The sequence below is a fragment of the Bombyx mori genome, chromosome 20 (genome assembly GCF_030269925.1).
Source record: "Bombyx mori chromosome 20, ASM3026992v2".
NCBI classification, from domain to species: Eukaryota; Metazoa; Arthropoda; class Insecta; order Lepidoptera; family Bombycidae; genus Bombyx; species Bombyx mori.
This window is the reverse complement of record NC_085126.1, coordinates 12,398,046-12,684,201: the sequence shown is the minus strand read 5'-3', so window position 1 is coordinate 12,684,201 and position 286,156 is coordinate 12,398,046. Positions and strand designations below refer to the sequence as shown.

General features: G+C 53.3%; 8 protein-coding genes and 1 long non-coding RNA gene across 20 annotated transcripts; 4 read left to right on the top strand and 5 right to left on the bottom strand.

Moving 5' to 3' along the window:
* Positions 1-122,925: 122,925 nt before the first annotated feature.
* On the bottom strand, positions 122,926-136,265 carry LOC101739363 (uncharacterized). Its single transcript, XM_004927283.5, has 16 exons — positions 134,224-136,265; positions 131,274-131,402; positions 131,106-131,186; positions 130,380-130,442; positions 129,952-130,170; positions 129,063-129,327; positions 128,670-128,769; positions 128,431-128,554; positions 128,137-128,293; positions 125,188-125,303; positions 124,930-125,038; positions 124,543-124,850; positions 124,345-124,468; positions 124,160-124,265; positions 123,898-124,085; positions 122,926-123,319 (listed from the first exon to the last, which is right to left on the bottom strand). The coding sequence occupies exons 1-16, from the start codon at positions 134,267-134,269 to the stop codon at positions 122,992-122,994; spliced, it is 2,463 nt and encodes an 820-aa protein (XP_004927340.1). The 5' UTR covers positions 134,270-136,265; the 3' UTR covers positions 122,926-122,991.
* A 6,538-nt stretch (positions 136,266-142,803) lies between these two features.
* LOC101738171 (SOSS complex subunit B homolog) lies at positions 142,804-144,981 on the bottom strand. Its single transcript, XM_004927274.3, has 2 exons — positions 144,384-144,981; positions 142,804-144,270 (listed from the first exon to the last, which is right to left on the bottom strand). The coding sequence occupies exons 1-2, from the start codon at positions 144,669-144,671 to the stop codon at positions 144,031-144,033; spliced, it is 528 nt and encodes a 175-aa protein (XP_004927331.1). The 5' UTR covers positions 144,672-144,981; the 3' UTR covers positions 142,804-144,030.
* A 3,451-nt stretch (positions 144,982-148,432) lies between these two features.
* On the top strand, positions 148,433-152,070 carry LOC692969 (mRNA export protein; the record flags this gene model as incomplete). The annotated part of the gene is given in 7 exon segments (NM_001046808.1): positions 148,433-148,731; positions 149,010-149,102; positions 149,425-149,502; positions 150,418-150,513; positions 150,973-151,044; positions 151,120-151,602; positions 151,823-152,070. Coding segments are annotated over 7 exon segments (1,062 nt in total). The 3' UTR covers positions 151,910-152,070.
* Positions 152,071-152,904: 834 nt separating this feature from the next.
* LOC101737774 (NADH dehydrogenase [ubiquinone] 1 beta subcomplex subunit 3) lies at positions 152,905-154,852 on the bottom strand. Of its 4 annotated transcripts, none has more exons than XM_004927271.5 (3): positions 154,693-154,852; positions 154,391-154,522; positions 152,905-153,132 (listed from the first exon to the last, which is right to left on the bottom strand). In XM_004927271.5, exons 2-3 carry the CDS (start codon positions 154,519-154,521, stop codon positions 152,958-152,960), a joined length of 306 nt encoding a protein of 101 aa, XP_004927328.1. In that variant the 5' UTR covers position 154,522; positions 154,693-154,852; the 3' UTR covers positions 152,905-152,957. The 4 variants fall into 4 exon arrangements, with proteins under 4 accessions (XP_004927328.1, XP_004927327.1, XP_062530447.1 ...); XM_004927270.5 differs by having other exon boundaries at positions 154,673-154,833; XM_062674463.1 differs by having other exon boundaries at positions 154,706-154,820.
* Positions 154,853-163,915: 9,063 nt separating this feature from the next.
* LOC101739226 (low-density lipoprotein receptor-related protein 1) lies at positions 163,916-233,796 on the top strand. Of its 4 annotated transcripts, XM_062674460.1 has the most exons (83): positions 163,917-164,325; positions 177,566-177,697; positions 178,364-178,495; positions 179,847-179,993; positions 180,385-180,498; positions 180,930-181,058; positions 181,310-181,514; positions 181,888-182,003; positions 182,110-182,278; positions 182,363-182,588; positions 183,071-183,245; positions 183,671-183,802; positions 184,133-184,311; positions 184,523-184,616; positions 184,858-185,131; positions 185,452-185,573; positions 185,677-185,805; positions 186,013-186,205; positions 188,123-188,211; positions 188,307-188,393; positions 188,476-188,640; positions 188,970-189,171; positions 189,255-189,336; positions 189,699-189,942; positions 190,023-190,265; positions 190,587-190,799; positions 190,998-191,113; positions 191,270-191,357; positions 191,592-191,649; positions 191,827-191,971; positions 192,042-192,195; positions 192,402-192,568; positions 192,683-192,894; positions 193,282-193,406; positions 193,506-193,603; positions 193,996-194,137; positions 194,792-194,959; positions 195,051-195,176; positions 195,254-195,523; positions 196,130-196,266; positions 196,862-197,016; positions 197,899-197,998; positions 198,435-198,576; positions 198,864-198,963; positions 199,084-199,214; positions 199,743-199,914; positions 200,099-200,303; positions 200,524-200,710; positions 200,808-201,077; positions 201,626-201,767; positions 201,992-202,221; positions 202,396-202,584; positions 202,819-203,000; positions 203,429-203,675; positions 203,756-203,911; positions 204,000-204,162; positions 204,244-204,326; positions 204,397-204,572; positions 205,112-205,550; positions 205,620-205,747; positions 205,824-205,947; positions 206,035-206,243; positions 206,339-206,659; positions 206,741-207,246; positions 207,322-207,528; positions 207,608-207,696; positions 207,780-207,848; positions 208,944-209,016; positions 209,241-209,305; positions 209,713-209,815; positions 210,075-210,219; positions 210,797-211,023; positions 211,877-212,145; positions 212,320-212,556; positions 212,776-212,888; positions 212,970-213,245; positions 213,451-213,717; positions 214,134-214,242; positions 229,225-229,413; positions 230,306-230,510; positions 230,644-230,737; positions 231,460-231,528; positions 232,906-233,796. In XM_062674460.1, exons 1-83 carry the CDS (start codon positions 164,205-164,207, stop codon positions 232,969-232,971), a joined length of 13,749 nt encoding a protein of 4,582 aa, XP_062530444.1. In that variant the 5' UTR covers positions 163,917-164,204; the 3' UTR covers positions 232,972-233,796. The 4 variants fall into 4 exon arrangements, with proteins under 4 accessions (XP_062530443.1, XP_062530444.1, XP_062530442.1 ...); XM_062674458.1 differs by having other exon boundaries at positions 191,592-191,971; positions 202,399-202,584; XM_062674457.1 differs by having other exon boundaries at positions 191,592-191,971.
* Positions 213,888-225,501, bottom strand: LOC119630044 (uncharacterized). The gene is made up of 3 exons (XR_009975870.1): positions 220,727-225,501; positions 214,968-215,111; positions 213,888-214,333 (listed from the first exon to the last, which is right to left on the bottom strand). It is a non-coding gene; the product is annotated as an uncharacterized LOC119630044 (long non-coding RNA).
* Positions 233,786-243,709, bottom strand: LOC101739080 (DNA ligase 1). Of its 5 annotated transcripts, none has more exons than XM_038018022.2 (15): positions 243,593-243,709; positions 243,147-243,293; positions 242,353-242,761; positions 240,332-240,586; positions 239,300-239,503; positions 238,291-238,375; positions 237,748-237,886; positions 237,366-237,556; positions 237,160-237,297; positions 236,951-237,071; positions 236,714-236,876; positions 236,468-236,631; positions 235,318-235,559; positions 234,872-235,018; positions 233,786-234,022 (listed from the first exon to the last, which is right to left on the bottom strand). In XM_038018022.2, the coding sequence occupies exons 2-15, from the start codon at positions 243,276-243,278 to the stop codon at positions 233,884-233,886; spliced, it is 2,529 nt and encodes an 842-aa protein (XP_037873950.1). In that variant the 5' UTR covers positions 243,279-243,293; positions 243,593-243,709; the 3' UTR covers positions 233,786-233,883. The 5 variants fall into 5 exon arrangements, with proteins under 5 accessions (XP_037873950.1, XP_037873949.1, XP_037873947.1 ...); XM_038018021.2 differs by having other exon boundaries at positions 243,412-243,649; XM_038018019.2 differs by having other exon boundaries at positions 243,147-243,338; positions 243,428-243,649.
* A 126-nt stretch (positions 243,710-243,835) lies between these two features.
* On the top strand, positions 243,836-281,638 carry LOC101738940 (non-canonical poly(A) RNA polymerase protein Trf4-1). 2 transcript variants are annotated; one of them, XM_038018024.2, is made up of 9 exons: positions 243,836-244,586; positions 259,883-260,076; positions 273,953-274,092; positions 275,262-275,324; positions 276,058-276,345; positions 276,905-277,009; positions 277,705-277,887; positions 277,975-278,158; positions 278,806-281,638. In XM_038018024.2, the coding sequence occupies exons 1-9, from the start codon at positions 244,249-244,251 to the stop codon at positions 278,991-278,993; spliced, it is 1,683 nt and encodes a 560-aa protein (XP_037873952.1). In that variant the 5' UTR covers positions 243,836-244,248; the 3' UTR covers positions 278,994-281,638. The 2 variants fall into 2 exon arrangements, with proteins under 2 accessions (XP_037873952.1, XP_037873951.1); XM_038018023.2 differs by having other exon boundaries at positions 278,728-281,638.
* Positions 253,988-257,370, top strand: LOC134200804 (uncharacterized). Its single transcript, XM_062674462.1, has 2 exons — positions 253,988-254,924; positions 256,093-257,370. Exons 1-2 carry the CDS (start codon positions 254,010-254,012, stop codon positions 256,153-256,155), a joined length of 978 nt encoding a protein of 325 aa, XP_062530446.1. The 5' UTR covers positions 253,988-254,009; the 3' UTR covers positions 256,156-257,370.
* Positions 281,639-286,156: the final 4,518 nt, after the last annotated feature.

Genomic DNA, 286,156 nt, shown 5'->3' with positions numbered 1-286,156 from the left:
ACCATATCCAAGGGGGGTAACGCCGCGGACTGTCTCAACACAATGGCCACGGAGCCGACGACGTCCCCTATCCAGCAGTCCTGGTCGGTGGGGACGAAGTACGGCTCCGCGGCGACAGCGACGTCGATTGACCACTCCGCCATGGTGTGGACGAGGAGATCCTGTGCCCTGGCGGAGTGGTTCAAATTGCACTGGAGGAAGCGGTGGACGCAACCCATTACGGGGCTACGTCCATCGCTCCCTCGTCTGTCCCGCCCTGCGGCTCGTCTGGTGCCGCGGCGGGAACTGACTCACCGGCTGCCCTTGTTGCAGCCGGCTTCTTTTTCTTTCCGCCCCTCCTCGTTTTGGTTGAGGAGGGGGCGGATTTGCACGCCGGGCCCCCGGCCCGGTGGTCGGCCTTCCTTTTGGCCGCGTCGCACAAGACGCAGTGCGGCGCGGCTGTCGTGCAGGATGCAGCCTTGTGCCCCGGCTGGCCGCAGCGGAAACACAAGCCGCTGCGGTCCACGGTCGAGGGGCACTTGGCGAGACCGTGGCCGGTGCCGAAGCACCGAAGACAGCGCCACGGCCTGGCATCCTGCAGCTGCACGTGGGCCACTACCCAGCCCACGCGCAGCCTTCCTGGGCTGTCGGAAGGCCGCCCCTGTGGAGGGGTGGCCAGGAGGTTCGCCGTTGCGATGGGGCAACGCGCCCACGCCGTCCGGGTACCGGAGTAGGTTGCCCGGAGCTCCCCGACTTTGACGTCGGCGAGGGCGCAGTTGCCCTGCGACGCGATGGCCGCGGCGACCTCCTCCTTCGTGGCGCACTCGTCGAGGCCCGTAATCTTCACCTCCGCCATTTTTACGGGCCGCGCGATGCGCACCACCTCGGGGTCCGGCAAGATTTCCCGCAGACGGACCGCCAGTTTTTCTGCCGCGGCGCTGGAATTCGCGCCGGGGCATTCTACCAGGCGGGCCCCGTTGGCCGTCTGCCGGACCCTCAGGCCACCCTCCACGCCGAGGGCGTCCACATTTACGCCGCCGCGCGCCTGGGTCATCACCTCGTGGTAGGTGATGCCCTTTTCTTTGCCGGCCGGCAGCAGCTCCACTACCACTGCAGCCGACCGCGGGGCGCGCGGCCTCCTTCTTCCAGTTCGGCCCCTCGGCTCCGCTCGACCCTCTTGGCGGGGAGCGGCGGCCGCAGGGGCGGGCTTGGGGCGCGGCGCAGGAGGCGCCGCCACCTTTTTGGGCCCGCGCCGCACCACCGTCGTCCAGGCCTCGTTCATGTTTACCGGGGCCGGGGGCAGTGGGCGGGGCTGGGGGGTCGGTGCCGGTTTGGCGGCGTTGACGCCCCCCTTCTTCTTGGTCCGGCTCCTGCCGGGCCCCGCCTTCGCAGGCTGGGACGGGGCAGGAGCGGACACCGGTTTAGATGCGGGGGCCGTGGGTTTAGGTGCAGCCGCAGCGGGAGCTCGCGCGGGTGTAATCTTCTTCCCGCTGTATGTTTTTGCAGCGGGCTGCACACTCCTGCGGGGTGCCGGCACAGGTGCGCTTCCCTTAGCCTCGTGAGCGAGGGGCGGTCTCGCGCGCTCCACCTTGGAGCTGCGCGCCTCCTGTATGAGGAGCTGCCGCCTCAACTGCTCGACCTCACTGAGGCCTTCCGCTTCTAGCGGAGGAGGGACAAGGGCAGAGCTGCGTTGCCGCTCGATGAGGTCGGCAACCATGGTCCTCAACTCGGCCATGTCCACGCGCAGCTGCCCATTCTCCGTTCGAAGTTTGTCATTTTCGTTCGATACCTGGTCGAAGCGGGCGTGCATCAGGTCCAACTCCTGTCGCACGGCCGCCGTCTCCGTCGTCGTAGTGCGGTTCACCACCTCTCTTCGTCGCTCCTCTAGGGTGGCAGATGCAGATTTAAGGGCCCGCAAATAGTCGCCCTTCAGACCAGCGCTGGATTTTGTGGCGATCGCCGTCATAAGCTTTCCGACCACCTCAAAGGCTCTGAGGTGGTCAGAGGGACCTACCTCTAGTAGGGAGCGCTCTAGGCGCTCAACCTCTCCAATTGATTTTTCCTGGGCCTCACGGCGGGCGGCCCTGGTCTGCACCGAGGGGGCAGCAGCCAGTCCGCCGGAAGATATCATGTTACAATCGGTGGCGGGCGACGCTGCAGCAGTCGCCGGCCCCTCCGCCAACGCCATATATTTGGCGCTAGCGGGCTCACCGTCTGACGAATCTGACGGAGCGGAGGACGCCGGCCGTCGAGCCGACTTCCGCTTCCGCCGCGTTCGCTGTCGAGTGCTGTCTACGAACAGCGCTGGCGTCTCCCGCCCACTAGACGCGTCGCCCCTCGCGGAGCTCCGCGCCGAGTGCAACGAGATCAAACTCTCGCAGCGCTCGAGTAGCACGGTTGGGACTCTGTCCCTTACGCGACCCGTGCTGTCGCCCCCTTCCTCGTGGCAGTGTGTGCCCCCCCCAGAAACGGTGGGGCAGCGTGCGGCCGATCGCTCGACCGCACGGAGGGATTCTCCCCCCGCGGAGCGGGAGGTACCCTCCTGGGGTAATAAGTTCTTCACAGGTGCCATTTTTCATTTTTCCTTTTTGATTAACCAGGGGTCGGTCCCCTGGGGTCTGGTTGGTACCCTTGGGACTGGACTCCCTCCAGCCATTCATCCCATCGCCGGGCACCAGAGCTTAGGATTGGGGCATTTTTTAAAGAGGTTTACGTCCTCGCGGCCCCGTGCCTCGCAGCAGCGGCCCCCGTTCCCCACACGGTGAGGATTACGGGTTGGCCGGCGGCCCGCCGAGTGCAACGAGCAACACGACAGACCACCGCCCGACGCTCAAAAGAGCAACAACCACGAAGCCACGCCGGTATACCGGTACCCCCCTCTGGAGGGCGTGCCCCTGTAGCCGAAGCCGGGGACATGGCGACCAGCGGCCGGAAGATGCATAAGCAACGCCGGCTCACTACTCCATCAAAAGGCAGACCAAAAGTGGCCCACCGTCACCCATGGGCTACGTCCGAAACGGGTCGGACGTGACCCGAAAAACAAAAAGGGGGAAGAAAGGGGACAAGAGAGGGAGCCCGAGCGTCTCCAGGAGGAACACCCTTCAGCGAGTGAAGGGCGTGGAGAGCCCGCAACTCCCCCTGCTGGTTTTGGTCCGCGTCATCCGATCTCATTCGTTGCAAAGCCTAACTAGGCTACCCTACTCCTACACCTAGCCTACCTACCTAACACCTAGAAATCCTTGCAACGAAAAAGATCGGACGATACCCCTGGGAGTGGGACTGTTCCCAGAGGATCCCGTTATCCGCCACCTACGGACGCGCCCGGTGGAAGTCCAGCAAAACTCCCCCACAGACGGAGCCCCCGGCCACGCAGAGTGCGCGCCGGGGGGCCCGCCCAGGTCCCTCGGGAACCTAACCTAACCTAACCTAACCTTTTTTTTTTTTTTTTTTTTTTTTTGGTATCGATGGGGAATCCCAGTCTTTACGGATACCCGGCCGACGGGGGTCGGACCGGGTTATGTCGGACTCCGCGCCTCCGGTGGAACAAAGAGGAAGAAGTCGCGAACCGAGGTCCGCGCCCTCGACCAATTAGTCCACGGAGACTACGCCTTGAGAAAGGCGCGCTGGGCTAAGTTCAGCTCGCGCCGAACCCGCCCAGCTTAACGACTACCGACTAAAACCCAACGAGCTCCTTCCTTTCCGGCATAGGGGGAACCCACGATACCGCAGGGAAACGCGCCCCGCAGGCCCCCACACCGGCTCCCAGCCTGACGAACGGCGGGATCAACGTCGGCCATTGCTGACCGCAACTTCTTCGTGAGGTAGGCACCGGAGCCACAGCGCCCTATACCCTCACCACCACAACTGGACTATCGTGTCGAGCATCAGGCGCCCCCGCGCCCGACGCCCGACGGTCCCTACGGGAGCTGAGCGGGGGCCCTTCGCCCGCGCCGCCCACCCCGTCTCTTTCGCCTGAGTGCAACTGAGTTTGGGTCGCACTCTCTGTCTCGCTCCTCCGTTTCGCGGAGCGTCATGACCAGGTCCGCATAGTCGGCCATCGCTCTCCAGCAACGCTCGTCCTCGACCATGCGGGACACTACGACCGGCAAACTTAAGTCTGCCCCGAGCACCGCGACGAGTGACTGCCGCGGATACTCCCACCTCGGGCACGCTTCGAGGGCGTGCTGCGCGTCGTCGTCTGGATGCCCGCATTGGTGGCATCCGGGATGCGGCTCTCTCCCGACCCGCCACAAGTACCTCCCGAAGCAGCCATGCCCCGAGAGGACCTGCGTGAGCCGGAAGTCGAGCACGCCGTGACGCCTGTCAATCCAGGCCTCCAACACGGGCACCAGGGCTGCGAGGGTGCGCCGCCGGGTTCGAGAACCACGGTGGATCTCCTCTGCAGCCAGCCTCTCTTTCCACTTCAACGTTGCCACGCGACGCGCAGCACGCCTCCATCGGGCGACGACAGACAGACGGGGCACACTTCCCCGACCCAAAGATTGCGCCCTGCGCCGGTACACCGCGGCCAGGACCTCGGCCTCGTACTCCCACGGAAGGGAACCGGCGAGGGCGCAAGCGACCTCCGTCGAAATGGTGCGGTAGCCCCGCACGACCCTCACCGCCAGCACCCTCTGAACCCTCTGCAAGAGGGCCGCGTTGCGAGCGGAGAGCGTGGGCGACCAGACGGGAGCGCCGTACAGGGCCATGCTCCGCACCACTCCCAGGTAAAGACGCCGGACCGACTTTCCTCCTCCTCCAATGTTCGGGAGCAAGCGGGCTAAGGCACCCGCCGCCCCGAGCAATTTCGGGACCAGCACATCAAAATGCCGGTCAAAACTCCACCTGCTGTCCAGCACGAGCCCCAGATATTTAAGTTGGGACCGGACAGCGATCGCAGTCCCTCCGATGGTTATGCTCGCGCCGGGAGGAGGCCCCTTCCGAGCCGGGTGAAAACACACGGCCTCGGACTTGTGCAGGGCGACCTCCAGGCCGAGCTTCCTTATTCTGGCTACGACTGTTGCCACCGCAGCCGCAGCCAGGATCGACGCCGAACGGTAGTCGTCTCCGCGGGCCGTCACCAGCGTGTCGTCGGCGTAGCAGATGACCTGCACGCCACGCAGGTTAGCCCCGCGGAGGACCCAGTCGAACCCGACGTCCCACAGGAGCGGACCCAGAACCGACCCCTGCGGGACACCACACGAAACCGCTTTGTGTCCCCACCCCCTCCGTTCGGGGAAGACCACAGCCCGCCCTGCGAGGTAATCCTCGATCAGGTTCCGGAGACCGGTGGGGACGCGGTGAAACCTTAACGACTCCAGGATCGTGCTCCAGGGGATCGTATTGAAGGCGTTGGATATGTCTATAGACACCGCCAACAACACGCCTCCCCGGGAGCACGCCTGGTCGGAGAGGTCGCGGACGCGCTGGACCGCGTCCAAGGTCGAGCGACCCCTCCGGAACCCGTACTGAGAGTCGGCCAGATTTGGCCCGACATTTTCAAGGTGCCGCACGAGGCGACCGGCAACGACGCGCTCGAGAAGCTTGCCGGCCTCGCTCAGCACGACTATTGGGCGATACCCCGATGGCTGGTCTCTGGGGCGCCCCTCCTTGGGGATGAGGACCAACCGACCCGTCTTCCATTCTTCCGGGAACCTGCCCTCTCGGAGGCACCTGCTGAGCAGCCCTCGGAGGACAGGTCCCAGACCACCCTCAGTCTGTAATGCCAGCGCCCAGGCCCGATTCGACAGTCCATCGGGACCTGGCGCCGTCCTCCTCGCCTTCATTTTTTCGATGGCCGCACCGAATTCCGCCGGCGACACCTCCTCCTCTTCTGCACCAATCTGAGCTCCGGTTGTCGGTGTTATCATGACGGGGGGAACGAAGGGAGTTCCAGGTGCGTCTGGAAACAGTCCCCCAATCACGTGCCGAACGATGTCAGGCGGCAGGGTGCTCGTCGCGGGCGGGGCCCAAGAGCGCATTGTGCTCCGCGCGAGGCGATACGGTCGCCCCCACGGGTCGCGGTCCAGCGTCTCCAAAAGCTCCTTCCACGCCGCCTCCTTCGCCTCTCCAATGGCGACGCGCAGGGCCCGCACGTCCTCCCGGTACTCCTCGTACGCCCGGTCCTCTTCTTCCTCGTCCCGGTGCCTCCGACGACGGAGGTGCTGATATTTTCGACGACTACCGGCGCATCGGCGTCGCAGGCCGGCGATCCCCTCGTTCCACCAGTAGACTTGGCGCCTCGGCGCGTACGCTCGGACGCGGGGCATGGCGTAGTCGCAGACTCGCGACATCGCCTCGCGCAGCCGCTCCGCACCCTCGCGCACGTCCGCCGGCTCGCCCAGGGAGTCCAACCGCCAGGCCTGGACGACGGCCGCCTCCTGCAGCCGCTCCGTGTCGAGGCGCTTCAGGGCCCAGCGCGGGCCCTCCACGCCGCCACCAAAGGGCAAAGTCGTTACCGAAGAAGACTCCGGGGCCGCGGCCACACGGAAACCAATGTAGCGGTGGTCGGAGAGCGTCTCCACGTCGACCAACACCTCCCAACCGCAGACGCGGCGCGCGACGTCGGGGGTCCCAAAAGACACATCCACCACGGACCCACCCGAACGACGGACGCATGTGTTCTCGGCGCCGCGGTTGAGGACAACGAGACCGCTCCCGACCAACCACTCCTCCGTCTCCCGTCCCCTGGGACAGGTGACCGGGGAACCCCAAGCGGACGACTTCGCGTTGAGGTCCCCGAGAACGAGCGCGCGCCTTGAGCGCGACCTCCCCACGACCTGACCGAGTTCGTCGAGAAAAGACTCGAATTCGGCGAGCGGCCGGTTGGGGGAGAAGTACACCCCGACGACGAGCAAGCCCGCCCAGAAGACTGCGACGAAGCCCCGACCCCTCTGCACGACGTCGAATTCGGGCGGAGCGCCCACCGCTGACCGACGCTGGATCACGGCCACCAGGCCGTCAATATCTCCCGCCCAGTCGGGAACCGAAGGGACCCGGTAGGGCTCGGCGACGACCGCCAGATGGGTCAACCGCTCCGCCATGCTCTGGATCAGCAGGTCCTGAGCTCTGGCGGAGCGATTGAGGTTGCCCTGTAAGATATGATACGGGCTGCCGGTCATTATTCGTCGTCCATTGGTGTCGCCGTAGCCGTACCGGGCTGACTCCGCCGTTTCTCTTCGGCGGCGCTGCTCCTCTGTTGCCTTTGTTTCGGGGGCTTGGCGCAAGCCTTGCCCCCGGAGACGTGCGCTGCAGGCCTACCGGCGCCGGCGCAGATTGTACAATGCGGGGTGAGCGCGCAGCCCGCGGACTTGTGGCCGGTCTGGCCGCAGCGGTAGCACTCACCACTGCGGTCCACCGACGATGGGCAACGGGCACTCACGTGGCCCAGTGCGTGGCAGCGGTAGCACTGCAGGCGCCTCGCCTCGAGGAGTTGCGCGCGAAGGACGCTCCACCCGATCCGCAGCTTGTTGACGGCCAATATTTTTTTGACACCCGCTATGGGGCATCTGACCAAGACCTGGCCAGTGCCTCCGGGGCCCATTTTTATTTCCCCAACCTTCACAATGTCGGGGGGGCACTCTCCAATCCTGGCGACCTCGGCAACAAGCTCCTCCCGGGATATGGATTCGTCGAGGCCGCTCAGTCTGACAGCGGCCGTTATTGTCGGCCTCGAGACGACAATGCTGTCCGAGGGCAAAACCTCCCGTAATTTCTCCGCCAGCAAATCAGCTTTTTCGTTCTGGTCGGCGCCTTCTACGACCAATACCTTTGCTCCCGTCACCGCCGAGCGTATCCGCTGGATAGGGATCCCCAGCTCTGCCGGATCGATTTTAGCCCTGGCCTCGGCGAGGACTGCCCGATAGGTGACTCCGCGCTCGACGGCCTCCGGCTGCAGCTTGACAATAACTGCCTGCGAGCGGGGTGGCCGGAGTCTCTTCTTCTTTTCCTTCAGGGGCGGTGGAGCGGGCACGGTGCCGGTCGCCGTCGCCGTCCTCGGCTTGGCGCCTCTTCGGGCTACCGTCGTCCAGGCTTCCGTCAGAGCAGCTGGGGCGGGGGGGAATGTCCGTGGTTCTGGTTGAGCCGGCTGCTGCCTGCTTTTCGGCGCCTTCTTTTTCTGCGGGCCACCACCGTTGGGTGCCGCCGTCGCGACTGCAGTTGTTGGTCCGGGCGTCGGCATTGATTCTGCTGCCGTTGGTGGTGTCGGCGTCTTTTCTTGACCGCGGCTTCTCCTGTGGTCTGCGGCCAGGGGTGGTCTCATCCTGGGCTCTGGAGGCAGTCGCGCTTCCAGCCCAGAGAGGCGCGCATCCAGCATGGTGCCGACCGCACGCATGATGCGCTGGAGGCGCCGCTCCTCCTCGTCGTCGCTCCGTTGGATCGGGGCGGGGGCGGGTACGGGGGCGGGGACGGCTGCTGGCGATCCCACGGCCTGGGCCAGGCGCGCCATCTCCGACCTCATGTCGGCGATCGCATTCTTGAGGTGCAGGATCTCGGCCTCCTGCCTCCTGCAGAGCTCCTGCAGTCTCTTCGTCTCACCGTCGGTAGTCCTTGCTGCCATATCTTCCTTGGCCTCCCGAATGGCGGCAGCCATCTCCTTCAGGGCACGTACGTATGTGCCCTTCAGGTTCCCAGACTTGGCCGCGATTGCTACGGCCAGCTTCGCGGACTCGTCTAGTCGACGTTCGGGGTCGAGTGCTGGTTCCCCCGTGCTGCCCGCGACGGCGTCTTCCCTCACTCGCAGCTTTCGGACACTCTCGGTGACCTCTCTCTCGGCGCGCAGCGCCAGCTCCTCTCGTTGGGCCTTCACATACGCCTCCTTGGCGGCGGCGAGGCCAACGTACTGCCCGGTTGTGGGCGGTCTTCCTCTGCCCCTCTTTGACGGGGTCTTGGAGGCGGCTCTTCCGGCTGAGCACGCCGTCTCTTCACCGGAGCTGCTCTCTGAGCACTCCGTGCTGGAGCCCTTCAGCCTCTTTCTTCGGCTTCCAGTCAGTGACGAACGGCCCGAGCTGGCCGTCGCCATGCTATCGTCCGACAAGACGTTTGCTGCTTCGTTGTCCTTCACGGACCCTCCTCGACGTTCTTTGTTTTCTCCGTCCTTCGCGGACACCCTACCACCGTCCTTCACGGACCTCTTCGAACAGTTATTGCCCCCCCCAGAAGACGAGGGGCAGCGTGCGGCCGATCGCTCGGCCGCACGGAGGGATTCTCCCCCCGCGGAGCGGGAGGTACCCTCCTGGGGTAATTCTTCTTTATAACTGGACATTTTTTCATTATGTTAGTTCCTGTTTTTATTAGCCAGGGGTACGGTCCCCTGGGACGCCCTCGCGACTGGTCTCCCACCAGCCATGCATCCCATCGCCGGGCGCCAGAGCTTAAGATTGGGGTATTTTTTATAGAGGTTTACGTCCTCGCAGCCCCGTACCTCGCGGCAGCGGCCCCCGTCCCCCACACGGTGAGGATTACGGGTTGGCCGGCAGTCCATCGAGTGCAACGAGCAGCACGACAGACCACCGCCCTACGCTCGAGTGAGCACCAATCCACGCAGCCACGCCGGTATACCGGTACCCCCCTCTGGAGGGCGTTCCCCTGTAGCTGTGCAGCCGGGGACATGGCGACCAGCGGCCGGAAGAAGCGCAAACAACGCCGGCTCGCTTTCTCAACGACAAAGGCAGACCAAGAGCGGCCCGCCACCTCCGGTGGGTCACGCCGAAAATAGTTCGGACGTGGCCCCAAAACAAAAAGATGAAAAAAGAAAAAGTAAAACCAATAAGACAAATAAAACAAAAGAAGGCAATACAAACAGAAAATAAAACAAAATAACATAAAGGGCAAGATAAAACGAAGGGGGAAAATGGGAACGAGGAGGCCCGGGCATCCCCAGAAGAAACACCCTTCAGCCAGTGAAGGGCGTGGAGAGCCCGGAACCCCCCGTGCTGGTTTTGGTCCGCGTCGCTCAATCTCCCCCGCCGTGACACGACGAGAAAGAAGGAGCGATACCCCTGGGAGTGTGACTGCTCCCAGAAGCCCGTTATCCGCCACCTACGGACGCGCCCGGTGGAAGTCCAGCAAAACTCCCCCACAGACGGAGCCCCCGGCCACGCTGAGTGCGCGCCGGGGGGCCCGCCCAGGTCCCGGGAACCTTTTTTTTTTTTTTTTTTTTTTTTTCGGGTAGAGGGCCGAACCTCCTACGAGGTCCCCGCGCAAAAGGGGCGCGCGGGGTATGTGAGACTCAACGATCTGCATGGTGTTGTGAGCAGACCGCGGGCCCAAGGATTTTAGAGCCCACCCACTAAACGACTCCTCTGCACTCTTACACCCGACGTCCGATCCCCTCCGAGGTCAGAACCCGGATGAGGTAGGGGGGCTACCGCGGTCAACACTACAGGTCCCGGGAACCTTTTTTTTTTTTTTTTTTTTTTTTCGGGTAGAGGGCCGAACCTCCTACGAGGTCCCCGCGCAAAAGGGGCGCGCGGGGTATGTGAGACTCAACGATCTGCATGGTGTTGTGAGCAGACCGCGGGCCCAAGGATTTTAGAGCCCACCCACTAAACGACTCCTCTGCACTCTTACACCCGACGTCCGATCCCCTCCGAGGTCAAAACCCGGATGAGGTAGGGGGGCTACCGCGGTCAACACTACAACCAGACGGCGCGGCTCACCCCAAGAACGCCCAGCCGACGGAGCCTTCGAGGCGAATCGAAGGCTCTGAAACGTCGGCCGTCTCGGTACGGCAGCCCGTCGGGCCGCCCAGACGGTGCCGCTGGTGTCCCGGAATACCCCGCTGGACCAGAACCAGCCTGCCGGGTCGGGACGCGATACACCGTCGACCGGTCGCTCTAATCACTCCACGGCAGCGCGCTAGAGTGCTGGTAGCGCGCCGCGCGGCCTCACCCCCTCAGGTCGCCCCTTGACCTTCACCGGGGGGAGGCCGCCACCTACAGGGGCCGGGACGTACGGGCGTATTCCCGCCTCCGGCCCCCGGCTCGACGGCGACGGATCGGTGCGGAAAGGGAAGAGCTCTCCCTCTCTCGCTCCGCCGCCTCCTTCTGCGAGATGGTGGACTCGCAGAAGTCGAGCATCGCCTTCCAGGACGCGTCGCTGCCGAGCATCGTAGCCACGACGCGCGGCAGCGAGAGGTCCTCTCCTATGACCGCGACGAGGGCGGCGCGTTGCTCGTCAAATCCAGAGCAACGCGCCAATGTGTGTTCCGCTGTGTCTTCCTCGTCGCGGTCCGCGCAGTGGTGGCACTGCGCCGTCGGTTCCCTTCCGGCTATCTTTTGCAAGTACCGGCCGAAACAACCATGGCCGGTAAGCATCTGCGTTAGCCGGAAGGTGAGGCATCCGCGGTCGCGGCCCACCCAGTCCGCGAGAACCGGGCGGACCGCCTCGACGGTTCGGAGGCCGGCCGACGGGTCCGCCAAGCGGCGAGACCACGCCTCCAGCACGGACCGCCGAGAGTGGAGCCTCCGCGCTCGAACTACACCTTCGCTGGGGCGCCCTTCCCCCCTAGAGCGGAGGTCGCTACGCCACCGGTAATCGGCAGCGAGCGCCTCCGCTTCCAGGTCCCAGGGTGGCGCCCCGGCGAGCAAGCACGCCGCCTCGAAGGAGACGGTGCGGTATCCTCGGATCGCCCTGACCGCGATCGCGCGCTGCGGACGTCGCAGCGCGGCGACGTTCTGGCGGGTCAGGGCGCGGCACCATACGGGCGCGCCGTATAGTGCCATCGACCGCACCACCCCCATGTAGAGGCGGCGCGCCACCTGATCGGGACCCCCGACGTTTGGAAGCAGCCGGCTCAAAGAGCCGGCCGTCGCCATCAGTCGAGGGCCCAACTTCGCAAAGTGAGCGCGGAAGTTCCACCGACCATCCAGTTCAAGGCCGAGGTACCGAAGACCGGTCACCCCGACCCCGACGCGGACGCCTCCGATCACGAGGTGGGCACCCAGAGGCGGCGCTCGTCCCGGCCCGTGAAACAACAGGGCCTGGGTTTTGTCGAGCGCCACCTCGAGTCCCAGCCGTCGGATCCTTGTGACGACGTGTGCCACGCCTGCGCACGCCAGACGGGCAGACTCCCGGTAGTCCCTCCCCGGAGCCACGACCAACGTGTCGTCGGCGTAACAAATTACGCTCAGCCCGGGGAGGGGACCCCGAATGACGCCCCGCAGGACCCAGTCGTAGCCGATGTTCCACAGCAGGGGGCCCAGGACGGACCCCTGCGGAACACCGCGCTCGACGGGGAAGCGGTACATCGCCCCACCGTGTCCGATGCACTGGATCGACCTGCCCTCGAGGTAGGAGCCGATCAGTCGGCGGAGGTATGCGGGGACGCCGTGATACTCCAGCGCCCCCGCGATCACCGACCAAGGTCCCGGGAACCTTTTTTTTTTTTTTTTTTTTTTTCGGGTAGAGGGCCGAACCTCCTACGAGGTCCCCGCGCAAAAGGGGCGCGCGGGGTATGTGAGACTCAACGATCTGCATGGTGTTGTGAGCAGACCGCGGGCCCAAGGATTTTAGAGCCCACCCACTAAACGACTCCTCTGCACTCTTACACCCGACGTCCGATCCCCTCCGAGGTCAGAACCCGGATGAGGTAGGGGGGCTACCGCGGTCAACACTACAACCAGACGGCGCGGCTCACCCCAAGGACGCCCAGCCGACGGAGCCTTCGAGGCGAATCGAAGGCTCTGAAACGTCGGCCGTCTCGGTACGGCAGCCCGTCGGGCCGCCCAGACGGTGCCGCTGGTGTCCCGGAATACCCCGCTGGACCAGAACCAGCCTGCCGGGTCGGGACGCGATACACCGTCGACCGGTCGCTCTAATCACTCCACGGCAGCGCGCTAGAGTGCTGGTAGCGCGCCGCGCGGCCTCACCCCCTCAGGTCGCCCCTTGACCTTCACCGGGGAGAGGCCGCCACCTACAGGGGCCGGGACGTACGGGCGTATTCCCGCCTCCGGCCCCCGGCTCGACGGCGACGGATCGGTGCGGAAAGGGAAGAGCTCTCCCTCTCTCGCTCCGCCGCCTCCTTCTGCGATATGGTGGACTCGCAGAAGTCGAGCATCGCCTTCCAGGACGCGTCGCTGCCGAGCATCGTAGCCACGACGCGCGGCAGCGAGAGGTCCTCTCCAATGACCGCGACGAGGGCGGCGCGTTGCTCGTCGAATCCAGAGCAACGCGCCAGCGTGTGTTCCGCTGTGTCTTCCTCGTCGCGGTCCGCGCAGTGGTGGCACTGCGCCGTCGGTTCCCTTCCGGCTATCTTGTGCAAGTACCGGCCGAAACAACCATGGCCGGTAAGCATCTGCGTTAGCCGGAAGGTGAGGCATCCGCGGTCGCGGCCCACCCAGTCCGCGAGAACCGGGCGGACCGCCTCGACGGTTCGGAGGCCGGCCGACGGGTCCGCCAAGCGGCGAGACCACGCCTCCAGCACGGACCGCCGAGATTGGAGCCTCCGCGCTCGAACTACTCCTTCGCCGGGGCGCCCTTCCCCCCTAGAGCGGAGGTCGCTACGCCACCGGTAATCGGCAGCGAGCGCCTCCGCCTCCAGGTCCCAGGGTGGCGCCCCGGCGAGCAAGCACGCCGCCTCGAAGGAGACGGTGCGGTATCCTCGGATCGCCCTGACCGCGATCGCGCGCTGCGGACGTCGCAGCGCGGCGACATTCTGGCGGGTCAGGGCGTGGCACCATACGGGCGCGCCGTATAGTGCCATCGACCGCACCACCCCCATGTAGAGGCGGCGCGCCACCTGATCGGGACCCCCGACGTTTGGAAGCAGCCGGCTCAAAGAGCCGGCCGTCGCCATCAGTCGAGGGCCCAACTTCGCAAAGTGAGCGCGGAAGTTCCACCGACCATCCAGTTCAAGGCCGAGGTACCGAAGACCGGTCACCCCGACCCCGACGCGGACGCCTCCGATCACGAGGTGGGCACCCACAGGCGGCGCTCGTCCCGGCCCGTGAAATAACAGGGCCTGGGTTTTGTCGAGCGCCACCTCGAGCCCCAACCGTCGGATCCTAGTGACGACGTGTGCCACGCCTGCGCACGCCAGACGGGCAGACTCCCGGTAGTCCCTCCCCGGAGCCACGATCAACGTGTCGTCGGCGTAACAGATTACGCTCAGCCCGGGGAGGGGTCCCCGAATGACGCCCCGCAGGACCCAGTCGTAGCCGATGTTCCACAGCAGGGGGCCCAGGACGGACCCCTGCGGAACACCGCGCTCGACGGGGAAGCGGTACATCACCCCACCGTGTCCGATGCACTGGATCGACCTGCCCTCGAGATAGGAGCCGATCAGTCGGCGGAGGTATGCGGGGACGCCGTGATACTCCAGCGCCCCCGCGATCACCGACCAGGGCAGAGTGTTGAAGGCGTTCCTTACATCTAAGGATAACGCCATCGCCACCCCGCCCCGGGATACGGCTTCATCGGAGAGGGCCCGCACGCGCAGAATTGCGTCGATAGTCGAGCGGCCCTCTCTGAAGCCGTATTGCTCCGCCGAAAGATCGGGACCCGTCTCGGTCAGGTGCCGGACGATGCGGGCCGCGACGATCCTCTCGAGCATCTTGCCCGCTTCGTCCAGCAACACGATGGGGCGATAGCCCGCGGGTGAGTCCGCGGGGCGCCCGTCCTTCCGCAGAAGGACCAGTCTGCCCGTCTTCCATTTCGACGGGAACCGTCCCGACTCGAGGCACGCTTCGAAAAGCCCCCCGAGCCGGTCCCCTAGGGCCTCGAAGGCCAAGCTCCAGACCCGGCCGTGAACGCCGTCAGGGCCGGGGGCCGCGTCCTTCGCTCTCATTCTGGACACGGCCGCATGGATCTCCGCCCCCGTGATAGGGGGAGGGGGCTCCTCGGCAGCGGGAACGCTGGGGCGACGCGGAGGCGTGCCCCACGTGGCGTCCATCTGGGGAGGCTCAAAGTCCCCCCCCGCTGCCGGCGGGAAGAGTGCCGCAACAATTTCCCGCAGCTGCCGAGGCTGGAGCCGCTCGGTCACCGGGAGCGCCCACGGTTGCAGTTTCCTGCGAACCATCTTGTATGGGCGCCCCCAGGGATCTTCGTCGAGCGACTCCAGGAGAGTCTTCATGCTCTGCTTCTTGGCCTCGCCGATGGCCAGCTGCAGCGCCGTCTGCTTTTGACGACAGTCAGCGTGCAGCCGGGCCGCCGTCTCCGCGAACGTAGCGTCGCGACGACGGCGGCGGCAGTGGCGTGCGCTCCGGCGGCGCGCCCTCACGCACTCCTCACGGAGTCTCGCGATCTCGGGCGACCACCAGAACGCACCCCCACGTGGTGCTCGGGGGCCGACCCGGGGCATGGCGGCATCACAAATGTTTGCCATGGTGCCCCGGAACCAGTCGACCTCCGCATCCACGTCCGCGAGCCGCGCGGGTTTTGGCGCCCACGCAGCAACAGCGGCCGCCTCCATCAGCAACTCCTTGTTCATTCGTTTCAAGGCCCACCTGGGGAACGAACGGGGCGCACCTTGCGGGAGCTCCTCCTCACCGCGGGCGCCCGCGGCTGACGACGACGACAAGGAGGAGGCGGAGAGCTCGAATCGGACGTATCTGTGGTCCGAGAGCGTCTCCGCCCCCTCGAGTACGCGCCAGCCGCGGGTGCGGCGCACGGCGGACGGGGACGCGAACGTCACGTCCACGTGAGATTGCCCGTTCCACCGCACGCAAGTCGCGACCGTGCCTCTGTTTAGGAGACAGAGGCCGGTCGCGATCGCCCACTCCGAAAGGGCCTCGCCTCTCGCATCCGTGCGGGGGGAACCCCAAGCCGTGCACTTGGCATTGAAGTCCCCCGCGACGATGACAGGGCGGGACCCGAGGCGGTGTAAAAGCGCCTCGAGCCCGCCCAGAAACCGCTCGAACTCGGCGAGGCTCCTGTTCGGAGAGAAGTACGCCCCGATCACGACGGTCCCGTCGATCCTAGCCGCGACGTACCCGGGTCCCCTGGCCACCATTTCCAAGGGGGGTAACGCCGCGGACTGTCTCAACACAATGGCCACGGAGCCGTCGACGTCCCCCATCCAGCAGTCCTGGTCGGTGGGGACGAAGTACGGCTCCGCGGCGACAGCGACGTCGATTGACCACTCCGCCATGGTGTGGACGAGGAGATCCTGTGCCCTGGCGGAGTGGTTCAAATTACTTTGAAGGAAGCGATGGACGCAACCCATTACGGGGCTACGTCCATCGCTCCCTCGTCTGTCCCGCCTTGCGGCTGCTCTGGTGCCGCGGCGGGAGCTGACTCACCGGCTGCCCTTTTTGCAGCCGGCTTCTTTTTCTTTCCGCCCCTCCTCGTTTTTGTAGAGGAGGGGGCGGATTTACACGCCGGGCCCCCGGCCCGGTGGTCGGCCTTCCTTTTGGCCGCGTCGCACAAGACGCAGTGCGGCGCGGCTGTGGTGCAGGAGGCTGCCTTGTGCCCCGGTTGGCCGCAGCGGAAACACAAGCCGCTGCGGTCCACGGTCGAGGGGCACTTGGCGAGGCCGTGGCCGGTGCCGAAGCACCGAAGACAGCGCCACGGCCTGGCATCCTGCAGCTGCACGTGGGCCACTACCCAGCCCACGCGCAGCCTTCCTGGGCTGTCGGAAGGCCGCCCCTGTGGAGGGGTGGCCAGGAGGTTCGCCGTTGCTACCGGGCAACGCGCCCACGCCGTCCGGGTACCGGAATATGTTTCCCGGAGCTCCCCGACTTTGACGTCGGCGAGGGCGCAGTTGCCCTGCGACGCGATGGCCGCGGCGACCTCCTCCTTCGTGGCGCACTCGTCGAGGCCCGTGATTTTGACTTCACCCATCTTCACGGGCCGCACGATGCGCACCACCTCGGGGTCCGGCAGGATCTCCCTCAGCCGGGCCGCCAATTTTTCGGCCGCGGCGTTGGTGTTCGGGCCGGGGCACTCTATTAGACGGGCCCCGTTGGCCGTCTGCCGGACCTTGATGCCCCCCTCCACGCCGAGGGCGTCCACATTCACGCCGCCGCGCGCCTGGGTCATCACCTCGTGGTAGGTGATGCCCTTTTCTTTGCCGGCCGGCAGCAGCTCCACTACCACTGCAGCCGACCGCGGGGCGCGCGGCCTCCTTCGTCCGTTTCGGCCCCTCGGCTCCGCTCGACCCTCTTGACGGGGAGCGACGGCCGCAGGGGCGGGCTTGGGGCGCGGCGCAAGAGGCGCCGCCACCTTTTTGGGCCCGCGCCGCACCACCGTTGTCCAGGCCTCTTCCATATTGGCCGGGGCCGGGGGCAGCGGGCGGGGCTGGGGAGTCGGTGCCGGTTTGGCGGCGTTGACGCCTCCCTTCTTCTTTGTCCGGCTCCTGCCGGGCCCTGCCTTCGCAGGCTGGGGCGGAGCAGGAGCGGATGCCGGTTTCTTTGGGGGGGCAGATCTTGTTGCCCCCGAAGCTGCTGACCGCGAGACAGTCGCGGCGGGAATCCTCGCAGGTGTGGCTGTCTGTTTGGGGCCGCTATAAGTTTTCGCGGCCACTGTTCTACGAGGTGCGGGCACAGGCGCGCTGCCTTTCACCTCATGGGCGAGGGGCGGTCTCGCCCGCTCCACTTTGGAGCTGCGCGCCTCCTGTATAAGGAGCTGCCGCCTCAGCTCCTCGACCTCAGTGAGGCCTTCTGCTTCGGGCGGAGGAGGGACAGGGGCGGAGCCGCGTTGCCGCTCGATGAGATCGGCAACCATTGTTCGCAGCTCGGCCATGTCGACGCGGAGCTGACCGTTCTCCGCCCGAAGCAGGCCATTCTCGGCCGACACTTGCTCGAGGCGAGTGTGCAGCAGAGCCACTTCCTGCCGCAAGCCCGCCGTCTCCGTCGTCGTGGTGCGGTCCACGACGTCCTGCAGCCTTTCCTCAAGTGTGGCGGCCGCAGATTTCATGGCCGACACTTCTGAGCCCTTGAGGCCTGCAGTCGACTTGGCCGCAATGGTCTCAACAATTTTTCCGGCTATTTTACATGATCGGAGGGGGTCAGAGGGACCCACCAGCTTTAGGGATCGCTGTAGCCGCTCGATCTCTTCTATTTTTCTATTATTTTTTGCCTCACGGCAGGCGGCCCTAGACTGCGCCGAAGAGGCAGCGTCCAGTCCGCAAGACGATGGCTTGTTTAAGTCAATTCCTGCGGCGGGCGACGCCGCAGCAGCCGCCGGCCCTTCCGCCAACGCCATGTATTTGGCGCTGGCAGGCTCTCCTTCCGATGAATCGGACGGAGCGGAGGACGCCGGCCGACGAGCCGACTTCCGCTTCCGCCGAGTCCGCTGCCGATCGCATTCGGCAAACAGCGCTGGCGTCTCCCGCCCACTAGACGCGTCGCCCCTTACGGAGCTCCGCGCCGAGTACAGCGAGATTAAGCTCTCGCAGCGCTCTATGACTACGGTTGGGACTCTGTCCCTTACGCGACCCGTGTTGTCGCCCCCTTCTGCGTGACAGTGTGTGCCCCCCCCAGAAACGGTGGGGCAGCGTGCGGCCGATTGCTCGACCGCACGGAGGGATTCTCCCCCCGCGGAGCGGGAGGTACCCTCCTGGGGTAATACTTTTCGCACAGATGTCATGATTTTCATATTTCCTTTTTGATTAACCAGGGGTCGGTCCCCTGGGGTCTGGTTGGTACCCTTGGGACTGGACTCCCTCCAGCCATTCATCCCATCGCCGGGCACCAGAGCTTAGGATTGGGGCATTTTTTAAAGAGGTTTACGTCCTCGCGGCCCCGTGCCTCGCGGCAGCGGCCCCCGTCCCCCACGCGGTGAGGATTACGGGTTGGCCGGCGGCCTGCCGAGTGCAACGAGCAACACGACAGACCACCGCCCGACGCTCAAAAGAGCAACAACGACGAAGCCACGCCGGTATACCGGTACCCCCCTCTGGAGGGCGTGCCCCTGTAGCCGAAGCCGGGGACATGGCGACCAGCGGCCGGAAGATGCGTAAGCAACGCCGGCTCACTTCTCCATCGAAGGGCAGGCCAAAAGTGGCCCACCACCACCCATGGGTTACGTCCGAAACAGGTCGGACGTGACCCGAAGAAAAACAAAAAAGGGGGAAGAAAGGGGACAAGAGAGGGAGCCCGAGCGTCTCCAGGAGGAACACCCTTCAGCGAGTGAAGGGCGTGGAGAGCCCGCAACTCCCCCTGCTGGTTTTGGTCCGCGTCATCCGATCTCTTTCGTTGCAAAGCCTAACTAGGCTAACCTACTCCTACACCTAGCCTACCTACCTAACACCTAGAAATCCTTGCAACGAAAAAGACCGGACGATACCCCTGGGAGTGGGACTGTTCCCAGAGGATCCCGTTATCCGCCACCTACGGACGCGCCCGGTGGAAGTCCAGCAAAACTCCCCCACAGACGGAGCCCCCGGCCACGCAGAGTGCGCGCCGGGGGGCCCGCCCAGGTCCCTCGGGAGGTCCCGGGAACCTTTTTTTTTTTTTTTTTTTCGGGTAGAGGGCCGAACCTCCTACGAGGTCCCCGCGCAAAAGGGGCGCGCGGGGTATGTGAGACTCAACGATCTGCATGGTGTTGTGAGCAGACCGCGGGCCCAAGGATTTTAGAGCCCACCCACTAAACGACTCCTCTGCACTCTTACACCCGACGTCCGATCCCCTCCGAGGTCAGAACCCGGATGAGGTAGGGGGGCTACCGCGGTCAACACTACAACCAGACGGCGCGGCTCACCCCAAGGACGCCCAGCCGACGGAGCCTTCGAGGCGAATCGAAGGCTCTGAAACGTCGGCCGTCTCGGTACGGCAGCCCGTCGGGCCGCCCAGACGGTGCCGCTGGTGTCCCGGAATACCCCGCTGGACCAGAACCAGCCTGCCGGGTCGGGACGCGATACACCGTCGACCGGTCGCTCTATTCACTCCACGGCAGCGCGCTAGAGTGCTGGTAGCGCGCCGCGCGGCCTCACCCCCTCAGGTCGCCCCTTGACCTTCACCGGGGGGAGGCCGCCACCTACAGGGGCCGGGACGTACGGGCGTATTCCCGCCTCCGGCCCCCGGCTCGACGGCGACGGATCGGTGCGGAAAGGGAAGAGCTCTCCCTCTCTCGCTCCGCCGCCTCCTTCTGCGATATGGTGGACTCGCAGAAGTCGAGCATCGCCTTCCAGGACGCGTCGCTGCCGAGCATCGTAGCCACGACGCGCGGCAGCGAGAGGTCCTCTCCAATGACCGCGACGAGGGCGGCGCGTTGCTCGTCGAATCCAGAGCAACGCGCCAGCGTGTGTTCCGCTGTGTCTTCCTCGTCGCGGTCCGCGCAGTGGTGGCACTGCGCCGTCGGTTCCCTTCCGGCTATCTTGTGCAAGTACCGGCCGAAACAACCATGGCCGGTAAGCATCTGCGTTAGCCGGAAGGTGAGGCATCCGCGGTAGGTCCCGGGAACCTAACCTAACCTTTTTTTTTTTTTTTTTTTTTTTTTTTCGGGTAGAGGGCCGAACCTCCTACGAGGTCCCCGCGCAAAAGGGGCGCGCGGGGTATGTGAGACTCAACGATCTGCATGGTGTTGTGAGCAGACCGCGGGCCCAAGGATTTTAGAGCCCACCCACTAAACGACTCCCCTGCACTCTTACACCCGACGTCCGATCCCCTCCGAGGTCAGAACCCGGATGAGGTAGGGGGGCTACCGCGGTCAACACTACAACCAGACGGCGCGGCTCACCCCAAGGACGCCCAGCCGACGGAGCCTTCGAGGCGAATCGAAGGCTCTGAAACGTCGGACGTCTCGGTACGGCAGCCCGTCGGGCCGCCCAGACGGTGCCGCTGGTGTCCCGGAATACCCCGCTGGACCAGAACCAGCCTGCCGGGTCGGGACGCGATACACCGTCGACCGGTCGCTCTATTCACTCCACGGCAGCGCGCTAGAGTGCTGGTAGCGCGCCGCGCGGCCTCACCCCCTCAGGTCGCCCCTTGACCTTCACCGGGGGGAGGCCGCCACCTACAGGGGCCGGGACGTACGGGCGTATTCCCGCCTCCGGCCCCCGGCTCGACGGCGACGGATCGGTGCGGAAAGGGAAGAGCTCTCCCTCTCTCGCTCCGCCGCCTCCTTCTGCGATATGGTGGACTCGCAGAAGTCGAGCATCGCCTTCCAGGACGCGTCGCTGCCGAGCATCGTAGCCACGACGCGCGGCAGCGAGAGGTCCTCTCCAATGACCGCGACGAGGGCGGCGCGTTGCTCGTCGAATCCAGAGCAACGCGCCAGCGTGTGTTCCGCTGTGTCTTCCTCGTCGCGGTCCGCGCAGTGGTGGCACTGCGCCGTCGGTTCCCTTCCGGCTATCTTAAAGAGGTACCGGCCAAAACACCCATGGCCGGTCAACATCTGCGTCAGCCGGAAGGTGAGGCATCCGCGGTCGCGGCCCACCCAGTCCGCGAGGACCGGACGGACCGCCTCGACGGTACGGAGGCCGGCCGACGGGTCCGCCAAGCGGCGAGACCACGCCTCCAGCACGGACCGCCGAGATTGGAGCCTCCGCGCTCGAACTACTCCTTCGCCGGGGCGCCTTTCCCCCCTAGAGCGGAGGTCGCTACGCCACCGGTAATCGGCAGCGAGCGCCTCCGCCTCCAGGTCCCAACCTAACCTAACCTAACCTAACCTTTTTTTTTTTTGGTATCGATGGGGAATCCCAGTCTTTACGGATACCCGGCCGACGGGGGTCGGACCGGGTTATGTCGGACTCCGCGCCTCCGGTGGAACAAAGAGGAAGAAGTCGCGAACCGAGGTCCGCGCCCTCGACCAATTAGTCCACGGAGACTACGCCTTGAGAAAGGCGCGCTGGGCTAAGTTCAGCTCGCGCCGAACCCGCCCAGCTTAACGACTACCGACTAAAACCCAACGAGCTCCTTCCTTTCCGGCATAGGGGGAACCCACGATACCGCAGGGAAACGCGCCCCGCAGGCCCCCACACCGGCTCCCAGCCTGACGAACGGCGGGATCAACGTCGGCCATTGCTGACCGCAACTTCTTCGTGAGGTAGGCACCGGAGCCACAGCGCCCTATACCCTCACCACCACAACTGGACTATCGTGTCGAGCATCAGGCGCCCCCGCGCCCGACGCCCGACGGTCCCTACGGGAGCTGAGCGGGGGCCCTTCGCCCGCGCCGCCCACCCCGTCTCTTTCGCCTGAGTGCAACTGAGTTTGGGTCGCACTCTCTGTCTCGCTCCTCCGTTTCGCGGAGCGTCATGACCAGGTCCGCATAGTCGGCCATCGCTCTCCAGCAACGCTCGTCCTCGACCATGCGGGACACTACGACCGGCAAACTTAAGTCTGCCCCGAGCACCGCGACGAGTGACTGCCGCGGATACTCCCACCTCGGGCACGCTTCGAGGGCGTGCTGCGCGTCGTCGTCTGGATGCCCGCATTGGTGGCATCCGGGATGCGGCTCTCTCCCGACCCGCCACAAGTACCTCCCGAAGCAGCCATGCCCCGAGAGGACCTGCGTGAGCCGGAAGTCGAGCACGCCGTGACGCCTGTCAATCCAGGCCTCCAACACGGGCACCAGGGCTGCGAGGGTGCGCCGCCGGGTTCGAGAACCACGGTGGATCTCCTCTGCAGCCAGCCTCTCTTTCCACTTCAACGTTGCCACGCGACGCGCAGCACGCCTCCATCGGGCGACGACAGACAGACGGGGCACACTTCCCCGACCCAAAGATTGCGCCCTGCGCCGGTACACCGCGGCCAGGACCTCGGCCTCGTACTCCCACGGAAGGGAACCGGCGAGGGCGCAAGCGACCTCCGTCGAAATGGTGCGGTAGCCCCGCACGACCCTCACCGCCAGCACCCTCTGAACCCTCTGCAAGAGGGCCGCGTTGCGAGCGGAGAGCGTGGGCGACCAGACGGGAGCGCCGTACAGGGCCATGCTCCGCACCACTCCCAGGTAAAGACGCCGGACCGACTTTCCTCCTCCTCCAATGTTCGGGAGCAAGCGGGCTAAGGCACCCGCCGCCCCGAGCAATTTCGGGACCAGCACATCAAAATGCCGGTCAAAACTCCACCTGCTGTCCAGCACGAGCCCCAGATATTTAAGTTGGGACCGGACAGCGATCGCAGTCCCTCCGATGGTTATGCTCGCGCCGGGAGGAGGCCCCTTCCGAGCCGGGTGAAAACACACGGCCTCGGACTTGTGCAGGGCGACCTCCAGGCCGAGCTTCCTTATTCTGGCTACGACTGTTGCCACCGCAGCCGCAGCCAGGATCGACGCCGAACGGTAGTCGTCTCCGCGGGCCGTCACCAGCGTGTCGTCGGCGTAGCAGATGACCTGCACGCCACGCAGGTTAGCCCCGCGGAGGACCCAGTCGAACCCGACGTCCCACAGGAGCGGACCCAGAACCGACCCCTGCGGGACACCACACGAAACCGCTTTGTGTCCCCACCCCCTCCGTTCGGGGAAGACCACAGCCCGCCCTGCGAGGTAATCCTCGATCAGGTTCCGGAGACCGGTGGGGACGCGGTGAAACCTTAACGACTCCAGGATCGTGCTCCAGGGGATCGTATTGAAGGCGTTGGATATGTCTATAGACACCGCCAACAACACGCCTCCCCGGGAGCACGCCTGGTCGGAGAGGTCGCGGACGCGCTGGACCGCGTCCAAGGTCGAGCGACCCCTCCGGAACCCGTACTGAGAGTCGGCCAGATTTGGCCCGACATTTTCAAGGTGCCGCACGAGGCGACCGGCAACGACGCGCTCGAGAAGCTTGCCGGCCTCGCTCAGCACGACTATTGGGCGATACCCCGATGGCTGGTCTCTGGGGCGCCCCTCCTTGGGGATGAGGACCAACCGACCCGTCTTCCATTCTTCCGGGAACCTGCCCTCTCGGAGGCACCTGCTGAGCAGCCCTCGGAGGACAGGTCCCAGACCACCCTCAGTCTGTAATGCCAGCGCCCAGGCCCGATTCGACAGTCCATCGGGACCTGGCGCCGTCCTCCTCGCCTTCATTTTTTCGATGGCCGCACCGAATTCCGCCGGCGACACCTCCTCCTCTTCTGCACCAATCTGAGCTCCGGTTGTCGGTGTTATCATGACGGGGGGAACGAAGGGAGTTCCAGGTGCGTCTGGAAACAGTCCCCCAATCACGTGCCGAACGATGTCAGGCGGCAGGGTGCTCGTCGCGGGCGGGGCCCAAGAGCGCATTGTGCTCCGCGCGAGGCGATACGGTCGCCCCCACGGGTCGCGGTCCAGCGTCTCCAAAAGCTCCTTCCACGCCGCCTCCTTCGCCTCTCCAATGGCGACGCGCAGGGCCCGCACGTCCTCCCGGTACTCCTCGTACGCCCGGTCCTCTTCTTCCTCGTCCCGGTGCCTCCGACGACGGAGGTGCTGATATTTTCGACGACTACCGGCGCATCGGCGTCGCAGGCCGGCGATCCCCTCGTTCCACCAGTAGACTTGGCGCCTCGGCGCGTACGCTCGGACGCGGGGCATGGCGTAGTCGCAGACTCGCGACATCGCCTCGCGCAGCCGCTCCGCACCCTCGCGCACGTCCGCCGGCTCGCCCAGGGAGTCCAACCGCCAGGCCTGGACGACGGCCGCCTCCTGCAGCCGCTCCGTGTCGAGGCGCTTCAGGGCCCAGCGCGGGCCCTCCACGCCGCCACCAAAGGGCAAAGTCGTTACCGAAGAAGACTCCGGGGCCGCGGCCACACGGAAACCAATGTAGCGGTGGTCGGAGAGCGTCTCCACGTCGACCAACACCTCCCAACCGCAGACGCGGCGCGCGACGTCGGGGGTCCCAAAAGACACATCCACCACGGACCCACCCGAACGACGGACGCATGTGTTCTCGGCGCCGCGGTTGAGGACAACGAGACCGCTCCCGACCAACCACTCCTCCGTCTCCCGTCCCCTGGGACAGGTGACCGGGGAACCCCAAGCGGACGACTTCGCGTTGAGGTCCCCGAGAACGAGCGCGCGCCTTGAGCGCGACCTCCCCACGACCTGACCGAGTTCGTCGAGAAAAGACTCGAATTCGGCGAGCGGCCGGTTGGGGGAGAAGTACACCCCGACGACGAGCAAGCCCGCCCAGAAGACTGCGACGAAGCCCCGACCCCTCTGCACGACGTCGAATTCGGGCGGAGCGCCCACCGCTGACCGACGCTGGATCACGGCCACCAGGCCGTCAATATCTCCCGCCCAGTCGGGAACCGAAGGGACCCGGTAGGGCTCGGCGACGACCGCCAGATGGGTCAACCGCTCCGCCATGCTCTGGATCAGCAGGTCCTGAGCTCTGGCGGAGCGATTGAGGTTGCCCTGTAAGATATGATACGGGCTGCCGGTCATTATTCGTCGTCCATTGGTGTCGCCGCAGCCGTACCGGGCTGACTCCGCCGTTTCTCTTCGGCGGCGCTGCTCCTCTGTTGCCTTTGTTTCGGGGGCTTGGCGCAAGCCTTGCCCCCGGAGACGTGCGCTGCAGGCCTACCGGCGCCGGCGCAGATTGTACAATGCGGGGTGAGCGCGCAGCCCGCGGACTTGTGGCCGGTCTGGCCGCAGCGGTAGCACTCACCACTGCGGTCCACCGACGATGGGCAACGGGCACTCACGTGGCCCAGTGCGTGGCAGCGGTAGCACTGCAGGCGCCTCGCCTCGAGGAGTTGCGCGCGAAGGACGCTCCACCCGATCCGCAGCTTGTTGACGGCCAATATTTTTTTTGACACCCGCTATGGGGCATCTGACCAAGACCTGGCCAGTGCCTCCGGGGCCCATTTTTATTTCCCCAACCTTCACAATGTCGGGGGGGCACTCTCCAATCCTGGCGACCTCGGCAACAAGCTCCTCCCGGGATATGGATTCGTCGAGGCCGCTCAGTCTGACAGCGGCCGTTATTGTCGGCCTCGAGACGACAATGCTGTCCGAGGGCAAAACCTCCCGTAATTTCTCCGCCAGCAAATCAGCTTTTTCGTTCTGGTCGGCGCCTTCTACGACCAATACCTTTGCTCCCGTCACCGCCGAGCGTATCCGCTGGATAGGGATCCCCAGCTCTGCCGGATCGATTTTAGCCCTGGCCTCGGCGAGGACTGCCCGATAGGTGACTCCGCGCTCGACGGCCTCCGGCTGCAGCTTGACAATAACTGCCTGCGAGCGGGGTGGCCGGAGTCTCTTCTTCTTTTCCTTCAGGGGCGGTGGAGCGGGCACGGTGCCGGTCGCCGTCGCCGTCCTCGGCTTGGCGCCTCTTCGGGCTACCGTCGTCCAGGCTTCCGTCAGAGCAGCTGGGGCGGGGGGGAATGTCCGTGGTTCTGGTTGAGCCGGCTGCTGCCTGCTTTTCGGCGCCTTCTTTTTCTGCGGGCCACCACCGTTGGGTGCCGCCGTCGCGACTGCAGTTGTTGGTCCGGGCGTCGGCATTGATTCTGCTGCCGTTGGTGGTGTCGGCGTCTTTTCTTGACCGCGGCTTCTCCTGTGGTCTGCGGCCAGGGGTGGTCTCATCCTGGGCTCTGGAGGCAGTCGCGCTTCCAGCCCAGAGAGGCGCGCATCCAGCATGGTGCCGACCGCACGCATGATGCGCTGGAGGCGCCGCTCCTCCTCGTCGTCGCTCCGTTGGATCGGGGCGGGGGCGGGTACGGGGGCGGGGACGGCTGCTGGCGATCCCACGGCCTGGGCCAGGCGCGCCATCTCCGACCTCATGTCGGCGATCGCATTCTTGAGGTGCAGGATCTCGGCCTCCTGCCTCCTGCAGAGCTCCTGCAGTCTCTTCGTCTCACCGTCGGTAGTCCTTGCTGCCATATCTTCCTTGGCCTCCCGAATGGCGGCAGCCATCTCCTTCAGGGCACGTACGTATGTGCCCTTCAGGTTCCCAGACTTGGCCGCGATTGCTACGGCCAGCTTCGCGGACTCGTCTAGTCGACGTTCGGGGTCGAGTGCTGGTTCCCCCGTGCTGCCCGCGACGGCGTCTTCCCTCACTCGCAGCTTTCGGACACTCTCGGTGACCTCTCTCTCGGCGCGCAGCGCCAGCTCCTCTCGTTGGGCCTTCACATACGCCTCCTTGGCGGCGGCGAGGCCAACGTACTGCCCGGTTGTGGGCGGTCTTCCTCTGCCCCTCTTTGACGGGGTCTTGGAGGCGGCTCTTCCGGCTGAGCACGCCGTCTCTTCACCGGAGCTGCTCTCTGAGCACTCCGTGCTGGAGCCCTTCAGCCTCTTTCTTCGGCTTCCAGTCAGTGACGAACGGCCCGAGCTGGCCGTCGCCATGCTATCGTCCGACAAGACGTTTGCTGCTTCGTTGTCCTTCACGGACCCTCCTCGACGTTCTTTGTTTTCTCCGTCCTTCGCGGACACCCTACCACCGTCCTTCACGGACCTCTTCGAACAGTTATTGCCCCCCCCAGAAGACGAGGGGCAGCGTGCGGCCGATCGCTCGGCCGCACGGAGGGATTCTCCCCCCGCGGAGCGGGAGGTACCCTCCTGGGGTAATTCTTCTTTATAACTGGACATTTTTTCATTATGTTAGTTCCTGTTTTTATTAGCCAGGGGTACGGTCCCCTGGGACGCCCTCGCGACTGGTCTCCCACCAGCCATGCATCCCATCGCCGGGCGCCAGAGCTTAAGATTGGGGTATTTTTTATAGAGGTTTACGTCCTCGCAGCCCCGTACCTCGCGGCAGCGGCCCCCGTCCCCCACACGGTGAGGATTACGGGTTGGCCGGCAGTCCATCGAGTGCAACGAGCAGCACGACAGACCACCGCCCTACGCTCGAGTGAGCACCAATCCACGCAGCCACGCCGGTATACCGGTACCCCCCTCTGGAGGGCGTTCCCCTGTAGCTGTGCAGCCGGGGACATGGCGACCAGCGGCCGGAAGAAGCGCAAACAACGCCGGCTCGCTTTCTCAACGACAAAGGCAGACCAAGAGCGGCCCGCCACCTCCGGTGGGTCACGCCGAAAATAGTTCGGACGTGGCCCCAAAACAAAAAGATGAAAAAAGAAAAAGTAAAACCAATAAGACAAATAAAACAAAAGAAGGCAATACAAACAGAAAATAAAACAAAATAACATAAAGGGCAAGATAAAACGAAGGGGGAAAATGGGAACGAGGAGGCCCGGGCATCCCCAGAAGAAACACCCTTCAGCCAGTGAAGGGCGTGGAGAGCCCGGAACCCCCCGTGCTGGTTTTGGTCCGCGTCGCTCAATCTCCCCCGCCGTGACACGACGAGAAAGAAGGAGCGATACCCCTGGGAGTGTGACTGCTCCCAGAAGCCCGTTATCCGCCACCTACGGACGCGCCCGGTGGAAGTCCAGCAAAACTCCCCCACAGACGGAGCCCCCGGCCACGCTGAGTGCGCGCCGGGGGGGCCCGCCCAGGTCCCGGGAACCTAACCTAACCTAACCTAACCTAACCTAACCTAACCTAACCTAACCTAACCTAACCTAACCTAACCTAACCTAACCTAACCTAACCTAACCTTTTTTTTTTTTTTTTTTTTTTCGGGTAGAGGGCCGAACCTCCTACGAGGTCCCCGCGCAAAAGGGGCGCGCGGGGTATGTGAGACTCAACGATCTGCATGGTGTTGTGAGCAGACCGCGGGCCCAAGGATTTTAGAGCCCACCCACTAAACGACTCCTCTGCACTCTTACACCCGACGTCCGATCCCCTCCGAGGTCAAAACCCGGATGAGGTAGGGGGGCTACCGCGGTCAACACTACAACCAGACGGCGCGGCTCACCCCAAGGACGCCCAGCCGACGGAGCCTTCGAGGCGAATCGAAGGCTCTGAAACGTCGGCCGTCTCGGTACGGCAGCCCGTCGGGCCGCCCAGACGGTGCCGCTGGTGTCCCGGAATACCCCGCTGGACCAGAACCAGCCTGCCGGGTCGGGACGCGATACACCGTCGACCGGTCGCTCTAATCACTCCACGGCAGCGCGCTAGAGTGCTGGTAGCGCGCCGCGCGGCCTCACCCCCTCAGGTCGCCCCTTGACCTTCACCGGGGGGAGGCCGCCACCTACAGGGGCCGGGACGTACGGGCGTATTCCCGCCTCCGGCCCCCGGCTCGACGGCGACGGATCGGTGCGGAAAGGGAAGAGCTCTCCCTCTCTCGCTCCGCCGCCTCCTTCTGCGAGATGGTGGACTCGCAGAAGTCGAGCATCGCCTTCCAGGACGCGTCGCTGCCGAGCATCGTAGCCACGACGCGCGGCAGCGAGAGGTCCTCTCCAATGACCGCGACGAGGGCGGCGCGTTGCTCGTCGAATCCAGAGCAACGCGCCAGCGTGTGTTCCGCTGTGTCTTCCTCGTCGCGGTCCGCGCAGTGGTGGCACTGCGCCGTCGGTTCCCTTCCGGCTATCTTGTGCAAGTACCGGCCGAAACAACCATGGCCGGTAAGCATCTGCGTTAGCCGGAAGGTGAGGCATCCGCGGTCGCGGCCCACCCAGTCCGCGAGAACCGGGCGGACCGCCTCGACGGTTCGGAGGCCGGCCGACGGGTCCGCCAAGCGGCGAGACCACGCCTCCAGCACGGACCGCCGAGAGTGGAGCCTCCGCGCTCGAACTACACCTTCGCTGGGGCGCCCTTCCCCCCTAGAGCGGAGGTCGCTACGCCACCGGTAATCGGCAGCGAGCGCCTCCGCCTCCAGGTCCCAGGGTGGCGCCCCGGCGAGCAAGCACGCCGCCTCGAAGGAGACGGTGCGGTATCCTCGGATCGCCCTGACCGCGATCGCGCGCTGCGGACGTCGCAGCGCCGCGACGTTCTCGCGGGTCAGGGCGTGGCACCATACGGGAGCCCCGTATAGTGCCATCGACCGCACCACCCCCATGTAGAGGCGGCGCGCCACCTGATCGGGACCCCCGACGTTTGGAAGCAGCCGGCTCAGAGAGCCGGCCGTCGCCATCAGTCGAGGGCCCAACTTCTCAAAGTGAGCGCGGAAGTTCCACCGACCATCCAGTTCGAGGCCGAGGTACCGAAGACCGGTCACCCCGACCCCGACGCGGACGCCTCCGATCACGAGGTGGGCACCCAGAGGCGGCGCTCGTCCCGGCCCGTGAAACATCAGGGCCTGGGTTTTGTCGAGCGCCACCTCGAGCCCCAACCGTCGGATCCTGGTGACGACGTGTGCCACGCCTGCGCACGCCAGACGGGCAGACTCCCGGTAGTCCCTCCCCGGAGCTACGATCAACGTGTCGTCAGCGTAACAAATTACGCTGAGCCCGGGGAGGGGTCCCCGAATGACGCCCCGCAGGACCCAGTCGTAGCCGATGTTCCACAGCAGGGGGCCCAGGACGGACCCCTGCGGAACACCGCGCTCGACGGGGAAGCGGTACATCGCCCCACCGTGTCCGATGCACTGGATCGACCTGCCCTCGAGGTAGGAGCCGATCAGTCGGCGGAGGTATGCGGGGACGCCGTGATACTCCAGCGCCCCCGCGATCACCGACCAGGGCAGGGTGTTGAAGGCGTTCCTTACATCTAAGGATAACGCCATCGCCACCCCGCCCCGGGATACGGCTTCGTCGGAGAGGGCCCGCACGCGCAGAATTGCGTCGATAGTCGAGCGGCCCTCTCTGAAGCCGTATTGCTCCGCCGAAAGATCGGGACCCGTCTCGGTCAGGTGCCGGACGATGCGGGCCGCGACGATTCTCTCGAGCATCTTGCCCGCTTCGTCCAGCAACACGATGGGGCGATAGCCCGCGGGTGAGTCCGCGGGGCGCCCGTCCTTCCGCAGAAGGACCAGTCTGCCCGTCTTCCATTTCGACGGGAACCGTCCCGACTCGAGGCACGCTTCGAAAAGCCCCCCGAGCCGGTCCCCTAGGGCCTCGAAGGCCAAGCTCCAGACCCGGCCGTGAACGCCGTCAGGGCCGGGGGCCGTGTCCTTCGCTCTCATTTTGGACACGGCCGCATGGATCTCCGCCCCCGTAATAGGGGGAGGGGGCTCCTCGGCAGCGGGAACGCTGGGGCGACGTGGAGGTGTGCCCCACGTGGCGTCCATCTGGGGGGGCTCAAAGTCCCCCCCCGCTGCCGGCGGGAAAAGCGCGGAAACTATCTCCCGCAGCTGCCGAGGCTGGAGCCGCTCGGTCACCGGGAGCGCCCACGGCTGCAGTTTTCTGCGAACCATCTTGTATGGGCGCCCCCAGGGATCTTCGTCGAGCGACTCCAGGAGAGTCTTCATGCTCTGCTTCTTGGCCTCGCCGATGGCCAGCTGCAGCGCCGTCTGTTTTTGACGACAGTCAGCGTGCAGCCGGGCCGCCGTCTCCGCGAACGTAGCGTCGCGACGACGGCGGCGGCGGTGGCGTGCGCTCCGGCGGCGCGCCCTCACGCACTCCTCACGGAGTCTCGCGATCTCGGGCGACCACCAGAACGCACCCCCACGTGGTGCTCGGGGGCCGACCCGGGGCATGGCGGCATCACAAATGTTTGCCATGGTGCCCCGGAACCAGTCGACCTCCGCATCCACGTCCGCGAGCCGCGCGGGTTTTGGCGCCCACGCAGCAACAGCGGCCGCCTCCATCAGCAACTCCTTGTTCATCCGTTTCAAGGCCCACCTGGGGAACGAACGGGGCGCACCTTGCGGGAGCTCCTCCTCGCCGCGGGCGCCCGCGGCTGACGACGACAAGGAGGAGGCAGAGAGCTCGAATCGGACGTATCTGTGGTCCGAGAGCGTCTCCGCCCCCTCGAGTACGCGCCAGCCGCGGGTGCGGCGCACGGCGGACGGGGACGCGAACGTAACGTCCACGTGAGATTCCCCGTTCCACCGCACGCAAGTCGCGACCGTACCTCTGTTTAGAAGACAGAGGCCGGTCGCGATCGCCCACTCCGAAAGAGCCTCGCCTCGCGAATCCGTGCGGGGGGAGCCCCAAGCCATACACTTGGCATTGAGGTCCCCCGCGACGATGACAGGGCGGGACCCGAAGCGGTGCAAGAGCACCTCGAGCCCGCCCAGAAACCGCTCGAACTCGGCGAGGCTCCTGTTCGGAGAAAAGTACGCCCCGATCACGACGGTCCCGTCGATCCTAGCCGCGACGTACCCGGGTCCCCTGGCCACCATATCCAAGGGGGGTAACGCCGCGGACTGTCTAAGTACGATGGCCACGGAGCCGTCGACGTCCCCGATCCAGCAGTCCTGGTCGGTGGGGACGAAGTACGGCTCCGCGGCGACAGCGACGTCGATTGACCACTCCGCCATGGTGTGGACGAGGAGATCCTGTGCCCTGGCGGAGTGGTTCAAATTACTTTGGAGGAAGCGATGGACGCAACCCATTACGGGGCTACGTCCATCGCTCCCTCGTCTGTCCCGCCCTGCGGCTCGACAACAGCCGCGGCGGGAACTGACTCGCCGGCTGCCCTTGTTGCAGCCGGCTTCTTTTTCTTTCCGCCCCTCCTCGTTTTTGTAGAGGAGGGGGCAGATTTACACGCCGGGCCCCCGGCCCGGTGGTCGGCCTTCCTTTTGGCCGCGTCGCACAAGACGCAGTGCGGCGCGGCTGTGGTGCAGGAGGCTGCCTTGTGCCCCGGTTGGCCGCAGCGGAAACACAAGCCGCTGCGGTCCACGGTCGAGGGGCACTTGGCGAGGCCGTGGCCGGTGCCGAAGCACCGAAGACAGCGCCACGGCCTGGCATCCTGCAGCTGCACGTGGGCCACTACCCAGCCCACGCGCAGCCTTCCTGGGCTGTCGGAAGGCCGCCCCTGTGGAGGGGTGGCCAGGAGGGTCGCCGTTGCAATCGGGCAACGCGCCCACGCCGTCCGGGTACCAGAATATGTTTCCCGGAGCTCCCCGACTTTGACGTCGGCGAGGGCGCAGTTGCCCTGCGACGCGATGGCCGCGGCAACCTCCTCCTTCGTGGCGCACTCGTCGAGGCCCGTGATTTTGACTTCACCCATCTTCACGGGCCGCGCGATGCGCACCACCTCGGGGTCCGGCAGGATCTCCCTCAGCCGGGCCGCCAATTTTTCGGCCGCGGCGTTGGTGTTCGGGCCGGGGCACTCTATGAGACGGGCCCCGTTGGCCGTCTGCCGGACCTTGATGCCCCCCTCCACGCCGAGGGCGTCCACATTCACGCCGCCGCGCGCCTGGGTCATCACCTCGTGGTAGGTGATGCCCTTTTCTTTGCCGGCGGGCAGCAGCTCCACTACCACTGCAGCCGACCGCGGGGCGCGCGGCCTCCTTCGTCCGTTTCGGCCCCTCGGCTCCGCTCGACCCTCTTGACGGGGAGCGGCGGCCGCAGGGGCGGGCTTGGGGCGCGGCGCAAGAGGCGCCGCCACCTTTTTGGGCCCGCGCCGCACCACCGTTGTCCAGGCCTCTTCCATATTGGCCGGGGCCGGGGGCAGCGGGCGGGGCTGGGGAGTCGGTGCCGGTTTGGCGGCGTTGACGCCTCCCTTCTTCTTTGTCCGGCTCCTGGCGGGCCCTGCCTTCGCAGGCTGGGGCGGAGCAGGAGCGGATGCCGGTTTCTTTGGGGGGGCAGATCTTGTTGCCCCCGAAGCTGCTGACCGCGAGACAGTCGCGGCGGGAATCCTCGCAGGTGTGGCTGTCTGTTTGGGGCCGCTATAAGTTTTAGCGACCACTGTTCTACGAGGTGCGGGCACAGGCGCGCTGCCTTTCACCTCATGGGCGAGGGGCGGTCTCGCCCGCTCCACTTTGGAGCTGCGCGCCTCCTGTATAAGGAGCTGCCGCCTCAGCTCCTCGACCTCAGTGAGGCCTTCTGCTTCGGGCGGAGGAGGGACAGGGGCGGAGCCGCGTTGCCGCTCGATGAGATCGGCAACCATTGTTCGCAGCTCGGCCATGTCGACGCGGAGCTGACCGTTCTCCGCCCGAAGCAGGCCATTCTCGGCCGATACTTGTTCGAGGCGGGTGTGCAGCAGAGCCACTTCCTGCCGCAAGCCCGCCGTCTCCGTCGTCGTGGTGCGGTCCACGACGTCCTGCAGCCTTTCCTCAAGTGTGGCGGCCGCAGATTTCATGGCCGACACTTCTGAGCCCTTGAGGCCTGCAGTCGACTTGGCCGCGATGGTCTCAACTATTTTTCCAACGATTTTACACGATCGGAGGGGGTCAGAGGGACCCACCAGCGTTAGGGATCGCTGTAGGCGCTCGATCTCTTCTAGTTTTCTATTTTTATTTTTTGCCTCACGGCAGGCGGCCCTGGACTGCGCCGAAGAGGCAGCGTCCAGTCCGCGAGACGACGGCTTGTCAAAGTCAATGGCGGGCGGCGCCGAAGCAGCCGCCGGCCCTTCCGCCAACGCCATGTACTTGGCGCTGGCAGGCTCTCCTTCCGACGAGTCGGACGGAGCGGAGGACGCCGGCTGTCGAGCCGACTTCCGCTTCCGCCGTGTCCGCTGTCGGGTGCTGTCCACAAACAGCGCTGGCGTCTCCCGCCCACTAGACGCGTCGCCCCTCGCGGAGCTCCGCGCCGAGTAGAGCGAGATAAGGCTCTCGCAGCGCTCGAGGCGCACGGTGGGGACCCTGTCCCTTACGCGACCCGTGCTGTCGCCCCCTTCGTCGTGGCAATGTTTGCCCCCCCCAGAAACGGTGGGGCAGCGTGCGGCCGATCGCTCGACCGCACGGAGGGATTCTCCCCCCGCGGAGCGGGAGGTACCCTCCTGGGGTAATAACTTTTCTACATGTGCCATTGTGTCATATTTCCTTTTTGATTAACCAGGGGTCGGTCCCCTGGGGTCTGGTTGGTACCCTTGGGACTGGACTCCCTCCAGCCATTCATCCCATCGCCGGGCACCAGAGCTTAGGATTGGGGCATTTTTTAAAGAGGTTTACGTCCTCGCGGCCCCGTGCCTCGCGGCAGCGGCCCCCGTCCCCCACACGGTGAGGATTACGGGTTGGCCGGCGGCCCGCCGAGTGCAACGAGCAACACGACAGACCACCGCCCGACGCTCAAAAGAGCAACAACGACGAAGCCACGCCGGTATACCGGTACCCCCCTCTGGAGGGCGTGCCCCTGTAGCCGAAGCCGGGGACATGGCGACCAGCGGCCGGAAGATGCGTAAGCAACGCCGGCTCACTTCTCCATCGAAAGGCAGGCCAAAAGTGGCCCACCATCTCCCATGGGTTACGTCCGAAACGGGTCGGACGTGACCCGAAGAAAACAAAAAAGGGGGAAGAAAGGGGACAAGAGAGGGAGCCCGAGTGTCTCCAGGAGGAACACCCTTCAGCGAGTGAAGGGCGTGGAGAGCCCGCAACTCCCCCTGCTGGTTTTGGTCCGCGTCATCCGATCTCTTTCGTTGCAAAGCCTAACTAGGCTACCCTACTCCTACACCTAGCCTACCTACCTAACACCTAGAAATCCTTGCAACGAAAAAGATCGGACGATACCCCTGGGAGTGGGACTGTTCCCAGAGGATCCCGTTATCCGCCACCTACGGACGCGCCCGGTGGAAGTCCAGCAAAACTCCCCCACAGACGGAGCCCCCGGCCACGCAGAGTGCGCGCCGGGGGGCCCGCCCAGGTCCCTCGGGAACCTTTTTTTTTTTTTTTTTTTTTTTTTTCGGGTAGAGGGCCGAACCTCCTACGAGGTCCCCGCGCAAAAGGGGCGCGCGGGGTATGTGAGACTCAACGATCTGCATGGTGTTGTGAGCAGACCGCGGGCCCAAGGATTTTAGAGCCCACCCACTAAACGACTCCTCTGCACTCTTACACCCGACGTCCGATCCCCTCCGAGGTCAGAACCCGGATGAGGTAGGGGGGCTACCGCGGTCAACACTACAACCAGACGGCGCGGCTCACCCCAAGGACGCCCAGCCGACGGAGCCTTCGAGGCGAATCGAAGGCTCTGAAACGTCGGCCGTCTCGGTACGGCAGCCCGTCGGGCCGCCCAGACGGTGCCGCTGGTGTCCCGGAATACCCCGCTGGACCAGAACCAGCCTGCCGGGTCGGGACGCGATACACCGTCGACCGGTCGCTCTATTCACTCCACGGCAGCGCGCTAGAGTGCTGGTAGCGCGCCGCGCGGCCTCACCCCCTCAGGTCGCCCCTTGACCTTCACCGGGGGGAGGCCGCCACCTACAGGGGCCGGGACGTACGGGCGTATTCCCGCCTCCGGCCCCCGGCTCGACGGCGACGGATCGGTGCGGAAAGGGAAGAGCTCTCCCTCTCTCGCTCCGCCGCCTCCTTCTGCGAGATGGTGGACTCGCAGAAGTCGAGCATCGCCTTCCAGGACGCGTCGCTGCCGAGCATCGTAGCCACGACGCGCGGCAGCGAGAGGTCCTCTCCTATGACCGCGACGAGGGCGGCGCGTTGCTCGTCGAATCCAGAGCAACGCGCCAATGTATGTTCCGCTGTGTCTTCCTCGTCGCGGTCCGCGCAGTGGTGGCACTGCGCCGTCGGTTCCCTTCCGGCTATCTTAAATAGGTACCGGCCAAAACACCCATGGCCGGTCAACATCTGCGTCAGCCGGAAGGTGAGGCATCCGCGGTCGCGGCCCACCCAGTCCGCGAGAACCGGGCGGACCGCCTCGACGGTTCGGAGGCCGGCCGACGGGTCCGCCAAGCGGCGAGACCACGCCTCCAGCACGGACCGCCGAGAGTGGAGCCTCCGCGCTCGAACTACACCTTCGCTGGGGCGCCCTTCCCCCCTAGAGCGGAGGTCGCTACGCCACCGGTAATCGGCAGCGAGCGCCTCCGCCTCCAGGTCCCAGGGTGGCGCCCCGGCGAGCAAGCACGCCGCCTCGAAGGAGACGGTGCGGTATCCTCGGATCGCCCTGACCGCGATCGCGCGCTGCGGACGTCGCAGCGCGGCGACGTTCTGGCGGGTCAGGGCGTGGCACCATACGGGCGCGCCGTATAGTGCCATCGACCGCACCACCCCCATGTAGAGGCGGCGCGCCACCTGATCGGGACCCCCGACGTTTGGAAGCAGCCGGCTCAAAGAGCCGGCCGTCGCCATCAATCGAGGGCCCAACTTCGCAAAGTGAGCGCGGAAGTTCCACCGACCGTCCAGTTCGAGGCCGAGGTACCGAAGACCAGTCACCCCGACCCCGACGCGGACGCCTCCGATCACGAGGTGGGCACCCAGAGGCGGCGCTCGTCCCGGCCCGTGAAATAACAGGGCCTGGGTTTTGTCGAGCGCCACCTCGAGCCCCAACCGTCGGATCCTAGTGACGACGTGTGCCACGCCTGCGCACGCCAGACGGGCAGACTCCCGGTAGTCCCTCCCCGGAGCCACGACCAGAGTGTCGTCAGCGTAGCAAATGACGCTCAGTCCGGGGAGGGGACCCCGTATGACGCCCCGCAGGACCCAGTCGTAGCCGATGTTCCACAGCAGGGGGCCCAGGACGGACCCCTGCGGAACACCGCGCTCGACGGGGAAGCGGTACATCGCCCCACCGTGTCCGATGCACTGGATCGACCTGCCCTCGAGGTAGGAGCCGATCAGTCGGCGGAGGTATGCGGGGACGCCGTGATACTCCAGCGCCCCCGCGATCACCGACCAGGGCAGGGTGTTGAAGGCGTTCCTTACATCTAAGGATAACGCCATCGCCACCCCGCCCCGGGATACGGCTTCATCGGAGAGGGCCCGCACGCGCAGAATTGCGTCGATAGTCGAGCGGCCCTCTCTGAAGCCGTACTGCTCCGCCGAAAGATCGGGACCCGTCTCGGTCAGGTGCCGGACGATGCGGGCCGCGACGATCCTCTCGAGCATCTTGCCCGCTTCGTCCAGCAACACGATGGGGCGATAGCCCGCGGGTGAGTCCGCGGGGCGCCCGTCCTTCCGCAGAAGGACCAGCCTGCCCGTCTTCCATTTCGACGGGAACCGTCCCGACTCGAGGCACGCTTCGAAAAGCCCCCCGAGCCGGTCCCCTAGGGCCTCGAAGGCCAAGCTCCAGACCCGGCCGTGAACGCCGTCAGGGCCGGGGGCCGCGTCCTTCGCTCTCATTCTGGACACGGCCGCATGGATCTCCGCCCCCGTGATAGGGGGAGGGGGCTCCTCGGCAGCAGGAACGCTGGGGCGACGCGGAGGCGTGCCCCACGTGGCGTCCATCTGGGGGGGCTCAAAGTCCCCCCCCGCTGCCGGCGGGAAAAGCGCGGAAACAATTTCCCGCAGCTGCCGAGGCTGGAGCCGCTCGGTCACCGGGAGCGCCCACGGCTGCAGTTTTCTGCGAACCATCTTGTATGGGCGCCCCCAGGGATCTTCGTCGAGCGACTCCAGGAGAGTCTTCATGCTCTGCTTCTTGGCCTCGCCGATGGCCAGCTGCAGCGCCGTCTGTTTTTGACGACAGTCAGCGTGCAGCCGGGCCGCCGTCTCCGCGAACGTAGCGTCGCGACGACGGCGGCGGCGGTGGCGTGCGCTCCGGCGGCGCGCCCTCACGCACTCCTCACGGAGTCTCGCGATCTCGGGCGACCACCAGAACGCACCCCCACGTGGTGCTCGGGGGCCGACCCGGGGCATGGCGGCATCACAAATGTTTGCCATGGTGCCCCGGAACCAGTCGACCTCCGCATCCACGTCCGCGAGCCGCGCGGGTTTTGGCGCCCACGCAGCAACAGCGGCCGCCTCCATCAGCAACTCCTTGTTCATCCGTTTCAAGGCCCACCTGGGGAACGAACGGGGCGCACCTTGCGGGAGCTCCTCCTCGCCGCGGGCGCCCGCGGCTGACGACGACAAGGAGGAGGCAGAGAGCTCGAATCGGACGTATCTGTGGTCCGAGAGCGTCTCCGCCCCCTCGAGTACGCGCCAGCCGCGGGTGCGGCGCACGGCGGACGGGGACGCGAACGTAACGTCCACGTGAGATTCCCCGTTCCACCGCACGCAAGTCGCGACCGTACCTCTGTTTAGAAGACAGAGGCCGGTCGCGATCGCCCACTCCGAAAGAGCCTCGCCTCGCGAATCCGTGCGGGGGGAGCCCCAAGCCGTACACTTGGCATTGAGGTCCCCCGCGACGATGACAGGGCGGGACCCGAAGCGGTGCAAGAGCACCTCGAGCCCGCCCAGAAACCGCTCGAACTCGGCGAGGCTCCTGTTCGGAGAAAAGTACGCCCCGATCACGACGGTCCCGTCGATCCTAGCCGCGACGTACCCGGGTCCCCTGGCCACCATATCCAAGGGGGGTAACGCCGCGGACTGTCTAAGTACGATGGCCACGGAGCCGTCGACGTCCCCGATCCAGCAGTCCTGGTCGGTGGGGACGAAGTACGGCTCCGCGGCGACAGCGACGTCGATTGACCACTCCGCCATGGTGTGGACGAGGAGATCCTGTGCCCTGGCGGAGTGGTTCAAATTACTTTGGAGGAAGCGATGGACGCAACCCATTACGGGGCTACGTCCATCGCTCCCTCGTCTGTCCCGCCCTGCGGCTCGACAACAGCCGCGGCGGGAACTGACTCGCCGGCTGCCCTTGTTGCAGCCGGCTTCTTTTTCTTTCCGCCCCTCCTCGTTTTTGTAGAGGAGGGGGCAGATTTACACGCCGGGCCCCCGGCCCGGTGGTCGGCCTTCCTTTTGGCCGCGTCGCACAAGACGCAGTGCGGCGCGGCTGTGGTGCAGGAGGCTGCCTTGTGCCCCGGTTGGCCGCAGCGGAAACACAAGCCGCTGCGGTCCACGGTCGAGGGGCACTTGGCGAGGCCGTGGCCGGTGCCGAAGCACCGAAGACAGCGCCACGGCCTGGCATCCTGCAGCTGCACGTGGGCCACTACCCAGCCCACGCGCAGCCTTCCTGGGCTGTCGGAAGGCCGCCCCTGTGGAGGGGTGGCCAGGAGGGTCGCCGTTGCAATCGGGCAACGCGCCCACGCCGTCCGGGTACCAGAATATGTTTCCCGGAGCTCCCCGACTTTGACGTCGGCGAGGGCGCAGTTGCCCTGCGACGCGATGGCCGCGGCAACCTCCTCCTTCGTGGCGCACTCGTCGAGGCCCGTGATTTTGACTTCACCCATCTTCACGGGCCGCGCGATGCGCACCACCTCGGGGTCCGGCAGGATCTCCCTCAGCCGGGCCGCCAATTTTTCGGCCGCGGCGTTGGTGTTCGGGCCGGGGCACTCTATGAGACGGGCCCCGTTGGCCGTCTGCCGGACCTTGATGCCCCCCTCCACGCCGAGGGCGTCCACATTCACGCCGCCGCGCGCCTGGGTCATCACCTCGTGGTAGGTGATGCCCTTTTCTTTGCCGGCGGGCAGCAGCTCCACTACCACTGCAGCCGACCGCGGGGCGCGCGGCCTCCTTCGTCCGTTTCGGCCCCTCGGCTCCGCTCGACCCTCTTGACGGGGAGCGGCGGCCGCAGGGGCGGGCTTGGGGCGCGGCGCAAGAGGCGCCGCCACCTTTTTGGGCCCGCGCCGCACCACCGTTGTCCAGGCCTCTTCCATATTGGCCGGGGCCGGGGGCAGCGGGCGGGGCTGGGGAGTCGGTGCCGGTTTGGCGGCGTTGACGCCTCCCTTCTTCTTTGTCCGGCTCCTGGCGGGCCCTGCCTTCGCAGGCTGGGGCGGAGCAGGAGCGGATGCCGGTTTCTTTGGGGGGGCAGATCTTGTTGCCCCCGAAGCTGCTGACCGCGAGACAGTCGCGGCGGGAATCCTCGCAGGTGTGGCTGTCTGTTTGGGGCCGCTATAAGTTTTAGCGACCACTGTTCTACGAGGTGCGGGCACAGGCGCGCTGCCTTTCACCTCATGGGCGAGGGGCGGTCTCGCCCGCTCCACTTTGGAGCTGCGCGCCTCCTGTATAAGGAGCTGCCGCCTCAGCTCCTCGACCTCAGTGAGGCCTTCTGCTTCGGGCGGAGGAGGGACAGGGGCGGAGCCGCGTTGCCGCTCGATGAGATCGGCAACCATTGTTCGCAGCTCGGCCATGTCGACGCGGAGCTGACCGTTCTCCGCCCGAAGCAGGCCATTCTCGGCCGATACTTGTTCGAGGCGGGTGTGCAGCAGAGCCACTTCCTGCCGCAAGCCCGCCGTCTCCGTCGTCGTGGTGCGGTCCACGACGTCCTGCAGCCTTTCCTCAAGTGTGGCGGCCGCAGATTTCATGGCCGACACTTCTGAGCCCTTGAGGCCTGCAGTCGACTTGGCCGCGATGGTCTCAACTATTTTTCCAACGATTTTACACGATCGGAGGGGGTCAGAGGGACCCACCAGCGTTAGGGATCGCTGTAGGCGCTCGATCTCTTCTAGTTTTCTATTTTTATTTTTTGCCTCACGGCAGGCGGCCCTGGACTGCGCCGAAGAGGCAGCGTCCAGTCCGCGAGACGACGGCTTGTCAAAGTCAATGGCGGGCGGCGCCGAAGCAGCCGCCGGCCCTTCCGCCAACGCCATGTACTTGGCGCTGGCAGGCTCTCCTTCCGACGAGTCGGACGGAGCGGAGGACGCCGGCTGTCGAGCCGACTTCCGCTTCCGCCGTGTCCGCTGTCGGGTGCTGTCCACAAACAGCGCTGGCGTCTCCCGCCCACTAGACGCGTCGCCCCTCGCGGAGCTCCGCGCCGAGTAGAGCGAGATAAGGCTCTCGCAGCGCTCGAGGCGCACGGTGGGGACCCTGTCCCTTACGCGACCCGTGCTGTCGCCCCCTTCGTCGTGGCAATGTTTGCCCCCCCCAGAAACGGTGGGGCAGCGTGCGGCCGATCGCTCGACCGCACGGAGGGATTCTCCCCCCGCGGAGCGGGAGGTACCCTCCTGGGGTAATAACTTTTCTACATGTGCCATTGTGTCATATTTCCTTTTTGATTAACCAGGGGTCGGTCCCCTGGGGTCTGGTTGGTACCCTTGGGACTGGACTCCCTCCAGCCATTCATCCCATCGCCGGGCACCAGAGCTTAGGATTGGGGCATTTTTTAAAGAGGTTTACGTCCTCGCGGCCCCGTGCCTCGCGGCAGCGGCCCCCGTCCCCCACACGGTGAGGATTACGGGTTGGCCGGCGGCCCGCCGAGTGCAACGAGCAACACGACAGACCACCGCCCGACGCTCAAAAGAGCAACAACGACGAAGCCACGCCGGTATACCGGTACCCCCCTCTGGAGGGCGTGCCCCTGTAGCCGAAGCCGGGGACATGGCGACCAGCGGCCGGAAGATGCGTAAGCAACGCCGGCTCACTTCTCCATCGAAAGGCAGGCCAAAAGTGGCCCACCATCTCCCATGGGTTACGTCCGAAACGGGTCGGACGTGACCCGAAGAAAACAAAAAAGGGGGAAGAAAGGGGACAAGAGAGGGAGCCCGAGTGTCTCCAGGAGGAACACCCTTCAGCGAGTGAAGGGCGTGGAGAGCCCGCAACTCCCCCTGCTGGTTTTGGTCCGCGTCATCCGATCTCTTTCGTTGCAAAGCCTAACTAGGCTACCCTACTCCTACACCTAGCCTACCTACCTAACACCTAGAAATCCTTGCAACGAAAAAGATCGGACGATACCCCTGGGAGTGGGACTGTTCCCAGAGGATCCCGTTATCCGCCACCTACGGACGCGCCCGGTGGAAGTCCAGCAAAACTCCCCCACAGACGGAGCCCCCGGCCACGCAGAGTGCGCGCCGGGGGGCCCGCCCAGGTCCCTCGGGAACCTTTTTTTTTTTTTTTTTTTTTTCGGGTAGAGGGCCGAACCTCCTACGAGGTCCCCGCGCAAAAGGGGCGCGCGGGGTATGTGAGACTCAACGATCTGCATGGTGTTGTGAGCAGACCGCGGGCCCAAGGATTTTAGAGCCCACCCACTAAACGACTCCTCTGCACTCTTACACCCGACGTCCGATCCCCTCCGAGGTCAGAACCCGGATGAGGTAGGGGGGCTACCGCGGTCAACACTACAACCAGACGGCGCGGCTCACCCCAAGGACGCCCAGCCGACGGAGCCTTCGAGGCGAATCGAAGGCTCTGAAACGTCGGCCGTCTCGGTACGGCAGCCCGTCGGGCCGCCCAGACGGTGCCGCTGGTGTCCCGGAATACCCCGCTGGACCAGAACCAGCCTGCCGGGTCGGGACGCGATACACCGTCGACCGGTCGCTCTATTCACTCCACGGCAGCGCGCTAGAGTGCTGGTAGCGCGCCGCGCGGCCTCACCCCCTCAGGTCGCCCCTTGACCTTCACCGGGGGGAGGCCGCCACCTACAGGGGCCGGGACGTACGGGCGTATTCCCGCCTCCGGCCCCCGGCTCGACGGCGACGGATCGGTGCGGAAAGGGAAGAGCTCTCCCTCTCTCGCTCCGCCGCCTCCTTCTGCGAGATGGTGGACTCGCAGAAGTCGAGCATAACCTAACCTTTTTTTTTTTTTTTTTTTTTTTTTTTTTTTTTTTTTTTTTTTTTTTTTTTTTTTTTTTTTTTTTTTTTTTTTTGGTATCGATGGGGAATCCCAGTCTTTACGGATACCCGGCCGACGGGGGTCGGACCGGGTTATGTCGGACTCCGCGCCTCCGGTGGAACAAAGAGGAAGAAGTCGCGAACCGAGGTCCGCGCCCTCGACCAATTAGTCCACGGAGACTACGCCTTGAAAAAGGCGCGCTGGGCTAAGTTCAGCTCGCGCCGAACCCGCCCAGCTTAACGACTACCGACTAAAACCCAACGAGCTCCTTCCTTTCCGGCATAGGGGGAACCCACGATACCGCAGGGAAACGCGCCCCGCAGGCCCCCCACACCGGCTCCCAGCCTGACGAACGGCGGGATCAACGTCGGCCATTGCTGACCGCAACTTCTTCGTGAGGTAGGCACCGGAGCCACAGCGCCCTATACCCTCACCACCACCACTGGACTATCGTGTCGAGCATCAGGTGCCCCCGCGCCCGACGCCCGACGGTCCCTACGGGAGCTGAGCGGGGGCCCTTCGCCCGCGCCGCCCACCCCGCCTCTTTCGCCTGAGTGCAACTGAGTTTGGGTCGCACTCTCTTTCTCGCTCCTCCGTTTCGCGGAGCGTCATGACCAGGTCCGCATAGTCGGCCATCGCTCTCCAGCAACGCTCGTCCTCGACCATGCGGGACACTACGACCGGCAAACTTAAGTCTGCCCCGAGCACCGCGACGAGTGACTGCCGCGGATACTCCCACCTCGGGCACGCTTCGAGGGCGTGCTGCGCGTCGTCGTCTGGATGCCCGCATTGGTGGCATCCGGGATGCGGCTCTCTCCCGACCCGCCACAAGTACCTCCCGAAGCAGCCATGCCCCGAGAGGACCTGCGTGAGCCGGAAATCGAGCACGCCGTGACGCCTGTCAATCCAGGCCTCCAACACGGGCACCAGGGCTGCGAGGGTGCGCCGCCGGGTTCGAGAACCACGGTGGATCTCCTCTGCAGCCAGCCTCTCTTTCCACTTCAACGTTGCCACGCGACGCGCAGCACGCCTCCATCGGGCGACGACAGACAGACGGGGCACACTTCCCCGACCCAAAGATTGCGCCCTGCGCCGGTACACCGCGGCCAGGACCTCGGCCTCGTACTCCCACGGGAGGGAACCGGCGAGGGCGCAAGCGACCTCCGTCGAAATGGTGCGGTAGCCCCGCACGACCCTCACCGTCAGCACCCTCTGAACCCTCTGCAAGAGGGCCGCGTTGCGAGCGGAGAGCGTGGGCGACCAGACGGGAGCGCCGTACAGGGCCATGCTCCGCACCACTCCCAGGTAAAGACGCCGGACCGACTTTCCTCCTCCTCCAATGTTCGGGAGCAAGCGGGCTAAGGCACCCGCCGCCCCGAGCAATTTCGGGACCAGTACATCAAAATGCCGGTCAAAACTCCACCTGCTGTCCAGCACGAGCCCCAAGTATTTTATGTGAGGCCGGACAGCGATCGCAGTCCCTCCAATGGTTATACTCGCGCCGGGAGGAGGCCCAACCTTTTTTTTTTTTTTTTTTTTTTTCGGGTAGAGGGCCGAACCTCCTACGAGGTCCCCGCGCAAAAGGGGCGCGCGGGGTATGTGAGACTCAACGATCTGCATGGTGTTGTGAGCAGACCGCGGGCCCAAGGATTTTAGAGCCCACCCACTAAACGACTCCCCTGCACTCTTACACCCGACGTCCGATCCCCTCCGAGGTCAGAACCCGGATGAGGTAGGGGGGCTACCGCGGTCAACACTACAACCAGACGGCGCGGCTCACCCCAAGGACGCCCAGCCGACGGAGCCTTCGAGGCGAATCGAAGGCTCTGAAACGTCGGACGTCTCGGTACGGCAGCCCGTCGGGCCGCCCAGACGGTGCCGCTGGTGTCCCGGAATACCCCGCTGGACCAGAACCAGCCTGCCGGGTCGGGACGCGATACACCGTCGACCGGTCGCTCTATTCACTCCACGGCAGCGCGCTAGAGTGCTGGTAGCGCGCCGCGCGGCCTCACCCCCTCAGGTCGCCCCTTGACCTTCACCGGGGGGAGGCCGCCACCTACAGGGGCCGGGACGTACGGGCGTATTCCCGCCTCCGGCCCCCGGCTCGACGGCGACGGATCGGTGCGGAAAGGGAAGAGCTCTCCCTCTCTCGCTCCGCCGCCTCCTTCTGCGATATGGTGGACTCGCAGAAGTCGAGCATCGCCTTCCAGGACGCGTCGCTGCCGAGCATCGTAGCCACGACGCGCGGCAGCGAGAGGTCCTCTCCAATGACCGCGACGAGGGCGGCGCGTTGCTCGTCGAATCCAGAGCAACGCGCCAGCGTGTGTTCCGCTGTGTCTTCCTCGTCGCGGTCCGCGCAGTGGTGGCACTGCGCCGTCGGTTCCCTTCCGGCTATCTTAAAGAGGTACCGGCCAAAACACCCATGGCCGGTCAACATCTGCGTCAGCCGGAAGGTGAGGCATCCGCGGTCGCGGCCCACCCAGTCCGCGAGGACCGGACGGACCGCCTCGACGGTACGGAGGCCGGCCGACGGGTCCGCCAAGCGGCGAGACCACGCCTCCAGCACGGACCGCCGAGATTGGAGCCTCCGCGCTCGAACTACTCCTTCGCCGGGGCGCCTTTCCCCCCTAGAGCGGAGGTCGCTACGCCACCGGTAATCGGCAGCGAGCGCCTCCGCCTCCAGGTCCCAGGGTGGCGCCCCGGCGAGCAAGCACGCCGCCTCGAAGGAGACGGTGCGGTATCCTCGGATCGCCCTGACCGCGATCGCGCGCTGCGGACGTCGCAGCGCCGCGACGTTCTGGCGGGTCAGGGCGTGGCACCATACGGGCGCGCCGTATAGTGCCATCGACCGCACCACCCCCATGTAGAGGCGGCGCGCCACCTGATCGGGACCCCCGACGTTTGGAAGGAGCCGGCTCAAAGAGCCGGCCGTTGCCATCAGCCGAGGGCCCAACTTCTCAAAGTGAGCGCGGAAGTTCCACCGACCGTCCAGTTCGAGGCCGAGGTACCGAAGACCGGTCACCCCGACCCCGACGCGGACGCCTCCGATCACGAGGTGGGCACCCACAGGCGGCGCTCGTCCCGGCCCGTGAAAGAGCAGGGCCTGGGTTTTGTCGAGCGCCACCTCGAGCCCCAACCGTCGGATCCTGGTGACGACGTGTGCCACGCCTGCGCACGCCAGACGGGCAGACTCCCGGTAGTCCCTCCCCGGAGCTACGACCAACGTGTCGTCAGCGTAACAAATTACGCTGAGCCCGGGGAGGGGTCCCCGAATGACGCCCCGCAGGACCCAGTCGTAGCCGATGTTCCACAGCAGGGGGCCCAGGACGGACCCCTGCGGAACACCGCGCTCGACGGGGAAGCGGTACATCGCCCCACCGTGTCCGATGCACTGGATCGACCTGCCCTCGAGGTAAGAGCCGATCAGTCGGCGGAGGTATGCGGGGACGCCGTGATACTCCAGCGCCCCCGCGATCACCGACCAGGGCAGGGTGTTGAAGGCGTTCCTTACATCTAAGGATAACGCCATCGCCACCCCGCCCCGGGATACGGCTTCATCGGAGAGGGCCCGCACGCGCAGAATTGCGTCGATAGTCGAGCGGCCCTCTCTGAAGCCGTATTGCTCCGCCGAAAGATCGGGACCCGTCTCGGTCAGGTGCCGGACGATGCGGGCCGCGACGATTCTCTCGAGCATCTTGCCCGCTTCGTCCAGCAACACGATGGGGCGATAGCCCGCGGGTGAGTCCGCAGGGCGCCCGTCCTTCCGCAGAAGGACCAGTCTGCCCGTCTTCCATTTCGACGGGAACCGTCCCGACTCGAGGCACGCTTCGAAAAGCCCCCCGAGCCGGTCCCCTAGGGCCTCGAAGGCCAAGCTCCAGACCCGGCCGTGAACGCCGTCAGGGCCGGGGGCCGCGTCCTTCGCTCTCATTCTGGACACGGCCGCATGGATCTCCGCCCCCGTGATAGGGGGAGGGGGCTCCTCGGCAGCGGGAACGCTGGGGCGACGCGGAGGCGTGCCCCACGTGGCGTCCATCTGGGGAGGCTCAAAGTCCCCCCCCGCTGCCGGCGGGAAGAGTGCCGCAACAATTTCCCGCAGCTGCCGAGGCTGGAGCCGCTCGGTCACCGGGAGCGCCCACGGTTGCAGTTTCCTGCGAACCATCTTGTATGGGCGCCCCCAGGGATCTTCGTCGAGCGACTCCAGGAGAGTCTTCATGCTCTGCTTCTTGGCCTCGCCGATGGCCAGCTGCAGCGCCGTCTGCTTTTGACGACAGTCAGCGTGCAGCCGGGCCGCCGTCTCCGCGAACGTAGCGTCGCGACGACGGCGGCGGCAGTGGCGTGCGCTCCGGCGGCGCGCCCTCACGCACTCCTCACGGAGTCTCGCGATCTCGGGCGACCACCAGAACGCACCCCCACGTGGTGCTCGGGGGCCGACCCGGGGCATGGCGGCATCACAAATGTTTGCCATGGTGCCCCGGAACCAGTCGACCTCCGCATCCACGTCCGCGAGCCGCGCGGGTTTTGGCGCCCACGCAGCAACAGCGGCCGCCTCCATCAGCAACTCCTTGTTCATTCGTTTCAAGGCCCACCTGGGGAACGAACGGGGCGCACCTTGCGGGAGCTCCTCCTCACCGCGGGCGCCCGCGGCTGACGACGACGACAAGGAGGAGGCGGAGAGCTCGAATCGGACGTATCTGTGGTCCGAGAGCGTCTCCGCCCCCTCGAGTACGCGCCAGCCGCGGGTGCGGCGCACGGCGGACGGGGACGCGAACGTCACGTCCACGTGAGATTGCCCGTTCAACCTTTTTTTTTTTTTTTTTTTTTTTTCGGGTAGAGGGCCGAACCTCCTACGAGGTCCCCGCGCAAAAGGGGCGCGCGGGGTATGTGAGACTCAACGATCTGCATGGTGTTGTGAGCAGACCGCGGGCCCAAGGATTTTAGAGCCCACCCACTAAACGACTCCCCTGCACTCTTACACCCGACGTCCGATCCCCTCCGAGGTCAGAACCCGGATGAGGTAGGGGGGCTACCGCGGTCAACACTACAACCAGACGGCGCGGCTCACCCCAAGGACGCCCAGCCGACGGAGCCTTCGAGGCGAATCGAAGGCTCTGAAACGCCGGCCGTCTCGGTACGGCAGCCCGTCGGGCCGCCCAGACGGTGCCGCTGGTGTCCCGGAATACCCCGCTGGACCAGAACCAGCCTGCCGGGTCGGGACGCGATACACCGTCGACCGGTCGCTCTATTCACTCCACGGCAGCGCGCTAGAGTGCTGGTAGCGCGCCGCGCGGCCTCACCCCCTCAGGTCGCCCCTTGACCTTCACCGGGGGGAGGCCGCCACCTACAGGGGCCGGGACGTGCGGGCGTATTCCCGCCTCCGGCCCCCGGCTCGACGGCGACGGATCGGTGCGGAAAGGGAAGAGCTCTCCCTCTCTCGCTCCGCCGCCTCCTTCTGCGAGATGGTGGACTCGCAGAAGTCGAGCATCGCCTTCCAGGACGCGTCGCTGCCGAGCATCGTAGCCACGACGCGCGGCAGCGAGAGGTCCTCTCCAATGACCGCGACGAGGGCGGCGCGTTGCTCGTCGAATCCAGAGCAACGCGCCAGCGTGTGTTCCGCTGTGTCATCCTCGTCGCGGTCCGCGCAGTGGTGGCACTGCGCCGTCGGTTCCCTTCCGGCTATCTTGTGCAAGTACCGGCCGAAACAACCATGGCCGGTAAGCATCTGCGTTAGCCGGAAGGTGAGGCATCCGCGGTCGCGGCCCACCCAGTCCGCGAGAACCGGGCGGACCGCCTCGACGGTTCGGAGGCCGGCCGACGGGTCCGCCAAGCGGCGAGACCACGCCTCCAGCACGGACCGCCGAGATTGGAGCCTCCGCGCTCGAACTACTCCTTCGCCGGGGCGCCCTTCCCCCCTAGAGCGGAGGTCGCTACGCCACTTGTAATCGGCAGCGAGCGCCTCCGCCTCCAGGTCCCAGGGTGGCGCCCCGGCGAGCAAGCACGCCGCCTCGAAGGAGACGGTGCGGTATCCTCGGATCGCCCTGACCGCGATCGCGCGCTGCGGACGTCGCAGCGCCGCGACGTTCTCGCGGGTCAGGGCGTGGCACCATACGGGAGCCCCGTATAGTGCCATCGACCGCACCACCCCCATGTAGAGGCGGCGCGCCACCTGATCGGGACCCCCGACGTTTGGAAGCAGCCGGCTCAGAGAGCCGGCCGTCGCCATCAGTCGAGGGCCCAACTTCTCAAAGTGAGCGCGGAAGTTCCACCGACCATCCAGTTCGAGGCCGAGGTACCGAAGACCGGTCACCCCGACCCCGACGCGGACGCCTCCGATCACGAGGTGGGCACCCAGAGGCGGCGCTCGTCCCGGCCCGTGAAACATCAGGGCCTGGGTTTTGTCGAGCGCCACCTCGAGCCCCAACCGTCGGATCCTAGTGACGACGTGTGCCACGCCTGCGCACGCCAGACGGGCAGACTCCCGGTAGTCCCTCCCCGGAGCCACGACCAACGTGTCGTCGGCGTAACATATTACGCTCAGCCCGGGGAGGGGACCCCGAATGACGCCCCGCAGGACCCAGTCGTAGCCGATGTTCCACAGCAGGGGGCCCAGGACAGACCCCTGTGGAACACCGCGCTCGACGGGGAAGCGGAGCATCGCCCCACCGTGTCCGATGCACTGGATCGACCTGCCCTCGAGGTAGGAGCCGATCAGTCGGCGGAGGTATGCGGGGACGCCGTGATACTCCAGCGCCCCCGCGATCACCGACCAGGGCAGGGTGTTGAAGGCGTTCCTTACATCTAAGGATAACGCCATCGCCACCCCGCCCCGGGATACGGCTTCATCGGAGAGGGCCCGCACGCGCAGAATTGCGTCGATAGTCGAGCGGCCCTCTCTGAAGCCGTACTGCTCCGCCGAAAGATCGGGACCCGTCTCGGTCAGGTGCCGGACGATGCGGGCCGCGACGATCCTCTCGAGCATCTTGCCCGCTTCGTCCAGCAACACGATGGGGCGATAGCCCGCGGGTGAGTCCGCGGGGCGCCCGTCCTTCCGCAGAAGGACCAGCCTGCCCGTCTTCCATTTCGACGGGAACCGTCCCGACTCGAGGCACGCTTCGAAAAGCCCCCCGAGCCGGTCCCCTAGGGCCTCGAAGGCCAAGCTCCAGACCCGGCCGTGAACGCCGTCAGGGCCGGGGGCCGCGTCCTTCGCTCTCATTCTGGACACGGCCGCATGGATCTCCGCCCCCGTGATAGGGGGAGGGGGCTCCTCGGCAGCAGGAACGCTGGGGCGACGCGGAGGCGTGCCCCACGTGGCGTCCATCTGGGGGGGCTCAAAGTCCCCCCCCGCTGCCGGCGGGAAAAGCGCGGAAACAATTTCCCGCAGCTGCCGAGGCTGGAGCCGCTCGGTCACCGGGAGCGCCCACGGCTGCAGTTTTCTGCGAACCATCTTGTATGGGCGCCCCCAGGGATCTTCGTCGAGCGACTCCAGGAGAGTCTTCATGCTCTGCTTCTTGGCCTCGCCGATGGCCAGCTGCAGCGCCGTCTGTTTTTGACGACAGTCAGCGTGCAGCCGGGCCGCCGTCTCCGCGAACGTAGCGTCGCGACGACGGCGGCGGCGGTGGCGTGCGCTCCGGCGGCGCGCCCTCACGCACTCCTCACGGAGTCTCGCGATCTCGGACGACCACCAGAACGCACCCCCACGTGGTGCTCGGGGGCCGACCCGGGGCATGGCGGCATCACAAATGTTTGCCATGGTGCCCCGGAACCAGTCGACCTCCGCATCCACGTCCGCGAGCCGCGCGGGTTTTGGCGCCCACGCAGCAACAGCGGCCGCCTCCATCAGCAACTCCTTGTTCATCCGTTTCAAGGCCCACCTGGGGAACGAACGGGGCGCACCTTGCGGGAGCTCCTCCTCGCCGCGGGCGCCCGCGGCTGACGACGACAAGGAGGAGGCAGAGAGCTCGAATCGGACGTATCTGTGGTCCGAGAGCGTCTCCGCCCCCTCGAGTACGCGCCAGCCGCGGGTGCGGCGCACGGCGGACGGGGACGCGAACGTAACGTCCACGTGAGATTCCCCGTTCCACCGCACGCAAGTCGCGACCGTACCTCTGTTTAGAAGACAGAGGCCGGTCGCGATCGCCCACTCCGAAAGAGCCTCGCCTCGCGAATCCGTGCGGGGGGAGCCCCAAGCCGTACACTTGGCATTGAGGTCCCCCGCGACGATGACAGGGCGGGACCCGAAGCGGTGCAAGAGCACCTCGAGCCCGCCCAGAAACCGCTCGAACTCGGCGAGGCTCCTGTTCGGAGAAAAGTACGCCCCGATCACGACGGTCCCGTCGATCCTAGCCGCGACGTACCCGGGTCCCCTGGCCACCATATCCAAGGGGGGTAACGCCGCGGACTGTCTAAGTACGATGGCCACGGAGCCGTCGACGTCCCCGATCCAGCAGTCCTGGTCGGTGGGGACGAAGTACGGCTCCGCGGCGACAGCGACGTCGATTGACCACTCCGCCATGGTGTGGACGAGGAGATCCTGTGCCCTGGCGGAGTGGTTCAAATTACTTTGGAGGAAGCGATGGACGCAACCCATTACGGGGCTACGTCCATCGCTCCCTCGTCTGTCCCGCCCTGCGGCTCGACAACAGCCGCGGCGGGAACTGACTCGCCGGCTGCCCTTGTTGCAGCCGGCTTCTTTTTCTTTCCGCCCCTCCTCGTTTTTGTAGAGGTGGGGGCAGATTTACACGCCGGGCCCCCGGCCCGGTGGTCGGCCTTCCTTTTGGCCGCGTCGCACAAGACGCAGTGCGGCGCGGCTGTGGTGCAGGAGGCTGCCTTGTGCCCCGGTTGGCCGCAGCGGAAACACAAGCCGCTGCGGTCCACGGTCGAGGGGCACTTGGCGAGGCCGTGGCCGGTGCCGAAGCACCGAAGACAGCGCCACGGCCTGGCATCCTGCAGCTGCACGTGGGCCACTACCCAGCCCACGCGCAGCCTTCCTGGGCTGTCGGAAGGCCGCCCCTGTGGAGGGGTGGCCAGGAGGGTCGCCGTTGCAATCGGGCAACGCGCCCACGCCGTCCGGGTTCCGGAATATGTCACCCGGAGCTCTCCGACTTTGACGTCGGCGAGGGCGCAGTTGCCCTGCGACGCGATGGCCGCGGCGACCTCCTCTTTCGTGGCGCACTCGTCGAGGCCCGTGATTTTTACTTCTCCCATCTTCACGGGCCGCGCGATGCGCACCACCTCGGGGTCCGGCAGGATCTCCCTCAGCCGGGCCGCCAATTTTTCGGCCGCGGCGTTTGTGTTGGGGCCGGGGCACTCTATAAGACGAGCCCCGTTGGCCGTCTGCCGGACCTTGATGCCCCCCTCCACGCCGAGGGCGTCCACATTCACGCCGCCGCGCGCCTGGGTCATCACCTCGTGGTAGGTGATGCCCTTTTCTTTGCCGGCCGGCAGCAGCTCCACTACCACTGCAGCCGACCGCGGGGCGCGCGGCCTCCTTCTTCCAGTTCGGCCCCTCGGCTCCGCTCGACCCTCTTGGCGGGGAGCGGCGGCCGCAGGGGCGGGCTTGGGGCGCGGCGCAGGAGGCGCCGCCACCTTTTTGGGCCCTCGCCGCACCACTGTCGTCCAGGCCTCGTTCATGTTTACCGGGGCCGGGGGCAGTGGGCGGGGCTGGGGGGTCGGTGCCGGTTTGGCTGCATTGGTCCGCCCCTTCTTCTTGGTCCGGCTCCTGCCGGGCCCCGCCTTCGGAGGCTGGGACGGGGCAGGAGCAGTCTTCTGCGTCTCACGCTGGCCGGTGACTTGTGCTCCTGCGGGGGCGGGTTTTGGTGCCCCCGTATCTTTTTGGGTCCCCGAAGCGGCCGGACGTGCCGCGGGTGTCGCGCCCTTTTTAGGGCCGCTATACGTTCTAGCGGCCACAGTCCTGCGGGGTGCCGGTGTAGGAGCTCCGTTTTTAACCTCATGAGCGAGGGGCGGTCTTGCGCGCTCAACGGTCGAGCTCCTTGCCTCCTGTATAAGGAGCTGCCGCCTCAGCTCCTCGACTTCATTGAGGCCTTCTGCTTCGGGCGAAGGAGGGACAGGGGCCGAGCTGCGTTGCCGCTCGATGAGATCGGCAACCATTGTTCGTAGCTCGGCCATGTCGACGCGGAGCTGTCCGTTCTCCGCCCGAAGTTGCCCATTCTCTTCCGCCAGTTGTTCAAGGCGGACGTGCTGCAGGGCCACTTCTTGCCGCAAGCCCGCCGTCTCCGCGGTTGTGGTGCGGTCCACAACGTCCTGCAGCCTTTCCTCGAGTGTGGCGGCCGCCGATTTCATGGCCGACACTTCTGAGCCCTTGAGGCCTCCATTGGATTTAGCCGCAATGGTCGCGACTATCTTCCCGACTATTTTACAAGCTCGGAGGGGGTCAGAGGGACCCACCTCCGTCAGGGATCGCTGTAAGCGCTCGACCTCTTCTTGTTTCCTATTTTTATTTTTATTTTTCGCCTCACGGCAGGCGGCCCTGAACTGCGCCGAGGAGGCAGCGTCCAGTCCGCAAGACGATGGTTTCTCAAAATCAGTGACGGGCGGCGCCGCAGCAGCCGCCGGCCCTTCCGCCAACGCCATGTACTTGGCGCTAGCAGGCTCTCCTTCCGAGGAGTCGGACGGAGGGCAGATGCCGGCTGACGAGCCGACTTCCTCTTCCGTCTAGTGCGCTGTCGAGCACTGTCCACGAACAGCGCTGGCGTCTCCCGCCCACTGGACGCGTCGCCCCTTGCGGAGCTCCGCGCCGAGTAGAGCGAGATCAGGCTCTCGCAGCGTTCGAGGCGCACGGTGGGGACTCTGTCCCTTACGCGACCCGTGCTGTCGCCCCCTTCGTCGTGGCAATGTTTGCCCCCCCCAGAAACGGTGGGGCAGCGTGCGGCCGATTGCTCGACCGCACGGAGGGATTCTCCCCCCGCGGAGCGGGAGGTACCCTCCTGGGGTAATGAACTTTTTACATGTGCCATAATTTCCATTAGTTCCTTTTTTATTAACCAGGGGTCGGTCCCCTGGGGTCTGGTTGGTACCCTCGGGACTGGACTCCCTCCAGCCATTCATCCCATCGCCGGGCACCAGAGCTTAGGATTGGGGCATTTTTTAAAGAGGTTTACGTCCTCGCGGCCCCGTGCCTCGCGGCAGCGGCCCCCGTCCCCCACGCAGTGAGGATTACGGGTTGGCCGGCGGCCCGCCGAGTGCAACGAGCAGCACGGCAGACCACCGCCCGACGCTCAAAAGAGCAACAACGACGAAGCCACGCCGGTATACCGGTACCCCCCTCTGGAGGGCGTGCCCCTGTAGCCGAAGCCGGGGACATGGCGACCAGCGGCCGGAAGATGCATAAGCAACGCCGGCTCACTACTCCATCAAAAGGCAGGCCAAAAGTGGCCCACCATCTCCCATGGGTTACGTCCGAAACGGGTCGGACGTGACCCAAAAACAAAAAAGGGGAAGAAGGGGGAAGAGAGAGGGAGCCCGAGCGTCTCCAGGAGGAACACCCTTCAGCGAGTGAAGGGCGTGGAGAGCCCGCAACTCCCCCTGCTGGTTTTGGTCCGCGTCATCCGATCTCTTTCGTTGCAAAGCCTAACTAGGCTACCCTACTCCTACACCTAACCTACCTACCTAACACCTAGAAATCCTTGCAACGAAAAAGACCGGACGATACCCCTGGGAGTGGGACTGTTCCCAGAGGATCCCGTTATCCGCCACCTACGGACGCGCCCGGTGGAAGTCCAGCAAAACTCCCCCACAGACGGAGCCCCCGGCCACGCAGAGTGCGCGCCGGGGGGCCCGCCCAGGTCCCTCGGGAACCTTTTTTTTTTTTTTTTTTTCGGGTAGAGGGCCGAACCTCCTACGAGGTCCCCGCGCAAAAGGGGCGCGCGGGGTATGTGAGACTCAACGATCTGCATGGTGTTGTGAGCAGACCGCGGGCCCAAGGATTTTAGAGCCCACCCACTAAACGACTCCTCTGCACTCTTACACCCGACGTCCGATCCCCTCCGAGGTCAAAACCCGGATGAGGTAGGGGGGCTACCGCGGTCAACACTACAACCAGACGGCGCGGCTCACCCCAAGGACGCCCAGCCGACGGAGCCTTCGAGGCGAATCGAAGGCTCTGAAACGTCGGCCGTCTCGGTACGGCAGCCCGTCGGGCCGCCCAGACGGTGCCGCTGGTGTCCCGGAATACCCCGCTGGACCAGAACCAGCCTGCCGGGTCGGGACGCGATACACCGTCGACCGGTCGCTCTAATCACTCCACGGCAGCGCGCTAGAGTGCTGGTAGCGCGCCGCGCGGCCTCACCCCCTCAGGTCGCCCCTTGACCTTCACCGGGGGGAGGCCGCCACCTACAGGGGCCGGGACGTACGGGCGTATTCCCGCCTCCGGCCCCCGGCTCGACGGCGACGGATCGGTGCGGAAAGGGAAGAGCTCTCCCTCTCTCGCTCCGCCGCCTCCTTCTGCGAGATGGTGGACTCGCAGAAGTCGAGCATCGCCTTCCAGGACGCGTCGCTGCCGAGCATCGTAGCCACGACGCGCGGCAGCGAGAGGTCCTCTCCAATGACCGCGACGAGGGCGGCGCGTTGCTCGTCGAATCCAGAGCAACGCGCCAGCGTGTGTTCCGCTGTGTCTTCCTCGTCGCGGTCCGCGCAGTGGTGGCACTGCGCCGTCGGTTCCCTTCCGGCTATCTTGTGCAAGTACCGGCCGAAACAACCATGGCCGGTAAGCATCTGCGTTAGCCGGAAGGTGAGGCATCCGCGGTCGCGGCCCACCCAGTCCGCGAGAACCGGGCGGACCGCCTCGACGGTTCGGAGGCCGGCCGACGGGTCCGCCAAGCGGCGAGACCACGCCTCCAGCACGGACCGCCGAGAGTGGAGCCTCCGCGCTCGAACTACACCTTCGCTGGGGCGCCCTTCCCCCCTAGAGCGGAGGTCGCTACGCCACCGGTAATCGGCAGCGAGCGCCTCCGCCTCCAGGTCCCAGGGTGGCGCCCCGGCGAGCAAGCACGCCGCCTCGAAGGAGACGGTGCGGTATCCTCGGATCGCCCTGACCGCGATCGCGCGCTGCGGACGTCGCAGCGCCGCGACGTTCTCGCGGGTCAGGGCGTGGCACCATACGGGAGCCCCGTATAGTGCCATCGACCGCACCACCCCCATGTAGAGGCGGCGCGCCACCTGATCGGGACCCCCGACGTTTGGAAGCAGCCGGCTCAGAGAGCCGGCCGTCGCCATCAGTCGAGGGCCCAACTTCTCAAAGTGAGCGCGGAAGTTCCACCGACCATCCAGTTCGAGGCCGAGGTACCGAAGACCGGTCACCCCGACCCCGACGCGGACGCCTCCGATCACGAGGTGGGCACCCAGAGGCGGCGCTCGTCCCGGCCCGTGAAACATCAGGGCCTGGGTTTTGTCGAGCGCCACCTCGAGCCCCAACCGTCGGATCCTGGTGACGACGTGTGCCACGCCTGCGCACGCCAGACGGGCAGACTCCCGGTAGTCCCTCCCCGGAGCTACGATCAACGTGTCGTCAGCGTAACAAATTACGCTGAGCCCGGGGAGGGGTCCCCGAATGACGCCCCGCAGGACCCAGTCGTAGCCGATGTTCCACAGCAGGGGGCCCAGGACGGACCCCTGCGGAACACCGCGCTCGACGGGGAAGCGGTACATCGCCCCACCGTGTCCGATGCACTGGATCGACCTGCCCTCGAGGTAGGAGCCGATCAGTCGGCGGAGGTATGCGGGGACGCCGTGATACTCCAGCGCCCCCGCGATCACCGACCAGGGCAGGGTGTTGAAGGCGTTCCTTACATCTAAGGATAACGCCATCGCCACCCCGCCCCGGGATACGGCTTCGTCGGAGAGGGCCCGCACGCGCAGAATTGCGTCGATAGTCGAGCGGCCCTCTCTGAAGCCGTATTGCTCCGCCGAAAGATCGGGACCCGTCTCGGTCAGGTGCCGGACGATGCGGGCCGCGACGATTCTCTCGAGCATCTTGCCCGCTTCGTCCAGCAACACGATGGGGCGATAGCCCGCGGGTGAGTCCGCGGGGCGCCCGTCCTTCCGCAGAAGGACCAGTCTGCCCGTCTTCCATTTCGACGGGAACCGTCCCGACTCGAGGCACGCTTCGAAAAGCCCCCCGAGCCGGTCCCCTAGGGCCTCGAAGGCCAAGCTCCAGACCCGGCCGTGAACGCCGTCAGGGCCGGGGGCCGTGTCCTTCGCTCTCATTTTGGACACGGCCGCATGGATCTCCGCCCCCGTAATAGGGGGAGGGGGCTCCTCGGCAGCGGGAACGCTGGGGCGACGTGGAGGTGTGCCCCACGTGGCGTCCATCTGGGGGGGCTCAAAGTCCCCCCCCGCTGCCGGCGGGAAAAGCGCGGAAACTATCTCCCGCAGCTGCCGAGGCTGGAGCCGCTCGGTCACCGGGAGCGCCCACGGCTGCAGTTTTCTGCGAACCATCTTGTATGGGCGCCCCCAGGGATCTTCGTCGAGCGACTCCAGGAGAGTCTTCATGCTCTGCTTCTTGGCCTCGCCGATGGCCAGCTGCAGCGCCGTCTGTTTTTGACGACAGTCAGCGTGCAGCCGGGCCGCCGTCTCCGCGAACGTAGCGTCGCGACGACGGCGGCGGCGGTGGCGTGCGCTCCGGCGGCGCGCCCTCACGCACTCCTCACGGAGTCTCGCGATCTCGGGCGACCACCAGAACGCACCCCCACGTGGTGCTCGGGGGCCGACCCGGGGCATGGCGGCATCACAAATGTTTGCCATGGTGCCCCGGAACCAGTCGACCTCCGCATCCACGTCCGCGAGCCGCGCGGGTTTTGGCGCCCACGCAGCAACAGCGGCCGCCTCCATCAGCAACTCCTTGTTCATCCGTTTCAAGGCCCACCTGGGGAACGAACGGGGCGCACCTTGCGGGAGCTCCTCCTCGCCGCGGGCGCCCGCGGCTGACGACGACAAGGAGGAGGCAGAGAGCTCGAATCGGACGTATCTGTGGTCCGAGAGCGTCTCCGCCCCCTCGAGTACGCGCCAGCCGCGGGTGCGGCGCACGGCGGACGGGGACGCGAACGTAACGTCCACGTGAGATTCCCCGTTCCACCGCACGCAAGTCGCGACCGTACCTCTGTTTAGAAGACAGAGGCCGGTCGCGATCGCCCACTCCGAAAGAGCCTCGCCTCGCGAATCCGTGCGGGGGGAGCCCCAAGCCATACACTTGGCATTGAGGTCCCCCGCGACGATGACAGGGCGGGACCCGAAGCGGTGCAAGAGCACCTCGAGCCCGCCCAGAAACCGCTCGAACTCGGCGAGGCTCCTGTTCGGAGAAAAGTACGCCCCGATCACGACGGTCCCGTCGATCCTAGCCGCGACGTACCCGGGTCCCCTGGCCACCATATCCAAGGGGGGTAACGCCGCGGACTGTCTAAGTACGATGGCCACGGAGCCGTCGACGTCCCCGATCCAGCAGTCCTGGTCGGTGGGGACGAAGTACGGCTCCGCGGCGACAGCGACGTCGATTGACCACTCCGCCATGGTGTGGACGAGGAGATCCTGTGCCCTGGCGGAGTGGTTCAAATTACTTTGGAGGAAGCGATGGACGCAACCCATTACGGGGCTACGTCCATCGCTCCCTCGTCTGTCCCGCCCTGCGGCTCGACAACAGCCGCGGCGGGAACTGACTCGCCGGCTGCCCTTGTTGCAGCCGGCTTCTTTTTCTTTCCGCCCCTCCTCGTTTTTGTAGAGGAGGGGGCAGATTTACACGCCGGGCCCCCGGCCCGGTGGTCGGCCTTCCTTTTGGCCGCGTCGCACAAGACGCAGTGCGGCGCGGCTGTGGTGCAGGAGGCTGCCTTGTGCCCCGGTTGGCCGCAGCGGAAACACAAGCCGCTGCGGTCCACGGTCGAGGGGCACTTGGCGAGGCCGTGGCCGGTGCCGAAGCACCGAAGACAGCGCCACGGCCTGGCATCCTGCAGCTGCACGTGGGCCACTACCCAGCCCACGCGCAGCCTTCCTGGGCTGTCGGAAGGCCGCCCCTGTGGAGGGGTGGCCAGGAGGGTCGCCGTTGCAATCGGGCAACGCGCCCACGCCGTCCGGGTACCAGAATATGTTTCCCGGAGCTCCCCGACTTTGACGTCGGCGAGGGCGCAGTTGCCCTGCGACGCGATGGCCGCGGCAACCTCCTCCTTCGTGGCGCACTCGTCGAGGCCCGTGATTTTGACTTCACCCATCTTCACGGGCCGCGCGATGCGCACCACCTCGGGGTTCGGCAGGATCTCCCTCAGCCGGGCCGCCAATTTTTCGGCCGCGGCGTTGGTGTTCGGGCCGGGGCACTCTATGAGACGGGCCCCGTTGGCCGTCTGCCGGACCTTGATGCCCCCCTCCACGCCGAGGGCGTCCACATTCACGCCGCCGCGCGCCTGGGTCATCACCTCGTGGTAGGTGATGCCCTTTTCTTTGCCGGCGGGCAGCAGCTCCACTACCACTGCAGCCGACCGCGGGGCGCGCGGCCTCCTTCGTCCGTTTCGGCCCCTCGGCTCCGCTCGACCCTCTTGACGGGGAGCGGCGGCCGCAGGGGCGGGCTTGGGGCGCGGCGCAAGAGGCGCCGCCACCTTTTTGGGCCCGCGCCGCACCACCGTTGTCCAGGCCTCTTCCATATTGGCCGGGGCCGGGGGCAGCGGGCGGGGCTGGGGAGTCGGTGCCGGTTTGGCGGCGTTGACGCCTCCCTTCTTCTTTGTCCGGCTCCTGGCGGGCCCTGCCTTCGCAGGCTGGGGCGGAGCAGGAGCGGATGCCGGTTTCTTTGGGGGGGCAGATCTTGTTGCCCCCGAAGCTGCTGACCGCGAGACAGTCGCGGCGGGAATCCTCGCAGGTGTGGCTGTCTGTTTGGGGCCGCTATAAGTTTTAGCGACCACTGTTCTACGAGGTGCGGGCACAGGCGCGCTGCCTTTCACCTCATGGGCGAGGGGCGGTCTCGCCCGCTCCACTTTGGAGCTGCGCGCCTCCTGTATAAGGAGCTGCCGCCTCAGCTCCTCGACCTCAGTGAGGCCTTCTGCTTCGGGCGGAGGAGGGACAGGGGCGGAGCCGCGTTGCCGCTCGATGAGATCGGCAACCATTGTTCGCAGCTCGGCCATGTCGACGCGGAGCTGACCGTTCTCCGCCCGAAGCAGGCCATTCTCGGCCGATACTTGTTCGAGGCGGGTGTGCAGCAGAGCCACTTCCTGCCGCAAGCCCGCCGTCTCCGTCGTCGTGGTGCGGTCCACGACGTCCTGCAGCCTTTCCTCAAGTGTGGCGGCCGCAGATTTCATGGCCGACACTTCTGAGCCCTTGAGGCCTGCAGTCGACTTGGCCGCGATGGTCTCAACTATTTTTCCAACGATTTTACACGATCGGAGGGGGTCAGAGGGACCCACCAGCGTTAGGGATCGCTGTAGGCGCTCGATCTCTTCTAGTTTTCTATTTTTATTTTTTGCCTCACGGCAGGCGGCCCTGGACTGCGCCGAAGAGGCAGCGTCCAGTCCGCGAGACGACGGCTTGTCAAAGTCAATGGCGGGCGGCGCCGAAGCAGCCGCCGGCCCTTCCGCCAACGCCATGTACTTGGCGCTGGCAGGCTCTCCTTCCGACGAGTCGGACGGAGCGGAGGACGCCGGCTGTCGAGCCGACTTCCGCTTCCGCCGTGTCCGCTGTCGGGTGCTGTCCACAAACAGCGCTGGCGTCTCCCGCCCACTAGACGCGTCGCCCCTCGCGGAGCTCCGCGCCGAGTAGAGCGAGATAAGGCTCTCGCAGCGCTCGAGGCGCACGGTGGGGACCCTGTCCCTTACGCGACCCGTGCTGTCGCCCCCTTCGTCGTGGCAATGTTTGCCCCCCCCAGAAACGGTGGGGCAGCGTGCGGCCGATCGCTCGACCGCACGGAGGGATTCTCCCCCCGCGGAGCGGGAGGTACCCTCCTGGGGTAATAACTTTTCTACATGTGCCATTGTGTCATATTTCCTTTTTGATTAACCAGGGGTCGGTCCCCTGGGGTCTGGTTGGTACCCTTGGGACTGGACTCCCTCCAGCCATTCATCCCATCGCCGGGCACCAGAGCTTAGGATTTGGGGCATTTTTTAAAGAGGTTTACGTCCTCGCGGCCCCGTGCCTCGCGGCAGCGGCCCCCGTCCCCCACACGGTGAGGATTACGGGTTGGCCGGCGGCCCGCCGAGTGCAACGAGCAACACGACAGACCACCGCCCGACGCTCAAAAGAGCAACAACGACGAAGCCACGCCGGTATACCGGTACCCCCCTCTGGAGGGCGTGCCCCTGTAGCCGAAGCCGGGGACATGGCGACCAGCGGCCGGAAGATGCGTAAGCAACGCCGGCTCACTTCTCCATCGAAAGGCAGGCCAAAAGTGGCCCACCATCTCCCATGGGTTACGTCCGAAACGGGTCGGACGTGACCCGAAGAAAACAAAAAAGGGGGAAGAAAGGGGACAAGAGAGGGAGCCCGAGTGTCTCCAGGAGGAACACCCTTCAGCGAGTGAAGGGCGTGGAGAGCCCGCAACTCCCCCTGCTGGTTTTGGTCCGCGTCATCCGATCTCTTTCGTTGCAAAGCCTAACTAGGCTACCCTACAAAAGGGGCGCGCGGGGTATGTGAGACTCAACGATCTGCATGGTGTTGTGAGCAGACCGCGGGCCCAAGGATTTTAGAGCCCACCCACTAAACGACTCCTCTGCACTCTTACACCCGACGTCCGATCCCCTCCGAGGTCAGAACCCGGTTGAGGTAGGGGGGCTACCGCGGTCAACACTACAACCAGACGGCGCGGCTCACCCCAAGGACGCCCAGCCGACGGAGCCTTCGAGGCGAATCGAAGGCTCTGAAACGTCGGCCGTCTCGGTACGGCAGCCCGTCGGGCCGCCCAGACGGTGCCGCTGGTGTCCCGGAATACCCCGCTGGATCAGAACCAGCCTGCCGGGTCGGGACGCGATACACCGTCGACCGGTCGCTCTAATCACTCCACGGCAGCGCGCTAGAGTGCTGGTAGCGCGCCGCGCGGCCTCACCCCCTCAGGTCGCCCCTTGACCTTCACCGGGGGGAGGCCGCCACCTACAGGGGCCGGGACGTACGGGCGTATTCCCGCCTCCGGCCCCCGGCTCGACGGCGACGGATCGGTGCGGAAAGGGAAGAGCTCTCCCTCTCTCGCTCCGCCGCCTCCTTCTGCGAGATGGTGGACTCGCAGAAGTCGAGCATCGCCTTCCAGGACGCGTCGCTGCCGAGCATCGTAGCCACGACGCGCGGCAGCGAGAGGTCCTCTCCTATGACCGCGACGAGGGCGGCGCGTTGCTCGTCGAATCCAGAGCAACGCGCCAATGTATGTTCCGCTGTGTCTTCCTCGTCGCGGTCCGCGCAGTGGTGGCACTGCGCCGTCGGTTCCCTTCCGGCTATCTTAAATAGGTACCGGCCAAAACACCCATGGCCGGTCAACATCTGCGTCAGCCGGAAGGTGAGGCATCCGCGGTCGCGGCCCACCCAGTCCGCGAGAACCGGGCGGACCGCCTCGACGGTTCGGAGGCCGGCCGACGGGTCCGCCAAGCGGCGAGACCACGCCTCCAGCACGGACCGCCGAGAGTGGAGCCTCCGCGCTCGAACTACACCTTCGCTGGGGCGCCCTTCCCCCCTAGAGCGGAGGTCGCTACGCCACCGGTAATCGGCAGCGAGCGCCTCCGCCTCCAGGTCCCAGGGTGGCGCCCCGGCGAGCAAGCACGCCGCCTCGAAGGAGACGGTGCGGTATCCTCGGATCGCCCTGACCGCGATCGCGCGCTGCGGACGTCGCAGCGCGGCGACGTTCTGGCGGGTCAGGGCGTGGCACCATACGGGCGCGCCGTATAGTGCCATCGACCGCACCACCCCCATGTAGAGGCGGCGCGCCACCTGATCGGGACCCCCGACGTTTGGAAGCAGCCGGCTCAAAGAGCCGGCCGTCGCCATCAATCGAGGGCCCAACTTCGCAAAGTGAGCGCGGAAGTTCCACCGACCGTCCAGTTCGAGGCCGAGGTACCGAAGACCAGTCACCCCGACCCCGACGCGGACGCCTCCGATCACGAGGTGGGCACCCAGAGGCGGCGCTCGTCCCGGCCCGTGAAATAACAGGGCCTGGGTTTTGTCGAGCGCCACCTCGAGCCCCAACCGTCGGATCCTAGTGACGACGTGTGCCACGCCTGCGCACGCCAGACGGGCAGACTCCCGGTAGTCCCTCCCCGGAGCCACGACCAGAGTGTCGTCAGCGTAGCAAATGACGCTCAGTCCGGGGAGGGGACCCCGTATGACGCCCCGCAGGACCCAGTCGTAGCCGATGTTCCACAGCAGGGGGCCCAGGACGGACCCCTGCGGAACACCGCGCTCGACGGGGAAGCGGTACATCGCCCCACCGTGTCCGATGCACTGGATCGACCTGCCCTCGAGGTAGGAGCCGATCAGTCGGCGGAGGTATGCGGGGACGCCGTGATACTCCAGCGCCCCCGCGATCACCGACCAGGGCAGGGTGTTGAAGGCGTTCCTTACATCTAAGGATAACGCCATCGCCACCCCGCCCCGGGATACGGCTTCATCGGAGAGGGCCCGCACGCGCAGAATTGCGTCGATAGTCGAGCGGCCCTCTCTGAAGCCGTACTGCTCCGCCGAAAGATCGGGACCCGTCTCGGTCAGGTGCCGGACGATGCGGGCCGCGACGATCCTCTCGAGCATCTTGCCCGCTTCGTCCAGCAACACGATGGGGCGATAGCCCGCGGGTGAGTCCGCGGGGCGCCCGTCCTTCCGCAGAAGGACCAGCCTGCCCGTCTTCCATTTCGACGGGAACCGTCCCGACTCGAGGCACGCTTCGAAAAGCCCCCCGAGCCGGTCCCCTAGGGCCTCGAAGGCCAAGCTCCAGACCCGGCCGTGAACGCCGTCAGGGCCGGGGGCCGCGTCCTTCGCTCTCATTCTGGACACGGCCGCATGGATCTCCGCCCCCGTGATAGGGGGAGGGGGCTCCTCGGCAGCAGGAACGCTGGGGCGACGCGGAGGCGTGCCCCACGTGGCGTCCATCTGGGGGGGCTCAAAGTCCCCCCCCGCTGCCGGCGGGAAAAGCGCGGAAACAATTTCCCGCAGCTGCCGAGGCTGGAGCCGCTCGGTCACCGGGAGCGCCCACGGCTGCAGTTTTCTGCGAACCATCTTGTATGGGCGCCCCCAGGGATCTTCGTCGAGCGACTCCAGGAGAGTCTTCATGCTCTGCTTCTTGGCCTCGCCGATGGCCAGCTGCAGCGCCGTCTGTTTTTGACGACAGTCAGCGTGCAGCCGGGCCGCCGTCTCCGCGAACGTAGCGTCGCGACGACGGCGGCGGCGGTGGCGTGCGCTCCGGCGGCGCGCCCTCACGCACTCCTCACGGAGTCTCGCGATCTCGGGCGACCACCAGAACGCACCCCCACGTGGTGCTCGGGGGCCGACCCGGGGCATGGCGGCATCACAAATGTTTGCCATGGTGCCCCGGAACCAGTCGACCTCCGCATCCACGTCCGCGAGCCGCGCGGGTTTTGGCGCCCACGCAGCAACAGCGGCCGCCTCCATCAGCAACTCCTTGTTCATCCGTTTCAAGGCCCACCTGGGGAACGAACGGGGCGCACCTTGCGGGAGCTCCTCCTCGCCGCGGGCGCCCGCGGCTGACGACGACAAGGAGGAGGCAGAGAGCTCGAATCGGACGTATCTGTGGTCCGAGAGCGTCTCCGCCCCCTCGAGTACGCGCCAGCCGCGGGTGCGGCGCACGGCGGACGGGGACGCGAACGTAACGTCCACGTGAGATTCCCCGTTCCACCGCACGCAAGTCGCGACCGTACCTCTGTTTAGAAGACAGAGGCCGGTCGCGATCGCCCACTCCGAAAGAGCCTCGCCTCGCGAATCCGTGCGGGGGGAGCCCCAAGCCGTACACTTGGCATTGAGGTCCCCCGCGACGATGACAGGGCGGGACCCGAAGCGGTGCAAGAGCACCTCGAGCCCGCCCAGAAACCGCTCGAACTCGGCGAGGCTCCTGTTCGGAGAAAAGTACGCCCCGATCACGACGGTCCCGTCGATCCTAGCCGCGACGTACCCGGGTCCCCTGGCCACCATATCCAAGGGGGGTAACGCCGCGGACTGTCTAAGTACGATGGCCACGGAGCCGTCGACGTCCCCGATCCAGCAGTCCTGGTCGGTGGGGACGAAGTACGGCTCCGCGGCGACAGCGACGTCGATTGACCACTCCGCCATGGTGTGGACGAGGAGATCCTGTGCCCTGGCGGAGTGGTTCAAATTACTTTGGAGGAAGCGATGGACGCAACCCATTACGGGGCTACGTCCATCGCTCCCTCGTCTGTCCCGCCCTGCGGCTCGACAACAGCCGCGGCGGGAACTGACTCGCCGGCTGCCCTTGTTGCAGCCGGCTTCTTTTTCTTTCCGCCCCTCCTCGTTTTTGTAGAGGTGGGGGCAGATTTACACGCCGGGCCCCCGGCCCGGTGGTCGGCCTTCCTTTTGGCCGCGTCGCACAAGACGCAGTGCGGCGCGGCTGTGGTGCAGGAGGCTGCCTTGTGCCCCGGTTGGCCGCAGCGGAAACACAAGCCGCTGCGGTCCACGGTCGAGGGGCACTTGGCGAGGCCGTGGCCGGTGCCGAAGCACCGAAGACAGCGCCACGGCCTGGCATCCTGCAGCTGCACGTGGGCCACTACCCAGCCCACGCGCAGCCTTCCTGGGCTGTCGGAAGGCCGCCCCTGTGGAGGGGTGGCCAGGAGGGTCGCCGTTGCAATCGGGCAACGCGCCCACGCCGTCCGGGTACCAGAGTAGGTTACCCGGAGCTCCCCGACTTTGACGTCGGCGAGGGCGCAGTTGCCCTGCGACGCGATGGCCGAGGCGACCTCCTCCTTCGTGGCACACTCGTCGAGGCCCGTAATTTTCACCTCCGCCATTTTTACGGGCCGCGCGATGCGCACCACCTCGGGATCCGGCAGGATTTCCCTCAGCCGGGCCGCCAATTTTTCGGCCGCGGCGTTGGTGTTCGGGCCGGGGCACTCTATGAGACGTGCCCCGTTGGCCGTCTGCCGGACCTTGATGCCCCCCTCCACGCCGAGGGCGTCCACATCCACGCCGCCGCGCGCCTGGGTCATCACCTCGTGGTAGGTGATGCCTTTTTCTTTGCCGGCCGGCAGCAGCTCCACTACCACTGCAGCCGACCGCGGGGCGCGCGGCCTCCTTCGTCCATTTCGGCCCCTCGGCTCCGCTCGACCCTCTTGGCGGGGAGCGGCGGCCGCAGGGGCGGGCTTGGGGCGCGGCGCGACAGGCGCCGCCACCTTTTTGGGCCCACGCCGCACTACCGTTGTCCATGCCTCTTCCATAGTGGCAGGAGCCGGGGGCAGCGGGCGGGGCTGGGGAGTCGGGGCCGGTTTCGCAGCGTTGATGCCCCCCTTCTTCTTGGTCCGGCTCCTGCCGGGCCCCGCCTTCGCAGGCTGGGGCGGCGCAGGAGCGGATGCCGATTTCTTCGGGGGGGCTGTTGATGTTGGTGCCCCCACAGCTGCGGGTGTTGGTGCAGTCAACCTAACCTAACCTTTTTTTTTTTTTTTTTTTTCGGGTAGAGGGCCGAACCTCCTACGAGGTCCCCGCGCAAAAGGGGCGCGCGGGGTATGTGAGACTCAACGATCTGCATGGTGTTGTGAGCAGACCGCGGGCCCAAGGATTTTAGAGCCCACCCACTAAACGACTCCTCTGCACTCTTACACCCGACGTCCGATCCCCTCCGAGGTCAGAACCCGGATGAGGTAGGGGGGCTACCGCGGTCAACACTACAACCAGACGGCGCGGCTCACCCCAAGGACGCCCAGCCGACGGAGCCTTCGAGGCGAATCGAAGGCTCTGAAACGTCGGCCGTCTCGGTACGGCAGCCCGTCGGGCCGCCCAGACGGTGCCGCTGGTGTCCCGGAATACCCCGCTGGACCAGAACCAGCCTGCCGGGTCGGGACGCGATACACCGTCGACCGGTCGCTCTATTCACTCCACGGCAGCGCGCTAGAGTGCTGGTAGCGCGCCGCGCGGCCTCACCCCCTCAGGTCGCCCCTTGACCTTCACCGGGGGGAGACCGCCACCTACAGGGAACCTAACCTAACCTAACCTAACCTTTTTTTTTTTTTTTTTTTTTTTTTTGCGTCGGTAGGGGGAAATCCTCATGGATACCAAAAGGCCCGGGCCAGATGGCATGCCCGACTCTACTGAGAAGGTGGCTCAGCATCCTACGGACTAAAACCCCCTTCCGTTTGTTCTCCTGTCCTCTCTAGAACCGCCTGAGCATTCCTTCAGAGAGGCTTTTGTCTTTATATTATCTTTATATTATTATAGGTTTGTATGTCTATATATTGTCTTTATATTATTATTATAGATTATTAGATTATTAGATTATTTTTTAAATTCTTATAGATTATTATATATTATTATAGATAGATTCTTGCCTTAGTCTTTCGTCCTTTTCCCGCACTCTCATTATCTCTTTGAGCATTCCCGCATATTTATCCCATTCTTCTTTACTATGGATCATTCTCACCATCAGGTTTTCCACAGTCACCTTTCCGTCACTTCCCTCCGTTTTCCCTCTTAGTTCTGTGAACTTTATGCATTGAAATAGGGCATGTTCCGGTGTATCAACATGTTCGCAGTATGGGCAACTTGCGCTTTCTGCTTTCCCTATTGAATGCAGGTAAGTGTTGAAAACTCCATGCCCACTTAGGGCCTGTGTCAGCAGTCTGTCGGTTTCGCCATGTTTCCGTTCCATCCAGAGCCTAAGGTTGGGTATGATTGTACGAGTCCACTTACCTTTTCCCTCCTTCTGCCAGTCTCGTTCCCATTCTTTTATTGTATGTGCTCTTTCCTCTTCTCTCGTTCTTGTCCCCTCGTGGTAGTAGCGTTGCCGTTCCTTTGCTAGCCGTTCTATCGGTTACAGGCCCGCTATCACCAAGACGGCGTCTAGCGATATGGTACGGTAAGCTCCACAGATGCGTATTGCCAGCTGTCGTTGCACTTTGCTATACATGTTCCTGTACTTCGCTACATTCATTACCTTTGCCCACACCGGTGCTCCATATAACATCACAGATTGTATTGCGGACGCCAATAGTCTGCGCTTGCTCGACCTCGGCCCTCCTTTCCTGGGCATGATTTGGCCAAGGGCGGTCGTCAGTCTTTCGGCTTTACCAGTTGTTTCTTCAATGTGTTTGCCGAACTTCAGACTTTTGTCAAACCAAAACCCGAGGTATTTCAGTTTGTCGGTTGGAACCACCCTGACGCCCTGGAGGGTAAAGCAAATCTCGCTAAGCTTTCTTCGCCCACTTAGCACAATTGCCTCGGTCTTTTCTGGGGCCAAGTGTAGCCGCTTTTGCTTCATCCAAGCGCTGATCTTTTGTAGGGCTACATTCGTTATTGCCATTAGTTCTGCTTCCTTCTTTGCTGACACCACCAGAGCTAAATCGTCCGCGAAGCCTATTAATTGTGCCCCATCCCCCAGTTCGAGGCGCAGTACCCCATCATACAGTATGTTCCACAGCGTGGGGCCCAGTATCGACCCCTGCGGAACACCACCGGTAACCTTTTTCACTACGACCCCTCCCTCAGCGTCTGTCAGTATGATGCATCTGTCCTGGAGGTAGCTGTTTATGATATTATAGATGTATTGAGGCATACCTATTGCAGCCATTTCCTCCAGGATGAGCTCCCACGATGCAGAATTGAAAGCATTACGGACGTCGAGGGCCACTACTGCGCAGATTCTTCTGGTGCGGTGGGTTCCTCGTCTCGCGTCTTCCGCTATCTCAAGTAGCTTGTTGGCTGCATCCACTGTGGACCTCCCCTTTCTGAACCCGTACTGCGAATCTTGTAAACAGTCCGATTGTACTAGTTGTTTTTCTATTCTGCCTAGGATCAGCGACTCCAGCAGCTTTCCGTAGCAGTCCAGTAGACATAGCGGCCTGTGCCCCGCAGGATCTTCAGCGGGTTTGCCTGGTTTTCTTAGCAGGACTAGTCTGGCTGTTTTCCAGCTGTTGGGGAAGACGCCAGACTCCAGCACCTTCTGCAACACAAGCCTTATCCTGTCTGGAATTACTGCTACTGCTAGAGTCACTATCTCCGGCGGAATCCGGTCGGGCCCTGGGGCTTTCCTGAGCTTTATGCGAGCTTTTAGTTGGATGATCTCCTCCTCGGTCACCTCTGGGAACTCCTGTGACGGTTTCGTTTTCCGTTCGAAATCTATGTGTTCCGGGAAGAGGCCATCAGCTATGCTTTGAATTTGTGCCATGCCCATATTTATCGGTGAGTTTCCGCGTAGCTTTTTTGACACTATTTTGTATCCCAGTCCCCATATATCATTGTCGACTTCCTCGCACACTTCCCTCCATTTATCGTCTTTCGCTTTCCATATTCGTCTTTGTAGCTCCAGTTTCGCTTCCTTATACTGCTTTTTGTGTTCATTTTCTTCGTTATTTTCCCTGTCTTTCCCTTTTCCTAGCTTTTTGTTATTCCTTGTGTACCTCCTTCGGCATTTCAAACACTCCTTCCTTGCTTCCGCAATTTCCTTGTTCCACCAGTAGACTCCTTTTTTCTTGCGGTTGTTTTGCTTTGGCATAGAAGCATCACACGCTGCCGTCGTAGCCTGCACCAGTTCCATGGGAGTCGAGATCTGCGCTCCTTTCAGGCTTTTACTGAACTTATCTACGTCCAGCCTTTGGAGGTTCCACCTTTTCATCTGTGCATGGCACTGGGATAGAGGCAATACATGCTTTATCTCGTAGGCTATATATTTATGTCCGCTCATTGTCTCCTCGTCGCGCACTTGCCAATTACTAATCTTGCCTGCCAGCGTTTCAGAGGCCATGGTGATGTCGGGCCTAGATGTTCTGTCTCCTCTTTCAAAAGTTGGGGTCACGCCTTCATTCATGATGACAATGTCAAGGTCCGCCACCATTTCCAACAGGTAGTGGCCCCTTTTGTTGGTTGCTTTACTGCCCCACGCTCTCGATGCAGAGTTAAAATCTCCTGCCACTAGGATCGGTGTCTTTTGTTTTTTTAGTAGTGTCCAAAGCTCATCGACGTCTGCTTTGAACTCCTCAAAACTGCAGTTGGGAGAGATGTAACAGCTGAACGCGGCAAAGTGCTTCATCTTGAACCCAACGAATCCCTTCCCCCTATAAATTTCAGAAACCGTCAGTGTTTTATTAAGAAGAACTAGGGCTGCATCTCCCCTGGTGTCACACTCCCATCCAGCAGCTTTTGCCAATTTTCTATTGGGTTCAGATAGCATCACTAGATCCGCGCTCATACTGCTCGCAGTTGCCAGAAGTAGGTCGTGCGCGGCTTTCCCTCGGTCTATATTTATCTGTAACACTTTAAAAACCATTTTTTTTATAGGTTAGTCTTCGCTTCGCGGTTTCCAATGCCTCCCGGAAGAGTGAGCATCCACTGGTGCCAGCTGTGTGTCCTTTTTTATTACACAGGGGACAGAATTGCTCATTTACGCAATCTCCGGCCATATGGCCCGCTTCCGAACACCTCCTACATGCCCTACTCCTATCCTCGCCGTCGCAGTTATCCGCTTTGTGGCCATATTTCCAGCACCGGTAACATCTCAGCAGTTCTATTCTTTCATATATGTGGCATATATTGAGCCCTACTCTTACCTTACCACCCGCAAGCAACCTTCCTGCATCCTCTTCATCCAGGATCACCGTTGCCGTCTGGTTTCCACCGCCCATCGGTCTCAGTGATCTTATCTCCAAGCTGTCCACTTTTTTTATCAAGTTTGTCGACTTTAAGTCCTCCCTTACTTCCTCCATTTCCACCGAGCTGTCCATTCCTTTTATGTGTAATACTTTTTTCTTGCTCCCCCCAGTTCTTCTTACCTTTCTATCTCGCATCATTTCTCTTATTTTTCCAGTCATCTCCTCAATATTTCCCATCACTCTTACCAGTACTTGTCCCTTGGCTGTCTTTTTTACACCTTTTATGTTTTCTAGGGATGCGGTCCCTTTTATTCCTTCTTTTAGCCTCTTTACGGTGTCCGCATAAGTAGTTGTCCCTCCTTCTATGACTATTACCTCGTCCCGTTTTCTTGTTTCCGTATTGTTTGTGTTTTCTCCTTTTTTAGGTGTCCTTAATTCTAATTCGATGTCCTTTCCACGGAACAGTACTTCTAACATCTTTCTTATTACACCTGTATCGATTCCTTGGGGCTTTATAATAGTCAGCTCTTTGTTTCCCATCTCTTCCACTATTTTGGTTAATTCGGACAGGAGCTCATACATGTCCTTTTGACTTCGGCCGTCCTGTTTGGTCGCATCATGGAACATGATCACAGCACTCGTTTTGTCTGTCTGTCTCCCCTCTTTTGTTTTGATGGTGGTTTCTCGTTCCACCGTCACGTATGCTCCTCCTGCGCATGCCATCTTCTCGCTCTTAGTCACTTCTGGATATCGGCTTAGCACCCTTCTTGTCAGCCTCGAGTGTGCTTTCTCCCTCTCATCACAGAAGTAGACTGTACAGTCGGTGGTTCTCAGAAAGATGTCTCCATGGCCTATCTTTGTCCTTTTGTAACTATCCTGCGTCCAGTCCATGCTTGAAACTTTCGAGAAGTCGTCATAGCTGTTAATCATCTGATCGTCAAGCTTGAAAAGTTGGTTCTCTCCAGTCTCTCGTTTATGCAGTGTCTTAAGTTCCTTAATTTCCTGTTCTAGTCTCCTGATCTTTTCTTCTTGCTCCTTTTTGTAGGCTTCAAACTTTTGCTCCATTTCGGTTGGTTTATTTGTATCGTCCTTGTATCTTATAGTTACCCGCTCCATCAGTCCTGGGAGGTCAATCAGTAAGTCCTTAATTTGCCGATGCACATTTTTATTTTCTTTCCCGAACTTTACCAACTTATCTATTTTAGTTTTTAGTTTCAGGTACTCCACTGGTGGCTCTGCTTCAACGGGTTGGATCACTATCGGACTGGACAGTTTTTTCCGCTTTTTTGGCCTCATTGGTGTATTTTCCGCTACTTCAGCTATCTTTTCTTTAGGAGTTAAAAAGACATCTTCCTGTACTAGCGTGCCGCTATCCGCCATTTTACTGGGTGTCTTAAGTTCTTTTAATGCCCCTGGGGGCGTCCGTTTGATTGACTCCCTTCTTTTAAACGGGTCTTCCACCTGTTCCCAGTCTTTCTCCAGTATCGTCACACTGGAAACCTCAAAGCTCTCTCCTATACTTCCTTGATCACTGTAGTCGTTATCACCGGAGTACGCGGTGATAACTGGCTGTTCTTCCTCTTCCATTTCTCTTCCCTGAGTAGTCTGCAAAATTTTGCCCCCCCCAGAATACGAAGGGCTGCCCTCACCGCCAATAGACGGCTCGGGGAGGGATTCTCCATTTCTGGTACCCTCCTGGGGTAAATTCTCTTTAAATCTTGCTTCCATACTTTCTTCCATCACGTCTCATAGTTTGCAGTACGCCTGCCGGATTAAGTGAGAGTATCCTCTCAGTCCGCCAGCCGATTTTCTGGTACAGGACCCTTTCGATTCCACGTCAATCTTATCGGCTCCTGTCCAGTACTGAGTGCACTGCGCACTTACCACACTCAGGCCAGTTTTGGTCCGCGCCGGGTATTTGATTTCCCCGGTACCTCTCATATCTGGGAGGCATTCCCCTATCCGCCACCCGGGGACGCGCCCGATGGGAGACTGGCAACTCCTCACGGGAACCTAACCTAACCTTTTTTTTTTTTTTTTTTTTTTTTTCGGGTAGAGGGCCGAACCTCCTACGAGGTCCCCGCGCAAAAGGGGCGCGCGGGGTATGTGAGACTCAACGATCTGCATGGTGTTGTGAGCAGACCGCGGGCCCAAGGATTTTAGAGCCCACCCACTAAACGACTCCTCTGCACTCTTACACCCGACGTCCGATCCCCTCCGAGGTCAGAACCCGGATGAGGTAGGGGGGCTACCGCGGTCAACACTACAACCAGACGGCGCGGCTCACCCCAAGGACGCCCAGCCGACGGAGCCTTCGAGGCGAATCGAAGGCTCTGAAACGTCGGCCGTCTCGGTACAGCAGCCCGTCGGGCCGCCCAGACGGTGCCGCTGGTGTCCCGGAATACCCCGCTGGACCAGAACCAGCCTGCCGGGTCGGGACGCGATACACCGTCGACCGGTCGCTCTATTCACTCCACGGCAGCGCGCTAGAGTGCTGGTAGCGCGCCGCGCGGCCTCACCCCCTCAGGTCGCCCCTTGACCTTCACCGGGGGGAGGCCGCCACCTACAGGGGCCGGGACGTACGGGCGTATTCCCGCCTCCGGCCCCCGGCTCGACGGCGACGGATCGGTGCGGAAAGGGAAGAGCTCTCCCTCTCTCGCTCCGCCGCCTCCTTCTGCGAGATGGTGGACTCGCAGAAGTCGAGCATCGCCTTCCAGGACGCGTCGCTGCCGAGCATCGTAGCCACGACGCGCGGCAGCGAGAGGTCCTCTCCAATGACCGCGACGAGGGCGGCGCGTTGCTCGTCGAATCCAGAGCAACGCGCCAGCGTGTGTTCCGCTGTGTCTTCCTCGTCGCGGTCCGCGCAGTGGTGGCACTGCGCCGTCGGTTCCCTTCCGGCTATCTTGTGCAAGTACCGGCCGAAACAACCATGGCCGGTAAGCATCTGCGTTAGCCGGAAGGTGAGGCATCCGCGGTCGCGGCCCACCCAGTCCGCGAGAACCGGGCGGACCGCCTCGACGGTTCGGAGGCCGGCCGACGGGTCCGCCAAGCGGCGAGACCACGCCTCCAGCACGGACCGCCGAGAGTGGAGCCTCCGCGCTCGAACTACACCTTCGCTGGGGCGCCCTTCCCCCCTAGAGCGGAGGTCGCTACGCCACCGGTAATCGGCAGCGAGCGCCTCCGCCTCCAGGTCCCAGGGTGGCGCCCCGGCGAGCAAGCACGCCGCCTCGAAGGAGACGGTGCGGTATCCTCGGATCGCCCTGACCGCGATCGCGCGCTGCGGACGTCGCAGCGCGGCGACGTTCTGGCGGGTCAGGGCGTGGCACCATACGGGCGCGCCGTATAGTGCCATCGACCGCACCACCCCCATGTAGAGGCGGCGCGCCACCTGATCGGGACCCCCGACGTTTGGAAGAAGCCGGCTCAGAGAGCCGGCTGTCGCCATCAGCCGAGGGCCCAATTTTTCGAAGTGAGCGCGGAAGCTCCACCGACCGTCCAGTTCGAGGCCGAGGTACCGAAGACCGGTCACTCCGACCCCGACGCGGACGCCTCCGATCACGAGGTGGGCACCCACAGGCGGCGCTCGTCCCGGCCCGTGAAACATCAGGGCCTGGGTTTTGTCGAGCGCCACCTCGAGCCCCAACCGTCGGATCCTAGTGACGACGTGTGCCACGCCTGCGCACGCCAGACGGGCAGACTCCCGGTAGTCCCTCCCCGGAGCCACGACCAACGTGTCGTCGGCGTAACATATTACGCTCAGCCCGGGGAGGGGACCCCGAATGACGCCCCGCAGGACCCAGTCGTAGCCGATGTTCCACAGCAGGGGGCCCAGGACAGACCCCTGCGGAACACCGCGCTCGACGGGGAAGCGGAACATCGCCCCACCGTGTCCGATGCACTGGATCGACCTGCCCTCGAGGTAGGAGCCGATCAGTCGGCGGAGGTATGCGGGGACGCCGTGATACTCCAGCGCCCCCGCGATCACCGACCAGGGCAGGGTGTTGAAGGCGTTCCTTACATCTAAGGATAACGCCATCGCCACCCCGCCCCGGGATACGGCTTCGTCGGAGAGGGCCCGCACGCGCAGAATTGCGTCGATAGTCGAGCGGCCCTCTCTGAAGCCGTATTGCTCCGCCGAAAGATCGGGACCCGTCTCGGTCAGGTGCCGGACGATGCGGGCCGCGACGATCCTCTCGAGCATCTTGCCCGCTTCGTCCAGCAACACGATGGGGCGATAGCCCGCGGGTGAGTCCGCGGGGCGCCCGTCCTTCCGCAGAAGGACCAGTCTGCCCGTCTTCCATTTCGACGGGAACCGTCCCGACTCGAGGCACGCTTCGAAAAGCCCCCCGAGCCGGTCCCCTAGGGCCTCGAAGGCCAAGCTCCAGACCCGGCCGTGAACGCCGTCAGGGCCGGGGGCCGCGTCCTTCGCTCTCATTCTGGACACGGCCGCATGGATCTCCGCCCCCGTGATAGGGGGAGGGGGCTCCTCGGCAGCAGGAACGCTGGGGCGACGCGGAGGCGTGCCCCACGTGGCGTCCATCTGGGGGGGCTCAAAGTCCCCCCCCGCTGCCGGCGGGAACAGTGCCGCAACAATTTCCCGCAGCTGCCGAGGCTGGAGCCGCTCGGTCACCGGGAGCGCCCACTGTTGCAGTTTCCTGCGAACCATCTTGTATGGGCGCCCCCAGGGATCTTCGTCGAGCGACTCCAGGAGAGTCTTCATGCTCTGCTTCTTGGCCTCGCCGATGGCCAGCTGCAGCGCCGTCTGCTTTTGACGACAGTCAGCGTGCAGCTGGGCCGCCGTCTCCGCGAACGCAGCGTCGCGACGACGGCGGCGGCGGTGGCGTGCGCTCCGGCGGCGCGCCCTCACGCACTCCTCTCGGAGTCTTGCGATCTCGGGCGACCACCAGAACGCACCCCCACGTGGTGCTCGGGGGCCGACCCGGGGCATGGCGGCATCGCAAATGTTTGCCATGGTGCCCCGGAACCAGTCGACCTCCGCATCCACGTCCGCGAGCCGCGCGGGTTTTGGCGCCCACGCAGCAACAGCGGCCGCCTCCATCAGCAACTCCTTGTTCATCCGTTTCAAGGCCCACCTGGGGAACGAACGGGGCGCACCTTGCGGGAGCTCCTCCTCGCCGCGGGCGCCCGCGGCTGACGACGATGACAAGGAGGAGGCGGAGAGCTCAAATCGGACGTATCTGTGGTCCGAGAGCGTCTCCGCCCCCTCGAGTACGCGCCAGCCGCGGGTGCGGCGCACGGCGGACGGGGACGCGAACGTCATGTCCACGTGAGATTCCCCGTTCCACCGCACGCAAGTCGCGACCGTGCCTCTGTTTAGGAGACAGAGGCCGGTCGCGATCGCCCACTCCGAAAGGGCCTCGCCTCGCGCGTCCGTGCGGGGGGAACCCCAAGCCGTGCACTTGGCATTGAAGTCCCCCGCGACGATGACAGGGCGGGACCCGAAGCGGTGCAAGAGCACCTCGAGCCCGCCCAGAAACCGCTCGAACTCGGCGAGGCTCCTGTTCGGAGAAAAGTACGCCCCGATCACGACGGTCCCGTCGATCCTAGCCGCGACGTACCCGGGTCCCCTGGCCACCATATCCAAGGGGGGTAACGCCGCGGACTGTCTCAGTACGATGGCCACGGAGCCGTCGACGTCCCCGATCCAGCAGTCCTGGTCGGTGGGGACGAAGTACGGCTCCGCGGCGACAGCGACGTCGATTGACCACTCCGCCATGGTGTGAACGAGGAGATCCTGTGCCCTGGCGGAGTGGTTCAAATTACTTTGGAGGAAGCGATGGACGCAACCCATTACGGGGCTACGTCCATCGCTCCCTCGTCTGTCCCGCCTTGCGGCTGCTCTGGTGCCGCGGCGGGAGCTGACTCACCGGCTGCCCTTTTTGCAGCCGGCTTCTTTTTCTTTCCGCCCCTCCTCGTTTTTGTAGAGGAGGGGGCGGACTTACACGCCGGGCCCCCGGCCCGGTGGTCGGCCTTCCTTTTGGCCGCGTCGCACAAGACGCAGTGCGGCGCGGCTGTGGTGCAGGAGGCTGCCTTGTGCCCCGGTTGGCCGCAGCGGAAACACAAGCCGCTGCGGTCCACGGTCGAGGGGCACTTGGCGAGACCGTGGCCGGTGCCGAAGCACCGAAGACAGCGCCACGGCCTGGCATCCTGCAGCTGCACGTGGGCCACTACCCAGCCCACGCGCAGCCTTCCTGGGCTGTCGGAAGGCCGCCCCTGTGGAGGGGTGGCCAGGAGGGTTGCCGTTGCAATGGGGCAACGCGCCCACGCCGTCCGGGTTCCCGAATATGTTTCCCGGAGTTCCCCGACTTTGACGTCGGCGAGGGCGCAGTTGCCCTGCGACGCGATGGCCGCGGCGACCTCCTCCTTCGTGGCGCACTCGTCGAGGCCCGTGATTTTGACTTCACCCATCTTCACGGGCCGCGCGATGCGCACCATCTCGGGGTCCGGCAGAATTTCTCGAAGCCGGGCCGCCAATTTTTCGGCCGCGGCGTTCGTGTTTTCGCCGGGGCACTCCAAAAGACGAGCCCCGTTGGCCGTCTGCCGGACCTTGACGCCACCCTCCACGCCGAGGGCGTCCACATTTACGCCACCGCGCGCCTGGGTCATCACGTCGTGGTACGTGATGCCCTTTTCTTTGGCGGCCGGCAGCAGCTCCAATACAACTGCAGCCGACCGCGGGGCGCGCGGCTTTCTGCGTGCTCCTCCTCTTCCTTTTTGGCCCCTCGGCTCCGCTCGACCCTCTTGGCGGGGAGCGGTGGCCGCAGGGGCGGGCTTGGGACGCGGCGCAGCAGGCGCCGCCACTTTCTTAGGCCCACGCCGCACTACCGTCGTCCAGGCCTCTTCCATATTCGCCGGGGCAGGGGGCAGTGGGCGGGGCTGTGGGGTCGGGGCCGGTTTTGCGGCGTTGATGCCCCTCTTCTTCTTAGTCCGGCTCCTGCCAGGCCCCGCCTTCGCAGGCTGGGACGGGGCAGGAGCAGACGCCGTTGTCTTCGGAGGGGCGGACGTTGTTGCCCTCGCAGCAGCAGTCGCGGCGGGGCGTGCCGCAGGAGTTACGCCCATTTTGGTTTTGGGGCCGCCATATGTTTTGGTGGCCCTTGATACCGCGTTAGAGGTGGTGGTCGTCTTCACGATCTTGCGGGGTGCCGGTGTTGGGGCTTCTCCCTTTCTCTCGTGAGCGAGGGGCGGTCTCGCGCGCTCCACGTTGGAGCTGCGTGCCTCCTGTATTAGGAGCCGCCGCCTCAACTCCTCGGCCTCATTGACCTCTTCTGTTTCGAGCGGAGCAGATGCAGGGGCCGAGTTGCACTGCTTCTCGACTAAGTCGTTCACGAGCGTGCGCATCTCAGCCATGTCGACCTTCATCTGCCCGTTCTCCTGCCGAAGGCGATCGTTTTCGGCACTCATTTGGGCCAGTCGGGCGTGCAGCAGGTCCACTGTTTCCCGTAGACCCACCGTTTCATCGTTGGTGGTGCGGCTTACCGCATTCGCCATTTGCTCCTCCAGGGAAGAGGTAGCCGATTTTAGGGCCCGCACGCAGTCGCCCTTTAGGCCCTTGGCCGATTTCTTAACTACCGCAGACACTAATTTCTGGGCGATGTCACATGTTCGGAGGGGGTCGGAAGGACCCACCTCGGTAAGGGAGCGCTCCAGATGCTCAACCTCTCCGTTTTTTATACGTTCGTTGGCCTCACGGCGGGCGGCCCTGGCTTGCGCCGAGGAGGCAGCAGCCAGTCCGCGAGAAGAACGAGTCCCTAAATCAGTGGCGGGCGACGCCGCAGCAGTCGCCGGCCCTTCCGCCAACGCCATATATTTGGCGCTGGCAGGCTCACCCTCGGACGAGTCAGACGGAGCGGAGGACGCCGGCCGTCGAGCCGACTTCCGCTTCCGCCGCGTCCGCTTTTGCGCGCTGTCTGCGAACAGCACTGGCGTCTCCCTCCCACTGGACGCGTCGCCCCTCGCGGAGCTTCGCGCCGAGTGAAGCGAGAACAGGCTGTCGCATCGTTCGAGGAGCACGGTGGGAACTCGATCCCTTACGCGACCCGTGCTGTCGCCCCCTTCGTCGTGGCATTGTTTGCCCCCCCCAGAAACGGTGGGGCAGCGTGCGGCCGATTCCTCGACCGCACGGAGGGATTCTCCTCCCGCGGAGCGGGAGGTACCCTCCTGGGGTAATAACTTTTTAACAAGTGCCATTATTCATTATTTTCCTTTTTTATTAACCAGGGGTCGGTCCCCTGGGGTCTGGTTGGTACCCTCGGGACTGGACTCCCTCCAGCCATTCATCCCATCGCCGGGCACCAGAGCTTAGGATTGGGGCATTTTTTAAAGAGGTTTACGTCCTCGCGGCCCCGTGCCTCGCGGCAGCGGCCCCCGTCCCCCACGCGGTGAGGATTACGGGTTCGCCGGCGGCCCGCCGAGTGCAACGAGCAACACGACAGACCACCGCCCGACGCTCATTAGAGCAACAACCACGAAGCCACGCCGGTATACCGGTACCCCCCTCTGGAGGGCGTGCCCCTGTAGCCGAAGCCGGGGACATGGCGACCAGCGGCCGGAAGATGCGTAAGCAACGCCGGCTCACTTCTCCATCAAAGGGCAGGCCAAAAGTGGCCCACCACCACCCGTGGGTTACGTCCGAAACGGGTCGGACGTGACCCGAAGAAAAACGAAAAAGGGGGAAGAAAGGGGAAAAGAGAGGGAGCCCGAGCGTCTCCAGGAGGAGCACCCTTCAGCGAGTGAAGGGCGTGGAGAGCCCGCAACTCCCCCTGCTGGTTTTGGTCCGCGTCATCCGATCTCTTTCGTTGCAAAGCCTAACTAGGCTACCCTACTCCTACACCTAGCCTACCTACCTAACACCTAGAAATCCTTGCAACGAAAAAGACCGGACGATACCCCTGGGAGTGGGACTGTTCCCAGAGGATCCCGTTATCCGCCACCTACGGACGCGCCCGGTGGAAGTCCAGCAAAACTCCCCCACAGACGGAGCCCCCAGCCACGCAGAGTGCGCGCCGGGGGGCCCGCCCAGGTCCCTCGGGGAACCTAACCTAACCTAACCTAACCTTTTTTTTTTTTTTTTTTTTTTTTTTCGGGTAGAGGGCCGAACCTCCTACGAGGTCCCCGCGCAAATGGGGCGCGCGGGGTATGTGAGACTCAACGATCTGCATGGTGTTGTGAGCAGACCGCGGGCCCAAGGATTTTAGAGCCCACCCACTAAACGACTCCTCTGCACTCTTACACCCGACGTCCGATCCCCTCCGAGGTCAGAACCCGGATGAGGTAGGGGGGCTACCGCGGTCAACACTACAACCAGACGGCGCGGCTCACCCCAAGGACGCCCAGCCGACGGAGCCTTCGAGGCGAATCGAAGGCTCTGAAACGTCGGCCGTCTCGGTACGGCAGCCCGTCGGGCCGCCCAGACGGTGCCGCTGGTGTCCCGGAATACCCCGCTGGACCAGAACCAGCCTGCCGGGTCGGGACGCGATACACCGTCGACCGGTCGCTCTATTCACTCCACGGCAGCGCGCTAGAGTGCTGGTAGCGCGCCGCGCGGCCTCACCCCCTCAGGTCGCCCCTTGACCTTCACCGGGGGGAGACCGCCACCTACAGGGGCCGGGACGTACGGGCGTATTCCCGCCTCCGGCCCCCGGCTCGACGGCGACGGATCGGTGCGGAAAGGGAAGAGCTCTCCCTCTCTCGCTCCGCCGCCTCCTTCTGCGAGATGGTGGACTCGCAGAAGTCGAGCATCGCCTTCCAGGACGCATCGCTGCCGAGCATCGTAGCCACGACGCGCGACAGCGAGAGGTCCTCTCCAATGACCGCGACGAGGGCAGCGCGTTGCTCGTCGAATCCAGAGCAACGCGCCAGCGTGTGTTCCGCTGTGTCATCCTCGTCGCGGTCCGCGCAGTGATGGCACTGCGCCGTCGGTTCCCTTCCGGCTATCTTGTGCAAGTACCGGCCAAAACAACCATGGCCGGTCAACATTTGCGTCAGCCGGAAGGTGAGGCATCCGCGGTCGCGGCCCACCCAGTCCGCGAGGACCGGACGGACCGCCTCGACGGTACGGAGGCCGGCCGACGGGTCCGCCAAGCGGCGAGACCACGCCTCCAGCACGGACCGCCGAGATTGGAGCCTCCGCGCTCGAACTACTCCTTCGCCGGGGCGCCCTTCCCCCCTAGAGCGGAGGTCGCTACGCCACCGGTAATCGGCAGCGAGCGCCTCCGCCTCCAGGTCCCAGGGTGGCGCCCCGGCGAGCAAGCACGCCGCCTCGAAGGAGACGGTGCGGTATCCTCGGATCGCCCTGACCGCGATCGCGCGCTGCGGACGTCGCAGCGCCGCGACGTTCTCGCGGGTCAGGGCGTGGCACCATACGGGAGCACCGTATAGTGCCATCGACCGCACCACCCCCATGTAGAGGCGGCGCGCCACCTGATCGGGACCCCCGACGTTTGGAAGGAGCCGGCTCAGAGAGCCGGCTGTCGCCATCAGCCGAGGGCCCAATTTTTCGAAGTGAGCGCGGAAGCTCCACCGACCGTCCAGTTCGAGGCCGAGGTACCGAAGACCGGTCACCCCGACCCCGACGCGGACGCCTCCGATCACGAGGTGGGCACCCAGAGGCGGCGCTCGTCCCGGCCCGTGAAACAACAGGGCCTGGGTTTTGTCGAGCGCCACCTCGAGTCCCAGCCGTCGGATCCTTGTGACGACGTGTGCCACGCCTGCGCACGCCAGACGGGCAGACTCCCGGTAGTCCCTCCCCGGAGCCACGACCAACGTGTCGTCGGCGTAACATATTACGCTCAGCCCGGGGAGGGGACCCCGAATGACGCCCCGCAGGACCCAGTCGTAGCCGATGTTCCACAGCAGGGGGCCCAGGACAGACCCCTGCGGAACACCGCGCTCGACGGGGAAGCGGAACATCGCCCCACCGTGTCCGATGCACTGGATCGACCTGCCCTCGAGGTAGGAGCCGATCAGTCGGCGGAGGTATGCGGGGACGCCGTGATACTCCAGCGCCCCCGCGATCACCGACCAGGGCAGGGTGTTGAAGGCGTTCCTTACATCTAAGGATAACGCCATCGCCACCCCGCCCCGGGATACGGCTTCGTCGGAGAGGGCCCGCACGCGCAGAATTGCGTCGATAGTCGAGCGGCCCTCTCTGAAGCCGTATTGCTCCGCCGAAAGATCGGGACCCGTCTCGGTCAGGTGCCGGACGATGCGGGCCGCGACGATCCTCTCGAGCATCTTGCCCGCTTCGTCCAGCAACACGATGGGGCGATAGCCCGCGGGTGAGTCCGCGGGGCGCCCGTCCTTCCGCAGAAGGACCAGTCTGCCCGTCTTCCATTTCGACGGGAACCGTCCCGACTCGAGGCACGCTTCGAAAAGCCCCCCGAGCCGGTCCCCTAGGGCCTCGAAGGCCAAGCTCCAGACCCGGCCGTGAACGCCGTCAGGGCCGGGGGCCGCGTCCTTCGCTCTCATTCTGGACACGGCCGCATGGATCTCCGCCCCCGTGATAGGGGGAGGGGGCTCCTCGGCAGCAGGAACGCTGGGGCGACGCGGAGGCGTGCCCCACGTGGCGTCCATCTGGGGGGGCTCAAAGTCCCCCCCCGCTGCCGGCGGGAACAGTGCCGCAACAATTTCCCGCAGCTGCCGAGGCTGGAGCCGCTCGGTCACCGGGAGCGCCCACTGTTGCAGTTTCCTGCGAACCATCTTGTATGGGCGCCCCCAGGGATCTTCGTCGAGCGACTCCAGGAGAGTCTTCATGCTCTGCTTCTTGGCCTCGCCGATGGCCAGCTGCAGCGCCGTCTGCTTTTGACGACAGTCAGCGTGCAGCTGGGCCGCCGTCTCCGCGAACGCAGCGTCGCGACGACGGCGGCGGCGGTGGCGTGCGCTCCGGCGGCGCGCCCTCACGCACTCCTCTCGGAGTCTTGCGATCTCGGGCGACCACCAGAACGCACCCCCACGTGGTGCTCGGGGGCCGACCCGGGGCATGGCGGCATCGCAAATGTTTGCCATGGTGCCCCGGAACCAGTCGACCTCCGCATCCACGTCCGCGAGCCGCGCGGGTTTTGGCGCCCACGCAGCAACAGCGGCCGCCTCCATCAGCAACTCCTTGTTCATCCGTTTCAAGGCCCACCTGGGGAACGAACGGGGCGCACCTTGCGGGAGCTCCTCCTCGCCGCGGGCGCCCGCGGCTGACGACGATGACAAGGAGGAGGCGGAGAGCTCAAATCGGACGTATCTGTGGTCCGAGAGCGTCTCCGCCCCCTCGAGTACGCGCCAGCCGCGGGTGCGGCGCACGGCGGACGGGGACGCGAACGTCATGTCCACGTGAGATTCCCCGTTCCACCGCACGCAAGTCGCGACCGTGCCTCTGTTTAGGAGACAGAGGCCGGTCGCGATCGCCCACTCCGAAAGGGCCTCGCCTCGCGCGTCCGTGCGGGGGGAACCCCAAGCCGTGCACTTGGCATTGAAGTCCCCCGCGACGATGACAGGGCGGGACCCGAAGCGGTGCAAGAGCACCTCGAGCCCGCCCAGAAACCGCTCGAACTCGGCGAGGCTCCTGTTCGGAGAAAAGTACGCCCCGATCACGACGGTCCCGTCGATCCTAGCCGCGACGTACCCGGGTCCCCTGGCCACCATATCCAAGGGGGGTAACGCCGCGGACTGTCTCAGTACGATGGCCACGGAGCCGTCGACGTCCCCGATCCAGCAGTCCTGGTCGGTGGGGACGAAGTACGGCTCCGCGGCGACAGCGACGTCGATTGACCACTCCGCCATGGTGTGAACGAGGAGATCCTGTGCCCTGGCGGAGTGGTTCAAATTACTTTGGAGGAAGCGATGGACGCAACCCATTACGGGGCTACGTCCATCGCTCCCTCGTCTGTCCCGCCTTGCGGCTGCTCTGGTGCCGCGGCGGGAGCTGACTCACCGGCTGCCCTTTTTGCAGCCGGCTTCTTTTTCTTTCCGCCCCTCCTCGTTTTTGTAGAGGAGGGGGCGGACTTACACGCCGGGCCCCCGGCCCGGTGGTCGGCCTTCCTTTTGGCCGCGTCGCACAAGACGCAGTGCGGCGCGGCTGTGGTGCAGGAGGCTGCCTTGTGCCCCGGTTGGCCGCAGCGGAAACACAAGCCGCTGCGGTCCACGGTCGAGGGGCACTTGGCGAGACCGTGGCCGGTGCCGAAGCACCGAAGACAGCGCCACGGCCTGGCATCCTGCAGCTGCACGTGGGCCACTACCCAGCCCACGCGCAGCCTTCCTGGGCTGTCGGAAGGCCGCCCCTGTGGAGGGGTGGCCAGGAGGGTTGCCGTTGCAATGGGGCAACGCGCCCACGCCGTCCGGGTTCCCGAATATGTTTCCCGGAGTTCCCCGACTTTGACGTCGGCGAGGGCGCAGTTGCCCTGCGACGCGATGGCCGCGGCGACCTCCTCCTTCGTGGCGCACTCGTCGAGGCCCGTGATTTTGACTTCACCCATCTTCACGGGCCGCGCGATGCGCACCATCTCGGGGTCCGGCAGAATTTCTCGAAGCCGGGCCGCCAATTTTTCGGCCGCGGCGTTCGTGTTTTCGCCGGGGCACTCCAAAAGACGAGCCCCGTTGGCCGTCTGCCGGACCTTGACGCCACCCTCCACGCCGAGGGCGTCCACATTTACGCCACCGCGCGCCTGGGTCATCACGTCGTGGTACGTGATGCCCTTTTCTTTGGCGGCCGGCAGCAGCTCCAATACAACTGCAGCCGACCGCGGGGCGCGCGGCTTTCTGCGTGCTCCTCCTCTTCCTTTTTGGCCCCTCGGCTCCGCTCGACCCTCTTGGCGGGGAGCGGTGGCCGCAGGGGCGGGCTTGGGACGCGGCGCAGCAGGCGCCGCCACTTTCTTAGGCCCACGCCGCACTACCGTCGTCCAGGCCTCTTCCATATTCGCCGGGGCAGGGGGCAGTGGGCGGGGCTGTGGGGTCGGGGCCGGTTTTGCGGCGTTGATGCCCCTCTTCTTCTTAGTCCGGCTCCTGCCAGGCCCCGCCTTCGCAGGCTGGGACGGGGCAGGAGCAGACGCCGTTGTCTTCGGAGGGGCGGACGTTGTTGCCCTCGCAGCAGCAGTCGCGGCGGGGCGTGCCGCAGGAGTTACGCCCATTTTGGTTTTGGGGCCGCCATATGTTTTGGTGGCCCTTGATACCGCGTTAGAGGTGGTGGTCGTCTTCACGATCCTGCGGGGTGCCGGTGTTGGGGCTTCTCCCTTTCTCTCGTGAGCGAGGGGCGGTCTCGCGCGCTCCACGTTGGAGCTGCGTGCCTCCTGTATTAGGAGCCGCCGCCTCAACTCCTCGGCCTCATTGACCTCTTCTGTTTCGAGCGGAGCAGATGCAGGGGCCGAGTTGCACTGCTTCTCGACTAAGTCGTTCACGAGCGTGCGCATCTCAGCCATGTCGACCTTCATCTGCCCGTTCTCCTGCCGAAGGCGATCGTTTTCGGCACTCATTTGGGCCAGTCGGGCGTGCAGCAGGTCCACTGTTTCCCGTAGACCCACCGTTTCATCGTTGGTGGTGCGGCTTACCGCATTCGCCATTTGCTCCTCCAGGGAAGAGGTAGCCGATTTTAGGGCCCGCACGCAGTCGCCCTTTAGGCCCTTGGCCGATTTCTTAACTACCGCAGACACTAATTTCTGGGCGATGTCACATGTTCGGAGGGGGTCGGAAGGACCCACCTCGGTAAGGGAGCGCTCCAGATGCTCAACCTCTCCGTTTTTTATACGTTCGTTGGCCTCACGGCGGGCGGCCCTGGCTTGCGCCGAGGAGGCAGCAGCCAGTCCGCGAGAAGAACGAGTCCCTAAATCAGTGGCGGGCGACGCCGCAGCAGTCGCCGGCCCTTCCGCCAACGCCATATATTTGGCGCTGGCAGGCTCACCCTCGGACGAGTCAGACGGAGCGGAGGACGCCGGCCGTCGAGCCGACTTCCGCTTCCGCCGCGTCCGCTTTTGCGCGCTGTCTGCGAACAGCACTGGCGTCTCCCTCCCACTGGACGCGTCGCCCCTCGCGGAGCTTCGCGCCGAGTGAAGCGAGAACAGGCTGTCGCATCGTTCGAGGAGCACGGTGGGAACTCGATCCCTTACGCGACCCGTGCTGTCGCCCCCTTCGTCGTGGCATTGTTTGCCCCCCCCAGAAACGGTGGGGCAGCGTGCGGCCGATTCCTCGACCGCACGGAGGGATTCTCCTCCCGCGGAGCGGGAGGTACCCTCCTGGGGTAATAACTTTTTAACAAGTGCCATTATTCATTATTTTCCTTTTTTATTAACCAGGGGTCGGTCCCCTGGGGTCTGGTTGGTACCCTCGGGACTGGACTCCCTCCAGCCATTCATCCCATCGCCGGGCACCAGAGCTTAGGATTGGGGCATTTTTTAAAGAGGTTTACGTCCTCGCGGCCCCGTGCCTCGCGGCAGCGGCCCCCGTCCCCCACGCGGTGAGGATTACGGGTTCGCCGGCGGCCCGCCGAGTGCAACGAGCAACACGACAGACCACCGCCCGACGCTCATTAGAGCAACAACCACGAAGCCACGCCGGTATACCGGTACCCCCCTCTGGAGGGCGTGCCCCTGTAGCCGAAGCCGGGGACATGGCGACCAGCGGCCGGAAGATGCGTAAGCAACGCCGGCTCACTTCTCCATCAAAGGGCAGGCCAAAAGTGGCCCACCACCACCCGTGGGTTACGTCCGAAACGGGTCGGACGTGACCCGAAGAAAAACGAAAAAGGGGGAAGAAAGGGGAAAAGAGAGGGAGCCCGAGCGTCTCCAGGAGGAGCACCCTTCAGCGAGTGAAGGGCGTGGAGAGCCCGCAACTCCCCCTGCTGGTTTTGGTCCGCGTCATCCGATCTCTTTCGTTGCAAAGCCTAACTAGGCTACCCTACTCCTACACCTAGCCTACCTACCTAACACCTAGAAATCCTTGCAACGAAAAAGACCGGACGATACCCCTGGGAGTGGGACTGTTCCCAGAGGATCCCGTTATCCGCCACCTACGGACGCGCCCGGTGGAAGTCCAGCAAAACTCCCCCACAGACGGAGCCCCCAGCCACGCAGAGTGCGCGCCGGGGGGCCCGCCCAGGTCCCTCGGGAACCTAACCTAACCTAACCTAACCTTTTTTTTTTTTTTTTTTTTTTTTTTCGGGTAGAGGGCCGAACCTCCTACGAGGTCCCCGCGCAAATGGGGCGCGCGGGGTATGTGAGACTCAACGATCTGCATGGTGTTGTGAGCAGACCGCGGGCCCAAGGATTTTAGAGCCCACCCACTAAACGACTCCTCTGCACTCTTACACCCGACGTCCGATCCCCTCCGAGGTCAGAACCCGGATGAGGTAGGGGGGCTACCGCGGTCAACACTACAACCAGACGGCGCGGCTCACCCCAAGGACGCCCAGCCGACGGAGCCTTCGAGGCGAATCGAAGGCTCTGAAACGTCGGCCGTCTCGGTACGGCAGCCCGTCGGGCCGCCCAGACGGTGCCGCTGGTGTCCCGGAATACCCCGCTGGACCAGAACCAGCCTGCCGGGTCGGGACGCGATACACCGTCGACCGGTCGCTCTATTCACTCCACGGCAGCGCGCTAGAGTGCTGGTAGCGCGCCGCGCGGCCTCACCCCCTCAGGTCGCCCCTTGACCTTCACCGGGGGGAGACCGCCACCTACAGGGGCCGGGACGTACGGGCGTATTCCCGCCTCCGGCCCCCGGCTCGACGGCGACGGATCGGTGCGGAAAGGGAAGAGCTCTCCCTCTCTCGCTCCGCCGCCTCCTTCTGCGAGATGGTGGACTCGCAGAAGTCGAGCATCGCCTTCCAGGACGCATCGCTGCCGAGCATCGTAGCCACGACGCGCGACAGCGAGAGGTCCTCTCCAATGACCGCGACGAGGGCAGCGCGTTGCTCGTCGAATCCAGAGCAACGCGCCAGCGTGTGTTCCGCTGTGTCATCCTCGTCGCGGTCCGCGCAGTGATGGCACTGCGCCGTCGGTTCCCTTCCGGCTATCTTGTGCAAGTACCGGCCAAAACAACCATGGCCGGTCAACATTTGCGTCAGCCGGAAGGTGAGGCATCCGCGGTCGCGGCCCACCCAGTCCGCGAGGACCGGACGGACCGCCTCGACGGTACGGAGGCCGGCCGACGGGTCCGCCAAGCGGCGAGACCACGCCTCCAGCACGGACCGCCGAGATTGGAGCCTCCGCGCTCGAACTACTCCTTCGCCGGGGCGCCCTTCCCCCCTAGAGCGGAGGTCGCTACGCCACCGGTAATCGGCAGCGAGCGCCTCCGCCTCCAGGTCCCAGGGTGGCGCCCCGGCGAGCAAGCACGCCGCCTCGAAGGAGACGGTGCGGTATCCTCGGATCGCCCTGACCGCGATCGCGCGCTGCGGACGTCGCAGCGCCGCGACGTTCTCGCGGGTCAGGGCGTGGCACCATACGGGAGCACCGTATAGTGCCATCGACCGCACCACCCCCATGTAGAGGCGGCGCGCCACCTGATCGGGACCCCCGACGTTTGGAAGGAGCCGGCTCAGAGAGCCGGCTGTCGCCATCAGCCGAGGGCCCAATTTTTCGAAGTGAGCGCGGAAGCTCCACCGACCGTCCAGTTCGAGGCCGAGGTACCGAAGACCGGTCACCCCGACCCCGACGCGGACGCCTCCGATCACGAGGTGGGCACCCAGAGGCGGCGCTCGTCCCGGCCCGTGAAACAACAGGGCCTGGGTTTTGTCGAGCGCCACCTCGAGTCCCAGCCGTCGGATCCTTGTGACGACGTGTGCCACGCCTGCGCACGCCAGACGGGCAGACTCCCGGTAGTCCCTCCCCGGAGCCACGACCAACGTGTCGTCGGCGTAACATATTACGCTCAGCCCGGGGAGGGGACCCCGAATGACGCCCCGCAGGACCCAGTCGTAGCCGATGTTCCACAGCAGGGGGCCCAGGACAGACCCCTGCGGAACACCGCGCTCGACGGGGAAGCGGAACATCGCCCCACCGTGTCCGATGCACTGGATCGACCTGCCCTCGAGGTAGGAGCCGATCAGTCGGCGGAGGTATGCGGGGACGCCGTGATACTCCAGCGCCCCCGCGATCACCGACCAGGGCAGGGTGTTGAAGGCGTTCCTTACATCCAAGGATAACGCCATCGCCACCCCGCCCCGGGATACGGCTTCGTCGGAGAGGGCCCGCACGCGCAGTATCGCGTCGATCGTCGAGCGGCCCTCTCTGAAGCCGTATTGTTCCGCCGAGAGATCGGGACCCGTCTCGGTCAGGTGCCGGACGATGCGGGCCGCGACGATCCTCTCGAGCATCTTGCCCGCTTTGTCCAGCAACACGATGGGGCGATAGCCCGCGGGTGAGTCCGCGGGGCGCCCGTCCTTCCGCAGAAGGACCAGTCTGCCCGTCTTCCATTTCGACGGGAACCGTCCCGACTCGAGGCACGCTTCGAAAAGACCCCCGAGCCGGTCCCCTAGGGCCTCGAAGGCCAAGCTCCAGACCCGGCCGTGAACACCGTCAGGGCCGGGGGCCGCGTCCTTCGCTCTCATCCTGGACACGGCCGCATGGATCTCCGCCCCCGTGATAGGGGGAGGGGGCTCCTCGGCAGCGGGAACGCTGGGGCGACGCGGCGGCGTGCCCCACGTGGCGTCCATCTGGGGGGGCTCAAAGTCCCCCCCCGCTGCCGGCGGGAACAGTGCCGCAACAATTTCCCGCAGCTGCCGAGGCTGGAGCCGCTCGGTCACCGGGAGCGCCCACGGTTGCAGTTTCCTGCGAACCATCTTGTATGGGCGCCCCCAGGGATCTTCGTCGAGCGACTCCAGGAGAGTCTTCATGCTCTGCTTCTTGGCCTCGCCGATGGCCAGCTGCAGCGCCGTCTGCTTTTGACGACAGTCAGCGTGCAGCTGGGCCGCCGTCTCCGCGAACGCAGCGTCGCGACGACGGCGGCGGCGGTGGCGTGCGCTCCGGCGGCGCGCCCTCACGCACTCCTCGCGGAGTCTTGCGATCTCGGGCGACCACCAGAACGCACCCCCACGTGGTGCTCGGGGGCCGACCCGGGGCATGGCGGCATCACAAATGTTTGCCATGGTGCCCCGGAACCAGTCGACCTCCGCATCCACGTCCGCGAGCCGCGCGGGTTTTGGCGCCCACGCAGCAACAGCGGCCGCCTCCATCAGCAACTCCTTGTTCATCCGTTTCAAGGCCCACCTGGGGAACGAACGGGGCGCACCTTGCGGGAGCTCCTCCTCGCCGCGGGCGCCCGCGGCTGACGACGACGACAAGGAGGAGGCGGAGAGCTCGAATCGGACGTATCTGTGGTCCGAGAGCGTCTCCGCCCCCTCGAGTACGCGCCAGCCGCGGGTGCGGCGCACGGCGGACGGGGACGCGAACGTCACGTCCACGTGAGATTCCCCGTTCCACCGCACGCAAGTCGCAACCGTGCCTCTGTTTAGGAGACAGAGGCCGGTCGCGATCGCCCACTCCGAAAGGGCCTCGCCTCGCGCATCCGTGCGGGGGGAACCCCAAGCCGTGCACTTGGCATTGAAGTCCCCCGCGACGATGACAGGGCGGGACCCGAGGCGGTGTAAAAGCGCCTCGAGCCCGCCCAGAAACCGCTCGAACTCGGCGAGGCTCCTGTTCGGAGAAAAGTACGCCCCGATCACGACGGTCCCGTCGATCCTAGCCGCGACGTACCCGGGTCCCCTGGCCACCATATCCAAGGGGGGTAACGCCGCGGACTGTCTCAGTACGATGGCCACGGAGCCGTCGACGTCCCCGATCCAGCAGTCCTGGTCAGTGGGGACGAAGTACGGCTCCGCGGCGACAGCGACGTCGATTGACCACTCCGCCATGGTGTGGACGAGGAGATCCTGTGCCCTGGCGGAGTGGTTCAAATTACTTTGAAGGAAGCGATGGACACAACCCATTACGGGGCTACGTCCATCGCTCCCTCGTCTGTCCCGCCCTGCGGCTCGACAACAGCCGCGGCGGGAACTGACTCGCCGGCTGCCCTTGTTGCAGCCGGCTTCTTTTTCTTTCCGCCCCTCCTCGTTTTTGTAGAGGAGGGGGCGGACTTGCACGCCGGGCCCCCGGCCCGGTGGTCGGCCTTCCTTTTAGCCGCGTCGCACAAGACGCAGTGCGGCGCGGCTGCGGTGCAGGAGGCTGCCTTGTGCCCCGGTTGGCCGCAGCGGAAGCACAGGTTGCTGCGGTCCACTGTCGAGGGGCACTTGGCGAGGCCGTGGCCGGTGCCGAAGCACCGAAGACAGCGCCACGGCCTGCTCTCCTGCAGTTGCACGTGGGCCACAACCCAGCCCACGCGCAGCCATCCTGGGCTATCTGAAGGCCGACCCTGTGGAGGGGTGGCCAGGAGGTTCGCCGTTGCGATGGGGAAACGCGCCCACGCCGTCCGGGTACCGGAGTAGGTTGCCCGGAGCTCCCCGACTTTGACGTCGGCGAGGGCGCAGTTGCCCTGCGACGCGATGGCCGCGGCGACCTCCTCCTTCGTGGCGCACTCGTCGAGGCCCGTGATTTTGACTTCTCCCATCTTCACGGGCCGGGCGATGCGCACCACCTCGGGGTCCGGCAGGATCTCCCTCAGCCGGGCCGCCAATTTTTCGGCCGCGGCGTTTGTGTTGGGGCCGGGGCACTCTATAAGACGAGCCCCGTTGGCCGTCTGCCGGACCTTGATGCCCCCCTCCACGCCGAGGGCGTCCACATTCACGCCGCCGCGCGCCTGGGTCATCACCTCGTGGTAGGTCATGCCCTTTTCTTTGCCGGCCTGCAGCAGCTCCACTACCACTGCAGCCGACCGCGGGGCGCGCGGCTTTCTGCGTGCTCCTCTCCTTCCTTTTTGGCCCCTCGGCTCAGCTCGACCCTCTTGGCGGGGAGCGGTGGCCGCAGGGGCGGGCTTGGGACGCGGCGCAGCAGGCGCCGCCACTTTCCTAGGCCCACGCCGCACTACCGTCGTCCAGGCCTCTTCCATATTGGCCGGGGCAGGGGGCAGTGGGCGGGGCTGGGGGGTCGGGGCCGGTTTGGCGGCGTTGACGCCCCCCTTCTTCTTATTTCGGCTCCTGCCGGGCCCCGCCTTCGCAGGCTGGGACGGGGCAGGAGCATTCTTCTTAGTCTTCCGCTGGCCGGTGACTGGTGCTCCTGAGGGGGCGGGTTTTGGTGCCCCCGTATTTTGTTGGTTCCGCGGGTCCGTTGGTCCAGGCTTGGCCGGAACAGCAGCCGAGGCGACCGGGCGTGCCGCAGGTGTCGCGCCCTTTGTAGGGCCGCCATAAGTTCTGACGGCCACTGTTTTCCGGGGCGCTGGCACGGGCGCACTGCCTTTCGCCTCATGGGCGAGGGGCGGCCTCGCACGCTCCACCCTGGAGCTGCGTGCTTCCTGTATGAGGAGCTGCCGCCTCAGCTCCTCGACCTCAGTGAGGCCTTCTGCTTCGGGCGGAGGAAGGACAGGGGCCGAGCTGCGTTGCCGCTCGATGAGATCGGCAACCATTGTTCGCAGCTCGGCCATGTCGACGCGGAACTGTCCGTTCTCCGCCCGAAGTCGGCCATTTTCCTCCGCCAGTTGCTCAAGGCGGGCGTGCTGCAGGGCTATTTCCTGCCGCAGGCCTGCCGTCTCTGTGGTTGTGGTGCGGTCCACAACGTCCTGCAGCCGTTCCTCGAGTGTGGCGGCCGCCGATTTCATGGCCGACACTTCTGAGCCCTTGAGGCCTCCAGTGGATTTAGCCGCAATGGTCGCGACTATCTTCCCGACTATTTTACAAGCTCGGAGGGGGTCAGAGGGACCCACCTCCGTCAGGGATCGCTGTAGGCGCTCAACCTCTTCTATTTTCCTATTTTTATTTTTCGCCTCACGGCAGGCGGCCCTGAACTGCGCCGAGGAGGCAGCGTCCAGTCCGCAAGACGACGGCTTCTCAAAATCAGTGGCGGGCGGCGCCGCAGCAGCCGCCGGCCCTTCCGCCAACGCCATGTATTTGGCGCTGGCAGGCTCTCCTTCCGATGAATCGGACGGAGCGGAGGACGCCGGCCGACGAGCCGACTTCCGCTTCCGCCGAGTCCGCTGCCGATCGCATTCGGCAAACAGCGCTGGCGTCTCCCGCCCACTAGACGCGTCGCCCCTTACGGAGCTCCGCGCCGAGTACAGCGAGATTAAGCTCTCGCAGCGCTCTATGACTACGGTTGGGACTCTGTCCCTTACGCGACCCGTGTTGTCGCCCCCTTCCGCGTGACAGTGTGTGCCCCCCCCAGAAACGGTGGGGCAGCGTGCGGCCGATTGCTCGACCGCACGGAGGGATTCTCCCCCCGCGGAGCGGGAGGTACCCTCCTGGGGTAATACTTTTCGCACAGATGTCATTATACATTTTTTTCCTTTTTTATTAACCAGGGGTCGGTCCCCTGGGGTCTGGTTGGTACCCTCGGGACTGGACTCCCTCCAGCCATTCATCCCATCGCCGGGCACCAGAGCTTAGGATTGGGGCATTTTTTAAAGAGGTTTACGTCCTCGCGGCCCCGTGCCTCGCGGCAGCGGCCCCCGTCCCCCACGCGGTGAGGATTACGGGTTGGCCGGCGGCCCGCCGAGTGCAACGAGCAACACGACAGACCACCGCCCGACGCTCAAAAGAGCAACAACGACGAAGCCACGCCGGTATACCGGTACCCCCCTCTGGAGGGCGTGCCCCTGTAGCCGAAGCCGGGGACATGGCGACCAGCGGCCGGAAGATGCGTAAACAACGCCGGCTCACTTCTCCATCGAAGGGCAGGCCAAAAGTGGCCCACCACCACCCGTGGGTTACGTCCGAAACGGGTCGGACGCGACCCGAAGAAAAACAAAAAAGGGGGAAGAAAGGGGAAAAGAGAGGGAGCCCGGGCGTCTCCAGGAGGAACACCCTTCACCGAGTGAAGGGCGTGGAGAGCCCGCAACTCCCCCTGCTGGTTTTGGTCCGCGTCATCCGATCTCTTTCGTTGCAAAGCCTAACTAGGCTATCCTACACCTACACCTAAGCTACCTCCCTAACACCTAAGAATCCTTGCAACGAAAAAGATCGGACGATACCCCTGGGAGTGGGACTGTTCCCAGAGGATCCCGTTATCCGCCACCTACGGACGCGCCCGGTGGAAGTCCAGCAAAACTCCCCCACAGACGGAGCCCCCGGCCACGCAGAGTGCGCGCCGGGGGGCCCGCCCAGGTCCCTCGGGAACCTAACCTAACCTAACCTAACCTTTTTTTTTTTTTTTTTTTTTTCGGGTAGAGGGCCGAACCTCCTACGAGGTCCCCGCGCAAAAGGGGCGCGCGGGGTATGTGAGACTCAACGATCTGCATGGTGTTGTGAGCAGACCGCGGGCCCAAGGATTTTAGAGCCCACCCACTAAACGACTCCTCTGCACTCTTACACCCGACGTCCGATCCCCTCCGAGGTCAGAACCCGGATGAGGTAGGGGGGCTACCGCGGTCAACACTACAACCAGACGGCGCGGCTCACCCCAAGGACGCCCAGCCGACGGAGCCTTCGAGGCGAATCGAAGGCTCTGAAACGTCGGCCGTCTCGGTACGGCAGCCCGTCGGGCCGCCCAGACGGTGCCGCTGGTGTCCCGGAATACCCCGCTGGACCAGAACCAGCCTGCCGGGTCGGGACGCGATACACCGTCGACCGGTCGCTCTATTCACTCCACGGCAGCGCGCTAGAGTGCTGGTAGCGCGCCGCGCGGCCTCACCCCCTCAGGTCGCCCCTTGACCTTCACCGGGGGGAGACCGCCACCTACAGGGGCCGGGACGTACGGGCGTATTCCCGCCTCCGGCCCCCGGCTCGACGGCGACGGATCGGTGCGGAAAGGGAAGAGCTCTCCCTCTCTCGCTCCGCCGCCTCCTTCTGCGAGATGGTGGACTCGCAGAAGTCGAGCATCGCCTTCCAGGACGCATCGCTGCCGAGCATCGTAGCCACGACGCGCGGCAGCGAGAGGTCCTCTCCAATGACCGCGACGAGGGCGGCGCGCTGCTCGTCGAATCCAGAGCAACGCGCCAGCGTGTGTTCCGCTGTGTCATCCTCGTCGCGGTCCGCGCAGTGATGGCACTGCGCCGTCGGTTCCCTTCCGGCTATCTTGTGCAAGTACCGGCCAAAACAACCATGGCCGGTCAACATTTGCGTCAGCCGGAAGGTGAGGCATCCGCGGTCGCGGCCCACCCAGTCCGCGAGAACCGGGCGGACCGCCTCGACGGTACGGAGGCCGGCCGACGGGTCCGCCAAGCGGCGAGACCACGCCTCCAGCACGGACCGCCGAGATTGGAGCCTCCGCGCTCGAACTACTCCTTCGCCGGGGCGCCCTTCCCCCCTAGAGCGGAGGTCGCTACGCCACCGGTAATCGGCAGCGAGCGCCTCCGCCTCCAGGTCCCAGGGTGGCGCCCCAGCGAGCAAGCACGCCGCCTCGATGGAGACGGTGCGGTATCCTCGGATCGCCCTGACCGCGATCGCGCGCTGCGGACGTCGCAGCGCGGCGACGTTCTGGCGGGTCAGGGCGTGGCACCATACGGGCGCGCCGTATAGTGCCATCGACCGCACCACCCCCATGTAGAGGCGGCGCGCCACCTGATCGGGACCCCCGACGTTTGGAAGCAGCCGGCTCAAAGAGCCGGCCGTCGCCATCAGTCGAGGGCCCAACTTCGCGAAGTGAGCGCGGAAGTTCCACCGACCATCCAGTTCAAGGCCGAGGTACCGAAGACCGGTCACCCCGACCCCGACGCGGACGCCTCCGATCACGAGGTGGGCACCCAGAGGCGGCGCTCGTCCCGGCCCGTGAAACAACAGGGCCTGGGTTTTGTCGAGCGCCACCTCGAGTCCCAGCCGTCGGATCCTTGTGACGACGTGTGCCACGCCTGCGCACGCCAGACGAGCAGACTCCCGGTAGTCCCTCCCCGGAGCCACGACCAGAGTGTCGTCAGCGTAGCAAATGACGCTCAGCCCGGGGAGGGGACCCCGTATGACGCCCCGCAGGACCCAGTCGTAGCCGATGTTCCACAGCAGGGGGCCCAGGACGGACCCCTGCGGAACACCGCGCTCGACGGGGAAGCGGTACATCGCCCCACCGTGTCCGATGCACTGGATCGACCTGCCCTCGAGGTAGGAGCCGATCAGTCGGCGGAGGTATGCGGGGACGCCGTGATACTCCAGCGCCCCCGCGATCACCGACCAGGGCAGGGTGTTGAAGGCGTTCCTTACATCTAAGGATAACGCCATCGCCACCCCGCCCCGGGATACGGCTTCATCGGAGAGGGCCCGCACGCGCAGAATTGCGTCGATAGTCGAGCGGCCCTCTCTGAAGCCGTATTGCTCCGCCGAAAGATCGGGACCCGTCTCGGTCAGGTGCCGGACGATGCGGGCCGCGACGATCCTCTCGAGCATCTTGCCCGCTTCGTCCAGCAACACGATGGGGCGATAGCCCGCGGGTGAGTCCGCGGGGCGCCCGTCCTTCCGCAGAAGGACCAGTCTGCCCGTCTTCCATTTCGACGGGAACCGTCCCGACTCGAGGCACGCTTCGAAAAGCCCCCCGAGCCGGTCCCCTAGGGCCTCGAAGGCCAAGCTCCAGACCCGGCCGTGAACGCCGTCAGGGCCGGGGGCCGTGTCCTTCGCTCTCATTTTGGACACGGCCGCATGGATCTCCGCCCCCGTGATAGGGGGAGGGGGCTCCTCGGCAGTGGGAACGCTGGGGCGACGCGGAGGCGTGCCCCACGTGGCGTCCATCTGGGGGGGCTCAAAGTCTCCCCCCGCTGCTGGCGGGAAAAGCGCAGAAACTATTTCCCGCAGCTGCCGAGGCTGGAGCCGCTCGGTCACCGGGAGCGCCCACGGCTGCAGTTTCCTGCGAACCATCTTGTATGGGCGCCCCCAGGGATCTTCGTCGAGCGACTCCAGGAGAGTCTTCATGCTCTGCTTCTTGGCCTCGCCGATGGCCAGCTGCAACGCCGTCTGCTTTTGACGACAGTCAGCGTGCAGCCGGGCCGCCGTCTCCGCGAACGTTGCGTCGCGACTACGGCGGCGGCGGTGGCGTGCGCTCCGGCGGCGCGCCCTCACGCACTCCTCTCGGAGTCTTGCGATCTCGGGCGACCACCAGAATGCACCCCCACGTGGTGCTCGGGGGCCGACCCGGGGCATGGCGGCATCACAAATGTTTGCCATGGTGCCCCGGAACCAGTCGACCTCCGCATCCACGTCCGCGAGCCGCGCGGGTTTTGGCGCCCACGCAGCAACAGCGGCCGCCTCCATCAGCAACTCCTTGTTCATCCTTTTCAAGGCCCACATGGGGAACGAACGGGGCGCACCTTGCGGGAGCTCCTCCTCACCGCGGGCGCCCGCGGCTGACGACGAAGACAAGGAGGAGGCGGAGAGCTCGAATCGGACGTATCTGTGGTCCGAGAGCGTCTCCGCCCCCTCGAGTACGCGCCAGCCGCGGGTGCGGCGCACGGCGGACGGGGACGCGAACGTCACGTCCACGTGAGATTGCCCGTTCCACCGCACGCAAGTCGCGACCGTGCCTCTGTTTAGGAGACAGAGGCCGGTCGCGATCGCCCACTCCGAAAGGGCCTCGCCTCGCGCATCCGTGCGGGGGGAACCCCAAGCCGTGCACTTGGCATTGAAGTCCCCCGCGACGATGACAGGGCGGGACCCGAGGCGGTGTAAAAGCGCCTCGAGCCCGCCCAGAAACCGTTCGAATTCGGCGAGGCTCCTGTTCGGAGAAAAGTACGCCCCGATCACGACGGTCCCGTCGATCCTAGCCGCGACGTACCCGGGTCCCCTGGCCACCATATCCAAGGGGGGTAACGCCGCGGACTGTCTCAGTACGATGGCCACGGAGCCGTCGACGTCCCCGATCCAGCAGTCCTGGTCGGTGGGGACGAAGTACGGCTCCGCAGCGACAGCGACGTCGATTGACCACTCCGCCATGGTGTGGACGAGGAGATCCTGTGCCCTGGCGGAGTGGTTCAAATTGCACTGGAGGAAGCGGTGGACGCAACCCATTACGGGGCTACGTCCATCGCTCCCTCGTCTGTCCCGCCCTGCGGCTGCTCTGGTGCCGCGGCGGGAGCTGACTCACCGGCTGCCCTTTTTGCAGCCGGCTTCTTTTTCTTTCCGCCCCTCCTCGTTTTTGTAGAGGAGGGGGCGGATTTACACGCCGGGCCCCCGGCCCGGTGGTCGGCCTTCCTTTTGGCCGCGTCGCACAAGACGCAGTGCGGCGCGGCTGTGGTGCAGGAGGCTGCCTTGTGCCCCGGTTGGCCGCAGCGGAAACACAAGCCGCTGCGGTCCACGGTCGAGGGGCACTTGGCGAGGCCGTGGCCGGTGCCGAAGCACCGAAGACAACGCCACGGCCTGGCATCCTGCAGCTGCACGTGGGCCACTACCCAGCCCACGCGCAGCCTTCCGGGGCTGTCGGAAGGCCGCCCCTGTGGAGGGGTGGCCAGGAGGGTCGCCGTTGCAATCGGGCAACGCGCCCACGCCGTCCGGGTTCCGGAATATGTCACCCGGAGCTCTCCGACTTTGACGTCGGCGAGGGCGCAGTTGCCCTGCGACGCAATGGCTGCGGCGACCTCCTCCTTTGTGGCGCACTCGTCGAGGCCCGTGATTTTAACTTCTCCCATCTTCAAGGGCCGCGCGATGCGCACCATCTCGGGGTCCGGCAGAATTTCTCGAAGCCGGGCCGCCAGTTTTTCGGCCGCGGCGTTCGTGTTTTCGCCGGGGCACTCCAAAAGACGAGCCCCGTTGGCCGTCTGCCGGACCTTGACGCCACCCTCCACGCCGAGGGCGTCCACATTTACGCCGCCGCGCGCCTGGGTCATCACGTCGTGGTATGTGATGCCCTTTTCTTTGGCGGCCGGCAGCAGCTCCAATACCACTGCAGCCGACCGCGGGGCCCGCGGCTTTCTGCGTGCTCCTCTCCTTCCTTTTTGGCCCCTCGGCTCCGCTCGACCCTCTTGGCGGGGAGCGGTGGCCGCAGGGGCGGGCTTGGGACGCGGCGCAGCAGGCGCCGCCACTTTCCTAGGCCCACGCCGCACTACCGTCGTCCAGGCCTCTTCCATATTGGCCGGGGCAGGGGGCAGTGGGCGGGGCTGGGGGGTCGGGGCCGGTTTGGCGGCGTTGACGCCCCCCTTCTTCTTATTTCGGCTCCTGCCGGGCCCCGCCTTCGCAGGCTGGGACGGGGCAGGAGCATTCTTCTTAGTCTTCCGCTGGCCGGTGACTGGTGCTCCTGAGGGGGCGGGTTTTGGTGCCCCCGTATTTTGTTGGTTCCGCGGGTCCGTTGGTCCAGGCTTGGCCGGAACAGCAGCCGAGGCGACCGGGCGTGCCGCAGGTGTCGCGCCCTTTGTAGGGCCGCCATAAGTTCTGACGGCCACTATTTTCCGGGGCGCTGGCAAGGGCGCACTGCCTTTCGCCTCATGGGCGAGGGGCGGCCTCGCACGCTCCACCCTGGAGCTGCGTGCTTCCTGTATGAGGAGCTGCCGCCTCAGCTCCTCGACCTCAGTGAGGCCTTCTGCTTCGGGCGGAGGAAGGACAGGGGCCGAGCTGCGTTGCCGCTCGATGAGATCGGCAACCATTGTTCGCAGCTCGGCCATGTCGACGCGGAACTGTCCGTTCTCCGCCCGAAGTCGGCCATTTTCCTCCGCCAGTTGCTCAAGGCGGGCGTGCTGCAGGGCTATTTCCTGCCGCAGGCCTGCCGTTTCCGTGGTTGTGGTGCGGTCCACAACGTCCTGCAGCCGTTCCTCGAGTGTGGCGGCCGCCGATTTCATGGCCGACACTTCTGAGCCCTTGAGGCCTCCAGTGGATTTAGCCGCAATGGTCGCGACTATCTTCCCGACTATTTTACAAGCTCGGAGGGGGTCAGAGGGACCCACCTCCGTCAGGGATCGCTGTAGGCGCTCAACCTCTTCTATTTTCCTATTTTTATTTTTCGCCTCACGGCAGGCGGCTCTGAACTGCGCCGAGGAGGCAGCGTCCAGTCCGCAAGACGACGGCTTCTCAAAATCAGTGGCGGGCGGCGCCGCAGCAGCCGCCGGCCCTTCCGCCAACGCCATGTACTTGGCGCTGGCAGGCTCTCCTTCCGATGAATCGGACGGAGCGGAGGACGCCGGCCGACGAGCCGACTTCCGCTTCCGCCGAGTCCGCTGCCGATCGCAATCGGCAAACAGCGCTGGCGTCTCCCGCCCACTAGACGCGTCGCCCCTTGCGGAGCTCCGCGCCGAGTACAGCGAGATTAAGCTCTCGCAGCGCTCAATTACTACGGTTGGGACTCTGTCCCTTACGCGACCCGTATTGTCGCCCCCATCCTCGTGGCAGTGTTTGCCCCCCCCAGAAACGGTGGGGCAGCGTGCGGCCGATCGCTCGACCGCACGGAGGGATTCTCCCCCCGCGGAGCGGGAGGTACCCTCCTGGGGTAATAACTTTTCAACAGATGCCATTATACATTTTTTCCTTTTTTATTAACCAGGGGTCGGTCCCCTGGGGTCTGGTTGGTACCCTTGGGACTGGACTCCCTCCAGCCATTCATCCCATCGCCGGGCACCAGAGCTTAGGATTGGGGCATTTTTTAAAGAGGTTTACGTCCTCGCGGCCCCGTGCCTCGCGGCAGCGGCCCCCGTCCCCCACGCGGTGAGGATTACGGGTTGGCCGGCGGCCCGCCGAGTGCAACGAGCAACACGGCAGACCACCGCCCGACGCTCAAAAGAGCAGCAACGACGAAGCCACGCCGGTATACCGGTACCCCCCTCTGGAAGGCGTGCCCCTGTAGCCGAAGCCGGGGACATGGCGACCAGCGGCCGGAAGATGCGTAAGCAACGCCGGCTCACTTCTCCATCGAAGGGCAGGCCAAAAGTGGCCCACCACCACCCATGGGTTACGTCCGAAACAGGTCGGACGTGACCCGAAGAAAAACAAAAAAGGGGGAAGAAAGGGGACAAGAGAGGGAGCCCGAGCGTCTCCAGGAGGAACACCCTTCAGCGAGTGAAGGGCGTGGAGAGCCCGCAACTCCCCCTGCTGGTTTTGGTCCGCGTCATCCGATCTCTTTCGCTGCAAAGCCTAACTAGGCTACCCTACTCCTACACCTAGCCTACCTACCTAACACCTAGAAATCCTTGCAACGAAAAAGACCGGACGATACCCCTGGGAGTGGGACTGTTCCCAGAGGATCCCGTTATCCGCCACCTACGGACGCGCCCGGTGGAAGTCCAGCAAAACTCCCCCACAGACGGAGCCCCCGGCCACGCAGAGTGCGCGCCGGGGGGCCCGCCCAGGTCCCTCGGGAACCTTTTTTTTTTTTTTTTTTTTTTTTTTTTTTTTTCGGGTAGAGGGCCGAACCTCCTACGAGGTCCCCGCGCAAAAGGGGCGCGCGGGGTATGTGAGACTCAACGATCTGCATGGTGTTGTGAGCAGACCGCGGGCCCAAGGATTTTAGAGCCCACCCACTAAACGACTCCTCTGCACTCTTACACCCGACGTCCGATCCCCTCCGAGGTCAGAACCCGGATGAGGTAGGGGGGCTACCGCGGTCAACACTACAACCAGACGGCGCGGCTCACCCCAAGGACGCCCAGCCGACGGAGCCTTCGAGGCGAATCGAAGGCTCTGAAACGTCGGCCGTCTCGGTACGGCAGCCCGTCGGGCCGCCCAGACGGTGCCGCTGGTGTCCCGGAATACCCCGCTGGACCAGAACCAGCCTGCCGGGTCGGGACGCGATACACCGTCGACCGGTCGCTCTATTCACTCCACGGCAGCGCGCTAGAGTGCTGGTAGCGCGCCGCGCGGCCTCACCCCCTCAGGTCGCCCCTTGACCTTCACCGGGGAGAGGCCGCCACCTACAGGGGCCGGGACGTACGGGCGTATTCCCGCCTCCGGCCCCCGGCTCGACGGCGACGGATCGGTGCGGAAAGGGAAGAGCTCTCCCTCTCTCGCTCCGCCGCCTCCTTCTGCGATATGGTGGACTCGCAGAAGTCGAGCATCGCCTTCCAGGACGCGTCGCTGCCGAGCATCGTAGCCACGACGCGCGGCAGCGAGAGGTCCTCTCCAATGACCGCGACGAGGGCGGCGCGTTGCTCGTCGAATCCAGAGCAACGCGCCAGCGTGTGTTCCGCTGTGTCTTCCTCGTCGCGGTCCGCGCAGTGGTGGCACTGCGCCGTCGGTTCCCTTCCGGCTATCTTGTGCAAGTACCGGCCGAAACAACCATGGCCGGTAAGCATCTGCGTTAGCCGGAAGGTGAGGCATCCGCGGTCGCGGCCCACCCAGTCCGCGAGAACCGGGCGGACCGCCTCGACGGTTCGGAGGCCGGCCGACGGGTCCGCCAAGCGGCGAGACCACGCCTCCAGCACGGACCGCCGAGATTGGAGCCTCCGCGCTCGAACTACTCCTTCGCCGGGGCGCCCTTCCCCCCTACAGCGGAGGTCGCTACGCCACCGGTAATCGGCAGCGAGCGCCTCCGCCTCCAGGTCCCAGGGTGGCGCCCCGGCGAGCAAGCACGCCGCCTCGAAGGAGACGGTGCGGTATCCTCGGATCGCCCTGACCGCGATCGCGCGCTGCGGACGTCGCAGCGCGGCGACGTTCTGGCGGGTCAGGGCGTGGCACCATACGGGCGCGCCGTATAGTGCCATCGACCGCACCACCCCCATGTAGAGGCGGCGCGCCACCTGATCGGGACCCCCGACGTTTGGAAGGAGCCGGCTCAAAGAGCCGGCCGTTGCCATCAGCCGAGGGCCCAACTTCTCAAAGTGAGCGCGGAAGTTCCACCGACCGTCCAGTTCGAGGCCGAGGTACCGCAGACCGGTCACCCCAACCCCGACGCGGACGCCTCCGATCACGAGGTGGGCACCCACAGGCGGCGCTCGTCCCGGCCCGTGAAAGAGCAGGGCCTGGGTTTTGTCGAGCGCCACCTCGAGCCCCAACCGTCGGATCCTGGTGACGACGTGTGCCACGCCTGCGCACGCCAGACGGGCAGACTCCCGGTAGTCCCTCCCCGGAGCTACGACCAACGTGTCGTCAGCGTAACAAATTACGCTCAGCCCGGGGAGGGGTCCCCGAATGACGCCCCGCAGGACCCAGTCGTAGCCGATGTTCCACAGCAGGGGGCCCAGGACGGACCCCTGCGGAACACCACGCTCGACGGGGAAGCGGTACATCGCCCCACCGTGTCCGATGCACTGGATCGACCTGCCCTCGAGGTAGGAGCCGATCAGTCGGCGGAGGTATGCGGGGACGCCGTGATACTCCAGCGCCCCCGCGATCACCGACCAGGGCAGGGTGTTGAAGGCGTTCCTTACATCTAAGGATAACGCCATCGCCACCCCGCCCCGGGATACGGCTTCATCGGAGAGGGCCCGCACGCGCAGAATTGCGTCAATAGTCGAGCGGCCCTCTCTGAAGCCGTATTGCTCCGCCGAAAGATCGGGACCCGTCTCGGTCAGGTGCCGGACGATGCGGGCCGCGACGATCCTCTCGAGCATCTTGCCCGCTTCGTCCAGCAACACGATGGGGCGATAGCCCGCGGGTGAGTCCGCGGGGCGCCCGTCCTTCCGCAGAAGGACCAGTCTGCCCGTCTTCCATTTCGACGGGAACCGTCCCGACTCGAGGCACGCTTCGAAAAGCCCCCCGAGCCGGTCCCCTAGGGCCTCGAAGGCCAAGCTCCAGACCCGGCCGTGAACGCCGTCAGGGCCGGGGGCCGCGTCCTTCGCTCTCATTCTGGACACGGCCGCATGGATCTCCGCCCCCGTGATAGGGGGAGGGGGCTCCTCGGCAGCGGGAACGCTGGGGCGACGCGGAGGCGTGCCCCACGTGGCGTCCATCTGGGGGGGCTCAAAGTCCCCCCCCGCTGCCGGCGGGAAAAGCGCAGAAATTATTTCCCGCAGCTGCCGAGGCTGGAGCCGCTCGGTCACCGGGAGCGCCCACGGCTGCAGTTTCCTGCGAACCATCTTGTATGGGCGCCCCCAGGGATCTTCGTCGAGCGACTCCAGGAGAGTCTTCATGCTCTGCTTCTTGGCCTCGCCGATGGCCAGCTGCAGCGCCGTCTGCTTTTGACGACAGTCAGCGTGCAGCCGGGCCGCCGTCTCCGCGAACGTAGCGTCGCGACGACGGCGGCGGCAGTGGCGTGCGCTCCGGCGGCGCGCCCTCACGCACTCCTCACGGAGTCTCGCGATCTCGGGCGACCACCAGAACGCACCCCCACGTGGTGCTCGGGGGCCGACCCGGGGCATGGCGGCATCACAAATGTTTGCCATGGTGCCCCGGAACCAGTCGACCTCCGCATCCACGTCCGCGAGCCGCGCGGGTTTTGGCGCCCACGCAGCAACAGCGGCCGCCTCCATCAGCAACTCCTTGTTCATTCGTTTCAAGGCCCACCTAGGGAACGAACGGGGCGCACCTTGCGGGAGCTCCTCCTCACCGCGGGCGCCCGCGGCTGACGACGACGACAAGGAGGAGGCGGAGAGCTCGAATCGGACGTATCTGTGGTCCGAGAGCGTCTCCGCCCCCTCGAGTACGCGCCAGCCGCGGGTGCGGCGCACGGCGGACGGGGACGCGAACGTCACGTCCACGTGAGATTGCCCGTTCCACCGCACGCAAGTCGCGACCGTGCCTCTGTTTAGGAGGCAGAGGCCGGTCGCGATCGCCCACTCCGAAAGGGCCTCGCCTCTCGCATCCGTGCGGGGGGAACCCCAAGCCGTGCACTTGGCATTGAAGTCCCCCGCGACGATGACAGGGCGGGACCCGAGGCGGTGCAAAAGCGCCTCGAGCCCGCCCAGAAACCGCTCGAACTCGGCGAGGCTCCTGTTCGGAGAAAAGTACGCCCCGATCACGACGGTCCCGTCGATCCTAGCCGCGACGTACCCGGGTCCCCTGGCCACCATATCCAAGGGGGGTAACGCCGCGGAATGTCTCAACACAATGGCCACGGAGCCGTCGACGTCCCCTATCCAGCAGTCCTGGTCGGTGGGGACGAAGTACGGCTCCGCGGCGACAGCGACGTCGATTGACCACTCCGCCATGGTGTGGACGAGGAGATCCTGTGCCCTGGCGGAGTGGTTCAAATTGCACTGGAGGAAGCGGTGGACGCAACCCATTACGGGGCTACGTCCATCGCTCCCTCGTCTGTCCCGCCCTGCGGCTCGTCTGGTGCCGCGGCGGGAACTGACTCACCGGCTGCCCTTTTTGCAGCCGGCTTCTTTTTCTTTCCGCCCCTCCTCGTTTTGGTTGAGGAGGGGGCGGATTTGCACGCCGGGCCCCCGGCCCGGTGGTCGGCCTTCCTTTTGGCCGCGTCGCACAAGACGCAGTGCGGCGCGGCTGTGGTGCAGGAGGCTGCCTTGTGCCCCGGTTGGCCGCAGCGGAAACACAAGCCGCTGCGGTCCACGGTCGAGGGGCACTTGGCGAGACCGTGGCCGGTGCCGAAGCACCGAAGACAGCGCCACGGCCTGGCATCCTGCAGCTGCACGTGGGCCACTACCCAGCCCACGCGCAGCCTTCCTGGGCTGTCGGAAGGCCGCCCCTGTGGAGGGGTGGCCAGGAGGGTCGCCGTTGCAATGGGGCAACGCGCCCACGCCGTCCGGGTTCCTGAATATGTTTCCCGGAGTTCCCCGACTTTGACGTCGGCGAGGGCGCAGTTGCCCTGCGACGCGATGGCCGCGGCGACCTCCTCCTTCGTGGCGCACTCGTCGAGGCCCGTGATTTTGACTTCACCCATCTTCACGGGCCGCGCTATGCGCACCATCTCGGGGTCCGGCAGAATTTCTCGAAGCCGGGCCGCCAATTTTTCGGCCGCGGCGTTCGTGTTTTCGCCGGGGCACTCCAAAAGACGAGCCCCGTTGGCCGTCTGCCGGACCTTGACGCCACCCTCCACGCCGAGGGCGTCCACATTTACGCCACCGCGCGCCTGGGTCATCACGTCGTGGTACGTGATGCCCTTTTCTTTGGCGGCCGGCAGCAGCTCCAATACAACTGCAGCCGACCGCGGGGCGCGCGGCTTTCTGCGTGCTCCTCCTCTTCCTTTTTGGCCCCTCGGCTCCGCTCGACCCTCTTGGCGGGGAGCGGTGGCCGCAGGGGCGGGCTTGGGACGCGGCGCAGCAGGCGCCGCCACTTTCTTAGGCCCACGCCGCACTACCGTCGTCCAGGCCTCTTCCATATTCGCCGGAGCAGGGGGCAGTGGGCGGGGCTGTGGGGTCGGGGCCGGTTTTGCGGCGTTGATGCCCCTCTTCTTCTTAGTCCGGCTCCTGCCAGGCCCCGCCTTCGCAGGCTGGGACGGGGCAGGAGCAGACGCCGTTGTCTTCGGAGGGGCGGACATTGTTGCCCTCGCAGCAGCAGTCGCGGCGGGGCGTGCCGCAGGAGTTACGCCCATTTTGGTTTTGGGGCCGCCATATGTTTTGGTGGCCCTTGATACCGCGTTAGAGGTGGTGGTCGTCTTCACGATCCTGCGGGGTGCCGGTGTTGGGGCTTCTCCTTTTCTCTCGTGAGCGAGGGGCGGTCTCGCGCGCTCCACGTTGGAGCTGCGTGCCTCCTGTATTAGGAGCCGCCGCCTCAACTCCTCGGCCTCATTGGCCTCTTCTGTTTCGAGCGGAGCAGATGCAGGGGCCGAGTTGCACTGCTTCTCGACTAAGTCGTTCACGAGCGTGCGCATCTCAGCCATGTCGACCTTCATCTGCCCGTTCTCCTGCCGAAGGCGATCGTTTTCGGCACTCATTTGGGCCAGTCGGGCGTGCAGCAGGTCCACTGTTTCCCGTAGACCCACCGTTTCATCGTTGGTGGTGCGGCTTACCGCATTCGCCATTTGCTCCTCCAGGGAAGAGGTAGCCGATTTTAGGGCCCGCACGCAGTCGCCCTTTAGGCCCTTGGCCGATTTCTTAACTACCGCAGCCACTAATTTCTGGGCGATGTCACATGTTCGGAGGGGGTCGGAAGGACCCACCTCGGTAAGGGAGCGCTCCAGATGCTCAACCTCTCCGTTTTTTATACGTTCGTTGGCCTCACGGCGGGCGGCCCTGGCTTGCGCCGAAGAGGCAGCAGCCAGTCCGCGAGAAGAACGAGTCTCTAAATCAGTGGCGGGCGACGTCGCAGCAGTCGCCGGCCCTTCCGCCAACGCCATATATTTGGCGCTGGCAGGCTCACCCTCGGACGAGTCAGACGGAGCGGAGGACGCCAGCCGTAGAGCCGACTTCCGCTTCCGCCGCGTCCGCTTTTGCGCGCTGTCTGCGAACAGCACTGGCGTCTCCCTCCCACTGGACGCGTCGCCCCTCGCGGAGCTTCGCGCCGAGTGAAGCGAGAACAGGCTGTCGCATCGTTCGAGGAGCACGGTGGGAACTCGATCCCTTACGCGACCCGTGCTGTCGCCCCCTTCGTCGTGGCATTGTTTGCCCCCCCCAGAAACGGTGGGGCAGCGTGCGGCCGATTCCTCGACCGCACGGAGGGATTCTCCTCCCGCGGAGCGGGAGGTACCCTCCTGGGGTAATAACTTTTTAACAAGTGCCATTGTTCATTATTTTCCTTTTTTATTAACCAGGGGTCGGTCCCCTGGGGTCTGGTTGGTACCCTCGGGACTGGACTCCCTCCAGCCATTCATCCCATCGCCGGGCACCAGAGCTTAGGATTGGGGCATTTTTTTAAAGAGGTTTACGTCCTCGCGGCCCCGTGCCTCGCGGCAGCGGCCCCCGTCCCCCACGCGGTGAGGATTACGGGTTGGCCGGCGGCCCGCCGAGTGCAACGAGCAACACGGCAGACCACCGCCCGACGCTCAAAAGAGCAGCAACGACGAAGCCACGCCGGTATACCGGTACCCCCCTCTGGAGGGCGTGCCCCTGTAGCCGAAGCCGGGGACATGGCGACCAGCGGCCGGAAGATGCGTAAGCAACGCCGGCTCACTTCTCCATCGAAAAGGCAGGCCAAAAGTGGCCCACCATCTCCCATGGGTTACGTCCGAAACGGGTCGGACGTGACCCGAAGAAAAACAAAAAAGGGGGAAGAAAGGGGAAAAGAGAGGGAGCCCGAGCGTCTCCAGGAGGAACACCCTTCAGCGAGTGAAGGGCGTGGAGAGCCCGCAACTCCCCCTGCTGGTTTTGGTCCGCGTCATCCGATCTCTTTCGTTGCAAGGCCTAACTAGGCTACCCTACTCCTACACCTAACCTACCTCCCTAACACCTAAGAATCCTTGCAACGAAAAAGATCGGACGATACCCCTGGGAGTGGGACTGTTCCCAGAGGATCCCGTTATCCGCCACCTACGGACGCGCCCGGTGGAAGTCCAGCAAAACTCCCCCACAGACGGAGCCCCCGGCCACGCAGAGTGCGCGCCGGGGGGCCCGCCCAGGTCCCTCGGGAACCTAACCTAACCTTTTTTTTTTTTTTTTTTTTTTTTTTTTTTTTTTCGGGTAGAGGGCCGAACCTCCTACGAGGTCCCCGCGCAAAAGGGGCGCGCGGGGTATGTGAGACTCAACGATCTGCATGGTGTTGTGAGCAGACCGCGGGCCCAAGGATTTTAGAGCCCACCCACTAAACGACTCCTCTGCACTCTTACACCCGACGTCCGATCCCCTCCGAGGTCAGAACCCGGATGAGGTAGGGGGGCTACCGCGGTCAACACTACAACCAGACGGCGCGGCTCACCCCAAGGACGCCCAGCCGACGGAGCCTTCGAGGCGAATCGAAGGCTCTGAAACGTCGGCCGTCTCGGTACGGCAGCCCGTCGGGCCGCCCAGACGGTGCCGCTGGTGTCCCGGAATACCCCGCTGGACCAGAACCAGCCTGCCGGGTCGGGACGCGATACACCGTCGACCGGTCGCTCTATTCACTCCACGGCAGCGCGCTAGAGTGCTGGTAGCGCGCCGCGCGGCCTCACCCCCTCAGGTCGCCCCTTGACCTTCACCGGGGGGAGGCCGCCACCTACAGGGGCCGGGACGTACGGGCGTATTCCCGCCTCCGGCCCCCGGCTCGACGGCGACGGATCGGTGCGGAAAGGGAAGAGCTCTCCCTCTCTCGCTCCGCCGCCTCCTTCTGCGAGATGGTGGACTCGCAGAAGTCGAGCATCGCCTTCCAGGACGCGTCGCTGCCGAGCATCGTAGCCACGACGCGCGGCAGCGAGAGGTCCTCTCCAATGACCGCGACGAGGGCGGCGCGTTGCTCGTCGAATCCAGAGCAACGCGCCAGCGTGTGTTCCGCTGTGTCTTCCTCGTCGCGGTCCGCGCAGTGGTGGCACTGCGCCGTCGGTTCCCTTCCGGCTATCTTGTGCAAGTACCGGCCGAAACAACCATGGCCGGTAAGCATCTGCGTTAGCCGGAAGGTGAGGCATCCGCGGTCGCGGCCCACCCAGTCCGCGAGAACCGGGCGGACCGCCTCGACGGTTCGGAGGCCGGCCGACGGGTCCGCCAAGCGGCGAGACCACGCCTCCAGCACGGACCGCCGAGAGTGGAGCCTCCGCGCTCGAACTACACCTTCGCTGGGGCGCCCTTCCCCCCTAGAGCGGAGGTCGCTACGCCACCGGTAATCGGCAGCGAGCGCCTCCGCCTCCAGGTCCCAGGGTGGCGCCCCGGCGAGCAAGCACGCCGCCTCGAAGGAGACGGTGCGGTATCCTCGGATCGCCCTGACCGCGATCGCGCGCTGCGGACGTCGCAGCGCCGCGACGTTCTCGCGGGTCAGGGCGTGGCACCATACGGGAGCCCCGTATAGTGCCATCGACCGCACCACCCCCATGTAGAGGCGGCGCGCCACCTGATCGGGACCCCCGACGTTTGGAAGCAGCCGGCTCAGAGAGCCGGCCGTCGCCATCAGTCGAGGGCCCAACTTCTCAAAGTGAGCGCGGAAGTTCCACCGACCATCCAGTTCGAGGCCGAGGTACCGAAGACCGGTCACCCCGACCCCGACGCGGACGCCTCCGATCACGAGGTGGGCACCCAGAGGCGGCGCTCGTCCCGGCCCGTGAAACAACAGGGCCTGGGTTTTGTCGAGCGCCACCTCGAGTCCCAGCCGTCGGATCCTTGTGACGACGTGTGCCACGCCTGCGCACGCCAGACGGGCAGACTCCCGGTAGTCCCTCCCCGGAGCCACGACCAACGTGTCGTCGGCGTAACATATTACGCTCAGCCCGGGGAGGGGACCCCGAATGACGCCCCGCAGGACCCAGTCGTAGCCGATGTTCCACAGCAGGGGGCCCAGGACAGACCCCTGCGGAACACCGCGCTCGACGGGGAAGCGGAACATCGCCCCACCGTGTCCGATGCACTGGATCGACCTGCCCTCGAGGTAGGAGCCGATCAGTCGGCGGAGGTATGCGGGGACGCCGTGATACTCCAGCGCCCCCGCGATCACCGACCAGGGCAGGGTGTTGAAGGCGTTCCTTACATCTAAGGATAACGCCATCGCCACCCCGCCCCGGGATACGGCTTCGTCGGAGAGGGCCCGCACGCGCAGAATTGCGTCGATAGTCGAGCGGCCCTCTCTGAAGCCGTATTGCTCCGCCGAAAGATCAGGACCCGTCTCGGTCAGGTGCCGGACGATGCGGGCCGCGACGATCCTCTCGAGCATCTTGCCCGCTTCGTCCAGCAACACGATGGGGCGATAGCCCGCGGGTGAGTCCGCGGGGCGCCCGTCCTTCCGCAGAAGGACCAGTCTGCCCGTCTTCCATTTCGACGGGAACCGTCCCGACTCGAGGCACGCTTCGAAAAGCCCCCCGAGCCGGTCCCCTAGGGCCTCGAAGGCCAAGCTCCAGACCCGGCCGTGAACGCCGTCAGGGCCGGGGGCCGCGTCCTTCGCTCTCATTCTGGACACGGCCGCATGGATCTCCGCCCCCGTGATAGGGGGAGGGGGCTCCTCGGCAGCGGGAACGCTGGGGCGACGCGGAGGCGTGCCCCACGTGGCGTCCATCTGGGGAGGCTCAAAGTCCCCCCCCGCTGCCGGCGGGAAGAGTGCCGCAACAATTTCCCGCAGCTGCCGAGGCTGGAGCCGCTCGGTCACCGGGAGCGCCCACGGTTGCAGTTTCCTGCGAACCATCTTGTATGGGCGCCCCCAGGGATCTTCGTCGAGCGACTCCAGGAGAGTCTTCATGCTCTGCTTCTTGGCCTCGCCGATGGCCAGCTGCAGCGCCGTCTGCTTTTGACGACAGTCAGCGTGCAGCTGGGCCGCCGTCTCCGCGAACGCAGCGTCGCGACGACGGCGGCGGCGGTGGCGTGCGCTCCGGCGGCGCGCCCTCACGCACTCCTCGCGGAGTCTTGCGATCTCGGGCGACCACCAGAACGAACCCCCACGTGGTGCTCGGGGGCCGACCCGGGGCATGGCGGCATCGCAAATGTTTGCCATGGTGCCCCGGAACCAGTCGACCTCCGCATCCACGTCCGCGAGCCGCGCGGGTTTTGGTGCCCACGCAGCAACAGCGGCCGCCTCCATCAGCAACTCCTTATTCATTCGTTTCAAGGCCCACCTGGGGAACGAACGGGGCGCACCTTGCGGGAGCTCCTCCTCACCGCGGGCGCCCGCGGCTGACGACGACGACAAGGAGGAGGCGGAGAGCTCAAATCGGACGTATCTGTGGTCCGAGAGCGTCTCCGCCCCCTCGAGTACGCGCCAGCCGCGGGTGCGGCGCACGGCGGACGGGGACGCGAACGTCACGTCCACGTGAGATTCCCCGTTCCACCGCACGCAAGTCGCGACCGTGCCTCTGTTTAGGAGACAGAGGCCAGTCGCGATCGCCCACTCCGAAAGGGCCTCGCCTCTCGCATCCGTGCGGGGGGAACCCCAAGCCGTGCACTTGGCATTGAAGTCCCCCGCGACGATGACAGGGCGGGACCCGAGGCGGTGCAAAAGCGCCTCGAGCCCGCCCAGAAACCGCTCGAACTCGGCGAGGCTCCTGTTCGGAGAAAAGTACGCCCCGATCACGACGGTCCCGTCGATCCTAGCCGCGACGTACCCGGGTCCCCTGGCCACCATATCCAAGGGGGGTAACGCCGCGGACTGTCTCAGTACGATGGCCACGGAGCCGTCGACGTCCCCGATCCAGCAGTCCTGGTCGGTGGGGACGAAGTACGGCTCCGCGGCGACAGCGACGTCGATTGACCACTCCGCCATGGTGTGGACGAGGAGATCCTGTGCCCTGGCGGAGTGGTTCAAATTGCACTGGAGGAAGCGGTGGACGCAACCCATTACGGGGCTACGTCCATCGCTCCCTCGTCTGTCCCGCCCTGCGGCTCGTCTGGTGCCGCGGCGGGAACTGACTCACCGGCTGCCCTTATTGCAGCCGGCCTCTCCTTCTTTTTATTTTTCTTGCCGCCCCTCCTCGTTTTGGTAGAGGAGGGGGCGGACTTACACGCCGGGCCCCCGGCCCGGTGGTCGGCCTTCCTTTTAGCCGCGTCGCACAAGACGCAGTGCGGCGCGGCTGTGGTGCAGGAGGCTGCCTTGTGCCCCGGTTGGCCGCAGCGGAAACACAGATCGCTGCGGTCCACGGTCGAGGGGCACTTGGCGAGGCCGTGGCCGGTGCCGAAGCACCGAAGACAACGCCACGGCCTGCTCTCCTGCAGTTGCACGTGGGCCACTACCCAGCCCACGCGCAGCCATCCAGGGCTGTCCGAAGGCCGACCCTGTGGAGGGGTGGCCAGGAGGTTCGCCGTTACTACCGGGCAACGCGCCCACGCCGTCCGGGTTCCGGAGTACGTCGCCCGGAGCTCCCCGACTTTGACGTCGGCGAGGGCGCAGTTGCCCTGCGACGCGATGGCCGCGGCGACCTCCTCTTTCGTGGCGCACTCGTCGAGGCCCGTGATTTTTACTTCCCCCATCTTCACGGGCCGCGCGATGCGCACCACCTCGGGGTCCGGCAGGATCTCCCTCAGCCGGGCCGCCAATTTTTCGGCCGCGGCGTTTGTGTTGGGGCCGGGGCACTCTATAAGACGAGCCCCGTTGGCCGTCTGCCGGACCTTGATGCCCCCCTCCACGCCGAGGGCGTCCACATTCACGCCGCCGCGCGCCTGGGTCATCACCTCGTGGTAGGTGATGCCCCGTTCTTTAGCGGCCGGCAGCAGCTCTACGACTACTGCAGCCGACCGCGGGGCGCGCGGCCTCCTTCGTCCAGGTCGGCCCCTCGGCTCCGCTCGACCCTCTTGGCGGGGAGCGGTGGCCGCAGGGGCGGGCTTGGGGCGCGGCGCGGCAGGCACCGCTACCTTTTTGGGCCCTCGCCGCACCACCGTCGTCCAGGCCTCATTCATGTTGGCCGGGGCGGGGGGCAGTGGGCGGGGCTGGGGGGTCGGTGCCGGTTTGGCGGCGTTGACGCCCCCCTTCTTCTTGTTACGGCTCCTGCCGGGCCCTGCCTTCGCAGGCTGGGGCGGGGCAGGAGCGGACGCCGGTTTTCTTGTAGGGGCCGTGGGTGCCGGCACCCCCGCAGCCGCAGGTGTAGGTCTAGCCGCAGCGGAAGTTCGCGCGGGTGTTGTTTTTATCTTCTGGCTGGGCTGCACCTTCCTGCGGGGCGCCGGCACAGGCGCACTGCTTTTCGCTTCATGGGCGAGGGGCGGTCTCGCGCGCTCCACGTTGGAGCTACGTGCCTCCTGTATTAGGAGCTGCCGCCTCAGCTCCTCGGCCTCATTGGCCTCTTCGGTCTCGAGCGGAGTAGGTACAGGGGCCGAGTTGCACTGCTTCTCGATTAGGTCGTTGACCAGTGTGCGCAACTCGGCCAAGTCCACCTTCATCTGCCCGTTCTCAGCGCGAAGATGACCGTTCTCCGCGCTGATTTGGGCCAGTCGGGCGTGCAGCAGGTCCACCGATTTGCGCAGACCTTCCGTCTCCCCATCCTTGGTGCGCTCCAACACCTCTACCATTACTTCCTCCATGGAGGAGGCGGCCGATTTTAGGGCCCGCACATAGTCGCCCTTTAGGCCTGCACTCGACTTCGTCGCCACCGTAGAAACAATTTTTTGGCTGATGCCATATCTACGGAGGGGGTCATAGGGACCCACCTCTGTCAGGGAGCGCTCCAGTCGCTCGACCTCTCCAACCGTTGCCAACCGTTTATGTGCCTCACGGCAGGCGGCCCTGGACTGCGCCGAGGAGGCAGCATCCAGTCCGCAAGATGCTCTTTTGTCAAAGCCGGTGGCGGGCGACGCCGCAGCAGTCGCCGGCCCTTCCGCCAACGCCAAGTACTTTGCGCTGGTAGGCTCTCCTTCCGAGGAGTCGGACGGAGGGACAGATGCCGGCTGACGAGCCGACTTCCTCTTCCGTCTAGTGCGCTGTCGAGCACTGTCCACGAACAGCGCTGGCGTCTCCCGCCCACTGGACGCGTCGCCCCTTGCGGAGCTCCGCGCCGAGTAGAGCGAGATCAGGCTCTCGCAGCGTTCGAGGCGCACGGTGGGGACTCTGTCCCTTACGCGACCCGTGCTGTCGCCCCCTTCGTCGTGGCAATGTTTGCCCCCCCCAGAAACGGTGGGGCAGCGTGCGGCCGATTGCTCAACCGCACGGAGGGATTCTCCCCCCGCGGAGCGGGAGGTACCCTCCTGGGGTAGTAAACTTTTTACATGTGCCATTTTTTCATAATTCCTTTTTGATTAACCAGGGGTCGGTCCCCTGGGGTCTGGTTGGTACCCTTGGGACTGGACTCCCTCCAGCCATTCATCCCATCGCCGGGCACCAGAGCTTAGGATTGGGGCATTTTTTAAAGAGGTTTACGTCCTCGCGGCCCCGTGCCTCGCGGCAGCGGCCCCCGTCCCCCACGCAGTGAGGATTACGGGTTGGCCGGCGGCCTGCCGAGTGCAACGAGCAACACGACAGACCCCCGCCCGACGCTCAAAAGAGCAACAACCACGAAGCCACGCCGGTATACCGGTACCCCCCTCTGGAGGGCGTGCCCCTGTAGCCGAAGCCGGGGACATGGCGACCAGCGGCCGGAAGATGCGTAAGCAACGCCGGCTCACTTCTCCATCGAAGGGCAGGCCAAAAGTGGCCCACCACCACCCATGGGTTACGTCCGAAACAGGTCGGACGTGACCCGAAGAAAAACAAAAAAGGGGGAAGAAGGGGAAGAGAGAGGGAGCCCGAGCGTCTCCAGGAGGAACACCCTTCAGCGAGTGAAGGGCGTGAAGAGCCCGCAACTCCCCCTGCTGGTTTTGGTCCGCGTCATCCGATCTCTTTCGTTGCAAAGCCTAACTAGGCTACCCTACTCCTACACCTAGCCTACCTACCTAACACCTAGAAATCCTTGCAACGAAAAAGACCGGACGATACCCCTGGGAGTGGGACTGTTCCCAGAGGATCCCGTTATCCGCCACCTACGGACGCGCCCGGTGGAAGTCCAGCAAAACTCCCCCACAGACGGAGCCCCCGGCCACGCAGAGTGCGCGCCGGGGGGCCCGCCCAGGTCCCTCGGGAACCTAACCTAACCTAACCTAACCTTTTTTTTTTTTTTTTTTTTTTTTTTTTTTTTTTTCTCGGGGGGAAATCCTCATGGACTACCTTCGCCTAGGGAAAAGCGAAGGGGCGTGCCGGACTCCTACCGGCTAAAACCACCCCGGTGTCCACCCACACGTGCGCGCAGGGCCGCGGGAATCCAAAATTCTTCCGCAGCCCCACACCAGTGCTGGCCCGGTCTATCCAGGCCTCGTCTCCTGCACGGAGTAGTGAGGCGTTCAGCTACTCCGTGCATCGCCTCAGAGGCACGCGCCGACACCCGCATGCGCCTCCGTCTCAGGTCCATCGAATAGGGGGCGAGGGCTTTCCCAAGTCCCTCGCCCCTGGACCCATTCATGGGGGGCGGAAAAGGGCATTGTCCGCCCTTGTCCTGCGCCCGGTGCGCCTTCTGCGGCCGGGAAAGGGAGTCGAGATCTCCCTCTCCCGTTCCGCAGTTTCCTTCTGCGACATCACGTCCTCGCAGAAGGACACCACCGCGTCCCACGACTCTGCGCTGCCGACCATCCTCCGCACTACGGCCGGCAGCGACAGATCGCTTCCTACTTCATTTGTGAGGACACGGCGCTGCTCTTCCCAAGCTACACACTCGGCGAGCGTGTGTTGCGCCGTGTCCTCCCCGCAGTGGACGCAGTGGTGGCACCGAGCGTCCGGCTCCCTGTCTATGCGGCACAGGTACTTGCCGAAGCAACCGTGCCCCGACAGCACCTGTGTCACCCTAAACGACAGGGATCCGTGCCTTCTCCCGAGCCAGTCGTCGAGTACTGGCCGGATCGCCTCGACGGTTGCGAGGCCGGCGGTAGGGCGCAGAAGCCTTTGCCGCCATTCCGCCACCAAGGCCAGACGGAGCTCCTCTCGGCGCAGCGCGATCTGCCGCTGCACCAGCCTCGAGCCCCGTGCCCGCTCTTCCTCGCGCCATCGATATAATGACGCGAGTACTTTCGCCTCTAGGTCCCAGGGCGGGGATCCGGCCAGGACGCAAGCCGCCTCGTAGGAAATCGTGCGGTACCCGCGGATGACTCTGACGGCCATCACCCTCTGCGGCTTACGCAGAATGGCGAGTGTGCTGGCCGTCATGTCCATCGCCCACACAGGGGCCCCATACAGGGCCATGGACCGCACGATTCCCACGTACAACCGCCTACAGGCGGCGCTCGGGCCCCCCAAATTGGGAAGCAACGTTGAAAGCGCGCCCGCTGCACCCATCAGCTTGGGCACCAGCCGCCGGAAGTGGGGCCCGAATTCCCATCGGCTGTCGAGCACCAATCCCAGATACTTCATGGTGGACTCGACAGCTATCCGGGTCCCACTTACCACGATGTGTGATCCCGGCGCCGGCGCACGTCGGGGGCCATGAAACACCATAGCCTCCGACTTGTTTAGGGCCACCTCCAGGCCCAGGCGCCGGATGCGGTTCACCACCAGTGACACCGCAGCCGCGGCTATCAACGTCGCTTCCCTGTGCGAGCTCCCCCGGGCAGTGACAAGCGTGTCGTCCGCATAACACGTCAAGTTGGCGCCCGACGGGAGCTCGCCTCTCAGCACCCAGTCGTAGCCGATGTTCCACAGGAGCGGTCCCAAGACCGATCCCTGTGGAACACCGCACGACATGAGGTGCCGACCGGCACCGTCACGTCCCCGATAAGTGACGCATCTACCCTCCAGATAAGCCCCTACCGTGCGGCGGAGGTAGGGAGGCACGCGATGGTATTTCAGAGCCTCCCGAATACAACTCCAGGGTAGGGTGTTGAAAGCGTTGGAGATGTCTAAAGACACCGCCAGTACCACCCCACCCCGGGACACCGTCTCCTCCGCCAGGGCCCTCACGCGCATGATGGCGTCTATGGTGGAGCGCCCCCGACGAAAACCAAATTGGTTGTCATCCAGGTCCGGCCCCTCCCTGCACAAGTGGCTGACGAGGCGATCTGCGATAATGCGCTCAAAAAGTTTGCCCGCTTCATCGAGCAGCACTATGGGCCGATACGCGGACGGCGAGTCCGCGGGGCGCCCCTCCTTCCTGAGCAGGACCAGCTTCCCCTCCTTCCATACACTAGGAAACTGACCCTGCTCGAGACATGCCGTGAAGAGCCCCCTCAGCTGGGGCTCTAGCTCCTTCAGAGCCAGGACGAGTGCTCGACCAGGAACTCCGTCGGGTCCCGGGGCCGTGTTCTTAGACCGGAGTCGCGACACGGCCGCTCTCATCTCTGCTTGCGTCACCTCGGGGACATCGGTGCTTTCCTCTTCTCGAGAGTCTGTGGCTGAGGGTGAAGCCATCGCCGGGGAAACGTATTCCGCTCGCTCAGGGAAGAGGGCCGATACAACCGCTTCTAGCAACTGGGGTTGCATGCTTTGCGCCAGTGGAGGCGCCCAGGCACGCAACTTGCCCCGTACCCAACGGTAGGGGCGCCCCCACGGATCCCGATCTAGGGACCCCAGCAGCTCCTCCCTGGCACGCGACTTAGAGTCGCCGATGGCCAGCCACAGAGTCTCCTTAGACGCGCGGTACGCCTCATACAGCGCGTCTTCCTCGACGGAATCCCGTCGACGTCGTCTCCGGTATCGCGTGTACCGGCGGCGAGCCGCGACGCACTCAACGCGCAGCCGCGCGATCTCGTCGGTCCACCAGTACACCTGGCGCCTTGCGGACTGTTGGTGGACACGGGGCATGGACGCGTCGCAGATCTGCGTCATCGCCCCTCGAAACCACAGCGCCACCGCTTCGACGTCGACGGGACCGTTCATTGTCGACTCCCAAATCCAGGACTGGACTAAGGCAGCTTCCTCGAGTAGCTCCTTGTCGATGCGCTTAAGTGCCCAGCGTGGGCCGTCGTTAATCGGGGCTGTTGGCTGGCGGCCGCTCGCGGTCTGGGCAGAGACGTCGAACCGGATATACCGATGGTCCGACAGCGTCTCCACCTCCACGGCGACACGCCAGTCGCGGACTCGGCTGGCGACAGAGGGGCTAGCAAACGAGACGTCCACTATCGAGCCGCCCCGCTGCCGCACGCACGTGTATTCCGAACCCCGATTCAGGACGACCAGACCAGTTGTCACCGCCCACTCTTCTAGCACCTCGCCCCGATGGTCAGTGACCGGAGATCCCCACGCCGATGACTTGGCGTTGAGATCCCCGAGCACCAGAACGGGACGAGGGTGATAGCGGCCTACGACGGCGCCCAACTCGACGAGGAACCCCTCAAAGTCGGCGAGACTCTTGTTGGGAGAAAAATACGCCCCTACAATGCCGATACCGTCCGAGACCGCAGCAACCCAGCCGCGGCCCCGAGACGGGTTGATCAGAGTCTGGCCGATAATGGCCACCAAGCCGTCAATGCTCCCCAGCCAGTTGTCACGGGCGGGGACAAAGTACGGTTCGGCGACCACAGCCACGTGGATCGACCACTCTGCCATGCTCTGGAGTAAAATATCCTGAGCTCTGGCACAGTGATTGATATTGCCCTGGAGGAAATGGAATTGTGCCATTATTGACATTCCATTCCTTCGGCAACGGTCCTGGGCCGGGAGTCGGCTACGGAGCTACTAGCCTGCGGGGGTGGCGAGGTTTCCCCGGCAGGTTTTGAGTTCCTCTTCTTCTTCTTGGCCTTGCTGGCTGGTGCGCCACAGGCTCCTCCACCCAGCCTGTGTCCCGCTGGCTTCCCTGCAGCTGAACACAAGCTGCAGTTGAGCGCCGCGGAACACTGAGCCGCCTTGTGGCCGGGCTGACCGCAGCGATAACAAAGGTCACTGCGGTCAACTTCAGCGGTGCACTTTGCCCGGACGTGCCCCTTATCCAGGCACCGGAAACACCGCAAAGCCCGGGGCTGCAGAAGTTTCACCCTCGCTGCAACCCAGCCAACCAGCAATCTGCCGCTTAAGGCGATCTTTTTCGCCGACGCTACAGGGCACCGAACCCAGGCCACGCCGAGTCCGGTGGCGTCGGTGCGTATATCGCCGGCCCGCACCTTGTCCGATGGACACTCTCCACTTCGGGCAACGGCCGCTACTACCTCCTCAGAGGTCACGGAGTCATCCAGGCCAGTAATCCGCACCTCTGCGGTTTTCATTGGCCTGGAGACCCGGACGTCCTCGGGGCTGAGGACCTCCCTCATCTTGGCGGCCAGAGCGTCCGCCTTTTCGGCACTGCCACTCGTAGTACTTGCCACCTCGAACAACCGTGCACCCGTGGCAGCCTGCCTGTGGGTGACGGCCTGAAGACCAAGATCTGATAATTTGATCTTGGCCTTTGCTTCGGCGATGACCGACTGGTACGTTACGCCGCGCTCCGCAGCTCCAGGCTGTAGCGTGAGCGTCACAGCTTCGGAACGCGGAGCACGTATCGCCGGTCCTTTGCGACCGCCTTTGGCAGCCCGCCGCGCAGGCTGCGCAACCGCCTTTGCGGTTTGGCCGGGGGCATGCGTTGCTGCTGAGGCCGCCTTGGCGACCCTGCGTGCCTTCTTGCGGCCCACGACTGTAACCCAGGTCTCACCCTTAGACCCAGCAGTCGTGGGCTGATCGCTCGATGGGGCTCCCTCGACGGGCTTTTTAACACCCTCCGCGGGCTTCCCCTCCCTAGGCTTAGGTCTCGGCGGCTCCTCAGCCCTCCGCCGTGTATCGGCCGCTAGTGGCGGACGGAGGATTTCCGCAGGGAGGCGCCGAGAAATTGCCTCCATACGAGCATTGACCATGCTCCCGCACTGGAGCATACAGAGCCGGACAATGCGCTCGACCTCGTCGTCGGTATGAGTGCTTGTCGGTCTCGGTGCGGGAGCCGGGGCCACTACCGATGCGGCATCAGTGGACGTACGCCGCTGCTGCTGCTCGCTCAACGCAGTGACTCGTCGCCGGAGGTCCTCCATATCATTTCGGAGACGGCTGTTTTCCTCCTGCAACTTCGCAACCTCGTCAGAGGCCGTCCTGTTGAGGAGGATGCCAATCGCCTCCTTAATGTCCGCGGCAGCTTCTTTCAGACCGCGGGTAAACGTGCCCTTAAGGCTGCCGGATTTGGTGGCAACCTTCAGGACTAAGTCCACCCCGTCCAAGGCAAGCTGACTTAGGGCCACCGCAGATGGTTCCCCCCCTTCCGCCGCTAGAGTAGCGCGTCGCTCGCGAGCGCGTCGGGCCATTTCCGACACTTCGTCGGCCGCGACAGCTTTGCGTTGCTCTCTTCGGGCGGCGTTGATCTCCGCCTTTGAGCTCCCTAGCGAGGCACAGCTCTCGCCACCAGGGTCCTCGGTAGTGACCCCCATGTCACTATCTGCTTTGCTGGCAGCCGGAGTATTGGAGCACACGAACCTACCCTGTGCGTTCCTCCGCGGCCGTGAAGCACTCACTCCTCTCGAAGCCTGCCGACCTCTCCTCGTGGTCGGTAATTTCTTGGGGGGCAGCAAGCCTTCCTCATCTGAGGACAGATCCACCGACCCATCTCCCACTGGAGCATTGTCGCGTGAGCGTTTTCTAACGGAAGACGACCCACGCGGTCCTCCGTCAATATTTTCAAAATAACTGCTTCCAGTATTATTATCAGCAACAGGGGCCTGGTCGCCTACTCCTGCGCGTCCATCGGTAACCAATTTATCACTCGCAGGCCCGGGTACCTGCGAGCGCCGGGCGTCAGCCGGGTCGCATGACAAATCTCTCTCATAATTAGCCATTTTCATATTAAAAAAATTGGGTGGTACGCACATAACTTCCCCAAGGCGATGTGGCCGCTCTTTTTGGGAGGGTGTTTGATCCTCCCGAGGCCCGCAGATGCCTCCGGTGCAGGATATACCGCCCGCTGGTCGGTATCTACAAGCAAAATTTTTTTTTTTTTTTTTTTTTTTTTTTTTTTTTTTTTTTTTTTTTTTTTTTTTTATGTATATGAAGTAGCTAAAGTAAACGAAACTAAAGTAACTTAAACTAGCCACCACCCGGCACCGTGGTTTAATCACCTCGCCACGGATGCCCCTAGGCCGCAGGTTGAGGAGCAACCCACGGTCTTCTCCACCTCGATCACCGCGACGTACACGTAGCGGAGACCCCTAGGCCACGAACTGTAAAACAGCCCGTGGTCTACCCTTCCTTGCTCCCTAGTCGTGTACTCTGCAGCTGCAGAGCGCAGATAGAGAGCCCTCGGGAGCGACTCCTCCGCCCCGGCAGAAATTCGCCGTGGGCAACAATCTCCTCTTTCTCACCCCTCACGAGGAGATTGTTGCCCACGCCCAGGGTGCACCGGCCCAGCGCCTGCTCGTCCTCTCAAGAAAACAAAAGGACCAGCAGCCACTGAACACTCGGGGAGGTTTTCTGCCAGGCACCCCAACCTAACCTAACCTAACCTAACCTAACCTAACCTAACCTAACCTAACCTAACCTAACCTAACCTAACCTAACCTAACCTAAACCTAACCTAAACCTAACCTAAACCTAACCTAAACCTAACCTAAACCTAACCTAAACCTATACCTACCTAAACCTAACCTAAACCTATACCTACCTAAACCTAACCCTAACCTATACCTACCTAAACCTAACCCTAACCTATACCTACCTAAACCTAACCTAAGCCGACCAGAGCCGTAGCCAGATTAACTACTTCTTTCTACACGAGTAGTAGATAGCCCTGGCTTTGTCGAAGCTTAGCGAAGTTGAGCGCTAGATTGGTTTTCCGATGTCGGAGTATATACGTACAAATTAAACAATACAATGATTCTAAGGATGAGGTATCGACTATAAAAGCTTTGTAGGGATGGCACGCAGTCAGCCAGTAATCGGAACTACTCGAAGCGAAACAGCGAACGGATCACTTAAAGCGAAGCGGAACAAGCGAATTGAGAGTTTTAAAGTGTTTATTGAGCGTTATAAAGTGTCTGTGAAGTGCTTTAAGTGTTGAATACAGTTTTTCAGTTGTACTTTGGTGAAATTGTATTTATCACGAACTCTCAGCGCGTAACAGTATTATAATTTCTATTTACTAATTTTATATTATTACTAGCTGACCCGGCAAACGTTGTTTGCCATTTATGTTATTTAATTAACTGAGACTTAAAACTGTCTTTGTCAGATTAATAAATTGTAAATATATTATTATTGCACTGGAAATTAATGATTATTTTACGATGACAGTAAAATTACATGAGAGTTGCACAGAAAAATTAAAATAATAGGTATAACAGTCACTGCTACGATTGATGCACAAATAAAATCAAAAAAAAACCATGGCTGAAAAATGTTTAGTGAGTAAGACAGGAGACCGGCTTCGTCCTCATCCCTACTATGTGATTTTTGCTTGATCAGTGGTGACACCTGACGGAGATAACTGATCGATTGATCAGATCAGTAGTCGACCGGTGAGGGCGAGATCAACTTCAATTTAAAAAAAAAAAAAAAAACATAATTAAAGGAACTTGAAATTATAAACCCTGAATAGGAATTTATCGTACTACAATTATAATATTTGATTGCCATCTTGCAACCTTATTGCGGATCGGTGCATAGAATAAAAAAAATAAAAATCGGGATGGAAAAATAGGGCTGATCGTATAACAGTGAAAATTGAGAATAATATGAATTTTTTTATTATTTCATGACAAAATAAATAAAAAAACTTGCCAAAAAAATTAAAATTTATAATTAACAAATAAAAAATAAGAAGAGAATTTTATATATTAGATATCGAATGTTACTGATTATAACAGTATTCTAATATACCTACCTACATGGGTAACTATTGATTAAGTTCTATTTGTTTTTTTAAAACTAGTTTTGTCCTGTTCGAACTTTTATTCGATTTTGCCCAACATTTATTTTATCTTGTAGCTCGTCGCGCTCACATACGACATCAAGGATTAAAAACAAAAAAATCATTTTTATTAAACATTTTATTGACAAGAATCTCTCGTAACAAAAACATAAAACGCATCAAACATTATCTAAGGAAGGCTAAGTCTATACCTCCTCCTGGAGGTTCTTTTAGAGCGCTGTGGCACGGGGGCCACTGGTGGAGCTGGTGAAGATGATAATGGAGGGGCGGGGTCAGTGGAGGAAGACTCCCGCGGCAAGCGGTCCACGTCGGGGTCCCGGAGCACAGGGTACGAGGGCTCCGTCAGCACACCGCACGTGTTGGAGGGCGCGTGAAGCCATCCGTAGCCCTCATTCGCCCAATTCGACGACCACGAGTTCTTCACCACGAAAAAGGACTCTCCACGACGTTCTCCCCATCCTACAGCGAGTACGGCGTGGTTGCGTGACCGCTTTTTGCTGAAATACCGCCATGAAACGTTATGGCAATAAATAAAAGTGTGTGTGTGCAAGTCACACATGGTAGAAGTAAAACTTATTAAAAATAAAAATAATCGCAAGGGTCAACCACTCCGTAGTGGAATGGAGCAGCCTCACCCTGGAGGAACCGATTGCATGATTACGGTATCTTTTCGCTAGATGTCTGTGATATAGCAAGAGAAATCCGAGAACGTCTATCAACTGTGTAGCATCTCGTCGCCGCGATTCAGGAATTGTTGAATTTACGTGCAGCGACATCTGTTGATAACAAACTAAATAGAAATAAAACTATTTCAGGGCTATCCGCGAGCTACGACAGCGTGCACGGACGTCAAAAACACAGTGAACTAGTCGGGGACGCGAGACCGTGTGGAGCGCTTCGTGATTTGTCGGCGCCGCTCGGAGCCGCTTCCGGAAGCCAATCGCGGCACACTTATTTATTCGTTTCGTTTCATTTCGTTTCATCGAGTTTGAAATCACAACGATCCTAAAGAAGTTTCACTTCAAAAAAGAGAAAACAACCAGGATCTCGTTTATTGTTTACAGAAGTGACTAACCATCGGTTGTCGTACAGGACGCCTTTCTTGTGGTATATGAACCCCTTGGACTGTCCATCGACGAGCACGACGTTGGGTCCGTTCCGTCTGATGGCCGCCTTGAGCGCGAGCTCGCTGTTCCGCGTCACGTTCACGTGCCCGCTGATGTGCGTCACCGGCCGCGTCTGCCGCGCCGCGCACTGCAGCACCTGCTCACAGCGGACCATTACAATGACATCGAGCACGCTCTCAGTCGGAGCCGGACCGTACTTGTAGACAGTACCTTTGCTTCGTAGGGTAGATACTCGTCCAGGGCCCGCAACCCCTGGTCCTGGATGTAGTCGTAAGCTGCGCGCGGCCACGTGCCCGAGCACCCGTGTCCGCCGTACCTGCACACGCGAGCGGGGGATATAAAGGCTGCACATTGCGGGGGAGGCGGAGTTGTCGCGTACAAGGGAAGATAGTTACGGGTGAGCGCAGTCGATGAGATCCTGTTCGCTGAGGGGCACGAGGCGGGAGGTGCGCAGGAACAGCGCGCCCTCCACGGCGCCCACCACCGCGAAGGCCCAGCACGAGCTGCACGAGCCTTGGACTGTCCGACAAGAGCACCGAGTTAAAGAATCGAAATAATGAAGAGGTAAGGTATAGCAGCGTGACGGGACTCACATCTAACGGGTGTGACGGCTCCGTGCCTGCGCCAGTCGAAGTTTCTTGGTAGGCGCTCCGCGTCGCGACGAGCGCGTCGTTGGGAGGTTGGAGCCGCCTCTGCAGAGGACGGACCTGGAGCCTCGCCGGCCCCCAGTAGCAGGCGCTGCTCGGCCTCTAGCCTGTCCGCGAGAAAGTTCACCTCCAGCAAAGAGGGACCGCTCTGCCGGTTCGCTGCCGATATGAAGCGACTCGCTCCGATCAGCAGAGTCTTACGCAAAGCTTCTTCAACATCGTCCGAGTACTGTCTATAAAACTTGGTCTTGAGTCTGAAAACATTAACAAGACAATGTTCATAATATAATAGTTTTGGTCCGAAGCAACAGTCGACCGGCGGCGGCTGCTCACCGTATCAACTCGGCGTCGTAGCGCGGGTCTCTGTAGGGCATGGTGTACTCCCGAAGCGGCTCCACCACTTCGATCTTGTCTGTCTGCGACAGCTCCTCGCACACGTCCGCTGCAGAAGCATTTCATGATTAGATATCTGCGCGCATGTTTACCTTGAGGCTAATTTTCACACAAGTAATGAGAATGCACCTCGCACTCTTCGCTAAAATGTAATTGTTGAGATTAAGTCGTGTCTCGGCTGACACAGCACGGACGCACCTGTGTTGGGCTGGAGGAGGGCGGGGTCCGGAGTCTCGTAGCGGAGCTCCTGGTAGCGGAACTCGTAGCCCTCCACGTTGTAGCCCAGCACCGAGCTGTCCACAGACACTGTGTACCTGTTCCCAAGTTAACCCAATCATTATTTAATTATTTATTTATGCAACCAACCTTTAGTTGCACCAACAAAGTGATCCGGATTAACAAGAAGGTACATGATAAGTGGCACCTCAATCACATGTGTAATAGTTGACAACGTTCACTTGAAATAAATAAAATAAAAAAAATTACATGTGTGCAATTCACACGTGGTAGAAGTGAAACCTTCCAAAATTAAAATACAATTATCCTAAACGTCTTAAGTATATGTAAAATTTTGTCATTAGTAAATAATTGTAAGGTAGCGCCCTCTGTGAATTGATATTTTAATTTCCCGTATAATCCTAAATTAAAATTCACTACAAGAGCTTTCATACACACGCTAGTATTAAAAAATCTCACAGATGGCGCTGTATTAAATAGTATGTATATTTCTGTCTCATTCTTTGCTGGCTTCATCCTACACATTTTTGTATTTGTGTCTCTTACCTGTCGTTTTTTCCGTTGCATCCGGTTTGAAATCACAACGATTCTAAAGAAGTTTTCACTTCAAAAACTAATCAGCAAAATTTAAGAGAAAAATCAAGAAAACCAACATAAAATTGAGCACGATTTTTTTTTGCAAATTGTGTCGATTCTACATTATCCGAAGGAACTTCGTTCCTACCTGGCGTCCCACGACACCACATTCTTCACTTCTTCACTTCTTTACTTCACTTCTTCACTTCATTTCTTCACTTCTTTAGAATCGTTGTGATTTCAAACCGGATGCAACGGAAAAACGACACGTAAGAGACACAAATACAAAAATGTGTAGGATGAAGCCAGCAAAGAATGAGACAGAAATATACATACTATTTAATACAGCGCCATCTGTGAGATTTTTTAATACTAACGTGTGTATGAAAGCTCTTGTAGTGAATTTTAATTTAGGATTATACGTGAAATTAAAATATCAATTCACAGAGGGCGCTACCTTACAATTATTTACTAATGACAAAATTTTACATATACTTAAGACGTTTAGGATAATTGTATTTTAATTTTGGAAGGTTTCACTTCTACCACGTGTGAATTGCACACATGTAATTTTTTTTATTTAAGTACAGGAAAGTATTTAGGAAATTCAGTATTTTAGGAAATAATAAATTACGTAAAATAAAAATAAAATCGTAATTCAAATTATCAATTAAAATAACAAAATATGTCTCTTTATTTTTGTTTGACAACATAAAATTACATAGAAATAGAACTAATTACAAAATAGAGAGAGAAGGGATGAGATAACGAAAAGAAAGAGGGAGAAAGAGAAAGGTATTATACACTACTCGCTTGTGTATACGACTGTCGCGCCTGCGCACGTCTCATTTAACGGTTTTATTCCACGCACTTTTTTCCACGGATTTTTTCCACGCACTTTTTTCCACGGATTTTTTCTTACGGTTTTACTATCACATTTTTTTCAGTTCGGTCGCGCAGCCAAATCCCTATCCCTCCAAGCCTGCCGTAAGGAACTTCGTTCCAAAATACATATTTTTTTTACGAAGCAATTATTCAAATTTATACCTACATGTTTATTAAAGTCACAGCAAAAAATAAAATAAAAATTCTATTCGAAATGGCCACCTTTGGCTTTTATACAGGCCTTTAATCTGTTTGGCCACGAATCTATAGGCTGACGCACTGTTTCCAAGGGAAATTTCGCCACGGCTTGCTCCTGAGTCCTGCTGGAAAGTCCACGGTATATTTTTAAAAAGTGTATTGCTGATTGATTTCACAACATGATCCAAGACTGTACCTTTAAAAGTAGTGTATCAAGTTGAAATTTTCACTCTTTTTTCACAAAAATGTAGTTTTGTGTATCAAGGAGTCCTTGATAAGACACGCCTCACCAAACCATCACTGACGCAGGATGATGACCACGTTGTACCTTTGCGACCAGTTGAGCAGCTTCTTTAGAGCGATGAGCGTACACTTTATTATTTTGCTTCCTGTAGTGTTCTTCAATCGTGAAATTTTTTTCATCGGTAAAGAGGATATTTCTGTGGCTTCCACCTGCGTATCGCGACAGAAGGCGTTTTGATCGATCTGCTCTTTTTAATTGTAAATATTGATTTAGAGCATGTCCTGTATATCGACGATAAGCACCGAGCCTCAGGTCTTGTTGTATAATACGCGACAGAGTCCTAGCGGGAATTTTCATTTCTCGCGATAAGATATTTTTCTTCGTAATGGGTTACGACGAACTCTGACTTAAACAGCACTAACAGCCTTTGTAGTTCTAACAGCACGCGGCCGCCCCGACAGACGAAGTGTTGTTGAATCTGTTGATAGTACCTACTATATACGAACACGCGGCTGATACAGAGCTTTTCAAGTGTCTGGAGTATGTCCGACGGGTCCATAGTCATAGCATATCACTACAATCCTATTTTCTTTAACACCCCATTCCATATTGTAATTTCATAAATAACACAAAAAAAAATTTAAAACGATATACGTACTAGAAATTTAAAATAATTTAAAAAATTTGTAAAATTAAGTAAAGTTTTTATGTAACAGTAAATATGGCCAGACTAGTTATATAATATATATATCTCCTAGATTAAAGTCGTGAAGTCTGTCTCTACTTATACAAGTTCCACAGTAATGTTTCTACACATTTTACAGACATGTTAAAAGTCAATAGTTCTGTGTTGCAAAACTATTTTAATTCCATTTTATTATTCTCGAGGGGCTATTTCAGCTTCGCTCCGCCGAGGAACTCTGAGCTGGGGGCTGTGCTGTGCCTGTGGGCTATTTTAATAACATGCACAAATATAAGCAGAGGGCGAGTCGACTCGCGGTACCCACTGCAGCGGTACGGCGGTGTAGTTGTCTGGCGCGCGGACCAGGAGCAGCTCGTGTCGGAAGGTGAGCGCCTCCCCCCGCACGCCGCCCAGCTCGCCCCCGCGCCCCGCCGCAGTCAGCTTCCACCGCTCGGCCCTGCCTTGCGGCGTCTCGGTGTAGCCTGAGGAGAGACATCACCAACGTACTAGCTCAATGGGGCGCACGTTCTGATTTACTTGAACGTATTATTGATACTTCACACTGTGATAAGGTGAAATACACAAAAGCGTACTAAAGGTACATGCTACAGGTACTAACCGCCAAAGGAGAAGAGGTCGAGGTCGGGGAGGGCGGGCGGGGCGCGGTCCGGGGGCGCGGCGCGGCGGGGGGCCGTCTGCACGCAGCGCAGCACGTCGAACTCCTCGGTGCGGTCCACGTGCATCTGTCACACACGCCGCGCGGGTCACTACCGGTCACTACATCTCCTCACCGACGCCTGAGACCGACCGCACGGTCACACGGTGCAGGCACAAGTAGATAGCGCCTGGAGTACAAACCTCGACGCCCTGGACGTGTCCGTCGGGGAGGACGACGCGGTACGTGGACGTGGCACCGTCGAAGAAGTCTACTCGGGCCGCACCGCTCGAGGCGTCCCACCTGGAAGGTAGACGTGTCAGTTTGTGTTTGGTCGTCTCTTCAACAACAACAACTTCAGTCACTCTACTTTATAATTGATTAATTTTATAATTATGAAACGGTGTGCGCTGGTTCGTTCCTTAAAAAAAAACGAAGAAAACGGACGTCGCCGTATTTAGACATTCAGTCTAAAAAAATTACATAGTCCTATGTTATTAATAAAAAACTATATATTAAAAGAAAGACTACCACTACGGACAGAGGACACTGTGCAGGGGGGCAAGGGGGTGGTGGATCGACAGGGGGGAGCGTACCAGACGGTGAAGGTCTCTGTGTAGTCGGAGCGCGGCACGGTGAGCGTCCCCCGCATCAGCATGGAGCGGTCGAAGCGTGGCCGCGCGGGCTGCGCGACGTCCGGCGCCGGCGCCCCGCGCCCCCGGCCGCGCTGCTCCTCGCTTCCGGATACACTCTGTTCGTCTGTCGCCTCCTCCTTGTCGTATTCGGGTAGCAGCAGAGGCGGTAGATTAGGATTGTCCGGCTTCTGATCGTGGAACAGCTTCACGAGCTCTTGTGAGGAACCTGAAGGAACAACATAACTATGAATTCGATGACCGGACCGAGCCGGGCCGACGAGCGGGTGAATAGATCAGAATAAAAACTAAGCTTTTAAGAAAAAGAGCTAGCAGCCTTAGCATCCTCGACTTACTTCACTGCTCTTTACCGCAACACCTGCCCACTTTTACTGGTGACTAGCTTAGAATGGCGTTTTGTGAGTCCGCGCGGTAAAATAACACCATCCTGCCTATTTTAACTGAGATGCAATAAGGCGTTCCGATTTAGAGGGTGACGACGTCATTCACAACTTCACTTCTTGAAATAAGTGGTGGCATTCATGTTGCGATGTCTAGGGGTGTCCATAACCACTTAACATCAGGTAGGCCGTGAGATCGGTCACCCGTTTACGCAATACATATAACAAAAAACAAAAATATAGTACTTTCTGTAATATTGCTTGTTCCCATTGAATTTTCCCCCTAGTTCCTATCGCAAATATTGGTGGCAGGGTATGTTTGGATTTCACACGGGAACTAGTGTCTCATTGCGGATGAGTGTTCGCTGGGATGTGTGAAGGCGCCGCGCCGTGGAGCGGGTGGAGTGTGAGTGAATGAATCGTTACTTTAATTTGTAAATGTAAGTTGAGACCGATGTTGTGTATGCGCGGCACGTCGACGTGCTGGTCTTCCTGAGGCGCGCGGCTCCCGGGGGAGGGGGTCGCCCTGTGCGGGAGGGCGGGGGGCGCATGCGGGCGGGGCTCGGCGACGTCGCTCCGCAGCTGCTCGTCCAGCTCGGCACTGGACCCCTCCAGCGGTCGGCTCCACGGCGGCCTTGCGCTGCTCGACTCTCTCACATCAGCGGCGCAACCTGACAAGAATAGATTATATCTGCAGGTCGAGGATCACTCTCCAACACCGAGGTACCGGTAGACTTCTATATTATTTTATAGTCCGCAACGAACTAAGAGGCGCCGGAGCGAGACTCTACTGTTGCTGTTATTATGGTCGAAGAAGTGGCAAGTGCGTAAGAGTTCAATGGGAGTGGGAGCTGTGTGGTGTGACACAATGTAAGCATACCTTTGGAAGAGGAGGCGGGGACCGGTATCGGCAGCACCAGCAGCGGCATCGACTTCTTGCGACCTGTCGTCACACATACTTCCGTTAACATCATGATGTTGTGTTCTCTAGTACATTGAGTAGAACAATGGAGGCGCGACTTATTGTACAATTAATTATTCTCAGGGGTGCATTTTTTGGTTGAAGACGTTTTTCTATTGAGGTGCCATCAATTAAATTTGTTTGTTTGTTGTTTTGAATAAGTGCGTGTTCATATGTGTTACTATATTTACATACTCTACGAAAGTATGTAAATACATATAAACATTAGGGCGCGCCCACACTGCATTATGTAACGCTTTATCGAGAATTATACTATGTATGAATGTCGCAACTGATGGTCAGGTTGTTGGTTTACATTTAAATTTTTATGATTCCGGTTTTTGCGTAATGTTTGTTTACTAAATACATAATGTGTTTGGATCTGGGTTTCATTCAATCAGCGTCGTTTACTGTACCGACATACTGTAAGGCGCAGCGTGGCCCCGCTGGCTGGACGCGCGGCATGAGTGGTTACCAGAGCTCAAAGACCTCATAAGACGTGAGGTCGGAGTATCAATTGTATTGAATATTGACTATCCGGCACTTCACAGCGGGTACGTGACTGCTGCTCGACCTTAATAAGCGGATGATAGCAACAATATGCTCTGCCCAGAAGCTGTAAGCTTAGCTCAGAGGGATGCTTACCCAGAGGGATAGTGATGGGGATTGGCTTCGGGAACCAGTCGTCGTCCTCGGCGGAGTCACTCTCCGAGCGGTCCGCGTACTCTGTAACGACAACCAGAGTGCAGAACATGAACTACTGGTACTATTGGGTATAGTTGCCGGTGAGGGCTTTGAGACGAGCGTCGGTACCTGCAATGAGGTTGAGCCAGGAAGCGGAGGCGCTCGCGCGGACGGAGCGCTCGAGTCCGGTGCCGCCCTGTGCGGGGGGCTCCAGTTCTGGGGCGGGGCGCAGCTCCCCTGGCGCCGCACGACTTCCCCCTGCGGACATATTACAGATATAATAATAATAATAAGCCTTTTATTTCATGCAAATAATAGGTTACATACACGTTTCAAGTATGAAGAAGAAATTATAAAGAAGAAAAGAAAAAAGAAAAAAAGGAAAGAAGAAAAAATAATAGTGATGCTGTTTACACTTGTTTGCCCCTTTCTCCTTCCTCCTCTCATCCCTCTTCCCTCCCTCCCCCCGTTTAAAAAAATATAAATGTAGATAGTGTTTTTTTTTTTTTTAAAAAGTTTATAGTGTGTAAATATAAAAGTTTGTTTACATGAACCCTCCTCAAATGAAGGTGAAGGCCTCCTCTAAAGAATACCATGTATCTTTATCTTGGACTATTTGGGGCCAGCGGGTACCAGCTATTTTTATCAGCTCGTCTGACCATCTCATGTGGGGTCTGCCTTTCCGGCGTTTGCCTATTGGACCCTTCCACGTTGTTACCCTGTTGGTCCATCTCTCATCCTTTAGCCTCGCCACGTGCCCAGCCCACTTCCATTTTAGTTTCTTAGCGTAGATTAGAGCATCCGTCGCTTTGGTGGCTTCTCTAATTTTTGTGTGACGAATTTTTTGCATCTTTTTTATATTGAGCATACTTCGTTCTATTCCGCGTTGGCAGCTAGTAATTTTGCTTTTTAATTTACATGTAAATTTCCAAGTTTGACATGCATACGTTAGACAAGGTAGGAGGCATTGAATCATGACTTTTGTTTTGATATTTGTCGGCATGTTACTTTTGAATATCTCTTTTAAGGACCAATACTTGTTCCAAGTATTTTGTACTCTTCGTTCTATTTCTAGGTCATTTTGTTTTCTGTTCAAGCCAATTTGTTTTCCAAGGTAGATGTAATTCTCTGTATATTTCAGAGTTTCGTTGTCCACTGATATTAGAGAAGAATATCAGTGGACAACGAATATTACAGACACTTATACTTAAACCAGTAAGACTGCGGCGGTGGCACGCAGCACGCCGCGGCCCGGCACACACACTGTCGAAGGTGCTCAGGAAGGTATAAACGAAATACACGCGACTTGATCAAGTCCCTTCTTTCTGTTGGAATCGGATCTATAACGTTTAATAAAAAGTTGTAAAAAACCAGATATGCGTGTGTGTGGGTTTCCCCGGCGACGGCGACCGCACTCGCATAGTTCCTGTTACTGCGGTGACCTTGAATATTTGCGTGGTCCTCTTATTAGGTACTTTATATAAAATTATTGTATCGTATTATGTTAATGACATCAGATAAATACGGCCTTTAAAATGCGCGAGTACTGGAGCGGACCGGCACAGACCAATTTGCATCGACGTTCACATGAAGCCCGCGACATCATTTCCCTAGGTATATTCTCTGAAGCAAAATACGCGCTATTCTGCTTGTGTTCGTTCCGTGCGCAAAAATTCACCATTGATACAAACAAGATAATATATATACACGTATTTATGAACCAGACGTGCACCGTGGTCACGCTCTGTGTCGGATCCGTCCAGTGGGCGGTGAAGGTATCGTCAGACAACACCGCTCCGTTGACAACGGCGTGTAGCCCGCGGCGCGTCCACCAGCCACGACGCGACGCTCCGTAGAGTGTAGGTAGGTACGCCGCCGCGCCGGTACGCGACACTTGGAGACGGTGCTGTTTCTCAATGTTTGTGGTCAGAGGATGAGACTTCTTATTCGGTTACAATTGTGTCCGTTCATACGGTACTTAACGTTTGAGTCACGTATGTAGATACTTCTTAGGAACGACTGATTATTTCACCATCTTCTTGTTACTGATCATTATTTTAGCTTTGAGTTTTAATAATTGATTTGATTTGATTTCTATGAACGAACTGGTTATACTAATACGACATGGTCGTAAATATTGTGTGCGACAGGTTTCACCTCGCGGGCGCTGTGTCGGCGCTGTGGCGGCTCGGCCGGCCTCTACCAGATTGGACAAGTCAAAATATTTCACTAGCACTCTCTGGTATACAACATATACACACGGGGTATATGGACGCTGACGACAGCGAACGGTCTTTTCCGATCTGTTTGGCAGAAGGACTTGTGATTGACGATCATAGTGGTCTCCAGCAAGGCATGTGACCGCAGGCTTCCAGTGCAGATCTTCGCATAGTAAGCAACTTGTCCACGACGCCCAAAGGCCATAATTGTTGTTGTTGCGGAGAGCGGGCGGCGGGGGTAGCGCTGGACGAACAAATGTTTCGATGACATCGACAATAATCGACATTCCCGTGTGGTCGCACCGTGCCCCGAGCGCGTGGGCACCGCCCGGGCGCCCGGGTGCTGCGCGGTGGCTGCGCGGTGCAGTCTGCATCTCTGCACGGTCGCTCTCAAGGCGGTCGACTGTGTGTGTGTGCGCTCGAACATTTAAAGCAAATACTTATGTGTTTGTTTGTTCGTAAGCGACATGCTCGCGCGCGATTGATCTTGTTGACTTGCAACTTTACCAAGTTCCGTGTCCCGTGAAGTTCCGTGCTTGTCCCAGGACCAGCGTCGAGCGACGCGAGGTTAGTGAGTAGTGTCCACAGACGCGTGGTCACGTCACATCGTAACGCAGCCGGCGCGGCTTTCATCAGTAAACAATACAATCAAGATCATTCGAAGTACGAGAATGACAATGTTGGTCCAACACAGTCGAAACGTTCAACGATGAATCGACAGTAGAACAGCAGACTGGAGTTCTGCCGGACGGGCGCCGGAACACCGCGGACGGAGACACATATTATGTGATATTAATCTCTATTTATAATTGAAATAGCTTATGTTTGATTTGATAAGTGTGCGTGTGTGTGATACTCACAGAGCAGACACAGTAGCGGGCCAAGCAGCAGCGCGGTTCGCGTCATGTTGTATGTCTGGTGTCCGCGTGCACTGTGAGCGGACCACTCGGCGCGCCCTTGTATTCACTCCACTAAGCTCTTCTCGCGTCCCCTCCACGCGCCGACGCCGCGGACTTGCCGCTTGTTTTGTTGTGATGCGTCACCGTCGCCGTCACCGTCGTCGAGAGCTCACACACCGCGCCCTTGAACCAGCCGCCACTGTGAGCCGCAGCTGAGAGCACCGCCCGCACGACGTCCTCGAACAGATCTTCAACTTACAATCTCACAACAACATATACATACATATACCTACGTAATATTACTTAGACATCATTACTGCGGACTTATTTGTGTAATGTCGAGCGAATTTACGTTCACACATGAGTTGTCCGGTACAACAGCCGCGGCCCAGTGGCGTCTGTGCTCACCGCCACCAATAAGTTACTAAGTCACAGAGCCGCGGTCGGTGATGGCGCGAGGCAACGACTGGTATTGACGAGGACAGTTTATTGTATCGTCATCATTCCCAACCATACGACTGATCAATGTACAAGGAACCACCCGAGTCGCTGCAGCGGCGACTTCACTGGCGGAGGTGTGAATGATGCGGCTGCGCGGATCGCAAGGAGTTGGCAGGGCTTCACCCGCTGCGGCAAGGGAACAACAGTGTCGTTGTGTGAGACGACTACCCACAGCACTGGGAGCGAGGCCAGGCGGCAACACAGCACAGCGCCCTGTGACCCCCGCCGGCTGGCGACGCGCGGCTCGGCACACGACTGAAATAAATAATAAAACAGTTTAATATTTGAAGAGTGTTCTATAAATGGTGATAACGCGATACATTCTCCTTGGAAAAATAAAAGCTCGCAAACATAGCGCAGATATTAAATAGGTACAATAAAATAAGCTATCAAACGTCATTTGTTTTAAAAAAATAGAAGTCATTCCTCAGTGTCGCATGTCGTGTCGCAACGTGTTCTTAAAAATGGATAAAATTTAAGCTCGCGCGGTAATAAAATATCTGAACTTGAATTTTTTAACTACGGAGTTGATAAATCAAAATTTGAGAGCAACATTATGGATTCTTGCTCCTCTATATTCTAGGGTTGCGCGTTGGTGTGCTGAGTACTGGTGAGTGCTGCTGAGTTCGAGTGAGGAAGAACTTTTATTAACGACGACCCCGCACGGGACGCCCTACATACTCGGACATCGATAGTGTAGCAGAAGAAATGAAGATATCTTTAGGAAGTGTCGATAATATTAAACATAACCATTTGGGTATGAAAAATGTGTGAGCGCGTTGGGTGCCCGGAAAGCTCTCTAACGCGCTGAAACAAGTGAGGCAAACAATTTCACAAAGCTGTTTGGGTTTGCTACAACAAGATCTTGACCGATCTTTGGTTCGATTCATAACTATGGACGAAACATAAGATCACCATTATGACCCAAAACAAAGAAGCATTCCATTATTTGAAAGAGATCGTTATCTCCCACTCCGAAGAAATTTAAGGCGATTCCATCCGCCTGTAAGATCTAAAGCTTTTTTATGGGACAGTCTAAGGGTGGTAATGATCATGGAGCCAATATTACGGGGACTTTGCACACAGTACAATGTTGCGTGAGGAAGCAGGAGGAGAGCAGCGGCGTGGCAGAACTCGCTAAACTTGTTTTGTTGCCCCGAGATGAGGCCCCAGCGCACAAGTCCACAGTTGCGATGGCTGCCATTCAACAAGATAGCTGCAAATTGATGAAACCTTCTCTATGTTCACTGGAACTAGCTCCTGTCCGCGGTTAAAGGAACAACTCGGGGGCAAGTCGTAACCGCGGTACACGAGCTTTTAAGGGATCACGGAGCTTTGGGAAAAAAGATATACAATGTATATAAACCTGAAAGGTCGAAAAATAAAATAACATTTAATAGAATATATTTTTATTTAATTTTATTGAGCACCCCTAGCAGATATGTACATATTATACTATGTATATGGAATATTGCAGATTAAACATTAAAGGTCAGATTCATAAAGAGTTTTATTTTGATTTCGTTCGAGAATGCAAACAAAAGGCTCGTTGCCATGTCGCACACACATCGTCAACGTCACCACACCGCACCACGCCGCACCACACCCACCACGGGTCCGCTGCGGACTTGCACAGATCAATAACAAGGATACTTCGGCGGAGAAGCGTTCTCGGGGTGTGGTCGGGAGGCCACAGATCAGATACCAGCGAAGTGAGTCGAGCGACCCTTGAGAACCCTTGATCACGTGAATGCAGAGATCACGTTTTTATTTATTGTATAAACGTGCCCACCTAATGTTAAATGGTGGCCGGGGCCTATGAAAATCAGTCTGAATACCGAATTGTAATGTACAACGTTTCGGCTACCCTTCCAACAGGAATGCATGACTGCTTCGAGCCAGAGGTACACAGGATAGTATTACCCACCCGCGTGGGTTCACCTTTCTCCAATCACGAATACAGTGTCTAAGCAGTGAAGTCGTCGTGGCCTAAAGGATAAGACGCCCTGTTCATTTGTATCTGAGTGTTCTAACCCCGCAGGCAAGTAACATAATTTGCATAATTACTGGTGGTAGGACGTCTTCTAAGTCCACAAGAGTAAGAACAACCACCCTGCCCATTTCGACCGTGGAGCAGTAATGCGTTTCAATTCGAAGGGTGGGGCAGCCATTGTACTGTTAAAACTGAAACCTTAGAACTTTAGTCTCAACGTGGATGGTGGCATAATAATATACGTTGTAGATGTCTACGGGCTGCGATGAGAGCACGTCCACACATCTAAACAAAATAAAAATATGTTCAGATTTATTTTAAAATAAGGTTAGGTGATGCTTAGCGCTAAAACGACAGCTTCACACTTGAGCCCCTATCGTTACAAGAAGTACCCAGTACTACGGAGTGACGTAGCAGACGGCTGCAGGTGCGGGGGGGGGGTCGTTCTGCGTGCTCTACTTGTTCACTGTTGAACAGCCTATTTACGGCCAAGAACACGCAAACAACTTAATGTATTTAATATCGTTTTCTTACGACGTATCAAAAACAACAAGGCTACTTGTTAATTGTTTCATTAAATTGTGAAAGCCTGTGCCAAGGTTATAGTGTATGTGTATGAGAGAGACAGAGAGAGAGAGAGAGAGAGGGACGGGTAGGGTGCGAGAGGCAGAGATGGGTTGAGGGAGAGAGAGAAAGTAATTTTAATGTTCTGCGATATAAATTGTACTGAGCTTTAAAAGCTTTAAAAATCCTCAACTTCATCAGGCAGTATGGGGCGCTGAAGGAACTCTTACGCCACGCGTTGTCGCGATGCTGTGCGGGCACGGAGCAGGGTCCGGCGGGCTGGTGCCCGGTGCGTGCCAGCTAGCACCAGTCGGTGCTGGGAGCAGGGCTCTGCTCTGACGCAAGCGCACAGTGACGTTCTTCAGCAGTGCCGTATCGAGTATGTGGGGTTGTATGACTGTGGTCATCTGCCGACATGACGGTGCCGAGCAGCGCGCGGAACTCGGATTAAAGTCTTTACAGGATTGTATACGTCCATGTAGTTATTATAAAAATTATTGATTCGTTTTTCTTAATCTGGTTAACATATGATAAAAAATAAAATAGTTTGTTCTCTACACGTTCGAGAACCGTTTATCAGACGTCGATGAAGCTCGCAGTAGCTGGCGGCGAGACCAAGGTCGTGCCGCGGCTGGCGGCCGGTGAGCGACTCGAAGAATCTAAACGTTTATGCAAAGTCACAAATAACAAGTATTTTCTTTGGAAGTTGTTAGACGCAATAACAACATTGTTAATGTTAAACATTCTCAGCAAGATCGCGGCCTCCCCCTGCGCGCGGAGAACAATTGACATTGGACGAACCGAGTGGGCGTTTGAGTTTGTGTGAACTTCAAACTGCCGAGTGCTCAAGTTACAGAGGAGAGACTTCCGTGCTCCCGGCGTGCGGCCCGTGCATCCGTCCGTGTTTATATTGTTGTAGAAATATTGACATAACAAAAATAATCAATATAGCACGCTGATCCGGTCTATGTTAGATAGTTATGCACATATGCACACGTGGGTGCGGGGGTGCGGGGGTGCGGCGTGACAGCGCGGAGGATGGAGGGTGCTCCACTCGAGGTGGCGCGTCGCCGGGCCGCCGCCGTCCTGAATATCCACACATATCGCTAAGCGATCCTTCATTCTGTTCTGAATGGCCTCGTACGTCGAGACCATTCACCGTCGGTGTCACATCGGTTGTACAGTCTGTGTGCTCCGGTAACCACCTCACATCAGGTGGGCTGTGAGCTCATTCACCGGTCGACATAGCAGTATGTATGTAAAAGCACTGGTGTTCATTATTTGAGATCACACACTTCTGTATCGTACAGCTTCCTGTGAGTGTGTGTCGGCACTCACACTCGTGTATGAAGTACCTACAAACGTCACGAGTCGAAATGTAACGCTTTTGAAACTGCTCAGTTTAATAACAGCTGTAAGCTCGGATGAAAACATACATACATCACCGAATACATTAGTAATTACGGATCAATTTGATTAAAAGCTTGGATTTAATCTTAGGCCAAGCGTTGGTGGTTGGCCAGGTCGCAGCACGCGCGCGGTCCAACGATGTCCTTGTCCTTGACATTCAATTCAATGACAATTAACAGAACCCGTTCGAGTCTTGTTTGAATATTTTCTTTTCATTCTTTCGTTGAACCAAATAAAAAACAAAAACATGTCATTTAATCTTATAATCTTTGCGTCAAGCCACGTAATATACCTAATACGACTGAGACTCGGATCTCACGTCTCAAGCCGGGTGTGTACCGGCTACAGTGATTGACCACATTGAAAACTACAATATGCTATATTTTGTAAAATTACTGACAGTATTAAATTTTCGTCGTCACAGGTTCCGATGGCCGCCGAGCTTCATTTGCTGTCCCGTGACTACAGCAGCTCCCAGCGTCTCGTCTATTTCTAAACAAATGATCAACTAACAAATGATAAATCAAATGATGACTTTTATTTACAATGAGACCAGTCGAATTTTCATACAAGTCGATAGTCAGCTAAATCCGTTATATAAACTTCGAAATTCGTTGCTCTGAACACAGTTCGATCATCAATTCAACTGGACGTACCGGACGCCACCTCCTGCTCCTACCGACGACGAGCACCACTCGCGCGGTGGTGCAGCAGACAGACCCTTGTAGAACACTGTGAGAAGTTAAACCGAAAAGACAATGTCAGGAGGAAGTAAGCAATTAGTACCACCGAGAGCATCTGTCAGGGCGATGCGGCGCGGCGGCGGCGCGGAGACAACGCGTGGGGACCTGCCGAGGCGCTCCAGCACCATGCGTACTAAACAGGGACGCGTATGAGTATTATATAGGAGTACATCCTATTTACTACTATACTACTATATTATTTTGACTGTTCTGTTGTTACTAAGGCTAATGGAACACAGGTAGTAGGTAAATATCAAGCCCGACGTGTCATCGTGGGTGTTCTATATGTGTGTGCGTGTGTTGTGTGCGCACATGCGTGTGTGTGTGTTACATGAACTACATTCAAACTTGTTAAAATGTCACTCGCTACTTACATAGATACTTTTTTTTTATTTTATTTTTATATGCGAAGGCCAAACCCAAACTTTTTTAAAGGATTAAATGCTCAACTCGATCACATCACGAACGAAGACAGCAAGGTCCACGTTAGCATCAGTTAGAGTTCCATTAGATCGCTCACTGAGACGACAGGAAGAAGTGTCTCGTGCTCATAGTGCACGTGAACATGTGGGGGGGGGGCTTGGGGCTATCGATGTTTGCGGATGAGTAACTGGAGACACTAGGGAGCGGTATGCAAGGTTGTATAATATCGATCCATGTGGGGGGGGCGTCCCACGGACTTCGGTAGCCTCTTATAATTTACTTGGCCGTGTGTTCGGCTTACCTAAGTCATAAAGCCAGACAAAATATTAAATACGATTGCATTTGAAACAAAGACATTTACTGTTATGAAACTCCTCACTTGCATTTATATCCAATTGCGCAGGAGGATGAGACAGGGGGATGTGATTTCCCCGAAATGAGCATAAACATTAATGGCCAGTAGGCCAGTAGGAACATCCTTCACCTGCGATTTGCGGATGTCAGTCCTTATGGCAGAATCGTTGCAGCAGATGCTGAACGCTTAAACAGATTCGTCGAAGCGAATTGGACTACAGATGAACGCGGATAAAACTAAAGTAATTACCAAAGTTACAGTAGCTCGGGCCCAATCATCGTAAAGGCTCACCGCTTCAAACATACACCGCTTCAAGGTACATATTGTTGGATGCTTGGGTTTCTTGAATAAAACTTCCAAATCGATCTTGAGCTTGTATTACAGGTTTTTCTTAATGTTTATGTTGCGAAACAAGTTAGCTTGGCACGGCGATTACTTAAAGTGCAATCGTAAACATAAATAAAATGTTCAACATTGCTCATTAACATTTAGTAGGCGTTAACACTTATGTAACATATTTGAAGTCGTTGTAGAGATCATATACGACAAAGGGAAGATCTTCCACGGAGCGGGTGATGTTGCTCGGTAGACCGACGGCGACGGTCCGATTGTATTTGTTCGGAACTTGTATACATGCAAGCTTATGTTGAAACTACGATACTTTAAGACAAATATTTTTTGTATGGCAACTAGCGACATCTCTTACCGGATTCCCCCAAAGTAATATGTTGGTAAAGCTAAGGCATTTAATTATTGTTTATCTAAACACAGAAAATAAAAAAATAATAAATCATACAAATCTTTATTTGTTATAGAAAATTTACAAAATACTTCATTAAAAATAAAATATACGATAGGTAATATGTTACTGCCTGGGAATCGAACACCGTTGCATTCATCGCTCAACACGTATGCACCGGACGTCTTTATCCTTTAGGACACGACGACTTCGTCACAAGTCGAGTATTTTCGATGTGTGACAATAGATAGCGTTGTACTTCTCGAGTTTTCTAGATGTTACTAGATCCTTTGATATCCGTTTCAGCTATTCGACGTTAGATGGCGTTACTCTTACCGGCGTAACAAAATCTATAGCCGCTTAATATGAGTGGGGGGAATGGATAACGGTCGTCTCGAAGACTTTGGCGCTGGACCAGGATGAGAGAATAACTAGGGAGCTCAGCCGGAAGGGAGAGTTTGCTAGCTGCTGCCCGTGCGCCTCCGTAGGAGACCTAACAGCTCAAAGGCAACGGCTCCGCTAATTCATCTACTACCGTATCGGAATCACGACTCGCTGAGAAGAATCGGTGAGAAACTCAACTCAGCGGGCTTAGTTATGGGCTAGGTTTCGTATCGATCTCTGAAGAGTACAAGTATGGTTACCAGGGTCCCAATGCCTGCTCCTAGTGCTGAAGCTGTAACAGTAAGCGTTGATTAAGGACCGTTACAACCGGTAGCCGCAGTGGTGAAGATGAGACTAATATTATAAGGTTTCCCAGGGGGGCATAAAAAAACCAGGAATGTAACCATTTAAACATTAAACACATACAACAAAAATAAATAAAGGTTCCTTATAAAATTTACTAAGATTTTACATAAAAATACAGGGGCTTACATTAATCAATTATTGCAGGTAGAAGAATGATGATGATGGTGAGACGTAACGAATTGAACTGTTAAATAATTAAACGTATCTTTAAAATATTGTGATTCTAAAGCACAGGGTCCTGGGATCCAACGAGGATATTCCAGCTCCTTGGCATAAATTGACAAATAAACGGTACCGAGTTAGATTCCGGGAGGATACTGCACGATCCACCGAGCGTACTCCAACCATAAAAAGTCACGATTGACGGGACTGTTGGAGCCCTACAATAAATTATTTACCCACAATAAGTCACGAGAATCTATAGTTTAGACAAAGGAATACATAAAGACTTACCGATATCATGAATCGGGTAAGTAGTAAATTACTTGATGTAGTAATTCAGATATAGCTCTTTAAGTGTAGACCAGACCTTTATTGTAACCATTTAGCGCGGCTTCAGAATGACCTGTTACAACGCCAGCACGCGTTTATATCCAATCGAGGATAAAATAATTTCAAATGCAGGGGTCGCTAAAACGGGTCGCAATAAAAATTTAAACAATTTATTACTGTGTTACAAAGCTGCAGACGTCTAATAATTATGTGCTAAGGCGGTTTTCATTACGCATCGTGTTATCGAAGTAAGACACTTTAGCATCAATTCAGCTTGCAGATTATCAGAATGACACAGGTGAATAAGCTCACAGCTCACCTGGCGTATAGTGTTTACCGAAGTGCCGTGGGCGCAGCCACAAGCTGGCGGCTACCCGCGCGGGACGCTCGCCTCAGTCGCCTCCCCACCGCTAGTTGTTCAAATTTATAAATTTGACGAATTTCATTTTCATTAGACGACGTTTTTAAACCACGGAGAAGCCATTCATTTAGATCATTTAGGTCGTATTTAATTAGAAATTGTAGAATTTAAGTACAAATTAAATTATACAGAATAAAAATCCCAAACAAATAAGAGTCCATATTTTTATTACACATTGTTCTTGCAGGATACACATTATGTCTTATCTGATATTTAAAATTGCAGACATTGGCATCATCAAGCCATTCAGAATAATAATTATTAGGGACTGAAACCATATGTGTAGTGTATACATGTCTATTTCATGATCTACTTTGTATCGCCTACTACATCTACAACACAATTGAGGGGTGTGTGTGTGTGTGTGTGTGTAATATCAAATACCAAATTTTTTCACAGGAGACTAAAATTCATTTACATTTTCTGTTCTCCAAAGTTCATGTATTTTAGTTATATTTTTAGTTTTCTTCTTACACCGGTACCTTCTAAAACTGATAAGATTTTCGTAACAAAATCATTTTACTAAAAATTAAGAGAAAGTAAGTATAGTGGGATTAAATATAATATTATTTATAGTCTGCAAACATCATGTTTAGTGATGAGATTTTATAACATGACTCTTCTCCAAACTGAATTTTCTTTAAAAAGTTATTGAACTTTAAGCTTTACTAATGGAGTTTATTTTAATTATTCCCAATCGATAGAGATATTGAAAGCCCTCAGGAGGCATCCGCAGCATAAGGTTGTCAATCAGATACAAATATTGAACAGGTATCCCAGGCTATATACAGTATAAATACCCACATACTTCTCAGAGTATGAGTTGACTTTCAAGTACATTACTCACTAACGCTAAAAACCATTTTATCTATGTACTGATGGAATTGGCTCAGAAACCAATACAATGAGTGTCAAACTACAAAACAAGAAATGAAGTGAAACTACATGGGAATGTAAGAAGTGGCTTACACCATTAAATATTCCAGGTTGTAGCTGAGGTACTGCACTTTGCATGTTTAGTACTAAACCGTGGAATACTATGTAAGATATACTAGATGCATATAGTTCGGTTTGTTCAGACTGTTTTGGCACAAATGAGAGTCCACTTTTTCAAAGTGCAAGTGGTCAAAATAAAAATGTGTTCATTGTTTTGTAACAAATAGGCAGGATAGTGATGAACCTGTGAAGGCTTACAAAATACTCTTCCACCAAAGGTATTTTTTGTTTTCAGTTTGTCTCTGCATTATGTACCACCTCTGCATCGAGCTCACAAGCATGTCTCTATTACACTGTCACTTTTCACTGTTAAATATTTAGTTTAAACCCCAGTTGTTTCAAGCTTCTCAAGTCCACAACTTGGCCCTATTCAGGTAACTGCTATCTCCTATTGTTGCCTCGCTGGTGACCTCGGCCTCTTACGTATGTCTTGTGAGCATGCTTGCCATGTTCAGTAGCTGAAGGTGTGAAGCGTTCAGACTTGTTGTTGTGTTGTGTGGTCGGAGCAGACGACTGCTGATTGCGAGCTGGAGCCGAGGGAGGAGCGGGTGGTGCGGGAGGAGTAGCTTGTGGCTCACTCATGTTTACCTGCTCATTGAATAACATACAAAACTCTCCAACCTGAAACAGAGCACGAGTTCTCACGATATTCCTATATGATCATATTATATCAGTTAGGGAAGTACATGCTTATTTTTAAAAAACCTAAGTCTTAATATTATTTCTACTAATACCTTCTGTATGTCTCCAGACTTGCCAGAGTAGAGGGTGAGTGCCGCCCGCCACAGTGAGGCGTAGCCCCGCGTGAGACGCACGATGTCCCCGGGCTGCAGCAAGGCACCCGGCTCGTCCCACACCGACAGATTGACGCAGGCGGTCGCGTCAGCTACCCGCAGCGTGCGCACTTCCCGAGCCTCCTTCGTCAATGTCGGCGGACCTACATCCAACACTATAAATACTGCGTTTATGTTTTTCATACCTGCCTTCAGGTCTTTTATTTGAATGTACTCTAAATTACTCATTTTAAAAATCCCTTAGCTATTTTAGTTCGCCCTTAGCATTTACATATTTGTATTGGCAGTATTTAAAAATTTTTATAAGAATCAGATCATCTAAATAACTGTTACGTTGATTTACAACAGTGATTGCATTTACATTGTTAATTCTTGAATATTTCATGGATTACAACCAAATCTTTAGAGGTTTATCATCTTATAAGAATAAACTATGATTTTTTTTCGAGTTTATGACCTGGTATCTAGACTTTTAGGCCACTATGTTTACAGCACAGACACAGACTATATACACTACAGTGATCGTGATAATATAGTTAAACAGGTACTTAAATTAACTCCATGGTTAAACAATACCGTCAATACCTACTACAGTGTCAGCTGTATTAGTGTTCTGTTTCTTTATTTCGATTATTAACAGGTAAAGAGAATTTAGAACTTAAAAATTTTTTTATTGTTTTATGTAAAGTGAAAGGTTTCAAACAATCTAATTTAATTCCATTTCTAAAATTTTAGGTTTATGTAAATGGGCGGATGACTTTAAAGTGGTAGCACGAGGAGCTACGTTGTGTTAATTATTTAGTTTTGTTAAATTACTGTTTTTTCAGGTTTGTACGTGCTACGTGCACTGTTTAGCATCTGTGAAAGTGCACAAATGGGAGAAAATGAAACAAAGCCGCTAGACGTGGCTTCTCAGGTCCTTTCAAAAAGTCGACTGAAGTCTTACTAAATAACCATAAACTTTCTCAGCCTTTATTTTATATCATCTCATTTTATTTCGTTTAATTTCATCTCAATTCATTACAATCTTTTTTTTATGGTTGAGGAATTACTGGTGCCCCGGAGGCTTTTCCAGTTTTACCAGGACAGGTAGGCAGGCTCGACCAGGAGGATTGGAATTTGCTAACAGCTGCCCGAGCACCTCCAAAAAAACCTAGCAATTCAAGAGCAGCCGCTTCGCGAATGAATCTACTACCCGATTGGAAGCGCGAAACTCAGCGGGCTGATGCATGGGTTGAATTAGATGGCACGTCGAACTGTTAGCCGAGGTCGACGAGTACGGTTACCGGGGTCCCTAAGCTTGCTCCTAGTGTTAGAGCTGAAGGCATCTAATACAAGAATTATTGGATTTGATTGATTCGTGGTGAAGGATGTGTCTGGAGCGTCGAGGGTGACTGGTTCCTGCGTGACCAGGATTGGAGGAGTAGTCAGCGGCGGTAACGATAAGGCGATTATCATGACGCATAGCCTTAAGCCATAGTTACTGTTGGGAGCTCTACTCTTGAAGTTGTTGACGAATATATATACCTAGGACAGGCGGTCCGAATAGGTAGGTCCAACTTTGAGAGAGAGGTCAGTAGACGGATCCAACTCGGCTGGGCAGCGTTCGGTAAACTACACAACGTCTTCTCGTCCAAAATACCTCAGTGCCTTAAGACAAACGCGTACAACTAATGTGTGTTACCAGTGATGACTTACGGCTCGGAGACGTGGTGCTTCACTAGGGATCTTTTTAGAAGGCTCAAAGTCGCGCAGCGAGCTATGGAGAGGGCTATGCTCGGCATTTCTCTACGTGATCGAATCCGAAATGAGGAGATCCGTAGAAGAACGAAGGTTGCTGACATAGCCCGTAGAATTAGTGAACTGAAGTGGCAATGGGCCGGCCACATAGCACGAAGAGAGGACGGTCCATGGGGCAGAAGGATCCTGGAGTGGCGACCACGTACTGGCAAGCGCAGTGTGGGACGGCCACCTACTAGATGGACCGACGACCTAGTAAAAAGCGCTGGGTCTCGTTGGATGCAGGTGGCAATGGACCGGTCGCACTGAAAATCTATTGGAGAGGCCTATGTTCAGCAGTGGACGGCGATAGGCTGAAATGATGATGTTGATGATGATGATAGCCTTAACGAAGTAACGTTCCAACATAACGTTTCTGGAAATAGTGAACTAAATTTTAACCATTTCTTTGAGGCTTTTGTATAGATATATTATGTTTGTTGTAGGTCGTGTATATGTCGACCGTATAATTCCTTAGAACGCCACCTATATATATTTTTGTGTGGATTTGTGGTGTTTTAAATTGGATATCTGTATCAATTAGACTTAGTGGTGTAAAGTTGTTATCTAATTTTACTATTGCAGAATGGATATAACTATTTGATGTTTAAAATAAAAGAAATTACTAAAGGTTTTGGTTATTATTCTAAAATATTTATTTAAAATCTTATTAATTATACAATCTTTTTTTAAATAAGATATCAAAAATACAATAAAAAAAACACTGTGTAACAATAGATTACCGCCGCCGCCGATGGCGATTTCTAGGACACGAGACAGCAGTGGTTAAGACTACAGAATGAGAAATCTCTTCACAAGTCGGGTAGTAGCGAAGATAACTGCCTTCTGTATCAGGCCCCTAACCCAGCTGGATAACGAAAGTTTCTTAAGGTGTTGATCGAAACTTTTCGCTATCAAAACATGTACATACCGACACAACTATTGGAACAATGATGATTGAATCAACATCCCACACGGCGGTAGTCTCGTGGGTCAGTTCTAAATATTTTATTAATTTATCCTTTTCTACCTTCTCGAGGAATCTTGTCATGAGGAATAGTGATACTGCTCGACGCGCAGACCGATTTATTATCACAATATCAGGCTTAATGGCAACAATGTACCTATCCGTGATAATAGATTGGTCCTTGGAGAGTGTAACATGACAATTTTTAGGAATTGGTTACGGTTGGTATTGATAATAAGGTAGAGCAGAATCAAGAAAACCATATTTCGGAGCAAGTTGTTGATGGATAATCCTGTCCACTTTTTTATGTCTATGCAAGTCCTCGCCGTTAAGAAAACGAGAGCAGCCGGAAGCAATTTGTTTAATAGACTCTCCCGGACGGTGGCATGCCCGACAAATGTCGACCGTCCCATCCTTTAGTATATATTTCCGAGAGCTATTCGTCATGATAACTTCGTACATAATTGCAAAGATAAAACCTTCAGTTTCTCCAAAGAGGTTACTGAATTATAACCGGGCCACGAAAGTTAATTGGTCTACATCAGGCCCTGTGAGAGCCCGGTAGAACCTACCGTGTAACTCCTTGCTCCTCCATACGGTTATGCGATCCGAAATACTCTCTACCTTCGGCCTCTTCCAATTCACGTTAGCTAAGGATAGTGGAGTTAGTCCCTTATCAACTGTAACGACATCCCGATACATATACACGATTACCTTAAGGAAATATTCCCTACAGTTGTATAGTTCTTGGTTATGCAGATCCTTGACATTCAAAATACCACGATCTTGGAACGCGAGGAGTGAAGTTGTGTGATTTGTTTTATTTTCTCTATTTAGTGTTTCTTCAGGTTTAAATGTGTAATAACGTTGGTTTATTAACTGTTTAATATCTGTGAAAGTGCACAAATGTGGGAAAATGAAACAAAACCGCTGGACGTAACTTCTCGCGATCCTCCAAAAAGTCCACTGAAAAAAATCTCAATAAATGACCACCATTTTACTGAGATTATATTTCATCCTATTTCATTTCATTTAATTTCATCCCAGTTGATTAATGTCTCATATTAATCATTTTCATTTCATTTCACTCCATAATATCATTTTTCATAAAAATATGAATATAAATTAAAATAAGACATGACTTAAAGGTCTCAGTTACCAGGTCATAAAATCCCTTAAAAAAAAGAAGGAAACATAACCTTAAAGTATAAGTGTAAACAAAACAACATTAAACCTACCAATTTTCTTCTTGTGTATTTATAGAGTACAAAATTCTAAATACATTTATTTATCTATAATAACTAAACATTGCAGATACAAAATTATCGTTTTTCTTGTGTTATTCAAACAAATTTGTAAGAGTAAATTGTTGGTTTGTAGAAGAGTACAATGTTCGGTAGTCAGATTAGCACGGGCTCGAACAACCCCAACAAGGACGTGGAGGTTTCCTCGCCGCCCGATGACACCGTGTCGGCCCTCGAGTTCTCGCCGCCCTCCGTCACTCTGCACACCTTCCTGATCGCTGGCAGCTGGGACTGCCAAGTAACTACCAATAATAGTTCATTGAGCCGATTGCTAACTATTGCTTAATTGTTTCTGGAAGTGTTTATAAACTATAATGTCATTTGGTACATATTGTAGAACTAATACCAATTACAATATAGTAGGGCAGCCGTTGTACTGTAAAAACGGAGACTTAGAACTTATGTGTCAAGGTGGATGGCAGCATTTACGTTGTTCATGTCTATGGACTCCACCACCACTGACCACTTAACACCAGGTTTTCAAGTTTAAAACTATGAGAATAATTGCTTTTCCAGGTGAGATGTTGGGAAGTGGAAACTTCGGGGAAAACAGTGCCTAAGGCTGCACAGCCTATGGATGGACCGGTCCTAGATGTCGCCTGGCATGATGTAAGCAAAATTACAGTCCTATTGCTTGTAATAGTATACATTCAAGGTAATTTGTAATTCAATGAAACACTACCCTACATAATTTTGTTGCAAAGCAGTAACACCTTCAAGTTAGAAGGGTGAGCCTGCTATTATACTTTACAATAAAGTTTCTAAACCTCATTTACAATTCTAAAAACTCATAGTGTAATCCTTTTACATCCAGTAGGGTGACATAACAACATCTGAAGTAATATACGTCACAGCACTGTCAGGTACAAAGATAGATAAATATGTAGAATTTATTCAAAATGCACTATAACTACCAAATGTTTTGTTTAAGGATGGGACGAAGGTTTTTATGGCTTCAACAGACAAAAGTGTGAAGTGTTGGGACTTAGCAGCCAACCAAACGATGCAGGTGATTGCTTCCACTTTATTCATGTAGAAGGCCAGCTCATGGCCCACCTGTTGATAAGTGGTGGAGTGATGTGATAGTACACTATAGTTATTAACTATTGTCTATATCTATTGAGACAGTATGTTGCGGTTCAATTTGCATTAAAGATAAATAAATAAATAAATAATAAGGCACAAATCACACAGTAATCACTCTCCAAGCAAGAATCCTTGTACTGTGTATGGTAGTCCATAATTACTCGTATTTGTGTCGTGTCCATATTGGTGAACAAGATACGAATGTAGTGAAAAGAAAACACTAATCATTAACACATTTTTGAAAATGAAATTCACTTGAATTTAGCATGGATTGCCAGCCCATCATAATTTACGCTCCAGATGTCAGTATATATTGTAAAACGACAACTTCGTAGGTAAAGAGCTATTATGTAAATACATAGATATTAAATGGCAGATATCAGACACACACTCCTGCTTGTGACACTAGTGATTGCCACACGTGAGAATGAGTGTTGAGATCGTCGTGAAGTAGAGCTTAGCCTGGAGGTGAGCGCGAGGGGTGCGACTGTGCTGGCGTTCGAATCCCACCGGCCAGTCACAAATGTTGAACGAAATACCTACGTACTTGTTATAATCCGTGTTGATTTCCAAAACTAATCAATAACTTCGTGTAACCACTGTGGGCGGGGCGCTTTGCGAGCTCGCACACGTATATACCTACCTGACTGCTGCCAGTTTGAACCGTGGGATAGTCAGCATACTGTCTACAATGGAGACTTGACCTCATGTCTGAAGGAGGGTGGCAGCATTCACGTCGTGCTGTCTATGGGCTCTGGTAACCAGTTAACAGCAGGTGGGCCGTGAGCTCGTCCGCCCGTATAAGCGACAAAGTATATGATGTCTACTTGGTACATAGGTAGCGGCGCACGACGCTCCAGTGAAGACTTGCCACTGGATCAAAGCGCCCAACTACACGTGCCTCATGACCACCTCCTGGGATAAAACTCTAAAGGTAACCTGCAAACACATTGTTGATTAAAATAATTCCGTTACCAAAAACGATCAAGTAACCCGCGGGCAGTAGTTAGCACCTCCATGCCCTCGTCTACAGACAGGCACAGAGCTCTCATGCACTGGACCGGCTCCAAGTACCCAAGCAAAACTATTGACAGACACCCCAGTTCCGAGGAGCCTGACCAGTGTGCCTAGTTCGATGTTTTAAGGTTCTCGATGGCGTAACAGTTAACTCAAAGTATGGAGTTGTAACGTTTGCCTACATTTGCCGCTAGGGGCGCTGTTCCTACTGCATACAAATTTGAGTTAACTTTTACGCTATCGAGAACGTTAAAAACTCGCACTGAAGACATTAAACAAGAACATTCAGTTATTTTTCAAACATTACTCAATCGTCACTAATCTTAAGGTTCATTCATCGATCTCGTTCATTTAACAAAAGTCACTTGTCGTTCAGTTCTGGGACACGCGCACTGCAGTTCCGAGCATGACCCTCAATCTAACAGAGAGAGCGTACTGTGCTGATGTGGTAAGTTCATTTTGGTGGTTTTTTCATTTAGCTTCAGGGTAGAACGAAGTGCTTTAATATTATGATGACCTGCAGGAGTACCCGATGGCGGTGGTCGGCACGGCAGACCGCGGCATCTGCATGTACACGCTGGAGGGCAAGCCCGCCGAGTTCAAGCGCATCGAGTCGCCGCTGAAGCACCAGCACCGCTGCGTCTCCATCTTCAAGGACAAGAAGAGCAAGCAGCCGACGGGCTTCGCGCTGGGCAGCGTGGAGGGCCGCGTGGCCATCCAGTACGTGAACCCGACCAACCCCAAGGACAACTTCACGTTCAAGTGCCACCGGACCACGGGAGCGGTGGGCGGCTACCAGGACATCTACGCCGTCAACGACATCGCCTTCCACCCGGTGCACGGCACGCTCGCCACCGTCGGCTCCGACGGCTCCTTCTCCTTCTGGGACAAAGACGCCAGAACCAAGCTCAAGAGCACCGAGCTCCTGGACCAGTCCCTCACCAAGTGTGCCTTCAACCACAGCGGCCAGATCTTTGCCTATGCAGTCGGGTATGACTGGTCTAAGGTGAGATGTCTACTTATGATTGTCGTTCGTCTCTCTGTAGCTTATTCATACGGACACGGTATAAAGTGACCGGACTGAACATTCCGCGCCACTGATACAACAATATAACCTAAATGTTAACGAACAATTTAATTAATTCACATTTCAAGTGAGATCCGCTGATTTATTACGCAATGTAGCTCACGAGAAAGAATCTACCAACAAGAATTATATCCCTCAGGGTCACGAGCACTACAACCCCAATAAGAAGACGTTCATTTACTTGCGAGCATCTTACGAAGAACTCAAAGCGCGTCCGACACAATAACCCCACTATTGACTCCTCCACCCCCGGCCGGCGCCGAGCGCCCCCAGCAGCCCACAGACAACGCGCAATGTACTGCGCTGGGAATGTCAACGACTGATTGTGTCTGCAGACGGGAAACTTACATTAATATGCTGATTAAAAGTTACTGTGAAGCACTGGTACCTATGTTTTTTTTTATTAAACCACCAAATAGATATTATTGTTAATGCCTATTATGTGATGATGTGCTTCCGTATCCGTCACCACGAGACGGTTGGTGCAGAGCGGAAGAGTGACGTCATTAGACGTTCGTATAGTGACGCAGGACGCTTGCTCTAGTTAGACCGCTGTAATTGCCTCGTGACTATACATACTGCTACTTCTGGATTGGGATCGAATAATCACGTAACGATGGGCTAGGAGATCTATCATCGGTCTAAGGAATAAAAAAATTCCAAAAACTTTTATCTGATTAATTTGAAATTGCAGTTACAACTGTTGACACTAAGGCGGGTTGCCCAGTACTGTAGACTTGCTAAACGTGGCGCGCGACAGAGTCCTATCAATTGCTAGCAGCATTGCACGTGTGGAATAAGGCTTTGTGAAAAGTTGATATCTTTTTTCATAGAAGGTTGTGTGGTATATTTCAATTATTATTTTTTCGTACCTAATCGTCGGTAGCATACAGGGCTATTACAACTACGCGCGGACCGGTAGGTGATCTCACAGGCTCAGCCTAAAAGAATCGTTAACACTAGCCCTAGCAAGAGTAGTGATTCGCAAAATCTACCATCGGATCAGGGCAGGCCAAAGATTGATGGCTGGTGTGGTGTTCCGCGCCTTAATCGAGACGAGATACTAGGAGTGGCGTCGGAAGTGAATTAATATTTTATCTCTAAAGCGTAAGGATATTTTATAAACAAAACCAATAGAAATGAGTAGTGAAATTTTGCATTTTAATGCCATTGACTCTTACAAAGTTTGAATCAAGTTCTACAGACAATTAAACCAGTCAATAAGTAATTCTATTTTATTTCAACTACAATGATGTAAACAATTCACAACAAAGTCAATGCTCTCCCTCGTGCCCGTGACCATGCCCATGTTCACCCCCTCCCATAAATTTATCCAGAGCCACTGTGATTACTGTGAGTCCCAGTCCAATGGGAAATCCTCTAAAGAAGAATTTTCTGGCTCTCTGCCAGCGAGTGCCAAATCCAGGGTGATATCTCCAAGCCTCATTTCTGAAACATACAATAGATTAATAACAGACTTGGTTATGTGGTAATTAGTGCCGCTGGCTGCTGGGCTGAGGGTCATGGGTTTGTTTTCCAATGCACGCAACCATTGAATTGTTTGGTTTCTGGTTCCTATAGTACAATAAGTCATGGTATGAGGCCAGGCCAGGTGATCATCTGTGATTTGTCATATTTTATTAAAGCATACATAAACAATTTAATTATTCTCAGATTTTTTAGTATATTTCTTGCACCCGCTTCATGTATTCCCATTAAGATTAAATGTCATAATTAATTTTAGAGTAAAGCCTTAAAACTTTGTAGTTTATACATAATTTTTATATTTATTTTAGTGCTAAGTTAGTGTACTTATTATTAATTACATACTTTTACATTTATTGATTCTTTAACTGGATAAAAAAGTTAACAGCCCCTTTGGTGTTGCATGGATGGACAGAGATAGTAGACAAAGCCAATTGAAATCACAACCTAAACACATCCACACATCTAGAGAGTTGAGGTTGAATATTGTATAATGTCTGTCTCAAGTAGGTAAGGTGCTGGTATACACAACACCGTGCAGGATCACAATAGTCAGAACAGTCATGGAAATTATATATGTTTTGTGATGTTTATAAGTTAACATACCCTAATGCACTATGAATGTCTTAAGTATGTGTTTCATTAGGAAAATTGGGACCTTCTATATAAAATATGCAAAAATATGCATAAAATATGGCATAGTTACATTGTTCTTTATGAGTATATTAGGCATCTCTTCCTTTTAGGTAACTATAACTCAAAACAATTATACTTTACTTTGTAATAATATTAATATTTATCTGTTCAAATTAAATGAGAGCTTTCCAACAATAACTTTACTGAACAGAATTTATATCTGTTTTAAAGCTAGGCTAGAGGATATAATAAAACCATCTATCATAATAGTAATATAAATTGGCATACACTAGATACTACTGGCATATAAATTACTTGTGAGTTCTGCACTAAGTGGCTTTATGAGATAATTGTTTGTTGCGTTGAGCAAGTACAGCCCATATAAACAGACCATAACTTAAAAATATGGAAGCAATCACACTATTTGATGTTAATATTTGATTGCTAACAAAAGGCCTTACAGCCAATATCACACTTTTTTTTACTCTTCATTATAACTGGAATCAGCTAGTCAGGAGCTGCTTATAATCCATGACTTATAGACGAATTACGTTGATACCTACAGTGAAAAAATGTAATTGATTACCTGATCCATGGATCTTTAAGTCCTTTAACAGCTAAGGCCTTTTCAAGCTCATCCAGTTGTGGGATACCTTTGACAGTAAACTGGGAGTAGTGAGGCACTGTGTACGGGGGCCCATGTCCGTGACCACCCATTCTGCACATAGAAAACAACCCTTTATCTTCATCATAATAACCAGATAACCTCTTAATTTATTACATAACATGCTATGCTACAGAATGTATGTTTACAAATAAATGTTACTGAGCATATTCTTACATAATAATTTAAACTTATTTCACGTACGTTTACTATTATTTGTTTACCTCAAAAGATTACCATTTACTTCGCATACAATTATTAGCGAAGAGGATTTTCTTTTAAAAATTGACAACGGTATGACAGTAGTAGTTAGTTCTATTTTTCTAATTGGAAAGGCAAATGTATCGTACCATACAGCCTAATCATTGTCTTTTTTGTGAAAAAATAATATGGAGCGAAATGAAATGAAGTTGATTAATTTGAAACATTAATCAATTGGCGTGAAATTAAATCAAATGAAATAAGATGGGATATGGGATGAAATATAATTTCAGTAAAATGGTGGTTAAATAGTGAGACTTTTTCAGTGGACTTTTTGAAAGATCTCGCGAAGCTACGTTCAGCGGCTTTGTTATTTTTTCCACATTTGTGCACTTTCACAAATACTAAACAGTTAATAAATCACCTTTGTTACATGTTTGGTCACCGTTCTCGTCGATTAGGACGAAAAGTCCAATGAGTCAACCATAGACCGTGACGTGGCGACCAATACAGGCAAATTTGAAATAAATATTTTTTATTCATAATTTTAACTAATCATATCCACGAACTTATTTTTACGGCAACCCACGCTCACGAACATAATTTATTTGGTAAAAAATAATTTTTACCTGGTTATCAAATTGGTTAAGGTCGTTCTTTCCTGGGGTCTCTACTCTATCTTATTTCGATGTTAATAAAGTGGTTATATAGTAAAACATGTTTTTAATTAAATATAGATAGTAATTGAAGGATATTTTATACACCTATCGATTTTGTGTAAATGTACAAGAAATTAAATTTGTACTTGTAGAAGATATTAATTCAACCTACATCGTATATTTCCCTTGGTAAACACTATGAATTATAGCTTGTTTTGTTGGTACTTTATTTATGTACGCATAAGTAATCTTCAAAAGACAAACTCGAACAAAAATTTTTTTTTTCCTTATTCTTTACAAAACGCAGGAAATAAAATTATAGTAATCGGCACGAGTCTTGAGCTCTCGACAAAAGAGTGGAGAGCCGTCTGCGCTTTGTACACATAGCGTCAAAATAAATGGCCCACTCATGTATTATGTAAAATATTTTTTTATAATTAAATTAACTTCGTTCAGTTTTGGATTTAAAATGTATTAGATTATAATTTGCGTAATTACTGGTGGTAGGACCTCTTGTGAGTCCGCACGGGTAGGTACCACCACCCTGCCTATTTCTGCCGTGAAGCAGTAATGCGTTTCGGTTTGAAGGGTGGGGCAGCCGTTGTAACTATAATTGAGACCTTAGAACTTATATCTCAAGGTGGGTGGCGCATTTACGTTGTAGATGTCTATGGGCTCCAGTAACCACTTAACACCAGGTGGGCTGTGAGCTCGTCCACTCAACTAAGCAATAAAAAAAAAAAAAAAATAATTTTGCCCGTGGTTTCTATAGTCAAAAATAACCTTATTTTTAACCGACTTCCAAAAGGTTATCAGTACATTCTGTTTTGTATATTATATCTAGTCAGGTCATAAGTATTGTCACACAGTAAAAACTTTTCTTTTAGAATGCTGGCCACAAAAAAGTTTATTGAATTCGAATTTCGAATTGTTCATGAAAATAAAAATGTATACTTTTAGAATTTTACTCATTTTTAAATATGGAGTGGACGCTTAAAGAAGACCGTGTTGCAGTTATTGCGTTGCATCGTTGCGGTTACGCGCCAATTCAAATTTTTAACATACTGAAAAATTTGAATATAACCAAAATATTCGGTTTATCGTACCATCAAACGATACAATGAAGACTCTAGTGTAGATGACAGGTCAAGAAGTGGTCGCCCTCGGTCTGTTAGGACTCCAGCAGTGATAAAAGCTGCGAAGGCGCGAATTCAAAGAAATCCCAAACGTAAGCAGAAACTGTTGGCCCTTCAGATGGGGTTAAGCAGAACCACGGTGAAAAGGGTGTTAAACGAAGACTTAGGGCTTCGGGTATATCGAAGAAAAACAGGATATCGTTTGAATGCTCGTCTAATGGACCTGAGACTGAAGAGATGCCGCACTTTGTTGAAGCGGTACGCGGGAAAAAAATATCGGGAAATTCTTTTTTCGGATGAAAAAATTTTTACCGTAGAAGAGAGCTACAACAAACAAAATGATAAGGTGTACGGACACAGTAGTGAAGAAGCGAGCAACCGTATTCCGCGTGTCCAACGAGGTCATTTTCCATCCTCGCTCATGGTATGGTTGGGAGTTTCTTATTGGGGCTTAACAGAGGTACATTTTTGTGAGAAAGGTGTAAAAACGAATGCTATCAAATTGGGAAATCAAAATACAGTCCTGACGAACCTTGTGGAACCTGTTTCTCATACCATGTTCAATAACAAGCACTGGGTATTCCAACAAGATTCGGCGCCAGCTCATAGAGCGAAGAGCACACAAGACTGGCTGGCGGCGCGTGAAATCGACTTCATCCGGTACGAAGACTGGCCCTCCTCCAGTCCAGATTTGAATCCGTTAGATTACAAGATATGGCAACACTTAGAGGAAAAGGCGTGCTCAAAGCCTCATCCCAATTTGGAGTCACTCAAGACATCCTTGATTAAGGCAGCCGCCGATATTGACATGGACCTCGTTCGTGCTGCGATAGACGACTGGCCGCGCAGATTGAAGGCCTGTATTCAAAATCACGGAGGTCATTTTGAATAAACTTTAGTGTCATAAGAATCTATGTTGTAATAAACTTGTTTCAATAAACATGTGACAGAATTTATGACCTGACTAGGTATAATATTATAATATTATACCTAGTCAGGTCATAAATTCTGTCACATGTTCATTCATTATGTAACCATTCATATACCAAAATGAACTTAACAAAACATAGATTCTTATGACACTAAAGTTTATTCAAAATGAGCTCCGTGATTTTGAATACAGGCCTTCAATCTGCGCGGCCAGTCGTCTATCGCAGCACGAACGAGGTCCATGTCAATATCGGCGGCTGCCTTAATCAAGGATGTCTTGAGTGACTCCAAATTGGGATGAGGCTTTGAGCACGCCTTTTCCTCCAAGTGTTGCCATATCTTGTAATCTAACGGATTCAAATCTGGACTGGAGGAGGGCCAGTCTTCGTGCCGGATGAAGTCGATTTCACGCGCCGCGAGCCAGTCTTGTGTGCTCTTCGCTCTATGAGCTGGCGCCGAATCTTGTTGGAATACCCAGTGCCTGTTATTGAACATGGTATGAGAAACAGGTTCCACAAGGTTCGTCAGGACTGTATTTTGATACACAACTGCATTCGTTTTTACACCTTTCTCACAAAAATGTACCTCTGTTAAGCCCCAATAAGAAACTCCCAACCATACCATGAGCGAGGATGGAAAATGACCTCGTTGGACACGCGGAATACGGTTGCTCGCTTCTTCACTACTGTGTGCGTACACCTTATCATTTTGTTTGTTGTAGCTCTCTTCTACGGTAAACATTTTTTCATCCGAAAAAAGAATTTCCCGATATTTTTTTCCCGCGTACCGCTTCAACAAAGCGCGGCATCTCTTCAGTCTTAGGTCCATTAGACGAGCATTCAAACGATGTCCTGTTTTTCTTCGATATGCCCGAAGCCCTAAGTCTTCATTTAACACCCTTTTCACCGTGGTTCTGCTTAACCCCATCTGAAGGGCCAACAGTTTCTGCTTACGTTTGGGATTTCTTTGAATTCGCGCCTTCACAGCTTTTATCACTGCTGGAGTCCTAACAGACCGAGGGCGACCACTTCTTGACCTGTCATCTACACTAGAGTCTTCATTGTATCGTTTGATGGTACGATAAACGAATCTTTTGGATATATTCAAATTTTTCAGTATGTTAAAAATTTGAATTGGCGCGTAACCGCAACGATGCAACGCAATAACTGCAACACGGTTTTCTTTAAGCGTCCACTCCATATTTAAAAATGAGTAAAATTCTAAAAGTATACATTTTTATTTTCATGAACAATTCGAAATTCGAATTCAATAAACTTTTTTGTGGCCAGCATTCTAAAAGAAAAGTTTTTACTGTGTGACAATACTTATGACCTGACTAGGTATATATTAAGTAGATTAAATTAGAATGCAATAAATAAATACAGATTATAAATAATATGCTGATGTTGTTTTAATCATAACAGAACATACACGAATTAAAAAATATATTTTGTTAAGCACTCATAAATGACACACCGTCCATCACATCACTTTCTTCAAAATGGCTAGTATTAGCGGTAGGAACTTCATCTTCATCATCATCATATGTGTCATGATTGAAATCATCTGCATATTCGGTATCCGATATGCGATCTTCATCACTATCGGTCGGAGCATCACCAACATGAATAATAAATTCTTCAGTCACCGTGTCCGTCACATGATCACTTTTCCTATATTGCTCTTCTATTTTATACACTTTGTGGCACATTTTATTTTTTTTTTTTTTTTTTTTTTTTTTTTTTTTATTGCCTTTGTAGGCAGACGAGCATACGGCCCACCTGATGGTAAGTGGTCACCGTCGCTCATGGACGTCAGCAATGCCAGAGGCAGAGCTAAGCCGCTGCCTACCATAAAGTACTCTCCGCAAGCCTCGTTTGAAGAAGGACATGTCATAGCGCTCGGAAAACACCGTGGAGGGGAGTTCATTCCAAAGCCGGATGGTACGTGGCAAAAAAGATCTTTGGAAACGCACTGTCGATGAACGCAGCGGTTCCAGATAATATGGATGAACTCTGCTCCGATGGCGGGAGGTGCGATGATAAAAAGGAGATGAGGGAATCATCTCGAATAATTCCTCAGAGCATTCCCCATGGACCATGCGGTATAAAACACAGAGAGAACCGAAGTCCCTCCGTAGACCCAAAGGTTCCAAGCGATCCGCGAGAGCAGGACTATCGACCATCCGAACAGCCCGTTTCTGTATGGAGTCAAATGGAAGTAGCTGGTATTTGGGAGCCCCGGCCCAGAGGTGAGAGCAGTACTCCACGCGAGGTCGGACCTGCGCCTTATAAAGCGCAAGTCTCTGTCCAGGCGTGAAATACCGCTTCGCTCTGTTGAGAACTCCCAACATTTTAGAGGCCAATTTGGCTTTACCTTCCAAATGACTCCGAAACTGGACATCGCTCGAAATATCGACCCCCAGAATCCCGATACTCGCGGAAAGCTGCAGGGATACTCCTTGGAATTCCGGCGCCATGACAAAAGGGTCCTTCTTCGCAGTGAACGCGCAAACCTGTGTCTTCAATGGGTTAAACTGAACTGAATTCAGTTCACCCCACTTGGAGACCCGCCCCAGAGAGTTCTCCACTTCAGACACAAGTTTTAATCGCCTCTCGTGTACAACGCTTCGAGAGAGACTCTGATGGCCGATATATCGCGCATCCCCCGTGCTATCATCCGCATAGCAATGCATGCCATCAATAGACAGCATGTCATTGATATGCAGTATGAAAAGCGTGGGGGAGAGCACCGAACCTTGTGGAACACCAGCGTTGATGGTCATGGTATCGGAGCAGCAGCCGTCGACGACAACTGTGATGCTCCGTCCATCCAAAAAGCTAGCGATCCACTTGCAGAGTCCCTCAGGGATCCCGTATGCTGGAAGCTTCGATAGAAGTGCCCTATGCCAGACCCTGTCGAAGGCCTTCGCGATATCAAGGCTCACAGCGAGAGCCTCGCCCTTGCTTTCCAAGGCTTCAGCCCATTTATGTGTGAGGTATACAAGAAGATCGCCAGCTGAGCGACCATGACGGAAACCGTACTGCCGGTCACTGATCAGCTGGCGATCCTCAAGATACTTAAGAAGTTGGATGTTTATGATTCGCTCCATCACCTTGGAAAGCAAGGAAGTTATCGCGATAGGTCTGTAATTCGAGGGGTCCGACCGGTCACCCTTTTTGGGGATAGGGTGGACATGAGCAGTCTTCCATGAAGACGGAACCCTGTTGGTATTGTACGAGAGGCGATATAGACGCGTTAGCGCGGGTGTCAACTCAGGGGCGCATGTTTTTAGAACCACTGCGGGGATGCAATCTGGCCCACTCGACTTATGGACATCAAGAAACCGAAGCTCCTGTCTGACCGCACGCTGTGTGATGCGAATCTCAGGCATGGAGCTGTCACACCGGAAGATGTTGGGCGGCGTGGCTCCTCCGTCATCCAAAGTCGAGTATGAGGCAAAGAGCTTGACCAGAAGGTCAGCCTTCTCCTTCGCACTATGAGCCAGACTGTCATTGGACTTACGCAGTGGTGGAAGGCTAGACCTGCAGAAGTTACCTTCTGCAGCCTTAGCCAGCGACCAGAAAGCACGGCTCCCAGAGGGATAGCTATTCAGTCGCTCGCCAATTCTGGCAACGTGCTCCGACTTCGCCTTGGCAATAGCCTTCTTATAGGACCTAGAGGCGGCGTTAAATTTCCGCCTTTTCTCCGAGATATCAGGATCCCGGCATCTCCTAGCAACATTAAATGCCACGTATGCAGACCGCTTGAGGCGTGCAGCATCCCTACTGGCTTTATTATACCAGGGTTTGCTGCGACCCCCAACGGGCACCTCAGAAGAAGGAATGAATAATTCCATTCCCTGAAGCACCACGTCTTTAAGTCGGTCCGCACAGACGTCAGGATCATCGGAGGAAAAGCAGAGCCGCCCCCATGGGTAGGATGCGTAAAATTCACGCATTCCATCCCAGTCTGCTGACCTGTACCGCCAAACTCTTCGAAACCCGGTCGTCGTTCGACGACTAGGACGAGAGAGTGGTATGGCAGCACGGATAAGGCAGTGATCAGACGATCCGAGTGGAGCGTCGACCACCACACTGTATCCAGCTGGGTGAGTGGTCAGCAGAAGGTCCAACAAAGAAGGCTCGTGCCCCTCAATGTCTGGGACACGGGTGGGCTGTGTCACCAGTTGAGAGAGGCCGTAGGACAAGGCGAAATCGTAGGCAGCCCGACCCGGGAGGTCAGTGGTTCTGGACCCCAACCACTCCTGGTGATGAGCGTTAAAGTCACCAAGGACCACCACCTCCGCAGATGGGTACTGCTCAAGCACGCGGTCAGTCCCCTCTTGTACATGCTCAAACAGAGCTGACCCCGCATCACTGCTGTGAGACCTGTACAGGCAAGCGTAGACTCGGGTACAGCCCCCATAGTCCACGCGTAGCCACAAGAGGGACAGGTCCCGTTGCTCGAGGCCCCGAAGCCGACGACAGCAGACATCTTCCCGGATAAACACGCACACCCCGGCTTTACGCAGGAAGGTGTGCTCCAATGCGTAGCCGGGGTATCCGAGGTACGACGTATCATCCGGGGCAGATATCTGCGTCTCAGTCAGGAAAAAGAGGGCAGGCTGCGCCGTCTCAAGGTGGTGATGTACGGCGTCAAGGTTACTGTGTAGGCCCCTGACATTGCTGAAATCCACATTAAACGTGGAATGGGGATCCGCCGAAAAAACTCTTTTTCTTTTGTCGACTTTCATGATAGATAATTTTAGTTGGAGAGTAAGGATTTGGAGAGGTAGGATGCTAGAGGTGAGATCAAGGCAATACCTGAATAAAGCGCAGGGCACAATGAACACTCGATCCGGGGGTGCGCGAGAAGCTGACGCAGGGCATGGAAGGGCCCCCAGTCCACCCTGCATACGATCGCCGGGATCCACTCCGGTCTCCGACTCCGGCACGACGACCGCATGACAGGATTTTACACCGGTTGGCGGGACAGCTTCCTGGGGCGGAGTTTAGTTGTGACACCCAGGTTCAGGTCCCCTACTGACCGGCGGGCGGCGGCAGGCACCGTTTCACTGGGTCTCCCTATACCCCCGTCAGCAACCCACGCCCCGCGGACTTGCGCGCACGTTTGCTCTGCATGTTCCAAGTATCACCAAGATTCACCCCCAACAAGGAGGAGGAAAGGAAAGGAATAGAACTGGCTCTCCAACCCACATGCCGGAACACAGCTAGGCTATTTGGCGGCAGACTCTAGTTGGAGGGTGGTCGCCAGCCAGTCGGACTAGGTCCTACCACCGATTGTGTTTTCGGCTCCCGTTTAGCACCACCCAGGGGTTACTTGTAGGGGATCGCGGGTTAAACCTACGGAAGCGGGAAGCATCAACCCCCAAAGCATTCTTGCAGATAAAAACAAAGTCATCAACAGTCGTCCCACAGCAAGCCAGCATCGCAGCGTCAACAGGACCATCGCAGCCGACTCACCGCGCTTCCTGGTCCTACGGCATGCAACTTCACTGCCTCATCACGCCGCTACAGTTCATCGCAGCCCACGACAGGATCATCAACGCTTGGGGTCACACATCTCCGGCGTGGCAGCTCTGCATCACATGGACTACGCACGACACGCACGCAACATTCAAGCTCTGTCTCGACCCACCGCAGACTTCGAGCAGCACTGGCGACAATCACGCAGCATTCAGCTCAGTTTCGACTCACTGCAAACTTCGATCAGCACTGGCGACACGCACGCAGCATTCAAGCTCAGTCTCGACTCACCGCAGGCTTCGAGCAGCACTGGCCCTTGCAAGCTAATCTCAGCACGGACAACGCTAACTAAATATGACACGACCTCCAGTCTCGGAGGGGAGTGATGTGGCGGATAGCCATCATACAACGCAAGATATTTGACAGATGCCTGAATCTCGCTTACGACATTTTCAAGATAAAGTGCATATATGCAAGTTCCGAACAACAACATTCGGACCGTCGGTCTACCGAGCAATGTCACCCGCTCGGTGGAAGATCTTCCCTTTGTCGTATATTCCCCAAATAGACCTTCAAAAATAAGTACATCCAATTAAACTTTAATGCACAAATCTATTTAAATACAAAGTAATGATATAAATATGTAAAAACTTTGGCATATATATAATTTAGCATAATATGTATGCTAAGCTATGTATTAATAACTTATATTCTAAATAACTTAAACTATCGAGAAAAATCAGGTACCTTCTGGACAAAGAAAACCAATACTACCCATCTAATATCAGAAGCTCTCAACATTTTCGATCAACAGCGAGGCGAACCGTGGTGATTTGATTCAAAGTGATAATGCAGCTTCAACTTTCAAAGCTTACAATATTTAACAGCGGTTCAAGCGTTTGTTTCGTCTGACATACGCGGAATTGCCTGTGTTAGAAGGAAACAAGTGTCACAGTATGCCGCGAGCGTGCGTTCGGCGCCGGTCGGCTAGCTTCGGCTCGTCACCGGGTGTAGTGCGCTGTGCGACTGCGATGTATTATCTGTGGGTGAATAGGTGAATTAGTAGAAGGCTGCCGGCCGTCGCTTGCTGGAGCTTTTGTTTGCTATATTCGTACTATCGGAGTGTTAGTTTTTGTTTTGAATTGAGCTTAACTTTCAATGAGATATTTTTGTCACCGTTACATACCGGTTCATGTATGTGCGCGAAATTATCGAGTATCTTTTAGCACAATGAACAATCCAGGATTAGTTGAGCTTTAATACGAGAGAGAGCTTTGTTTCCACGCAATGCTTGTGTCCGTTTGTGTGAATTAGATCTGGAATGATGCCACCTCTCCGAGTGGCCTGGGTAGTTTGCACTATACTTTTGTGTCCTTCGTCTGGCCTGGAAGCAGCGGCGCAGTCTGAGAGCGTCGAGGCCCGAAGCTCAACACCAGTCGCAGGTGAGTGATTTCAAACGAAGTCATGGTAAAATAACAGTGCTGACCGGGTCCTTCAGTACCATTTGTTCTCAGCTGAAAGAAAAGTTTATAACACTGCAGGTACATCATGTAGTGAAGGGTCAGTGGCATGACAGAGCGCCGCCCCGTCGCGACGGGCCAAGCTATCTACCTGTTGAAAACATAATATAGTACCAAGAATACAATAATAAATAACTCTTACTTACAGAAAGCCACTCATAAACACTAGTACGATAAAATCTCTCAGAAAATAATTAGGAAGTGAATTTGTACAAACGATCATTTATCACGTAATATGAACGTGCCCTAAAGGATAGGAGGTCTAGAAACTAATGCGTTCTTCAATCATGTTCGTGAATATCTTCCACGATCAAGGAATAACATCTTGCAAGCAAATTAATCTCGCCAAATTACAATTTGCATAACTACTGGTGGGACGGCTTGTGCGCCCGCACGGGTAGGTACCACCACCCCGACTATTTTTTCCGCGAAGCAATGTGTTCCGGTCGCGTGGGATGGCAGGCAGTTGTACTTGGGACTTAGACCTCGTGTCTCATGGAGGGAGGACGGCGTCCGCGTAGTGAAGTCTACCGGCTCTGGTTGCCTCTTAACATCAAGTAGACCTGAGCTAGTTTACCCGGCGATGCAATCAAATGGTAATATTTGTCAATTCCATTTTATAGCACCCTTGTTAGATTATCTATCGATTTACATTTTTTTTGTGCCTTTATTATAGGCAGACAATATTTCAGGATGATAAGTGGTCACTGACATCCACAGACATGGACGCGGTGGTCAGGGCCTAGCCTGAAACGCGAAGTCTAAGTTTAACATTTCAATATAATATTAACGATAATAAAAACCGCGAATAAATCACGCACGGTTACCCGGCTCCAAATTACGATTCCCCGAGTCAAGCGAACCAGATACTTACATACACGTTTAATTATATACATATTTATATAGATAATAAATACCCAAACAAAGCGCAAACAAACCTGATCACCACACACACTAATGTTTGCTCGATGTGGGAATCGAACCCACTACCTATGACTCCTATCTAACCCTTCAAAGCCTTTTTACACAATAAGCTTATACTTATTTAAACGATTTCCACAACCAAATATGAATAAAAGCATCGGGAAAATAATCATTTTGTAATAATAAAAGTAATTGTATCACTACGTCCACCAACAGAGACACAAATTAGGTTTTTGAGTATTTCATTTAACGAACTCATAACTGCAGCTGTTCACCAAGTGGACTGGGTATACTGTGTGTGTCCAGCGAGCCTCCGGGGAGCGCGGCATCACCAGCGCCGCGCCAGGAGACCACACAGTCGGCAGTCCCGGGGTAGGGCGCGCGGACACCCGACAAACCGATAATGTAGCGGTTACTTATGCCTCGCTACTTCATTACAGATCATTACTAATTAACCACTTACGTTTACATTAGATAGATCATAGACATAATGGACACAATAGGCATTAATTAGATAAGTAAATATCGCGATATAAATTGTACATTTCGTAAACAAGCACGCTAGTGTGGACCGTAATATTGTTTGTAAACTTAATACTGATAGTTGGGAGCTGTCTACATAACGCTACCATATGTTTACGCCGTAATAATACTCGTTTAACTTAATATAAATACGTAAACTGTCAATGGTTTGCATTTAGACCCCCGTAAGAATAACATAGGGATGAGAGTGAGTTCATTTGCTGAAGATGTTCATTGTGCTAAACATTTCTGGAAGCCCTTCCCTCGACCGCAGACTAAAAATGAACTTTAATGTATAACTTCTCCAGAAGAAACTTTTAACCGGTATCCACTGCACTCGCGAAAATAACGTAATGATTCAAGTTGATTGCCCATGCCCACCTTCATACTCGATCTTGTGAGTTTTGAAGTTAATGGCCGAGTGTGGGCGAGTGTATTAGAACCTCTGTAAAGGTGCATCAGAAATGTGATGCGCTGAATGCTTGCTCGCCTTTACATATACATTAAATTAACATTAAAAAAAGAAGTGTACTCGAAAAATTGATATTGCAAGAAGTGATGTAATAGCAAATATGTATATTACAATATGAAACATAGTGCATAGTATGAGTGTGTGTGTGAAGATGCGCCGTGCACCGAGCCGCCGGACACTTGGACTAGTTTCTGCACATCTATAATTACCCCGCGGCGTGGCGGTGTGGCGGCGTGGCTGCGTTGTGCTGGTTGCTCTGCGCGCAGTGCCGTTCGGACTGAGCGCTGCTGCACCTTGCTGTCTATCAAACAAATACTTTACTTCCTACGCGTGTCCTTACAAAGAGCAAAAACGAAGGCCCAAACCTGGACTGGCTGGTGGCATATTGTCAATTTAATAGCAACAGGGTTTGCGATAAAGTGTACCTCTAAATATACATAGGTATAACATGTACAACTTATACTTGTAACGATCGTCCGCGACCACACAAACTGTCAAGTAGTCGAAAGTCGGAAATAATAATTGGTGCCGGCAGCCATCATTAGAACACAAGATATGTATTTGACAGATGCCTGAATCACGCTATCGAGATTTCCAAGATAAGCATATACTTATAGAAGTTCCGAAAAATATCATTCGAACCATCTTCTGTCGAACAATTTCAGCCACTCGATGGAAGGTCTTCCCTTTGTCGTTACATTCCAAAGTTATATCCAAGATTCGTGAAAACCGAGGTAAATACAACGATACGAACGTTAGGTATTACTTAAACCTTAATGCACTTTTAATGTTTATGAAAATGTCACTTAAAGTACAGATTCATGATAAAGAAGAATTCCTTCCGACTCTACTCTCAGTACGACAATACTATAATAGTATTGTCATTAACTATAACATTGCCGATAACGAGCAACACTACATTATATCTTTGAAATTATACAACTATGGTGAAATGAAATAAAATAATTTCATTTCGTTCCGTTTCCCTTTTCAGATATTATGCGCATGGCCTCCGGGCTTGTTCCCAACAGATTTGTCTATACGAGTATAGGCAGCCTCCCTACACGCGCGCCTGTCCCGTGCACGGACGGACTAGTTCGAGTAAACAACAATTAAAATTATAGCGAATTATAAGATATGTTTCTTCTTCTTGAACTAGAGACCGCAGACCGCTGAGTGGAGGTCGACTCCGCGCATTTCTGTTTTTTTTGAAGTGAAAACTTCTTTAGAATCGTTGTGATTTCAAACCGGATGCAACGGAAAAAGCGACAGGTAAGAGACACAAATACAAAAATGTGTAGGATGAAGCCAGCAAAGAGTGAGACAGAAATATACATACTATTTAATACAGCGCCATCTGTGAGATTTTTTAATACTAACGTGTGTATGAAAGCTCTTGTAGTGAATTTTAATTTAGGATTATACGTGAAATTAAAATATCAATTCACAGAGGGCGCTACCTTACAATTATTTACTAATGACAAAATTTTACATATACTTAAGACGTTTAGAATAATTGTATTTTAATTTTGGAAGGTTTCACTTCTACCACGTGTGAATTGCACACATTTTGTTTTAATCTGGAATGTTTTAGTATTTTAATAAAGTTATTGATTTCTGAATAAATTAGTTATGACGCAGCGTCTGTTGCTGTCTGTCAGGAAGCAACCAACGCCAACCGACTGGTGAGCTGATCTTTGTTTATTCAGAGTACCAAAGACATTTTCCTAGTATAGCATAGGCTTTACTTACTAGCCCTTACTAATAATACCTATGTATGGTTTAATATTAATTATTACACTCGGGCAACAGTGAGTCTGCCCAGGTTGTTAGGACCATATAGTGTACGAGTATAACAGCTAGGCGAAAAAATTCTGATCTCCAGTAAAAGTTGACGGCCATGACCGTAAAGTACACCGTCTAATTCAGACAGTCAACACTGAGCCGCCCGCGCCCGTGTGACGCTACGCTGCGGACGAACCACAGCCCGGGCACGGAGGTCAGCTTGTCACTGGTGAGAGACTTTTGCCTCCAGAATCCAGGATAGCGCCCCGCCGACACGCATGCCGCCCTAAAGGAGATGGGTGGAATGGACCCATCCGGACCATAACGGTGCGACGCGACTGCTGCAGCAGACCGCACATCCACAGGGTCTAGCTATTACTGAGCGCCACGTCCAGGTTCAATCTTCTAATCCGGACGATGAACCTTTCCGCAACACAAAATTCGTTGTGCCCCCATCCACCGCGAGGCGCGTCACCCACGGACAGACCTCACGCCGGTACAGATCAAACGTACCCACCGAGCTCGTGTGTGTGTGTGTGCACGTGCAGAGAGTGCACACAGCGGCGGCCCGAGCCCCCTCACTGCGTCACCGCGACTATTAGTCTGCCGAACTGAGTGATTACTGTTCGCAGCCGGAGAGGAAGCGGTTAAGTGGTATGCGGGCCCATGCCGCAGCTCTCGACAGATGTGCACTATATTTACGAAGGGTACATTTATATTTAGCTGTTAGAGTGACCTCCTACTCGTAGTAATTGATTAAACTATTTTATAACCTAGCCATTCGGTAATAAGCGCTCACCGTTGGGCGCACGGATGAGCATGGAGAGATGGAATGCTGAGCCGTGTCTCTGCTGCTAAGAGGTCTATTTAAGTCTAGAACACGATGTAACTTTGCAGTAATGGTACACGGGCATGCTGTTGCAAGGATACTGACGGAGGTACAGCCGCCTCTGCCTCGTTCTCTGTCACAGATACCAGATCAGCTTTTGCTATTGTCCACAGCAGACAATATCACATTCTATTAAATTTCTAATACACTTGACCTACAAGAAGAAAGTAGCCACTCTTTTTATTTTTTTATTGCTTAGAAGTATGGACGAGCTCACGGCTCACCTGATGCTAAGTGATTTCTGGAGCCCATAGACATCTACAAAATAAATGCCGCCACTCACCCCGAGACATGAGTTGTAAGGTCTCACTTTTAACTACGGCTGCCCTGCCCTTCAAACCGAAACGCATTACTGCTTCACCTACCTACCCGTGCGGACTAACAAGACTTCCTACCACCAGTAATTACGAAAATTATAATTTTGCGGGTTTGATTTTTATTACACGATGTTATTCCTTCACCGTGGAAGTCAATCGTGAACATTTGTTAATCAGATATTTTATTGGAAAAATTGATACCTGCCGGTGGGATTCGACCATACGAATGCACCGGACGTCTTATTGTTTAGACCACGACGACTTCGAAACTTCCCTAAACTTCACTTAACGTTCAGCCACGACGCGAGAGACACCTCACGTGCCGTGGGACTGCTCGTACAATAACTCAAATGAAATACGCGTCCCGTTCTGCAGCACGAGAGAGTCGCTAGTTCACTGCTACTGTAATATTATACCTCCGGGGCTGTCGGCGCCGCTCACTGTGAGCTCGTCGTCTAACTTAATACAATTTTACATTAAGGCTGTACGGCTAGAAACTAGTTCGAAATATATGATGAGTCTAGCTATCAAGGAGTGACATCAGTGAGGAATGACCGTCAGAGTTCCGTCGAGGGGGGACGACCTTTTGATAACGAGGTTATCTACAGAGACGCGCTACCTCTCGCCGATGTACTCCACGACGCTTGCACTCACTCAATAAGCTTGAAATGTCACATATTAATAGTTGAATGTACTCCACTAGACTGCTCGCAAGTGAGAGTCGGTGGAGGTGTGTACGAGGGAGATGGGCGGGCTGCTCCCTGTCAGAGAGACAGAATATATACTTTATTGCACACCAAAACACAATTAACATTTAAAAAACGTTGTCAACAAGCAGATACATTTGTACAATTGGCGGTCTTATTATTAAAAGCGATCTCTTCCAGACAATCGCTTTATTTATAGAAATTCTGCAGCAGCGATTAATAATGTACCTACATTATTAATGAAAATACACATACAATAAATATACCTGTTTACATATACTCGTATGATTTATATACCAATATACGAGACTTCGACCTGATGTCCCAAAGTGTAGAGGTCGACGCGGCCAGGTCGCAAAGCTAGTGCAGCCTGCAGCGGACGCGCGACCGGTCCCCCGGGGGCGGAGCGCGGGCGTCTGCAGAGTCGTAGCGTAGGTATAACAAAGCCATTACGACTTCAAAGTAAACAGATGCTCCATTGCGGGTCCATGCGCGCCCGTCGAGGGACAAATGCTACGCGCGGGAGCGGTGACCGACACGACTGATTCATACACTCATTGTCAGCGTTTTCTTTTTGTTAAGAATTCAATCAGAACTTCACAGTAACACAACACAGTTCAACTGACCTGAACAACTGACTATTACCCACAGACACAACCCACTGAGTTTCTCGCCGGTCATTCCGATCCAAGCACTCGCCGCGTGCTGACGTGCTCATTGTTCGTTCGATCGCCCGACCTCGGTTCGTGGCACATCTGGCGTCCAAGTGTTTTCTCGGAAGTGACTACCTGTGCTAATTGCGTCGCACCGCCGTTTGTGAACGGGCGGACCCCTAAATTCCTGGAATTCGTTCGGCAACTTAGTGGCCCGTTTGTGAACGGACGGTTGTGTGCCGTAATTAATCGTGATTATTATAGTTTTGGGGCCTCGCCGTAAGGCGAGTGTGTTTAAAGTCCCGGGGTAGCCCCCCCTGGGCACGTGACAGTTACAATGGAGTCCACGATCGATCTGTTCGCGGAATTCCTCCGTCTGAGGTACCCGACATTATCGGCCGAATTTTTAGAATTTAAGGCCAATCACGCCGCGAACTCAGAAGCGGTCTCCGTCGCGCCCGCCGCTCCCGTGTCCCCAATACTCGCGAGCAAAGCTCCCGCGTCGATCGCTGCGGTCTCGGTTCCAGCCCTGCGCTCATCCGCAGCACACGTCGCGTCCACGCGTTCATCCGCGGCCTCCATCGCGCCCGCGCCGTCCTCTGCCCCCGAGCGATTGTCCGTGGCCTCCGTCGCGACCGTCAACCCCGCGCCCTCTAAAACGCCCGCCTGCGGGTCGCCCGCGCCCTCCTCTTCATCCGACTCGGAGTCGGACATGGAGGTCGATCTTTCCCCCGCCCCCTCGACTGATGGATTCACAGTAGTCCAAAAAGGTAAGAGGCGCGCTGCGGAAGCCCGAGCTCCCGCGGCCGCCAAAGTAAGCAGAGCCGCGAACGCGTCGCGCCTCCGTCCACCGACCCCCGTTGCTCCCCCTGCCCGTGCTACACCGTCGCCGCGCCCGGTAGTACAAAAGAAAATCCAAGCCCCTCCCCCGGTAATCCTTCAAGAGAAGGCAGCCTGGGAACGAGTTTCCCTGGCCCTTAAGGCCAAAAATATTAATTTCACGAATGCCCGTAACCTCGCGAACGGCATTCAAATTAAGGTTCAATCACCCGACGACCATAGGGCCCTCTCTTCTTACCTCCGTAAGGAGCGTATAAGTTTCCATACGTATACGCTCCAGGAGGAGCGCGAACTTCGTGCCGTCATACGTGGCATCCCTAAAGAGTTGGATGCCGAACTCGTCAAGGCCGACCTTCTGGAACAAGGCCTACCAGTAAATTCAGTGCACCGCATGCACACCGGCCGCGGTAGGGAGCCATATAATATGGTTCTAGTCGCCCTCCAGCCTACCCCCGAGGGTAAGCAAATTTTTAACATACGTACCGTCTGTAGGCTCTCCGGTATCGCCGTCGAAGCCCCCCATAAAAAAGGCACTCCTAGCCAGTGCCATAACTGTCAACTGTACGGGCATTCTTCCCGTAACTGTCACGCGCGCCCCCGATGCGTCAAGTGTCTAGGCGATCACGCTACGGCCTTTTGCACTCGCGATCAAAAAACCGCGACGGAACCGCCTAGCTGCGTCCTGTGTCGAACACAGGGTCACCCCGCAAATTACCGCGGATGCCCCCGAGCCCCGAAAATAAATCGCCGCGTCGCCCGCCAAAACCGCCTCCGAGCTTCCCACCCAGACATCAAAGCCTCGGCACCCTCTGTGTCGCAGGCTAAGCCAGCATTCGTTCCGGCGCCGGTGCCCAGTGGCTCGGCCTGGGCGAAACCGCTGCCGTACACGAACACGGCTACAACTCCCTCCTCCGCGATTCGTCCCGCCCCCGCGATACGCCCCTCCCCCGCGAATTGCCCTCCGACAGCGTCCGACAATCTTGCTCTAGCGATCGACTTCTTTCAATCGATTAACTTTGAGCGCGTTAACGCTTTAGGTGACGCCATCCGCGCCGCCTCCACTGCACAGCACTTCATCGCCGTTGTGCAAGAATACGCCGACGTATACGCGTCGTTAAATACGTACGTCCTCCCCTCACTCCGCCGGTAATCAATGGCGTACAAAAGTAGGCTGAAACCCCTATCCGTAACAATAGGATTTTTTAACGCATACGGTCTCGCAAATCAACGTGATCAGGTTTGTGATTTTTTGCGTGACCATCAAATTGACATATTTTTAGTACAGGAGACTCTACTTAAGCCCGCGCGCCGCGACCCTAAAATCGCGAACTATAACATGGTTAGGAACGACAGGCTCACTGCTCGTGGTGGTGGTACCGTCATCTACTACAGAAGAGCCTTGCACTGCATCCCGCTCGATCCCCCCGCGCTCGTTAACATCGAAGCATCAGTATGCCGAATCTCACTGACGGGACACGCGCCGATCGTTATCGCGTCCGTTTATCTTCCACCGGATAAGATTGTTCTAAGCAGTGATATCGAGGCGCTGCTCAGCATGGGAAGCTCTGTCATTCTGGCGGGCGACCTAAATTGTAAACACATCAGGTGGAATTCTCACACCACAACCCCTAATGGCAGGCGGCTCGACGCGCTAGTTGATGATCTCGCCTTCGATATCATCGCTCCGCTAACCCCGACTCACTACCCGCTAAATATCGCGCATCGCCCGGATATACTCGACATAGCGTTATTAAAAAACGTAGCTCTGCGCTTACACTCGATCGAAGTAGTTTCAGAGTTAGATTCAGACCACCGTCCCGTCGTTATGAAACTCGGTCGCGCTCCCGATTCCGTTCCCGTCACGAGGACTGTGGTGGATTGGCACACGCTGGGCATCAGCCTGGCTGAATCTGATCCACCATCGCTCCCGTTTAGCCCGGACTCTACCCCGTCTCTTCAGGATACCGCTGAAGCCATAGACATCCTAACGTCACACATTACCTCGACATTAGATAGGTCATCGAAGCAAGTTGTAGCGGAGGACTTCCTTCACCGCTTCGAATTGCCCGACGATATTAGGGAACTCCTTAGAGCTAAGAACGCTTCGATCCGCGCCTACGATAGGTATCCTACCATGGAAAATCGTATTCGAATGCGTGCCCTACAACGCGACGTAAAGTCTCGCATCGCCGAAATCCGAGATGCTAGGTGGTCTGATTTCTTAGAAGGACTCGCGCCCTCTCAAAGGTCTTACTACCGTTTAGCTCGTACTCTCAAATCGGATACGGTTGTAACTATGCCCCCCCTCGTAGGCCCCTCAGGTCGACTCGCGGCGTTTGATGATGACGAAAAAGCAGAGCTGCTGGCCGATACATTGCAAACCCAGTGCACGCCCAGCATTCAATCCGCGGACCCTGTTCATGTAGAATTAGTAGACAGTGAGGTAGAACGCAGAGCCTCCTTGCCACCCTCGGATGCGTTACCACCCGTCACCCCAATGGAAGTTAAAGACCTGATCAAAGACCTACGTCCTCGCAAGGCTCCCGGTTCCGACGGTATATCTAACCGCGTTATTAAACTTCTACCCATCCAACTCATCGTGATGTTGGCATCTATTTTCAATGCCGCTATGGCGAACTGTATCTTTCCCGCGGTGTGGAAAGAAGCAGACGTTATCGGCATACATAAACCCGGTAAACCAAAAAATCATCCGACGAGTTACCGCCCGATTAGCCTCCTCATGTCTCTGGGCAAACTGTATGAGCGTTTGCTCTACAAACGCCTCAGAGACTTCGTCTCATCAAAGGGCATTCTCATCGATGAACAATTCGGATTCCGTGCAAATCACTCATGCGTACAACAGGTGCACCGCCTCACGGAGCACATTCTTGTAGGACTTAACCGACCAAAACCGATCTATACGGGAGCCCTCTTCTTCGACGTCGCAAAAGCGTTCGACAAAGTCTGGCACAACGGTTTGATTTTCAAACTTTTCAACATGGGCGTACCGGATAGTCTCGTGCTCATCATACGAGACTTCTTGTCTAACCGCTCTTTTCGATATCGAGTAGAGGGAACCCGCTCCTCCCCGCGACCACTCACGGCTGGAGTCCCGCAAGGCTCCGTTCTCTCTCCGCTCCTATTTAGTTTATTTATTAACGATATTCCCCGGTCGCCGCCGACTCAGCTAGCCTTATTCGCTGACGACACAACCGTTTACTACTCAAGTAGAAACAAGTCCCTAATCGCGAGTAAGCTCCAGAGTGCAGCGTTAACCCTCGGACAGTGGTTCCGAAAATGGCGCATAGACATCAACCCAGCGAAAAGCACAGCAGTGTTATTTCAAAGGGGAAACTCACCGCTTATTTCCTCCCGCATTAGGAGGAGAAATATCACACCCCCGATCACCCTCTTCGGCCAACCTATACCCTGGGCTAGGAAGGTCAAGTACCTGGGAGTCACCCTGGATGCATCCATGACGTTCCGCCCGCATATAAAAACAGTCCGCGATCGTGCCGCATTTATTCTCGGCAGACTCTATCCCATGATCTGTAAGCGGAGTAAAATGTCCCTTCGGAACAAGGTGACACTTTACAAAACTTGCATAAGGCCCGTCATGACTTACGCGAGTGTGGTGTTCGCTCACGCGGCCCGCACACACATAGACACCCTCCAATCCCTACAATCCCGCTTTTGCAGGTTAGCCGTCGGGGCTCCGTGGTTCGTGAGGAACGTCGACCTACACGACGACCTGGGCCTCGAATCGATCCGCAAACACATGAAGTCAGTGTCGGAACGTTACTTCGATAAGGCTATGCGTCATGATAATCGCCTTATCGTTGCTGCCGCTGACTACTCCCCGAATCCTGATCACGCAGGAGCAAGTCACCGTCGTCACCCTAGACACGTCCTTACGGATCCATCAGATCCAATAACTCTTGCATTAGATACCTTCAGCTCTAACACTAGGAGCAGGCTGAGGAACCCCGGTAACCGTACGCGTCGAACTCGACAAAAAGGTCGACGTGCAGCCTAACCCATGCATCAGCCCGCTGAGTTTCTCGCCGGATCTTCTCAGTGGGTCGCGATTCCGATCCGGTAGTAGATTCATTCGCGAAGCAACTGCTCTTGAGTTGTTAGGTCTCCTTCGGAGGCGCTCGGGCAGTTGTTAGCAAATCCCACCCCTCCTGGCTGAGCATTTGCTCGCCCACCTGTCCTGGTGAAGCTGGAAAGGCCTCCGGGCCACCAGTAATCCTTCAATCATAAAAAAAAAAAAAAAAAAAAAAAAAGTTTCTCGCCGGATCTTCTCAATGGGTCGCGTTTCCGGTCCGGTGGTAGATTCTGCGAAGCACTGCTCTTGCTAGGGTCAGTGTTAGCATCACTCCGGTTTGAGCCCCGTGAGCTCACCTACTAGTTAAGGTTACGCTGAAATAGCCTCTCAAGGCTATCAGATTAGGTAGGAGAAAAAAACTGACTATATATACATACATATGTAGCTATAACGAACATACTTTCGCTAAATTGTATTGAATGACAAATAATAATCCGCGTTTGAGGGCAGTGAGGTGAGGGCCAGGCGGCCGCTGCAGCAGCACACGCGGTGCAACGGTCGCGAGGGGCCGCGTCTTCTCGTCGAAGCTATTCATTCCAACCGTGACCTTAGCCTGATAACCTTTTATTAAAGTTATCTTGACACAAGCCGAGGTCCCTCCAGCCTTCGTCGCCGCGCCGTAATAAGCTCTATTAACCCTCTCACATGAAATCAAATAAAATAATAATATAGTTTTATTTTTGGCTGTATAGGTTACTGTGGATAGATGAACGAGCTCACGGCCCACCTGGTGTAGTGCATAGATATCACAACGTGCTGTCTACCAACGCGTGTAGATGCAGGCAAGAGATCTAAGTCTCAGTTGTATTGAACCAGGGCGTCGTGGCAGGGACAACTGATAGTTTGAAGTCCGCCTCACATCCGCCGCACACACGTCCAACTAAGTCTAACCGTCACGTTGTACGAATGAGTAGTGAATGGGGACACATGGCCTCCATCACATCACCTAACATCGTGTGGGTCAATCGATAGTTTGCTCTTTTAGGCACACCGCAATGTGATAACAGTATACAAGGACCGTATATTTCTCGAGACGCACTGTTGACTGACTCACTGTGAGCTAGAACAATATGCGAGTGAACAGTCTCCGTGACCAGTGATGGATTTAGGCTGGATGCCACCCTGGGCCCTGTTTATCGCGCCGCCATTAATGTTACAATAAATTTTATTAATTTTGAATGAATATTGGAGTTTACTCCTTTAGAATCGATTTACATATATAGGCCCGGGGTATGAAAATTATGGGGACCAAAATCGTACTAGCATGTCACACGAAATGCGTTATGCGCCTGATTGGCTCCTGATTGCGTGATGCGTGCGCGCGCCAATCAGGAGCCAACGCGCGGCCGCGTTATCGCAGGTGACGCCGGGCTGCTGCGCCGGCAGTCCGCCACAAAGCCTCGTACTGATCGCGCGTTTCTCTCATTATTGTATTTTCATATATTTGTTAGTCGTTTGTTTTGTGTCTCGTTAATTTGTTAATAATCTGTAGTGTATCGTGTTGTCGTAATATAGAACTATTTCTCGTATTGTTTCGTTTAATTTTTTTATATCCAGTAAACTCCAGTCGTGCGTCGGAGCGGACACACACACTTTTTTTTTTATTTTAAATTAAGAATAACTTTATTTTTTATATTATGAAAATGAACCTGAACTAATTTTCCACGGAGACTTTCTTTACTTTTTTTTCGTCACTGACATTGTGGCATTTCGAAAACTTTGTCGGCTCTCAAATAATGCCGCCCCGGGCCCGGGCCTCACGAGCCTAGGCGCAAGTCCAGCGTTGCTGGTGACGGATGACCAGGTGCTGTGCGCAATAAAGTTGACAGGTTCTAGCCGCGGCAAGTAACACAATACTAATGGCACCGGTTACAACTGCAACATTCTTGACCACGTGTTGTCGTTGGCGAGCAGCGCGCTGAGTCGATGTGTTCGTTCACAGGCGCAGCGGCGGCGGTGCGGGGCTGCGGCGAGGGCGAGTGGCGGTGCGCGGACGGAGCGCGCTGCGTGCCGCGGGCGTGGCGCTGCGACGGCCGCCCGCACTGCGCCGACGGATCCGACGAGCTGGACTGCAGTCAGTGTTGCAACTCTACCTGCTCTACCAACTCTTCCTGCTTTACCTGCTCTACATACTCTACCTGCTCTACCTACTCTACCTGCTCTACCTGCTCTACCTGCTCTACCTGCTCTACCTGCTCTACCTGATCTACCTGCATTACCTGATCTACCTGCTCTACCTTCGCCCCTCACCCTTTCTTTCTAATTCGTAATTATTTGTTCAATGGAACCCACAACACAACGATCGAGTTATATGTACTGTTAAAAAAAGTCAATTTGTGATTTTCTCACAGTCTTCGATTGTTGAACGAGTTCACAGTTCACCTGGTGCTAAGTGGTACTGGAACCTAAAACACTCTGAGTTAAATGTGGTTTCAAAAACAAAATTAGAGAAAAAATAGGAGTAGGGACAGCAGGAACAGTAGGTAATGGTTGGAGAAGTTAATTGAGGAGAAATACAATAACTCGACTCTTGCCAAGCGACCCCGCGCCGGCCTGTCTCCACGGTCGGCGACAGAGTGGCCCGCCCAGCGCTCGGCCCTCACTCAACCGTGCTTGTAGCTGCATGAGAGTGCCCCCCACATCCCGTCCGCTGCGAGCGGGAACCGTTTCTAACTCATGCTGTTACGAAAATGCCAATGTGATTCTGTGTGCTGTACCTATGTTGGCGTTATGTTTCCAGCGTGGAACACGACATGCCGCGAGGGTCAGTTCCGCTGCGCCACGAGCGGGCTGTGCATCGCGGCGAGCTGGCGCTGTGACGGCGACGCGGACTGCGGGCCGCGGGACAACTCCGACGAGGACCCATACATGTGTACTCTAATTATCCTTCTTATTGTGGCGCGCTCACTTGGTGCTAAGTAGAATCGTTAGCCCGCTGGCCCAGATTTAACAAAAATGTTATTAACGTAATTAAAAATATCTTGTTAGCGAGTGCTCACGATCGTCAGCCTATCAGCAATGTGAAATATATGTGCAGGTTAAGGCCGTAACTATAACGTTTGTCTCCGTAAGAACCAAAAGTGAAGTGGCCAGTAGCCAGTAGAGGCTAGATAAAGTTTGTAGCTCTTCCTAAGACATTATTAAAATACTGTTGTCACTTGAGTATATTTATATTCCTACATCAAATGACACGCCGTGGAAGCCTTGTTTCATTTTTGAAAACGAATGTGGGTTTTTTTTGGAGTTTACTCCTTAAGAATCGATTTACATATATAGGCCCGGGGTATGAAAATTATGGGGACCAAAATCGTATTAGAGAGTATAGCATGTCACACGAAATGCGTTATGCGCCTGATTGGCCAGGTGATGCGTGCGCGCGCCAATCAGGAGCCAACGCGCGGCCGCGTTATTGCAGGTGACGCCGGGCTGCTGCGCCGGCAGTCCGCCACAAAGCCTCGTACTGATCGCGCGTTTCTCTCATTATTGTATTTTCATATATTTGTTAGTCGTTTGTTTTGTGTCTCGTTAATTTGTTAATAATCTGTAGTGTATCGTGTTGTCGTAATATAGAACTATTTCTCGTATTGTTTCGTTTAATTTACCGACATCGTTTTGCTTGTGGCCGGACGCCGTTCGGGTTCGATTCCTGAACGTATCAACTGTTAGTGGGTTGATACCCGAATATAACCCGCTACAAATCATTTATTAATAAAGCTTATTAAATATAAACAATTCCTTCTATCAGTGAATGGACAACTTATATATTAATTGTAAAAGTGAATTATATAGACTTACTTAATTACCGCATCCACGTGTTCCGCAACTCCCGGATCATTCTCACTAGAATACGTAACTTCCATATTTTACTGTATTCAACTGACACAAATTTATATTTATATCCAGTAAACTCCAGTCGTGCGTCGGAGCGGACACACACACTTTTTTTATTGCCCTTGTAGGCAGACGAGCACACGGTCCACCTGATGGTGAGTGGTTACTGTCGCCCATGGACTTCAGCAATGCCAGGGGCAGAGCTAAGCCACTGCCTACAGACTACTGGCTGATGATAATAAATATACTCGTAACAAATTATGTGAGCGGCGGAGCAGCCATTGTTCGCTCGTTCGTCAGCTCGGTGCTGCGGGCATTGCGCACACGAGTCCCAGCCGGAGGGCAGGGACTGTTGCCGCCTTTAAACCAAGCGTGTGTTCTACTGGTCCCAGGTGAGAAAGACTTCAAATGTCGCGGTAACTGGGCTCGGTGTGCCACTCCCGTGGGAGGGCAGTTCTCGTGCGTGCCCATCGTGCAGTTCTGTGACGGAGAGCGACACTGCGCCGACGGCAGCGACGAGTGGGACATCTGCGATAACTGTACGTAGCTACTGGACACACACGAGCTTGTGGTGAGCCGTGGGGGAATGTGTTGTGGGAGCAACTGGTGGAGACAAGCTAAAAGTGCTCTACCAGACAGAGACTTGCAGACTGAAATCGACTGTCTATTTTATGATTGCAACACGCTTTGGCGCGTGGTGTATCTATTAAAATTTTACGCTTCTAAATCGTTACTTAAATATGACTACTACTGTAGGACTACTAGCTGTGTAACTGAGTGAGCATATTGGCTGGTGGTCTCAACTCAATCAATTGAGAGCCTGAATAATAACAAAATATGACAGTGAGCACAGCTCCCTGATTGGTTGGTATGACAAAACTAAATTAAAATTGTTGAAATCATCATCTATTAATCATCATCAATTTTCAGTCACGGTGTCCAGCTGCGCGCCCCTCCGCTGCGAAGTGGGCTGTCGGCCCACTCACGACGGGCTGGCCTGCTACTGTAAGCCGGGGTACGAGCAGAGAGAGGGGAAGTGCGCCGGTTAGTATTCCTAGTATATTAATTAAATAAATTAAGAAAAACTAATAAATATAAGTACTTTAGACCTCGGAACTTACTCATACAAATGTCAATACATATATTTGCCTCTCTATTACAGCAAACAAACAGCTTTTTTTCAATTCGGACACATTCTCCAAACAACTCACATATTGTTACGGAAGTAACTTACGTGCATTAAGGCGTTGACATTTGATTCTCTCTTTCTCTCTCTCTCTCTCTCTCTGACTCTCTCTAAATGAATTGTTCTGGCTGACTAAAGATTTTTTGGAATATTTCAAACTTAGAGGGGTAACATATTTGTTATGAGAATAAGGCTTTAAATGGTAATTTTAAATAAGAAGAACCAATTAGATATCCAGAATGGTCATAATGACATCTGTAAGCCGTTGTCGCCGTTGTGTTGTCCACAGACACCGACGAGTGCCTCCTGGAGGAGTCGTGTGCGCAGCGCTGCGCCAATACTGCCGGGTCGTATTCCTGCTCGTGCGGACCCGGGTTCGTGCTCGACCAAGACGGATTTTCCTGTTTAGCACTTAATGGTATGATACTCCAGATTACTACAGAACAACACGTACAGTTGGACATTAGAGACTCCGGCTCAGGGTGCAAGGAGATTGTTTTCGAGCAGATGATGATCTTCATGAATACCCAAACTAAGTATAGTTGTTTCCCGCTGTTACACTGCGCCGTCGCGACCGGACGTGATCTACAAGTGCCCATTCTGTCCTGGCCGAGTTCATAACGGCATCTACTCTGTTTATTCGAAACAATGAGCAAGTAACACGCACAGATCCGGTGGGCGAGCCGATGTCCCTCATAGTGGCGACGCAGAGCGACGTGCGGCGGGTGTGGCCCGACGCCGCGCCGCCGTCCCGCCACGCCGCGCCGCCTTCCCGCTACGCCGCGCCGCCGTCCCGCCACGCCGCGCCACCGTCCCGCCACGCCGCGGTCGCCGCGCTCGACGTGCGGGCCCTGCACTACAACTATGATAACAGGTCAGTCTTTCATCATTGAGGCTTAATGTCTCTGTCTATATTTACGAAATAAAGGTTTTGCTGAAGTTCTTTTATGATGTTGGCGTGATACCTGTAACCCAAACAAGCGCATTTAAAAAGTTGACTATTTGTTTGTTTGGGATAAGATTTGAAGCAGCATTCTCATTTACTCGGACAGGATTTAGCAGTAGAATAACTTCACAAATTCCGAACTAATAACTAAATTTTATACGATCAGGAAACAGACGCACAGTTTACTAATTAATTAAATTATAAGGTCATAAGATGGCGACTTAGTGTCGGTTCTATACGACGCTGCGCGTGTATATCGGAGCGTAGAGAGAGAGGCGTGTCAATGTCTGCGACTCCTCAGGTCGATCTGCTTCGTGCATCACATCGTGTCCCGCTCGTCGCTGCTGTGCGTGGACGCAGACGACTTCTCCAAGAGGACGTCTCTGCCCGACCCGGATTTCTTCCCGGACTTGGACAGTGAGTACTATCGATTTAATTACTGGTCAAGATTTTAAAGGGCGTCACCGCTAACGTCGGATGAGAAGTTGAAGGATTGTATTGAGCTCATCGTCTGGTCGTACAGCTGTGAACGCAGTGGCCGTGGACTGGGTGTCGGGGTCGTGGTACGTGTCGGACGGCGGGCGCGAGGCGCTGTACGTGTGCGCGCGGTCGCTGGCCCCGTGCCGGCTGCTGCTGGACGCCGCGCTCAGCAAGCTGCACGGGCTCGCGCTGGACCCGTCGCCGCCGGCCGGGTGAGCCGCGCTGCATCCCTACAGACGGACAGCTAACAAGTGAACGTGCTATACGTTACACGCATACGGCACCGGTGTTCGCAGGTACATGTTCTGGACGGTGTGGGGCGCGTCTCCGCCGGGTGTGTACCGCGCGTTGCTGTCGGGCGAGGGTCGAGTGGCGGTGGCCGCCCTCAAGTTGGTCTACCCCTCGGCCCTAACGCTGGACCCGGCCCAGCAGCATCTCTACTGGGTCGACACATATCTCGAGTGCGTCGAGAGAACTGACTACGACGGACATAACAGGAAGACCATCCACAGGGGATATGTCGTGAGTCTTGTCTTCCATAACATCGTCCTGGCTATTACAATACAGTCAGATCGTGGCCACTTACGCGAGTTCAGCTTTCTGTTTTATATCGCTTTGGGCACGGACAGACCTACCATTTTTAAGGTTATACGTTTCTATACATAATTTTCGACTTACGTCATCAGACTGTGGAGTGATTTCCTCTCTCGTGTCTTGAGAATTATGATTTGTCAAATTTCTCTTCGAACGAAGTTCTAAATGGGTACGTGATAGCCGCTTGGACAACCAATGTCTGAGGCACAAGCCTCAGACATGGCCCACGCCCCTTATCCTAGAGAAAAATCCGCATTGTACGGTCCGCACCAGTGTCTGTCTTCGACGACAATTAGAGACACGAATGGTAACATGTTATGATCTCTCTAAAGTACACTATTGTCAGTGTCGTTGACACGTCTGAGTGTCGTCTGGTGTCGCGTCGCCATGATTGCATTACAATTTCGCAGAGCCAAAGGCTGTCCCACATCGCGGTGTTCGAGTGGAGGCTGCTGCTGCCGATGTGGGGCAACAGGTCGGTGGTTGCGGTGTCGCGGTACAGCCGCCCGCACCCGCGCGAGGACACGCCGCTCGACGCGCGACCCACCGCCGTGCTCGTCTACCACCGACAGATACAACCCAAAGGTCAGTCGACCTGCCCACCGCGTCACAAGGAAATGTATAATATTTGTTTCCAAGGCTATGATTGTCTCTTGTTTCCCAGAGTAGGAAACAACGTAGACTATGTATCGGTTCTGTCGGCAGCATGACGCAGCGCGGCCTCAGTCAGATAGCATACATTGGTTGAAAGAGAACTGCAAAACAAATATTGTACTAATGTTTGTGAGCTGACGAGTGCCTTCATTTTTATTATTATTCTTAGATCGGTGAACGAGCTCACTGCTCGCCCGGCGTTAAGTCTATGGGCATCACAACGACAATTTCGCCACTCAGTTTGACATATGAGGCTAAAGTCTTAGTTATATTGAGCCGCGAGCTCGTCCACCCACTTCCGCAACGGCAGACGGAAGAGGTCTCGTTCCGCGTCGATATCGTGTCTGTGTCCCCAGTGCAACACCCGTGCGGCGTGCACAACGGCGGGTGCGCGCACATCTGCGTGTCGGGGTACCGCGGCGGCGCGCCGCACGCCCGCTGCCTGTGCGCGCACGGGTACCGCCGCGCCGGCCACGGAGACTGCCTGCGTTAGTATCCTGCTCCACTACCTGCTTACTGCTGCTACTTTCATCTGCTTAAATAGTTCTACTAATTTATCCATAGTCTGGAGTCTGGCTCTCTCCTCCACGAAGTCCTAGTTTAAATCAGCTTTGAAATAAAATACATCACCCATGTCCTCGAGCGGCGGTCACTCGGAGGCTCGTTCGTCTGCTTTACAATCATAAAACGAAACCATAAAGATTAAAGAGACTAAATACACTATCTCAATTGATCCTTGGTTCTTACCACTCAATCGTATAATCAGGATACGTAATTACTGGACAATATCCTATAGATCTAAATGTGTGGTGTTTCAGGTGTCGAGTTGGAGAGCAACCTGGTGGTGTGCCGCGGGTCGCCTCCTATGGTGCAGGTGCTGGCGGTGGGGGCGGCGGGCGGAGAGGGCGCAGCCCCCGCGCTGCACGGCTCCCGCCCCGCCGCCGCGGACATCGACCTCGACCAGGGCTGGCTCTACTACTGCGATGTGCACAAGTACCTCACATACAATACCTTATATGAGCTTATACATTTCAGACACTCTACTAGAAACTCTGAATATTTATTAGAACGAAGTCTTGTCAATTTCGTGGTATTTCGGCTGGTAGTCTGGAAATATCTGGATTACTCTTTTTGTTTAAGATAAGACCGCCTTTCGTACTTTTTGTGTCAGTGCAGCCCACTCAGGCAATCGGTCGGTGAACAGGTACGAGATAGTGAGGCAGCGGCTGGACGGGTCGGGCCGGGAGGTGTTCCTGGGACAAAACGTCGACAACTGCGAGGGGATCGCCATCGACTGGATGGGTGAGGATCTTCTTACTATTTTTTTCGATACTGCCGGAGAGCCTATCACTTACCTGATTAAAGTCAAAGGTAAACTTCGCTCATTGACATCGGCTACCAAACTGAGCTCTTTTTAAATGCTTTCGGAAGTCTGTAGAACGTCGATAAGAAGTTGAACCTCGAGCTTGATGCGGTGGCGTCTGAAGGCTGAGTGCGTGGCCGACGTCTGATGTAATGATAATATATTTGTGTGACGTGGCAGCGCGCAACATATACTGGACGGACGACGCCCTGGGCCTGGTGTCGGTGGCGCGGCTGGAGGGCGGGGGGGCGCCGGCGGTGCTGGTGCGGGGGGTGCGGGCGCGCGCGGTGGCGCTGAGTCCGCGCGCGGGCGACATGTACTGGGCGGAGTGGTCGCCGGCGCCGCGCATACAGACGGCCCGGCTGGACGCGTCGCGGCGCCGGACGCTGGTCGCCGAGGACCTGCACTGGCCCAACGGGCTCGCCGTCGACCCCGACGACAACGCACTGTACTGGTCAGTTCCTTATATATGTACCTATATACTGCTGTAGGCGCCCATAAACATAATTCGACCGTAATTTACTTTGCATGGTTTTGGTAATATCATAAGCTATTTTATATATAAAAGGGTAAAGACAAATTCGTTGAGCACTATGTGCTCCTCTGTGTGCCAACCGATTCTCTTTTTCTTTCTTTCATTAGCTACTGACGAGGTTCAATGTTACAAAAAAATCTTTTTGAAGTATTCAGTAAATTATTTTTCCAATACGTCTACAATAAAAGAAAAGAGGAATTCATTTGAGGAACACTAGTGTATGTACATACGTACTCCAGGTGCGACACGTACTTGAACAAGATCGAGCGGCTGGTGCTGTCCTCGGGCACGCGGCAGCTGGTCGCCAGGAACACTCTGCAGACGCCCGTGCTGAAGCCGTACGGGCTCGCACTCCATGAAGGTAACACGGGCGGGCAGAATGCACTCACCGATCACAAAATATACTGCAGCTAAATCGTGGTGTTTCATCGTATCTAACACATTTTCTGCAATTGTGCACACAGAGTCCGTGATATGGAGCGAGCACGGGACGGGCGCGATACGCAAGCTGTCCCTGGGCAACGTCACGGTGATCCATCAGTTGCCTCCACCGCTTTACGACCTCAAAGTTGTCTCAAGTACTGCCAGGATAGGTAACATTCGATTTAATATTTTTTCGTTTCTTTTGTCACAGCTGAGCAGATCCACTCAGAGCCGCCTCCCAGTGCTCTATCCGACTGTCCGTGATGAAAGCGCTAAAAACGTCCATTGGACGAATATACTGGATGGATAGCTGTGTGTAATAAATCAGGAAATAAAATCGTATTTATCGTATAATCGTATTTAAAATCGTATTCTAGGTAAGAACGCATGCTCGTTCAACAACGGCGGATGCTCGGAGCTGTGCCTGAGCATGGCGCGGGGGCGGGTGTGCGCGTGCGGGGGCGGGGGGCGGCTGGCGGCGGACGGCGCGTCCTGCCTCCCCCCCGCCGCGCCGCACAACGCCTCGCTCGCCCACAGCTGCCCCCCCGGACACTTCCACTGCGGACGAGGGTACGTCGCTGCGACTGCGACAACGACTATATACTTAGTCTGGCCATAAATACTGTTACAATTAAAAATAAACAAAATATTACATTTGAATTTGGAATCTGTCATTTTTATATGATTGCTCATTGAGTTTTCTCATTTTGGCGCCAATACATTGTACAATATTTTGCGATATTAAAATGGAGTGGGGTGATAAAGAGAACCGAATCGCTGTGATTGCATTACACAAAGTAGGTATTGGAGCCAAATGCAATTTTTAAAACTCTCCATACGCTTGGTATTAGTAAAATGTTTGTGTACCGGGCTATTAATAGTTGCAATGAGACCTCCTCTGTTTGTGAAAGAAAAAGATCTGGCCGTCCACGTAGTGTTCGTACGAAAAAGGTGGTCAAAGCAGTAAGGGAAAGAATTTGAAGAAATCCTGTCCGAAAGCAAAAGATTTTATCTCGGGAGATGAAGATAGCTCCTAGAACCATGTCGCGTATTTTAAAAGATGACTTAGGACTTGCAGCCTATAAGAGACGTACTGGTCATTTCTTAACTGATAATTTAAAAGAGAATAGGGTGGTAAAATCGAAACAACTACTGAAGCGGTACACAAAGGGAGGTCATAGAAAAATTTTGTTTACGGATGAGAATTTTTTTACAATTGAGCAACATTTTAACATACAAAATGACGTATTTATGCTCAAAGCTCTAAGGAAGCTTCCCAATTAGTCGACAGAGTGCAACGTGGGCACTATCCGACTTCAGTGATGGTTTGGTGGGGTATTAGCTATGAAGGAGTGATTGAGCCATACGTTTGTGAAAAAGGTATCAAAACATCGGCACAAGTGTATCAAGATACCATTCTTGAGAAAGTAGTGAAGCCCCTTTACAACACCATGTTCAATAATCAAGAATGGTCCTTCCAGCAAGACTCGGCGCCAGGTCATAAAGCTCGGTCTACGCAGTCTTGTTTGGAAACGAACGTTTCGGACTTCATCAGAGCTGAAGACTGGCCGTCGTCTAGTCCCGATCTTAATCCGCTGGATTATGATTTATGGTCAGTTTTAGCGAGTACGGCTTGCTCTAAACGCCATGATAATTTGAAGTCCCTAAAACAATCCGTACGATTGGTAGTGAAACATTTTCCCATGGAAAGAGTGCATGCTTCTATTGATAACTGGCCTCAAAGTTTAAAGGACTGTATTGCAGCCAATGGAGACCACTTCGAATAAGCTTTTTATTCTTTAAATTGTATTATATTTATGTATTAAACTAACACACTGTAAAAGTAATAAATGTTATTTGCAATAGATTTATTTTTATTTTTTATTGTAACAGTATTTATGGCCAGACTAAGTATAGTTCAAGATAGTTCAACTCTGTTCTCTATTTATTGCACAGGCTAATTAGCGACATTTTTCATGGACATTAGAAAACTATGAGATATATTATGTATACTAGTAGTATCATGAAGTCGAAGAAATACGGAAAAAATTATCGAAATAAGTTTTTTAGCTTCGAACCTGTCGTCGCGGATCCGCCGACCGAGCTGTGACATGACACCCGCTCCACTGAACGAACAACTTCTCTCTGTCGATTTCCCCAAACATGTGTTGTAGCACATCATTAGCTTCAATTGTCGACTTGTCTATGTGAGTGACGGGGAGTGTCAACGTAGTTTTCACCAACTTTTAGACTTGTATTAACTGACGTGTTTTTACACATAGGACCGATGACAAAAGAATAACTACATTATTCTGGCCTAGCATTGACTTGCTGTTCAGCATGATCACTAAGATAAAAATAATAATTGCTCTAAGTTCTAGACATTATTTGTTCTGGTTCTCTTCTGACTGCAAGCCTCGACAAGTACCATTATGGGGGTCCGTACAGTGGCGGACCCGACACTAGTGCTGACCTTTTGTTCCGCAGTCGCTGTATCGACGCGCTGTACACGTGCGACGGCGACGCGGACTGCCCAGACGGCTCCGACGAGGACTCCTCGCCCACCGGACCGTGCGGTACGGCGCTTATATTTCTATATGTAAACAAATCGTTGTCGTGTTCTTACGCTGTTTCGGGGTTATGTTAAACGACATGAATGTTTGATCATCAGCCAACGTGACGTGCAACGAGGAGCAGTCGCTGAGATGCGACACGAACAGGTGCATCCACCGGAGCTGGGTGTGCGACGGACTCACCGGTACGTTGCGTGTCCCCCCGCCCCCCGCCCCCGGCCCCCCGCTGCAGCAGCACACGAGACGTGTAGCTCTCTCGGTCGACAGACTGTATCGACGGCGCGGACGAGAGCGCGGCGGCGTGCGCGGGCGCGGCGTGCAGCGCGGCGCAGTTCGCGTGCGCGGTGTCGCGCCGCTGCGTGCCGCACGCGTGGCGCTGCGACGGCGCGCGCGACTGCGGCCCGCACGACCACTCCGACGAGGAGGGCTGCGGTGCGTATTGTGCCACTTCTATCATCTCTGTCTTAGCTTCACACAAATAATGTCTAGTATACAGCCCATGTGGAGAGAGAATAAGGTATTGATCCCTCTCGAGCCTTGTCGCGTGATAGTGGAAAGCCATTGCAATATGTATCCGTCCACTCACATTCTGAGATTGAAATCTCACAAGAATTGAAACATTATACTTGATTATACTCGCTTTGAACCAGAACCCAATAATGCTTAGAGAAAAGTAGACATCAGGATGTTGAGACTGTACGCAGAGGTGGTCCCGGCACTAGCGGGTAGCATGGCGTGTAGCGTGTCTGTCTGTGTTGCAGAGAAGCTGCAGTGCGACAGCGAGATGTTCGAGTGCGACAACGGCGCGTGCGTCCCGTGGCAGTACCACTGCGACGCGCGCGCCGACTGCCCCGACGCCAGCGACGAGCGCGGCTGCCCCTCCGCCGCGCCCCCCGCCGCGCACCCCGCCGCGCCCCCCGCCGCGCCCCCAGCCGCGCCCCCAGCCGCGCCGCACCACACACGGTCCGCGTCCTGCTCTTACACACAATTCATTTGACATGGTTTTAATAAAGAAACGTATGACTAAAAGCAATCTAAATATGCAGGCATTCGAACAAAGAGTTGCACACGAAGCTGTGCGATGCGGAGGAGTTCATGTGTAACACCACCGAGTGCGTCGTGTGGCGGGTGAGCTCTACTCCATTCATTGCTGGCACTACCGGCTCGCGGCAGTAACGGGCGGGACGGTGATAGTTACTCGCGCGAACCCGACATATATCCTACAACCAGTAAAAGCCTAAAACAAAGCAGTAAAAAATATTTAAAACTTAGAGAAAGCGTTCTCTAAGTAGCGGCCGCTCATCCTGGTGCATTTCTTAGTCGCTTATTACAACACCAGCTGGGAGAGATGGGCGGTGCGGTCCAAGGTCGACAGCCGGCCCTCAACTAAGTATCACTTACTGTGTACTGTAAGAAGGTGTAACTGCTCTCATTATATACTGTTCAAATGTACGAGCCTCAGGAACATTCTATAAGCTGATTGTCGACAGGAACTTCACTGCGAATCACAAGCGGACTGCTCGGAGGGCTCCAACGGATGGAACTGTCGGAACGAGAGCTCGACGACCCAGTCTCCCGCGGACACCAGCACGGCGGCCCCCGGCGCCGGCCCCCCGCCCGACTGCGAGCCCCCCGCGCTGCGCTGCGACAACAGCACGCGCTGCGTCCCCTTGCTGCGGCTCTGCGACGGGCTGCGGGACTGCGCGGACGGCGCCGACGAGGCCGACCGATGCGGTGAGTGCGCGCGCCCTGCTCGCTGCTCTTCGCGTTCTTATTTACCGACATTTGCGATGGTTATGAAATATGCTACACAGGAGAGGACATGTGCTCGGTGTCGCCGTGCAGCCACACGTGCCGCCCGTCCCCCGGGGGGCCGGTGTGCGAGTGCCCGGCGCGGCTGCACCTGCAGAGCGACGGCCTCACGTGCACCGCACGGGCCCCCTGCGGCGAGTGGGGCGTCTGCAGCCAGTCCTGCACCACGCTCAAGGACCGCCACCGCTGCACCTGCGACCCCGGATACACCCTCGCCGGGGACGGCTTCACTTGCAAAGATACATGTTAGAATTTATTGAAGATAACTTTTTCTGTCACTGATTAGTATGTTGTATTTGCACGTACAGCCAAAGCAACCTATGACCCCTAACACCGGCGCTCACAGACACGAGTGTTTCAACATAAATCACAGCACAGTACGTCACCAATCATTTAAAAATATTTCGCTTGTTAAGCTACAACACACAACAATTTCATTTCACTACATAATTTCGTTACTTCACAATATACTGGTCCCTGGACGTGCGCGGGGTACCGGGCCGGTATCTGGTTGCGCGCTACCTGTAGTGTGTGCATCACTGAATAGAAACATTGAATCCCGTCAGCCGGGGAGGCGGCGCTGCTGGTGGTGAGCACGCAGCACGAGCTGCGCGCGGTGGAGCTGTCGGCGGCGGCGGCGGCGTCGCGCGCGCTGCTGTCGTCCCTCAACAACACGGTGGCGCTGGACTGGCGCCGCGACCGCCGCACCAACACCACCCACGTCTACTGGACCGACCTCCGAGACAACAAGATATACACCGGACAATTACTTGACAACGGTTAGCCTTCACCGTGGACCCGTCTCCGGACCGTATTTACTATTGTCTCGTCGTATGCCGTCCAAACTACTAAGTTGCTCACAACAGTTACTGTTCACTTGCAGTAATGAGATCGTTCATACATATTATATATGTTTTATTTTTGTAGCGCTTTTAATTCAGCATTAATGAAGCTTGAATGTTTACTGTACTGTACAGGAATAAGCCACGTGGAGGTAGTGGTATCCTCGGGACTGACGACGGCGGAAGGTTTGGCGGTAGACTGGGTGGGTCTCAACCTCTACTGGGTCCAGAGCGATCTTCATCAGATCGAGGTATCTTCACTCTACTTCACGCTCTGCATTCGGCAGAAAAACTTATTTATTGTTGATCCACTGTTCTTATGCTTCGCAAAAATTAGGTTAATGTTCACGAGCTTCACTTGAAGGGTGCAAAATGCTAATGAAACTAATTGAACCCTCCGTGTTCAGGTTTCAAAACTGGACGGCAAATATCGACGCACGCTCGTGTCCGGAGACATGGACAACCCTCGAGCCATCGTCGTCGACCCCACGGCCGGTGCGTCCCTAATTATAAAGCCGTGTGCACATGCAAGATCAAAACTTATTTTAAGATTGAAATTTTTCGAGTACAGTAAATTAAATTACAGTTAGAGTACAGTAAAAAATAAAAAAAGAACAGTAAATTATTCCATTAAACTTTTATAGACATCCTTATTAGTCGATGATGGTACTAAATTATCGTTGCTAGGCCAGAGAGAAGTCGTTATATTGAGAGCCATGTGACGGTCAGGGTACATGTTCTGGAGCGACTGGGAGCAGTCGGAGCCGCGCATCGAGCGCAGCAGCCTGGCGGGGCGGGGGCGGGGCGCGGTGGTGCGCGCGGCGCGGGGGGCGTGGCCCAACGGCCTGGCGCTGGACGTGCGCGCCAGGAGGCTGTACTGGGCGGACGCGCGGGCCGACGCGCTGCACTCCGCCACCTACGACGGCGCCGACCCCCGCCTCGTGCTCACGCGGCACCCCGCCCTCGCGCACCCCTTCGCGCTGGCGCTGCTGGACTCGCACGTGTATTGGAGCGACTGGCACGAGAAGGCCGTGCTGCGAGCCAACAAGTGGAACGGGTCCGACGTCACGCTCGTCCACAACACTCTCAACAAGCCCTTCGAAATCAAGGTTCGTCTGTCCTATCTTCATAATTATCAGACCCGTTTCTCAAACCGATAACGAAATCAACCCGCTGTAGGTGATCCACTGGAGTCGGCAGCCGCAGATGGAACACAGCCCGTGCGAAGGCAACGGAGGCTGTTCTCACCTCTGCCTCATCGAGTCCCCCACGGAGCGCGTTTGTGCCTGCCCTAACCTGATGCGCCTCACACCTGATAACGTCACTTGTCAATGTAAGTTTAATTCAAAACCTAACTAAACGTGGAGTGTAGAATTCGCATCGGGCTGCTTACGTCGTGTTATAAGATCACAGTTCGGTGTCTGTCACTCTGTCCAGCATTCAGTTAAAGAACCCATTTTAAAATTAAGAAGTTTCAGTGCCTTCGTAGAATTGTACCACAATAATATTCTAAAAACGTTTTTTTTTTTTTTATACAAGCATACGAAAAAATCTTGCTGATGGGTCGCAGGGGAGAGGTAAGGGGCGTGGAAGTGGATAACCCCACGTCCCCTCTCGCTCCCCCCCTCGCCGGTCCGCTGGTCGCCGTACCCGACCCGATACAGTTCATTGCGAGCGAGAGGGCCATCTTCTGGGCGGACGTGGAGGTATGTATACACTATATACTTGTAAGATTAACTACTAGAATAGCACCGTGCTTACTAGTATTGTATAAATCAACATTGAACACATTGTGTATGTCATATTCGTATAATTTCCAGACAAACGAAATAAAGCGTTGGGAGGTGGGGGGCGGCGAGGTGGTGTCGGTGCGGGAGGGGGGCGCGCGCGGGCTGGCGGCGCACTGGGCGGCGGGCCTGCTGTACTTCGCGGCGGGGGGCGCGCTGGGGGTGAGCGACACGCGGGGGGAGCACGCCGCCCTCCTCATACCGCACCTACACAACCTCACGTCGCTGGCCGTGCACCCTCGAAGGTACTCATTGATCCGCCGACCTCGTCGCGCTTTGCTCATGCATGCTCACTGCCCTCTCAGACAAAGCACATTGCCTATGATTATACAAATTCAATGGAAGTGCATTTATCATTTGTTACTGCTCCTTGCGAATATATCGACACTAAAGCAACTCGTCAAATAAGTAGTAGTATATTGAATACTAGTAAATATAAGAGTCATCGGCCTCACGACTCAAGGTGGGTGGCATGTTAATATTCAAATGTCTATGAGCGTCCGCAATCATTTAGCACCAAATGCAACACGAACTCGTGGGCCGTGGGTCCATATTATAAGTCTAATACCATAGAAGCAATAATATGCACTCCCACTCAGAAATCGAATGTTATTTTTCTTTTGTATGTTCAGCGGGAGCCTGTACATGGCGTTGTCGTCGGCGGGCGAGGATCGCATCGAGGTGGTCCGCGGGGACGGCACCGCGCGCCGCGTGCTGCTGAGCGACCGGGAGGACCCGCTGCTCTCCGGAGCCACCGGTCAGTCCGGCGCTGACTCCTTGTCACTAGTGCAGTCTAAGTCTGTAAGCACTCGAAGAATTTTAGTGAAATAAAAACTGGAACCAATTTGACTCTCAGGCCTGTGCATCGACCTGTCGAGCGAGCGCCTCTACTGGGTGAACACTGGCTCCAGCTCCATACAGTACCTCGACCTTCGAACCTGGAATTACACCACGGTATGAATATCACCTGATTATTTTGTTTCCTCACACCGTTCATCCAGCGGAGACTGGCCCCTCATTTCTACAGCAATATATTGTCAATGGGTTATTACTACATAGTATAAAACAAAGTCACTTTCTCTGTCCCTATATCCCTATGTACGCTTAAATCCTTAAAACTACGCAGCGGATTTTGAATGGGGTTTTTTTTAATACATAGAGTGATTGCAGAGGAAGGTTTATATGTATAATAACGTCCATGAAATAGTGGAGAAATCAATAATAAATTACAGCTTCCGAAGCGAAGCGAGGGCGGGTCGCTAGTGTAATATAATCTGACAGTTATTTCAGTTGTCAAATGGTTACATAATTTTTTGTTTGAACCCTGTTGAACCCTCCCCCTACAGCTTTCCTTGGAGATCGGAGCTCGGCCGGTGGCGATGGAGGTGTACGAGGGAGAAGTGATCTACGCTGACGGGGAACAGAACCTGCTGCGCAAGTGTCACAAGGACAAATGCGACGGCGCCTCCGTCTACCTGTCCCAGGCCGGTACGTGTGCGTCACGTGGCGAACGCAACATGTTCTTGTTTGTGAAGTGCTTACTGTGATATCTCCTGTGAGTCCGCGCGGGTAGATACCACCACCCCGCCTATTTCAGCTGCGAAGTAGCAATGCGTCTCGGTTTAAAGGGCGGGGCAGCCGTTGTAACTATACTTGAGACCTTAGAACTTATATCTCAAGGTGGGTTGCGCATTTACATTGTAGATTTCTATGGGCTCCAGTAACCACTTAACACCAGGTGGGCTGTGAGCGCGTCCACACGCCTAAGCAATAAATAAAAACATGCAATAAGTGTATATCACTTAAATAACACTCGTCATGTCGTTGGAGACGTGACCTTCAAATGCCTCAAATGGTTCATTATGTGCACTGGAATCTTTTCATTCTTCATTCACCCAGCTAGAAGCACGCTCCACGAATATTCGTGATGTTACTGTTTCGCAAAGTATACCGGCTCACACACGCCTTCCACCATTATCACGCTTATCAGCTTCCGAGTATCATGACAAATAACGGACTGACTAAATAAGTCAATTAGATTTTATTTAATTTTTTTGTGTATAAGTTATAAAAACTATTTTTATTTGGACAACCCATGTTTTGTTTATAAAGTTTATCGTTGTCGATGTTCGTTTACATCAGAGGGAGTGGTATCCCTTCGAGTTTACGACGCGGCCCTACAAGAGGGCATCGAAAGCGCGTGCAAGCTCAGGAAGCAGCCCTGCGCTCACTTGTGTCTGCCTGTCTCGGAAACACATTCCGTCTGCCACTGCGCCACGGGGTACGTCGCCAATGGGACGCGATGCACAGGTATGTGTAACAAATAGTCGGAATCGAAGCTTTAGTGCGATTTATGTACTTGTTCAAAAGCTAAGATAATAATCCGCATCGTTCCTTCCAGCCGTGGACGAGGTGGTGATGTACTCACTCAGCTGGGACGTGCGAGGGGTCGGGGTGGAGGGCGGGCCCGATCTGTTGGCTCCTCTCCCCGGACTCTCGCTCGCCTCCTCTATAGACTATGTCGCAGGTGTGTGGCCGTTTTCAATAAGTGCCTCTTCGCAATTGTGTACAGTTTTGATGTAGATTGAGGGTATATGTTCTCAGAGGGCGAGTGGTTATACTGGGTGGATTCGGAGGCGGGTAGCATCTGGCGCGTGCGTCGTGACGGAGGGGGGCGCGAGGTGGTGGTGCGCGGTGCGGAGGAGGGCGCGGGAGGGGACGAGCCGCCCTCGGACTCGCTGGGCGCGCTGGCGGTGGACTGGGCGGCCGGTAACCTGTACTGGACGGAGCCGCGACGCCGCCTGCTGCTCGCCTCGCGCCTCGACGGACAACACCTCTACGTGGTGCTCGACACCGACCCGCACCTCGTCACGCGTACGTACCGCACACGCACGTGTCCCGCGTGGCATGGCCAGCTGGCACAGAGCTTCGGGAATGCCGTAATTCATATTGAGATATGAGGTCGAAGTCCCTATTGCATTTGAATGACGAATTATTTACCTTCCTACCCGGAATACATAACGTCTTGGAATATTCAGAATTTCGGTGCCGACCCGGGCTCGTAACACGCCCCACCATCTATGCTCAAGGAAAGAACGACCTGGGGATTAAGTGGTAAAATATTATGAGGGGGTTGCAGGCAGATGACGAGAAAGAATTACTAGTAGCTCGAGGGCGCAAGATTACTCCCTACACTGATCTATGAATAAAAGATGCTGTGAAATGGTCAGAATCAGAAATTCACAACAACAGCATTGTTGCGGCGCAAGTAAGCGGGAATCCGCTGGATGCCAGCTGTGCGGGACCGCTCATCGGGGCGAGCCTTGAGGGAGGCCCATGTCGAGCAGTGGACGCCCTTAGATGATGATGAAATAGAAGAAAGTGAACGGAAACTTTACATAGGCGACCACTCACGAGAAGTCCATGACGTTTAGGCGTCATGTGAGATTCTAGTCCGTAAATATATGAATTTCGGCGCAGTACTGGCACTGGACGCGACGGCGGGCTGGCTGTTCCTGGGCGGCGCGGGCTGGATTCAGCGCGCCTCGCTGGACGGCGCCCGCCGCGACCTGCTGCACAACGGCACCAACGTCGGGGACATCGCCCTGCACCTGCAGGTCTGTCCAGCGCTCCCTCTCTCCTCACCGCAGCCCTACTGCCCGACGATTTCACACGCCCCTCACCGAGTCGATACTAACGACCGGTAGCTTCCGCTGCTCTTGTGACAATGACGTACATTAGTATATTATCCATTTAGCTTCTTAGGTCATTCTCATTCATTACCTACATTGTCATTCACGCTTATTTGTTCCGAAGCATCCTACGACTATTTATATATACACAATATGTTCTCACTAGTGTCAGTACGTACTCATGCGCAGCTCAGTTCCAGCACACGGGCTGGCGGGCGGCGTCGTGTACTCACAGCGACACTGTCGCAATTGATTAGTTTGAGTAGGACCTTACATAGTGGCATGCGTCGCGTCGAGCCAGCCCGAGTGTGACTGACCATAGCATCTTCTAGTTTGTAGTGTAGGACAGCCATTAGTTTATTGTTTTCATTTGCGTTGTTGTGCGATTGAGACAATTGAGACGGACCTCGTGTCTCAAGGTGGCGTCGTTCACGCCGGTATCGATTTGTCGTTTTCAGTATAGAGGGTAGGTATATAGTTATGTGCGCCGGCGTGAGGTTTACACGTGGGTCGTGAGCAGGAGCGGCTGGTGTACTGGGTGGACACGTCGGACACGTCGGTGTGGCGCATGCGGTACGACGGCGCGGGCCGCTCGCTGGTGGCGCGTCTGTCGCCGCACCAGCACCACCCCGTCGCCATCGCGCTCCACAAGCACTCCATCTACTGGCTTGACACGTGAGTCGCTTCTCTTGTGTGTCTTCTTTTAGTTTACGGACAACAGCAAGGTTCATTTTTTAGAACAAAACTTCCAGGTCGGAAGCTTTCTAACCAATAACGAGTCGTGCTTTCGTTTGTAGCGTTCACTCCACAGAAATAAATCAAGATATTTCTGTGGTGTCTTCTTTCTTCTTGAGAGAGATCTTGACATGTTTGTGCGGCTGGAGCTCGTAGTCCATAATTACTCGTATTTGTATCGCTCCATATTGACGCAAGATACGAATTTAAAAAATATAATTCAATATTTTTTAAATGAAATTCACTTGAATTTTGCATAATAATATATTGCCAGCCCCTTTTTTAAATTACACTTCGAATGTCAGCATTGTAAAACGGAACTTATATACAAAGGTAAAGAGCTGTTATTTCGCTCCAGCGTTACATCCATTCCTACCACCTATTGCTAAATTCCGGAATCGATCGACCAAGTTATAGATTATATTTAACACTGAGCGCGATGGACGGGGTCGCCTCCAACAAAGGATAATGGATCTGCACTAGGTATTATTCATCAGAAAGCATTACATTAGAACTTAAACCGGTGACCGTTGTCGTCGAACCCATCGCCTGTGACGAAGGGCTCGACGAGCGAATTAACCCACAAACACAGCCTATTAAGTTTCTCGCCGGATCTTCTCAGCGGTTCGCGTTTTCGATCCGGTAGTAGATTCTGCGAAGCACTGCTCTTGCTAGAGCCAGTGTTAGCAACACTCCGGTTTGAGCCCCGTGAGCTCACCTACATGTTAGGGTGAAGCTGAAATAGCCTCTCAAGGCTAACAGCATAAGTAGGAAAAAAAGAACGTAAAACAAATATTAATGTCATCGTACACGCGCGCGCAGCATGGTCGGTCGCGGCGCCGTGCTGTCCGCCCCGGTCGGCAACATGTCGCGCTCCCGCGTGCTCAAGGACGACCTCGGGGACAGCCTCAGGGATATCTTTGTGAGTGTGCTTACCTTTTATAAATTACTAGTGGAGTCTCATTAGAAGGGAGAGGTGTATGTAATGTCGTTTCAACAAAAATGTTTAATGGTGGTGTTCTTATTGCCTGAGTATGATGTCATTTGGAATACCAGAGAATGGACATTTTAGGCAATGGATACCTACTCGAACCAAATTGTGTAATTCATATTAAAACATACGTATGGAGAATTGAGTGCATTTTATCTGACTCGCTGGGCTTCAAAAAGCTACCCGAAGACAGTTCGAGCAACGGTAACTGTCGAACACAACGTCGAGTGAAGTGACGTATGGAAATGTCGAGAAGGTACTAGCCTATTGTATGTAGCAAGGCGGTATTCTGAATTTATTGAAACCAATAAATGAATTATATAATAAACAAAGCGATAGGGTGCGGTACATGTGGCGTGTTCCGCAGGTATGGTCTCGCGAGTCTCAGCGCGCGAGCACGTCCCCCTGCCGGGCGACGCCGTGCGCGGCGCTCTGTCTGGCGAGCAGCGGCCGCGCGCGCTGCGTGTGCCCGCACGGGGAGCTGGCGCCCGACCGCCTCTCCTGCACGCGTACGTACACGCGCATGCACACACGCACGCACACTACACGTACGCACGCACACACGCACGCACACACAAACCATGGCTTATGTATAGTAGCAAGTTCGCCACGTTCGTGTGCTGAACAGTAGTCCTGACTTCAGCAGCGCGGCTCCGTGGTGTTGCCATTTGTGTGTAACAGTAACCCACATAACAGCAGAAAGTACTAGGAGCTAAGAGACGGGACATTACTTTTTGGAACGACAAATGTGCTAGACGTGTATAATCTTGACTCGTTTTATGTGTTTATGTTGCAGCGTACAAGTCGTTCGTGATGTTCGCCCGCGTGTCGCAGATCGACTCGCTGCACCTGGACGGGCGCACGCTCAACGCGCCCTACCCGCCGATACGCCACAAGTGCGTGCCAAGCCCCGCCCTGCATGCCCCCGCCCTGCATGCCCCCGCCCTGCATGCTCCGCCCTGCATGCCCCGCCCCGCCGGCCAGCCCTACTCATGCCGGGCGCTGCGTTGTTGCAGGGAGCTGATGCGCAACGCGATCGGGCTGGCGTACCAGTACAGCACGTCCACGCTGTTCTACTCCGACATCCAGCGCGGCGCCATCCACGCCGTGCACTTCAACGGGTCGAACCACCGCGTGCTCTTCACCAGTCAGTACCTGCAGTGCGCCGCGAGCCTCTGCTCTCGTACCCTAGTGGACGTATACCCTACCCTATCCTACCCTACCCTAGCCACGGGTGTATGAGAACTATTACGATGTCAAAACTACTAGCAACAACGACTATCGAACTCGACAAAGTGACGTCATCTACTAGCTACAAACCGGAACATGCTTTTACTTGTCATTTTGGTGGCGCCTGCTGCTCTATTGCAGCCTGAATCAAGAATAGACTGAGCGACGAATAGAATACATTATGTATATTGTAACTTGAACTTGATTTGATCGCCCAGTGCAGTGTTGAGATATGTAATCGAAACTTCTGATGAAGATCGCTTAGTGAGTAAGAATTGGTGGCAAAAGATCTGCCACTGAGCTCACTTACTTCTGCATAGTATGTTTTCGTTTCTTTTCATTGATATTATTAAATTAATATTTTTATAAGATGAGGAGGAAAATGAGCCAATTCGTCACATTATATTAGTATGAACATTTATAACACCATTGTTCGTTTATACAGAGGTGGGTGCAGTGGAGGGCATGGTGTTCAGCCCCGCGACGCGCTCGCTGTACTGGACGCGCACGAGCGGCGCGCTGGTGGCGGCGCGGCTCCCGGACGGGCCCCCCGTCACCGTGCTCAGACTCAGCCACGGGGACCGACCCCGGGGGATCGACTTTGACCCCTGCCAAATGTACGCATTTTACTGTTAAACTAATCGATTACCCGAACCACCCCTACTATTAATGAAGATCAACACCATGCAGCAGCTCATTGTCCTGTGGTTTAAAACTATAGCGTAGTCAAGATATTTTTGCACCACAGTTCCTGATGCAAGCTTCTAGTAAAATCCTAGCATTGTAATGTTTGAATTTCAGTCGTATATACTGGACGAACTGGAACTCGAGTCATCCGAGCATCGAGCGGGTCTACGCGTCTGGTCGCGGCCGTCAGGCCATCGTGACCACCGCCGTGCTGATGCCCAACGCCCTCGCGCTGGACCACGCCGACCGCAGGCTGTACTGGGCCGACGCCAGGCTCGACAAGATCGAACGCATGTACTACGACGGATCGCACCGCCAGGTCCTTCGCTCTGTGTTCAGTTATAAGTTGTGCTATGCACCGTGATGCTGCGCAGTCGGCTGCGCACTTACTGTGCGCGCTGTGAAGTCCCCTCCGCTCGACACGTCACGTGCAGGTCTCAAAGACATTTCCGTGTCGATTATATATCAAACCGGAACTAATGATAGCTTCCCCGATGTATACTAGACGGCGGTGTTTTATTGTGTGGTGTGTTGTACAGATAGTGAGTACGGAGGGGGCGGAGCACCCTTTCGCGGTGTCGGTGTGGGGCGGCTGGGTGGTGTGGTCGGACTGGATGGGGCGCGGCGTGCTGCGCGCCGACAAGCTCGCCGGCCACCCGCGCACCCTGCTCGCTGCTGACTCCCGTCCTATGGCCGTCATTATCGTCGCGCCGGACCAACACACTTGTGAGTCGGTCTAGCTCGCTCGTCCTTAATTAATCTTCTAATGGCTTGCAACTCCATTGGACGGGTATATTTATCTCTGTGCGATATATCGACACAGGCTCGGACGACCCGTGCGCGGTGTTGAACGGCGGGTGCGCAGAGATCTGCAGCCGGGACGCGTCGGGCGGCGGCGCGCGGTGCGGCTGCGGGGGCGGCAGGACGCTGGCGGAGGACGGTCGCGCTTGCTCGCCCTCCTCGCAACCGGCGTGCCCCCCCGGGCAGTTCGCGTGCAGGAAGGGGGGCTGCATCCCGGACGAGCTGGTCTGCGACGACGTGCCGCACTGCTCGCACGGCTCCGACGCTAGCGACGAGGACTTGTTCTATTGCAGTATGTTCTGCCTAGCCCTTGTATATTATTATGCATAATTTTCAAAGTATTTGATGAAGTGCTTTTCACTCATTCAAATACAGGTGGGCTTTTTCCAACCTATTCGCTGGTAACCTAATAGGCTATTCCAGCTACACGGTGGCTCGTAGATCTCAATCTAATAAATCTTGCTAATTAATACTGGCCCTGGCAAGAGCAGTGCTCCGCAGAATCTAACACCGGGTAAGAATTGCTACCCAATGAGAAAATCCAACGACAAACTCAGTGGGTTGTGTCTATGGGGTAGTTCGCTCGTCGATCTTTTCGTCGTAATCAACCAGTTTAACGAGAATGGTGACCGGTGTTCGAAGGGTCGAAAAGCACCGAGAGTGGATTCGAGGTGTCCGACAAGACATGTTACGGGCGACGGCGACGCTGTGTTGCCCCTTCGCTATATTGATCGTGCCCTGACAAGCGAGACTAAGCGCCGTCTGTGAACGAGAGCAGCGGTTGCTGAGCGGTATCGCGGGCGGGAGGGGCCGTGCGCCGACGCTGCGTGTGTGTTGCAGCCTCCCGCACGTGTCCGGTGGAGGGGGTGCGGTGCGGCGCGGGGGGGCGCTGCGTGGCGCCGGACCGGCTGTGCGACGGACGGTTCGACTGCGACGACGCCAGCGACGAGGCGCACTGCGCCTGCGGACCGCAGCAATACAAGTGAGTGCCAGCGCTGCAGTACTGTGTATAGTCTTACATTCATTTATGCTTTCATGACGATAAGACACTGTTCTATTCATTTATTATCTTAAATATATAAAAGTAAGTATGTCTTTTGTAGTTTATATAACTTAATATAATATATCTAACGCTTATCTAATTTATTATTTTAGTATTTGAAATAAATCATTGCGTATTATAACGGAGAGGACACACGGCCGCAGATGTGAGAACGGTCTGTGCGTGGGCGTGGCGGCGCGCTGCAACGGCGCGGTGGAGTGCGCGGACGCGTCGGACGAGCGCGGCTGCGGGGCGCACACGTGCGGCGCGCTGGGGCCGGACGCGCTGTCCTGCCGCAACGGCTCGGGCTGCTACCTGCGCCTGTGGACCTGCGACGGGTACGCGGACTGCGCCGACGGCACCGACGAGCGCGACTGCGGGCACTACCACTCCGGTCAGTACGGCCGTGGCTCCGCGGGCCTCCAGCACGTGGGAGCGCTGCGTTCTTGTGCAGAGAGTTACAAAGCAAAAGGGTGCTAAAGAAAACTTTCAGAATCATTTCACAAACGATATTTAAAGTAATGATAACTAGCTCCAGTCTACTCATCTCACGCCTCGATGTTCCCAGAAGCACCAACAACGGAAGTGATCGTGGACACATTCGAGGAGTTGACCCCGCAGCACTGCGACGAGGGTCAGTTCCGGTGCGGAGGCGACTCCGCGGCGCCCGCCGACGTCGCCGAGTGCATCCCCGCGGAGTGGCGCTGCGACGGACGCGTCGACTGCACGGACGGCAGCGACGAGGCACTGCACTGCGGTCAGCAACCACTCAGTGCTCTCTCGACGAGCCGCCTTAATAGTATAAAATAATAGTATAGTACAATGACAGCAAGTCGATTGAACCAGCGCTATGTATGATAGGCATTTTAATGTCAAGGAAAATCAACAAGAATGTGGCTTTAATTAGCGACTTCATTAGGGTGTCAAAAACGTACGCGCTTGGGATGGTATGCAATAATGATAATGGAGTCGAACCGTGATCGTGGCGCAGGTCACCGGGCGCACAACACGACGTGCGGCTCCCACACGTTCCACTGCGCGGGCGGCGCGTGCGTGCCGCTGGGCGCGCGCTGCGACGGCGCCGCGGACTGCGAGCACGCGGACGACGAGGCCGACTGCCCCTGCGCCCTCGACACCTTCGCCTGCGCCGGCTCCGGACTCTGTCTGCACGCTGTACGACACCACACTCACTATGCGCGACCGCCCTCATTTAGTAGATCCCTATCAGCCAGTGAATATTACTATATTCGATGCACCGGATCAACCAGCGAAAGAGTTTATTGGATTCTGGAGGGAAACATTATAACTTCTTCGGCGGCCTTCAAGCTTTCAGCAATCCACCTGAAACGTCGTTTACGGACAGAGTCTGACGAAACCTGCGGTCGCCTGCTGAAGATCAAGCGTATACACGTTTAGCCTGTAACCCATTTATTGTCTTGAATGGGCAACTGTCAGTACAGCCTCTCCAAAACTCAGTCCGACAAGCGCTCATCGACCCTTGCACCGAGTCTAATAACATTCGATACTTTAAATCTTAACAAATATAAGCTATTATTATATTTGAACAGAATTACAGAAAGTTACATTTATTTGTCAAATAGAACCTGTACTGTGACGGCGACGCGGACTGCGAAGACGGATCGGACGAGCCCGCGGGCTGCGTGTCCCCCGCGCCGCCCCCCACCGCGTCACCGCCCCCCACCTCGCACCCCTTGTGTGCCGCGATGTCCGGCTCGGTATACTGCGCCGGTAGGTGTATACCGAAAGAGTTAGTGTGCGACGGAAGGAACAACTGCGAGGACTCTGGGGGAAGCGGAGCGGGAACCGACGAAGATCCTTTGATCTGTAGTGAGTACATTTAATATGTTAATTGTCTACAGTAAGATTCAAGTTTTCTTCTGCTATATAATAATGATTTTGCGAATCAGGTTCGTTCGCATCCGCGACGGGCAGCACTAGTCACGAGAGCGCCGGCGAATGCGAGCGAGGGGAGTGGCAGTGCGGAGACGGAGGCTGCGCCCCGCGAGACGCGCTCTGCGACGGCACGAGGGACTGTGAAGACTACACTGATGAGTTTCCTTGCGGTGAATGGAGACATCATATAGCAATACTATAGCAGGTGAGCGGTTTTATGTTATGGAAGTATTTAACAAATATCTTATAACGTGACAGATATAAACGAGTGCGCCACACTGAACGGGGGGTGCTCGCACAACTGCACGGAGCTGCCGGTGGGGCGCGCGTGCTGGTGCCGGGCGGGCTGGCGCGGCAGCGGGACCGCGTGCGCGGACGTGGACGAGTGCTACGAGGACCAGCCCTGCGAGCAGCACTGCAGGTACGTCCCGCCAGACGAGGCTCGGCGGAGGGAGCCGGCGCGTGGCAGGCAGGAGTGTACAGTGACCGTGTTGTGTGGCAGGAACACGCTGGGCAGCTTCGTGTGCTCGTGCGCGGCGGGCTACAGATTAGCGGACGACGGCGTCAGCTGCTCGCCGGTGTCGTGTGAGTTGTACATCTGGTGCCCCTTTCACTTGTCGAGAACATCGTCCAATGGTTTCGTTTCTAACCGCAGCGATCAAGGCGTCCCTAGTGTTCACGAACCGATACTACATCCGGCGCGCGTCGCTGCACGCGGGGGCCAGCTCGCTGCTGGTGCACAACCTCACCAACGCGGTGGCACTGGACGCGCACTGGAGCTCCGGCTGTCTCTACTGGAGTGACGTCACCCTCCTCGGCTCCTCCATCAAGGTACTTCATTCTATCTCTTAGAATCTTCTGCTATCTGTGTTGGGGAGAAGCCCCGCGTCTGTTGCCTGATGCTAGTTAGTGGGCGGACCCAGCACGGGTGCGCTCGCGGCCCCCGGCGCGCGGAGCCCAGGCACGTCACAGCGCGAATGTCGCCACCCTCCTTGACACTCGTTGTTTTAATTGTACAGTATGAGTTTTTATTTTCATTACACCTTGTTGTTCCTTTATCGGACACATAAGTTAGGTACATATGTCATTAGAAATATTAGTAGTACCTGGCTGCGGGATTTGCACACCGGCATAGCCGCATCACTCGCTCGGCATCTTATCTTTGTGGTCACAACGATTTCAGAACTAAATTAAGCTAAGTTTGTGTTTAGTAACATTTTCTACCAAGGTATTCGTCGTTCGTTGTATGTATAATGTCACCTCCAGCGCGTGGCGTATCTGTTCATATGTTTTCGGAAAGCTACAGAAAGAAAATGAAATGAAAGCTAGAGGCTCACTAACACCATACATCTGTGGGCTGTCGTTTCCAGCGCCAGTGTCGACCTCGGGTAGGCCCTGCGACAGTCCTGCACGCGGCGACGCTGCAGAACCCGGATGGTCTGGCGGTGGACTGGGTGGGAGGCAATCTGTACTGGTGTGACAAAGGTACCGACACACTGGAGGTATCCCGTCTGGACGGTCGGCACCGTCGCGTGCTGCTCAGGGACGGGCTGCAGGACCCGCGGGCCCTCGCCCTGCTGCCCGCTCGCGGCTGGATGTACTGGTCGGACTGGGGCGCCTCCCCGCACATCGGCCGCGCCGGAATGGACGGCTCGAACAGACGACTGTTGATCACATCCGGACTGGGCTGGCCCAACGCCCTCACGCTATGCCACGCATCCAACGACCTCTACTTCGCCGACGCCAGGGAGGATTATATAGCTGTCGCCGATCTGGATGGCAACAATGTGCGGATTCTATTCTCTAGAGGTGAGGAACACTGGATCATCAATCGAGTTTCTAATTAATAGAAATACATGATGACGGTGACGTTGACAGAGAGCATGCCGTGGCTGAGGCTGCACCACGTGTTCGCGATGAGCGTGTGGGAGGGCCGCGTGTACTGGAGCGACTGGGAGACGCGCGCCGTGGAGTCCTGTCGGCGGCGGCCGCGCCGGGGCTACAAGGTGACCTGCCCCGCTGTCACTTGTTCAACTTGTGGACGGGAAAGAGAAGTATTATAAAATATGTTTTTTGACGCAGGAATCTAATGCAACGTTAGATCTGAGCACGGGAGGAGCCTACGAGTGCGAGGTGGTAGTGCACACTGTGCACAAGCCTATGGACCTCAGGATCTTCCACCCAGCACGTCAGCCACCACAACCCGGTACGGGATACTTCTCCTATGTTAGCTCGAACAATACTGCTTGTACTGGAAAACACGTGATTGGAGCTAATTGTTTTCGATCGACAGAGATAACAGAGCTGTGTGCGTCGCTGAACTGCTCGGGGCTGTGCCTGCTGTCCCCGGCGGAGGGCGGAGTGCAGGCCCGCTGTGCGTGTCCGGAGCACTGGCTGCTGGCTGCCGACGGGCGCTCCTGCGTGCACAACTGTACCGCAGCACACTTCGTCTGTCGCACCACGCTCAAGTGCATCCCCTACTGGTGGCGATGCGACACTCAGGTCTGTCTTAGAGTTTCTTAACGTCTATTGATTTAATACTCGTACTAGTCATAGCGTAGACGGCAGCGATACAACGCTTTACTCGATAATTTAAGGACGACTGCGGCGACGGTTCGGACGAGGGAGCTCACTGCCCGAAGTTCTGGTGCTCGCCGGGACAGTTCCAGTGCGACGGGTCTCGCTGCCTCCACCCGGGATACATCTGCGACGGCACTCCGCACTGCGCCGACCGCAGCGACGAGCGGGACTGCGACCGCTTCACCTGCCTCGCCGCGCAGTGGAAGTGCCGCGGCAACAGCACCGCGCGCGTGTCCGCCCGCTGCGTGCCCGGCGCCGCACGCTGCGACGGCGTCAGCGACTGTCACGACGGCGACGACGAGCTAGACTGTCCGCCGCGCACCTGTCCACCGCACCAGGTAAGCGTCCACAGCGAGGTGGCTTCCGACCACGCCGCGGCGGGTGGGTCCGCGGTAGTGAGCTCGTATCGACCTCCACAGTTCGAATGTGGCGACGGAGCGTGCGTGCCGCTAGTGTGGGTGTGCGACGAGGACTGGGACTGCGCGGACGGGTCGGACGAGCGGGCCGCGTGCGAGGAGCGCGCGTGCGGGCGGGACGAGTTCCGGTGCGGCTCGGGGCGCTGCGTGCCGCGGGCCTGGCGCTGCGACGGCGAGCCGGACTGCCCGGGCCGCGAGGACGAGCGCGCCTGTCCGCCGCCGCCGCGCTGCGACCCCACCTACTTCCGCTGCGGGGACGGGCGCTGCGTGCCGGGCCGCTGGCGGTGCGACGGCGAGGACGACTGCGGGGACGCCGGCGACGAGCTGGGCTGTGCGCCGCGCCGCTGCTCCGAGTCCGAGCAGCGCTGCGGGACCGGCGAGTGCGTGGCGCGGGCGCTGCGCTGCGACGGCGCGCCGCACTGCGCCGACGCCAGCGACGAGGCCGACTGTGCCGGCCGCTGCGGACCGGGCTCCAGGCCTTGCGCCGACAATAAGCAATGCGTTCTCAAGTGAGTGCTACATACACGTTTTACATTCAGTATTACGTGTACCGACATGTGTCACATTCTGACATCGGTGCGCAGCGAGTGGTGGTGCGACGGGTCGTGGGACTGCGGAGACGGGTCGGACGAAGCGCGGTGCGGGGTGCAACAGTGCGGAATGCGGATGGAGTGCGGGGCGCGGTGCGAGCCCCCCGCCTGGCGGTGCGACGGTCGCCAGGACTGCCCCGGAGGGACCGACGAAGAGACACAGCACTGTGCCGCTGCCGCTTGTCATCCGGACATGTTTCGGTAACGACCTCATCTTTTGTTTACGAGAAAAGTATAATGCAGTTGATGATGATAAGGTAACAAGTCGCGTGGCGCGCAGGTGCGGCGACCACACGTGCGTGCCGGGCGCGCTGCTGTGCGACGGGCACCGCGACTGCGCCGCCGGGGAGGACGAGGCCGCCTACACCTGTACGTACCAACCTGCGTGACGAACGAACACGCGCTGAGCTAATTAAATATATTAAGGAGACCTATTCATTGTACATACACAGGTGCAGGAAAAAATGTGAGGGGCGCGGAGAGGGAGTGCATCGCGGGAATCGAACCCTGCGCGGACACCGGTGAGCTATTACTGCACATTTAGTTCGCTGTAACTTTCACCCTATTCAATATGAATATACAGTCCACACTATCGATCGCACACACCGGCGCACCGACGTACTGGACGACAAGCGTCCAATCCTTCCGCTCTGTTTTTCTACACTACAAGTACTAAGGAAATATTATTTTTTTACTAGCTTAAAAAGCTAAAAGGGCCCATAGCTCCTGCTAAGTGGTTACCGGAGCCCACAGACATTGAAACTGGATGCCCCGATTATATATTAAATATGCAAATTCCTTCCCGTAGCTTGCGACGAAGGGTTCGACGAGTAAATTAACGCATAGACACAGCCCACTGAGTTTCTCGCCGGATCTTCTCAGTGGGTCGCGTTTCCGATCCGGTGGTAGATTCTGCGAAGCACGGCTCTTGCTAGAGCCAGTGTTAGCAACACTCCGGTTTGAGCCCCGTGAGCTCACCTATTTGTTAGGTTACGCTGAAATGGCCTCTCAAGACTATTAGCTTAGGTAAAAAAAAACGTAAATTCCATTTTAGCCTACGAATAAATAATAAGTATTTATTCGTAGATTTGAGCGGTTTCATTTTTACTATCCAACGTTGAACATATTGTGTTAATAGTGTAATGTTGTACTTTGGGAGGTGTATAAAGGAAAACGTCTTCTTACATGTGTTCCATGTTTAATAATCATCTTAATCCTAGTTTACAATTATGAAGAAGCCTATGTTTCTGGGTGGTCTTATTAGGGAGACATACGAGACTACATCTATTAATTATGCTATATACTAAATGCTATGCTAATACTATGCTACTTATGCTATGCTATAATATATAAGTATACACACTTCAATAGCACGTATAATATTTCCTTGGTAAAGATTAGTAAGTATTTGTCTGCGGTACCTGCACACCGGCACAGTTCCGCGGTGACACCTCCCCCTCCCTCTCTCAACTGTACTTAATATGATCTGTACAGAAGTTTCAAGCTACTTTCATTTTACACGTGTATTAATTTGATATACAATCAAAATTCTTGAACTTATTCAAGTAACATAACTAATCAAAAGTTATTTAAATATTTGTTACATTGTTATGTAGGTCTGAACAAAGCCTGTAAATGGGACACGTGCTCGCAGCTCTGCGTGCCGAAACAAAACAATCACACGTGCAAGTAAGAGTTCAGTATATATGTATGTACCCTGCCTGAGTGAGGTAGGTATCCGATCTATTCATACCTACTCACAGCCCTAGAAAAAAACTTAATTGGATTTAATTAATATTATATATTTTTTGTATTCTTGATTTTCTTTACGTCCGTGCCGGGAATGCATGGGGGTGATGACCCTCTGTTAATTGGTTCCGTAAAGCGTGTAACCGTGCGTGCTCTGTGCGCAGGTGTGTCCCGGGATACAAGCAACGTCAGCTGTCCGACGGCACGCTCACGTGTGAAGTCGTCAGCGGTGAGTCCTGCGCTTAATGTCTCATAAACACATTACAAGTACAACCTTTATCGTTATTTTACTAAACGCTGAGTTGTAGCGGAGCACAGTGCTGGACACTTGCGCGTTCTGAATCTCCACTCCTCTGGTGCTCAGTACTGTTCTCACTACATCCGGGCACTGAGCTAACCGTTCTTGACGCGATCAATTTACAATAAATCACGCTCTGGATCTATATGCCTCACGCGATGAAATGTAACTAATATATTTATAATCAGCTGATGCGCAGTCTCCACGATCTCGCGTGAAGCGAATAGTGAGGAGTGCCATGTTCCGTTATTAAACCACACTAACTGTCAATAATTGATGGCTTACTAAATACAAATCAAACCTATGATAAGTAAGTGTTACGATGTTTTTATATGCAGGAGAAAAGCCCACGGTGCTGGTATGTGAGGGGGGCGGGGTGCGGGTGTGGGAGCCGCGGAAGGAGCCCGTCGCGCGACCCTCCTCCATCCGCAACAACTACACGTACGGCACGCACGCTCACACACACACACAAGCACACACCGGACACGCAACACATTGTGAAGGTTGCTACAGGTCAATGGCAGACGACCTACCCGTCTGACGGTAGATCTAGGCTTCAATGGTTACCGGAGCTCACAGGCACCACAGTAGAAATACCTGCACTCGGAACATAAGACTCCCATGCAGATTTACACATTGCTAAATGAATACTGAATGATGTAATACGAATAGAATCTGTACCAATACCTTTTCTGAGCAGAGCGGAGATAAACGCGATCGCCGGAGCATACATAAACGGCACATGGTGGGCGTGGTGGGGGGAAGAGGGGGGCGCCCTCGTCAGGCGGAACATATCCGACATGATGCGGGACAAGACCATGCAGGCCAACCAGGGCGAGATACTTGTATGTCCTTATATATGTAATCATTTATTACCAAGCTAGGTCATCTCGTGAACGCGAACGGGTTGGTAGTACAGTCCTGCCTATTTCTACCCTGAATCACCAATAGGTTTCGGTTTGAAGGATGAGGCAGCCGTTGTACAGGAAAGCTGTGACTTCAAACTCGGGTCTCAAGATGGGTGGTGGCAATTATCTTTTTAACGTCTATGGGCTCCGGCGACCACTTAATACAAAGTGGGCCGTGAGTTCGTCCACTCATCTAAGCAAATCTATATACTCGACACTTCATACATTTGTTATGTCGCCTTTGAAGGATTGCGATCTTACCGAGTACTTATTCTCCAGTGTGTCCTGATACTGAGTGATTAGAAATACCAAAGGAATAGAAGCCGCTGCTTACATACAGCTCAGGACTCTCAAAAACTAGTTTTAAGTAGGTGATACACAGTGGAACATCGTTCATCTTAGTATTCACTCGGAGTGCTGCCGAGTGAATACTGTGGCCCCCTTGTGGCGGCGGTCAGGTCGGCCGGTGGAGGATAATTTAAAACCATTAAACTACGATTGTCTGTTACATTAGCTACACGAGGAGGGCAGCATCCGAGGAGTGACCATAGACTATGTGTCCGGGCGCATATACTGGACGGTGTCCGGGACGGGTGCGGGGGCGCGCGGGCGCGGGGCCGTCGCCCCGGGAGGACACGAGGGGGCGCTCCGGGTCGCCGGCCTGGATGGTCGCCGCCGCGTCACCTTGTATTCGCGACGCGGCGCCGAACCTGATGATGTTATCTTTTCTAACCTAACCAGGTTAGTATTAGAGAAGATGTAACGACCTTCAGGACGATCTAAATTTAGAACCGATCCGGATTTAATTACCTATCAAACCCGAATGACGTGGCAGCGCAAGGCCGCCGTCACGTGAAACATGTCTTGTCGGATCCCCGGGTCCATTAACGATGCTTTTAGGCTTCTCAAGCACCGGCCACCGTCCTCGTCGGACTCGTAGACTACGGCGAAACGTTCGAAGAACGAACTAGCCCACAGGCACAGTCCACTGAATTTATCGCTGGATTTTCTCAGTGGGTAGCGATTTGGATCCCGTGGTGGATTCTACGAAGCATTGCTCCTGCTGGGCCCAGTGTTAGCAAACTCTATTAGGTTGAGCCCGTGAGCTTACCTACCCTTCCGCGCGAAGCTGGAACGGCCCTCTAGGCTACCAAAGAATAGGTACAATAACATTAGAAGATGATTTTCGCTTGATTGCACGACTTGAACTTCAACTTAATATTGATATTGCTTTGAAAGTGCCATGAGCTTCTGTAGATACAATTTCTTTAGATCTATGAATTTTCTCATTCGATGTTTCTGGTACAGGATTTCAACTTCGACTTAGTAAAATCACTCGACATGAGTACAATGGACCACGTTAACAGATCAGACCATAGACGCTTCAAATTGGTGAACTTCATTATTATTTCTGAATGCAGGGCCGCTATACTCTTAGACCTAGTTAACACAGCCTCTAAGAATTGAATTCATGGTAGGAAAATTAGGATATATTTAGTTATAAAATCAATATTGGGCCTTGGTTATATAAATGCGAAGTGTTCGTTTAAACAAAAGGAGTCCGCTTCTGATTTTCAATATATTTATCTATTAGATACATTTACTGGTCGGACCGGGGCTCGTCCCCCGGGGTGTACCGGCTGGGGGCGGCGGGGGGGCGCGCGGAGGCGCTGGTCCGGGGCCGCGTGCGCCGCGTCACCGCACTCACGCTGCACGAGGAGGGCGCCCGCCTGTACTTCGTGGATGGATACTACGGTACTCTCGAGACGGTCAGAACGGACGGCTCCGGGAGGACCCTGCTGGCGGAGTTCAGGCTCAGACCTCATGGTGCACCAATTGCACCTCATGTATATCAGGATGGAGGTTTGTTGTTTAAACTCGTATATAATCATGAAAAAGAAAAGGAAATTTAGTTAATTGTGAATTTAGAAATCCTGTTGCGTTAATAAAAATATAAAGACCGAAGAAGTGATTAAGCAAAATAAACATAATATACTATGATTGGGAGTGTAATGAATTTTATAATATCCTGTGCAGAGCTGATGTCTCGCAGCGCGACGTCGGGTCCGGTCCGCAGCGTGTGGTGGCGCGCGTGTGTGCGGCTGCGGGTGTGGGAGGAGTGGGTGTGGTGTGGCGCAGGGCGGGGGCTGGCGAGGGTGCGACGCCGCCCCCTTCCCGCCACACCTGACCTGCCCCGTGCGCCCCCATCACGGCCCCTGCGCTTGCCGCCCCTCACTGCGCTGACTCTATTGCATCCCATCATGTTTACTTCGAGTCAGTAAATTTTATTTTTAACAAAAATTCCGTTTAAGATTCTGGCTCGTACACACACGCAAGAGGGTACATCAACTGAAACTTTTACGAGTTTTGGCACCCGTAAGGCGGCTTTAGTAAATTGTTATGAGCTGCATCATGCTGTGATCAACTATAATACTTTTAACTTGTCCATGCAATTAGTCGTCGTTGTGGTAGTGTACAAATGTGTTGTGGCAGGTCCGGACCCGTGCGAGCAGGCGTGCGACGCGAGCGCGCTGTGTGTCCGCACCGAGCGGGACCCCGGACACGACTGTCTCTGTCCAGACGGACTCACGCAAAGGGAAATCAAGGTCAACTATTGTTCGCTCTGTATATACTAGTGCCCAAAAGATCTCAAACCATCTGAAACAACACTCGATTTGGTACAACAGGGTCGTCGGCAATGCGTGATTCCTTCAGGCGAAGTTCCCAACACCACAACATCCGGTGGATCATCGTGTCCTCTCCGGTGCGGGGCGGGGACCTGCGAGGAGGCGGGGGGTCTGCCGCGGTGTCGGTGCCCCCCGCTGTACGCCGGCCCGCACTGCCAGCACTACCGCTGCGCGCACTACTGCCACCTGCACGGACGCTGCATGCTCGACGTCGAGGCGACGAGCCACAACGCCGTCGAAGCCACCGATAACTCCACCGCGCTGCCCCCGCTCAAGGTGCGTGTCTGCTACTATACTAGCTATGTAACCAAATACGGGAGCTGTGGAGTCGTGTTCTACGGGAGAGCTTACAGTCTCGTTGTGAAATCTGTGGCCTTTAGGAATCACTTAACACCAGAGAAGTGGCGTGCTCGTCTGTCGATCAAACTCCTTACTTAAAAATAGCCATTTGAATCGTTTATTAAAATGAAAACGTCGACAGTGCATCTGTAACCCTGGATATACGGGCCCGCGCTGCGAGTCGGCGCTGGAGGTGGCGGACCCGTGCGCGTCGGTGCGCTGCCGGAACGGGGGGACGTGCCGGCGCGGGGCGGGGGGCGCGCAGTGCGAGTGCGGCGCGCGGTACGCCGGCCCGCACTGCGAGCTGTGCGCCGGGGAGCCGCCCTGTCCCCCCGGCACGGCGTGCACGCACACGGACGCCGGCCCCTACTGCAACACCACGGAATGTCAAGACTTCTGTTTAAACCAGGTCAGTACTAAAGACATGTCATGACAAGTGAGCATGTGGGCGGCGAGGCCGTCACTACTTCTGTGTACCGGTAACGACAGAGATATAGACATATTGATGGATACCTTAAAATACTATTGTATGTTTCGTTGGAAGGAAGAGTTATTTCAGAAAGAAATAAAACAGATTCGTACTTGGAAAATGTTCAGAATTTATTTTATTTTTTATTGCTTGTATGGGTGGACGCGTTCACGGCCCACCGGTTAAGTGGTTACCGTAGCCCATAGACAGTTCTACAAAGTGAATGCCGCCACCCATCTTGAGATATGAATTTTAATGTCTCAGTTTACTTGATTTACAATTGGTCATGTGTGAAGTGGAGCTGGTAGGTAGGCTCGATCGCGGTTGCAGTGTGTGACGTGTAGTGGTTGTGGCAGGGCACGTGCCGCGTGTCGAGTGCGGGCGTGCTGCGCTGCGAGTGCGGCGCGGGGTGGGGCGGGGAGCGGTGCGCGCGGCCCGTCTGCACCGACGCGCGCTGCACCGCAGGTCAGTGCACCGCAGCGACACCGCCGCGCCGGGGCGAGCCGGGGCCAGCCGCCGGACTGTGCCGTGCGAGCTCGCAACCCGTGCGATAAAACTGCGTAATTACAGGTGGCAGTCTGAGATGAGGCGACTAGGAAACATAATCCTGCTTATTTCTGCCGCGAAACAATCATGAGGTCCGGTTTTGTGAATGAAACAAACGTTTACAATTAATTGCGATGTGGGCCTCATATGTCAAGGTCGGTTGAAGCATCCACGTGCGTATCACATACGTACATAGACATATTACGTAGGTAAGTGTGCGGGCCCCGGACAGCGGCTCGCAACATGGTACTGTACTCCAACAGGCAGCCTGGTATTGTCGCACAGGTAAAATAATTATCTAAAGTGTTGGGGGAGATCATTACTGATCTTCCTTCAGAGGAATATCAATATACATAATAGACATCACAATAAGAATTTTGGTTTTACAATATAATAACAGAAGTTAACAAAGAGACCGAGGCGGCCGCGCTACAGCAGGCCCGGATAACTGGTTATATAGAAATATGTATGATTTATTTGGTCGAATAATTTAATTGAGTTAATATTACAACTTCCAACAACTTCATTAATATTGATCAACCTCGAGAATATCGAATGTATTCTGCTGCGTCACTCTAAGTTATATGATTTTTCAAAGAATCATTATTATTTCCTCAATTATATTGTTATTAAGAATGATTTACATGGAGCTATCGTCGGTGCGCTGCGACCTCACTCCGACGTCGCGAACTGATTGAAGCAAAAAACGAGTGTTAATGAACTGTTACACGTACAGACGGTACAGGACACACACGTGGACCTTCATGCACGGGGAAGCTCAAAGTTTTCTGAAAGAAAAAAAAAACTAACCACTTACCAATTCCAACTACCAAATTAAGCTTACTTAACAATTCTGACGTTTTGACCGTACCCGACATGATACCACGCGGTGCACCGTCTACTCGTCTAGGGATGTCTCGTATTCTCTGCTGTTCCTGTACACTTAACATTAAGGAACTCTTCTTAATTATTAATTTGAAAACATCGACCAACTAAAGCTCACTGACGCGGAGCTAAAGATGGATAACAATACTTTCGCTTTCCGTTAAACTACATATGACGTGAATATTAAATGCGCACTCGGATACATTCAATGATCAGGTAGCATGCAGCTGCTATGTTGTGTCCTGTTCTACCACACGGACTTCGGACGCTCTACTTTCTCTCTCGCACCTATCATATGGCTAAAAGTTTTAGCTAGGCAATAGTACCTACTTTAAGTATGATTTTTGCAGGCAAGTCTATAGGACTGATTTTGTAATAAAATCATCTCATAAATGAGAGTAATAAAATAATCATCAGAAATGAGTAGGCAAGTTTACCTAGGCATATTTTGTGTGTTTCACTAACAGTGAAATAAAATTCATTTGGTTGTCAAAAGAATGAGAGTGATGAAAAAAAATCGATTAAAGTTAATTTAATTAAAAATAGCCATGAGCACTTTTAGATAGGCAAGTAATTATAGGCATAATTGCTTATAAATTATATTTGATAAAAAATACGTCTCATTTAGTTATCAGATTGGTGAAGGTCGATCTCCCGCCGGCTCTTAGACTATCATTCTGCTCTACAAAATATGCCCTCTTGACCACACTCTTGTCTACTATCTCTTCCGGGTATTCGAACAAACGGAATCTCGAATATCATGTATTGACAATATTTTCGGCTTCGAGAAATATGACATAAGCAATTTAAAAAAAAACATAAATATAAACAATTCGAATATGCTAAATTTCCCACTCAATTTAAGGATAATCAAGTACGACTGTTTTAAATAAATAAAAAACTATTCGAGTAATGACGAGGAATAAGGAAAACTCAGAGGTCGCAATCAAATGTGAAAACATAAAGGCTGTCTGCGGTTTATCTATTTAATACTTCACCTCAGCAAATACGAATGCCGTTCTTAACGATCCTCGTGTATAAGGTCGAATTATTTATGTATTGAGTGATGACTAGTAGCTTTGCACAACATTTCGTGTTTTTGTAGGCAATCATTTGTTGCCTCGTAAATATATTTTGTCAGCTGAGACATGACAGGCGAGCTTCCGATGTGCAGGTGTCCAAGGGGCAGTTACCGTGGGCTCAATCTTGGCGATGCCTCCGGTGCTTCGGTACCCGGCCCGGCTTTGTCAAGTGCCAGTAAACGGCAGCGGTTTGTGTTTCCGTGCGGGACGAGACACCCTCTGCACCTTACAACTCACGTCTCAAGTTTGGTGTCGATATTCACGTTGTCACGATGTCTATAGCCTCCGGTAATCACTTAATACCAAGTGGAACGTGAGCTCGTCCACCCATTTAATCAATAAAACAAAAAGAAACAGGTTCGCTCCCCATCCAGGAAAAAAAAGGTTTTTGTGGGGGCTCGTAGTGTCAGAGGGAAGTCTTAAGCAAACTGGACGAATCCAACTTTGTTTTAGCTTAAAACATTGGTCTTGCAGTGAGCTATAAGGGCATTGGGTAGGAAAATAGGTGAAATACTACCACCACCGCTACAAACGGACGATATCAATAATATGTAGACAGGAGGAGTAGCTCAAATGGGCGCGGGTAGCTTCTGTTTTGTAAGTACTAAAGAGAACGTCATGTCCTACTGCCGCACTTCATACTCGGCGCGATACCGGTGGCTCAACATCAATAAGCCCCTCCATTACACGAACCTGATGCATCTGCGCGGAATTAAAACTAAATAGAAGTCAATAACTTGCTTCGCCCCTCGCCTCGAACCGGCAACAGCCAGCGCCATACCCCTCGGAGGGTTGAGCGGATAGTCGCATGCCTCCCGGATACACATTGCTGTTCGGAGTCAGTATGGGTTAATTTTCTCTCTATTCGACCCTATTCATACTATTCTTATTTCGACAATGGGGCGCGACACGATAATCCTCTTATCGTAGCCGTCGCTAATTACTTATCTGACCTAGGCTCCGGAGCCACGCACAGCCGCCGACGCTCGAAACATTTCTTGTCGGTTCCCCCGGATTCACTCTTGGTGCTTTTAGGCCCCCCAGGTACTGGCCTCTGTCCTCGTCAAATCCGTCGATTAGACACAGCCCACTGAGTTTCTCAGCGGATCTTCTCAGTGGGTCGCGATTCCGATCTGGTGCTAGATTCTGCGAAACGCTGCTCTTGCTAAGATTCGTGTTAGCAAATTATCTCCCTGGAATAGCCCCTTAGGCTGCCAGCGATTACGTAGAGAAATAAAGCACCTAATCAGACGTCTCCAGTCATTCATTTTTTTTAGTTTATTTTGAAGCAAGCCATCGTAGTTCTAATTTATTGCTAATAGAATAGTAAATATGAATATCCGCTAAAACAGTTACGTCACGTAAACTTCAATGAGTCTAAACATTACACAGTACAGCTATAGATATTACACGTACGAGATGCGGATACGACCAGGTCTGGCGAGATTAGAAGGTTTTTTTGTTTACGAAGGAAATAATATACTGGTGGTATATATTTACTGGTGGTAGGACCTCTTGTGAGTCCGTACGGGTAGGTACCACCGCCCCGCCTATTTCTGCCGTGAAGCAGTAATGCGTTTAGGTTTGAAGGGTGGGGTAACCGTTGTGACTATACTGAGACCTTAGAGCTATATCTCAAGGTGTGTGGCGCATTTACGTTGTAGATGTCTATGGGCTCCAGTAACTACTTAACACCAGGTGGGCTGTGAGCTCGTCAACACATCGAAGCAATAAATAAAAAAAAAGGTGACGATGACGGCCTATAACAATAACAAAACATCAAACATGCATTTAATTCATTGCATTTTACTAACATAACTATTAGATTGAAAATTATATCCCTATCACGAATTATGACAGCAAATAAAAATCAATATTTTAGTGCAATGGAGTGTACGATATTCTTGGTTAGTCCACCTTTAGTCAACACAAACACTGAATGTTTGTACACACACCCACGCGAGAACGCGCCACGTATTTATAATTGTAGGTGTGAAGAACACTTTGTGCCCAAATCTAAGTCACAAACAGATATCTGTTGCGACTTTTGATTGTCACAGCGAATACCAATCTCATTGGAAATTGAACGCGCTTAAATTCAATTTGCACAGCTGTGGGAATGGTCGGGACTCGCGGTAACAAGAGATAGTCATCTGGGAACTTGCCATTCAAAACAATGGCTTCTACAACGTTTTTCGTTATTTTTTTTGATAATAATCTAAGACAGATAGTAATGTATTTGTGTTTTTATTATTTTAGCAACCTTTCACAAACATAAAACTCGTATATATTTGACGGGTAGTGTAATCCGACATATTTCTCTTTTGATTTATAATCTAATATATAAAATTCTCGTGTCACAATGTTCGTTCCCATACTCCTCCGAAACCGCTTGACCGATTCTCATGAAGTTTTTTATGCATATTCAGTAAGCCTGAGAATCGGCTACTATCTATTTTTCTAACCTTTAAGTGATAAGGGGTGTTCACACCAAAAAATTTTTTTTTCTTTTTTTATAATTTTTTTTTTTAATCTTTGTTGTTTTGTTATTTTTGAACAACATTCCCTCATCGTTCACAGCGCTCCAGGCCTTTTTCACTCATATTCCACATCCTTATACACTTCCAATAAGTTAGTAATTTTTTTTCTACACTAGAAATTCTCTAGAAATCTTATATATGGCAAGACAACGTTTGCCGGGTCAGCTAGTTATTTCCATAAAATTTTGCACGCGTTGAGCATTATAATAAAAAGCGTGCTAGAGTGCTGGTAGCGCGCCGCGCGGCCTCAACTCCCTCAGGTCGCCCTTGACCTTCACCGGGGGGAGGCCGCCGCCTATAGGGGCCGGGACGTACACTGGTACTGTCGCCGCCGGCCCCCGACTCGACGGCGTCGGTTCGGTGCGGAAAGGGAAGAGCTCTCCCTCTCCCATTCCGCCTCCATATTAACCAGCGAAAAAAAAATATGTTTTTTTCGTCAGTTAGAATATACTAATAGAACACTATCAACAGTTTTCGGCTTAATGAAGTCTTTTGGGACACGCTGTATATAATATTAGCTTTTGCCCGCGACTTCGTCCGCATGGAATAGTTACTTTGGCATAACGCTAAATTTTACGCGCACTTCATTTACGTAGAAAGTGCAAATATTTTTGAATACTATAATGTTAAGGAGCTATTTAAGGTAACAAAATCACGCTTTTTAACCGACTTCAAAAGAGGAGGTTATCAATTCGACCACAATTTTTTATCTATGTATGTTCACCGATTTCTCGAGAATGCTCGAACCGATTCTGATAATTCTTTTTTCATTTTTTAATTCGAAAGAGTAGACTTTCCGAATGGTCCTGTTATCATCAAGGTCTGATGATGGGATCCTGAAGAAATCCAGAAAAATCTATAATTGTCAAAGCTTATCTTGAAGTGATTTGGGTGTTTCAATGTTGTAATGAATAACGTATTTCTTTGGATAGGGATTAATATCATCTTTATAAAAACACCTTCACAAATAATGTTTTATTTTAGAACAAATTTGGTTAGCATAAAAAACGTTATAGTGAGCCAACCTTTAAATGTAGACATAAATATTATGTCGCGCACTTTTAGCGAAACTTTAACCGTTTCCGCAGCGCACGCAGCGGAAGCTCTCAAAAGGGAAAAATATCCCGATTTTGAAACATTATTTATTGGTGCTCCGCTTGCATTATTTATGGCGTGACATCATATAGCCTTCCTCAATAAATGAGTTATCTGACACTGAAAGAATTTTTCAAATCGGACCAGTAGTTTTTGAGATAAGTGCGTTCAAACAAACAAACAAACTGTTCAGCTTGATAATATTAAATAAAAAATAAGTATAGATTTAGAGTATATCTGCGTACACGATAATTTTAGTTTTATTATTTCGCGGTAGAAGAGCGTATTGATTTTGATAATGTAACACACGGCCGTGTGTGCGTGAAGGACAAGTCTTTACGTAAATTGATTCTTACATCTTTAAATGTTTGGGATTTGTTGTTACGAGAAACGATAACTTAGTGGGAAATTGCATTCGTCTGAAGCGAAAAGGCAAATGGTTGAGACGGGAGGCTACAGGTCGACCTCACTACCGCGACCTCCGCCACACCCGTGACATGTCCATGACATGTCCGCATAATAATTTAAAAAAAACACGCGCTTGATCACTATGTTAAAACTGTTATATCTCCTAATAGATTTATTAAAATCGTTAATGATGTGAGGGCAACTTTGTTCAAATTAATTACTTGTGATGAACAACACATTATTATTTTAATAGGAATTAATATCTTACCGATTAATACCATGTTCGTAAAAACCTCATCGCAAAGAATGCATTACGTTAGAGCAAATTTGGTTTTAGGATAAAAATGATGGTCAATTTAATGCATATAACAGTTACATTGGAAGTGAACTTACAGCTGTGACTGCGAGCACGCTGCTAGCAGTGACCGCCGGCGCCTTGTACTCGGTTTGTGAACGTCAGACGTTGTCATTGAAATTTGTAGTTTCCGTAAAAGTATTTTTTCCACGGTCGGTGTCTTCATCAACGATCTAGACATTCTAGACGCTCCGCGATCAATCGGTCGAAGCGGATGCCAGAAACCCAGTCGAGCCGTTGTGACTGGGGCGACGTCCGCTGACTACTGCGCTGTAGATTGCGTGCTCGTGGGTCGCGGTACATCGCTGGCCCGATCCGAGCCGGACCCCGGCCAGGATCCGGTGTTATCGTTTCGTATTCTTGATCGGTGTGTGTCTAGTTCTTATCACATGGGTTTGCTCTCGGTGGCGAATAAGTATTTTAAACTATACGTTTTCTTCAGTAAGCAAGTGAGATCAGTTTCTATTTCTGTTGAGATGGTGCTCTGTAGACACAAAATGGGAGCAAACCATATTGTACAGTATTGATGATTATTGTTATTAAAACGAGAGAAACAATATAATGATAACCGAATATTAATGTTCAAAGACGAATCTCTAAATCTCTGTTTAAGCTTATATGTGAACAGGAAGTATCAAATATAAATGAAGACTTGTATTTAATAACTAATCATATTAAACCTGTACTAATAGATTATGTTAATTCACAAATATATTTTATTACTTCACACCCGTCGACAGGCCAGAGATGGCACATGCATACCAAGCTTTATGGAAATATTGTGGGTTCCGGATCTAAAAGGCTCGATCGGCTAGCCAGTTTGAATGCCGTCTTGAACACGAGATCGAATCCTTAATGTATTATATTAAGGATTGGATCTCGTGTCTAAAACCAATCTCGTCGGGCTTCGGTAATCACTTAACATCATACCAAATGTGTATGTATGTACGTACAATATGCTCCTAGCCTTACACAATATGGCACTCTCAATTGTTGTTTTAAACTCTATAAAGGGTTTTGTTGTGCGTGTGACTCAATCAGTCTATCAGGCGAGCTTCTGTCTTGTTGGTGAACGTTAATCAATATTGTCCCTTTTATTTGTTAAAGCGGATATCTGGTTGTAATTTAATAAATTCTAGTAGTACTCTCCTTTTACATTTTCGTCTTGTCTTGTCTTTCAATAGAAGTTCTAAAGAGTGTTTATAGTAGGCCGCGAACGGTGTATTAGCTCATCCTTGCCCATAAGCAATGAGGCCCACTTTGTTTGGTGGATTCATTACGTCACAGATCACAATAAGTTATAGCAATGTACAATTGAGTGCGGCCCTGCGTGTTACGTAGCTTTCGTGTAGTGCCTACGTCATTGCTTGATGAGTGAGTCACTGCGAAGGTCGCAACCTTCGCTCTGTCCCGGCTGCGATGCAGACTATGGGCTTTCCAATCTTATACGACGGTGGACGACGCACCCGTGGCTGCGCGGCTACGTACGTGCCTCGTGCGACATGCCGCGATGCCGTAGGCTCGTCACTCGTAAAATGGTTTAAATATTTCTTTGCACGTCGGCGCCGCAATGCCCTTATCACATTTACTAAAATAGTTTAAGTTACGATTTTTAGTTAGTGTCTTAATAAAGTCAGTTTAATAAAGTTCAAATTTAATAAACCAACTGGCTCATGAGCTCGTCCATCCATCTGAACAATAAAAAAAGAAAAAGGGTGTTTTTTTCATTCAATAATTATGATATTGACATTAACTTTATTAATTGATATTAATTGATTAATTGATAATTAATTGATATTAACTGAATTATGATATTAACATAAATATTTTTATTTACGTAATTATAAATAGAACAATTAAATTATAGGTTCCACAGTACCGGATACAATGTTCTACATTATTAGTCGTCTATTTTTTCACAGACATGATATTATTACAATGATAAAGTCCACGTCACTGTCGCAGCCGAGACTCTTAGCTTTTATTCCTTGAATTGAACCCTCAATGAATACGTTAAAATAATTAAAAAAATATTACTGTGTATATAATGCTCGTACTTGATTATTATTTTATCTATATATATATATATCTATTTATTAGTGATTTAGTTATTTATTTAGATTCTTTAGTGTTTGGCAGTTTGCGATTTTTCCAAAAAACATCCATATAATGTACATATACAGTGGCCAGTCCTGGGCTCGCCAACTAAGTGGGGTCGGCAATGAGTTCAATGATGAGACCATTGTCGAGATTGTTGTATTAGATTCAATAAGGTTTTCGCCGTCCGTCTCTGGGTCTCTTTAATCATCCAAGTACTCCTCCTGTGTTATTGCTTACGTGAGTAGTGAAGGCGGAAAATTTGCATTTTAATTATGCTCGGGCTTTCCCCTCGTTCATGGAAATCGCGAACAAGCTGATCTATTATTTGATTAGTGATTTTGTAACGATATTTTCCTTCGTTTTGTTCGGATGCGTCCCACAGAGTCGCGCAACGTCGCGATTATCGTCTATTATCCTCCTGAGAACAGTGACTGATTATAAATAAGTAATGAACGGGGAAATACATGAAAATATTTGACTTTTCCGCTAATGTCAATCAGTATTTCGATTCGAGCCACTGTGCTTATACCTGAACACGTTATTCAAGAAAATATGAAAATGTAATTGAAAAAATTTAATTGTGGATTAACAATTTAGGCATAATGATCTTAAAAACAAGAAATTCTCAAGCTAAACTATTTCTACAAGACAGCCGTCCTACAGTACCAACCGAATATCTGACCTCTCTTAAAGCAATCATCCTACGAGAATGCACAGAAATATCGCGAAGTATTACATGTGGCAGGCTCAAGGTAATACACCAGACTCTGGACATATAAACGGACTATATAGGTATGCTATCACGAGAAAACGATGGAAGAGTAACCAATATTGTGAAAAAATCTGTAATTAAACATTGACATACTTACTGTGCACATGGAACTGTAAGTAAATACAATTGTATCTACAATTGACGAATTGAAGATTTTGTTCACGAACAAAAAAATCAATATTTGTTGATTACTGGCCCAGGTGTATATTGTACTACTTTATATATTTGTTGAAAATAATTGTGTAGTTAATAAGAAAGCGTAATGTAGTTTGAACAGCCAAAAAAGTTTCATACGGTGTTACTTAAAAAAGTCATTAACATAACGAGGACAAACTTGATGAGCTTATTGAAGCTGTTCTTGGATCCCACGACCAGCTCTCCTCTTCGAACTAGGACCGCTGAGGGCTGAGACAGACGCGGGGCGTGTCGGACATCACCCGCAAAATTATAATTTGCGTAATTACTGGTGGTAGGACGTCTTGTGAGTCCGCGCGGGTAGGTACCACCGCCCTGCTTATTTCTGCCGTGAAGCAGTAATGCGTTTCGCTTTGAAGGGTGGGGCAGCGGTTGTAACTATACTTGAGACCTTAGAACTTATATTTCAAGGTGGGTGGCGCATTTACGTTGTAGATGTCTATGGGCTCCAGTAACCACTTAACACCAGGTGGGCTGTGAGCTCGTCCACCCATATAAGCAATAAAAAAAAATGCATAACATAGTTCAAAAACACTACAGTCCACTGCTTTAAGCCCGACCCCGTTTGGTTACATAATCAGTACGAAATGGCCACAACAACTACAACCTGTAGAACATCAATCAACAACAATCGTTTTATTAATAACTAGCGGCCCGCTCCGGCTCCGTTCGGGTCTTTAACAAAAATTTCAACGATATTTGACTTTCTTTTATTTTCTAAAAAAAAAGAACACTTATTGTGGCATAATAGTTAGATATATGCTGTTGCGACACTTTTTGTAAATTATAATAAAGTCGTAGTACATTATTTTATTCTATCATCAATAGTTTTCGCAGGGCACGCGATGTAATGAATAATTTTGGTATTTTTTTTACACCTTGGGTTACATTATTGGAGTTTTAGTACGGATACCTAATTTTTTTCAAAAAAGACTATATCCTATGTCATTCGGGAATAGTGTAGCTTCCAAACAGTGAAATAATTTTTCAAATCGGTTCAGTAGTTTCAGAGCCTATTCAATACAAACAAACAAACCAATCTTTCCTCTTTATAATATTAAGTATTAAGTATCAGTATAGATTTCACCTTTAAACGAAATTAAAGTTTTTATGTTTAGGTATGTGTTAACGCAAAAAACTATATGACATTACGACATCACTTAACCTTTAGGGTTCCGATACGATTTGCTTGACCTTGAAGCTATGTCGTTTCGCGTGGTCTCTCCTGCTACAAAAGTTTATTGGGGAAATTATTTTATCACATAGTTAACAATAATGCGCTTGGTATTATTGGTACGTACAGGGAAAGAGGGCGAGGGTTCCTGTGTGAACGAAATAAAATAAAGTCAAAAAGTAGTTGAAAGGGCGACTCGTTGAACAACGCTTTTTTGAGACCTCACTTTCAGTTTATTATGATACTGTTCACTAAATGCTTATTAAAAATTGTAAAATTTGACACATTTCATTTCATGTAAGAAACATCACAGGACCTACATCTTAAAAGGCGGGACCACTTCGCGGCAAAACTATCCGGGGCGATGGCGGCGCCAGATCGCAACTACGATAATTGAATTTGTTGCAAACAAATCGATACAAATAAGGATTAGTCATTAAAAATTCCACCTGGCAGTGCGGGGTCTTCCCGCGTCGCTTATCACAAGCTTGTCAAGTCGGTGATAACAAACCGGTCACACCTGCTAATGAACCGCCCGCGACCCGCGTCCGGCCACAAAGCGCGCGACTACTGTGACTAGCTGTCTCCGCAGTCCCACCTCACGCACGGACCTCACCTTGCGACAGTGGTCTCACACTCTGCTGTGAGCGACGACAGCTGGCGGTCGCGCCTTACCGACATCGAGCAGTGGAGACATGTCAGACTCGCTCGCTTGTGAAGAATTACTTCTGTAAGTCGGGACTCGCTCTCAAGTGTACTTCATTTTTAAAGAGCATGTTCCTTGGCTTATAAAACATATGATCTCATTTAAATTAGAATAATTATTCTAGTGGTATTAATTAATTAATGTGTGGAGTGATGGATTATTGAAGTGAAACAAACATAGTAAACTCAGTGTGAAACAGTGTTATGGGTCGAAAAAGATCAAAGCGCAATAGTTACGGTGAGTGGAGATCACACTCTGAAGGTCTAAATGTTAATTTGGTAGACGAATGTCAAAACAAATAATGCAAATGTTTGAATAAAAATATTTACTCAGAGTTGGTAGCGTAGATTTTATATTGCCAAGCAAGTCAGCAGTTAGTGACTCCTGGGGCACAGCCAAGCTGCCTCCCGTCGCTAAGGACTTCCTCCAAAACAATATTGCAAAATAAACATAGAGACGCAAAGCAGATGTTAATTTATCTGGACACACTGTGAGCCTCTGCCTCGAAGAACGTCGGCAAACGCGGTAGAAATGAGTTAATGTCAGAGCCATTATTTTCGAAAGCACATTGTGGATGAACTTGACGGCTCTGGCTGGTCTCGGGCAGCGTGACCGTAACACACCTGTCGCTAATATTACTTACAGCGAAAACACGCTATAAACATTTAAATTGCATTTAGCGACATCGGATAGAATATGTTTAATATGTTTATTGCTAACCTTTTTATAAAATGGAAGTTAGGGAGTGTTCTTAAGCGATTCTCAACCCGATCTGACAAATGTAAATACTGACTCCCGACTACGCAACTTGTTATGTTGCAGTTTTATGGCACATCGCTTATGACATGGAAAAGGTCGAATAATTAAGTATCCAAGAATAAAGATAATTCAGTATCGGCCGGTATTATTTTGTTTTGCGTTCAAAAAGTAGACTTCATTCGACGGCTTTGAGCTGTGGTTCCTCCAGGATACATTAACCGATGGAAGGTTTGAATATTGATCGTTGGTTTCTATGGAGACCGACTCTGCATTGCAGAGTGTGCACTCACCAGCGATCTAGTCTAGCGATGACGGTGTCTTTATCGTACGACTTTATTGTACGACAATCTTAAACTGCATATAAATCTAACGACAATCTTAAACTGCATATAAATCTAACGACAATCTTAAACTGCATATAAATCTAACGACAATCTTAAACTGCATATAAATCTAAAGTTTTCTCTTTGTCTTAGATAGACAGACTAATTCAAGTCGTTTCTAATGGTAAGTTGGCATTCGAGGTTGAATTGTAGTAATATGCTATTCTTCCCGTGAGAGCAACTGGCTCTGTTCCGATCTTCAGTTTCTTCAGACCGATGTATTTGGTTCCTCGGCTTTGTGTTATTAAAGTTATAACGGGTCGTGTCAATCTGTCCGTGGCTTTAATAAAAATTTGACGCATTCCGATTCCCAAAAACTATAAACTATTATCAAATTTATTGATATTTTATTAGAATTGAAAATAGTTTTGTCCGGATAGGTCAAGGTAGGTTCGTGGACCGGTTACAAGAATCGTGCCCAAACTACAGGTCCTTAATGACGTAACCACATTATTTGAGTGAGTGATTGCACATCAGTTGTGATTTTGCATTATATAGCAAAATTTTATATTTTTGATATTTAATTTATTTAAATAGGCATATGTTTGTTAAAATTATTGTTGACCTGCTGCTGTAACGGCTTAATAACAAATGTCACAAAATGAATGTTAGTTTAATTCATACAAAACACGTAACGTGTATTGCAACGTGTATAGTACTGGTGGTAGGACCTCTTGTGAGTTCGCGCGGGTGTGTACCACCGCCCTGCCTATTTCTGCCGTGAAGCAGTTGTGCGTTTCGGTTTGAGGATGGGGCAGCCGTTGTAACTTACTTGAGACCTTAGAACTTATATCTCAAGGTGGGTGGCGCATTTACGTTGTGGATGTGGGCTGTGAGCTCGTCCACCCATCGAAGCAATAAATAAAAAGAACGCCGCCACACAATCGTCGTCCCTGGCATCACTGACGCCCGGCGCCTCCGAGTGGCCAGCTCGTCCACACGTCGCTCGCTGCAGCAGCTGCGGTAGTCGTGAGGTGCGAGGTACGTCAGGGCGGCGACACAGGGACCCACACGTGGCTACCGTATGCCAGTTTCAAAATCGGTCCGGTGTCGGCCGAAGTGAAGTCTACATTACCAAAGGTCGGCCATTATTCAGGAGCTCGCCGGAGTCATGTGATCTGTATATATTGTGGTCTCGTCACCAGGGGCCCCGGAATGCAGACTCCAAAGACGTTCGCATTCGGAGCTGTATGTTTTTTTAAAAGCGGGAGTGTTTACGCAAATGACAGCGTATCAAGTACCAGTAGAGTTCTATTTGTATGCGACAAGGTAACGTAAAATAATTTCTCACTTCGAAGACGATGATTTAACAATTAGGTAGTTCGTTTGCTCATTTTGGACGTCGAGACGCCTACCGTTCACATTCGTCTGACGGAAGTTCCACTAGTGCCACCTAGTGTGGTGGCAATTGAGACCGCCTGCCAGGATGACAGTCACCCATACCAAGCAGTGTCTCGACGTCACTGCCTCGAGCATTTTTTGAATTTTCATCGTGAAACTGGTCGGTCAAGAAATGTTAATTACGTGTAAATTACGTTATTAATTACGTTAAAATGCAGTAGGTCTGTCTATGGGCCCGGCACGGACACCGTCGTCGCGTCGCCCCACACGAGCACACCGGGACACAATATAAACATTAGATCACGACCACTCAAACGCGAAAAATCGTTAACTTCAACAGTTGCTAATACTGGTCGGCAGATGGAGCTGCCTTTGCGGAGGATACCATTTTTTATAGCGCTATGACACTTAAGAAACATGACATATCTTTAAATCAATTGCGGAATTCCCAGCAAAAAAAAAAATCTATTCAACGAAACTCCGCCAATTTTTGGGGTTTTTGCCATTTCCTCGTGCAGCATAAATATTACCTAATTTACGACCTTCATGAACATTCAAAACGTTTCCCTCTTCGTAAATCCGATCGGAGTTCTTAAAAGATTTTCCTCGTATCAAAAAAATACGATTAATAATTATTAGATGCTAGGTAACGTATGTCATTAGCATTTGTTGTAGTTTTTAATTATAGAAACCAGTTATTTTATTAAGATCTTCATAATTAACAAGGTCTTGCAATTGTAAAGTTTGTATTTTATTTACAAATAGGTGTCATTAATTTTATGTTAATGATCTATTGTCAAGTCGTTAAGTTATATTGCTTGCCCTATGATTGTCTTGGCCATCCGAAGCTGGGCACCAATCTGTTTGTGTAGCACTTGTATGTATGGCTACAGCCGTCAACGGATAGAAGGTAAGTATTTGGCAAGCACTTCAATTGTGCGATCGACATTTATATGACAAGCTTGTTTAAATGTAACCTCCCAACAACAACGTTTGATCGTCTACCGAGCAGGAACATCTGCTCAGTTGAAGATCTTCCGCCTCGTGCCTGTTACTATAATGTGCTTACAGCATTTACTATTGTAGTTAATGTTTGTGCATTACAGAGCCGGCGGCAGTACCGTGCGGGGCGAGCCCGTGCGACCACGGCGGCTCGTGCGTGCACACAGAGCAGGGCGAGGTCTGCGAGTGCGCGGGCCCGTGGGGCGGAGCGCACTGCACGCTGTACGTGGGACACGACCACGCCTGCCGCAACAAGTGTCAACACCCTGCTCTGTGCGTTTGGGGACCAGACAGTAAGTTCACTCAATCGCTTTGTTAGTGCTATTAGAAGTTGCTACTTAATTTTAAAAGTTCATTAACAATCTTGGCAGATGCGTATTTTTATGACTAGCATAAAGAATGAAAGCACAGTGATCTGAATCTATTAATGAAATCATTTAATAACCACTCCTATAATTTATTCAATTTATTATTGTAGCTATACTTACACAGATAATATTTTGTAAATACCAAAATATATCTATCTATATTGGAATATGGCTCCGTCACATGGAATCCCCAATATAATATTTATATTCAGCGACTAGAAAGAGTCCAAAAAAAGTTTTTTAAGCATCTTTTATACCATTGTCGTCGCTTTAACTCTCCAGATCCGACAGAAGTTGTCTCTCTAGTCGATCGCAGGCTACTGAGGGATCAAATGTTTTTATATAAAATAATAAATAACGAGATTGATTCCAGCTATCTTCTTTCCAAAATTTCATTTAAATGTAGTCGTATTTCCGCGCGTTCTAAACAGACCTACCACATGTCCACGGCTCGAACGAAATATGCATCTAACTCTTTTGTCCGTAGATCTTGTAGGTTGTATGATGCTAAGTTCTCTAATGCTGACATCTTTTGCTTGTCACTTGCATATAGAAAAGCTATTTTAAAACATTTATAAGGTGATTTAGCCCGATAAGTAGTATAGTTGATGTATAAAATAATATGTGCGTATTGTGTTGCTTTTGTTTTTTTGTAATTTAAATTTCTAAATTTCTCTTCTTCTACTTATATGTGTTTTTGATTGTGGAAACATATTTGGTTATTGTTTTAGCTATATTTTTTTAAATATTATATGTTTGTATTGTACTGTTTGTTTCCCAAATAAATAAATATCCGGATCTAATTATAATATTACAGCTAGTGCAACAGAAGCTGGATCCACACACTGTGTATGTCCGGGAGGCGAGCGATGCTTGGAGCGGCCCGAGGTAGCGGGCGCGGGAGCGGTGGACAGCGCGGGAGCGGGTGCGGGAGCGGGCGCGTGGGCGGGAGCGATACTAGCGCTTATAGCGTTAGCTGGTGCTGTATTTGCTGCCCTATTCGTTCTGCACAGGAGAAGGCAGTACGTAGCTCTTTTGACCAGAATTTAATATAAACGGACTTACTTCAAAGCTTTTATTTTTTCTAAATCCCAATTATTGGGATGTCCATGAGCACGCGACAGTGAGTCAGCTGTACGTAATGTGTACTTTCAGCGGCGCGTTCGTGCACGCCCGGCTGGCGGACAACGTCGAGATCAACAACCCCATGTACCTGGCCGGGGAGGACGAGCCCGAGGGCGCGCACACGGTACGTCACTACGTAGCGCACGCCGCATACTGGCCGGTGCCCACTTTGTACATTATAACATACGAAAACTCCACATAAACAAGTGCTGTTTTTTTAAAGAAAAATAAGGCGTAATAATTTCCGAATAATGAAAACAATATTATTGATTCAGAAGTGTTCCGTGTCTATCTTGCATGAAAAGTGCTCTAAGGAATTGCCACGGAGCAAAATTCATTTACAGTGCGTCTCCAGAGATCTGTTTTGCCACGCCCCATCCAGTTTTACAATGAACTACCTTCACGGTGTTTCCCAAGCGCGGTGTTATCTTCTTCAAACGAAATTCGCGGATAGTGCTCAGCAGGAGACAGCCACTGCAGACTCTGGCACGGCTGACGTCTATGAGCGACGGTAACCACCTGCCGCGCCACATGCGGTTGGCCGTGTGCTGCATACGAAGGCTATAAAAAAGCCTGAACTGCAACAATATCAGCATTTAAGAACACGAAGCCGAAAAAACTTTCGATCTAAACAAAACTTTATATCTTTTGAGAAATATTCCTAACGGAGGCACCAATAATCTGTGAAATTTATAATTTAGATCACGCGGGGACTCAAAGTTAGTAAAGGGGCAAAGTCGGCCCGCCTGGGTGGCTCCGGCTGGCCCCGGTGGGTCGCGTGCTGGAGTCCGCGCTGTGGTTAGTTGCTGCTGATGCGTGTTATTAACGAGACCTTCACGCTTGCAGAACGGCGGCAAGCACTTCGCCAACCCCGTATACGAGAGTGTGTACGCTCCTCAACAGAATCCGACCGAGGTAAGGGACCTACCACTTCGTCACTTTACTGTGCGTCATGATAGTCGCCCTATCGTTGCCACCGCTGACTATTCCTCAAATCCTGATCATGCAGAAGCCAGTCACCGACGACGCCCTAGACACGTCCTTACGGATCCATCAGATCCAATAATCATTGCATTAGACATCTTCAGCTCTAACACTAGGAGCAGGCTTAGGGACCCTGGTAACCGTACTCGTCGAACTCGACAAAGAGGTCGACGTACAACCTAACCCATGCATTAGCTCGCTGAGTTTCTCGCCGGATCTTCTCAGCGGGTCGCGATTCCGATCCGGCAGTAGATTCATTCGCGAAGCAATTGCTCTTGAGTTGTCAGGTCTCCTTCGGAGGCACTCGGACAGTTGTTAGCAAATCCCACCCCTCCTGGCTGAGCCTTTGCTCGCCCACATGTCCTGGTGAAACTGGAAAGTAATCTTTAAATCATAAAAGAAATTTACTGCTTTCTACAGACGACCATAATGTCACTTCATTTAGGTACATGTGTATTCATTACATTTGAGTCGTCTATTATCAAAGGTGGCAATCTGTGCATTTGGACAAAAAAATGTTATTGATATGTCAATACAGATTGATTTGAATATAATCGTCTCCTTCAAAGAATATGGTTCAAAACCTGCATTAAATAAAGTATTAACTTAACCTGTTATTTATCTAAGATGTCGTTCAGAAGAGTTTTGTGACTGCCAATGTCAATACAAAGTCAATAATTCGTTTTTCTGATTTACCAATAATTGTCCAAAAGTCACATTGCCGGCTTTGATAATAGTCGACTCATTTCATCTTTTATTTAGATATTTTGATAAATTTTTCTTCTAAAAACGGCGAAAAACGATATTTTTACATTACTAAAACTCGTCAATGGCCAAAAAAAAACCGAAAATAAAAATCTGTTTACACACTGAATCGTTCCTTTGCGTGTGTGTGCTTCTGTTGACGAAAGCTTTAGACGATGGGTCGTCCACCCACGTATGTTTACTTACCATGATCCATGGATATCGGCAATCGGTGGACGCCCAGCCAAGTTACTGGTTACAACTACAGAGGCTTCTTATACTTCGAACAAAGATGTGGCGTGTGATAAATAGGGACCTTTTATAACGATATTTGTTAACACATTGTTAATTTCGGTGGATTGGGACCAACTGTATCTACTTGTGTTGCTGGCATCCCTATTCAGAGTTCAGTGGATAACTGTATTTATTTAAACAAACACAGCGGCAACAAGTAGGGAAGAGAACTGTCCAGAGAGTAATTTGTATGGTTAAAAATATCGGCGGTTGTAATATTGTTATTCAAGATGTTATTTTTTAGCGATTTAATTGAAATGATTTGTGTAGGAACAGGACAACCTGCTGTCCGCCGCAGACAGCCCGGCGCCGCCAGAGAGAGTCGCGCTCTTGTAGCGGGCGGAGTGACGTCACGGTGACGTCACGGCTGCGACGCGATGCTGTGCCAAACTAGGAGTCGACTGACTGAACGCCTCGACGCCTGTACAGTGTGATGTCTCGCGGGACATGGCGGCCGGTACCTTACCACTCTTCGATGTTTCGCTCCCCTAATGTACATTTTATGTGTTGCTCATGTAATTATGGTTTATTCGACACTCACAGCTTTAATAAAAGTTATGAAAAAAAAATTCTTATAATGCGAGAAGAAATACATCGTACATCGATATTTTATGAAAACCTGTTTCTTATGTAATTGAGATTGTCCGCGAGCTAGTTGAGGACGAATCTCTCTGTGGGTATTTATTGACCTTGAAATGTTTACTTACCATTGAAATAAGTTTAATTATTATTAAATGAATATGTAAATAATGACAGTCTTGCCTCTAGCGATACAAGCTTAGTTGTAGTTAAATGATGCGGAACCAACACGTAGATTAGTTAGTTAGTTGAGACGCTGTCGGACCTCACGGCACTGCGCGGCGGACACTTTGAGGCCACAAGGGAGCTCACGTGACCGGGTTGTGTTTTTATGATATTAATATGATTAATGAACACGTTTTGAGTAACGCGTATTCCATTTTTGGACCTTTTAATGTTTGTTAATGTGTTCATTTTGTTCGTATCAAATGTGTCAATGTTCATTTTATGAAGCGTATGTCTCCGTCGCACGACTAAACCTTTCAATAGAAACAATGAGGTGTTTCACATAATACTTGTGCATGTTTAATCTTAAGTACAAATAGGTAAATTTTTAAATAAATCTACTACATAACATCAAAATAAGTCTTTTATTTTGTAAACATTATCTAATTTAAGCAGACACAATGGGGTATGTGAAGTAACTCAGTTCATGTTAGTTGGATGCGCTCAGTAGAAGTCGTCTTCGTGAGCGGCGTCAGGTTGTTTGACTTGGTTCTTGATCTGGTCCTGCGCCAGGTAGAGCTGCGCCACCTGCGCCGCCGTGGTGGCCTGCTCCGCCGCCTTGTCCTCCCGCACCCGCACGAACCTGCCAGCGACGCGACTACTGCACGCACCCCACGCACGCACGCACCGTACGCACGCACGCACTGTACGCACGCACGCACCGTACGCACGCACGCACGCACCGTACGCACGCACGCACGCACGCACCGTACGCACGCACGCACGCACGCACCGTACGCACGCACGCACGCACCGTACGCACGCACGCACGCACCGTACGCACGCACGCACCGTACGCACGCACACACGCACCGTACGCACGCACACACGCACGCACGCACGCACGCACCGTACGCACGCACGCACCGTACGCACGCACGCACACACCATACGCACGCACGCACGCACCGTACGCACGCACGCACGCACGCACCGTACGCACGCACGCACGCACCGTATGCACGCACGCACGCACCGTACGCACGCACACACGCACGCACGCACGCACGCACGCACGCACGCACGCACCGTACGCACGCACGCACGCACGCACCGTACGCACGCACGCACCGTACGCACGCACGCACGCACGCACCGTACGCACGCACGCACCGTACGCACGCACGCACACACGCACGCACCGTACGCACCGTACGCACGCACGCACACACCATACGCACGCACGCACGCACCGTACGCACGCACGCACGCACACACGCACGCACCGTACGCACGCACGCACCGGATTTTATTTTGCTTGGTATGAATTCACATAGTGCTGCGTCCACTATCCGCGCCACCCACACTAGACGCACCGGCATTTATGAGCAAAAGCACAAAAGCAAAATAAAATCCGTAGCATACGGTGCGTCCAGCGCAGCCAATGGATGCGTATCTTAAGCGGTACCGTAAACATTAATAACGTGCTTACCTGGGGAAGCGGAGTGACACGCCCTTGTGCGGGTGCAGGCGCGCGATGGCGGCGCGGTGCGCGGGCGAGAGGGACAGGTCTGCGCAGCGCACCTCCACCACCACGGCGGCGCTGGTCCATACGTCGGCGGAGTGGGAGCTGTCGTAGCTGGACACAGAAATCCATCATGATCTGACCATCACCATCTGTTCTACTTCAGTTGTTACTTACTACTCGACTTCGTCATTAACAGGATTTGAACAAGTGCTCACAGCCACCCAAGTTTGCAATCTTGCGTAGGTCAGTGGTATGATGTAACCAGTTACACACAGAACTTTTTGTGAAACTATAATTTGCACTTGAACATACAATTTAACTGCATTCATTTATACAAAATCTCAAGTGAGACAAGAGCTTCTATCGTTAGATCATCGAATCTGTTTCAACAAGACATTTAGGGTACGTACTTGTAGTAGTTTCTCGGAGAATCAATAATGTGTTCCTTCAGCATGTCGGACAAGGCCTGCAGGTCCTCATCGGAGAAGCCGGTCCCCAGCTTGCACAGCGACTGGAACTGCTCGGACTCGGGGTCGTAGCACGCGACCAGGAACCCTCCGTAGACGCCGGCGCGCTTGCCCTTGCCGCGGTAGGCTCCGATAATGACAGCGTCCACCGTGTCTCCGACGCCTTCCAAGTAGTCTTTCTTCAACTAAAATTATTCAATTGTATGGATCAGATAACGAGCGCGGGCTCTCGCAACTTGCGACCCTCGTTACATTAAAACATTTATTAATTCACATCCGTGGAACACCAATGAGTTTAAATTGCTAAACGTATTCATGTAATTCTAAAATTTTTTTAAAGCAATTTTGTACTATTTACGATTTCCAATGGGGTTCAATCATCGTGCACCAGCGTACAAGATATGGCAGTCGCTTGTGCATTTTGGCCCCAAGCGACATCACACACAGTCAAATAATATTTGGTAGACGACATACTCGTGGGAGGTCGATAGGGGGTGGTTTAGCCCGGCGGGTGGATAAGCCTTCTATTAAATAATTCGTTTTTGAAGTGAAAACTTCTTTAGAATCGTTGTGATTTCAAACCGGATGCAACGGAAAAAACGACAGGTAAGAGACACAAATACAAAAATGTGTAGGATGAAGCCAGCAAAGAATGAGACAGAAATATACATACTATTTAATACAGCGCCATCTGTGAGATTTTTTAATACTAACGTGTGTATGAAAGCTCTTGTAGTCAATTTTAATTTAGGATTATACGTTAAATTAAAATATCAATTCACAGAGGGCGCTACCTTACAATTATTTACTAATGACAAAATGTTACATATACTTAAGACGTTTAGGATAATTGTATTTTAATTTTGGAAGGTTTCACTTCTACCACGTGTGAATTGCACACATGTATTTTTTTTTAAATAAATATTACAATGAGTTCTGGCCTTTTTTATTGCCTTTGTAGGCAAGCGAGCATACGGCCCACCTGATGGTGAGTGGTTACTGTCGCCCATGGACTTCAGCAATACCAGGGGCAGAGTCAAGCTGTTGCTTTATTTAGCTAATAATATAATATTTTATGAATTACTTATTATACCTTTAGCCAATTGTGTGACCTCCTAGCTATATCATATTTCGAATTGTCACCAGTGAGCATCTTCACCATGAGTCCCTCGCAGCTTTCTTTCACAGCTTCTTCAAGGAACAGCTGCACTTCCTCGATAGTGCTGCAGTCTTTGGACGTGGCGAACTGCCATGTACCTGCAAGAGTATATATAGTTCAATGAGCCGCTGCGTGGAGCCGGGCTCGTCGGCGCGGTGTCGGGGCGGAGGGCGCAGTCACCGGGCTGGGTGCGGAAGTGTTCCCGCAGCAGCTTGCGGCGGTGCGCCAGCGTGCTGCCCACCAGCGGGGCGCCGTTGAGGTACAGCAGGTCGAACACGAACACGCAGACCGGCACGCGCACGTCCTCCGCACTCGCGCACGCACGCTTGCGGCTCGACAGCACCTGCAGACCCACCACGCGATTGTAGTAATTCCTCCAGCGACTGGATCATGTCTACGAGCGGGGCATCCACCGACCTGGAAGGGCAGCAGCTTGCCGTTGGCGGCGTCGAAGGCGACGGCCTCGCAGTCCAGCACGCAGCTGGACACGCCCTCCTTGAGCAGCGTGGGCAGGCGACTCAGCACGTCCGGGTACTTGCTGCACAACGACATTCAACACCTTTAAGAAGAACTTCATTGCACTCGAGCACCTGATTTACGTTAATAAACGCGTTGTATATATTTACGCGGTATTATTTTCTTGGTTCCTGCTGAATATGGCAGCGTTGGCGAAGTCCGGCTTGTCGTCGGGCGCGGCGGGCACGTGGATCTGGGCACGCTCGCCGTCGTACTTGTACTCGCAGGTGAACTCTTCATTCTCAAACCTGCAACAGGCGGTCGTCACACGGGGTCCTACAGGGAGGGGGAGGGGGTGGAGGCGGCGCGGCGGTACCTGGCGAGCACGTCGCGCACGGCGCGGGTGGGGTGCGCGAGCATGGGGCGCAGCGGCACGCCGACGCGCATGCTGCAGCGGGAGGCCAGCGCCGCCACGCCGCCGCGCAGCAGCTCGTGCAGCAGCTCGGCCCAGTCGGGACACTCGCAGTACGTGCGCCGCACCACCGCCACGTGCTGCTCCACCAGCGCCTGCAACACCCACGCTGCTGTACCGACTACACCCGCCACCTTCCCGACAGTACTGCACCGCCGTATCACAATAACTGACTTGTATTTAATAAAATATATGCTAATATTCCGACAAACACATAAATTGTTTTTTCTTTTAATAACTGTGCGAAAGTGAAGTTTGCAGAGGGAAGGTCGCGCCGGTGGACAACCTTGAACTTGTCGGCGGACATGTGCTGCGCCGCGTCGAGCTGCAGGTTGGGTCCGGGCGGCGTGGTGGCGACGGCCAGCGCCAGCGCGTGCAGCACCGACTGCTCCGCCAGGCCGATGCGCAGCTTCCCCTCCAGGGACCTGGGGGCGACACACACAGACCTGCAACACTACCTGGGGGGGCGACTTTTTAAAACGCAAAAAGTCAAAGTTTTAGAATGGCCGAGTCAAAGTCCAGATTAGAATGACACAGAACATCAGCTGGACCGCAAAATAAGAATTAGCATTATTTGAACAGAAACGCTTTTTATGAACGCTTTCAATAAGGAGTGAGGTGAAATCCGATGAATCAAGTCCAAAGTTTTTGACTTAATGTCAAATATTTAGTATTAACTATTTGAGTTAATGTGGTTGACAAAATAATGTCGAGTGCTACCGCACACATCGGCGCGGAGACAAATCAGTTCAGTACATTTCCACAGACATTAACTGGACCCAGCCAGACAAGTTGGACAAAGTAGAGGATCCAGAGTGTAGAATGTTACCTTATTAGGAATCGTGCTTCACAATCTCTGCAGGCGACATACAAGGACTGGATTTTATTTATTTTCTTATTCACTGATGCTTGACCTGAAATCATTATAATTCAAGGATTAATTATCAACATTGGTAGAGCCCAGTGATGAGAAGGATTACAGCGGTTGTAAAGGAATTATTGCAGAACTTCTGAAAGCAGGTGGATAATTCGTCCATACGGGATTATTAGTGCCCTAAGTAGGGGTAGATGATAATATCCACTAAGTGCTCTATTGACCCATCTCACTTGTGAGTCATGTATGTGACTTATTGAATTTCTAAAAATGATGCAGTACTATTGACTGCAAACACATGGAGCGGCAGCTCTTGTAGGAACGTGGCCTACCTCATTGGTGAGCCTTGGTGGACTACAAGAAAGCCTTTGATTCAATTAAGACCTGGGCTGCATTATAATCTCTAAACAATAGTACCACACTGGCTAAGCACGCATCTTAAAAGATATGTTGAACCTTTGTCACACAAGTGGCCACTAGGTTAGTCTGATTACACAAGATCATCCTTCTGTAATGGGACGTGACATGATGTTATTTCTCCAACTCTTCTCTACTGTTCAAATACATCCCATGTCACGACTGATTGCAATAATTACGTTAGCGCTCTAGTAAGCGCGCAGTCAAAAAGGAATGTACGTATTCCTTTTGTAACAATTTCATTGAAAGTGCCCTAATACTGCAGTGTCCACACCCTACGTATAGGTAAATCCACCACCAGTTCCATTAGATCTTTCTGAGATTCTGGAAAGGACTAGGTGGTATCAAACGTGTACTAGGTGAGTGTATCTCGGAGGGTCAGTGTCAGGTACCAGTGCCCTATGTCTAGCAGGGGATGTTTAAAATTACATGATGGCAATATCACTGTTGTGTCTATTGACCCACATTGAGTGCACCGACAAGCAGTCTACTAAAAAAAGAAAGAAACATGCTTCCATTCACATGCAGTGTGTAGCAGAAAACTTACCAGTCATGTGAGCAATTTCTTTTAGTGCAGCAAAAACCTTTCTTATCTGAAGTTTAGGGGCCGCAAACATTGTCTTTTGTGCGGCTCGAGCCTGTTCTGCCACTCTTCCCATATCCCCACACTTCTGTACTGCAGACTTCACTTGTGCTAGGGTACGGCCTGTACACTGGCCTATGGCTTTCATTAGGTACGTTTCTGCTATGCCTGGAGATACCACATGGTTAATTAGAACCTAACAAAATCATCTGAATAGGACACTGAGAACAGTGTCCCATTTCTACTGCTGAAAAGCAATAAATTTAAATAACATTAAAAACAATCAATAACAATGTAACAATCTTATGTATGGTGTTGCGGGAATTGTTTTAATTTTGTAATGCTGATAAACGCTGTATGGGCTGGTATCACGATCCTGCTTAGTTGTGCGGTGAAGCAATTTAGACTTCGATGATGCTATTATATATGTATCTTAAGATGGCCTATGATGTGATCATACCCGTTCCTGTGGACCGTAATGGTAAAAAGTCGACGTCGCCCTAAACACGTTATTACGGATCCTCCCGATCCATTAAGGGTAATTTTAGATCTCAAGCACCGGTCACCGTCCTCGCCGAACCCGTTGTTTGCGACGAAGGGCTCGATGAGTAAATTAACCTATAGACACAGCCTACTGAGTTTCTCGCTGGATCTCCTCAGTGGGTCGCGTTTCCGATCCAGTGATAGATTTTGCAAAGCACTGCTCTTGCTAGGGTCAGTGTTAGCAACACTCCCGGTTTGAGCCCCATGGGCTCACCTACAAGTTCGGTGAATCTAGAATAATACCTCGAGGTTACTAGAACAAGTATGGAAAAAAAAGTGATGTAATGGACGAGTAGTATACATGTTGTGTGTAAAAGTTTCTTTAACTATATAAGACAAGATCTCTTTGGTGTTCATTTGCTTTTCTTCATAAATTTAGGATCAGACTCAAAGTAAGCTCCTGACAAATTTCTTGTCTTTATATAAATAAAATTTAGTTATTTCTGAACTCACCAAGCTCCAAACTGTGGTATGCTGGTGCTAGTTGATTTAAGCACAAGTAAATACAAGGCAACAAGTCTTCTGAAGTCAACACCATTACAGACCTATAAAAATTACTTAATATTTCTATTATCTTCAGTCGAGCTGATGTTCCTTCTATAAGATCCAAAGTCTTAGCTAATGCAAGATACGGCACTGGGTCGCCTTTAGACCAGCAAGCATCTTTTATAGGGTGGTATTTTGATTTTGATGGATTGTATGCATTTTCTGGAAGAAAAAATTATAGTTATATATGTTGGCACCAGGACAAAGAAGGACAAATGGTTAAACTACTTTAATGTCAAGTTTATGTTTAGACCATTAGTAGGTGATACGTCAAATGCAAAACGCAAGATACCTACAATGAATTTTTAGTAACATTTCCAAGCATTACTTGTATGGGTCTTAGGTTTAGTATATGTGATGGTGGGCATAAGAGTTAAGTGAGAACCACATACGAGATTGGACTTCTTGAACATTATAAAATAGATGTAAGTGGCTACCGGTAAGCTGCTATATTTAACTGCTTTGCCATGTGTGATCCTGATGATGAGGCTGATTACACACAGCTACACCTTTTAAAATAAACCAAGGCATTGTCACTAGAGATGAAACGGATACTGGTTTAGCCGGATACCGAATATTTGGCAAGCTGCGAGGCCGGAGCGCCGGATATTCGGCCCTTTCGGAGATATTCGTGCACGTTCGGGTGTTGTCGCACGTGAACGGAGATCGCGACGACTCGGTACGACGACGATTAGGTATTCATTCACCACAATTTGCAACTTGTTAATTTTGAGTATTAAACAAACTATTTAATCAAACAATCACATTAGACGCGCGATTATAAAAATAAAAATTGTCCATAACCTATTGTGGTATTATTTGCCTTTTGTATAACCATGAGATTTTTTAAATTTTACTATCCGAAATCAGGCCAGATACTGATTTACTATCCGGTATCCGGCCGGATAGTGAAAATTTGGCCGGATAGACCATATATCGGATAGTTACCGGATATCCATTTCATCTCTAATTGTCACTCCATCCTATTGGTAAAATTCCAAAACATTTTCTAAGATTCATATCACAAAAAATAATTAAGATTAAGCATTTCAGGGCATATACAGTTAAAATCTGTTATAACGACATCGAAGGGACTGCTCATATTCAGTCGTAAAAACCGATAGTCGTAACAACCGGTGATGCTTAATGTGTATCGTGCAAGTACAAACAAATCGATAGGGAATTATTGGAAAAACATATTTACATAATACGCGATTTTTCTTCAATATTAATTTGTTTTCTTGTTCTTTGCGAGATTTTGAAAGTTTCACGAATAACTCCACAAAGTTTTGGTGCGTCTTGTGTATAGATAAGTAACAAACTAACTGAAGAGATATGAAGAATTGGGCTTTGACTACCGCATGCACGTGTTTTGTTTCTAAGAATTAGAAAAGACCCTGCACTAAACTAAATCCTATTGTTTTCTTTCCTGATTTTAAAAGCCATTGAAGACAAATGTGGATACCTATTCAAATTGTTTACAATACAGCTTAGCCAGTCGTTCTAACAGATCTAATTCTCCGAAATATTAGTTAAATGTGGTCGTTTTATGAGGTTTGTCGTTATTACCAATGTCGTAGAAAGCAATATTTTTAATAAGGCGGTCATATAGCATTCAGCCGGGACCTTTGTTCTTGGTTATTATAACCGGCATGTTGTATTAAACGATGTCGCAGTAAACGGTTTTGACTGTATTTACATTATTGGAAAGGTGTATTAGGGAAATTATAGAAATGAGCAGTTTTTCTTAATTGCTATAATATGCAATACTAGTCCACATGAATGCAAATGCTTACTTTCACTCATGGACACTAACAATGCTAGAGACACAGTCAGCTAAGCTATTGTCTACCAAGTAGATTGGTTCCCTTTCTTTGGTCTGTGTACATTACTGTTATTGCAATCATTAACTTGTGAAAAATACATACCTGCTACTTTCTGTATTTCTTCACTCTCATTTTCAATATTATCAATATGCTCGGTATTTTTCACAATATTGTCTTTTTCCTTTGATCCAACAATCTTCAATTTTAAGCTGTTTTCTTTTACCTCATCACGAGACAAACTCTTTGCACCCTTTTTAGGTGATGGGCTTTTGATTTCTTTTTTTATTTTAGCTTTTTTATTTTTTGGTGAGTCATAAGTTTTGTTTACGCTCTTGTTTAAAGTTATAGAGTCATCATTGTCTGAAAGGTCTTCCTTTTTCACTTTAACTGGAGATTCTGATTCACTACTAGAGCTTATCACACGTTGTCGTTTAGCTTTATTTTTCGGTTTCAAAGAATCTTGGGAGTCACCGTCATTATCTATGCTGTTGGATTGTTGTCTTTCAGAAGGCTGTGGGTGTGTTGGTATCAATATTTTCAAAATGTTCGTATTACAGATTTTAATTAATTTTCTATTGAAATACTTTTAAACATTTTTTTCTTCGTTTTGAATGGGAGTATTCTTAGTATATACAAAGATAAACTTACATTTTTAGATTATGATTATCGCAATCTGGGAGTTCATCGGAATTAAATAGACACTAATAACTTTATGTATTTTTTTTTATTGCCTTTGTTGGCAGACGAGCGTACGGCCCACGTCATGGTAAGTGGTTACCGTCACCCATGGACTTCAGCAATGCCAGGAGCAGAGCCAAGCCGCTGCCTACTGCCAAAATGGTATTGGTTGTCTTTGAAGGCGCCGGTGAATTTAATGAAATCTAAACGATACATACCTTGTCTTTTTCGTCGGATATGGGTGATGTGTCCCCATTTACATGGCTTACTTTGGATCCACCATTACTTTTTATTTCCATAGGTGTAAATGGAGTTTTCTTGAAGAATGACGTGATACTCCTTTGAGCCATGTTGTGACTGGTTTCCTGGTAAATTTTATTGTTATAGCAGATTGTACGGTTACTTGTAATCTGTTTATATAACAAACAATAGCTAATTTTTACTAATCTATTTACGAATAAAGATTTAGTCAAATTCATTTACAAATCACGGTAATCACAGTATGAACCCGGTCACTTGACGACACCATACAGCTAGTTATTGTTTACTGGTTCCAGAAAAAATTGATTCCAATCACTATAATATTATGTTCTGGTTTTCAAAAAAACCTGATTTTACATGTTAACCCATAGATTATATACTTAATATATTTGTTTTAACCTACAGGAATATTTCAAAATTTTAACTTGCTGGATGTCGTATTGACAGTCATTAATTTGGCGCGGGAAACTTTATGCTTTTTAGCTTGGTCAGTTAAGCCAAGGTATCTTTTATCATTATCTTCACATTTGCGCCTGAACTATTTATTTCTGTCCTATATTTTATTTATTCCACTCATAACATAATTTAATATTTTTCTTATGATTTTCTCATTAATCGTGCATTTTCAAACGGTAATTTATTTTATTTTATTTCTTTCTTTTCAACGTTCTGGGAATCAACTGTGTATCCAGAATATCCTCATTAAACTACATCAAAATTAATCCCTAACAAATGAAGGTTATGAAATGTTTACGAGGCCCCGATTTTACCTTTGTCTAAAATATAGTTTAAACAATTAAAATTCTATATTTTAGAATATTTTCGTGCTTACAGAAGTTTAATTGACAATTTTAAAAGGAGTTGTGTTGACTAATGTCTGGAACTTATTTTGCTTAGATGGCGCCCTCTAGCAGTTAATGTGTCAAATATACGCGTGTCGTCCATGTTCCGAATGTGGTGTGACTTATTTTTGTTTTGTGTAAATTATCCTAGCAATATTATAAATGCGAAAAGCCACAGTATGTTTTATCGAATATAGTGTAATCTTGCTCCGGCTGAATGGATCCCGCCGTCGCGTGGTATCAGCCCGAGCAGGAAGGACCCGCGAAGCGCCTGTGGCTTCGTATTTGGGATACTCAAAGTGAATTAGACAAAATGAACTTGAAAAACATAGAAAACGCAAACCCTAATGTGAACAAAGCACAGGACTTTATACCAATAAATGACGTGAATGGTGAAAATAGGAATAATAATTATTTTAATCCCGCGCGGAGGAAAGTTAACGACAATCGAGCCTCAACTTTTAACCTGAATAAAAATCACGATGCTCTCATAGGAGAATACGGAGGCTGTCCGTGGCGAATACCTAATTATGCGTACAAGCCGGGAGTGTTGGGGTAAGTAATATTTTTAACTTGGGTCGAGGCAACGTGAACGAGTTTGACGTGTTGGTTAGGTCTTGGCAGTGCGGCGCGCTCGTGTCACACGGCGTAAGCATGAGGTGTTTTGCTTTATCTCAGCTCCGTACCTACCTACGTAATGTACGTAATGTGCGTATGTCGGCCACAGTCATGTGCATTCCGCGCCCTCGCATTCCGTCGTATAGTAATTCTGCGCTTAGCCAGCACTATTATCGAATTCGCTATGAATGGATGCAGCTATTTCTGTCTCTGTAGACATGTAGTAATCGCACCTGAAGGTCGGAATGTGTTTATAACTGTCAAATGTTGCGTGGAATAATGAGTACCTACTACGATCATTACATAGGTACTCTATTTGCAAAAGGTAGCTTATAAACAGCTGACGTGATATTTTTGGTGTGAAAATAAAGTGTGCTTCCTTTTTATACTTGGTTTTTTTTTTTAAATTATTTTGTAATTTTAACTTTGAACTAAAAAATTTGAGTTTTTGTAGGTAGGTACTAAAAAAATGAGTCTTCTAATAAATGAAGTTCAATTCTGAAAATATTAAACAAGTTAATCATCAAATTACATTAATATTTTATATTATAGAATCATTCCCTAAATCTGCTATTTAGGTTAATTTGTGACTGTGGTTGGTATTTTTGTTATTTTGTAGTTATATTTCATGAATTATATAATTATAATTACTTTCACAGTTAAATCTCATGTTTAGTATTTTCATTTTATTTTTACAGACATTTAAAAAATACCTTAGCAGTCAAGCATGACTGAAGTGTTATTAGTCAACATTTGAATATAGATACCATTTACCATAATGTTTAACTTTGATAAAACAAAATGTTTCTTGACATTAATACAGAAATAACTAACAATAATAAATGTAAGACGAAACTGTAGGAGTAACTTTATTGTTATTAAGGTAAAGTACTGTGAGCAACTTCTCTATGATTGTCTGTGCGAACTAATATGTCGCGAGTACTTAGTTGCACTGTCAAGGTAGAATTTTAATTTAAAATTATAAAATATATAGGCTAAACTGTTTCTGATTATGCATGTTGTATGACTTGCAAAGTTTGAAAAAAAAGTTGTCTTAAATTTTTATCTTGTAATCTAGAGAGCAAGTACTAAAAACCAAGAGTCTAAATTATAGCATTTGAGAAGAAAGTCTAATTAAACCTCCCTTATTTCTGATTCTGACACGGCGTTGTACGGTACAACGTCTTAATCTACACAACTTTGTCTTTACATAATATCTTGCAATAGGGGATTGGAGTGGATTCATAATTATTTTTTGTAAGTAGTATTTTTTGCAAGTACTGCACCTACCTTATCGCCCAAAAATAAGTATTAAAGACAGGTATTACCTGGATGTGTAAATAAGTTCACAACCTACCTAATACTAAGGGTTCACCCGGGTCCATTGACATCATTCTATGAATAGTGTATGAAAAAACTGATCAAATTTATTTGTATTTAGATTTTTTTGTCTATGTGCACCTGTCATTTTTGTGCACACTGTGACATTGTCAAAATAAAGGTGATGGAGCAAAATTTTTTCGTTATTTATTAAAATTTATTTTAATTAAAAAAAAAATTAATTAAATTTATTAAAAAAAAAAATTGTGCCACCCATCCCGAGACATGATCTGCTACCAAATTAATTATGAAAATTTTATTTTTTGTATGTTTTATTACACAATGTTGTTATTTCTTAATTGTGGAAGTCATTCGTAGAACAATTACGCCATCTATTATCATTCTGAGAATATTGTTTTGGAACCTTTGCACGATTTCAATGTTTCATTAAGCTATGGTACCTCACAGGTCTATCCTGTAAACTTTCTCATTATATTATATGAATAATTCACAGTCCACCTGTTACAATTTATAAATGTCACAATGCTAAGTGCTCCCTTAGTGCTCCACACGTTTTTGTACCACTGTTTCTACCACCCTCGTCCAGTTCATTTTTTAAATAAGACCCTTATTTTATGCAAAAACAATCACATGTAATATTTAATTTACAATTTTTTTTGTTTTTAAACAAATGCATTTTCTTGTAAATGAAAGATAAATTTAAAATTTAGTCACCAGGGTGTGATTTTTTTGATAACAATTTCCCATGTGCGTCCTGGCTTTACTTTGTTAAAGATAATAAATAAATAAGTAAATAATGTGTCGGTTGCACAATATCTGTAGTAACTTGTGGTCCAATGACCTTTGGTGATTCACTATGATGTATTCTATCCGGAATATCTATTTCGTGACATCGCGCCATTCATCTAATCGCATCTTGACTTTCACTTTCAATAATTCTCATTCATCTCTTTGTTAGTATAATTTCATCGTCACTACTTCAAGTGTCAGAATTTTATTAAACATTCTCTTTCACAATATCTTTTAATGCTTGTCAAATCAAACAAGTCTTCACGATCACTCTACTCTCATCATAATCTTAAACTTAATTATGTTAAAAACATTTGTCTCCAGACGGAAAAAGTAATAAACGACTCAATGGGGGCCAAAGAAGCACTAAAGGCTAATATCACTACTTAAAACATACCCACTCCAAACCAGATCACACCTTCACTACATAAATATGCAGAATGGTGGTTCCTACTCCCTGGGTATTTACCTAAGTACCAAAAGGGCCATTGCCCAGGGCGGCTATCTGGTGTGGTGGCGCATGCCGCACCACCTCGCACTTACTTTTGTAGTAACTGTATTATATAAATATAAAATATAATTTAAAAAATCTAGTTAATTAACAAAACTTGTTTGGTTGTAAGATTTATAGAAATGTTTTTCCGTTAATTTATAAGGCAGTAATCCTTGTAGACAAGGTTGCTTAATGCTAAAATATGCCACTGTTTGTGCCTGTGAGAGTTCATAACATGCCCTATCAAGAGTACCTAAGTAATTAAGTAAATTAGCACACAAATAAATCTATACTAATATTATAAAGCTGAAGAGTTTGTTTGTTTGAACGCACTAATCTCAGGAACTACTGGACCGATTTGAAAAATTATTTCTGTGTTAGATTGCCCATTTATTGAGGAAGGCTATAGGCTGTATAACATCACGGTAAAACCAATACAAGTGGAGCACCAATAAATAATGTTTCAAAATGGGGTTTAAATAGTTCCTTAACATTCTATAATTCGAAAATATTTTCACTTTCTACAAAATCAGTAAAAATAGAAGTCCAACAGTACGAACTACCTATTTTGGAGGATGCTTAACGACAAAGGGAAGATCTTCCACCGAGCGGGTGATGCTGCTCGGTAGAACAACGGTCCGAATTTTGTTGTTCGGAACTTGTATATAATAATATGCAAACTTATCTTGAAAATGTCGTAAGTGAGATTCAGGCATCTGTCAATTATCTTGCGTTGTATGATGGCTACCCGCCACACCTATTACTATTTTCATAGCTTAAGATTACTCTATATGAGCAGACTAGCTTTCGACCCAAGTTGTTAAAGAGGAACCATTACCACAATGTGAATGCCACTACCACCCATCTATCAGATATCAGGTCTACCTTTAATGCAACGTCATAGAATGATCAAAATTTTCCAACCGTTGGCGCGACCTTGTCTTTAAGAAGAAAATCAGTTATTTTTTAATGTGGGCTTCTGCTACAAGTTCAACTTGAAAACTGATTTCGGTTGTTGACACCGACCGGGGCGGCGCGGCGCATAGCGCGCTGCGTGCTGGCGTCAGGCCAGAGCACACTCGATCAGAATAAACGAGTAATTAGTCTAGTGTTACCATTACTGATATGTTACTACTCAGTGCTTTGAAGGCGACTCGTGCTACGTATTGTTATTGTCGGGAAGGTAACAACTTTTCAAATTATACTTGTTAATAAACAAAATCAAATTGGCAAATGATGATGTGATAAATCAATAGAATATATTAATATAACTGTTTTACCTAGTCTTCTAATATATCTGAGGTAGAGAACTGTTCACATCCTGACTGCACCTCACCTTGAGACAGCAGGTCGATTATATCGTAAACTGGACCGCACGACTGCTTTGCAGCCGTAATGTGCGTTGTAGATGCGTGTTTTTTTTTTCTACCTATGCTGATAGCCTTGAGAGGCTATATCAGCATCTCCTTGACGTGTAGGTGAGCTCACGGGGTTCAAACCGGGTGTGTTGCTAACACTGGTCCTAGCAAGAGCAATGCTTCGCAGAATCTACCACTGGAAACGCAACCCACTGAGAAGATCTGGCGAGAAATTCAGTGGGCTGTGTGTGTCTATGGGTTAATTCGCTCGTCGAGCCCTTCGTCGCAAGCGACGGGTTCGACGGAGACGGTGACCGGTGCTTGTGGTACCTAAAAGCGCCGTTAATGGATCGGGAGGATCCGTAATGACGTGTTTTGGGCGACGTCGACTGTTTACCATTCGGTCTACCGGGTCGGGTATGTAATTCCCAGCGGCCACGTGGATGCGTGGGTTAGTTGCATTCGCATTATAACAGAAAGAAAGCCGTGAGCGGCTTTGCACACCCGCAGACGTACTCTCGGCAGTGCTCTCGGTAAAGTAAAGCACCTAGTCGATAACTGTGATGGGCCTTTTGAACTTTTTTGTGCAGTTTATAAAGCTTACGTTGTTTTTATTACAAATAATGTTCTAAAAGTCGATTGAGTGTTTCGGATTGGTCGTGGAACTAAGGATTCTTTATCATGATTAAACAATGTTAATCATATCGTTATTACGTCGCACAGTATACCGCAGTAGTCAAGAGCGAAATTACCAAAAATAGATGTGTGTAAACAGATAACATAACACTAAATGTATTATAGATTTAAAAAAGTATGCAGTGACATACTTTGAACACTTATGATCTAATCCTACTTTGTTGTTTGTTGTACATATTTTTGGTATCTTTATCACCATATAATTTCTTACGTATCAAGTACTTCACACCATTTTTTAATTATCAATTGCTTGCGTATATATACAAAGTAATTTGTATGCCGATTCCCATATTGAAAATTTCAATTGCGTTGATACAACTGTTGTGCTATTCATTAAATGAACGGTTGCTTCACGGCAGAAATAGGAGAGATGGCGGTGTCTATCTAGGAGTGCGGCCCTAGAGTATTTACGGTAGCTACGGCTTTACAGATACGTAATAAAATGGGTTGTTTATGGTTGGTTAGTTACGTTAGTAACGGAAGGCGATATTCGAGCTATGCTGGCGTCCTTGTCAGCTTCAGTCGCTAACCCTCGGTCTACACGCGCGGAATGATAACGAAAGTTGTTTACCGATCTTACCTTGTCTACATAGTTCATTCTTGTGCTTTAGTTTTGACTTAAGGAATGTTGTATTTTTTTGTGTAGTCTGCTTATGAAATATGAAAGCAAGTTGCGTATATTTTAGAAGGAAAACAACCGCCGGTCGCCGGTCAATTATTCAACTTTACTTTCTTTTGAGCGTGTTGCAAACACAGGCAAATGACGAGATGAGATCGACTCTAGAATACGACTTGAGGTAATCTTGGCTGTGGAGCCCGATGGAGCAGCAGGTTCCAAATGGTACGACAAGGTGTGCTTCGGATCCGGATCTGCCGTCGGTCGCGATTCAGCGAAGCGCTGCTCTTGTGAGGGCTAGTGTTAGCAATTCTCTCATGTGGAGCCCGTGAGCTCACCTACCGGCCCACGTGAAGTTGGAGTAGCCCCTTAGGCTACCAACAATTGGGTAGGAAGAAAAAGATATATAAATTATAGAACGCGTAATGTCGTTAGAAAAACTTTTCTAAACAGGAACTCTTTCAGTGCGCCTTTAGGTTATCTAATTACCTTCTTCTGTGGCTGTCAGCTTTTTTTTTTTTTTTTTTTTTTATTGCTTAGATGGGTGGACGAGCTCACAGCCCACCTGGTGTTAAGTGGTTACTGGAGCCCATAGACATCTACAACTTAAATGCGCCACCCACCTTGAGATATAAGTTCTAAGGTCTCAGTATAGTTACAACGGCTACCCCACCCTTCAAACCGAAACGCATTACTGCTTCACGGCAGAAATAGGCAGGGCGGTGGTACCTACCCGTGCAGACTCACAATAGGTCCTACCACCAGTGATTACGCAAATTAAAATTTTGCGGGTTTTGTTTTTTATTACACGATGTTATTCCTTCACCGTGGAAGTCAATCGTGAACATTTGTTAAGTACGTATTTCATTCGAAAAATTGGTACCTGCCTGCGGGATTCGAACACCGGTGCATCGCTCAACACGAATGCACCGAACGTGTTATCCGTTAGGCCACGACGACTTCAGCTCTTGATTTATAGATATAAGTAGCGTCTGCTACGAACAAGGTTTTCGGAGAGTAATCAGCAGAGGGCAGCGGCTTAGCGTGCGCGTGGCGTTGCCGGCGTCCATGAGTGACGATATGACGATGAAGTAGAAACATCCTTCATACAATTACCTATAATTCATATTTATTTTTTCGTGTTAATATAATGAATAATTTCTCAATCTAAGTGTACTGTTTTTTTTTGTGAAGCATAATAATAATTATTGTACGTATCACTAAATACTACTACATAGTATAAAACAGTCGCTTTCTCTGTCCCTATATCTGTCTGTCCCTATGTATGCTTAAATCCTTAAAACTACGCAATGGATTTTGATGCGGTTTTTTTTAATAGATAGAGTGGTTGAAAAGGATTGTTTATATGTATAATAACATCCATCAAATAGTGGAGAAATCAATAATAAATTACAGTTTCCGAAGCGAAGCCGCTTCCGGGGCAGCCGCTGTAACTATATTTGAGACCTTAGAACTTATATCTCAAGGTGGGTGGCGCATTTACGTTGTAGATGTCTATGGACTCCAGTAACCACTTAACACCAGGTGGCAGTAAGCACTTAACACCAGGTGGGCTGTGAGCTCGTCCACCCAGCTAAGCAATAAAAAAAAAAAAGCGAAGCGAGGGCGGGTCGCTAATGTTACATATAGAGTGAATTGTCAGTTCACGTGTAAGCTTGTGTAAACCGTACCCAAAACGGTCACATGAGCAATTAACGAACTACCTCTGCTGTATTTTTCCTTTAATAGTATTGTAATTGCAGCGGTATGCACAGTCTTCATAATTACAAATCACGTAACCTATATCAGTTTGGGCTCGACATCCGTGGGAGGTGAAGATAAAAAAATCGGATTAGTGTAAGCACATACGTATATGGTGACCGAGCCCACGTATAGCTAGTTATTCGTTGATCGTGGAACTGGTTTGCATAAGTACGCATTTCCTTACGAAATTGATACCTGTCGCCTGCGTGCTTGGGAGGCTAGCGCAGTAGCACCACGCGTATCTTAGGTGCGTCTTATTCTTTAAGCCATGACGACTTCTGTCTTATATTATGAAGTCTTCAATAGAATATTTGTCTATTAAAAAGATACTCTTAAACTCAATGTGTTAGTGATTTGAGAGTGCCAAATGCCACTGATAACACACACTGGTTTATGTGTATTTATTTTCTTGCTGTACGTCATCGTCGTCACAATGACGTCATTTGAGATACGAATATTTAGGAGACCACGCTGTTGTACCGGTAAATATGTTTAAGCCGCGTTGAACTGTAAATAACAAAAGATAATTTCAACTTTAAAACCGTCGGACACAATATTTGATTGAACTCTAAAAGCGAAAAGAAAAATAGATGAGCGTTAACCTGATTAAAGAAATAGGCTTCCGAAACTCGATTCGGATGACGATAAAAGCCGTTGGAAATTTGACAAGCGTACTTCAGCAGTCAGTCGCGCAATGTTGAGCTCAATGGCGTTAGTATTAAAAGCTAGCTTAGTGGCAAGAGTAGTCAGGCGCGGAAACAAGGTCGAAATATCGCGTTTGTCTGGTCTAGACTTCGAACGTAGTGTAGCGAGATTGTAAACACTCAATTAATAGGAAACGAATTTTTTTTTTGGAATGCTGAAATTACATGAAAGATTTTCTTCAAATTGTCGTTAGCGATATTCCGGTGTTTTAGCAGCTGGGTTCTGTTAGCAAATTGTTAATGATGATGATAATTGAAACTTCAAGCTGTTTGTCGGTTGCACTTTAGAAATTTTCGGCTCTGTTCCACTAATCAGCACTATTTCTATTAATTTATTTATAATTCTGATGGCATTCATTTATTACGAAAACCAATAGCTAACACCACGTGTACAGATTAATGCAAATATTATAAATAAGAATAAGAGAGTGTTACGGTTTCACGGCTCAACTATTCAACCGATGATCGTGAAAAGTGGCATACACGTTGTCAGAGCCAAGGACATCGAATACCTTTCATCCAGCAGATACTACTCCTCAGACTTTTTCCTATTATACATTAAAGCCGCAGGCACACAATTAAGACCTTAATTTATATTTTTATAGCCTGTACCGTGTAACATCATAATATCATAACTAGAGGCGCCCTGCAGATTCACCCGCGCTAAGTTCCTTGAATGTTATTTAAAAATAATGAAACATGTTGCATCTTACTACAATACAGAGATACTTGTATCATTATCAATAGAGTAGCAGTCCAACTGTAGATCGGCCGTCGCTTGCAACGAAGGGCTCGGCGAGTAAATTAACCCACAGACACAGCCCACTGAGTTTCTCGCCGGATCTTCTCAGTGAGTCGCGTTTCCGATCCGGTGGTAAATTATGCGAAGCACTGCTCTTGCTAGGGTTCGTGTTAGCGACGTCGTCAGGTTTGAGCCCCGTGAATCCTGCTAACCTCTGAAAGAGCTGAAATAGCCTCCTAAGGCTATCAGCTTAGGTAGGAAAAAAAAAGTAGATTGGTTGATTTGATACGTTGTGGCGGTAGCCATCATAGAAATTTCATCTGTTTTTACTGAACGTTTTTTTCGGGCTACGATTTTCGGTTACGGCTCTATGGTTCTGTATCATTCATTTACGTCGTACCAAGGAGCGTTGTTTGCTAAGAGATGTCTCGCACTCCCACTAGATGCGTTTGTGTCAATATTACGATTTATGAGGTCGCTGTTAGGTTATACGCTGTCTAGTCATTTGAATACGCATTACAGCGTGAGGTCAGGCCCCTTCGATCGTATTTCATCCTTTGATTCGAAGATTCGTACGATATTATAAATAATAATAAGCCCATTTTATTTCCAAACAAAGAAAAAAAAAACATTTTATCAAATAAAAAATTACAAAATTATATATAACTTGTGTTATTGGAACCCCATTCGGGTATAGGCCTCCTCCAGCTTACTCCACTCTTCCCTATCCTTTGCTTTGTTTCTCCATTCTTTTCCTGTTGCTGCTATTTTTACGCAACGACGCAACGACGCATATTAATAATTTTGTTTAGAATATTACCTGTTCTCATTTTATATTTATTATAATTTAATCTTTAATGTCGGAAACGGAAAGCGATATAGCTGAAATATTTTTCTCAGCAAGTAGTAATGATGCAAGTTTTACCAGTGTTCCTTCTTTGGCTGAGACACTAATGTCGCAGTTTTCTGATGGTTCCCGGAACTTTAATGTTGTTCACATTAATGCTCAGAGCGTACCAGCACATTTTCCTGATATGCTGGCAAGTTTTAGCTGTGAGAACATCCACGCCATTCTTATTTCCGAATCATGGCTTAAGCCTTGTCTCCCTTCATGTTCGTATGCTTTACCTGGCTTCCGTCTTATTCGCAACGATCGCATAAGTGGTGGTGGGGGTGGTGTAGCCATATATCTCCGTACACACATTGAGTATACAATAATTAGTCTGTCTGCACAGCCTCCTCCACCTAATGCCGGTGAGCATCTTTTTCTGGAAGTGGAGCTAAACCACCGTAAAGTTCTCTTGGGTGTCTACTACTCACCCTCGTCACATTTAGATTTTTTCTCATCCTTTGAAGGCATCCTCGAAACTTTAGTTCCTTCTTACAACCATTGCATAATAATGGGTGATTTTAACACATGTCTTCTTAAAAGTAATAGTCGTTCTTCTTCTTTTCTATCTGTTACCGAATCTTGTAATTTATCTATTCTCCCCTTAAATGCTACACACACTTTCCCCAACTGTACCCCGTCACTTCTTGACCTAATTTTGATTAGCTCTCGAGATCACGTCGCTAAACACGGACAGTGCTCAGCCGATGCGTTTTCTTACCACGATTTACTTTTCCTTTCTTATAAGATTCGCCCCCCCAAGGCCAAATCTAGAATCCTCTTGCAACGCAATTTTGGTGGTATAGACCTGGATAACCTTCGTGAAGATGCTAGTGGTATTGACTGGGACCCCTTATTTGCATGTGACGACTGTGACGAAAAGGTTAAGCTCCTTACAACACTTTTAACAGAACTATACGATAAACATGCACCGATCCGTCCGGTAAGGCTTAAGCATTTACCCTCGCCTTGGCTTACGGAGGAACTCAAAATATTATTATCTAAAAAAGCAGCATCCAAGGCAAGGTTCAAGAGAATACCTACAGTTGAGAATCGTAATAATTACATGCGGATTCGAAATCGCTGCAACAGGATGTGTAGGGATGCTCAACGCCAACATATTCATACTTCTGTAGAAAATGGAGATCCGGTGAAGGTCTGGAAATTTCTTAGAACTTTGGGGATTGGAAAGACACGTCATGTGATACCCCCTTCTGACGTGAATTTAAATGCATTAAATTTACATTTTTCAACTTCGTCCAATTTTGATGTGACAGTTAAATCAAATACAATGAACTCTCTTTCAAATCTCCCGACCCCGGATTTTTCACCGTTTATTTTCAATCACTTAACGGCTTGTGGTGTTAAGAAGAGCATCTTATCTATTACTTCTAATGCAGTCGGTGCTGACAATTTGAGCCGAAATATGATCCTACCAATCCTTGATGAAATCCTTCCTGTAATTACGCATATCATGAATTACTCTTTGAGTAATGGTACCTTTCCCTTTGCCTGGAAGGACGCGCAAATTACACCTCTGCCTAAAAAGCCTAATCCCAAATCATTTTCCGAGTATCGTCCTATATCCATCTTATCTTTCCTATCCAAGGTTTTAGAACGGCTTATTCATGCACAGCTGAGTGAATTCCTTTATGAAAATAATCTCTTAAATCCCTTCCAATCTGGTTTCCGTCCTGGTCACAGTACTACGACTGCATTGGTAAATATCACGGATGATATTAGGCTCGGCATGGAGAGGGGAATGTTGACGGTGCTTGCATTGCTTGACTTTAGTAATGCTTTCAACACCGTTGATATTGACATTCTCCTTGCTACACTTGGCTCTCTTAACACATCTCCATCCGTAGTTGATTGGTTTCGTAGTTACCTGTCTGGTCGCCGGCAGCGTGTTCGCATCGAAGATAATTTTTCTTCGTGGTGTGACACATTCGTGGGTGTTCCGCAGGGTGGCGTTTTATCTCCATTGCTCTTCGCGATATATATTAATTCTGTCTCCAACCATCTCATTTCCTCCTACCACTTGTATGCAGACGATCTCCAGCTTTATACGCAAGCCCCGGTGGAAGAATTGCCTCTTGCTTGCACCAAAGTAAATAATGACTTACTTAGTATAACAAATTGGAGTAAATCTTATGGGCTGCAAATAAATCCGACAAAAACTCAGGTCATTATTGTCGGTGCACCTAGAAGGCTTGCGACAGTTGATTGGACGCGAATTCCCCCAATTTCAATTGATGGAGTTCAAATACCAGTTAGTGATAAGGTGAGAAACTTGGGTATCTTTGTAGATAGGCATATGTCATGGGATGCACAAATTAAAGAAACTTGTCGAAAGATTTATGCGGCTGCAGGATCCTTAAGACGTCTGCGAAATTTTCTCCCAACTGCCACCAAGACTGCGCTTGCACAATCTCTTCTTCTCCCCATCCTTGATTATGCTGATGTTAGCTATCTCGATCTCACTGAAGCACAATTAAATAAACTAGAGCGTCTTCAAAATTTCTGTTTAAGATTTATATTTGGCTTACGAAAATATGATCACGTCTCAGAATTTCGCGCTAAGCTCAAGTGGCTGCCAATTCGCCTTCGTCGGAATGCTCATATTCTTTCTTTGCTCTATACTGTTCTATTTAATCCTTCTTCTCCTTCTTATCTCAAAAGACGCTTTGAGTTTATCCGTGATACACATACCATATCCCTGAGATCAACGGACAACATGCAATTAATGATGCCAGTGCATTCGACAAGGTTCTACGATCATTCCTTTACTGTTCAAGCTATTCGTTTGTGGAATGCTCTCCCGGTACGTATACGACATGCTGAAACATTAAAGTCGTTCAAACGCCTCATTAAGGAACATTTTTTAAATACTAGTCAACCGATTTAATATGTGATAGGGTAAATTTCTGAAATTGGTATCTACTTAAATTGTATATGTTTCAAAGGTATTTTAAGTATCTTTTATATGTAAATTGCTTATTCTTATTTATATGTAAAGAAGCAAAATTTAAACTTAATTTATTTATTTTTTATTTCTAATAATTATTATTATATTATAATACTTTGTATTAATTTTATGTATATTTACAGAGATATGTATGTGTATATGTATGTGTACATATATGTATATGTATTTCACTGGAATGGTACACCGCGCGTAGTTCGTTTCCAAATGATTCTTGTCCACCTGATGGTTGTCTGGAAGAGATCGCTTTTAGCGATAAGACCGCCAATTGTACTTTTTGTTTTTAATGTATCGCACTGTTCATTTGTTTTTTTTGGTGTACAATAAAGAATACTCTCTCTCTCTCTCTCTCTCTCTATTATTTCGCCGATCCATCTGCTTCTTGGTCGTCCTCTTCTTCTTTTGCCCACCGGTCCTTCCCAGTACGATATTAAGTATCAGTTATTTGACCACATAGTTTGCTTGTAATCAGAGAAATATAATCAGTCATATAAAAGAGTCATCATGATTAGACATCGGCTGCTAACATAAATACGTATTTGGACATAAATAGGACATGAGACGTGGCACGGGTTCAAGTGCGTTTGCGGCTCAACAGCATCAAAGGCGTTTCTCCGTCGGTACTCTTAAAGTTTTTTCCTGCCTATTTCAGCCGTGAAGCAGTAACGCGTTTCGGTTTGAAGGGTGGGGCAACCGTTGTAACTATAATTGAGACCCTTAGAACTTATATCTCAAGATGGGTGGCGCATTTACGTTGTAGATGTCTATGGGCTCCAGTTACCACTTAACACCAGGTGGGCTGTGAGCTCGTCCATTCATCTAAGCAATAAAAAATAAAAAAAAAATAAAAAAAAAGTTCTCGGCAAAAGAGTCCTAATGTTTTTGTGGCATTGCTAACCTTTCTATGTTCATTAATTCCCACTTACCACTAGGGCTCAGCTGTGTGTCATAACATTACAAAGGATATGAGCCAGACAAACGTTTGAGAACAAACTCTTTCCAATTGTTCCTGTTGTTTATTCGCTAATGACCCGACGTGTCGCCTCACCTTCACATTCACGTGCAGCCAGTTGACCGACAGTGTTTAGTGTGACCTTAACACGCAGACCTTTCACGTGAACTGTACGGACAGACGTTATTCATTGATGTAAAACCGATATGAGAGAGATATCATTCACATACTTGCGTTGTTAATTGATTTTGATGGAAATGTATCTTGATGGAAAAGATAAAGAAAAGCTGTTTTTTTTATTGCTTAGGTGGTTGGACAAGTTCACGGCCTATCTGGCGTTTAGCTGTTTAACGGAGCCCATAGACATCTACAACGTAAATTCCGTCACCTACTTTGAGGTAATAGTCTCATGGTCTCAGTATAGTTACAACCAGGGACGTCTTAAACCAGGGCGGGGCCCTTGGGCACACAAGAATTTGAGGCCTTTTTGGAAAGTAAAAAAAGCGAATTATAATAACATTTTTTTATTAAGTATGAGTATAAGTATTCTAGGTAATCACATACAGTATGATATCATATGTCATTAATGATATTAGAATGCTGTTGGTTTTTTGGTTACGATTCCGATAACGGATTTCTGTTGAGCAAAATCTTCTATTATAGGCATAGTATATGCCTTATAAATACCTTCTGATTACTGATTTGTGAAAAAAGTGTAATGTGCCCGACAAAAATGTTTTGAGAATAAACGTGTGAGAGAAACTGTCGGTCTTTCGGGGCCCTCTGAGAATGGTGGCCCTGGGCACGGGCCTCGTGTGCCCTTATGGTAAAGACGGTATTGGTTACAACGGCTGTCCCACCCTTCAAATCCAAAACGCGTTACTGCTTCACGGCAGAAATAGGCAGGATGGTGATACCTACCCGTGCGGACTCACAAGACGTCTTACCACCAGTGCAAATGACTTTAATAGAAGTACTAATACGCAGCCGAACCTCCGCCCCCAGTAGATATCACTTTGAAATAAGCTAGCGCTGTCCAATCTAGGAATTTCGTTTCGCCATCCCGCCGCACGAGAGGTCGCTTGTCGGCCATAGGATCGCCGGGCCTACCAGTCGGCGGATGGCCAAATTAAATCACCTTTCAGCCAGCGTTCTAGATTATTCTAATGCTATTACTGTGACCAGAACAAAAGCCCTAAGTTGTGCTGTAAATAAAATCCGAAAACGATTTCGGTCACGCAAGCACGTCAATCTACATTACGTAAACATTGGTAAGATCACATCTCGCGATAACCGGTCTTGTGACTGGAATGCGGCTGCTTATACACCACATGGGGTCAGCTGTTGCACCGTTCGGATTAGCGTCTGGTCTTGCAGATCAAACCTGATGTTGTTGACAGTGTTCATCCCACCACCAGTAATTACACTAATTATATATAGCTCCAGACTCAGCCGAACTGTGGGCTTGTTAAAACTAATGTCTATGGGCTCCGGTAACTACTTAACACCACGTGGGCTGTGAGTCCACCCATCTAGGCAATAAAACAAAGTAATTATCGTAATTAATTATAAAACGTGTGTCTGCCGCATTTGAAGACGCTGAGTGCACTGAGCGTCTTATCCATTCGGAAGATTTCAAGATCAAAAGCTTGAATGGCTATAACACTCCAGATCAGTCCGAGTTGGAAGTGTCCAATTTGTAAAGTTAACGACTTGCGACTAATAATAAGTCGAGTGTTGGATGGTCTCCCGTACGACGCGAACTGTGCTCATAAGTACTCACGGTTGACAGTCTGCGCTGTTCTCTTTAAACTATTTGCTCGGTTACACAGCTTAACTTATAAGAAAATAGACTGTGAGTTCTCAGGTCCACCACAATTTCAATGTCCCTTTCTGATTGCAGGCTCCACGAAGAGATCGATCACTTCTACATGTACATGTCGCCGACGGAGACGGAGCACCTGGTCCGCTCGACCGTGGTGAACAGAATCCGCGCCGCCATCCTGTCGCTCTGGCCCCAGGCCCGGGTCGAGGTGTTCGGTTCATTCCGTACTGGACTGTACCTGCCGACCAGCGATATAGACCTAGTCGTTATTGGTGAGTGTCACGGAACGTAGCTTTTGAGATTTTAGTCTGGCAACACGGTCTTAAGAAAAAGTAGACTTGTCAAAAATATGTGAAACTAGCCGGTTGTAGATTTTTAGTTCTACTTAAGTTAATATTGTAAATGTGCCAAATGCACGGTCGTACGGAAGAAAATTTCGTATTAATCGATAACAAGTATTTTCCCTCAAGATCCGTCACAGTGAGTTTATAAATTTTATGAACTTCTTAGATTCTGAATTCAAGAAACCTTATTCTTTGCACTAAAGCTGACCGGTGCGCGTACAAGTTAAGGGTTCGGCGAATGTTGTTGGAAAAGTTAGCGGAATCGTCATGAACTTATTAAGATGAAGTTATTTGTTAAGGAAATTTATTAATATATCCCTTTTAATACTTTATAAACTATTCTATGTATGTATATATGAGGCGACTATTATCAAAGGCGGCAATCTGACTTTTGGACAATGATTGGTAAATCAGAAAAACGAATTATTGACTTTGTATTCCATCGGCAGTCACAAAACTCTTCGGAACGACATCTTAGATAAATAACAGGTTAACTATTAACCTTTATTTAATGCAGGTTTTGAACCGTATTCTTTGAAGGAGACGATTATATTCAAATCAATCTGTATTGACATATCAATAAAAAATTTTTGTCCAAATGCACAGATTGCCACCTTTGATAATAGACGACTCATATGTATGTATGTATATACTTTTTTATGTATGTATTTGTAACTTTTTATTGCACCTACCCCTATTTACTCTGCACTACCTTTGGTTGACTGGTAGAGAATGCCTTAGGCATTAAGTCCGCTTATGTAAATTTTAAATGAAGTGTAATAAATAAATAAAGCATACCCTCCTGCTCGGAGGTTATCGACGTTTTCATCAATATACTTTAGAGTTTCGTGTCCACAGTGTTCGTAATTCAATAGTGTTTAGAAAGCTGTTAAGTCTTAAATCAAGTTTTTCTATTTAATTTCCATGGAATAGCGCTTAAGTTTATAGAGAGACTCCGTGAGAAATAAAAGTATGGCGATTAATTATTAAAATACGTTCATAGTCACTGAACTCTTTAAGATTTCGGATTCATTGATTAAATAGGTATCTTCATTACATTTTATCTCTTGTTTTGTAAGTGACATTAAAAAATATCCACATTTTATTGATAATACTAATTAATGATTGCCTATACGTTTAATGAGGTTAACAAATAATGACTTACGATAAATTAGTCCTAAAACTAGTTAAGTTACGGCGAACGAGTTAATTATAAAAAAAAGAATTTATTTAATTAAAACGATGTTTATTCGTTTGAATGTACTACAAGACTAATTTATAATTACAATATATTTATTAAAGTAAACTTATTGCTAAATCTGCAATGGTGCAGTTTCTGTTATGACGCACGGGGTCATCCGATGTGGATTCAGCAAATACGGGCATCGGGCGATTGCCTAACTCCTCCCTCCTTAAGATAGAAGCGCGTCCCGCAGCTTCCAGCAGCGTCCTCGGTGCTAGTGTTCTCGGGGCTCTCGTTCTTTGATTGTAGTCGTCGCTGTCTCCACTGCCACAGCTTCCAGATGATTATTGCTATCAGAATGAGGTAGAGTCCCAGTGTTGACCAACTTGGGGTAGTCATCATAGTCTGCCAGTCGATGATAGGTTGTTGAATGTTTTCGACCCGGTCCATCAGTTCGTGGATGCTATCCAGAGATATATCTTTCAGTTGTAGGTTATAGCGAATATTCCCTTCTAGAATAGTGGTTTCGCTGGGAATGGGTACGATTTCATCAGCTGTAATAGTGTCCGTGTTTGTCTTCAGTGTTCGGTTGAATATTTCCACTTGACAATCGCTTGTAATGCTGGCGATGTATATTCCTGACATCTTTTTATAGTCAGATTTCCTTCCGCAGCGAGATTTCAGGATTTGTTCGTCTTTCAAGATGATAAGCCATTTGTTGTCTTCTAGTCTCTGGACCTTGCCTTGTTTCAGATTCATCCTGGCACGGGTGCAGTTTGTGCTCTCGTGTTTTATAAGAGTTACTATGCAGTCTTCAGAGTTCTCCACAGGTTGGGTGTTCAGCGATGTGCAAAGTTGGACGTCTTGTGTGATCTTCTTGCAATCTTCCTCCAGGTATGAGTACTCGTTGGTTCCCAGTGCTAGGTATTTGGATTTAGGAATAATGGTGAGGTTTTGTTTATCTGGTATGGAGTATAGATGGATAAGCTCATAAAGGTTTTCATCTATGGAAGGGATATCTAGTATGAATGTTAGTGCGTCGTTTGTGCTATACGCTTTTACGCTAATAGAGCTCTCTATACTATGAATATTTTTAATACTTATTCTATCAACGGGTCTAAATTGGTAAAGTTTTTGAATAGCTGTTATTTCACTTATAAGACTGTGTGGAGCTATAATGCTAGGATGCATTACTTCTAGTTGTGCAAAGGTCATGGCGTCTTCTAATATAACTAATTTATCTAAGAGTAATTGCAAACTAAAATATATTTGGATATATAAATCTAAAAAGTGCAATCTGCTTATTACTACGTTATTACTTAAAGTGGCGTTTTTTAACATTGAACCTATCTTTTTCTGATTTTCGTCTAATAACTTGATCTGTTTACTAAATTCTTCAACTGCGTGCTTTGCTATGAATAAAGTTTGTTTTTGAGATGTGTTAATATTATGGACTGAATTACGTAGATTAGATAATTCATTTTCAAACTTAATAGCGTCTTCATAATCCAGATTACCTGTAATAGTTTTAACTACTGAACCTAAACCGTTAATTAAGCCACGTCTAAGTCTATGGTGCGGTGCAATAAATGCTAACTTCTTCCCTATTAAATGTAAACTACTTTCTATTTGATCCTTATATGCTCTATGCAACTCTTCGTTACCTTCAGCAGCTTTAGTACTGGCATATAAAGACATAAGCTTTAAGGTTGTTTCATGTAAATACGATACGTTATATACGCAGGCCAGACTAAAAGTGTCTATCTGCTTCAAAATTTGTCCTTGTTTTAACAAAAGGATGCCATTAGTATTGTCTATAGGATTAAGGGTCAAGTCGGCGGCTGTGTAGAGCACGAAGGCTCCTGCGATGAGGGCCCTGGAACAAGATGTGGTCTACGTAAGAGTTTGAAATGAACTCTGATTGATTTAGAATTTGGATGGTGCCCTATAATTTCTGCGACATTATTAGGGTGTAAATGAATGATTTTATACGGACCTTTGAATACTGGTTTTGTCTTGTCGCTCCTGGTGGTTTTGGCGACCTGTTTATAAACGGTTTCACCTACCTTAAGCGTGATTGTTTCCGCTGCCTGGTTTCTCTTTTCTATTACCTGCTCTTTGTTCTTAGACACGTGGGCTGCTATACATTCCTGTACTGCTTCTGCATTCTTGCGGTGATTGAGGACATAATCTTGATAAAATTCTTTAGGATAATATAGCTCTAATGGATTTCGGGATGCCGTATGACCGAATAAAAGCTCACGTGGTGTATAGCCTGTAGTAGAATGAATAGCGTTGTTATAGGCGATTATAGCGTATTTCATGATCAATTGTATGGGGTCGTCTTTATTTGTCATTCTTTGAATTCTTATTATTTCTGCGATGGTTGAATGAAATCGTTCAATGGGTGAGTTAGAGTTTGGGTTGTAAGGCGTCGTGAAGTGAATGTGGATATCATGCGAAGCACATATCTCTTTTATGACGTCATTATCGAACTTTGTATCTGAGTCTGTGGTGATTTTAAGAGGTAGTCCTAGTACAGAAAATACTTGTAATAGAGCTTCTGCGATGTGAACACTACTAGAAGCATTCAGAGGCACCGCCTGGGCAAATTTAGAGAAATTGTCGATAATTGTTAAAAACGTTGCACCTCCAGTACTATAGAGATCCATGAACAAGTGTTGAAATGGCTTCGTAGGTGTCTCTGTTATAATCAATGGAGGTTTTAAGGGATTTCTTTCATATTTGGCCTTTAGGCAAAGGTCGCATTGATTAATGAACCTTTGAACTGTCAATAACATATTAGGCCAGTGATAATTCCTATGCAGATGCTTAAAGGTCTCTTGGATACCGCGATGCGATGATTTACCTTCGTGATATCGCTTAATGAGTTCTTGTTGTTCAGTTTTATTTTCAACAAGTGTGACCCGCGAAGTACATCTTATTAATTTAGGTCCTCTGTCATTAAATATCGTAGTATACACTCTTGAAAAGGCTAAGTATAGGTTTTCGTCGTAAAAATAGCAATGAAAAACACGGTCAGCTATTGTGTGTTCCTTTAAAAATTTGATAATTTCTGATTCAGTGTTATTTACTGGGATGAAAACATCCTTAATAACTGTCCTAGAGTTTGTTGATCTGTCCTCTACTCTGTATGTAGAACCTGGTGTGGACCTAACGTAAAATTGTTTCAACTGTCTATCAATAGCGTCGGATATTATAGGGATACCGTTATTTTCATTATCAGGTTGGGTATGATTTGTAGAAACTAATTGATCGGGGTCGACTGTTGTTGCACTCCTTGTGTCTGTCTCTTCGTCAATTTGAGAGGGATAGATACTGGTCATTTCTACGTCATTATTGTTATAAGGTTGGTCGTTATTGTCAGTATTGTTACGTTCATTGTCTTGGTTATTCGGGTCATTAGTTTCTATCTCTGCCTGTCTCCGGGCGTTTTCGAATATTCTGTTTATTATGTTTTCATCACTATTGTCATCAACATTAACAGCTAGAGAGTCTATACTATTATGAAAAATTTTTGCTCGAGATAGTGCATCTGCGTTAGTGTTTTGTTTGCCCTTTTTATAAACAACTTTGTAATCATACTCTGCTAACTTTAGTTTCCATCGTGTTAATTTAGAGTTAGGGTCCTTTAGACTCATTAACCATGTAAGGGGTCTATGGTCCGTATAAATTGTAAATTTACGGCCATATAAGTAAGGTCTAAAATACTTAATTGCCCATACTATCCCTAACAGTTCTTTCTCTATGGTAGAGTAACGGATCTCAGTATCTGATAATGTCCTTGAGGCATAGGCTACTGGTTTATCTGAGCCCACATTGCCTTGGGAAAGTACTGCTCCTAAAGCAAAGTCAGATGCGTCTGTCGTTAAAATAAACGGTTTGTCGAAGTCAGGGTATTGCAGGATTGGGGCGTTTGTTAGAATTTGTTTGCATTTATCAACTGCGTCTAAAAATTCGTTTGTATGTTCAACCTTTGCGTTCTTTTTTAGACATGCTGTTAAAGGTTTCGTCAACTTCGCAAAGTCCTTAATAAACTTCCTATAGTACCCGACTAGTCCTAAGAAAGCTTTTATGTCTTTTTGCGTTTGTGGTATAGGGAAATTTAATACTGCTTTAATTTTGTCCTTGTTAGGATTTAGTCCTTGGTCAGTCAATTCATGTCCTAGAAAGTTAACGTGCTTCTGTAGAAATTCTGATTTGTCTAACTGAACTTTCAGATTATGCATTTTGAATCGCTGAAATACTAATTTCAGTTTTTCATTGTGGTTTTGTAGGGACGTCGCCGCTATTATGACGTCATCTAAGTACGTAAATACGTTGTCTATACCTCGGAGTATATGGTCCATAAGACGCTGGAAAGTGCTCGGGGCATTTTTTAGTCCGAAAGGCATTCTTAGGAACTCATAGTGGCCTCTTTCAGTAGTAAACGCTGTTTTCTCTACGTCTTTAGGGTGCATTTCTAATTGATGGTAGCCGCTTGCTAAATCTATGGTCGTGAAATATTGTGCGCGCCCTAATCTGTCAAGGATGTCGTTAATGTTTGGTAAGGGGTACTTGTCTTCTATAATTCTGTCATTAAGTCTTCTATAGTCAATAACAAGTCTCCATTTAACTTTTCCTGATGCATCCGGTTTTTTCGGAACAATGTGTACCGGGCACGACCAAGGGGAGATACTTTCCCTCATGATTCCTTGTTTTAATAGACTATCTACCTGTTTCTGTATCTCTGTTCGTTGTTGGGGAGCCTGTCTATAACTTCGTACAAAGATGGGGGTGTCGTCGGTTAGTCTTAATTCGTGTTTTACTGTATGGGTAAACGATAAAGGAATGTTTTCCGAATAGAATATGTCACGGTACTGATAGCAGATTTTAGTAATTTCCCGTTTTTCTTCCTCGTTCATGTGGCTGGTACGAATTTTCTTTAAATTTTCACAAAGTTCTTTATCTATGTCAGTTTCCGTCTCAATTTTGTTAATTTCGTACTTCTGACTGTTTTCCATCAAATGTGACGGTAGTGGGCTTAGGGCTAACATACGATTGTTACTCACTATTTGCGGTGTATCATTATAATTGATTATAGATGTCCTGAAAGTCCCATTTTTTACTGTCACTATCGCGGCTGGTGACTTTAATCCTTTAGACCAAGTGAAATCGTCACAAATATAATAACCGTCAGTGTAATTTGTTTTAACCGTTATAAACCTCTCGCAGTTCGGTTCTATTTTAACTTGCTTTACCGGATAGTCGAAATATATTGGTATTTCGGTATTAAATGTTCGCAACACTTTATTTTTGAAATCTATATTACAACCTAATTTTTTAAACAAGTCCATCCCAATAAGGCCCTTATATTTTGGGTCAAAATCAAACAATAAAAATTTGTGGTGTATATCGGTGTTGAACAGGTAAGGTAAAGGTAAAATTGCGACGTGCTCGTGACGAGTAGTAGCATGCGCGGTTTTTACCGTAAATGGCTCACGTTCGATGCAATGTTCGAGACTAGTACCGGCTATTACATCGGGTGATATCATACAACGTGAGGCACCAGTATCTAATAAAAATTTACCTTGAAACTCCGGTAATTCGATGTAAGGGAGGTGGTCTTTGCCGTGGTGGTTGAGGTTAACAGTCTTTATCAGCTGAGGTTCGATTGGTCCTCGTCCTGAAGAAAATCCTGTTGATTTGATTCTTCTCCCGACATATCTGGCATATACTCGTAGTTTTGGTCGCTGTATTGCATGTTATGGTTATAGTACTCACCACTGTAATATGGGTCGTAATTGTCAGGGTAATACTGCTCCTGGCTATGCTGTGTGTAAAACATTTCTTCCGGTGCAAAGCGCGGTTTTTCGGGCTTTTTTACTGACCTCATAGTGACGTCTGATACTCTTTGTGGTGGGTTTATTTGCTGTCGAGGTACATTTAGTTGTGGTCTAAAGTTGCCTGTATTCCTAAAGGTACCTGATCCGCTAGGTCTCACATTACTTGACGCCGGACCACTCCTCCAAGACGGCATGGTTGGCCCTCGTTGTGGTTTTAACTCCGGGTTCCAACTATTGCGCGGGGGAAGGTTACTTACCGGGTAAGAGATTTGGTTAGACTTAGTTATTTCCTTTTGCTTATGCTGTATATTTAGTGAACTAAAACTATTATTAAATCTATTAAAAGCTAATCGGACTTCCTCTTGTCTAGCCGTTACTATAGCTGCTTCTAGAGTCGAGGGTTTTGAAATCCTCACCCCAATAGATACGTGAAAGTCTAAGTGACTTACATATTGGTCTATTACCATATTTTCGTAGTATGACTTATCTGTGTGTCTACCTACCACGTTTAATGTGTCTAATATTTCTCGCAAACGTTTACCAAATGACTCTGCGTCTTCGTTCTTATTACGACGCAACCTTATTAATTCTTGCATCAATTGTATTTCGTTGCGTGGTTCGCCTAATCTACGCGTTAGTGCTGTTTTAATAGCTTGCCAACTATCCACGTTTCCCTCGGAAGCTATTGCACAAATTGCAGTATCGCTCAGTTTACTCTTAATTAAGCTAATAAGAGCGGGGTGTACCCTAACTGGTTGATCCAATAATGATATAACATTTTCTACTTCTTTAATAAAATAGTTCAATGTTTTAGGGTTACCATCGTACTTAGGTAACAGTTCAGAAATGAACTTAAAAGTTGCTAGTTCGATGTTTGCCATTGCCATCTTTATAAGCTATACAACACAAAACTATAAAACTCACAATTAAATAACTTTGTAATAATATTTTACGTAAGATTATTAGCTAGTACTCTGCTTATTCTGTACGACAAAAGCGTGAAAATGAATTATCAGCAACGTTATATGATCCGCGATTTTAGCAAACAATAAAACGTACCTGTGATTTATAATATTGCTATCCAAGCGAATTACAACTGTGTCATTGACATATGCATATAAAAAAAAAATACCTATCAGATTCACCTACTCTAGTGTATGTAGTGCTTTGTTTATAACGATTTTAGTCTATACACAAACACACATAACATTCAGGATATAACGGCAGGAAATATAGCACAGGAAACTGGGAATACAACTTGCACTCACCCCAATGTCCTTTGCATCTCCAACCGGGCCTTGTAGTACAGCAGGACTCCCAATTCTCCGGAACTCCCGCTTGATGATAGTCGCCGTTCGTAGATCCGTTGTATGAGCTCGCAAAAATAACGGTTGATACCGTTCACTCAAGCCTGAAGAGTTATATTCAAGGCGAGTGTCGCGATCCTACCGACTGCGCCAGTTAAGTTACGGCGAACGAGTTAATTATAAAAAAAAGAATTTATTTAATTAAAACGATGTTTATTCGTTTGAATGTACTACAAGACTAATTTATAATTACAATATATTTATTAAAGTAAACTTATTGCTAAATCTGCAATGGTGCAGTTTCTGTTATGACGCACGGGGTCATCCGATGTGGATTCAGCAAATACGGGCATCGGGCGATTGCCTAACTAACTACAAGGGTTTTTTTAAATTTTTTTTTATTGCTTAGATAGTTGGACGAGCTCACAGCCCACCTGATGTTAAGTGGTTACTGGAGCCCATAGACATCCACAACATAAATGCGGCACCCACCTTGAGATAAAAAGTTCTAAGGTCTCACGTATAGTTACAACAGCTGCCCCACCCTTCAAACCGAAACGCATTACTGCTTCACGGCAGAAATAGGCAGGGTGGTGGTACCCACCCGCGCGGACTCACAAGAGGTCCTACCACCAGTTTATGTAAGAGTTTTATTTGTGAACATTAATCCCTCATAGGGAGCCTTTGCGTAGAGGCTCGATGTATGGGACGCAATGATTAACAAACATTTACCTCGTATGTATGTATAAAAGTGATACCATCGTCTGAAAATAAAGGATTGAATCCTCAACTCACTTCTAAGTAAGCCCCAGACACCAATGTGGCCGTGACCGAACTGCTCGTGCATATTTATAATTCTTTATGATAATATTATCAGTTGTTATCAAGTTACACCATAGATAAGACTGTTTATACATCTGAAATAATAAGGCGAGGAGGCCGGTTGCGCACGTTGTGTAATCAGAACTGAAATACTAATAACTTGTAATCCAGTCACGCCTGCTTCAAGAGCAGTCCCACTGCCCAATCCCGTCCCTATTTTATTCACTACCCAGCCTCCGTTGACAACGTAAGAGAATCCTATTGGTGGTAGGACCTCTTGTGAGTCCGCACGGGTGGGTACCACCACCCTGCCTATTTCTGTCGTGAAGCAGTAATGCGTTTCGGTTTGAAGGGCGGGGCAGCCGTTGTAACTATACTGAGACCTTAGAACTTATATCTCAAGGTGGGTGGCGCATTTACGTTGTAGAGGTCTATGGGCTCCAGTAACCACTTAGCACCAGGTGGGCTGTGAGCTCGTCCACTAATCTAAGCAATAAAAAAAAAGCCTTAACTGTTATTTATAAAACAATACTACCCCCGCGGTGGTTGCGCCCGCACTAAATACGAATTGTAAATTAGAAATAATGAAAGACGTTGCTTTTCCCAGGATAAAGAATTAAATGCGTCACTCAGTAGTCTACAAATTATCACGCACGATAAGTAAAATAACATACAAGCGAACACACCGGATATATTCGGCGTTCCCCGGGACATTTCTTTAACCACTGTGCAAAAAGTTACTCTGTTTTAATTCATGCCATCTTCCAAATCCACTCAAATCACATTAAAATCCGCTCGCTATTTTTGCGTGACTGAGTAATAAAAAACATCCTAACATTACATTCTTTTGCACTTAATTTTAATCTTATTATTGATATAGAGAAAATAATCACAATAAGGCGAGAAAACCGTAAAAAGTTTACTTAATATCATCCTTCGTACCTCTTTTAAGAATAAAACAACGATGAAAATGAGAAAACTATACTCTAACGGACGAACAGTCAGTCGATTAGCACGGATCCACTTCACGTGAGAATGGAATAAACTCGCTTCCTCTCGACCCTGACTCCGCGTTACAACGCAGCTGCCTTCAGAATTTATAAACGATTTGCACCCGAACTCTCACTCAGTGATTCACCAACATCTTACTCGTACTTACTCTTGGACAGATAGGATCATGGTGAGTGATCACCGTTGCTTATGGCCAACAACAATACCAGAAGCACAGGCATGATGCTTCCTAATGACTCATATAAATGAGTTCAAATTAATGTCAGTTATGCGGAGATTTGTTTAATATTTTTTATTTTTTATTGCGTAAGGGTGTGGACGAGTTCACAGTCCACACGATGTTAAGTGGTTACCGGAGCCCATAGACATCTACAGCGTAAATGCCGCCACGCACCTTGAGATATGACTTCTAAGGTTTCTGTTCAATTTGGTTACTCCACCCTTCAAACCGAAACGCATTACTGCTTCACGGCAGAAATAGGCAGGGTGGTGGTACCTACCCGTACGGACTCACAAGAGGTCCTACCACCAGTAAGAAAGGAACGAATATAACTGTGTACACATACTTTCGTCGTCCGCAATCCATTCTTTAAGTTGAATTAACAATCATTAGATTCGGTTTTTCACCCATTTGCCTCAATGAAAAAAAACCTTATTCAACCTGCGTCAACTCGCTAAAGACATGTACATATTTACAAACCACAACGCGGTCGAATTGATTAAAAAGGCTATTTAATTTGATTGAAAACATATCGTGTCAAGTCTGCTTTGTTAATTAAATACAAAATTCTAGTTCCTTTTCAATATCACAGTTCGATGTTGTTCATTACTATTTTTTCAAGGTCTCCCAGATCAACGTGGCAGCAGGGTTGGCTAGATCAATTAATAATCGAGTTCTTACTGAACGTGTTGGGTTGGATGATTATGTAAAGTTCTTTAAACCCATCACGCCGTCATCGAAATATTTGATCGTATGGTGTAATAATGCCTTTTTTGCCCTTGGAGGCATACGAGCATACGGCCCACCTGATGGTAAGTGGTTACCGTCGCCCGTGGACTTCAGCAATATCCTTGCCTTTACCTACGTTCGTGCTCAATGGTCCTCTTAAAACCGCGTGTAATCTGTACCGGGGTACAAAAACTTTTGTTTGTGTAGACGAGTGAACTGGTGTTTAGTTACCAGAACCCATAAGCATCACGGTAAACCAACTACCGTCTACCTTGAGACATGAGTTCTAAGCATCAATTTTATAATATGATTGCACCAAATTATAATTTTGATGTTAATTACACGTTGTTATTACTTCATTGTGGAAGTCAATCGTGAACATGTGTTAGCACTTATTGCAATAGGATAATAAGTATCTTAATAGAATACAACGAGTGTCGGATACAGATGAGTGGTAGCCCTACCGGCGTGCGCGGCAGTTCAGAGTAGTAAGTCGACCTCGAACTCGGGCCGTTATCTCGCCCACAATGTTACACGATGACAAATATCTATCGCATTATCACTTGGAAACAAGAGTCCTGAACGATATTAGCGACTCGGTGGGTTTTCTAAACATTCATCTCCCTGGTGATAACTCGCTGTCACGTGGATGGTGTACTCGTCCGTATTTCATAAGAATTTAAAGTCGAAATAATCATAATTACTGTCGCCCATGGACTTCAGCAATGCCAGGGGCAGAGCCAAGCCGCTGCCTACCGCTTAATACTCTCCTCCACAAGCCTCGTTTTAAGAAGGACATGTCATAGCGCTCAGGAAACACGCTCATTCCATAGCCGGATGGTACGTGGCAAAAAAGACCTCTGGAAACACACTGTGGATGACCGCAGTAGCTCCAGGTAGTATGGATGAACTCTACCCCGGTGGCGGGCGGTGCGATGGTAAAAACGAGATGCCGGTATCATCTCGAACAATTCCTCAGAGCAATAGGTAGCAGGCTGATAGGTAATCATGACTTAATTTCGTCTAAGTGATTGTTAGCGGGCGCTGTCGATGTTCACGAGCCTCTGCTCACAGTCGGACCACTCTCGGTTGTAACAACATCGTCAGCACGGGCCGCCTGCCGATAAACTGTTTGTGCTGCTCGTAAACACCACCCGTATGCTTAGTGCGAGTTTTTTAACGTTCTCGATAGCGTAAAAGTTAACTAATTTGTATGCAGTTGGAACAGCGCCCCTAGCGGCAAACGTAGGCAAACGTTTCAACGCCATACAAATTTGAGTTAACGTTAAAAACTCGCACTAAGCACACTGATTGCCCTGTGAAACCACTGCCCGCTTTAGGTACGTTAACGTCAAAATTACAGCCATAATTTAACATTATTGACATTGTTTTCCTAAAAGACATACAAGGTTGTTACACAATTTAGTTGAAAAGAAACATCCGCGTTATGAATCAAACATAAACACTAGTGTGTAGTAGTTTAGTTACGTGTCAGTGTGACGCACACAAGCACAGTTGCATTGCTCCTGCGTGACTCATTGTGAGGATGTCTGCACGATATCGCGATAGAACAGTACAGACAGTGCAGTAAGGCGAATATTACGGAGGACCTGACGACGTAGGTAATGCTTTGTATCCTACTAATTTTATAAACGCGAAAGGTCGTAATAATGTATGGATATATGTTTGTTACTCTTTCACGCAAAAACTACTGAATGGATTTTGATGAAACCGTACAATAATATAGTTGACACATCAGAATAACACATGGGGTATAATTTATAATAATATATATAAATCTACAGTGGTTTTTACGGATGTTCCGTTATAACTACTGAACTATGCATCCGATTGACTTGAAACCTGGTATCCATGTAGAAAATACATGACTTAATGGATAGGCTAATATTTATGTGAGTGTTGGACTCCCTACACCAGTTGCGGGGGCGTTAATGATGAGAATCTTTGTGGGGGTGATAATAATCTAAATTTTAAACGCCCAGCGAAGCGGACGGGTACAGCTAGTAATTTATAAATATATAGTGTGAATTACCCAAAATATAACGATAAGTGTCAAGTAAAAAAATCTACCATCTCATTTGCATAATCAATAGTAAATTACAGTTCACGTAGCGAAGTGAGGGCGTGTCGCTAGTACTTCATACTTCTCATGGCTTACTGTTTAACGCTCTTGATCAAACTTTTAAATATTTTTATCCTACGAGTGCCTTATGTGTGACGTTGACCGATCCGCTGTCTATGATTAGCAGCCCGAGGCCAAGAAGTTTTTAAACTATGAAAACTACACAAATAAATCAAGAATCAGTGTTTTGGGAATTGTAATGATGTGCAGGATCCCTTATAACTATCCTTTTGAGAGATTTAGGAATTTCTAGAGGTGGCAAAAAGCAATACCGTCATACTGTATAAACGAACACGACATATTTTATAACACGCGCAGTCATTGATATGTTTAGAGCGACGCTACGTATCGCGAATAAATGTTATTATGAATGATGTAACGCGATCATCGAGGAAGTTGTTCAATGTATACGTACTAGAATGAGTAAGTTATATTAATTATTGTCTATAGTATGTGTAGTAAATAAAATGTTTTTGTCTCCATAACCACTGTGTATGCTAGTTTGTATGTCCACACTGTGTACAATGTATATTTGTTTGATAGGTCAGTGGGAGAAGCTCCCGCTCTGGACTCTGGAGCGGGAGCTCGTGGTGCAGGATATTGCAGAGAAGGAGAGCATCAAGGTGCTCGAGAAGGCCACCGTGCCCATCGTCAAGATGACCGACAAATATTCTGATGTTAAAGTACGTATGGACATATGATCATCGGTGTCCCCCCCCCCCCCACCTCTCACTCTAACCGCTAGCTAAAAAGACTACACAGATAATTATAGTTTTATTAAGTACTAGCTCACCCGGATGACTTCGTAGTGCCTCAATCGATAAATAAAAGACCTAAACTTTTGTCTATACTAATATTATAAAGAGGAAAGATTTGTTTGTTTGTTTGTTTGTTTCGAATAGGCTCCGAAACTACTGGACCGATTTGAAAAATTCTTTTTCCATTAGAAGCCGACATTGTCCCTGATGAACATAGGCTACTTTTTAAAAAAAAAATTTTGTTTTTTTTGTTTCATGTGTGTTTTAATGTTTCCGAAGCGAAGCGAGGGCGGGTCGCTAGTATAAAATAAACTAAAAACAAAAGGAATCCGTCCGACGGGGGACACATCAAAGGAAAAACAAAATTGTTGTTTTTATTTAATTCCGAGCATTTTCATATTTATCTACCTTTTAAACCTTCTCTGGACTTCCACAAATAATTCAAGACCAAAATTAGCCAAATCGGTCCATCCGTTCTCGAGTTTTAGCGAGACTAACGAAGAGCAATTAATTTTTATATATGGACCTTTTATTTTGAATGTGGTGTAAGTCCATTTTCTTTTGTTTCGAGAAAATTCAAGGTTACTATATTTGTTGATTTAAAAATACAGGCAAATCATATGAGGTCTGACTATGCCACCTACCTCCGTCAATTGGACTTACACCACTTTCATAATCGAGGACTATGCAATTTCATTTACCGACCGAATTAGAGTTGTACAAAACATGGGATTTTTTTGAGAAATTAAACACGGACTAGTTATATATACAAAAATTACATTAAATTAAGCATGAATTCGTGATAGCTCATTTTTCTCAAAAATGGACTTACACCACTTTCAATATAAACGGTCCATATATAGATAGATAGATATACAATTAAAGTAATAGTTTCTATTTTATTTCACTAGTCAGATAATTCAAGTGGAACTTACAAAGTAATTTTATTACATGGATGTACTGAATATATGCTTGAGGGTCAGGGCACAGGTCTTCGGTATTTTTGAAAGTGAACCTGGAATTGTCCATTTCAATAATTAAGTACAGCGTGTGCATACGTACTGTGGTCAATAATGAGTTATTTCGCTGCGCAGGTGGACATATCTTTCAACATGAGCAGCGGCGTGAAGAGCGCCGAACTTATCAAACATTTCAAGGTGAGTGCGCGGTGACGTCACGCGACTCCTCTCGTCCCATGCAACTTGCACTTTAGCTGGACCCTGAGTGCGGTTCCACTGTCTAGATACATTTGTGAATTTGAGGATTGAATAGAGTGTGTACCTCATAAATCGCCTGTTCGCATTAAAAGTGTACAATTCCCAAAAATATTCGAAATTGAGTTAATATGCGTAAACATTTGGTATCACCAGTATTTTTCTCATAAATACTGTCAAAAGAGTTTTAGTTTAGTTAGTTTTACTTTAGTTTTAGTTAATCTATGTTTTGACTACTATTAACAAAATTAATACATAATTTTATCTTACTTTAAAAGACATAATGTAACTGGTAAAAATAAATGTTGCAAAGATGATTAATATTAAAAATATCACATGTTAAACCTTTAAAACACTCTCCTGTAAAATTAGTAAGTTTTGAGATTATACAGTTTTAATGCGAGAAGACGAAATAAACAATCAATCGTATTTGGTTTGAAGTATAGCAGTGAATAATTATCTGTCAAGTCTATCAGGAATATTTTAGCTTCACTGGCACATCGACACGACCACGCAATTCAATGTTCACAAGCGGATTACATGAATGTTGACCGACTCGCTGTCCGGTGTTGCTGACGAGATGATCAGTGTGAGCCGCCAGGCGGAGGCCAAGTCTGAGCTTTGTCCGCTGACTCTAGGCTAGGCAGTACATTAACATTGATCTTGTAATTTTCAGGAGAAATACCCAGTCCTTTCTCGACTGGTGATGGTCCTGAAGCAGTTTCTCCTGCAGCGAGACCTGAACGAAGTGTTCACTGGAGGCATCTCCTCGTACTCCCTGATCCTCATGTGCATCAGCTTCCTGCAACTGCACCCTCGGCCCGAGCGCCTGAGGCAGCCCAACAACCTGGGCGTCTTGCTCATCGAGTTCTTCGAACTCTACGGCAGGAAATTTAACTACGTGAAAACCGCCATCAGAGTCAAGAACGGCGGCTCCTACGTCTCCAAGGACGAGATACAGAAGGTGAGTGAGAGACGTGACATTCCACTAATAATAATAATTACATTTACTTACTCCACAATACAAATAACTTTTCAATTAATATGACATAAAAATTCTAATTCTAAACAATATTACAATATATTAATTATACTGACACAGTGGAGACAAAAAGGCCGCGGCTCAGCTTTGTGATAGATAGCTGAAACTATCGCTGTTATTCTGCGGCTGCCTGTAAGTGCGATGGGATTGTTATTCAAACACGAAATTTATCAATTCAACGATTTTTAATTTGTTTTTGCACATCGTACTTCGACGTAAATAAATAAATATTTACTGACAACCACGCCACGTTACGTAAAGTACGTCGTATATTGTATAGTATATTGTACGTCAGCGTAAAGTGGTTCCCGACCCACAGATTCACGAGGCAGTCCGCCGCCGACCTGCAGACTGCGCTCATTCGCGTTGTGTACCGGCACACTATAAAAGAAAATATATTTGAACTCTGAATGTCAAATATCAGAGATCTAACTTGGATCGCATCGAGATGGTCACTATTCATGACACGTTACTGTTTCAGGAGATGAACGACGGTCACCGTCCGTCGCTGCTGTGCATCGAGGACCCGCTGACGCCGGGCAACGACATCGGCCGCTCCTCCTACGGCGCCCTGCAAGTCAAGCAGGTCTAGTCTAGTCTAGTCACTTAAACTATAAAACAACATACATACTGTGCGAGTCATGTATCATACAGGGCACGCGCGTTATCATATCAGCACTTTTACATCGCTTTACTCAAACCGTAGCTTATAGCGCCAGTACACGTCCAGCACTCATATACAGCGGTACTCACCACATCAACATACATAGAATTAGTTACTTGTTAGCGAAGTATATAATAAACGGATATTCTTTGACTGTCAGTGATTTCTTCTTATCTAAATCTCAAGTTGTATACGCCACATCCAGCAGCGCATACACATACATATCATTATATACCATTAAGAACGACCTAACGTTTCACAAATTTTAGTATATAGTTGTTTGTTCCTTCTTAGAAGTTTACAAGTTGTGTTATGAGATACCTACATGTGCGGAGCAAACAGGATTGGGAATGTAGAATAATATCGATAACTTTATTGTTATAGTATTTGTTATCTGTAGTCACAAATTCAAACAATAATGAAGCTGGACAAATAATTAAGAATGAATTATTAAATTGCTCTAGAGTTATTTTATATGAAACTCAAATTAAATAAATAATATTAACGAGAAGTGTCTTAAAAAAATTTATACAACACATTTGAAAGTAAATTGAGTAGTTAGTAGCGTGGCAGTTCGCAAGAGAGGGAGTTGTATCAATATAGTTGTTCGCTGGCAGGCCTTCGACTACGGGTACATCGTGCTGCAGCAGGCGGCGGCGGCGGGCGCGCCGGGCGTGCTGGGCCGCGTGCTGCGCGTCACCGACCACGTGCTGCAGTACCGCCGCTGGGTGCGCGACACCTTCCACCCCTACTTCTTCCCGCCGCCCGCGCCGCCGCGCCCGCACGACGACTCCGACCAGGTCCGCACCGCCACACGTCGCGCCACGCCACGCCCCGCCCCGCCCCGCCACGCCACGCCCGCGCTGTACCAACTGTGCGTGTTGCAGGAGTGGTCGTCCGGCTCGGTGTCGCCGCCGCCCGCAGCGCCGTCCCCGCCGGCCGCCGCGCCCTCCCCGCCGCCGCTGTCGGCGCTGCAGTGCTCGTCGCCCACCCCGCGCCGCGTCTCCGCGCACCAGAGCCTCATAATACACCACATCACCAGCAACTCCGACTTCAACAACATCCCCTCCGGTACGCCCCCACCGCGACCTGCGCGCGGGCTCAGTTGTGTTCAACTTGTGTATGAGTAGAATTCAGGGTTCAGGAATAACTGCTTCGGACGCTATTCAATGACAACTTCTCACTGAACAAACGCAAATTTAGAATTGTTAATGAATCTGTAATAAAACTGTTTGATACGAAACGAACAGATATGTTCCGATGCGGACCCCCGAGCTGCTGACCCCGCGCGGCCGCCGGGCGCCGACTGTGTGTACTTTTTAATGCACTGTCTTAGTATTCGCGAGTGTTTGCTTTTTTAACGTGTCTCTTGGCTTGTTGTTCATTTACACAACACTAGTCCCTCCTTCAGAATTGATCGTTACTATTTTAAAAGCGTGTGGAGTTGTATTTACGACAGTGGGTGATGTTTGTTGTCGTTGGTTCGTTGTAAATTTTAATAAAAAATATATTTCGTTGCCCCGGTGCCGGCGCCTGCATTCATTCTTAAATGATATCTTCAACCGTTTCCCTCCTCAAAGCCTTTAACTTAGTGACTTTTATCACATTTAATCTCTAGTATCTGTAACTGCTTATTTTAGAACGTATTCGCGTCGCTCGGGAGGGCTCGCGCCGCCCGTCGCCGACCTATACTTACAAACAACGTTGGACATCTCCAGGCGTGATCCAGCGCTACGGCACCGCCGAGCCCAGCAAGGCGCGCCCGCAGCGCCCCCTGTCCGCCAAGCAGCGCCGCCAGCCGTCCCCCCACGGCGCCCCCTCCCCCGCGGTGCACGGGGGGCCGGGGGGGCCGCGCCGGGGGGCCGACCGCCACAAGAAGCGGCGCCACTTCACGCAGCGCTCGTAGCGGAGCCGCCCCCCGCCCTGCGCAATGCAATTGACAATGTGGGATTTGTTATACTTCTTGTTCGGTGCAACCAATTAATGTTCGAATTTGATTACTTGTGTTGCTGTCCGCTCACAAACACAGAACTTAGTGATATTATAACGATATGTTTGGTCATCAGACTGTGTGTTTGTTTGTTTGGCCGGCCCGGGCGGCTGCGTCCCGCGGGGCTGCGCTGTGTGCACTTGAATGTCCGGCTTCTCATAAATATTGAAAAGCACACGCTTTGTTGAATAATATAATGTAATTTACTATAATACAGTTTCGAGGAAAAGTGAAAAATCGATTAACTTAATTTTATTTATTGAAAAAAATATTGTAAGCTAATAATTAGATATTGATTCTACTAATGGAATGAAATATAAAAAATAAAAAGACTGGCCCAAGGACAACAGCTGATTGAGAATATTCCAGCGCTGAGAGCGGGACGACACACCGGCATTATAACAAAAGGTCACGAGAAAGACTGAAATTGTTTTGTAAAGCAATGGAATGAAAACTAAATAAAAAATGACGCAATCAGGAGGTTGTTCAGAACAGCAGGACGTTAGAAATAATTATAGGAATGGACGCCTCCCCCGCCCCCCGCGCTCCCCGGCCCCGCCCCCCGACCCCGCGCGGGGAGTAGACGCGGTGGACCAGAAGTCAATTCGCGCGCTCACCAACGAACAGACGATGTTGCGAAATGTTTTATTTTAAAAATGACTACTGCAAAGTATGAATGTTTTAGAAGAAAAATTTTGGACAGATATTTTAAAGAACATGGGATTGCTTGAATATTTTTTAATCAGCGACAAACTGATACGTCTGAACCTTGCAGATGTGTCACAGCTCTGCTACTCTGTCGTGCAGACAACTCTGCCATTAAATTTGCACAAGTCCGCGTGTCCCACAGTGGAGGGGGACGCACGTGGGGTGCCACCGCGGCCCCCCCGGCAGTATCTGGACGTAGCGCGTCCCCCCGGCGTGTCCCCCGGCGCGTCCACCCAGCGGACGGACAAGGAGATCATGTCTCTAAGTACATACACTAATGTATTATATTTTTGCAAATTTCTAATTCTCTGATGTTTTGTGTAGCAATATCGTGTAGAGGCGCCGCCCCCCTGCTCGCGCGCTGCTGCAGTGTCCGTTCCCCCACAGTACATTCTATACAAATATTGCCGCATAAAACGTTCAAATCGTGTAACATAAATTTAGATTTAAGGAATATGAGGTGTTGCAACATGCGAGGGCCGAGCGCGCCGCCCTCTCACTCGTTTAGATTCAAGTTATAATGAGTGAGATAGAGATAGAGAATACAATTAAAATGTTTACTACGTAATGTGGGAATTTAAGCAAATATAGGCGTCCGTATGTGTACTGCGTGCGGGCGTGTTACTGTGCTCCGGGTGAATGATAAATATTTTCCTTTTTAAAAGCTTGTAAATTTGACATTCTACTAGTGGTAAAAAGATATTTTATTGTAAAATATTCAAATATTTTACTGGTGGTAGGACCACTTGTGAGTCCGCGTGGGTAGGTACCACCGCCCTGCCTATTTCTGCCGTGAAGCAGTAATGCGTTTCGGTTTGAAGGGTGGGGTAGCCGTTGTGACTATACTGAAACCTTAGAACTTATATCTCAAGGTGGGTGGCGCATTTACGTTGTGGATGTCTATGGGCTCCAGTAACCACTTAACACCAGGTGGGCTGTGAGCTCGTCCACCCATATAAGCAATAATAAAAAAGATAAGCGAGATGTAGCGTACCGTAACAAATGAAACATAACAGTAATTCTATACTATGCAGTTTTATGGGATCACTTAAAATGTAAACGATATAGACACAGACTTGTTGGTTCATAGAGTGTATCACATTGACGGTGGAACAACGTGGCCACGTGATCGCGCCCGCCCCCGCCCGCCGTGATCTGCCGCACCACACTGTGTATCAGATTTCTGCCTATTTCTGCCGCGCTGTAGTCATGCGGCATGCAACAGTACCGCCTGACTCACGTGGCACATTCACTGTATGGGCCCGGCAAAAAAACATCACATAGCTTAATTCTAATAAATCACTAAACTAGTTACCCAAATTTTGTTACTATGTATATAATATTGTGTGTAGTTAAGTATCTCATAAATTTAATTTTCAAAAACACGTATTTTAAATCTAATAAATTTTTTGTCACATACAAATTTGATCGATTTGGTCGCCGACTGGTGGCCCCCCGGACTAGTGGTCTCCGGGCTGGCTGCTCCCTATGGGTTCGCAATAATATTAATTCTGTGTCACAATTAAATAATAGTCGGGAGGTCGTCAGCTGAGTTAATGTCAAAAGAGACTTTAAAAGAAGAACCGCACTAATCTTCTGAAACAATTTGAAAACCGCCTCCCGAGTCGGGTGCGGCCCGCGGTAGTTGCTCGGTCCTCGTGTGTTGCTAGCCCTCTTGTACATAAAGTGTTAATGTACATACTCATTTGTATATAACGTGTACATACTCGAGATATATATATTTAAAATTATTATAAAAATATACTTTAAAGAGAACGTTTTAAAAATAAAAATTGAAAAAAGTAAAAAAAATAAAATAAACACACGCCGTGAGTATGAAGCGGAAAAAACGATTTTGTTGGCTTTTTATTTTCCCGCCCCCTGTTGCCTCCCCTCCCACCCTCACGCCGCCCCCACCGCGAGCAGGAGTGCGCTGCCTCGTGCCGCCAGACCTGTGACTTGTAACCTGCAATACTAGTCAACTTATTGTTCTGTATTGCCTCCGTTAACGTCCTAGCACTCGGCCCACCTGATGGTAAGAGGTCACAATGCCGGTGGTACAGCCGAGCCGCTGCCTACTGCCGACGACTGCAGACCACCACTAATTGTAGGTCTGTAAATGTAACACTAACGTAGTGTGCGATACGCAGCAGTGCAACAACTAGCGCCGCGGCGGGCGCGTGCGACTTTTTTAAGATAAGAGTGAATTTTCATTTCAGTTTCATAATTTATTTGGGATAGAGACTGCTGCTGTCCCAAGTCTTCTAAGCTAGCTAATGAGCTCGAACGCTGAAGGAGGCGGCTGCTAGTGTCAGTGGCAAGGCCGACGATTTCTTCACACATGTAGTTGCGGATGGGTTTCAATGTGCTTAGTGCGAGTTTTTTACTGTTCTCTATAGCATAAAAGTTAACTCATATTTGTAAGGAAAAGGACCGTTTGCGTACGTTTTCCGCTAGGGGCGCTGTTCCAACTGCATACAAAATTGGGCTAACTTTTACGCTATCGGGAACGTTAAAAAACTCGCACTAAGCACACAGATCTAGATCGCCGTTCAGGTCTATATTCCTGTGCCGCGGTACTGCGACAGCTAACCCCAGGAAGCCATGCGGGCGCGGACACTGGCAGGTCGTGATGGGACGAGTTTGTGTAAACTGCTCCTCGTCAGTCTCCGAGCACACGACAGTTCACTCCTCCGTGGAGTTGTCCAGCGTGATATAACCTAATTGGTACAGCGGGACTCCCACTCTGAAAACACGTTTTTGACATTCTAATTCCGGAGCTACCCATTTGTTCTTGTCAAATTAAAAACTAATTTTTTTCCGGAAAGAGTAAATAATCCCAAGTTGGGAACTTTGGACGTAGAACATTTACTATTAATTACTTAGTAACAAGTGACGTTTAATTTCCATATATGTTTAATGGCATATCATTATTGTGGACAATCACAATACGCCTTTTTCCTATCTATATACTGATAACCTTGAGAGGTTATGTCAGCGTAAAAAAAAAAAAGCGTAACCTAACACGTAGTGAGTTCACGGGACTCAAACCTGACGATGTTGCTAACACTAACCCTAGCAAAAGCAGTACGTACTTCGCAGAATCTACTACCGGATCGGAAACGCGGCCCACTGAGAAGATCCGGCGAGAAACTCAGGGGCTGTGTTAATTTAGCGGGTTAATAGTTGTAGGTTAATTTACTTTCCGAGCCCTTCGTCGCAAGCAACGGGTTTGGCGAGACCTTAGGGCGACGTCGACTGATTACCATTCGGTACGTAAGATCGGGAATGTAGTTACCGGGGCCATGATTAGAGGGTTCTCATGTCGTGCCGCTTTGTCGAAATGGCGCATTGATGCCGACTGTAGATACTTAGGTACTGATGGACTCTAGGTCCATGTCGTCGTGGAGATCCACGTTTCTCACGTACCACGGTGCTCCGACGGTCATCCTCCATAAATGGGATTGTACGGTTTGCAGGGGTTTCAAGTTAGTGCGGGCCGCGTGTGCGAACACTACATTTGCATAAGTCACGACCGTAACTATGCAAGTTTTATAGTGGCACCCTATTATGAAGGGTCATCTTACTTCACTTGTAGATCACGTGGTAGAGTCCACCGAGTAGGAACGCGGTGCGATCGCGTAGGTACTGACTTGATGTGAGGTCCAAATGTCATTCCCCTGTCGAGATTGACGCTTAAGTACTTAGCCTTGGAAGCCCACGGTATGGGCTGGCCAAAGAATTTTATGGCGGGAATGGAGTTACCGCGCCTGATTGGTGACAAGATACTAGCAGTAGTGTCCGTAGGGCGACCCTTCTTGAAAAGCACGGCTGTGCTTTTCGTAGGGTTGATGTCGATGCGCCACTTCCGAAATCACTGTCACAAATTGGTGGCCACGATCTGGAGTTTACTATGCATGAACGACATCTTCCTATTCGAGCAGTACACAGCTGTACCATCCGCGAAAAGGGCTAAGTGGGTCACAGGCGACCGGGGTATATCGTTAATAAACAGGCTAAAAAGTTGCGGAGAGAGAGTGGAGCATTGCGGGACTCCGGCCGAGATAGGTCGCGGGAAAGAGCGAGTTGTAAATCAGACCGTTGCGTTGCAATTATCGAAGAAGAGGGCTCCGGCCGGGATTGGTTTCCGCCTATTTAGCCCGATTACGATATGCTCCATGAGGCGGTGCGTTTGATGGAACAGCGTCAGAACGCTTCTTCGAAAAAGCGGCGCAATACGATAACCCTCAAATTGCATATCCAACTCCGGCGACAGGGCAACCCAAAGTCGCGCTCTCCCGAAACATCGAGCGGGTCCTATACTCCGGATCATTCTCGCTACTTTTAGGCTCTCCAAGCACCGGCCCCTGTCGAACTTGTCTAATAAAACGAAGAGCTCGGCGTGCATCCTAGCCCACAAACACAACCTGCGGAATTTCTCGGCGGATATTCTTATTGGATCGCGATTCCGGTGGCAGTTTCCGCAAATCACTGCTCTAACTAGGCCTAGTGCTAGCAATTTTCTCAGGTTGAGCCCGTGAGCTGACCTACCCGTCCGCGCGTAGCTGCAATAGCACGGTAGGTTACCAACGATTAGGGGAAAAGTTGAATATTAAGTGTGTAGCACGTAAAGCCCTTTACTGGGATGACGTAATTAGAACCTTCGTAGTTAAAAAGCAAACCTGATTCTGTTCAAAAGGATATCAATTGAATTTAAGTCGTAGATACCTCACTAATTAAAGGACTGAAAACGCACAATTAAGTCCTTCACTACTATATCACCATTGTAGTTTAGACAATAAGATTGAGATTTGATTGTTAGTTGTAAGTTTGATTGAGGGTAGTATCGCGCATGCGCGAACCGTAGTAAACACAGTAATGAGGCGGTAGGCGCCGCGTCCGGACGGTTCTTATATTGTGTCGTATTGGTGAAATATCGGTCGTGACGCGTGTGTTGTGCAACAATAATACTGGATTTCTCCCTAAAAACTTTCTCTGTTTTATTAAATCACGAAGCAAACGATTGTTTTGAAGGTATGGCGTTAAATTAATTAAGTTATTATTTATTTAACTGTTGGTTTTTTCTTGTTATATAGTGGTTGACCCGATTTCTAAAATAAAAATAAAGTAACGATTTATTGTGTGTGCGGGAGCGTGTCTATTATACTAGATTGTAAGGGTATAAAAAGATTTTATGTCAATTCGACCCTGAAATATTTATCATTGGTTGTCAGGGATACAGTCGAAAACCTAAAGTTAATATTTTAAATCACAATTTCCCTAAACTATTATATTTAAAATTAAAATGAACATTATTCAAACATCAATTTTAAATGCTCTTTGTTTTAATAGACTAATTTTTATTTAGAAGTCAAGCGCTACTAACCTACTTTTTTCAATCAGTTAGAGCACAATGAAGAATCTAGGGATAAATCTCTTCAGATTTATGGAAATCATGTAAAGCTTCATCTTTTTTTTTAGTCTTTCGTATGAAAACAGTATTAATTAACTGTAACTATTTGCAAGATAGGTACTCACTTATTGTGACGAAAACATGAATGGGAGTCGAATTTATGCGCGATCACAGCTTTCAAAGGAGAGGCTTTTTGTATTACTTCGGGCGCGATGAATTATACTCTATTCAGCTGAAAGTAGCCGACCAATGTTTCAATACTATTCAATATATTATGTACTACCAATCTTACCCAAGCGATTTGTAACCATAACATACCTAAATATTACCAAATAAGAAGACACTTCATGTAGTTTCCAATATGTTTTTAACACTAGTCTAAACTAAACACTAAACGATAGTAGTACGTCCTGTGTATTCCTAACGCGATTATGCAGCCTACTTGAAATACTATAACCCTCACTGTTGTGTTTGGTAAGCGTCCTACGGTGGGCGACAATAGTTATGTTCTAGCGCTATAGCGGTGCCCATTACCAAATAGAAGAAACCTCATCGCGCTAACGAAACAACTTCCAGATACCCTGACACTTTTTTTTTCTTTCGGGCCGCGGCCTAACCTCCTACGAGGTCCCCACGCCTAGGGGGCGCGCGCGGTATGTGGAACTGTTCCGCGACTGCGAACCGCGGGCCCAAGGCTGTTATTTAGGACCCTACCCACTAAACGACTCACCTACGCATTCACTTCGACGTCCGATCTCCGCCCGTGGTCAGAACCCGGTCAGAGTAGAGGGGTGGGTACAACGAGACTCACGGCGTGACGACGGGTTATCGAGGCGGTAGTCGACGACTCTCAGTTCGCTCCGTGGCCATCATTGCAAAGAGACTGCCTCCTTACTGAGGCCGGAGTTAGACGAATATTTCGGCGGCGGCAGCACGGCGCCGAGAAAGAAGAAGAGCT

Coding starts and splice junctions, on each gene's coding strand:
- LOC101739226 (XM_062674457.1), top strand. CDS start 164,205: ATGATGCCACCTCTCCGAGTGGCCTGGGTAGTTTGCACTATACTTTTG. Junction 184,617..184,857: donor GATCGCCATCGACTGGATGG/GTGAGGATCTTC, acceptor GTGACGTGGCAG/CGCGCAACATATACTGGACG. Junction 213,718..214,133: donor AAGACTTCTGTTTAAACCAG/GTCAGTACTAAA, acceptor TGGTTGTGGCAG/GGCACGTGCCGCGTGTCGAG.
- LOC101738171 (XM_004927274.3), bottom strand. CDS start 144,671: ATGAGTAATTTAGAGTACATTCAAATAAAAGACCTGAAGGCAGGTATG. Junction 144,271..144,383: donor AGTCTGGAGACATACAGAAG/GTATTAGTAGAA, acceptor GCTCTGTTTCAG/GTTGGAGAGTTTTGTATGTT.
- LOC101739363 (XM_004927283.5), bottom strand. CDS start 134,269: ATGACGCGAACCGCGCTGCTGCTTGGCCCGCTACTGTGTCTGCTCT. Junction 130,443..131,105: donor CCCCATCACTATCCCTCTGG/GTAAGCATCCCT, acceptor GTGTGACGACAG/GTCGCAAGAAGTCGATGCCG. Junction 124,086..124,159: donor ATCTACCCTACGAAGCAAAG/GTACTGTCTACA, acceptor CGCTGTGAGCAG/GTGCTGCAGTGCGCGGCGCG.
- LOC101738940 (XM_038018023.2), top strand. CDS start 244,249: ATGGATCCCGCCGTCGCGTGGTATCAGCCCGAGCAGGAAGGACCCGCG. Junction 277,010..277,704: donor GCGCCCTGCAAGTCAAGCAG/GTCTAGTCTAGT, acceptor GTTCGCTGGCAG/GCCTTCGACTACGGGTACAT. Junction 277,888..277,974: donor CGCACGACGACTCCGACCAG/GTCCGCACCGCC, acceptor TGCGTGTTGCAG/GAGTGGTCGTCCGGCTCGGT.
- LOC101737774 (XM_004927271.5), bottom strand. CDS start 154,521: ATGGGTGGTCACGGACATGGGCCCCCGTACACAGTGCCTCACTACTCC. Junction 153,133..154,390: donor CTTAAAGATCCATGGATCAG/GTAATCAATTAC, acceptor TGTATGTTTCAG/AAATGAGGCTTGGAGATATC.
- LOC134200804 (XM_062674462.1), top strand. CDS start 254,010: ATGTCGGAAACGGAAAGCGATATAGCTGAAATATTTTTCTCAGCAAGT. Junction 254,925..256,092: donor GTGACGACTGTGACGAAAAG/GTTAAGCTCCTT, acceptor ACTTGTATGCAG/ACGATCTCCAGCTTTATACG.
- LOC101739080 (XM_038018018.2), bottom strand. CDS start 243,407: ATGAATTTGACTAAATCTTTATTCGTAAATAGATTAGTAAAAATTAGC. Junction 239,504..240,331: donor ATACCACAGTTTGGAGCTTG/GTGAGTTCAGAA, acceptor TGGTATCTCCAG/GCATAGCAGAAACGTACCTA. Junction 238,376..239,299: donor AGAAATTGCTCACATGACTG/GTAAGTTTTCTG, acceptor TAATGATTTCAG/GTCAAGCATCAGTGAATAAG.